At 43.1% G+C, this 288,358-nt stretch overlaps 1 protein-coding gene across 1 annotated transcript; it reads right to left on the reverse strand.

The window, feature by feature from the left end:
* Positions 1-29,735: 29,735 nt before the first annotated feature.
* On the reverse strand, positions 29,736-34,190 carry LOC126249586 (inhibitor of growth protein 5-like). Its single transcript, XM_049951250.1, has 3 exons — positions 34,084-34,190; positions 33,073-33,151; positions 29,736-32,985 (listed from the first exon to the last, which is right to left on the reverse strand). Exons 2-3 carry the CDS (start codon positions 33,093-33,095, stop codon positions 32,052-32,054), a joined length of 957 nt encoding a protein of 318 aa, XP_049807207.1. The 5' UTR covers positions 33,096-33,151; positions 34,084-34,190; the 3' UTR covers positions 29,736-32,051.
* Positions 34,191-288,358: the final 254,168 nt, after the last annotated feature.

The following is a 288,358-nucleotide window of genomic DNA, read 5'->3' on the forward strand; positions in this document are numbered from 1 at the left end:
TCTTACACAGGTTTCATTCTTCTACGGATTTCAATTGGGGACACGCTTTCTGTGGTTAGAAACTCGATTACAGCAGTTTGTTTCTCAAGCACCTACATAATTACGTTACATACTGCCATCTTACACGCTGCAACTCTGAGCCCACTAGCGACAAAGGGTTGCAACTTGTGTGAGGGAAGCGGGAAAGTCGACCACCTGATATGCATGACGTGTAATACCTCAACCGATGCTGACAAGATCTTCCGGTCTCGGAAATTCAGTTCGGAATGAGACTTCACAGGTTAGTAGTATATCTCAAGCGTGTCCACTCATAGAAGTCTTAAAGCGAACTACCCAGAAAATTTCGAAAAAAGGGCTCTAAAGTTTTATACGTAGCTCATGCATATCTCATATAAAGGTCGTAGGTAGCCAGGCAGTACAGAGCTGAGGTAGCTCAGTCAGTAGTGCGCTATGCTCTCATGTTGCCAATCTGTGTTAGTACAGAGCTAAAGTAGCTCAGTCAGTAGTGTGCTATGGTCTCATGTGGCCGATCTGCGTTAGATTCTACGTAACTGGCGGCGCGGTTTCATTTTGTTTTTTAATTGTTTTAAAAATTGTAACGATTCTTAAATAAAGTTAATGATTTAAAGTATTATCAATTAAATCACAAATAATATTATTTTGTTTATGAACTGACTGTCACAGCTACTTCAAATGTGAATTACACTCATCAATATATGAAAGTAGGCTTTCCCGGTGTATACTGCTAATGAAAACTTCTCGGGCTTCCATCCGGGTAGTTGCGTCGAAAATCCACAACGTTTCCATGAGTTTCATACTCGTCATCTTCTGGATGGAAGCCCGAGAAGATATTATCTACACTCATCAATGTTTTCTTTTTATGAAGTTGAACAATTTCAAATGCATTTTTAATGGAGGTAAATTAATTACCACTGTCACAAAATTTTGGACGGACTTTCAATTATTTGTCGATTTTGTATTTTATGAGCAAGCACTAGAATGATAATTGTCATAAAACATTGAAAACAGAAAATATTTTGGCATCTTGCACAATTTATGAAGGATGATTGTTTACAGGAACAACTTTTCTTTTTAAAAAAGATTTGTTGAGAAATATACTTCGTGAACGTTCCTGAAAACTTCCCCTTCCTCAGAAAGCCTGGAAGCATACTAGGCATATCGAATCATTCTCTTAAAAACTGACGATAACAGCTGATGATAAACTACTGATTGAATTTTTATACAGTCTTCACCACAATTTTTTCTCTATTATTATCAATAAGATAAACTGAATTTTATATATGCTTTATCAGATTTTCCACTTGTCTATAAAAATAGACGTCATATGGTTGAACAAGTGGAGCACATTTCGGAGGAATCACTTGAATTGTACATGCTAGTGATTTCTAGTCAACCTGAAAGATTTCGTCGTATAATTCACGTTTAGCTTGTCCACCCCAAGAGTAAATAATTATCAGAAACAGTTCTTGACCCACATAAGACTTCAAACACCGGTTGAGAAAGTCAGTATACAGTTCTGTCGTTAGCTTCCGAGATTTGGAAGACGTTATTACAACGTTTTTATAATTTTTCCATTATTTTTTTACTTTGTTCTGAACTCGGGGACCAAAGTTACCTGTTGCCTCTTGTAAACAAACAAATACTTGAGGTAGGAAGTTTCCAGACAGAGTGAGAGCATAATGAGCGGTATGTGTATGCGTTACTTTATTCACGTCGTGTCTTTTGACGGAAATAGTTTTACTTCTTTTGAAAGAAAGGTTCCTGTTATACACCGACTGATACTGACATCCTGGTAAGAAAAAAAAGCGAAATTGAAGTATTTTGTCAGAGAATCGGAAAAATAGAGAGCAAAATGAATTTTTAAATACCCTGCAACAAATACCTGTTTGGCCGGTGTTAATAACAACATCTTTGTTGAAATTCAGTATCAGTTTTAACGTCTGGGTTCGAAAAGTGTCTGCAGCAGCCAAGGTTTCTTCGACCGTCACTGTTTCTTTTGTTGACAATGAAACAAAACTTGTCACTTTTCGCTGTCGAATTCGGTGTTTATTTTTAAATCTATGAACCCAGCTGTCAAAAGCTTTAAATTCAAATTCTGTAAACTGTTGTGCTGCTGCTGAGGACCACTATTGTGAATTCCGTGTATTCACCTGCTGATAATTCTCTCGGGCTTCAACAAAACGATCATACGTTCAGGAAATGATTGCTTCGTGCTTATAAAATTGATTGCCTCCTTTTTTATTTATTACTCCAATTGGAATAAATATTCCTTCTTTCTTAACCGGCTGCATCCTTTTGTTTTTGTAATATTTGTAGTTTCCACGTGGGGTGAGTCTTTGCGATATTAACAGCGTTAATTTTCCATTTGAAAGAAAGACGATCTACTTCTCTTGCTTTTTTTTCTTCTGGTTCACATTCATCCGATGAGCTGTGGTCTTCGCACTTTTCGAGAGATTCACTTTTACAGTTTTCTTTTTCGTGAGAAAGTTCATAATCATTCACAAGTATTTTTTCAGTCAACATGTCCATAGTACGTCTGTAAATTTCTTTACCCACCAAGACTGCTTCACGAGAAATTGTCGATGAAAATTCCTGTGCAATCAAACTTCTTGCAGCAAGCAAACTTTCATAACAAAAAACCGCATCTTTTAACATCACCTTCGAACTTCACTTTATAATGAACCTCCAGCTTCTGATACTTTCACGATCTCTTCATTGACAGACATTTTTAATTCACAATATTGTAAAAATTCCGATAATGTGACACAGTACAGACGCTCCAATCTCTGCGAAAGTCAAGAACGAAGTGGCAGTGCAGTAGGTAAGGCCCATTGCTCGATTAGTTTCCTGCGGGCCTTGACACTTCCTGACCACCTGCCTGATGTACGAGGTGTGGCTAGAAGAAAACCGGACTAGTACTGGTGAAACAATAAAACGAATGCAATAAGGCTGAAAGTCGCGTGGCCTGTCACGTGACTCTCGCTCCGCCTACTGCTCGAGTTTCATCTGCCTCCTGCACTCAATCTGCCCGTGGCGTCTGTTTTAAGTAGTTGACGTTTTGTCTGTGCGTCGGAAAATGTTGAGTGTACAGAAATAACAGCGTGTTAGCATCAAATTTTGTTTCAAACTAGGAACATCTGCAAGTGAAACGTTTGTAATGTTACAACAAGTGTACGGCGATGATTGTTTATCGCGAACACAAGTGTTTGAGTGGTTTAAACGATTTAAAGATGGCCGCGAAGACACCAGTGATGACACTCGCACTGGCAGACCATTGTCAGCAAAAACTGATGCAAACATTGAAAAAATCGGTAAACTTGTTCGACAAGATCGCCGTTTAACAATCAGAGCAGTGTCTGAGTTAACAGGAGTTGACAAGGAAAGTGTCGAACAAGTTTACCGATTTTTTCAATGTTTGCATCAGTTTTTGCTGACAATAGTCTGCCAGTGCGAGTCACCACTGGTGTCTTCGCGGCCATCTTTAAATCGTTTAAACCACTCAAACACTTGTGTTCGCGATAAACAATCATCGCCGTACACTTGTTGTAACATTACAAACGTTTCACTTGCAGATTTTCCTAGTTTGAAACAAAATTTGATGTTAACACGCTGTTCTTTCTGTACACTCAACATTTTCCGACGCACAGACAAAACGTCAACTACTTAAAACAGATGCCACAGGCAGACTGAGTGCAGGAGGCAGATGAAACTCGAGCAGTAGGCGGAACGAGAGTCACGTAACAGGCCACGCGACTTTCAGCCTTATTGCATTCGTTTTATTGTTTCACCAGTACTAGTCCGGTTTTTTTCTAGCCACACCTCGTATATAAAATAGGGCAACAGCTATACTCTGCGTTTCCACGAAGACACCGGGTCATCGTATGTACAACGAATATTTATAACGTTTCCACAGCTTATAATATCGTCCAGTTTTGTAATAACATTGTAATGACAGTAATTAACGCTTTAATTTACCTTCATTAAAATGCATCTGAAGTTATTCAACTTTTTAAAAAGAAAGTGTCGATGAGTGTAATTCACGTTAGAAGCCTGTGACAACCACTTCATAGACAAAATAAAATTATTTATGATTTCATTGATAACACTTTAGGTCATTAACTTCATTTAACAGCTGTTATAATTTTTAAAACAATTAGGAAAACAAAACAAAATCGAGCCTACAGCTAGGATCGATCCCGAATCAGCGGCATGACAGATTAATACGTTACTGAGTGAGCATTTCCCTCAGCATATCCCGATTTACTTCCACTACTACACTTGTTTTATTTTTAGCATCTTTTCAAAAGCTATCCACTCCCTTCAACTGTCTTCAAAGTCAGTACCCGTCTCTGACAGAATTAACACTAACATTGGCAGTCCGCAGAGTTTTTATTTCTTCTCCCAGAATTTTAATCCCCTACCAAATTTCTCATTGGTTTGCTTCACAGCTTGTTCATGGTAGAGACTGAACAATATCGAGGATTGGTTATGATCCGGTTTCATTCCCTCTTCAACTTTCGATTTTTATAACTTGTTTCTGTACAAGTTGTAGTAAATTATCTTCCGCTCCCTGTATTTTATTATCCCTGCTACTTTCAAAATTTCAAAGAGTGTAGCCCAAATAAGCTCATTAATTCATTTATATTTGGCAACTGTTTATCTATAAATATTATCCTGATCATCAGTAAGCCTGATCCTCAAAATTGTGACCGTCAGTTCAAGAAAGATTTTTAGTGTACGATAACTATGGCTTTGCATTGCCGTGTTTTCAGTAAACCTCCAGCTCAGATGACTTACACAGGCAGACTAACTAGATATTTTTGAAGAATTTCAACCTGTAGACTGCAGTACTTAAAGCTCCACTACGTTTCAGAAACAAGTAGAGTAGAACGAAAACAAATGAGTCACGATGCTTTCCACGAACGCGTTGTGTTGTAAGAACACTGTTCAGAGTGTACGCTACTGTTGCACCGCGTACCGTGACAGCAGAGGAACACTCTAGGATGACGTACCGTGTATTTAACCCACGTACCTAGAACCTCAACTGATAACAAGTTTGTGGAAATGCGCAGGAGCTCTGCGCGCCAAATGTTCCTACAGCGTCCGTTGAAGTTTGGCAACGTTTCCCATTCACTACTACACGCACTTCGTCAGTGGCGACTACCACCGAAACTGGTCGAGTCATCACTGCGATGCATTTTCTTTGGCGAGCCAAAACTTTATAACCACTGTCCACCGCGAGACAGAATGCCGAATGGTGGCACCGAGGTGCCCTGACGCAGTTAGGAAAGTACAGGGTGGTTACAATTAAACTTTCGCTACTGAGAGGGCTCCTATGAAAAATGAGTGACCGTAGGACAACAAAACTTTATGGAAACATTTGTAAGGACAGGCGAAATAGACATAACGAATAAACCACTGAAAGAAAGAGATTTTAATTTCCACATGAGAGGGTAACATTTATTAATTACGTAACATGTTTACGTTTGATGTTGTAAATGAACATCTGCATCCACAACAAACTGGAATCGCACTAGAGATACCATTTCACAATCTATCGCAGAACTTTCCGAACAGTGGACCATGGAATGTTTAGCTGTCGCGACATGGCTCGTGCACTGCTTGAAGATTGCACATTGCGTCCAACATTCTCAGCTATGGCAACAACAAGTTCTCCAACAATTTTTGGCGCAATTGGCCGTCGGTCTGTACCAGGAGCAATTCCCAAATCGCCAGTTAATTTGAACTTCCGAATCATAGTCTTCAACCCCGATGTGGAAAGAGGACCTCTCCGTAGTCCTTCAGTTCGTCGATACTCGGGAAGAGCAGCAGCACTCTTGCTGTTATTCTGATAAAACAGCTTTACTTGTAAAGCCCTGCTCATCTTATCAAGACCCGTGTTCACTGTCTGCAACTGTAACGAACACTGATGCTCGTGTTTCAACCCTACGTCGCCATATCCGTACCGACCCGTAACGGCAAGTCATCACACCAACACTGCTAAAAACGCAAATCTTGCAGCGCACAGTCTGAACTTCATTCCTATAAAGTTGGGTTCACATACAATAATAGTTTTCCATCTACACTGGCTCAAGTAGTGAAAGTTTTATTATAACTACCCTGTATATAAGCGGGACAGAAATGAATGGGGAATCATTCTAACGACGATACGGGATACAAAATAAGAAATCCACTGATAAATGCGACCTGCAAACGAGAGTTTCGGAAACGGCGACACTGGTGGGCTTTTCGAGTGCTACTGTCATGAGCAAGTGGTTGAAGAACGGTAAACCACGAGTAGTCGACAAGGTTTTGGAAAACAACGCCCAATCACAGAACGTGGAGGCCGGAGGCCTGCCCACTGTGTGAAGCAAGGCAGCTCTCTGTGGATGATCTGACGGCAGAGTACAGGCACAAGTGTTTCAAAGCACATCGTTCAGCGCACATTTTCGAACATGGGGCGCAGCGGTAGACGGCCCCTACGTGTTCACATGTCGACCCAACTACTTCGTCAATTATGAATACTGGTGGCATGGGATCATCGAGACTGGACCGTGGATGTATCAGGTTTCTTGTTCTATCTACCAGGTTCGTGGTCGTAACCGGATACTCCCTCATCCAGCTGAATGGTATCTCGAAGCATGCACCATGCCACAGACGCAGAACGGTGGGTCCTGTATTATGCTAAGGGTGACTGCCAGGGGCTTGTGGTATTAATCGAAGGCACCATGACGAGTGTGTCTTCTCCGACAGCGCTGGCATCTTCCATCAGGATAAATCTCCGCACCACAAGGCCAGAATCGTGTTACAGTACTTTGAGGAGGATGTTTGTGAACTCACGTTGATTTCTTGGCGGCCAAGTTCGTCTCACCTGAGCATAATGTTATACATCTGTGATGTTACCGAACGCTAGATCCGGGGCTACAAACCACCGGTCCGTAATTTACGGGAACTGTATGACCAGTGTCTAGACATCGGATGCCACATATCTCCAGAAACTTATTAACGAGCTGTGGAATCCATGCCACTCAGAATCGCTGCTGTATTGCGCTGCAAAGATATGCCAACTCGCTATTAAGCAGGTGGTCTTAATGTTTTGGCTCGTCGGTTTATTTTGCCAGCGAGCTGTAAATGCTGACTGTTGCTCAATGGTTGTAGTCATATCTACATTCGCACTACGTCTATGCTCCTTATTCTACGAATGTCCAACATACTTCAGTTCTAAATCGGATACAGTATGGGGGTTGTTTGCATCTAGCAAATGTTAGCCGTCAAAGAAAATTTTATTCGTGCTTCTGCGTTGGTGCCGTGTCAATGACTGTTGTTGTTGTGGTCTTCAGTCCTGAGACTGGTTTGATGCAGCTCTCCACGCTACTCTATCCTGCGCAAGCTTCTTCATCTCCCAGTACGAACTGTAGCCTACATCACTCTGAATCTGCTTAGCGTATTCATCTCTTGGTCTCCCTCTACGATTTTTACCCTCCACGCTGCCTTCCAATACTAAATTGGTGATCCCTTGATGACTCAGAACATGTCCTACCAACCGATCCCTTCTTGTAGTCAAGTTGTGCCACAAACTCCTCTTCTCCCCAATCCTATTCAGTCCCTCCTCATTAGTTATGTGATCTACCCATCTAATCTTCAGCATTCTTTTGTAGCACCACATTTCGAAAGCTTCTATTCTCTTCTTGTCCAAACTATTTATCGTCCATGTTTCACTTCCATACATGGCTACACTCCATACAAATACTTTCAGAAACGACTTCTTGACACGTAGATCAATACTCGATGTTAACAAATTTCTCTTCTTCAGAAACGCTTTCCTTGCCATTGCCAGTCTACATTTTATATCCTCTTTACTTCGACCATCATCAGTTATTTTGCTCCCCAAATAGCAAAACTCCTTTACTACTTTAATTGTCTCATTTCCTAATCTAATTCCCTCAGCATCACCCGACTTAATTCTACTACATTCCATTATCCTCGTTTTGCTTTTGTTGATGTTCATCTTATATCCTCCTTTCAAGACACTGTCCATTCCGTTCATCTGCTCTTCCAAGTGCTTTGCTGTCTCTGACAGAATTACAATGTCATCGGCGAACCTTAAAGTTTTTATTTCTTCTCCATGAATTTTAATAGCTACTCCGAATTTTTCTTTTGTTTCCTTTACTGCTTGCTCAATATACAGATTGAACAACATCGGGGAGAGGCTACAACCCTGTCTCACTCCCTTCCCAACCACTGCTTCCCTTTCATGTCCCTCGACTCTTATAACTGCCATCTGATTTCTGTACAAATTGTAAATAGCCTTTCGCACCCTGTATTTTACCCCTGCCACCTTCAGAATTTGAAAGAGAGTATTCCAGTCAACATTGTCAAAAGCTCTTCTAAGCCTACAAATGCTAGAAACGTAGGTTTGCCTTTTCTTAATCTAGCTTCTAAAATAAGTCGTAGGGTCAGTATTGCCTCACGTGTTCCCGTATTTCTACGGAATCCAAACTGATCTTCCCCAAGGTCGGCTTCTACCAGTTTTTTCATTCGTCTGTAACGAATTCGCGTTAGTATTTTGCAGCCATTGATTTATTAAACTGATAGTTGTGACAAAGGTATCTATAATTAAATCTATGGGAGTCTGAATAACCGTTTCTGTCGTGCTTGAAGCATTCATTAAACCAGCAATAGCTTTTGGAATGGTATTATTCCATTTTCAAGTTGCGTAAATGACGTATGGCATCACAATCATTAATTCCAAACGCTCTCAAAGGCATTATCAACTGTGCTGGATAATTAGTTGTAATGCCTGCTTTTTGAAGATCGTTCACAATTGCAAAGAATTTATAGAACAAGAGATGTGTTTCATATCACTTCGAAATACAATTACGCTATTACGAATTCAGTCGTGGGAGTAAAGAAATACGCAAAGAACGGCAGAAGTAATACTCCAAACAGCAATAATTTTGATTTTTTCTGGGTGAGAACCACAATCTTGGTAAATGTGCAGAACAGAATCTTTTTCAGCAGTACTTTATCAAGCACTACTTTCAAGTTTCGAGCTTTGCTCATTCTCAAGGACATCTACAAACATAATAACACATTATAATTAAATGGCAGTTAAAATATAAGGTAATATTTAATTTCCAAAAAAAGTCACTTATTATAGATGTTAAAAAAATACTCCTTCTCTATTCCTTCCCTTTTCTTATCCAGTATATAAATACACAGCACCATGATAAAATAGAGTTACACATATACAAAAATTTAAAAAAAGGATTGTAGTTCAAAGGCAAACTAATGTCAATTTTATGTTGGCAACACTACAAAACACAAACCACAGCACATACGTAAAAGTATAAAAACAAACAAAAAACAGTGGTGTGCTAAAAATTGTTGTGTGAAAAACATAAGAAATGCGTAGTTCTGCAGAATAACTAAAAATTAGACCACAACTACCATAGTCTAAAGACGAAAAACATGAATGACGTGCTAGCAGACGACATTTCCAGATGTAAGCGAAAAATCAAGTGAAAATCACCGTATAAGCACAAACATATTGTTAATGAACTGTTTTTCGATCTTAAAGCAAAGAAAAATGTAAATAACTTAAATTCAGATCACTGATGATGCTTTACCTCGATAAGAAAATGAGACGCATTTTTGTAGTTGCAACGACAGAACAAAAATACCCTCAAGAACTACATATTTCTATCTGAAATAATAGTACTTGCATTGTTTAATAGCTAACATTAAGAGACAAAAATTCCAAATGGTAAACAATGAAAAGTATTTTAAAATGGTAAACCGTTTAGTTAGAAATATCCCATCAACTTAGTTTTAACGCTGTGCAGGGTGATTCATGTTCTATAATATGTGTTTTATTTACTTTATAGGCCAAGCGGTAGTAACTTTAACGAGGTTTAATTAACACTTGGTAACTTTTCGTTCGCAACAACCAGATAAATCAGCAGCAGTTGCCCATTTGTTTGAAGTACCACACACCACAGCGTCTGATAAGGGGGCAAGAGGGAATATTTGAGCCCTCCTGCCCCCTACTGCTTTCTGTAGGTCGTTCGTAATTGCAAAGAGCTTACAGTACAAGAGATGTGTTTCACACTAGCGGAGATCGACAAGTGATCTGAGCTCTTAATATTTGTATTTTAGTATTTTCATATATATTACAATATTTTCGAGCAATTTCAGCAATGGTTGTTTGCCATCCTGCTAAATAACGGACTTAACATTGCTGTGATTGGAAGTACTGTGATTTTTGTCAAGTTTATTAACTTGGTTGATTGGTTTTTTGCATTCCAAACGAATTCTCACCGTCGGTATAATTTTATTTGTTTCAGATTTTTAATTTTTACCAAAAACACAACATTAATGTTGTATTAATAAAAATATTTCTTGTGAATAACTCGTTGAAAACCCTAGAATTACTCATTAAAATGATGTAATTTCAGATCGTTGAATCACAATGGTTTTCATATTCATATTAATAATATAGATACATATACATAGCTTATACTATTGATACATGCCAAAGATTTTGCTGTCAAAGTATTCTACCTAAAAAATATTGAATCGATATCTATCAATCGTTTAAGATACAATAAGTTTTTTGTATTTCCTTATTTCCTGTAAAATTTAGTTCTTGGAGAAATATACATTCTCAAACTGTATCAGTTATATAAAAATAGCAATCTTAGAATGTTGCCCCCCCTCCCCCCCCCCCCCCCCCGAAACATTACTGTGGACACCCTTGTGACAGTATTGAATTTGCACATTCTTTTTGTCTTTCCTAGACGTATCTGATAATCATCAAATAGATCGAAGCCAGTTATAAAATAAAAGAAAAAAATTGTGACTAAAACTTCTTTTAAATTGCACAAATACTGCAAATGTCTTGAAGATTGTGAATGTACAACATGAAAGGCACAAACTGAATATTCTAGAACAGGAGTGGTCCCAACACGGTTCGAATATTGCATGCGGCACTTGCCTCAGTCTAATGCAGCTCTTGTCGACTTTGCAGTGCTTTAAGTGCAACTTCCAGCTTGCACGAGGTGTATGCGGCCGTTGCACAAAAATGCGATGGGGCCACGCAACGGGGCAATGTATGATTCTGATTGGTGAGAACAGGCCACCGTGAGTAGGCGCTGGAGTTTCCCCTATTCCAGTTGAGGAGATATGTTCAACACTAGTGTGCCTGTACGCGATTTTGTTCATTTATTAGTTTGCTTTACTGGCCAGATTGTTGGAAGATTCATGGCCGAGTGTTCTAATGAGGTAGACACGGTATATGTAGAGGATTATCGTCCATTTCCCTGTTTGTGAGTTCGTCAGTTCCGCTGACTACAAACTGACTTGCAAATAAGCACAACATAGAAACAACAAAGGCAATTATTTAAATAACATTACATGTTCAGCAACAGTACATGTTCAAATAATCTGCAATTATATAGTGTGTTCATTTTCACTGAAGACTTTGAAATATAGCAAAAACTACACATCGGAACTTAAAAAGTTCCAATTATAATAACCACCCACCCTACCCCGTGTGTGGGTGGCAGAGGGCAACTTTGAAATCTTCAATCCGAACCCCAGTTTTTTTACTGCGGATTACGATTCTACGCCACAAATGGCGCTGTAATCGGAGGAAAAGAAATGGGTACACAATCGTAATTTACGACATGCTGCTTGATGGCTCTTGACTATCCAATGGCACGTGGGTCGCCAACTCATGCTGCGAGGTAGGACAGGCCAGCATTTCATAACTTATAATTGGAGACCCCGTTGGCAACGTTGTATTCCTCCGACATATCGAACAGGCGACTACTCGACGCACCACCGTGGCCGTGTAGCGACTACGACGTATCGTAACAGGCAGTACACGTATCGTGCAGATGTAGAACAGATAGTGGCTCTAAAGATAACAGTACAGTGTTTATTGAGTGCACACCTAGCTATAATTTGGAGAACAGACGTGCAAGTGGACGATGAACGTTACAACCACAGAAGAAAAAATTATAATGATCCTGATTTACGCGGACTGTAGGAAATATGATGAGGTTGCTGTTGTCTTGTATGCCGAATGTTTTCCAGAGAAAGCTCGCTCTCGTTCGTTCTTTTACAAGGTTGTGAACGCCTTTGTGTCTGATGGCAGGGTACAGACAGGCAAAAGGAAACGAAGCAAAAGTGTTACAGGAGAAGCTAATGAATTAGCTGTACTAGCGGCAATGCACCATAAGCCACGGATAAGCGCCCGGCAATTACACGCGATTCCGGTAAGTCCATAGGGAGTACTGTCACAATACTGCATCGTCATAAGTAACATTCATACCACGGGTCACTCCATCGAGAACTTCATGGTGCCGATTTCCACAACCGGGTAGTGTTTTGTGAATGGATACGTCAACAAATGCAAACGACCCCCACGCTCTTTGCGGAGGTACTACACTCCTGGAAATTGAAATAAGAACACCGTGAATTCATTGTCCCAGGAAGGGGAAACTTTATTGACACATTCCTGGGGTCAGATACATCACATGATCACACTGACAGAACCACAGGCACATAGACACAGGCAACAGAGCATGCACAATGTCGGCACTAGTACAGTGTATATCCACCTTTCGCAGCAATGCAGGCTGCTATTCTCCCATGGAGACGATCGTAGAGATGCTGGATGTAGTCCTGTGGAACGGCTTGCCATGCCATTTCCACCTGGCGCCTCAGTTGGACCAGCGTTCGTGCTGGACGTGCAGACCGCGTGAGACGACGCTTCAACCAGTCCCAAACATGCTCAATGGGGGACAGATCCGGAGATCTTGCTGGCCAGGGTAGTTGACTTACACCTTCTAGAGCACGTTGGGTGGCACGGGATACATGCGGACGTGCATTGTCCTGTTGGAACAGCAAGTTCCCTTGCCGGTCTAGGAATGGTAGAACGATGGGTTCGATGACGGTTTGGATGTACCGTGCACTATTCAGTGTCCCCTCGACGATCACCAGTGGTGTACGGCCAGTTAAGGAGATCGCTCCCCACACCATGATGCCGGGTGTTGGCCCTGTGTGCCTCGGTCGTATGCAGTCCTGATTGTGGCGCTCACCTGCACCGCGCCAAACACGCATACGACCATCATTGGCACCAAGGCAGAAGCGACTTTCATCGCTGAAGACGACACGTCTCCATTCGTCCCTCCATTCACGCCTGTCGCGATACCACTGGAGGCGGGCTGCACGATGTTGGGGCGTGAGCGGAAGACGGCGTAACGGTGTGCGGGACCGTAGCCCAGCTTCATGGAGACGGTTGCGAATGGTCCTCGCCGATACCCCAGGAGCAACAGTGTCCCTAATTTGCTGGGAAGTGGCGGTGCGGTCCCCTACGGCACTGCGTAGGATCCTACGGTCTTGGCGTGCATCCGTGCGTCGCCGCGGTCCGGTCCCAGGTCGACGGGCACGTGCACCTTCCGCCGACCACTGGCGACAACATCGATGTACTGTGGAGACCTCACGCCACACGTGTTGAGCAATTCGGCGGTACGTCCACCCGGCCTCCCGCATGCCCACTATACGCCCTCGCTCAAAGTTCGTCAACTGCACATACGGTTCACGTCCACGCTGTCGCGGCATGCTACCAGTGTTAAAGACTGCGATGGAGCTCCGTATGCCACGGCAAACTGGCTGACACTGACGGCGGCGGTGCACAAATGCTGCGCAGCTAGCGCCATTCGACGGCCAACACCGCGGTTCCTGGTGTGTCCGCTGTGCCGTGCGTGTGATCATTGCTTGTACAGCCCTCTCGCAGTGTCCGGAGAAAGTATGGTGGGTCTGACACACCGGTGTCAATGTGTTCTTTTTTCCATTTCCAGGAGTGTATTTTCCGTTGCGTCTACATTCACAAAACATGATAGCTTATGCCGTCCGGAGTGGCCGAGCGGTTCTAGGCGCTACAGCCTGGAACCGCGTGACCGCTGCGGTCGCAGGTTCGAATCCTGCTTCGGGCATGGATGTGTGTGATGTCCTTAGGTTAGTTAGGTTTAAGTAGTTCTAAGTTCTAGGGGACTGATGACCTCAGATGTTAAGTCCCATAGTGCTCAGAGTCATTTGAACCATGATAGCTTTAACAGGCATAACATGCATTACTGGAGTGTAGACAGTCTCCACTGGTTACAGCAAGTTGGCTATCAACACCCTTGGTCGGTTAGCTTATGGTGTGGCATCATGGGGGAAAAACTCATTGGTCTGTATTTTATCGAAAGAGTTTGGAACAGGAACTACCGTTACTGTTTGCAGGATGTTTCCCTGGACGTTCGACAACGTATTTGGTTTGAGCATGAGGTTGCGCAGCGCATTACGCAATTGAAGCACGGGAGGTGTTAGACCGTGTTTATTTATATTGGTCGGTAGATCGGCAGAGGTGGCCCTATTAATTGGCCCGCTAGGTCGCCGGATTTGACGTTGCCGGATTTCTTTCTGTGGGGTTATTTAAACCAATAGGCGGTGAACACACGGTCGACCGCATCAGAAACGCCTGTGTTGACATTCCCGCAGATATGCTTTTGTCCTGTGTACGGTCATTTGACAGGCGGATCACTAAATATACTGAAGTTGGCGGTACTACGTTTGAACACGTACTCTAACCGGAAAAGTTGAGTGGTGTTTGCCTCGACGCACGGCCACAGTGGCACGTTTGGCAGTCCCCTGTTCGATATGTCGGAGGAATACAACGTTGCGAATGGGGTTTACAATTAGAAGTTATGAAATGCTGGCCTGTCCTACCCTCGCATCATGGAGGTTGGTCGCACGTGCCACTGGATATGCAAGGGCCGTTGAATAGCATGTCGTAAATTACGATTGCGTACCTGTTTCTATTCCTCCGATTACAGCGTCATTCGTGGCGAATCGAAGAAAATGCTTCAGATAAAACGTATGTAGATTTTGCCGCAGAATCGTAATCAGTAATAAAATAGGGAGGTTCTCTTTGATGATTTCAAAGTTTCCCTCTGCCACCCACGCACGGGGTTGGGTGGGGAATCGAGTTTGGTATCATTGTATGTTACCATCCGAGACAAACAAACTGGAATTATGACTTTCTTTGATCCGATGTGTAGTTTTTGAGATATTTCAATGTCTTCGTTAACATGAACGCCATATATTTTCATATAATTGCGTATTTTCAGTTTAGGGAGCCATGTAAGAGGCATAGATATTATTACTTTCATATATTTATTCATACTAAGGTTTGCATGGCGCTGAAAGTGAGGAGGCTTATCACTGAATGTAAATCCCAAGTTACACGTAAATAAAGTTGTGGGGAAGTTTGGCGGGAACGTGACGCTGTTCCGCGCCACCTCGATGTTCACAAATAGAGCAATTCACACAGAGATGGAGTCTCGGAGACGCGTCGTTTCTTGTCCGCGCCACATCCTTTTGTCATCACGAGTGGTGCGCCGGAGGGACGCGTAGCTGATATGTGTAAGTGGCGCGCTACTGTTTTGTAATGTTGAAGTCATCCGATGTGCCTCAGAAATATTGTTTAACGTAGATGAAAGAAGCCACATCCGTCTCTGTATACAGGTTCTCAGTAAAAGTTATACTTTTCGCGTAAAAAATTAGAAACCACTGTTTTGAGATTCGCGCTTGTTCTCCGCTACGCAGTCTTTCTCATTCGATTTTAAGGAAACCATTCGGCAAAACAATTGACTTTTCGACATCTTATAGCCTGACAGCCCAACTTGATAGTGAACTACACTACTGGCCATTAAAATTGCTACACTAAGAAGAAATAAGATGATAAACGGGTATTCATTTGACAAATATATTATACTGGAACTGACATGTGATTACATTTTCACGCAATTTGGGTGCATAGATCCTGAGAAATCAGTACCCAGAACAACCACCTCTGGCCGTAATAACGGCCTTGATGCGCCTGGGCATTGAGTCAAACAGAGCTTGGATGGCGTGTACACGTACAGCCGCCCATGCTGCTTGAACACGATACCACAGTTCATCAAGAGTAGTAACTGGCGTATTGCGACGAACCAGTTGCTCGGCCATCATTGACCAGACGTTTTCAATTAGTGAGAGATCTGGAGAATGTACTGGCCAGAGCAGCAGTCGAACATTTTCTGTATCCAGGAAGGCCCGTATAGGACCTGCAACATGCAGTCGTGCATTATCCTGCTGAAATGCAGGGTTTCCCAGGGATCGAATGAAGGGTAGAGCCACGGGTCGTAACACATCTGAAATGTAACGTCCACTGTTCAAAGTGCCGTCAATGCGAATAAGAGGTGACCGAGACGTGTAACCAAAAAAGTTCAAATGTGTGTGAAATCTTATGGGACTTAACTGCTAAGGTCATCAGTCCCTAATTTCCACACTACTTAACCTAAATTATCCTAACGACAAACACACACAGCCATGTCCGAGGGAGGACTCGAACCTCCGCCGGGACCAGCCGCACAGTACATGACTGCAGCGCCTTAAACGGCTCGGCTAATCCCGCGCGGCAGACATGTAACCAATGGCATCCCATACCATCACAGCGGATGATACGCCAGTATGGCGATAACGAATACACGCTTCCAATGTGCTTTCACCGCGATGTCGCCAAACACGGATGCGACCATCATGATGCTGTAAACAGAACCTGGATTGATCCGAAAAAATGACGTTTTACCATTCGTGCACCCAGGTTCGTCGTTGAGTACACAACATCGCCGGCGTTCCTGTCTGTGATGCAGCGTCAAGGGGAACCGCAGCCATTGTCTCCGAGCTGATAGTCCACGCTGTTGCAAACGTCGTCGAACTGTTCGTGCAGATGTTTGTTGTCTTGCAAACGTCCCCATCTGTTGACTCAGCGATCGAGACGTGGCTGCACGATCCGTTACAGCCGTGCGGATAAGATGCCTGTCATCTCGACTGCTAGTGATACGAGGCCGTTGGGATCCAGCACGGCGTTCCGTATTACCCTCCTGAACCCACCGACTCCATATTCTGCTAACAGTCATTGGGTCTCGACCAACGCGAGCATCAATGTCGCGATACGATAAACCGCAATCGCGATAGGCTACAATCTGACCTTTATCAAAGTCGGAAACGTGATGGTACGCATTTCTCCTCCTTACACGTGGCATCGCAACAACGTTTCACCAGGCAACGCCGGTCAACTGCTGTTTGTGTATGAGAAATCTGTTGGAAACTTTCCTGATGTCAGCACGTTGTTAGTGTCGCCACCGGGCGAAGCTTGTGTGAATGGTCTGAAAAGCTAATCATTTGCATATCACAGCATCTTCTTCCTCTTGGTTAAATTTCGCGTCTGTAGCACGTCATCTTCGTGGTGTAGCAATTTTGAAGGCCAGTAGTGTAGTTTTATTTTCGTTACCGTCCATAGTTGTTGTGATACTTCTGAAATAAGTAAGTCAACAGGTATATTTTGAAAAGTTTGTTGTAAATAATGAAGTCGAAACGTCCTGGCAGATCAAAGCTGTGTGACAGACCGAGACTCGAACGCGAGACCTTTGCCTGTCGCTGACAAGTGCTCTACCAAGCACTATTCAAAACCAGTCCTGACGGACGTGGTGTTGGGTCATGAGTCGTGCACGGCAAAGGTATCGAGTTCGTGTCTCGGTCCGTCATACTGTTTTGACTTGCCGGGAAGTTTCATATCAGCACACACACCGCAGTAGAGTGAAAATTTCATTTTGTAGAATGTAGCCGCTCGTCAGTTTACTTTTGTGTGTTTTAGGACATAGGTTACTGCGTTGGTAAGATAGATAACACATCAAAATTGTTTCTGACAGTGGAAGGAGAGCGACTCAGCTTCCCAGTCCCGAGTAAATAAGTGATACGTTTTATGTTTGGCCCGACGATCTATGACGCGCAACACTCGACGTTATGGCCGCGCGCTGTGCGGAGTTGGTGCTCGTATTGCTCTTTCGTATTCGGTTTATAAAGTGAGTTACATTCACATTTGAAGTTAGTATTGCATTAACAGTTATTTTCATTTTAAAACTACAGGTAGACAATTACAGATCCAACAGCAGAGTTAGCTATCTACAGCACACGTAATTTTTTCTTGCTTACTCTAGCAGTTTCATTCACGAAACATACGATAACTATTCTGATAAATTGTTTAAATATTATCGAATAAATGACGTCTGTTCCAGCGAGCAGTGAATGAGAAATGGAATTTTGCTACTTTTATAATTAAAGTATTCTGTGCTCTGAATGTTTTATGTTGACCTATTGTATGCTTACATATTTGAGCTTTGTTGACTCAGACAGTTTTATGAGGTAAAACGCCATTCTGCATATTTTTGTAGCAGCTATTACACGCCGGCCGCGGTGGTCTCGCGGTTCTAGGCGCGCAGTCCGGAACCGTGCGACTGCTACGGTCGCAGGTTCGAATCCTGCCTCGGGCATGGATGTGTGTGATGTCCTTAGGTTAGTTAGGTTTAATTAGTTCTAAGTTCTAGGGGACTGATGACCTCAGAAGTTAAGTCCCATAGTGCTCAGAGCCATTTGAACCATTTGATCGATGTACATGTATGTGTGAACCAGCCAGCTATTACACATTTACTTACGTTACCTTAGAAAAAATAGAACTATCATTTTTATTTTGCTGCCGAATAACGTTAAGTTTGTGCAGTTACAACGTTGTGCTGAGGAATCTCTCTAGGTCTTTTTGTGTTATTTATTGCAGAAACTGAAACCTTATTTTGAGAAAGTACAACAGCACAGGTCAACACACACAATACTTTCTACAATACAAATCTGCACAAGCAGCAGCATGAGATACTAAAAATTTAACGTTATTCCTGTTGCAATTACACTAAACGTGTACAGTCGACATTACATTTTCCTTCGTCAATTAATGACTTTTGTAAGACAGAAGTGCTAATCAACTATTCACTTGGTACTTGTTCATTCTGTATCTCAGCTGGGATATAATCACATGTCAAGTAAGGCTTTCTTCTTGGCACTTTTTACTGCCAGAATTTTATCACACAAGGTATGGAAAACTGTAATCTTATCGAGTGACAGATTACTTGTTCCAGCACCTCTCGGCTTCTTTGAAATGCTTTGACAAATCCATGGTAGCTGGATGCTATGACTCTTTTTCCTCTTGATGTAGTAGGGTAGTCAGATGAAATGTGTAGCAAGACATACTCAGTTATTTTGAATGAGCCTCTGTGCAACCCGCGATCTAGAGCGCTAAGATCCTTGAAATCTTCTGGTTTCGTATTGGACAATAAGAATCTGTTGTTCTTTTCATTGGAAATGACTGAAATACAATTTTCTGGGCTAAAGGATATTTTGTTCTTCTCTGTAAAGGCAAAACCCCTATCACATGGTAGCAAATTATGCCCTGTAACTCGGAATTTCTGATCTATAGCAGTGAAATATTTACGGATGATCAGATTTTGGAAAAGTGTCGTAATATTCTGAACATGAATCACAAAATCAGCAATGTTTAGGCTTATGTTCAAACGAAAATCATACGAAACATAGGAATTATGATCAAAATATTCCACTTTCGTTGCTTTACTCTGAATGCTGTCCTTCACATAGGAAATATAGGAATTCTGGTCAAAATATTTCAGTTTCGTTGCTTTACTCTGAAAAATGTCCTTCACTTTTGAGACATTCTATAAAAATGCTGGAAACATTCGAGATACACGTTCAGTCTCTTTTTAACATAGAAAGTGCCATATTTCTTTCCTTTTTTCAACCATTACGGATGTATTCAGTATCTTCTTCGTTGCTCAACGTTTACAAATTACAAAAGATCCAGTGCGTCGGTATCTCAGTCTGATGAGGATGACACGTTCTGATAAATTCGTAGCACGACCGCCCCGCGTCTAACAGCGCCACTTCAGTGTGAATTGGTCACGTCCCGTTTGCGCCATGTAGCTGACTCGCCGCTGCCAGGCATTCACGCCACACCATTTCTGTGTTGACATTACGTTTGACGTAGCTGATGGAAAATAGCAAGAAAATAGAACTGTCGGACCCCATATGTTGGATACCAACAGCCCCAAGCTTTCTTTTAGGAAAGATACGTTGAGAAATACCGTTACAAATTCTCAGAGCTATCTAAAAGGCAAGCGCTGAGTAACTAATGACGAAGACCCTGCAGATGACGAAGCCTTACCCTGCAGCGATTAGTGAGCTAATTCCCTCAGGCTTACGGCAAATGAGACGCCGATTGAGAAGTTAAAGTTCAGTGTTTAGCTTAGAACCTTTGAATTTTAAAGAACACTTGAGGATATTTGTCTCGTAGGTAATGTAGATTACTAGACGAATATGCTCTAGAACTCATTAAAAATTTTAAGTTAAACCCTGAACTTAAATATTCTCAACTGGCACCTCATTTCCTGTACACAATTTTGATTGGATTTCCAGTGTTCTAAAAACGCTTCGCAGAGAAGATAAATTTTCGCAAAAAATGTTCCTGGTTTGACTTCGATTTCAAGTACTACGGATGATATTTCTGACACTGCAGCTGTTGTAAAAGAAGTAAATACAGACGAAACAAAAGTTTAAATTGAAGAAAAGCAAATTGATCCTGATTTAGAGGTTCACGAAAAACTAAGTGTCGAGTCAGGCATTACAAAAAGAAACAACTTCGTTAGTGGTGATACTGCAGAATGGTGTGTCAATGAATCAACAATCGACATCCTCTTACAACGTGGCATTAATCAAAATTGTAACGGTCATTTTTCTAATTCAGTAAGATAAATAAGCGATAAAAACAGATATTTGAACAAAAATGTATTTTACCGTAAACTTTTAGATGGTGAATCAGCTTTGCGTGATTTTCTGGTATACTCCTGTAGCACCGGTGCTGTTTTTTGTGCACCATGTAAATTGTTCGGAGGTAAGGCCGCGATTGCTACTAATGGTAATGGAGATTGGAAAAATATTTCTAATATTTTATCTCATCATGAGAATTCATTGAACACAAGAATTCTGGGTTCTCACTCATAACAAGAAAAAAGTCACTTGGAACAATAGATACGCTAATAATACGGTGCACCTATGGGCGCAAAATTTTTAAATCCACCACTGACGACGACATTTTCCGAAACACATTGCATCTCCTGCGAACAAGCAGGCGCCGACGCGAAAATGCCGAGTATGATGCAGCGAAAAGGCCTCCAACGGGAAAAAAGTGTGAAGAGAAACACGTGTGTTTTGTGAAGAGTGTGCTATCGGACTTCGTGCAGTGCTTTGAAGTGTACCATGCAAAAACTAATCTGTAATAAATTTGTTCAAAGAACTGTGTATGCGTGGGCCTACCAATAAAATTCTCCCTCAGAATACCAAAACGAATACGACGACATTTCATTTTCATAAAGACATTGTTACTGTGAAAAGCTTCGAATTGTTATCTTATTACAGTCGCAAAAGTCGCTCGGTTTACCAAAACTCGCACCAAAGTCGGGCGGCGCTGCAAGTGGTGCGAGGTGTGGAAATAATTACCCAGGGGGAAACAGCTGGAGACGCGCACAGCTCTTTATGTGTCAGCAGCGCGGCAGCTGCGGCCAAGAGCCGGGCGCAACAGGCCGCAGAGTCAAGGGTTAAATGTCATACTCGATGCGGCAGTTTTTCACGCATCTCAGTGTTTATGACTTCATATATCCTTAAGTATGTGTTGTACAATGACATAATTTTGCAGGTACATTCAGCAGTATACTTGAACACTGTCCGCAAAATGTGTCGCGAATACAGTTGCCAGTAAAGAAGTAATAAATTATAACGTCATGCCTAATACGCCAATGAACAGCGAAAATGTTGTGAGCGATAAACTTGTCTTTTCCTTCCTTTTATCGTTATGTGGGGCGAGGGTGTCAGCAGAAGAGTTTCGTTAAGGTTTGAAATTACACTACTGGCCATTAAAATTGCTAAACCACGAAGATGACGTCCTTCACAGGCGAAATTTAACCGAGAGGAAGAAGATGCTGTGATATGCAAATGATTAGCTTTTCAGACCATTCACACAAGCTTCGCCCTGGTGGCGACACCTACAACGTGCTGACATGGCCGGCCGCAGTGGTCTCGCGGTTCTAGGCGCGCAGTCCGGAACCGTGCGACCGCTACGGTCGCAGGTTCGAATACTGCCTCGGGCATGGATGTGTGTCATGTCCTTAGGTTAGTTAGGTATAAGTAGTTCTAAGTTCTAGGGGACTGATAACCACAGCAGTTGAGTCCAATAGTGCTCAGAGCCATTTGAACCATTTGAATTTTTGTGCTGACATGAGGAAAGTTTCCAACCGATTTCTCATACACAAACAGCAGTTGACCGGCGTTGCCTGGTGAAACGATGTTGTGATGCCTCGTGTAAGGAGGAGAAATGCGTACCATCACGTTTCCAACTTTGATTAAGGTCAGATTGTAGCCTATCGCGATTGCGGTTTATCGTATCGCGACATTGCTGCTCGCGTTGGTCGAGATCCAATGACTGTTAGCAGAATATGGAGTCGGTGGGTTCAGGAGGGTAATACGGAGCGCCGTGCTGGATCCCAACGGCCTCGTATCACTAGCAGTCGTGATGACAGGCATCTTATCCGCACGGCTGTAACGGATCGTGCAGCCACGTCTCGATCGCTGAGTCAACAGATGGGGACGTTTGCAAGACAACAACCTTCTGCACGAACAGTTCGACGACGTTTGCAACAGCATGGGCTATCAGCTCGGAGGCATTGGCTGCGGTTACCCTTGACGCTGCATCACACACAGGAGCGTTGGCGATGGTGCACTCAACGACGAACCTGGGCGCACGAATGGCAAAACGTCATTTTTTCGGATGAATCCACGTTTCATTTACAGCATCATGATGGTCGCATCCGTGTTTGGCGACATCGCGGTGAACGCACATTGGAAGCGTGTATTCGTCATCGCCATACTGGCGTATCACCCGGCGTGATGGTATGGGGTGCCATTGGCTACACGTCTCGGTCACCTCTTGTTCGCATTGAAGGCACTTGAACAGTGGACGTTGCATTTCAGATGTGTTATGACCCGTGGCTCTACCCTTCATTCGATCCCTGCGAAACCCTACATTTCACCAGGATAATGCACGACCGCATGTTGCAGGTCCTGTACGGGCCTTCCTGGATACAGAAAACGTTCTACTGCTGCCCTGGCCAGCACATTCTCCAGATCTCTCACCAATTGAAAACGTCTGGTCAATGGTGGCCAATCAACTGGCTCGTCACAATACGCCAGTCACTACTCGTGATGAACTGTGGTATCGTGTTGAAGCTGCATGGGCAGCTGTACCCTTACACGCCATCCAAGCTCTATTTGACTCAATGCCCAGGCGTATCAAGGCCATTATTACGGCCAGAGGTGGTTGTTCTGGGTACTGATTTCTGAGGATCTATGCACCCAAATTGCATGAAAATGTAATCACATGTCAGTTCTAGTATAATATATTTGTCCAATGTATAACCGTTTATCAACTGCATTTCTTCTTGGTGTAGCAATTTTAATGGCCACTAGTGTACATGCAAAGTTTTTTAGAAGTCACCACGTGCTCTTGTTCTCAAACACTGAATGAATAAAATCCGGGTATTCGCGCGTCGTCACCTACACTTGTTTTCCACCTCCACCCTTACCCCTCTAATAGGTAGATGGTTCTTACCCGCACAACGATTCTTTCCAGACGGTAAATTATGTGTGTACCAAGTTGGATTGAAATCGGTCCAGTGGTTTCGGAGGAGATGTGAAACATACACACATTTTTATAATATATATGAACATCTTACTTTTATCTTCCTATTTTGATGAAATGTAGCCTACGCGGTGCCCATAGCTGCGCTGAAGTTACCAGTGGAAACTCCATAAATATCCGTCTAGTAGTTTTGCAGATTAGTGTCTTCAGACAGACAGACAAGGAAGCTTTAGTAAAAGTTTAAACCACGATATCTCTTTGTCCGTGATCCGATTTTGATGAATTAAAGCCTGACGGTACCCTAAGGTATGCTCAAGTTACCTGTGAAAACCTTATGGAGATTACGAGGTGCATTCAAGTTCTAAGGCCCCCGATTTTTTTTCCCCGGACTGGAAAGAGATAGAAACATGCACATTGTTTTAAAATGAGGCCGCGTTCATTGTCAATACGTCCCAGAGATGGCAGCACCGTACGGCAGATGGAATTTTACTGCCAGCGGCGAGAATGAGAACTGTTTTAAATACTTAAAATGGCGACGTTTTCCTTACTTGAACAGCGTGTAATAATTCGTTTTCTGAATTTGCCTGGTGTGAAACCAATTGAAATTCTTCGACGGTTGAAGTAGACATGTGGTGATGGAGTTATGGATGTGTCGAAAGTGTGTTCGTGGGTGCGACAGTTTAATGAAGACAGAACATCGTGTGACAACAAACCGAAACAACCTCGGGCTCGCACAAGCCGGTCTGACGACATGATCGAGAAAGTGGAGAGAATTGTTTTGGGGGATCGCCGAATGACTGTTGAACAGATCGCCTCCAGAGTTGGCATTTCTGTGGATTCTGTGCACACAATCCTGCACGACGACCTGAAAATGCGAAAAGTGTCATCCAGGTGGGTGCCACGAATGCTGACGGACGACCACACGGCTGCCCGTGTGGCATGTTGCCAAGCAATGTTGACGCGCAACGACAGCATGAATGGGACTTTGTTTTCGTCGGTTGTGACAATGGATGAGACGTGGATGCCATTTTTCGATCCAGAAACAAAGCGCCAGTCAGCTCGATGGAAGCACACAGATTCACCGCCACCATAAAAATTTCGGGTAACCGCCAAATGATGGAGTCCATGTTCTGGGACAGCGAGGGCGTAATCCTTACCCATTGCGTTCCAAAGGGCACTACAGTAACAGGTGCATCCTACGAAAATGTTTTGAAGAACAAATTCCTTCCTGCACTGCAACAAAAACGTCCGGGAAGGGCTGCGCGTGTGCTGTTTCACCGAGACAATGCACCCGCACATCGAGCTAACGTTACGCAACAGTTTCTTCGTGATAACAACTTTGAAGTGATTCCTCATGCTCCCTACTCACCTGACCTGGCTCCTAGTGACTTTTGGCTTTTTCCAACAATGAAAGACACTCTCGATGGCCGCACATTCACCAGCCATGCTGCTATTGCCTCAGCGATTTTCCAGTGGTCAAAACAGACACCTAAAGAAGCCTTCGCCGCTGCCATGGAATCATGGCGTCAGCGTTGTGAAAAATGTGTACATCTGCAGGACGATTACGTCGAGAAGTAACGCCAGTTTCATCGATTTCGGGTGAGTAGTTAATTAGAAAAAAAATCGGAGGCCTTAGAACTTGAATGCACCTCGTAACATGTTCAAAGGCGAACGACGATTTTATTGGTTTATTATTAATACAGGTAATTTCAATAACACATCCTATGGAAACAAAATAAAGACATGCCACACTGTAAAAGTCGATACACTGTATCTCGTCAGTTCACACGTAGAGTTTTATCATGCCTAGTGCTACTCATCGAGGCAGATGCCTTACATCGCAATCTGTGGCCGGCAGGTGGCGTTACAAGCAATAGGACGCGTCAGTTTCAATTTCCAGTTAACGTTTATAGATTAAGCATACAGTCATTTTATAAAAGTAATCAATAAGAATTGGAACCGTCATGCTTCAGTTCAAAATGTAGCTTTACATATCTCACAGCAGAGGTAAAGTTGTGTGAAGCTCTGCCTTGCATAACCTTACAATAGCCATACATTACAATGTTTATCAACAAAATTGCACATTTTAATTTATGTAGTTTAATATTTATGAACTGACTGTATGCCTAATTTGAGATGTAAATTCTAATTTTTAACATAGTATGTCCTGTTCATTATTTTTATTGATTATTTTTTATGAAATAACTGTATGCTCAATCTGTAGACGTTGTTTTAAATTTTAGCGTGACAATTTCAATTTTTAGGGATTATTTTTATGAAATGACTGTGTGCTTGATTTATAAACGTTAATTCTAATTTTACAGATTGTCATTTAAGACAGGCTACCTCACTGAACAGCACTCAGCAGTCATGGTACAAGAGTACGTATGTATTGACGACCTACAGTGTATCGAGTTTTTAAATGTGGTTTGTCTTCATGTTGTTTCTATACAATGTATTTTTGTAATTATTGTAGAAATATTACATCTCATTTTTTTCTGTTTAGGTGAAAGATTCTAATGGTGACTTTGATCGAAACGCGTTAAATTTTATTTTTAAAGAATAAAGATATAAATTAATGATGAAGATGGAGAATTAAATTAATTAGTAACATAGGCCTAGCTTCTTGCTGTATATAACGAAATGGCTTGGCATAGAGCACCACTTGACAGCGTTTACACCGCAATAGCGGATTCCGGCCACCTTGCCTTTCAGTTTTAGCACATTTCTCGAAACTTTTAGTAAAAGTTTCAACTTCATCATTAATAAGGGTTATATGACACTCGTCTTTTCTAGAACTTTCGAATGCCGTTAAAATGGTGCATCGTTCCGATATAATATCTTCGTTGACATAAGAGTTAAGAATATTAACATTACAACAAAAGTACGTACCACGCTGTATACTATCATTTACCGAAAAGCTCGTTTCGACGTCTTGAACCATCCGAGAAACAAAAGAGGTATTTTACGCGACTCACCCTGTATTGCAGGATTTCAGTACCAGTCTTGTTCCCCTCCCAGCTCGCAATTTTTGCCCAAAGATATACGCTATAATGCAGCTCAGAAATAAAGTAATAGTGTTATAGGAAGAGAATGAAATGATGGTCAAAGTAGGCCGTTTTTTTTGTTTTTTTTTTTTTTATCTGTGCGATCGGCCAATTTCAATCTTGGGTCATTTTCAAGCACGTATCTTAAGCTTCCAGCTTCATACGTGCTTGAAAATGACCCATGGTTGAAAGAGGTCGATCGCACAGATAATATAGCCTGCTTGGACCATGTCTTCATTTTAAAAACACTCTGAAGCTGTCGACCACAACAAAAATAAAATGATAAAAGTGTTGTAGGAAGCATCAGTAATCGCGTACGTGTGAGAGTACTCTGGGCACCTGCTCAAAGAATGGCGTGAGGAGAGCCAACAGGTGTCAACGGACAATTCCCACCTTAAAATGGAAAAAAAATTCATCTCCGAGTAAATATTTGCTGGCATTGTGCCACGAATCATAAACGCACGGATTTAATAATTCAGTGACGTTTCGAACAAAACTCAGTTGTGATGATCTAGAGCACCACTCGGAATAATGTCGGTCTCGACAGCTACGAATAGGTCGATTGTGTACTCGGCGTCAGTAGTTATATGCCTCAGGTCGTGGTTTATATTCCTAGTTACCATACCAGATTTTTTTCATGGGCAGCCAATTCTGAAACGAGGTCCTCTCAGCAGCAAGAGACCAATGAGAGACTGTCTTAATGAATAAGCTGAAATATCGAGACGCGAGTTTGACTGTACAGCAGGAAGTTTTTGCTTTGACTACATGCAGAACAAAAAAAAAAAAAAAAAATGGTTCAAATGGCTCTGAGCACTATGGGACTTAACTGCTGTGGTCATCAGTCCACTAGAACTTAGAACAACTTAAACCTAACTAACCTAAGGACATCACACACATCCATGCCCGAGGCAGGATTCGAACCTGCGACCGTAGCGGTCACGCGGTTCCAGACTGTAGCGCCTAGAACCGCACGGCCACTTCGGCCGGCACTACATGCAGAAAGTTTTATTTACCTCTGTGAATCAAGTACTGTAAGTGCAACCCCAAGGGAGCTGTACTTTTCGGTGACATGCCCACTCTTCCACACATACTGACCACATGTTTTAATGAACAGATTACCCACAATGATAAAATCTGCCGAGAGCGACATCAAATGCTGTCCCCGTGCCAGGAGAAGTCACAGCACCTTGTAGACGTAGACATATCAATTGGCGCGGACGCTACAAACGTATGGCCTCTTTCCTCTCTTCTCAGACTAATAGATAAAATATATAGGGGGTCTGAGGACGAATGGTCAGTATTGAAGGATATGACGGGAACGATTATTCGAAGCAAATCATGAGCTTAAAATGCATACCTTAAGAGCTATGAGCACTTCTCCGTCTTCGGTACTATGAAACAAATACCTTTCGCTGCAAAATATTTGTTTTCCATTTTTTGGGGAGAAGTAGTATGGACCAAATGACAAAAATCTAGTAAACACAAGTTCCAAAATGCATTCCTTTCTGTAATCAGCTGGCGTTAGCTTCTTTACATCGTAGGTTTCACAGTGCGTGCATGTGTTTCTGTGACTTCTCGGTTCAGGTTTATCACATACTGACTGCAGATACGAACATCACAACCTCTGTCGTGAAATTGCCCATGCGCGCTCTCTCTCTCTCTCTCTCTCTCTCTCACACACACACACACACACACACACACACATACATATACAGTTCACATTCGTTTCTCACATCTGATATCGCAACACATAACAAGTAAGAATTTAGAGAAAGTTACTGGTTCTTGTGTTTATTAGGTTTCACTGATCAGGTCGTCTACCCATCATTCCATGTATCGCAAAATCATACATTAAGATAGGAGATTTTCAATCCTCAAAATATATTGAGCCGTCGACGTTTCTTTCTGTTAGGCCTATTCAGATTGGTGCCGCATGGCGACGTCTTTGCTCAACAGTAACATAATTAATTGTAAATCAATAAGTGAAAGCTATCCGATCAACATTTGTACTATGACGTATTAACTTGAAACAACAGTAAATAGCTGAATTTTCAGGAATGCAGGGCAACAGTTACCTCAAACACAAAAATATGGTGGAGTGCAAGACAGGTGGTATATCGTCGTCTGCTGTGTTTTTTCTTTTTTTTCGTTTCTTCTGTGCTACAAAGCGTATGAAGAGGCCTTGCATTTTTCATTAGGTTGTTCTCTCTTGGTATACATCGATTTTAGCAGCTATATATCAAGTACATGTGTATGTGCTTTTACTTTCTTCTACCTGTATTTTTTCACACTGAACTTGAAATTACAGCGACTGGGGTGCATGGGCATATAGAAGACATTTCACGTGATTACTTGGAGGAAAAATTACACGGTCGTCAGCATACGGTTGTTTAAGTGTTTGCCGTTAAAATCACTGTTAGACACAATACGTGTTGAACACAAGAATGTTATTAACCTCTTCTTGTACCATATACTCAGTCCTCTAAAAATTTACACGTACCTTATATTTTTAAGTCATGAGAGATGATTTTTGCTTCTGAGTGGCCATCTGCATGATTGTGATTTTGCCCTAGCCCGAAATCTTCATTGTGGTGATAGGCTGTTCTGTAGTGTGGCCTGATATAGATCAGGATCGAATGTGACAATATGTCTGTGTGTTGGCGACGCCAACGAATGTGAATACGAAGTAATGGTTGTCATGACGACTGACCTGTAGTGTGACTCGACGTCTACATTCGTTTCGTACTTAACGCACTTTTGCTTCAAAATAGCAAAAACTACAAGGCAGATTCAGGAAAAATATACAATAGACAAATTATTTGCAATCGGCGGAATATGGAATGATTTCAACATACAAAAATGTTTAATACTATCTAATGAGCAAGTTTTTAAAAGCTGCTCTCCAAATCGCTTGCAAAGAAATACATTGACATGTAGTTGCTGGTATTTTATAATGACTACAGATTTATCAGAAACGTCTTTTATTGAAAAACTAGTGCAAAAGAAATTACAAAATAAATGCTCCAACATCTTTTACAAATGCGCATTTGGATATTAAGATTTTATTTCTAAACTACATACGAACTTAAAAGTAAATAATACCACTACAGTTGACCAACGCAATTACTTAAAATATCCATCAGCACAGCTGCGGCAGCAGCCTTCAATCATTTCCTTCATGTCACCTCCAAATAAAGCTATGAGTCTAAATCTACAGTTAAGAATTTCTTTGGGTAAAACTGGAGCAAAGACATTTATCTTTGGTATAGATGTACATCCATTATTTTTGATTTTAGTTTTGACACATTCTTAACAATTAACATGCAAAAGATCTTTTAATACACATTTATGCCACATCTAACAACCCACAATAATACATTTATATCATTTAAAACATCAATATCTTCTTTTGTTTCCTTAGTTTTAAGAAGAACCTTAATTTAATGTATATATTTTATATATGTAACAGTAAATGCAACGAAATCTGTATAGAAACTAAACCGTCTTCTATAGCTCAAGAAACTGTTGATCGCTATGAGGAATTTATTGACACACTGAGAACCATCAGCACCGAGGTGGAATAGGCCCTACTTAAATGGTACATCTCGAGTAATTCAGAAGAGCAATAGTACCAAATCGTGTAAACAAATGCTTAATACATTTAGTATAAACACTTTCAGTAGCAAATCGTCACAAAATGATAATTAGCTTCGATTACTTAATGACGATCATCATATCTAAAAATGTGACAATTTGCAACCGACACTGTTTATATTCAATATTTTGAAACTTTTACGTTTGCGGCATCTCTCATCCATTATCAAAACAAAATGCAGTATGTTTAGTATAATTGATGGAAACCGATGCCTAGAAACGAACAGTCGACACATCTGTTTTTAATACGTCGTCTAAAATTCCACAGCTGATATCTAAAACGATTATATTTGTGAAATTATCAGTGGAGAAATGAAATTAATACTTTTTTTGCAAACTACTCACATGCAGAAGCGAATGAAGCTCACGTAATTGAGATTGTTCGCCAGCAGAATAGAATGTGTTCAACAACCATTTTTGACATGTAAAATAACACTTATCAATGAAGAAACAGCGCAGCTCAATTACAGTAGTAAACTAGCACAACAGCACAGTACACGACATCAAACACTTAAAGCGTGACAATTAGATACCATTTAGTTCAGATTCTAAATATCGTCAGAAGAGATGGGTTGCATGCTTGCGGGAGTCGAAAGAAACAGTCTGCACAGAGAAACAGGACACCTACGAATATGTGCCAAAAATATAACACGAAGTAACTGAAAAATGGTAACAAAGTTACCAAATATGAACACGAGGTCATATTTCACAGAGAATTTCGGGTTATAAAATCTGAAAAAAAAAATCGTATGTTCTAGCATCTAGCTACGGCGGTGACAGATCTTCCGTAGGCGATCTGCCGTGACCATCGATGCGGAACAGTTTTATCTGTGACAAAAGCGGTAGTTGTAAAAAATAGGTTAAAATTTTGAATGTTCAAGGGGACAATGAGTTTTCCATTCCTGTGTTGGCGAAGAGCGCGACACGGCGAAAACCCTACATGATCGTGCAGTGCACGAGGACACTGAATACTCTCTATTAGCTTTGTAATTAGCTCGTGCGCAATATTTTGTGTTATAGTTGGCGTTGTTACCCTCGACTGTGGATGGTGCCCGTATATATTAAACGAATTCTCATATCTCATATCTCAATTCTCATATCTAATGAGTAAATAGGGACAAAACAAACAGGACAATGGAGTGAAGAATACTGGCAGCTGGCCAGCACATTTTTTTCGAAAACAGGCGGGGTGATATGCTACGCACACGTGTGGGCGGAGATGAAAGGGAAATATGAATGTGATAAAACATTAAAACAGCATGCGTGCTGTTCATGATCGGACATTAAATACGTGGATGGCAAAAGTCGGAATTTACCTTTAGTTGTCGTGCGGCTGATGATTTTGCAGCACTTTGTTCTGTGTAGCGCTCTGGGGCAACGACGGAAATATCTTCGAGTTCACAACACACAAATAACGTAAAAGAAGACTTAAGATGCAATGGAACAAACATAAAGAGTCACTTTCCTCAGATAAGGACAAATAGGGGTAAAACTCACAGGGCAATCGAAAGAAGAAAACAGACGCCCGGCCAGTGCATTTTTTGGGAAACGTGTGGCGTGATGTGGTACCCACAGCAACTGCGGGTGGATCGTGCGGGGTACACAGGAGCTGAGGAAGGAGTGGTTGGGAGCATTGTGGGTTTGCTTTACTTCTTCTTGCGATCTGCGTTGCACTTGGGGCAGAACCACTTGCCCTTGGGCTTGGTGACGAGACCGACGCACGCGAAGTGGAACCACTCGATGGGACAATCCGGATTGTCGCAGCCGATCATCTCGCCGTAGGACACCTGGTGGCACAGACAGTAGGTGGGCTCGTTGGGGTCGACGGGCATGTCGAGCACATCGGAGGGGTGCGCGATGGCGGCGAGGCTGGGCAGCATGCCGCCCACGCCCCCCACGCCGACGGGCACGTCGATGCACTCGACGAGCGAGGAGCCGCCCAAGCCGCTGCACGACGGGCCGGCGCCGCTGCCCGACGCGCTCGACCCGTGCCCAGAGCCGCCCAGCCCGAGGCTGCCCTTCTTGTGCTTCTTGCGGGATCCCTTGGAAGCGACACTCGCCTCCTCCTCGGACGAGCCGTTGCCCGCGCGCTTCTTGCGCTCCTTGTCCTTCAGCTTCTTGCGGCCCTTCTTGCCCGCGTACGCTTCCTCCTGCTGCTGTTGCTGCTGCTGCTGCAGTTGCTGCTGCTGGCTGCGCGAGGTGCTCAGCGCCTTGTCCTGGATCTCGGCCTCGAAGCGGGCCAGGTCGGCGTCCAGCCGGCGGATGTGCTTGTCCACCAGCTCGTACGTCTGGATGGCGAGCTGCACCTTGTCGTCTCCGTACTCCTTGGCCTTGTTGAACAGGTGCTGGATGGTGTTCATCTGCTCCTTGCGCTTGTGCGGCGGCAGCGTCTTGAGCTGGCGCAGGTACTCGCTGGCCATGCGGTCGATGTTGCGCATGAGGCCCTGGGCGCGCGCGTCCAGGTCGCGCATCAGCGTGAAGTTGCGCTGCAGCTCTATGGGCAGGTGCTCCAGGCTGTCCAGGTAGTGCTCCAGGTACAGCGCGCACGTCATCGTCGCCGTCTGCATCAGCCCCGCGTCCCTGCGAACCGAGACAAGACACGCTACAGTCATCCTCCTGCCTACTCCGCTCGCTGCTATTGCACGCGCCGTCGCAACGCGATAGTACCTCGAGATCTGTCTCCAATCCATTTTGTGCTCTGTGACGAAGCCTCTACGATCTGGTTCTCTCGCAGTACTGCGAAATCCTGCAAAATACAAACTGGTATTACTCCCTGAGCCATTACAATGCTTCTACGACACATAAACAAACAAATATAGGCGTTCTAAACCTGGTGCCGTGAGTACCGTCACATTCTAAAATATGTTACATGAAAACCCTCCTTTTGGTAAAGATGTTATCAACCTGAAGGTCGGTTTCAACACCACAGTGCTTCACTAAACATAATCCTGTTACTGGTGGTTGTAGTTATAGCATGACCTGCAGATCAACATGGATTCCGAGCCACTGTGCAACCCGAGATTTTTCACATCAACAAATATAGCCTGAAGGGGGTTCAAAAATGGTTCAAATGGCTCTGAGTACTATGCAACTTAACTTCTGAGGTCATCAGTCGCCTAGAACTTCGAACTAATTAAACATAACTAACCTAAGGACATCACACACATCCATGCCCGACGTAGGATTCGAACCTGCGACCGTAGCGGTCTCGCGGTTCCAAACTGTAGCGCCTAGAACCGCACGGCCACTCCGGCCGGCGCCTAAAGGGGGAAAATTATTAATTGACAGATAAAAATCTTGCGATTTTCTGGGGATCGAGCCCGAAACCTTTGAATCCGTAAGTAAACGTTACCACTGAGCTACAGAGCTCCTTTTACAGTCGGTTAATTTTCCATATGTCACCATCAACACGCCTTGGAGTACTCAAACAGCTAACTCTATCGCGCAGACAACACCACCAAGAACGACTCCAAAACGTCAGCTTAACAAAAGTAAAATGATTATCCTTCGCAGCCTAATATCGACAAATAACTGTATATAGACAACAGACTGGAAGAAAATAGCAAAATAATTGTCTATGCATTTCTTTGAACACCCTCGTCAGAAGGTAGCGATATTGTCCGTAAATTAGGAAGTGAATACGAGAGGGAACTCGCCGGGGAGCGAGTGGTGGTTTACCTGCGTGGACAGGAGATGCACCGCGTTGGCTGTACCGGAACGCACTGGCGTCGGCGGTCGGCGGGTGGGAAGGCTACGCCGTCAGCTGACCAGGCAGCGCCCGCGCTCGCCTCCTATTGATCGCACAGCTGCGCCTGCGGGGCCGGCCGACTGCTCCCGAAGCGGCGCGCCCTGTACCACGTGACCCCTGCACGGAGCCCAGCTCCCGTCATTCATTTGCACCGGGAACGGGGCCGCGCCTGCGCACTCGCTCTCTCCCGCGCGGGAACATCCGTCACTGATTGCTCCCTTAATTGATGCAGCTGGGAATTTTATTTCGCGCAGTTGCACTTGAACGCTCGAGTTAAAGAAAGGGCCACTGCCAGATTCAAACTTTTGAGAAAACCGAACTTACGTACTTTCTTGGTGTACTGCAAACAGTACAAAGGGCACACTTGAAAATACCGTTTAATTGCATTTGTTGTAATATAATTAACATTAGAAAATTACGCTTACGATGATGTTTACCTTTCAATGGTTGCTTTGGCAGAATAAATTATTAACTCGATGAAAGAATTTTTTAGCTAATACAGAGATTGTTGATAATATTGAGCGACTTCACTATTTCTGGTTTATTTTCACATGTATGAAACAAAATGAATTTCAAGACCTGAAATATGTAATCTTTCCATAGACATAATTCGGTCACAACATTACTGATGTTGAAGAGAGTTATAATACTGGAACTCAATACTTCGTGGCAGGTGCGTAACTATCCTGGGGCAGCCTGGGCAATTCCCCGGGGGCCCGTAGGGAGGAGCGTCCTGATGCCCAGCAGAAAGAAAAAAAAAGTCATGTGGAAAAAAATAGAAAAAATGACTTTCATTAATGTACGTTCAGAAATGTTCATGTCGGTAATTAACAGCTGTTTTCTGTAACTAGTTCTCTAAATGCGAGTGAAATGAATTTCGGTCCTTTCAGTATGTGGCAGTAGTTTACTGCCAGTTGACACGTACACAACTGCCGGCCGCTGTGGCCGATCGGTTCTAGGCGCTTCAGTCTAGAACCGCGCGACCGCTATGGTTGCAGGTTCGAATCCTGCCTCGGGCATGGATGTGTGTGATGTCCTTAGGTTAGTTAGGTTTAAGTAGTTCTAAGTTTTAGGGGACTGATGACCTCAGATGGTAAGTCCCACAGTGCTCAGAGCCATTTGAACTTAACACAACTTCCGCTACTGCGCTACCTACTGGTGAATAAACCCGCTGCTAAGAGAAGGCCCTACACTAAACAGAAACTGGGCATCATATTTCGCTAAACTTGGCTACGTAAACTGTCACATTTGCTCGTTACTGCCTTAAAAGGTCACTGTGGGATCTCATTCTGCATTAAGCAGTGAGGGTGTAAGACACTGGAAACATTTATCCTTTCAAAAAATGGTTCAAATGGCTCTGAGCACTATGGGACTCAACTGCTGTGGTCATAAGTCCCCTAGAACTTAGAACTACTTAAACCTAACTAACCTAAGGACAGCACACAACACCCAGCCATCACGAGGCAGAGAAAATCCCTGACCCCGCCGGGAATCGAACCCGGGAACCCGAGCGTGGGAAGCGAGAACGCTACCGCACGACCACGAGATGCGGGCTTATCTTTTCATTTCAGATGCATGAACGTTCAGCTTCATACATATTCCTGTATTACGTGTGAGTAATGCAAAAAATACGGAGCAGTTGATAAAATGGTACTAAAAAGTCTAAAACAAGGGTGCAGTTTTTGAAGCAGTGCTTTATAAGGAATAAAAATTAATGTCTCTTTGACATTAGCACTTTAAAGTCCTCTCTTTCGATTAAAAAGTAACAGTATTACAGGCTCAAAGAACGACAATTTCCTTTCTGTCAGTAGACTCTTTGGCAGTTCTGATTCAGGAGTGAAATCATAATTGCAGTAACCACAAGGTTCTGTAAAGTAGGTAACTCCTCTCACTCAGAACGAAATTATTTCTTTGCTGGCAAGAGAAGTCACAAAACGTTATTCAAGCATTTATAAGAGCATATTTCTTGTATCATACAGGTATATGTTACGATACAGGAAATTAGCGAAAATGATAGGTTAAGTGGAATCTTTCGTTATGCTAAAACAATCAAAGGTGATTCTGGAAAGTCTCAAGCCTTGAAAATATGCAAATCATTTACTACATATAGCCAGGTCGAAGATGAGTCTGCATTAGGATGAGTGCATTAATTGAATCTATAGAGTGAGATAATGACGCAGCCCAGGTTATGACGCAGTACCCGGCATCAGTGCCGTATGCAATGACGCACAAAACACAATCACTACGTTAGCGTCTCATTCCCATTTCGTCCATTCTGCAAGCCACAAATAAATTTAGTCTGTAAAGACGTTGTCAAGCCTACTTAAGAAACAGCTATCTTTTTCGATACATATATCGTTAAAAACTTCTTCTATGGATACCTCCAAGGAAACGATAAAACCATTAAATTCAACACGTTGGGGTCGGTGATTTTGTCATCTTTAAGCCTTTAAAAAACATAATTCGTAGTTCAGACGCAAAGAACGAAGTGTAACAGTATATCTCAGAAAAGCTGTTGAATCCTGCAGCTTTATCCTTGTAATATTTTAACCGAAGCACTAGAAAAAATCAGTGCAGCAACTAAGACTTTGAACTTAGTGAGTAGTTTTGTTGCAGTTGCTGACGTCTTAGAATCGGAGCTGTTATAAATGGCGTCAGTGTATCATTAACCAAACTACCTGACGAAGCCTTCAACACAGTGTAAAAATTCTCTCATAAACAAATAAAAGCAGTAAAAAATATTCAGAGGTGCTTTATGAGATGAAGAAGCTGGCAGAGCCAGTAACTAGTATTAGAATGACAGTATATTATTCAGAAGGGGACAGCACCTATTCGTCATCACCGATTTTGTCCAGATTTGTGGTGCATGGTTAGAAATTCGAGTGATAGAAGTGAGACCTCCCGATGATCAGACGTTAAGATAAAATAGCATTTTTGGTGCCGATCTGGCGAGGGATGAGTCATTAACAATAGCATAATTGGCAGGTAGTGGTTGGCGAAGTGGGAGGAGTTCAGACGGGTAATCTTAACGTCGTGGAGCTAGTCTCTAGGCAGAATCTTTCCTTTTATTTTCAATTTTTTCGTTACTCACACTGAAAATAAACAGAGATAATTCGCAATATATTGTATTTGATGTGATAAATCCCTATGTGCAGGACAGTAACTTTCTTCTGTTAATTGACTCGTGGGGAGGAGAAACAAATCCATAATTGTACGAGATTTCTCAAGATGAAGAAGGACTGCCATTGTGCTGTACTGAAGTGATTCCCCCTCAAATGTACTCCGTTTGTGCTACATTGCAATGTCTGTTTTTCACGTCAGCTAAAGAATTTGATCATAAGGCCTCAGAACTGCTGTTATCTCGTTGAGATAGAAAAAGAAATCACATCCCGAAAAGACTACATCATAATATATCCCACTGTGCATCACCGGCTAGCCGGCCGAAGTGGCCGTGCGGTTAAAGGCGCTGCAGTCTGGAACCGCAAGACCGCTACGGTCGCAGGTTCGAATCCTGCCTCGGGCATGGATGTTTGTGATGTCCTTAGGTTAGTTAGGTTTAACTAGTTCTAAGTTCTGGGGGACTAATGACCTCAGCAGTTGAGTCCCATAGTGCTCAGAGCCATTTGAACCATCACCGGCTATTCTCGGCAATATTTGGCGAAATATGCGTTACGTGTGGTTTACTGCCAAACTCAGCGAGGAGAGAAACTACGTTTAAGAATGTAAACTACGTTTGCTTTCGTGCAGCAACTTTAAAACAACCACGTAATCGTAAAAATGGGGCGTTTATATCGCGTACAAGATGCCTGTTTTTACGATGAGTATTAGCTACGCACGTGAAAATCATCAACTGTAAAATAATAAAAGCATATAATTTTATATTCAAGGTTTACCTAAATGTCTTGCAATCTCTTCCTCGAAATTTATTTGCAATTCCAAATTTTCCTCTGTTTTTTTTTTTTTTTTTTTTTTTTTCAAATGGTTCAAATGGCTCTGAGCACTATGGGACTTAACTTCTGATGTCATCAGTCCCCTAGAACTTAGAACTGCTTAAGCCTAACTAACCTAAGGACATCACACACATCCATGCCCGAGGCAGGATTCGAACCTGCGACCGTAGCGGTCGCGCGGTTTCAGACTGTAGCGCTTAGAACCGCTCGGCCACCCCGGCCGGCTTTTCCTTTTCACAGCTTTCATGAAAATATTAATAAATACCGTTTATTAAGCATTATTTCGATTTATTTGCAGTGTGAGCAAAGTAAAAATGAAAATTTAAAAAAGGCATTACCATAGACACTCGAATTAACGACCTTCAGATTAACCGTCTGTACTCTTCGCATTACGTCACCCGCTACTTAGAGAATATACAACATAAAGAACCTATGCCTCACCAAACTCATGCCAAAAATGCAATTTTTTATAAATATTTAGCCATTTTGAGCTCGCACTTTCATCAATTTTATTTCTGGCTAAGTCCTTCATTTACCATAATTTAGGCCAAAATCAGTGATGACGCAGTGACTGACAACAAAGATTAGATAAATATGTTTCAAGGCATAACGGCAGTTATAGATTCACACCGAACAATGAAATCTTTGTTCAGGTCTTCCACTGGTGACGAAGATCCTACAAATGTAGCACGTAAGTAACCTATGACACTTCCGGATAATGTTTTTCCTGTTTCCAGCAGAGCTGATATTTATAAGAATTATATTTAAAATACAAATAACGAAAGAGTGTGATGTACAAGACACAGGAAAGCTATTACTAGTAAAACATAACTGAGTGGTATCGAGTTACACGGACGAATGCGCAGCTGTCCTGATGTATCTAACAGTGCCTGCGACTATAGCAAAATTTGAGCGTTCGTTTACCTAAAATTAGTTTTAAAAAATCTATTGACGGGTCCAGAACGGTTGGCAATAATTAGAATATAAAATGAAAGAGCAAGTAATGTTACCTCTTTTTTAAATAACGGACAGTTTTGCAGAAGCAAATACGAGGAAAAAGTAAAGGTGGACCTTCTCTTCCGGTACTTGCCCCGGGGCCGCCATGATTGTAGTTACACCCCTGCTTCGTGGGATATAACTTTGGGACAATATTAATGAAGCCTTTCATTCACAAGGTGTGATGCGTCCTTCGAGTCATTATCATATAACATTTATATCTAATCTCCAGCGATACTGTATTCCTGCACAAACTTCGCTTCAAAGTGTTGTGATATTCCTCTTCGTTTAACGTGATGTCAATCATACTAGTTTCTCCAACACCAGTTGAAACAATGCAGCTCCATATCAAAACATCCCTTCCGGCGCGTTTTATCGCAGATTTCCAGTGCCTAACCTGCAGTTGGTTATTTTTCTTTCACCACACTGTATTTCTTCCCTCTGTTGACATGACGTGGAATTTGCTCTCATAAGCAAATATAACATCATTCGTCTCCTTTGACCCTTTGTTAATGTGTCCACTTGTGGCATGCCTAGCATTTGCCTAGCTTCAATTCGCTCACATACAGCTATTACCTTGTCACTGCCGGCACTGTGACCGAGCGGTTCTAGGCGCTTCAGTCCGGAACCACGCGGCTGCTATGGTCGCAGGTTCGAATCCTGCCTCGGGCATGGATGTGTGTGATGTCCTTAGGTTAGTTAGGTTTAAGTAGTTTAAGTAGTTCTAAGTCTAGGGGACTGATGACCTCAGATGTTTAGTCCCATAGTGCTTAGAGCCATTTGAACCTTGTCACTCTTCCGTTGTACCCTTCTTTTCTGATTATTGATTTACTACCTCGGTTACCAATTTGTTGAAGAAACTGGACTAAAAATTTAGGTGCACTAAATCGAGGAATAGTCGCAACGCTAATTTATGTTATTACTATTCGCCTCTCTCTTCAATTAAGTACCTCGGATGCCCGTTTTTGAGGGACCGATTTTTGCAATCCACCTTGCCCAACCGCACTTCGGGATCTATTCAGCAAACTAGTGATATATCTGTGACTGTGGACGCTTCGCACGGCGAGAGATGACATGTTGTCGTTGTTCGAACGTCACGTTAGTTCCCTCGCGTACCGTTATAACCTTGTAGATGTTGACTACCCGACGAGGCGGTACAATAACAACTGAGAGGACAGGGAGAACCGTCCCGTGTCATACTACGCACAACTTGTGTTCATACACAGGTAATCTAGTCGTTCACTTGACCGAACTTTAAAGATTCATTCAGTCACGATCCTACCAAATTAATTATTTTCAAAAATAGGTTTATTAAAATTTAATTTATTAACATTTAAAAGTAATTGAATAATTATTTCTTACTTAACAGATAGCTGTTCACTGATGAACACTTTCAGAACGTTTCATACCTGATCACACAACTAATATCGATTTTTATTCAAAGCAGTGCCTCACCGAATATTATTGACAACCTCTCACCTTGGACACCGTACCAGAACAATTACGAAATAATAGCATATTATGTAAATCTGCAGTCTTTTGTGAACCTTAGCATTGGAAGCAAAATATTCCAGATTGTTAGGCCACGTCGTGTTTCTCTTAATTTCCTTCTTACACAGTCTAAGTTTCGAACGCTCTGCTGGGACTTTTTTCGGGATATTCTGATGCTTCCGGTGAGCTGAACATAGTACTCAGCTAATGGGGTACAACGGACGGGTCCGCAGCTCGTGGTCGTGCGGTAGCGTCCTCGCTTCCCACGCCCGGGTTCCCAGGTTCGATTCCAGGCGGGGTCAGGGATTTTCTCTGCCCCGTGATGACTGGGTGTTGTGTGACGTCCTTAGGTTAGTTATATTTAAGTAGTTCTAAGTTCTAGGGGACTGAGGACCATAGATGTTAAGTCCCATAGTGCTCAGAGCCATTTGATTTGAACAACGGACGGTCCTGAAGAAGATCCCAGCCGAGGGACGTCGACTGTGTAAGACGTAACTGAAGAGAAACATGTCGCACGCAGCTTCTGTGTAAGGAATACGTTTCTTGGGGTTCTTTAGCTTTGCGGAGGCCCTCCCTAGCTGCCACTCCCTTCCGTAGATGCAGCTCATGAGTTTTTTTTTCTTATTTCTTCTGAATTTATGTTTTTGACATGTGTCTTTTACTGGAATGTGGAAAGCCAAATTAATATAGTCATTAAAACATTGTTTGTAGAATCTACACTCCTGGAAATTGAAATAAGAACACCGTGAATTCATTGTCCCAGGAAGGGGAAACTTTATTGACACATTCCTGGGGTCTGATACATCACATGATCACACTGACAGAACCACAGGCACATAGACACAGGCAACAGAGCATGCACAATGTCGGCACTAGTACAGTGTATATCCACCTTTCGCAGCAATGCAGGCTGCTATTCTCCCATGGAGACGATCGTAGAGATGCTGGATGTAGTCCTGTGGAACGGCTTGCCATGCCATTTCCACCTGGCGCCTCAGTTGGACCAGCGTTCGTGCTGGACATGCAGACCGCGTGAGACGACGCTTCATCCAGTCCCAAACATGCTCAATGGGGGACAGATCCGGAGATCTTGCTGGCCAGGGTAGTTGACTTACACCTTCTAGAGCACGTTGGGTGGCACGGGATACATGCGGACGTGCATTGTCCTGTTGGAACAGCAAGTTCCCTTGCCGGTCTAGGAATGGTAGAACGATGGGTTCGATGACGGTTTGGATGTACCGTGCACTATTCAGTGTCCCCTCGACGATCACCAGTGGTGTACGGCCAGTGTAGGAGATCGCTCCCCACACCATGATGCCGGGTGTTGGCCCTGTGTGCCTCGGTCGTATGCAGTCCTGATTGTGGCGCTCACCTGCACGGCGCCAAACACGCATACGACCATCATTGGCACCAAGGCAGAAGCGACTCTCATCGATGAAAGCGACATGTCTCCATTCGTCCCTCCATTCACGCCTGTCGCGACACCACTGGAGGCGGGCTGCACGATGTTGAGGCGTGAGCGGAAGACGGCCTAACGGTGTGCGGGACCGTAGCCCAGCTTCATGGAGACGGTTGTGAATGGTCCTTGCCGATACCCCAGGAGCAACAGTGTCCCTAATTTGCTGGGAAGTGGCGGTGCGGTCCCCTACGGCACTGCGTAGGATCCTACGGTCTTGGCGTGCATCCGTGCGTCGCTGCGGTCCGGTCCCAGGTCGACGGGCACGTGCACCTTCCGCCGACCACTGGCGACAACATCGATGTACTGTGGAGACCTCACGCCCCACGTGTTGAGCAATTCGGCGGTACGTCCACCCGGCCTCCCGCATGCCCACTATACGCCCTCGCTCAAAGTCCGTCAACTGCACATACGGTTCACGTCCACGCTGTCGCGGCATGCTACCAGTGTTAAAGACTGCGATGGAGCTCCGTATGCCACGGCAAACTGGCTGACACTGACGGCGGCGGTGCACAAATGCTGCGCAGCTAGCGCCATTCGACGGCCAACACCGCGGTTCCTGGTGTGTCCGCTGTGCCGTGCGTGTGATCATTGCTTGTACAGCCCTCTCGCAGTGTCCGGAGCAAGTATGGTGGGTCTGACACACCGGTGTCAATGTGTTCTTTTTTCCATTTCCAGGAGTGTATTTTGATCCTTGCTGTTCGTGTTGTACGAAAACTCTAAAATATTTTTAAATAAAACAAATTTTATTAAAACTCTACATCTTTATTCTTCATATCTACGTATCTGTTTCTCAGGATAGTCACCCTGGCTACGATCACCATCCTCGCAGCGAGAAACCAGGTTGTTGATACCGTCACTGTAGAACGTTTGACTTTGTTGATGGAGCCACAATCTCATCTCTGCTTGTACCGCTTCACCACTATCAAATGAGGTCCTCGAAGGTGTTCTTTAAGTTTCGGAAACAGATGAAAATCGAATGGAGCCAAGTCTGGACGCTATGAAGGACAATCAATGACAGTGACTCGAAGCAGTCGGATTGTTGCAGATGTCGCGACGCTCGTGTGTAGTCTGGCATTGTCATGCTGAAGGAAAGGGTGCTCCACGTGTGGACGAACTCTTCGAATTCGTGCTTCTAGTTTTCTGAGGGATTACAGCACGTTGTTTCCCACGCACAGTCATAGCTACTTTATGCACCGGAATGTCATACGCTACGATCCGGAGCCCTCTAGTGGCACTGTGTTGCAACTTGCGTCAGCGAAGAGGGAAAGTCGACCGAGTAATACACTGAGGTGACAAAAGTCATGGGATAGTGATATGCACATATATAGATGGCGGTAGTATCGCATACACAATGTATAAAAAAGCAGTGCATTGTCAGAACCGTCATTTTTACTCAGGCGATTCACGTGAAAATGTTTCCGACGTGATTACAGGCCTAGGACGGGGATTAACAGACTTCGAAAGAGGAATACTAGTTGGAGCTAGAATCATGGGACATTCCATTTCGGAAATCGTTAGGGAAGTCAATATGCCGAGATCCAAGGTGTCAAGAGTGTGACGCGTATATCAAATTTCAGGCATTACCTCTCACCACGGACGACGCAGTGTCCTGTGGCCTTGACTTAGCGATCGAGGGCAGCGGCATTTGGTTAGAGTTGTCAGTGCTCACAGACAAGCAACACTGTGTTAACTAACCGCAGAAATCAGTGTGGGTCGTACAAAGACCGGGTCTGCTAGGACAGTGGGGCGAAATTTGGCGTTAATGTGCTATGGCAGCAGACGACCGACGCGAGTGCCTTTGCTAATAACACAATTAGCCCGCGACCGTGCCTGTTGGACCCTAGATAACTGGAAAACAGTCGTAACAGTTGATGGTAGGGTTCGGGTGTGGCGCAGACCTCACGAAGCTATGGATCCAATTTGTCAACAAGGCACTGTGTAAGCTGGTAGTGGCTCCATAAGGACGTGGGTCGTGTTTACATGGAATTAACTGGGTCCTCTGGTCCAACTGAACCGATCATTGACTGGAAGTGGTAGTGTTTCCTGGAGGACATTTGTTCCCAGACAGCGATGGAATTTTTATGGATGACATTGCGCCGTACCACCGAGCCATAATTGTAGGCAATTAGTTTGAAGATCATTCTGGGCAGTTCGAGCGAATGATTTGGCCAGCCAGAGCCCCCGACATGAATCCCATGGAACATTGATGGGACATGATCGAGAGCTCAGTTCGCGCGCAGAATCCTGTACTGTCAACACTTTCGCAATTATGGACGGCTATAGAGCAGCATGGATCAGTATTTCTGCAGAGAACTTCCAAAGACTTGTTGAGTCCATGCCGTGTCGAGTTGCTGCACTACGCCGGGCAAAAGGATGTCCGACACGATATTATGAAGTATCCCACGATTTTTGTTACCTCACTGTAGGCATGACACGTAACACTTCAGCCGAAATTGAGACCAGAATAAAAAAATCGGAAGGTTTACCCTTTTTTTTTCCTGAGGGGGCTAGGCGGGTTGTGTGAGGCCTTGCATTACCCTTTTCAGCCTTTTGTTGTTCAGGTTCATTTCATTTCTTTATTAGTTCAAATTTCTTGCAAAAGTGTAGTTAACCATTTTTACAATATAGAGTTTTTGAGCTATATTGAGATACAATAAAGATGCTGTAAATATTACATCGTAATTATTCCATACATAATACTGGGAAACAGTAAAATGCAATAAATATAGAATAAGATACAATGAAGGTACAGTAAGGTAAAATAGGATATAATAAAATACGATACATTGTAATTTTTCAACACATATGTGCTAGAATGCATTGTAGGGGTAGAATTATCGGTTATAGTTAGTAGGTTTCGAAGACGATACATTCGAGTGTTGGTTGTTACACTATTCTTTGGAGTACAGGTGTAAATTAAGATGTAGATTCCTTAATGGGCTGCAGTTTCATTCCTAACGGATCATTTCAGTATGAAACCATATGTGGAAATTATCGTCTTATCTCGTATCCTATTACTCATTAATTTTAACTTAAAAGTTAGATGCCGGCTGCAGTGGCCGAGCGATTCTAGGCGCTTCAGTCCGGAACTGCGAGACTGCTACGGTCGCAGGTTCGAATCCTGCCTCGTGCATGGATGTGTGTGATGTCCTTAGGTGAGTTAGGTTTAGGTAGTTCTATGTTCTAGGGGACTTAGACCTCAGATGTTAAGTCCCATGGTGCTCAGAGCCATTTGAAGCCATAGATATGATTTTTGTATTCCTCCTGTTTGTGTAAAGTGTAACTGAGGCAGAAACGCTTGACAGTGCCAGCAGTGCCTGACGCTGATCAGCAGAATCGACTTGGAAAGACGTCGAGACAGCAATTGCTTCCGTGATCCGACAGTCTTGACATATTGCTGCATAGCCACTACAGCGGGTTAACAGTTTGCCCGATGTGAAGGGATACAAAACGTGATATCTATTTATTTGGATAATCAATTGTTTTTCCCCACAATATGAACGGAGCTAAAATTAACTGTTATCGGTAGTTTTAATATGTTGGGAGACGTTAATTATGTTGGTCACACTGTTTCTCAAAAATGAAATGGCGTTGCATCGGCTAGTTCCTAAAGTAGTGGAACAAAACCTAATTAGGCGTAACTTTCACACGTAATACACTGGTCGATTTCAGATTTGCAGATTTATCCATTAGTCAACTATTTTCAGATAACATTCACAGAAGGATATTTGCACAAACATGTGTCTCAGCGCTCTCATATGAAATGCCGTGAAATATGGTAGACAAACGTATTGTAAAGGTACGTGTTGCTGAATTTAAAATTAATGAAAAGAACATAAACTTGTTTTGCTTAAGAGATAGATCATCAATAGCCTAGATTAAATTGAAATTGATGTCAGACAGTGGATTAATTATGTTTGTCCGGTTACTTCGTCTAGTGGCCAACATCCTTCGGCGCGAGGGTATGTCACGGTAAGGTTTTTAAGCGAGCTGTGTTAAACAATGCAAAGTTAACAACATCGGTCGCCAACATAGTGGCGATCATTTGTAATAATGCACAGCAGCCTCGCAGTACCGAGGGTGTGGGGACAGGCTTTCGCCAAGGACGCAGGAGCAGAGAAGGCGCAAACACTGATCGAAAAAGAATAAAAAAGGAATACGGTTTAAAAAATAAGCAGGAGGGATAAGTGAGTTCTCCTGCTCGTCGTGTTTGTATCTTCTGCCTACAGGAAGCAGCCTTTCCTTCGAACTGCGACTGTAAACGCAAGCTGTTGTGGCAGGGTCATTTCATCGAAGTAGCATCATAGAGGAGCAACTAACTACCGAACAGGCCTTTAACATGGTTTATGTGGTAACAATGCGTTTGGTTCGCACAGCTCCCACCATCACAAGTCACTGAAGTTCAACACTGGAGTTCTTGCTGCTACTTCGCTACGCCAATTTAGGATCTCAAAGGTTGGCGAGTGATGGTTGAAGCAAATTCGGTATCTGACCGAAGGCTTCCGGTTAATGTTGATCTGAGCCGACTGCGGACCGGAGCGTGACTGAACTAGAATGCTTCAAAGTACACTACTGGTAATTAAAACTAGTGCACCAAGAAAAAATGCAGATGATAAACGGGTATTCATTGGGCAAATATATTATACTAGAAATGACATGTGATTATATTTTCACGCAATTTTGGTGCATAGGTCCTGGGAAATCAGTACCCTGAACAACCACCTCTGACCGTAATAACGGCCTTGATACGCCTGGGCGTTGAGTCAAACACAGCTTGGATGGCGTGTACAGGTACAGCTGCCCATTCAGCTTCAACACGATACCACAGTTCATCACGAGTAGTGACTGGCGTATTGTGGCGAGCCAGTTGATCGGCCACCATTGACCAGACGTTTTCAATTGGTGAGAGATCTGGAGAATGTGCTGGCCAGGGCAGCAGTAGAACGTTTTCTGTATCCAGAAAGGCCCGTACAGGACCTGCAACATGCGGTCGTGCATTATCCTGGTGAAATGTAGGGTTTCGCAGGGATCGAATGAAGGGTAGAGCCACGGGTCGTAACACATCTGAAATGTAACGTCCACTGTTCAAAGTGCCGTCAATGCGAACAAGAGGTGACCGAGAAGTGTAACCAATGGCACCCCATTCCATCACGCCGGGTGATACGCCAGTATGGCGATAACGAATACACGCTTCCAATGTGCGTTCACCGCGATGTCGCCAAACACGGATGCGACCATCATGATGCTGTAAACAGAACGTGGATTCATCCGAAAAAGTGACGTTTTGCCATTCGTGCACCCAGGTTCGTCGTTGAGTACACCATCGCAGGCGCTCCTGTGTGTGATGCAGCGGCCGGCCGCGGTGGCCGTGCGGTTCTGGCGCTGCAGTCCGGAACCGCGAGGCTGCTACGGTCGCAGGTTCGAATCCTGCCTCGGGCATGGATGTGTGTGATGTCCTTAGGTTAGTTAGGTTTAAGTAGTTCTAAGTTCTAGGGGACTTATGACCTAAGATGTTGAGTCCCATAGTGCTCAGAGCCATTTGAACCATTTTTTTTTTTTTTTTTGAGATGCAGCGTCAAGAGCAACCGCAGCCATGGTCTCCCAGCTGATAGTCCACGCTGCTGAAAACGTCGTCGAACTGTTCGTGCAGATGGTTGATGTCTTGCAAACGTCCCCATCTGTTGACTCAGGGATCGAGACGTGGCTGCACGATCCGTTACAGTCATGCGGATAAGATGCCTGTCATCTCGACTGCTAGTGATACGAGCCCGTTGGGATCCAGCAGGGCGTTCCGTGTTACCCTCCTGAACCCACCGATTCCATATTCTGCTAACAGTCATTGGATCTCGACCAACGCGAGCAGCAATGTCGCGATACAATAAACCGCAATCGCGATAGGCTACAATCCTACCTTTATCAAAGTCGGAAACGTGATGGTACGCATTTCTCCTCCTTACACGAGGGATCACAGCAACGTTTCACCAGGCAACGCCGGTCAACTGCTGTTTGTGTATGAGAAATCGGTTGGAAACTTTCCACACATCAGCACGTTGTAGGTGTCGCCACCGGCGCCAACCTTGTGTGAATGCTCTGAAAAGTGAATCATTTGCATATCACAGCATCTTCTTCCTGTCGGTTACATTTCGCGTCTGTAGCACGTCATCTTAATGGGGTAGCTATTTTAATGGCCAGTAGTGTATTTAATATACAATAAGTGAAGTGGATAACAGATCTCACATACATCACATCATTGCATTTGACTTTATCTGTCAGAAAATGCTTTATGCAAATATCTTATCTCGAAAAATTTGCTGCTGATTTTGGTGCAAATATAGCTGAGATATTGCTACAGCAGACCTAATTAACAAAGTAGCTGCTTTGAAGTTGCTGGTGAAAGAGCGTCCCATTTGGATATTTTTCAAAGTATAGGCTAAGGGATACTTATCCAAACATCGATATGGCTTTGAGGATATATAAGACAATGCCAGTGACAGCAGCATATTTTGAACGTAGTTTCAGCAAGTTAAAGATGATAAACTACTTAACGCCAAGTATGAGTGAAAGCAGACAGTAAAATTTAGCTATTTTATCGAGGGAATGCGGCACAGCTACTAAATTTGACATCACTGACTTTGAGTTTACTTAGCTCAAAGTAAGGAAGTACAAAACAAAAATATAATAAAAACACAGTTACTGGAAAGGGATTTTCTCTCAACTCTTCATTAGAGCCTTTCTCCTTTTATTTATAATGTGCAATTCATGCATTGTTAATAGCTTGAGAAACAAACAAAATCTGCCCTTTGTTATAAATCGTACTATATTCAATGTACGGTAAGTACAATAAATAATCATATGGAGTTTCGTTTCAAAAATGGTTCAAATACCTAATTAACCTAAAGACATCACACACATCCATGGCCGAGGCAGGATTCGAACCTTCGTCCGTAGCGGTCGCGTGGTTCCAGACTGAAGCATCTAGAACCGCTCGGCCACAACGGTCGGCTCAGGAAATACAATTTTTGTTCAAAGACAATAATTACATTTAAGTCAACTCGATTTATGATGGTTCCCTGGACATTACAAAAGGTGGGACATGCTTGTTAACAGGGTGTGTGATAACCACGGAGCGCAATGGGTGCTCTGTATGGTGCTCCCATGCTAGCCGCAAGGTTGTTAAGGAGTTCTTCTGGTCGGGAGTTCCATTCCTCCATCGGCACGATTCATAAACTGCTGGAGGATCGTTGGTACATGTGGATATGCTGCACTACATCTCCTCAACGCATGCCACACGTGCTCAGTGGAATTTAAGTCGGTGGAAACGGGCAGGCCAGTGCACTCGCCGAATACCCTCTCGTTCCAAGAGCCCCTTCACCTGCGCTGTTCGACGTGGTCGCGCATTGTCAGACATTAAAATGAATTCAGGACCGAACGCACCACTGAAAAGACGCACATAGGGAAGGAGTACGGTGTCGCAGTAATGCTGACAAGTGAGTGTATCGTGTTCGAAGATTTGAGAGTCAGTACGATTATGCAACGTTATGCGTCCTCATACCAAAACACCTGGACCACCAAAAGCGACAATGTGCGAATATATTCCTAGGTGAATTATGTGTTCCTACCTCTTGCCATGTGAGGGTACGTCCAGCATTGTCGAACATGATCGTTTTGGTTGCCGAAGGGTTATGGAGTGGGGAGGCGTAATGTTGCGTGGACGTACTGACCGCCAAATCACTCTCCTGTCGACATTATTGTGACACTGTATTCATACCACATGTGCCACATGACACATGCCAGTGACACATGCAAAAGTTACTTTCGTCCTGAAGTTTCGCACACCAGTGTATGTTGTGCTTCATTTTATAGCATTGTTCGTGTCTTTGGAAAAGTGGACCATACGAAATAGTTTTTTAAATATATTAGGGATGCTGATGGACAGTATGGTATGTCATTTTATAAAAAGATGGTTCCCCAGGAAACAGACTAGTACCCATACTCCTCCTTCCATTTATGAAATGATGAGTTCTTGATAAATCATGATGTGTCTCATCAACAGATCCCTTTTTTTGGTCAAGTTATATAACTAATTTCTTTTTCTCTATTCGATTCAGTGACTCCTTATATCCGACCTACTTATTTAAGTTTCAACATTCTCATGTGGCACCACAATTCTAAAATTTATTTTTCTTTTTGCCTGAACTGTTTATCGTCCACGCTCCCCTTCAGAAAGACTTCCTGGCGTTTAAACTGATATTAAGTATTAACGAATTTCTATTTCTTAGAAATTCCTTTTTTGCTACTGTAAGTCTGCGTTCTATATCTCTCTGTTTCTGCCATGGGCACTTATTTTGCTGCCCAAATTGTTAATTTAGTGTTAGCAGTTAGCCAACACTACGTACACTACTTGAGAGAGGATGCCGATATGCACGCTATAAGCTCACGCAGGATGGCGTGAGGTCTGAAACAGGATACGTAATGAATGCTATAAAGAAAAGTACGTAGCTTCTGGAATACTTAACTTTAATCCATCATTTGTATACATCGTTCTTGATGAGACATGCTTCATACGATAACTATCAATTGCTATGGCACCTTGCTAGGTCGTAGCCATTGACTTAGCTGAAGGCTATTCTAACTATCTGCTCTGCAAATGAGCAAGGCTTCGTCAGTGTGCATCGCTATCTAAGTCGTCCGTACAACTGGGGCGAGTGCTAGTCCGTCTCTCGAGACCTGCCGTGTGGTGGCGCTCGGTCTGAGATCACTAACAGTGGCGACACGCGGGTCCGACATGTACTAATGGACCGCGGCCGATTTAAAGCTACCACCTAGCAAGTGTGGTGTCTGGCGGTGACACCACAGTTAACGGACAGACAAATTCTACGGTTTTTCTCCAAAGTTACTTAACTCCAAAATGCACCATATGCCAAGAACTAGGAGTTTTTTCCATTGTGTCCTATTTAGAAAATAAAAGTAGTGCCTATGATAAAAATTAGTCTTTGGGAGTGAAAATGAAGCAGATTCTTTCCTGGAAGTTTCGATTTCTTGCAGGCACGTATCTTGGGAAATTCGCTGGTCAGGACGGTTAGAGTTAAGCGTGCCATCCCATCTACAGCGACATTATTAGAGACTTCCTCAGACGAAGACAGTTAGTAGATTATACACATATCTAGAAGAATGCATACGGAGAGATTTAAAGCGAAACGACCACATACAGCTAATAGCAGGTAAGGCATAATGACAGACTCAAGTTCCGAGATCACATGTTCCTAGAAGAGCCAGTCAATATTTTATTCCCTCCTATGCCTATATCTACACTGCATGAGTATTCTGCAGTTCACACCCAAGTGCCTGGCAGAGGGTTCTTCGAACCACCTTCAGAATTCCTCTACCGTTTCACTTTCACAGCGAGCTTTGATTTCTCTTGTTTTATTACGATGATCATTTCTCCTTATGTAGGCTGGCGAAAATAAAATATTTACATATTCAAAAGAGAAAGTCGGTGACCGATATTTCTTGAAAAGATCTCGCCGCAACGAAAAACCCCATTTGTTTCAATGATTGACATCCCAGCTCGCTTATCACATCCGTGACATTGTCTCCGCTATTACGCGATAATACTAAACGTACTGCCCTTCTTTGAACTTTTTCGATGTCGTCCGTCAATGCTATCTGGTAAGAATCCCACACAGCACAGCAACAGTCTAGCAGAGGACGAACAAGAGGAGTGTATGCAATCTCTTTAGTAGACCTGCGGCATCTTTTAAGTGTTCTGTCAGTATAACGCAATCTTTGATTTGCCTTTCCCACAACATTATCCATGTGATCGTTCCAACTTAAGTTGTTCGTAATTGTAATTCCTAGGTACTTATTCGAATCGACATCCTCTAAATTTGTGTATTTGTGTGGTTTAACGTGCAATCTAGATTTAAAAGATTTATTTTTGAACTCATGTTGATGACACCGTATTTTTTCTTACTGAGACTCTAGTAAAACTTTTCGCACCAATCAAATATCACGCGTAAGTCATTTTGCAATTCGTTTTGATGTTTCAATGACTTCACTAGTCGGTAAATGACAATGCCATCTACAAAAAATCTAAGAGGGCTGCTCAGATTATCTCCTGAATCTTTTATGTGGATTAGGAGCAGCAAAGGACCTATAACACATCCACAGAGATCGTCGAACATCATTACTGTTTTACTCGATGACTTTCCGTCGATTATTACGTATTGTGAACTTTCTGAAAGGAAACCTCTGACCCAGTCCCACAACTGAAGCCATACTCCATAAACAGGTAATCTGTTTAGAAGTCTCTTCTGAGGGACGGTGTCGAAAGCTTTCTGGAAATCTAGAGACATCGAATCAATTTGAGAACCCTTGTCGATAGCACTCATTACTTTGGATAAAGAGCTATATGTGTTTCACAAGAACGATATTTTCTGAATCTTTCCTGATTGTGTGTCAATAGACCGCTACCTTCGAGGTAATTCATAATGTTCGAACATAGCGTACATTCAAAAATCCTACTTCAAATCGACGTTAGTGATAAGGGTTTGTAATTCAGCGGATTACCTCTGTTTCCTTTCTTCAGTACTTGTGTGACCTGTGCAACGTTCCAGCGTTTCGGTACGGATATTACGTCAAGCGAGCAGTTGTATATGATTGCTAAGTACGGGATTATATCGCGAAAAGATCTTAATCGTAAAATTATAGATACTCGAGCTCACATGTAGGTTTACCAACAATCGTTCTTCCCGGACCATTCGTGACTGGATCAGGGCACGGGGAAAGTACAAGTGGTACACGAAGTATTCTCCGCCACACACAAAGGTAGTTGGCGGAGCATTGATGTAGATGTATGCGGTCGAAGAAATAGGCAGCGGTCCTAATGGATCCACCATGGCAGCCCCCTGATGTGGTTTAGAGGAAAGTCGGAGAGCGTAATTCAGGTGATTTGAAGGCTACTGCCCCTGGTAGCGAGAAGCTTACTACAGAGCGAAACAGGGGACGGGAAATGAGATTGGGGGGCCGAGCCGCCCCACCGCTGCTGAAGTCGTCAGGCGCTCGGTCGTAAAGTGCGGTTTCATTACGCCAGATAAGCTCCTCCGGTCTCAGGGACCGGATGCAATCACGTGCCAAACATAACAACTTTAAGCAGCTTCATTTCAGTCCCTCGTTTCATTCCTTTCGGCGTAAGTTTATCTGTGCTCGTTCCGCATTAACTGTTGTACGCGGTAAGGCGGCAAGGACATACTCGCTTCTCTTATCTAAAGATTCTGCCATTGACAAAAATTTACTACCAATATTAACTTACGCTTTCTTTGAGATGAGTGGTGGGCTGGTAGAAGATCTCTTCCACTTATACGTCGAACACAATGTATCTCATCTAATGTAACGCATCGTTTCAGAATGTCGTAAAAAACTCATAGTCATAAAAAAACTTGCATCCGGAAACACGTGACAAGAAGGAATCTCACAGAATGCTATTCGATAAGACATTAATAAATACACTGTGTGTTTCAAATAATGTGTTTTTCTCTGAAACTTACCGAATAATAGGCGAAAGGAATATTTATTTAGATAGATAAATGTAAGAAACCCCACTCTTTCTGCAGGAGATATGAAAATAGTCCATTTGACAATTTTGCAGAGAGTTACAGCTGAGTTATAATCTTTAAAAATAACGTTATTTTTTTATCACTTAGCAGACGTATTTAAATGAACTGGGTGCAAATCAAATTTCTGTCAATTTTAGTGTGCTAGAAACGTTCCAATTTTAGGAGTGATTGTTACATGCTGTACATAATTATCGGTGTTCAGATGGATGATCTGGTGACGGAATGTTCATTTAAGTGACATGTTTAAACGATTGCTCGTTTTCCTGAATGTACAGCTCAAAGACCCGCAGACGAGATGTAAAGTAGCTGGTATCACAGAGCGACTAGCTTTCTCAGTGCACTGTTTGAGGTGATGATCGGTTATTGTAGAATGATCCTTACATTGCCGTATACAAGGCTCATCAGCATACACGAAAAACAAGGTTTGGTCTGTCACAGATACTGACATGGAATAAACATAGCATACACATCCAACGACTACGTTGACATGTTGCTCATGCACGGCGAATGCCTGCACGATGCGAATGCAGCAACCATCGCCTTTGCAGCTAAATACCTTGGCCTAAAATCTCCATCAGGCATTAAGATCTTGCATATTGAACGACTCCGAGATTGCGTGGCCGTAATAAACGAAGAACAGCAAGAAGTGAGGATGTGGAAATGTTTGTCTTAGCTGCAACACACCACGATCCTCGTGTTGGCTTAAGAGAAGTTGCTACTGTCACTGTTATTTGCCTTACATCTGTGTGGCAAATAGTACACGCTTTTTCACACGTACCGCCTGTCTCTGACCCAGGAGATGCATTGAAACTATTTCAGTCCGAGAATTACTTTCTGCAAACAGGCCGTGAATAATTTCACTTTGGGTGCCTTAAAGAGTGTTAAGTTTTCTGATGAATCCACGTTTACAAATTATGATCCAGGTAACCGTCATAATATGCATTACTGGGCTACAGAAAATCCTAGGTGGGTAAGGAAGGAAGATTAGGATTTACCGTCCCGTTGACAACGAGATCATCAGAGACGGTGTGCAAGCTCGGATTGTTTTAAGGACGGGGAAGGAAATCGGCTGTGCTCTCCCAAAGGAACCACCTCGGCGTTTACAAGGAACGATTTAGGGAAATCACGGAAAACCGAAATCATTTTGGTCGGATGCGGATTTCAACCGCCGTCCTCCCGAATGCGATTCCATTGTGCTAACCACTGCGCCACCTCGCTCCATTCAGTGAGTACGTCATGTCGATCGTCAAAGAGGTGGTCCACGAACATGCGGTGTGGAACTCTCGGAGTTGAAATCATGAGTCAACACAACCTCGCAGGTTCTCTGGCAGTTGAGATGTATTGGGCTTTTACCGCCGATAATTTAGGTACTCTCCTTGAAAATGTCAGTCTAGAGGCCGTAAGGTACATGGATGCAGCGCGATGGCCACCCAGCCCAGTCTGCGCGCGATATTGTATAAGAATTGCACAACAGGTATCCTGGAAGAAGGTTAGGATGCCGCAGTCCTCAATAATGACCCCTGCGGTCGACCGATCGAATACTTTCATGATGATGTCTAAAGAACAGTGTTTGCGTCTACGAACCTACAATCCCAAATGGACCCACTTACATAGAGGAGGCCCGTGTGGCGGCGATAGACTCAGAGAAATTGGTTCCAATCCTGGTGGTGGAGCAAATTTTCACTGCCAGCAGGCAAGATCGTGGCATAAGGTTCCTCATCATTAGTCTTTGCACCAGTGTCCTGGATTAAATTCTAAACCTCTCCGCAGTGTCTCATGGAGTGAGAGCATGTGACACTGTTGATGGCGATCGGTCCGTCGAATGGTGACGTTAACCTCGGCGGTTTCATTTGTGTTATTCGAAGGTAGTAGCGCATGAGCCGGCACAGGGTTTCACCCTCTCCCTTCCCACATCATCATCATACAACGCAGACATAACACTACACTGTACACGCATCCATTACATATACGTACAACACACAAATACAAAAAGGAGACAACTCTCACATGTCCATGAAGAAAGGGGCCGAGTGCGTAGAGAAAGAACATCTTTCCCAACATAAGGTTGAATCCACCATGTGGGATATATCAGTAAAAATGCCATATGCCATTTACATTTGACCCAGATGATCTGAGCCGGCCTTAGTGGCCGTGCGGTTCTAGGCGCTACAGTCTGGAACCGAGCGACCGCTACGGTCGCAGGTTCGAATCCTGCCTCGGGCATGGATGTGTGTGATGTCCTTAGGGTAGTTAGGTTTCATTAGTTCTAAGTTCTAGGCGACTGATGACCTCAGAAGTTAAGTCGCATAGTGCTCAGAGCCATTTGAACCATTTGATGATCTGAAATGGGAAGCTTACCGCTCCGTGACGCCAGTTGCTTTACATCTCGTCTGCAGACTGTTTAGAAGGAGAAATGAATTGCGCATTCAGGAAAATGGGCACTCGTTTGAACACATCACACAAATGAAAATTCAGGCACCATAACATTCATCTAAACACTACTAGCTATGTACAGCATGTTATACCCACTCATAAAACAAAAATTTTGATTTAATTTGGGTTACACACGTTAGATTTAAAAGTGTCACCGACATGCTCTATTTAAATAAAAATATGTAGTTTGTTACTGTAAATACCTGGAAAATAACTGAAGAAATTACGTTCGTAGCTCCGCAGAAAGCGTAACAACGTTACTTATATATATATTCCTGTAACCTATTACTCTGGAAATGGTAGAGAAAAACACCTGTTCTGAAATACGGGTTATAACGAAAGACAGTGATCCTGTCACGCCTGTACAAGGGCACCTGCTAATTTTTCTCTACAGAATGGAGAAAATATACCCGATAATAAGGTCAGAGCAGACAGCGGACTGCCAAATAGAACAAAATTTTCTAAATAAACATGGGTCGCGAATGCATCGTTGTAGAGCTGCGGACACAAAACAGTCAATCAGCTACGAGAGCGTGTAAGTGCATCCTGTAAGTGAACGTATTTGTGTTTTTCGTGCAGTGCAAATTTGTCCGACTAAACAGTTACTGCGTTGTCCAAGGAGATGCGCCAGTTACTTTTTTGGACGACATATTCGACAGAACAGACACCACACACATATACGAGATGTAATATTTCTAAAGACTTGACAGCCAAACATGATTCCTTCAGTGTGGATGCACACCAGGTTTCCCTTCTTCTTGCTGCAATACAGATCGCACTGCGAGCCAGAGGTACATGGACACGGACACCGTAATGGCCTATAACAAGTTGAGAATTTGGATCGGCCGAGGAGCATATCCGGATCGCCGAGGCCGTTAAGGCAAAATTTCTACAGAAGTGCGGCGTCCTTTTTCTAGTCCCGGTCGGCCACAAATTTTCACCTCGCATGACTGATTCATTTCAATGCCGTAATGCTGCCGCCGTCGGAAAAATTTCCCTGAATGTTCATAGCCACGGCCGCTGAATCATAATAATGTGTGGGGTCTGTTCTGTCCACTGTTCAAAGTGCCGTCAATGCGAACAAGAGGTGACCGAGACGTGTAAACAGAGGCACCCCATACCATCACGCTAGGTGATTCGCCAGTATGGCGATGACGAATACACGCTTCCAATGTGCGTTCACCGCGATGTCGCCAAACACGGATGCGACCATCATGATGCTGTAAACAGAACTGGCTATTGAAATTGCTATACCAAGAAGAAATGCAGATGATAAACTGGTATTCATTGGACAAATATATTATACTAGAACTGACATGTGATTACATTTTCACGCAATTTGGGTGCATAGATTCTGAGAAATCAGTACCCAGAACAACCACCTCTGGCCGTAATAACGGCGTGGATATGCCCGAGCATTGAGTCAAACGGATGGTGTATACACGTACAGCTGCCCATTCAGCTTCAACACGATACCATAGTTCATCAAGAGTAGTGACGCGTATTGTGACGAGCCAGTTGCTCGGCCACCATTGACCAGATGTTTTCAATTGGTGAGAGATCTGGAGAATGTGCTGACCAGGGCAGCAGTCGAACGTTTTCTGTATCTAGAAAGGCCCGTACAGGACCTGCAACATGCGGTCGTGTAATATCCTGCTGAAATGTAGGGTTTCGCAGGGATCGAATGAAGGGTAGAGCCGCGGGTCGTAACACATCTGAAATGTAACGTCCACTGTTCAAAGTGCCGTCAATGCGAACAAGAGGTGACCGAGACGTGTAAACAGTGGCACCCCATACCGTCACGCTAGGTGATTCGCCAGTATGGCGATGACGAATACACGCTTCCAATGTGCGTTCACCGCGATGTCGCTAAACACGGATGCGACCATCATGATACTGTAAACAGAACGTGGATTCATCCCAAAAAAAGACGTTTTGCCATTCGTGCACCCAGGTTCGTCGTTGAGTACACCATCGCAGGAGCTCCTGTCTGTGATGCAGCGTCAAGGGTAACCGCAGTCATGGTCTCCGAGCTAATAGTCCATGATACTGCAAACGTCGTCGAACTGTTCGTGCAGATGGTTGCTGTCTTGCAAACGTCCCCTTCTGTTGACTCATGGATCGATACGTGACTGCACGATCCGTTACAGTCATGCGGATAAGATGCCTGTTATCTCGACTGCTAGTGATACGAGGCCCTTGGGATCCAGCATGGCGTTCCGTATTACCCTCCTGAACCCACCGATTCCATATTCTGCGAACAGTCATTGGATCTCGACCAATGCTAGCAGCAATGTCGCGATACGATAAACCGCAATCGCGATAGGATACAATCCGACCTTTATCAAAACCGGAAACGTGATGGTATGCATTTCTCCTCCTTACAGGATGCATCACATCAACGTTTCACCAGGCAACGCCGGTCAGCTGCTGTTTGTGTATGAGAAATCGGTTGGAAACTTTCCTCATGTCAGCACGTTGTAGGTGTCACCACCGGCGCCAGCCTTGTGTGAATGCTCTGAAAAGCTAATCATTTGCATATCACAGCATCTTCTTCCTGTCGGTTAAATTTCGCGTCTGTAGCAATTCATCTTCGTGGTGTAGCAACTTTAATGGCCAGTAGTGTAATATTTATTCCAATCTTCTGTTAGTCCATCTCCTCCTCCCTCCACTCTCTGTCCATCTTCTGTTGCCCTTCTCCCTGTCCGTCTGGTGCCCCCCCCCCCCCACACCCCCTCCTACCATCTCTCCTTGTCCATGTGCTCCTTTCTCTACATCTATCCATCACCTCCTTCCCCCTCTAAGTCCATCTCCTCTTCCACCCACTCCCGAAGTTCATCTCCTCACCCCCTCTAAGTCAAACATGAAATGTATTCGCAGTTGTGAATATGAACAACCATCAGCTGTATAACAGAATAAAGACAATGAAAATTTGTGCCTGACCGGGACACGAACCTGGATTTACTGCTTATCTCGAGTGGCCGCCTTACCATTAGGCTATCCGAGCGCATTTCACGGCCACATCCAAACTTCCATATGTCGTCAACCGCGTGCCTACAAACTGCACTCATACATACATTATGTATATTCCTGTACAGCGGAGACACATTAATTGAAAGTCGCTTGCCGGTGACGGCAGATAAATATGATATTGTAGTACTTGTGTTGTTTAGAAATGCAGTGCGGTGTTCATCAGCTCGGGGGTAGAACCCATCGTCGTTGCCAGATGCAGCGGGGTATGAACGGAGTCAGCGTAGACACGCCCACAAGAGCTTCCATACGCCACTATATCAGCGTGCTTACTTACGTTTGAGTGCACTGCCACTCAGCCCTGACAGACGACAGCATCGTCTCTTTACCGAGTCGTCAGTGTGATAATTGTATTAGACAGAACTCTGCATAAATGTGTTTCGTCAATGTACTGTGTGAGAAGAGACAAGTATCTTGTTCTCTATCAAGTGATACGTTGCTGTTCAGAAACAATAATAAATTCTCATGGCATACCTTTGGACATGGAGTGTTGCAATGTGAAGTATTTCATCCCATTCAAGCTGTAATAAAGTTGTCAAATATTTCACGTGTTACGCTATCATCTTGACCTCCTCCAGGAATAAAGCTAAGAATCCACCACTGTACCGAAGACTGGTATTTCGTCCAGTACAACATGCGTATGAAAACTATTAGAGTATGCCAGTTCTGCCTACACGATACAACCTACATCAGAATACGCAGTCACACTTTGAAACTTGTCCGATCCGGCGATTTATTCATCTCACCAACCATTGAGACTCTCGAATTGGCACAGATTCTTCCATGGCATACCCGTGTAAGTTGTTCACATCTAAGTATAAGACTCAGATTGTTGGATGCTATGTACTCATCCTCACTCATTCGCGGGTTATTTGCGTTGGCGTACCGATGTACACACTGACAAACCCCCCTGTGTCCATGCATACACTTCGGAATTTCTGAAAAATATCCACAAACAGGCGTACGTCTGTGTCTATGTGCAGTTTTGCATACATGTATGTTGAATTCCTGCCAAAAATTCATCGCATGTCCATACTCTGCATCGATTATGGTAATACCTGCAAATTTACTATTGAATGCTACTGTGTTGGGCTATGTGGTTTCGTTGAGTTTACATATACATGTACATGGATACTCTGCAAATCACACTTAACTGTCTGGCAGAGGGTTCATCTAACCACCTTCATAATAATTCTCTGTTATTCTACTCTTGAACAGCGCACGGAATAAACAAACACCGACATCTTTTGTGCGAGCTCCGATTTCTGTTATTTTATTATTATGATTGTTTCTCCCTATGTACGTCGGCGGTCAAAAAAAATCTTTTTTCGCGTTGGAGGAAGAAGTTGGTGATTGAAATTTCGTGAGAAGATCCCGCCGCAACGAGAAACGTCTTTGTTTTAATGATGTCCGCCCCAAATTCTGCATCACGTTCTTGACGCTCTCTCCCCTGTTTCTCGACAATACAATATGTGCTGCTCTTCTCTGAACTTCCTCGGTGTGTTTCGTTAATACTATCTGATAAGAACCCCGCACCTCGCAGCAGTACTCCAAAAGAGGATGGACAAGGGTGGATTCGTTTCTTAATTCAAATTCTGAAATATTTACTTTGTCTTCTTTGGTGAAGGAATTTCCGAAAGATGTGTTTAAGAACTTTGTTGCATCTTCTATGTGTTCTGCCAATAAATCGCTGTGTTTGGTTCGCCTTTCCCACAACATGTTATTTCCAATTTAACTTGTTCGTAATTGTAATTCCTTGGTATTTAGTTGAATTTACGCCCTTTAGATTTGATTGATTTATCGTGTAAACGAAGTCCAAGGGATCCCTTTTAGCACTCGTGTGGATGACCTCGCACTTTTAATTATTTATGGTCAATTGCCAATATTGGCACCATATAGATATCTTTTTCTAAATCGTTTTGCAATGGGTTTTCATCTTCTCGTGAACTTACTAGACGATAAACGACATCATCATCTGCAAACAACCTAAGACGGCTGCTTATGTCGTCTCCTAAATTTTTTATATAGATAAGGAACAGTAGAGGACCTATAAAACTACCTTGGGGAACGTCAGAAACCACATATGTTTTACTCGATGACTTTCCGTCAGTTACTAAGAACTGCGACCTCTCTAACAGGAAATCACGAATCCAGTCGCCTAATTGATACGATATTCCATAAGCACGCAGTTTGATTACAAGCCACTTGTGAGGTACGGTGTCAAAAACCTTATGAAAATCTAGAAATACGGAATCAATTTTAGATCCCTTGTTAATAGTACTCAACTCTTCGTGTGAGTAAGGAGATTGTTGTATTTCACAGGAACGATGTTTTCTAAATCCGTGTTGAGTGTTTGTTAATAGACCGTTCTCTTCGAGGTAATTCATAACGTTCGAACACAATATATGTTCCAAAAGCCTGTTGCATATCGACGTTAATGCTATGTGGCTGTAATTTAGTGGATTACTCCTACTGCCTTTCTTGAATATTGGTGTGACCTGTGCAACTTTCCAGTGTTTGGTTACGGATCTTCCTTCGAGAGAGCGGTTGTATATAATTGTTAAGTTTGGAGCTATTGCATTAGCGTACTATGAAAGGAATACAGCCTGGACCAGAAGACTTGCTGTTATTAAGTGATTTAAGTTGCTTCACCATTCAGAGGATATTGACTCCTAAGTCACTCATATTGGCAGCTATTCTTGATTCGAATTCTAATTCTGGAATACTTACTTCGTCTTTGGTGAAGGAATTTCGAAAGGCTGTGTTTAGTAACTCTGCTTTAGCAGCACTGCCATCGATAGTATTTCCATTGCTATCACTCAGAGAAGGCATTGATTGTGTTTTGCCGCTAGCATACTTAACAAACGACCAGAATCTCTTTGGATTTCCTTCCAGATTTCGAGACAAATTCTCGTTGTGAAAACTGTTATCAGCATCTCTCGTTGAAGTCCGTGCTAAATTTCGAGCTTCTACAAAAGATCGCCAATCTTGGGGATTTTTCTGTCGTTTAAATGTAGCAAGCTTTTTTCGTTGTTTCCGGAACATTGTTTGACCCCTTTTGTGTACCAAGTGGGATCAGCTCCGTCGTTTGTTGGTTTATTTGGTATAAATCTCTCAATTGCTGTCGATACTATTTATTGAATTCAAGTTACAACTTACGTTGTTAATTTCCAAGAAGTGGTGATTGTCTATCAGGAAGCTTTTAAGTGAATTTTTATTACTTTTATGAACAGGTATATTTTTAGTTTATTTTTCGAGGATATAGGAATTACGATATTCAGTCTCTCTCCGACAACCGTGTGTTCATTAATCCCTGTATCCGTTTTGATGCTCATTATTAGCTCCATCAAATGAAGGTACTCGTATGGGAAGATCTCTTTCTTCGCCACGAGATGAACTTTTCAGTATCAGGTTATGCACCTCGACTGATGTGCATGTCCTCCTGATACACTGTCCGCCTACTTATTTGGGTGGTAACTTGCTTGCCTCCCGTGCAAGCGGGCCCGGGTTCGATTCCCCGCTGGGTTGGAGATTTATGCCGCTCGTGGACTGGGTATTGTGTTGTCTTCATCATCCTTTCATCATCATCACCGGCGCGCAAGTCGCCCAATGTGGCGTCGAATGAAATAAGACTTTCATTTGGCATCCGAACTTCCCCGAACGGGGCCTCCCGGCCAACGATGCCATACGCTCATTTCCATTTCCTGACAAACTGTTTAAAAAGTTACTGAAATACTTCATGCATATATGGAAGTTAGTCCCGGAAGCGGAGCATAATTCTCTGCGTGATTTGCTTAGAGAATGAAATCTGTTTTGAACTCTCTCGGGCACTGTAGTGACACGGCCACTTCTCAAGCCGGAATCACTTAACCGCTCAATAAAGAAATCGGCACGACCAGCTCAAACTGTGGAAGAAGATTGGCATACATCGCAGCAGTTAATATTTAAAGCTGTAGGCAAAGTGGGCTTCGCCGCAGGCTACCCATTAGATGACAGTGGTCTCTACATGGAGTTTCCGTTTTTCTGTCTAATGGCAGCCTACAAATATGCCGATAAACGGGTTTCTAGTATAATTCAACATTCAACTGCAATTTTGTCACAGAATTGTTGGTATGACAAATGCGATCAACATGCTTTGGAAGTTGTTCGAGATCAGAGAGTTACGGTGTTGCAGGATTATCCCTGATTTATAAATCGGGACGATTGAAATTTGAGTCATATGAGCACACAACTTTGTACATCACAGCATATGGTAAGTGTCGTTTTGTCAAGGTACTACGAGAGTAAGTGGAGTCACCTTCACAACGCACCACAGCTGCTAGGAGGTACTCAAAATCTGCGTATAAAACGAAGGGGCGTTCTTAAACTTTAATAACTTGTTTCTCTCAGTAGGCATTTCCAGATGTGCCGGTTTCTGGCTAGACGAGTCAATCCGATGCTTTGCTAAATATTCACCGAAAGTAAACGTGTTGAAACATCTAGGACAATAATGTTGTGCACTATGATGTTTGCACAACTGGGAGGAAAGTAGGTGGGGCATGTTTTTGATTCGTACATGGTGTTGTATCTCCCCCTTAGAGAATAAAAACTGATCTACGTGTTTGGAGCGCTGACAGTCTACTTTTGAAAAATAGAGGGGTCTGACGACTTCACATTTTACAATTTTTTTGTTTTGCTCATTATGTTCTTCTTCTTCTAGGTTATTTTCATCTTCTTTCACGTTGTAAACATGAATGGATACATGAGAATTCTGACTTTCAAATTTAGATATGTCCTTAAGTTTAACGGGAAATGTGATCCCATTGAACTTACAGTGCTCACAAATATCACATGTCTGTTATGTTTTCGTACACTCTACATTTTCCCTGTAATTTCGTTTGCAAGCCAGAAGCAACCATGCAAAGCAAATTTTTCATTCTCATCTAGATTCTGGATATTAATATAGCCCTTTTTAGCAGTAATTCCTTTGGAAATGGTTATAGCTTGACCCTCCATTACCTGACATGTGCAGTAATACTGAACAGATCAGAATCACATTAAAAACTAATTACAAATAACAATTATAAGTGAAAAATACAGAACTGAAAAAGATAAATTAATACTGCAGAACATCCACATTTTTTCTAATTTTCATTTATAATTATGTACGCCTAGTTATTCTACCAAGGAAAGATGGAAGAAACAGTTAACAGGAAATGAATTATAAATTTAACAAGCAGGGCGCACAGGTTTTATAACTTGCATCACTGAGGAGACAGGACCTAAATTAAATAACTAAAACATTGATAGACTTTAGCAGTAGATGAGAAAACAAATTGCTGAAGTTGAAGGGAAAAGTGTAATTGAAAAGATTTTACGGTGAAAGGTGCAAAGAAGAGGCCCAAGATGTGTTACTAACAATAGATCTGAGCTAAACTGCTGTTTCCCCGTATCATTATAATGAGAGAATAAATACACTATGTGATCAAAAGTATCCGGACACCCACAAAAATATACGTTTCTCATATTAGGTGCATTGTTCTGCCATCTACTGCCAGGTACTCCGTATTAGCGACCTCAGTAGTCATTAGCCCTCGTGAGAGAGCAGAATGGGACGCTCCGCGGAACTCACGGATTTCGAACGTGGTCAGGTGATTGGGTGTCACTTGTGTCGTACGTCTGTTCGCGAAATTTCCAAACTCCTAAACATCCCTAGGTCCACTGTTTCCGATGTGATAGTGAAGTAGAAACGTGAAGGGACACGTACAGCACAAAGGCGTACAGGCCGACCTCGTCTGTTGACTGTCAGAGACCGCCGACAGGTGAAGATGGTCGTAATGTGTAATAGGCAGACATCTATCCAGACCATCACACAGGATTCCATACTGCACCAGCATCCACTGCAAGTACTATGACAGTTAGGCGGAAGGTGAGAAAACTTGGATTTCACGGTCGAGCGGCTGCTCATAAGCCACACATCACACCGGTAAATGCCTCGGGCATGGATGTGTGTGATGTCCTTAGGTTAGTTAGGTTTAACTAGTTCTAAGTTCTAGGGGACTGATGACCTAAGATGTTAAGTCCCATAGTGCTCAGAGCCATTTTGAACACCGGTAAACGACGCCTCACTTGGTGTAAGGAGCGTAAACAATGCACGATTGAACAGTGGAAAAACTTTGTGTGGAGTGAGTGGTGGGTATGGCTAATGCCCGGTGAACGTCATCAGCCGCGTGGGATTAGCCGAGCGGTCTGAGGCGCTGCAGTCATGGACTGTGCGGCTTGTCCCGGCGGAGGTTCGAGTCCTCCCTCGAGCATGGATGTGTGTGTTTGTCCTTAGGATAATTTAGGTTAAGTAGTGTGTAAGCTTAGGGGCTGATGACCTTAGCAGTTAAGTCCCATAAGATTTCACACACATTTGAACATTTGAACGTCATCTGCCAGCGTGTGTAGTGCTAACAGTAAAATTCGGAGGCGGTGGTGTCATGGTGTGGTCGTGTTCTTCATGGAGAGGGCATGCACCCCTTGTTTTGCGTGGCACTATCACAGCACAGGCCTACATTGATGTTTTAAGCATCCTCTTGCTTTCCACTGTTCAAGCGCGATTCGGGGATGGCGATTGCACCTTTCAACGCGATCGAGCACCTGTTCATAATGCACGGCCTGTGACGGAGTTGTTACACAACAACAACATCCCTGCAATGGACTAGCCTGGTGAAATTAAAAGCAATAGCAGCAAAATTACGAGTGCAGTGGGAATTCCGTTGTTAAACGCAGAGGAGAGAGTGGATAGGTGGAAAGAGTATATCCAAAGCCTCTATGATGACCTCATAGATAGAACAAGAAGCTGGATTCGAGATGAAAGAAGTAGGGGGTCTGGTATTAGAGTCAGAATTTAAAAGATCTTTGGAAGACTTGAGACCAAGTAAAGCAAAAGGAGTTGATAACATTCCACAGCAGTTTCTAAAACAATGAGGGGAAGTGGCAACCAAACGATTATTCAAGTTGGTGTATAGAATCTATGAGAGTGGCGACATAATTTCGAAGATAGCAAGGAAGTGCGAGAACTATCGCTCAGTCAGCTTAACAGCTCATGAATCCAAAGTGCTGATAAGAACACTAAACTGAAGAATGGAAAAGAAAACTGAGGATCTGTTGGATGACGGTCAGCATAGCTTTAGGAAAGATGAAGACACCAGAGAGGCTGTCCTGACGTTGCCCTTGATAATGGAAGTAAGACTGAAGAAAAATCAAGACACATACATAGGACTTGTCAAATGGTTCAAATAGCTCTGAGCACTATGGAACTTAACATCTGAGGTCATCAGTCCCCTAGAACTTAGAACTACACTCCTGGAAATGGAAAAAAGAACACATTGACACCGGTGTGTCAGACCCACCATACTTGCTCCGGACACTGCGAGAGGGCTGTACAAGCAATGATCACACGCACGGCACAGCGGACACACCAGGAACCGCGGTGTTGGCCGTCGAATGGCGCTAGCTGCGCAGCATTTGTGCACCGCCGCCGTCAGTGTCAGCCAGTTTGCCGTGGCATACGGAGCTCCATCGCAGTCTTTAACACTGGTAGCATGCCGCGACAGCGTGGACGTGAACCGTATGTGCAGTTGACGGACTTTGAGCGAGGGCGTATAGTGGGCATGCGGGAGGCCGGGTGGACGTACCGCCGAATTGCTCAACACGTGGGGCGTGAGGTCTCCACAGTACATCGATGTTGTCGCCAGTGGTCGGCGGAAGGTGCACGTGCCCGTCGACCTGGGACCGGACCGCAGCGACGCACGGATGCACGCCAAGACCGTAGGATCCTACGCAGTGCCGTAGGGGACCGCACCGCCACTTCCCAGCAAATTAGGGACACTGTTGCTCCTGGGGTATCGGCGAGGACCATTCGCAACCGTCTCCATGAAGCTGGGCTACGGTCCCGCACACCGTTAGGCCGTCTTCCGCTCACGCCCCAACATCGTGCAGCCCGCCTCCAGTGGTGTCGCGACAGGCGTGAATGGAGGGACGAATGGAGACGTGTCGTCTTCAGCGATGAGAGTCGCTTCTGCCTTGGTGCCAATGAGGGTCGTATGCGTGTTTGGCGCCGTGCAGGTGAGCGCCACAATCAGGACTGCATACGACCGAGGCACACAGGGCCAACACCCGGCATCATGGTGTGGGGAGCGATCTCCTACACTGGCCGTACACCACTGGTGATCGTCGAGGGGACACTGAATAGTGCACGGTACATCCAAACCGTCATCGAACCCATCGTTCTACCATTCCTAGACCGGCAAGGGAACTTGCTGTTCCAACAGGACAATGCACGTCCGCATGTATCCCGTGCCACCCAACGTGCTCTAGAAGGTGTAAGTCAACTACCCTGGCCAGCAAGATCTCCGGATCTGTCCCCCATTGAGCATGTTTGGGACTGGATGAAGCGTCGTCTCACGCGGTCTGCACGTCCAGCACGAACGCTGGTCCAACTGAGGCGCCAGGTGGAAATGGCATGGCAAGCCGTTCCACAGGACTACATCCAGCATCTCTACGATCGTCTCCATGGGAGAATAGCAGCCTGCATTGCTGCGAAAGGTGGATATACACTGTACTAGTGCCGACATTGTGCATGCTCTGTTGCCTGTGTCTATGTGCCTGTGGTTCTGTCAGTGTGATCATGTGATGTATCAGACCCCAGGAATGTGTCAATAAAGTTTCCCCTTCCTGGGACAATGAATTCACGGTGTTCTTATTTCAATTTCCAGGAGTGTATTTAAACCTAACTAACCCAAGGACATCACACATATCCATGCCCGAGGCAGGATTCGAACCTGCGTCCGTAGCGGTCGCGCGGTTCAAGATTGAAGCGCCTAGAACCGCTCGGTCACATAGGCCGGCTAGGCTACAATGTAAAATAGTGCAAGATGTTCGAAATTATGACAAAAATAGGAGTAAGCTACAGGGAAAGACAGGTAATACATAATATGTGCGAGAACCGAGAGGAAAGAATAAGATTTGAAGACCAAGAACGAAGTGCTCCGATAAAGGGTGAAAAACGGGAATGCAGTCTTTCACGCCTACTGTTCAATCTATACGTCGAAGAAGCAATGACTGAAAATATTTTGCCGGCCGAAGTGGCCGTGCGGTTAAAGGCGCTGCAGTCTGGAACCGCAGGACCGCTACGTTCGCAGGTTCGAATCCTGCCTCGGGCATGGATGTTTGTGATGTCCTTAGGTTAGTTAGGTTTAACTAGTTCTAAGTTCTAGGGGACTAATGACCTCAGCAGTTGAGTCCCATAGTGCTCAGAGCCATTTTTTTGAAAATATTTTGTTGACACCGACCTACATAGGGAGAAACGATCACCACGATAAAATAAGGGAAATCAGAGCTCGTACAGAAAGATATAGGTGTTCGTTCTTTCCGCGCGCTATACGAAATTGGAATAATAGAGAATTGTGAAGGTGGTTCGATGAACCCTCTGCCAGACACTTAAATGTGATTTGCAGAGTATCCATGTAGATGTAGAAATCAAAGAAAAGTTCAAGAGTGGGATTAAACAGGGTGAAGGGATAACAATGAAAAGACTCGCCTGAAGACATTGCTATCCTTAGGAATATGAAGAAGAATTACAGGTTCTACTTCCTGTCAGTGTTTTCCATATGTTCCTTCCTTCACTGATTCTGAGGAGAATCTCCTCATTTCTTACTTTAGCATTTCACGTAATTTTCAACTTTATCAAACGCTTAGATTCTCTTCTTTTCCGGTTGTCCCACTGTTATAAAATGCTGTACTCCAAAAACACAGAATACGCATTGCGAGTAAGTCCAAGGAAGACGAAAGTAAAGAAAAGTAGCAGAAATGGGAATAGCGAGAAACTTACCATTGAAATTGGTGATAGTGAAGTAGATGAAGTTAACTAACTCTCCTAACTGGGAAGCAAAATAACCCATGAGGGACGAAGCAAGGAGTGTGGTGGGGCAACATCGAAAAGACAGATGAAAAAAAAAAACTACTAAGCCCACCAGCCTGCAGGATGCGTGTTTGAACAGCCGTTTGCCTGGATGTTGGCGTATTCTGACACGACCATCAACCTCGTTATCCAACAACTCTTACAGATCTAAGTGAAGTGGCCGAGCAGGCGTGGCATCACGTAACCCAGGATAGTATTTGCCATGGAGGCCATACCACGAACTAATATGGATGTTTCAGCATAGATCGATACCTGGTATCTCAGACCCGCTTTTCCTACTGATCTGTAAATATAATCATTTCAGTCCTGAGTTCCTCAGTATCTGATCAAGTCAAAAGGAAGCTGTAGCGCTGGTGTATATATTCTTCAGTATACTGACACAGGCTGCATCACTGCCCTGTAATTACATATTTCGTTGAAATCGAGTCAAAGGCTGTTTTAAAAACCCTTGAATTTTCTTACACAGTAATTAATTCGTACTGAACGACCCGTTCTACATTTGCAAATGGTCCATTCTTCTACGTTCACTATTAAAACCAGAATGATCCTTTGCTTGGTTACAGTTCAAGGTCTTTTTTTCTTTTTTCCTTGCGACTGGTTATATGTCCACTGAATATCTTGTACATTGAAGAAATGAGAATGGTAGGTGTAGTGTTAGCAGTTAGCCAACACTACGCACACTACTTGGTTGAGGAGGCCGAATGCACGCGTTAATTCACGCAGGCTGGCGTGAGGTCTGAAACAGGATACGTAATGAATGCTATAAAGAAAAGTACGTAGCTTCTGGAATACTTATCTTTAATCCATCATTTGTATACATCGTTCTTGATGAGACATGCTTCATACGATAACTATCAATTGCTATGGCGCCTTGCTAGGTCGTAGCCATTGACTTAGCTGAAGGCTATTCTAACTATCTGCTCTGCAAATGAGCGAGGCTTCGTCAGTGTGCATCGCTAGCTAAGTCGTCCGTACAACTGGGGCGAGTGCTAGTCCGTCTCTCGAGACCTGCCGTGTGGTGGCGCTCGGTCTGCGATCACTAACAGTGGCGACACGCGGGTCCGACATGTACTAATGGACCGCGGCCGATTTAAAGCTACCACCTAGCAAGTGTGGTGTCTGGCGGTGACACCACAGTAGGTTTACAGTTTTCTCGTCTGGTGGAGACTAATTGTAGCATTGCTCTAGTTTTAGGCCATTGTCTTCTTTTTCAAAACACTTTGTAAATAATTTTGCAAGTTCTTTTTGTATAATTTTTGTTCAATTCTATTGAAACAGAGACATCTCCCGGTGTATATCCTTTCTTCATACTTCGAACAGATTTGTACATCTCATATGACATGACTTTCGAAATGTTGTTGGATACATTATGAGTTATCTGAGTTTGTGATGCACCTCTTGAAGTGTACAAACATGGGAAGAAATCTTGTAGTTCATTGAATTTTTTTTCTATTGTTAATACTGTCCCATCTCCAGTGACGTAGTATGATGTGGGCAGAGGCTGCACATGTGTTATATATTACGATTGCAGTGGACATGGAATTATGGTAAATAGAGAAAAGTGACACAGTTTAAAGTTTATGAACTGGGACGATATTTCGTACTGGAAAACCTATGTGAATACCGACATCTCTATAATTAATATGGATATGAGAAGAGACAATACGCCAGTTAGGGAGACCTTTTTCACAATTCATTTGGTTGAAAACAGAATTAAGATGTCTTAAACGGATCAGGAAATGTCTAAAGTGAACAGCGCAGCTGAATCAGCTTGGAGAGAGAGAGAGAGAGAAAGAGAGAGAGGGAGGGAGAGCTTACGTCCATGTTATAAGACGAGTAAAAATAAGAACACAGAACATCCTCCAGTAAAAATCTCGTTTGCTGAACACGATTGTGAAATAAGAGCAATTCGGATTCGTTCAGAGGGGTGTCGGCAATCTTACTTCCCGCGAAATATAGCGAATGGAATGGGAAATAGAAAAATTATTCTATGATATTTCCTTCATCCGCCATATGTTGACTTGCTGCGTACAGATGTAGGAGTCTCAGCAAACTGCACAACAGTACGCTGTACATGTAACCGTCATGTACTGCATTAAGTAGTATGTGCAAGAGCTCTCTTAACTACGCCCAGAAGGATCGTCGTATCTGTAACGGTTAACACTTCGTTACCGTACACCAGAAACGCTTATCAGTTCCAAAATTTGTCCATCGGTGCGACGTGCATCACAGTGACTAGGAACTTGGCATTCTACGAAATAATGCAGCAGGCAACTACGCTGCGTGACCAGCAGACGCGAGACAGCGCGGTTCCAGTTCAGTCGCCGCCACTCGACCGCTAGAACAGAAACCTCGATTCTGAGAATCTTCAGCACACCCCGAACTGGAAGCGCTATGTCTCTCGCCCCGACCGCATCTCCCACATCATTCGTCATAAGTGGCTGGAATTAGACAATCACGTAGGAAGCGGAGTGGTCCCTTTACTGTTAGGAATGACTTTACCAGTCGAGGCAGAGTGAGAATAACATACTGAAGCGGGAGGAAAACGCCATTCCCAAAAAGGGCAGAAATAAGGAGTGCTGCATCAACTGTGACACACTAAATTCATCGTCATCAGACATTTGCCATCGACTGCTGGATAATGTCCTTCAATAGATTTTTCCATGCACTGTGGTTTTCAACTATACCCATCCATATGCAGAGTGTCTCTCCTAAGAGACGTTAGACGCATTTTCTATGGAGGTTCCCTACTTATTTGCAGTTTAGTTTTTTCAATGTGTGGCTGCAGCTAGCCCAAACACGTACTGCTCGTGAAGTCTTTCATGCGACGCCCAGTGTCAGAGGAAAGCGGCGGTCCATTTCATAGAAGGGCCCAAATTAGTCTAGAGCGATACTCTGATTAGTAATATGTATTAACAGGGACAGTAAAATAGGAAAAAGTCGTCCCGTCTCGTGTGCCACCCAATCCTGCCATGCAGCAGCGCTCCTCAGTCGCTGCTGGCGTACTCATTATTCTTCGTGTTTTAGTGTTTTAATACATATCGATAAAAAGAATTTGCACTAAACTAATATGTGAGAGCTCTACTGATTAGGCTCATAAAATTTAGCTTTAACAATCATTTTGTTAGTGACGTAAAACAAACCGACGCTTCCCGTTGAGACATGAACATGAAACATGTAAGGAGCAGTATTTGTTTGGGGCGACTGCTTTTGCACACTTGAAAAACGAAATCGCAATGATCTTCCGAGACACAAGGGAGAACGCACCTGACAATTCTTAGGAGAGAGACCCTGTACATTTTAAGGTGGTGCTCCACAGTTCGTAAACATTTAAAAACCGTCATCATTCACTGCCAAGAGTTGGCTCATAAAAATTTCTTCATTATACAACCATTTCTGTCCACAGACCATCATCAGGTACCCTGTATACAAATGGAAAGAAAGCATGAAAAGCATTACTAATTTGTCAATATACCGCAAACTGGAGCACATATTTAGGAAAAACTCGCATAATAAGATGTCACATACTCATAAAATAATCACATCACCATGCAAAGCGATATAAAATCCATGGCGTCACATCCTACATATACGAGTACAAATTTACTTTCTTTTACTTCACTTACCTTTAACTAAAGTGTATTGTATTCCTCAAAGGTCGCATTAAAATCAAAACAATGTGCATACTAAACGTAGGTATACCTTATTTCACAAAGACGTAAATGTGTAAATATAAATTGTTACTAATTTGAATTGTATTACTGTAATAGATTATATTCTTGTAACCACATAATGTGCACACTACGTATAGAATGTTAAACTCTTATTACTGTCATATGCGCTCCAGCGTCTGGTACATTTTCACTACTGACTACGTAATTTATATTACTATTTTGACAAGAGGTACCACTGTATAAATGTAATTGTCTAAGTATTTCGTGACACCTCTTGACACAGTTTGTTGGATTACTTTATGTGTCGAACTTATATTTCCAGTGAAGAATCACGAATTTTATATAGTATGGACTTCATTAATTTTATATTGCCTTGTATGCTGTTGTAAATACTCTATGTGGGTATGTGACGTCTTACTGCATGAATTTTCATAAACACGTAGACCTGTAGCGGTGTATTGAGAATTCAGTTTGTAATGCTTTTCTTGCGTTTTTTCCATTAGTGTGCAGGATGTCTGATGATGGGTTGTGTACCAAAACTGGTTGTACAATGAAGAATTTCTTATCAGCAGCGCATGACTCCTATTTTTTTTTTAATACCGATCCATGTTGTTCCTCTACGTTTTCTAATACCAAATACCCATTTTCCATTTGGTCGTCGTCTAGGTCATGCCTCAGCTTTCAGGATTCAGTCAAGACCTTCCTATGTCCATCTATCATGAATCCACCTTGTTACCTCCATTCCATTTTCATTAGTTATAACTGCATTTTCTACTGCGATCTGTTATGCGACCCATGTGATTGTTTTCCTGCGTCTTCTGATAATTCCCAACATGTGTATCTGCACCATTTGACGTGAAAGCCTCGATTTGTCAATGTTTTTTGCATAAAATTTCGTATCTCACTGTCATAAATAAAAACGGGCAGTACACGCTAATTGCATTTTAGACACACCGGAGGCTTAGTTTTTTAAAGCCTCTTCAGTTTTATTACATTTACATCTACGTCTTCATACAAAGTACGCAAGCCACCATGCGGTGCATGGCATAAGGTACCTTGTAGTACTGCTAATCATTCGCGTTTTTGCTGAACTCGCAAATGGGAGAGGGAGAAACGACTGCCTATATTTCCGTACGATCCCCGATTTCTCTTATCTTGTCTTCGCGGTAGTTGCGCGAGATGTATGTTGGTGGTAGTACGATCGTTCTGCACTCTGTTGAAAATATCTCTTCTCTAAACTTTCTCAATAGTACTTCGCGAAAAGAACGTATTCAACCCTCCGGGGATACACATTTGAGTCACGGAGTATTTCCTCAATACTCGCGTGTTGGTCGAACCTGCCAATAACAAATCTGATTTCGTTCATGATGTACGAGGATTCGGAATCTGCGACTTTTTATTATATGAAAGTAAAAATTTAAAAAACAATGTCTGTTTTTCACTTTTCTTTTCCTCCTTGGCGCGTTTCAAAGGTTAAGACACTCATCTCCTCTGATTCACATAAAAATCAGAGAGGAAGCTTCCGTAACTCGTCGTGCAAGGAAATACAAGTGGCTGACGTGGATAAGCCCTTTGTTTTGTCTCGCTTTCAGCACTCCAGTCTAAGTACACTTTGTTTATTTCTCTCGCTGTCCGTCCAGCCAGTAATTTCAACTGCTCGAAATACTTATCAGCTGATTCTCTAACTTAACTGTTCATTTTTACTATTTCATTTCCGATATGTTGGTTATAGACTATTTTAGTCGTATTGCAATTTAATTTAGACCTACATTTAAACTACCTCTATAAAGTTGAGGTTCATCTGCACTAGAGAAAAACGGTACAACATCATCAGCGAGACGTAGATGGTCCATATGCACTGATGACCCAAATACACCACCTGCTTAATAGCTTTCTTGGTCCACATTTGGAATACAATATAGCAGTGTGTCTGCAGGTATTGATTCGAATAGGCCTTAGCAGATTTTTGAGGATGTGTGGCACCAGATGTCTGCACTGATTCCGCCATTCCCATCCCTGCAGACATTTGGATTAGAAATCTGGAAGAAGGTTGTATACGTGGAAGAGACCTGGACACACCTGAATGTTTCAGATAGATTACGTAATGGTAAGATATAAATTCATAAACCGGATTTTAAACTGCAGCCGTGAATTCCGTAAGTTGAAGGAACCAGAGATGGTTGACAGTTTCAAATGGAGTATTATCCAACTTTTGACTGGTTCAAAAATGGTTCAAATGGCTCTGAGCACTATGCGACTTAACGTCTGAGGTCATCAGTCGCCTAGAACTTAGAACTAATTAAACCTAACTAACCTAAGGACATCACACACATCCATGCCCGAGGCAGGATTCGAACCTGCGACCGTAGCGGTCGCTCGGCTCCAGACTGTAGCGCCCAGAACGGCACGGCCACTCCGGCCGGCAACTGTTGACTGAAACAGGCTATTGCATATAATATAAAATGAATGGATAGCTTTGAGCGGTGGGTTAAAGAGGCGAACAGACAAGCTATAGCAAAAAACGGTAGATAACACACGAAATATTGTATTTAACTGTCATAAGGAGAAAATAAAAAGCAGACAAAAGGGAATACAGATGTCTATGTAATGTGACAGACGAAGTGCAAAGTGGCAAAGCAGGAATGGTTAAAGCAGAAATGCAAAGCCTTAGAAGCATTCATAACTGTGGGGAGATACATGCCACCTACAGGAAAAATAAGGAAACTGACGAAGAAAAGGGAAGCAGCTCTATGTATATCAAGAGCTCGGATGGCAATTCAGTACCAAGCAAAGAAGGAAAGGCTGAAATTTGGAAGAGATATATAGAAAGATTATACAAAGGAAACAATATTTGAAGGTGGTATTATGTATCGGAAAGAGGAAGTAGATGAAGATGAGATGGGAGATTTAATACTGATAGAAGAATTTGACAGAGCACTTAAAGGCATAAATCGAATAATGGCACACGGAGTGGATAGAAGTCCCTCGGAATCACTAAGGTCCTCGTGGAGAACCAGCCGCTTGATGTACCAGATGAATGAGAAAGACAAAATAATCTCACAAGTCGAGATGACTACAATATTATAAATTCCAAAGAAGGCAGGGGCTGACAGGTGTTAATATTTAATAACTTATGATTGCAAAATACTAACACGAATTATTTACAGCAGAATGGTAGGAATGTGTTTCGAAGAAATGCAAGAACACGTGATGTACTACTAGTACGACGTATCTCAGAAGATAGATTTAAAAAAGGCAAATCAGCAGTCATAGCGTTTACAGGTTCAGAGGACCGGAGAACACTCTCTTAAATTCTGAATGTAGCGGGCGTGAAACAGCGGGAGGGAGCGGTGACGTAAACCTCCTACAGCAGTCAGACTGCAGTTACAAGAGGCCAAGGAGATAAAAGCGAGGCAGTAATACAGAAGGGAGTGAGGCAGGATTGCAGCAATGTTATTCAGTTTTTACGTAGAACAAGGAAACCAAGGGAATATTTGGAAAAGAAATTAAAGTTCAAGAAGAAGAAACAAAATCCTTGTACTATCGGTTTCCATTGTAATTCTGTCAGAAATGGCAAAGGATATAGAAGATCAATTGAACGGAATGGATAGTGTTTTGAAAAGAGGTTAAAAGACGAATAGCAACAAAAGTAAACGAGGATAATGGAATGTAGTTGAATCAAATCAAGCGGTGGCTGAAGTAAGGAGGATATAAAATGCAGACAGGCAATAACAAAAAAGCATTTATGAAAAAGAGAAATTTGTTAACATCAAATAATTTTTATGTCAGAAATTTTATCCCGAAATTATTTGCCAGGAGTGTAAAACAGAGCTGAAGAATGGATGATAAAGATTTTCAGACAAGAAGATAATATATGTTTTTGAAATGTGACTTTTCAGAAGAGTGCTTGATATTAGATGGGTAAAGAAAGAGAGAGAGAGAGAGAAACTCACCAAGGAAGCGATACTGTATCGAATTGGGGAGAAAAGAGCTTTATACTATAACTTGTCTAAACGAAGGGATCGGTTGACAGGACGCATTTTGTGACATGAAAGAAGAGTTAATTTTTTAATGAAACGTAGTGAGGAGGTGGGGGGTTACGAGTTGTAAAGGGACATCAAAGCTTGACTGCAGTATGCTTGTTAAAATTTATGCAGGTTACAGTAGTTATGGAGAGATGGGTAGAGAGAGACATACCAAGTTGCACAGGATAGAATAACATGGAGAGCTGCACCAAACCAATTTTCAGACAGAGGAACACAACAACAAGACGTAACTCTGATGAATCGCCGCCAAGCGATGAGTCAACAGCCAATCTAAGTAACTACGTGAGCGTGTTACATGTCATATCACCCACTTTACTCAAGAGGATAATGATTCATACAAGCACAAACACGAGCGCGTTTATGACTAGGCTCTGAAATACGCTCAGTCAGCATGTTACTTGAACTCGCAGTTATGGAAATGGGCCCCGGCCCAACGTGTAACTTCGACCGGTCAGACTATGTGTGAAATTTGTTTAGTGTTCGATGTTTCGTCTGATAACGACTTTTACGTATGTACTGCTGCACTCCTACAGCACTGCAAAGCGTTGGCGGAAACTTTTCTTGGTACGACAGACACTCAGTACTAGATGAGGCTCCAGGGGGAATGGTGTGGGGTGGTATCATGGAGGTCGTGATCATCCACCAAAGAATATTTTCGCAAAGTCATTTATATTTTTATTTATATCAATTTCCAGGGTTCCTATAAAATATTCAGAAAATAAATTAGCATGAAATAGTCCAAATGGCTCTGTGCTTCATGGTCGCAGTCTGACTGGGAATTTCATTCTGTAACTGCCCGGCATTTGGCAAGTTTGAACGTTTCCGTGACTCGTAGTCTAATACTATATCTCGACGTTCTGTGACAAATTTCTTGGAGAATGCTTTTGACGAGACAACTTTCTTCATGCCAATGGAAAGTTCATATTTGCACTGACACCTAACCGTCTGCCGATGGTTGATTTTATTAGTTCTGTTGAACAGACTGTTTCTAAACTTCGTCTAGATAATGCGTAGGAAGCGAGGAAGGAGGCTTGTCTACCCAAAAGTAATAGCACCAGAGAGGCCTGCTGTACGTTCACTTAGAGCTGATCCGGAAATTGTTATTTTAACTGCGGATAAGGGTAATGCTACAGTTTTAATGGACAAGCAGGATTACATTCAAAACATGCAGTGTTTACTCCTTATTCGGCTTATCGCAGGACCGGCGCTGACTCCACAAAAAGTGTAGAGAGGAAGACTAACAGTCTCCTGAAGAAAGTTTCATTGTTACGTTAGACTATCAAGAGGCTTGATACTTGTTGTGCTTTTTCATCTAGGTTATTTGGCGTTCCGAAGATCCAAAGGAAGGGGTTCGTTTTCGTCCGATTGTGAGTAACATTGGTGCCCCGACACATCGTTTAGGGAAAGATATTGCTGCCCTACTGAGCACACTAGCTGGTCGATGTCAGCATCACATTAATATTCCGGCGTATTTATTACGTCGACTCGAGGGAATGCCTTTGTATGAACCTGCTGTTGTAATAAGTTTGACGTGGACTCCCTTTTCACTCGTGGTCCTCTTCTGATTCGTTACGGTTAATTGAGATAGAACCTATTTCGACATGTGTTGACTTCCACTTACTTTTTATTCAGTGACCTATGAGCAGAGAGATGGAGTTGCGATGGGAAGCTCGTTGTCACCTATTACTGCCAATTTGTTTATGGAAGACTTCGAGGAACATGCCGTGGAGTCGGTGGCTTTGAAAGCTGCGTGTTTTTTTCGGAAATAAGGACGATACGTTTGGTTTTTGGCCTCGTGGCGGTGGGAATTTAAACGACTTTTTTGAACAGTTGAATACAGTCCACCCAGATATTAGTTTCATGATGGAGGTGGAAGAGGATGGCAGCCTTACCTTCCTTGATGTGTTGGTCAGGAGGAGCATTGATGGTACGTTGAGACATGTTGTGTCTAGGAAGCCTACTCAGGCTGATTTGTATCTAAAGGCTGATAGTTGTCACCATCCGGCTCAGCGTGAAGGGGTATTTCGTATCTTGGTTCACAGGGCCCATGTCATTTGGAGACCCTAACAGTCTGTCTGTTGCGTTAGGCCATCTTGAGGTCACCTTTCATCAGAATGGATATAGTGAAAGACAGATCACACGCGCGTTGCGCTATCGATCTACGGCGCATCTGGTGAGTGATAACACAGAGTTGGAAACAACGTCTACGGCCTTTTTGCCTGACACGGGGAACATTTCCAGAAATATTGGTCATATTTTCCGGAAATATGATACGCAACATGTTTTCCGACCTCCGTCTAAGATTAAGGTCCTTTAAGGTTTCATTAAGGACGAGATTGGTTTCATAAGGTGGGTATCTATCCCATTCCTTGTAGTCGTGATTGTCATATGTTGGTCATACGATCAGGATGGTGGAAGATACGTGCGCTGAGCACACACGCTTACAACAGCAGAGCAAATCTGCTATTGCAGGACACTGTTTTAGCACCGGTCATCCTATGGAATATGACAACACGAACATTCTAGCATGCATTTCCAGCTATTGGGATAGGAAGCAGTTTAAATTAACAAGCAACCTTGTAAACACAGATGGAGGTTTTTGCTTAAATTCTGATTGAAATCCTGCTCTCTTTTGTCAAAAGCAGAGGAACAGAGTTAATGTCACCCGTTGTTCAGTAACTTTCACTACGGATAATATCTGTCGTCTTCGGTTGTGATGGCTGCAGATGTTTACAGCGTGTGTGTGTGTGTGTGTGTGTGTGTGTGATGTTTTATCTTTCGTGATATGAAAACCGAGTTTTAAATTTCCTTGCGCAGCCACAATAAAATGAAAGTGCCTGTCACCATCTATCCTCATTTAGACTGTGCACAAACAGTATACGATTGAACTGATGTATTGATCAAAAAATACGTCACGCACTCACAAAAATTTGTAAATGGTGTGAATTACGAAAATGTTGTCAAATACGTTTTCATTCCTGATTTCAGAAAGTTGTTTATCGGCTTGCTCACCAGTTGCGTTGGTAAATTTCACTGAAGGCTGAATACCATTCGCTATAGACTGTTAGAACAGTTGTAAAACCTGCACTCCCTAAATATTTAAAAACCACCGATTTCTTGTGCAATGTAATTAATTAGTAACGTGTAGTTGTCGAACATGAATTTTACTTCAAATACTATTCAGAAAAACTTCAAAAACTCGAAACAAAAGCCGGTCGTTGTGGCCGAGCGGTTCTAGGCGCTTCAGTCCGGATCCGCGCTGCTGCTACGGTCGCAGGTTCGAATCCTCCCTCGGGCATGGATGTGTGTGATGTACTTAGGTTAGTTAGGTGTAAGTAGTTCTAAGTCTAGGGGACTGATGACCTTAGATGTTACGTCCCATAGTGCTTAGAGCCATTTGAACCATTTTGAACCGAAACAAAATCAAGTACCTGTTAAAGTTCCTGTTGCTAATCTTTACCAAGAATGGCTGATCTGGTAAAACGTTCATTGTTTGGTCTTAGTACCGTGCCTGGTTTAAGACACAACGGAGCCTCCATTTCAGTATTTTCCATATCTTTGGTGCTGCTCAAGTGTCACAATGTTCTTTCGAAGTCTAAAACGTCTGCAAATATACGTCAGCAACGCAATTATTGTCCGATGTTTACGACAAATATCATGATTTTATTTTCGGCATACATATATATCCATTAAGTTAGTGCCTAAAACGTGATTTCAACTCAAATGTAGGTGCTCCAGTGCTATTTCCATGTCTAAATAATACAAATAATAAGATAAACTAACAGTTGACATTAGCAATTAGGCCTACAATATCACGATAGTAAAACTAACCTGACCTGGCTTATAACTGCAAGCTAAAATACTATTCTAAGCAGGGCAGCACACAAAGAAACAGGTAGTCTGTGATACTCTAAGACTGTAATTAATCAGGCCTACTCTTGAAGTAAGTCACAGTACACCTATAAATTAAATAGTTGCACATCTAAATCGTTGTTGAGCACCATTCTAACAAGGGAACCTCCCCATCGCACCCCCCTCAGATTTAGTTATAAGTTTGCACAGTGGATAGGCCTTGAAAAACTGAACACAAATCAATCGAGAAAACAGGAAGAAGTTGTGTGAAACTATGAAAAAAATAAGCAAAATAAACAAACTGAGTAGTCAATGTGCAAGATAAGCAACTTCAAGGAGAATGTAAACTCAGGATCGCCGTAGTCCCGTGGTCAGCGTGAGCAGCTGCGGAACGACAGGTCCTTGGTTCAAGTCTTCCTTCTAGTGAAAAATTTATTTTTTTTTTTTTCGCAAAGTTATGATCTGTCCGTTCGTTCATTGACGTCTCTGTTCACTGTAATAAGTTTGGTGTCTGTGTTTTGCGACCGCACCGCAAAACCGTGCGATTAGTAGACGAAAAGACGTGCCTCTCCAATGGGAACAGATAACATTTGATCGCAAGGTCATAGGTCAACCGATTCCTCCACAGGAAAGCACGTCTGATATATTCTATACGAAACTGGTGACGGCATGTGCGTCACATAATTGTCTGAAAATTAAAAAATTAAAATTTTCACTCGAGGGAAGATTTGAACGAACGACGTTTCCTTCCGCAGCTACTCACGCTGACCACGGGACCACGGCGCTCTTGAGCTCACACTCTCCTTGAAGTTGCTTATCTTGCAAATGGACTACTCAGTTTGTATATTTTGCTTATTTTTTCATAGTTCCACATAACTTCTTCCTGTTTTCTCGATTGATCTGTGTTCAGTTTTTCAAGGCCTATCCACTGTGCCAACTTATAACTAAATCTGAGCGGGGTGCAATGGGGAGGTTCCCTTGTAAGAGGGATAAAGTTAATGCATCACATAACCCACTAGAAAATTGTAACCAATGATACTGATCGCTAATTATTGCTTTGTTATAAATGACTCAGGTGTAATTGAGGTTGTGTGCAATAACAATTCACGACGAATGTTGCCATATTTACCAATCTGAACTATGGTGCCAAGACTCTCTACACGTTTAGAAACTGCATTTCCTATAAACAACTATTAACCTTCTAACTGCAAGCGATTTTCCGTTTTTTCTGTTTAGGACTGAAGGCATTTTTAGTCAATAATTAGAATAATTGTAAGGATACAGTTAAAGGAGTACAAAAAGAAAACAAAAACTTAGAGTTGATTTTTAATTGGTATTTAACATAAATAGTGCGCCAAATGCGAAAATTGCGTTTAACGCTATAAAGTAGGATTAAATGTATTGGTAATTTTTGTGAGGGTTGCATATCTTGAAGTTAAGTTGTATACATAAGGTCGTGAATGTGGTTACAAAATTATTATCGTGAGAAGATATATATGGAAGTTTGTGAGTGAGACTGGAAAACGTGTAAACGCTACTACCGATGTTTCAGACATGAAAATAGTGACCTTCGCTGTCCCAGAGCAACAGAAAGAGATTCGGTGGAAAAATATCGACTTCTAACGTGCAAACACAGCAGAAACGAACACCATATCAGGAAAGCAGGAAGGGAGGAAGATTTTTTGACGATTTTATTGCTATGCAGCATTAAAACTGTATATTATTTCGTAATACACAATGAGAACGTTTCCTATGTTGAAACACATCACAACCAAAGAGCATGACAAGATGGTTCAAATGGTTCAAATGGCTCTGAGCACTATGGGACTCAACTGCTGAGGTCATTAGTCCCCTAGAACTTAGAACTAGTTAAACCTAACTAACCTAAGGACATCACAAACATCCATGCCCGAGGCAGGATTCGAACCTGCGACCGTAGCGGTCTTGCGGTTCCAAACTGCAGCGCCTTTAACCGCACGGCCACTTCGGCCGGCTATGACAAGATGAAACATCTGTAAAGAAGATTGTGTAGCAATACATAATCGATATTTCAAAGTAAACTCTTTAACAAAATTTTTTGCTGTGTATCGTCTTCAAGAACGCACAGACATGAAGACTACTTACAAAAAAGTGCAGGTATAATTACACATCTGTGTGAAAAATCGAGCACAATGAAACTGTATTGTTTCTCAAAATACACAAGATTTCGCACACTTTGCAATCTCTATGGACCCTCAAATTAGATAATTCCGTATCTAAATTGTCTGTATTACTTAAGACCTGTCACTCGTAACGTGTAACCCATAGCGTAACACATACTGACGTGCAACCCAACGCATAACCCATAATGTAAGAAACGTAATGCCTAATGCCCAACCATTTACATCTATATCTACATGATTACTCTGCAGTTCACACTCAAGTACCTGGCAGAGCGTTTTTCGAAACTCCTTCAGGCTACTTCTCTACTGTTCCACTCTCTAACAGCGCGTGGGAGAAACGAACGCTTAAATCTTTGAATGCGAGCTCTGGTTTCTCTTATATTATTATGATCATTTCTCCCTCTGTAGGTTAGCGCCAACAAAATATTCACACTCTCAGTAGAAAGCTTATGCTTGAAATTTCATGAGAAGGTCCTGCCGCAGCGAAAAGTTCCTTTACTTTCATGACTGCCACCCCAATTCATGTACCATATCCGTGTCGTCCTCTTCTCTACTTCGCGATAATACTAATCGTGCTGCCCTTCCTCGAACTTTTGCAATGTCCTCCGTCAATCCTATCTGGTGCGGATACCACAGCGCACGGCAGTACTCCAGAACAGGGCGGACACGCGTGGTGCAAGCCTTCAAGGAATTTACATTCTCTAAGTTTTCTGCTAATAAATCGCAATCATTGGTATGCTTTCCCATCAACATTATCCACGCGATCGTTTCATTTGAAGTTATATGTAATTGTACACTGAAGCGCCAAAGAAACTGATATAGGAATGCGTATTCAAATACAGAGGTATGTAAACAGGAAGAATATGGAGCTGCTGACGGCAACGCCTATATAAGACAAGTGTCTGGCGCAGTTGTTGGATCTGTTACTGCTGGTACGTAAAATGGCACATTATCAGGATTTAACTGAGTTCAAATGAGTTTAACGTCGGCGCACGAGAGGTGGGATACAGCATCTCCGAGGTAGAGATGAAGTAGTGATTTTCCCGTACAAACATTTCACGAGTGTACCGTATCAGGAATTCGGTAAAACATCATATCTCCGACATCGATGCGGCCGGGAAAAGATCCTGCAAGAACGAGACCAACGACGACTGAAGAGAATCGTTCAACGTGACATAAGTGCAATCCTCCTGCAAATTGCTGCATATTTCAATGCTGGGCCACAACAAGTGTCAGCGTGCGAACCATTCTACGAAACATCATCAATATGGGATTTCAGTGCCGAAGGCCCACTCGTGTACCCTTGGTGACTGCACGCCTCGTCTGGGACCGTCAACACCGAAATTGGACTGTTGATGACTGGAAACATGTTGCCTGGTCGAACGAGTCTCGTTTCAAATTGAATCGAGCGGATGGAAGTGTACGGGTATGAAGACAACCTCATGAATCCATGGACCCTGCGTGTCAGCAGGGGACTGTTCAAGCTGGTAGAAGCACTGTAATAGTGTAGGGTGTGTGCAGTTGGAGTGTTATGGGCCCCATGATACGTCTATGAACGACTCTGACAGGTGACACGTACGTAAACATCCTCTCTGGTCACCTGCATCCATTCATGTCCTTTGTGCATTCCGACGGACTTTGGCAGTTCCAGCAGGACAATGCGACACCCCATACGTCCAGAATTGTTTCTGATTGGACCCAGGAATACTTTTCCGAATTTACACACTTCCACTGGCAAGCAAACTCCTCAGTCATGAACATCATTGAGCATATCTGGGATGCCTTGCAACGTGCTGTTCAGAAGAGATCTTCACCCACTCGATCTCTCACGGATTTATGGGCAGTCTTGCAGGATTCATGGTGTCAATTCCCTCCACCGCTACTTCAGAAATTAATCGAGTCCAAGCCACGTCGTGTCGCGGCGCTTCTGCGTGATCGCGCAGTCCCTACACGATATTAGGCAGGTGTACCGGTTTCTTTGGCTCTTCAGTGGAATACCTAACTAGTTAGTTGAGTTTAAAGCCTTCAGACTTGCGTGATTTATCGTGTAATCGAAATTTAGCGGATTCCTTTTAGTATTCGCGTGATGATTTCACATTATTTAGACTCAGCTGCCCCTTTTGCTCCTTACAGATAACTTGCCTAAATTATTTTTCAGTTCATTTTGATCATCTGATGACTTTACAAGACGGTAAATGACAGCATCATCTGCAAACAACCTACGAGGGCTGCTCAGACTGTCTCCTAAATGGTTGATGTAGGTCAGGAGCAGCAGATGGCCTATAACACTTCCTTGGGGATGCCAGATATTACTTCTGTTTTATCTATGACTTTCCGTCAGTTATTACGAACTGTGACTCTGTGACAGGAAATCGCGAATCCAGTCACCCAACTGAGACAACACTCCATAGGCATGCAATATGGTTAGAAGTCGCTTGTGATCGACTGTATCAAAATCCTTCGGGAAATCTAGAAAGAGGGAATGAATTTGACTTTACCTGTCGACAGCAATATTTATTTTGTGAGAATAAAGACCTAGTTGTGTTTCACAAAATCATTCTTTCCTGATTCCATGTTGGTTATTGGTAAATAATTCGTTTTCTTCGAGGTAATTCGTAATGTTCGAGCACAGTATACAGACAAAAGTCATGGGTTAGCAAATTGCGCGTGCACAGATGGCGGTAGTATTACCTACAAAAGGTATACTCTCAAAATGGCAATGAATTGGCGGAGCTGTCATTTGTATTCAGGTGGTTGATGTGAAGAGACTTCGAAGTGAGTATGGCCTCACGACGGCAATTACGAGACTCTGAACGTGGATTGTTAGTTGGAGATGGACGATGGGACATTCTGTTTTGGAAATCGTTAGGGAATTCAATATTCCGAGATTCACAGTGTCAAGAGTGTACTGAGAATACCAAAATTTAAGGTGTTATCTTTCACCACGGGCAAGGGAGTGACCGACGGCCTACACTTAACGACTGAGAGAAGCTGTGTTTGCATAGAGTTGTCAGTGCTAACAGACAAGCAACACTGCTTGAAATAACCGCAGAAATCAATGTGGGACGTACAAAGAAATCGTCTGTTAGGACAATGGGGCGAAATTAGGCGATAATGGGCTTTGGCAGCAGCCGAACATAGCCTTTGCTAACAGCACGACATCGCCTGCAGCGGTCCTCTCGGGCTCGTGACCGTATTGGCTGCACCCTAGTGGACTGGAAAACCGTGGCCTGGGCAGATGAATCCCGATTTGAGGTGGTAAGAGCTGGGGGCAGGGTCGCGTGTGTTGCAGAACCCACGAAGCCATGGACCCAAGTTGTCAACGAGGCACCGTGCAAGCTGGTCGTGGCTGCGTTTACATGGAAGGGACAGGGTCGTCTGGTCCAACTCAAACGATCATGGATTGAAAATGGTTATGTTCGGCTACTTTTAGAGAAGTTGTTGCCATTCACGCACTTCATATTCCCAAAGGAATTTTTATGAATCACAATGGGCCACGTCACTGGTTTGAAGAACGTCCTGCACAGTTCGAGCGAATGATTTGGCCGTCCAGATCGCCCGACATGAATCCCATCGAACATATATGTTACATAATCGAGTGGTCAGTTTGTGCACGAAATACTGCATTGGCAACACTTTCGCAATTGCGGACAGCTGTAGAGGCAGGAAGGCTCAATGTTTTTGCAGTTCATTTTGATCATATGATGACTTTACTGTGTCGAGCGGATTTTTATCAGCTTCTTATATTTTGCGTTTATTTTTGGCGGATTTGGATACTATGGTATTCAGTCTAGCTATAGCAACGACTTGTTGAGTCCATTCCACATCGAGTTGTTGCACTATTGCCGGGAAAAGGAGGTACGACACGATATTGTCACGTCAGTGTATGTTCCAAAAACCTACCGCAAATCGATGTTAGTGATATGGGTCTGTAATTCAGAGGATTCTCTCTTATTTCCTTTCTTGGATATTGGTGTGTCTTATACACATTTCCGGTCTTTGGGTACGGATCTTTCTACGCGCGAGCGACTGTATATGATTGTTAAGTATGGAGCCATTGTATCAGCATACTCCGAAAGGAACCTGACTGGTATACAGTATGCACCGGAGGCCTTGCCTTTTTACGTGTTTTAAGCTGCTTTGCTGCCCCGAGGATATCTAATTCCAAGGCACCCAATTCTCAATTGTTCTCGATTCGAATTCTATAATATTTACTTCGTCTCCTTTTGTTGAGGAAATTCGGAAAACAGTGTTTAATAACTCTACTTTAGTGGCACTGTTATCAATGACATCACCGTTGTTACCCCGTAGTGAAGGTACTGATTGTATCTTGACGCTGGTATACTTTACATACGACCAGAATCTCATTGGGTTCTCTAGTATAATTCGAGAGTTTCGCTGTGGAGACTATTAAAAACAACTTGCATTGACGTTTTTGCTAAATTTCGATTATGTGTAAAATTTTGCTAATTCGGGGATTTTGCGTTCTTTTAAATCTGGCTTGTTTCTTTCTTTGATTCTGCAACAGTGTTATGATCTATTTAGTGTACCATGTGGGATCAGTAGCGTGTCTTATTAATTTATTTAGTATATACCTCTCAACTACCATCGATACTCTTTCTTTGAATCTAAGCCACATCTAGTCGACGCTTACATAGTCAGATTGAAAGGAATGGAGACTGTGTCAAGCGGATTTTTATCAGCTTTTTATATTTTGCTTTTATTTATGGCGGATTTGGTTACTATGGTATTCAGTCTAGCTATAGCAACCTTGCTTCATGATGCTCCCTATTTGGTCAGGATTATTTGCTGCTAAGAAGTCAAGTATGTTTTCACATCCATTTACAGTTCAAGTGGGATCCAAAAGTAACTATTCAAATTAATTTTCTGAGAAAGCATTCAGCACGATTTCGGACGATGTTTTATGCCTACCACAATTTTGAATATGTATTTTCGCCAAAATGCGTGTGTAGATCGAAGTCACTACTAACTATAATTGTATAAGTGGGGTACCCATTTGAAATGAGACTTAAGTTTTCTTTGAACTGTTCAGCAGCTGTATCATCTGAGTAGGGGGTGGGTAAAAGCAACCAGTTATTTATTAATTCCGGTTATCCAGTACAATCTCTACCTATACTAAGTCACGGGAGCTATCTACTTCCATTTCACTACAAGATAAACTACTTCTGACAGCAATAAACGTTCCACCACCAACTATATTTAATCAATCCTATTTGAACATAGTTAGATTCTGTGTAAAAATTTCAGCTGAACTTATTTCCGGCTTTAGTGAGCTTTGTGTACCTATAATAAACTAAGATTCAGTGCTTTCTATTAAGTGTAGGAGCTCTGGTTCTTTCCTAATACAGTTACGAGCTGCTTAGTGGAACCCGGAAACCCATCACCATATGGCACAAGTCGAGACATCTGAAACCAACACGGTCGCAGAATCGCCTGAGCCTTTCATTCAGGCCATGAAACTGATTTTATACCAAGGGTCCACAGTCGGTACTATCGACGATGCTACGGATGGTGAGCTGTGCCTTCATCTCGCAAGCAAGATTAGCAGTCTTTTAAAACTTCAGCTAACCGCCTAACACCAGAGAGAATCTCTTCCAATCCAAGGCGTCATACATCGTTGATACCAGCGTGAGCTCCCACCTGCAGTTGGTTGCATCCCGTGTTCTTCATGGCATCTGAAAGATTCCATTCTACATCTGTATTGACTCCTCGCAGTATGTACACAAAATAAACACTGGATTCCTTCCCTTTCTTCACAGCCATATCGCTAAGGGGCCCCATTACACGCCTAGCATTGGAGCTCCCAACTACCAGCAAACCCACCCTCTGTGAATGCCCAGACCTAGCGGGCCGAGAAGTTTCCTCTTGAACAGTGTTGGCGACTGCATCCGGCTTAGAGACATCGTCAGCCACAGATAACACCCGAAACCTGTCCGTCAGACGAACCAGGGAGGCCCTCCTATTGCTCCCCACCCTCCCCCAGAAAGTCTTTCACTGCCGGCCACACCATGGAACGACCCTCCACTTGACCATGGATGAGGGTCCAACCCCAGTACAGGCAGTACCCAGGGCAGCCACAGTATTGGACTGATCAGTGGATATGTGGAATGTACAGGACGTCCCCCGGATCGCCCCATTCAGCCCCCCACAGCTACACCTGCTGACAACAGCCTCAAGCTGCACGACCGAAGCCAACACAGCCTGCAGCTGTGAGTGGAGGGTAACCAACTTGCCTCACATCTGAACACAGCATTCACAGTTCCTGTCTATACTAAAGATGACCTGACAAATACACAGACGTGCACGAAATATTGGCACTGATAAAATTTAAATTAAGTCGCTTCTTATGAGAAGCTGTGTCAGCTCATAGTACTCTGATGCATTGCTGCTGCTACGAGAATTACCACTCGACCAACTAATAAATAACGCCTAATGCATAACAGCTGACGCCTAACACCTAATGTTTAATGCCTGATACCTAGCATCTACTGCCCAACGCCTACTGCTTAATGCTCAATGCCCATGACCCATCAATTAATGTCTAACGCTTAACAAATAATGCAAAATGCATATTACATATTTTGGACAGTACAATTTTATGTTGCTCGAATTTTCGTAGAGATCTGTTCAAATGGTTCAAATGGCTCTGAGCACTATGGGACTTAATTTCTGAGGTCATCAGTCCCCTAGAACTTAGAACTAGTTCAACCTAACTAACCTAAGGTCATCACACACACCCATGCCCGAGGCAGGATTCGAACCTGCGACCGTAGCGGTCGCGTGGTTCCAGACTGTAGCGCGTAGAACCGCTCGGCCACCCCGGCCGGCGTAGAGACCTGTCAGTGTGTGTGTGTGTGTGTGTGTGTGTGTGTGTGTGTGTGTGTGTGTGTGTGTGTTTAGTCGTCAATAGCAGATAAACAATTACATCAAAGATTTTACTTTTGAGATATTAATTTTCTTGTTGCACCACCTTCTTTGAATATGTTTCGTTGTATCTGGTTGTACAGTGTCTAAACATAGTAGAATTTCTCGTTGTATATTATGAAATAATATGTAGTTCAAGAGTTACACTGTGCCGCCCTTTGTGGCCGAGCGGTTCTAGGCACTTCAGTCTGGAACCGCGCGACCGCTACGGTCGCAGGTTCGAATCCTGCCTCGGGCATGGATGTGTGTGATGTCCTTAGGTTAGTTAGGTTTAACTAGTTCTAAGTTCTAGGGGACTGATGACCTCAGATGTTAAGTCCCATAATGCTCAGAGCCATTTGAACCATTTTTTTGAAGTTACACCATACTAAAATCGTGAAAACAACTCCTTGCTTCCTTCCTTGGTGTTTTCCTAGTTTGTTCATCTTTTGGCTATGTTGAGCGAGTGAGGCTTTTTTCACATCGCGTATTTTTGAGAAAATTTGGAAATTTTGTGGTAAGGACTATGGGACCAAACTGCTGAGGTCATCGGTCCCTAGGCTTACGCACTACTTAATCTAACTTAAACTAACTTACGCTGAGGACAACACACACACCCATGCCCGAGGGAGGACTCGAACCTCCTACGGGGGGTGAGCCGCGCGAACCGTGACAACGCGCCTGAGACCGCACGGCTACCCCGCGCGGCTATTATTCAGAGATACTGGTGTTATTAGACATAACCTCTATCAGGCCCTCATAGCCTAGTATTTAGGCCACCATTAAAATGAAAGGGTCAATAACAGAAATATAATCGATGGTGGCGTTATGTTCCTGTTAGAATTGTAATAAAAGTGTAGTAGGCAGTTGCTGTGAGTTAGTATGGGTACACGCTATACGCGACATTCGGAATAAATTAATAAACGATCCCTTTTTACTGACCCCGTGTTTGATCAAACTTGTGACTCAGACAGGAACACGAATCGTACTGTTATGGGCCGGCCGGAGTGGCCGAGCGGTTAAAGGCGCTACAGTCTGGAACCGCACGACCACTACGGTCGCAGGTTCGAATCCTGCCTCGGGCATGGATGTGTGTGTGATGTCCTTAGGTTAGTTAGGTTTAAGTAGTTCTAAGTTCTTGGGGACTTATGACCACAGCAGTTGAGTCCCATAGTGCTCAGAGCCATTTGAACCATCGTACTGTTATGGTGACTTCACTCCACCCATCATATGTTGGCGAAAACACAAAGGCATAAAGCATCGTCCAAAACTGTACTAAATGATTTCTTCGAGCAATTACTTCAGCAGCCGGCCGCGGTGGCCGTGCGGTTCTGGCGCTGCAGTCCGGAACCGCGAGGCTGCTACGGTCGCAGGTTCGAATCCTGCCTCCGGCGTGGGTGTGTGTGATGTCCTTAGGTTAGTTAGGTTTAAGTAGTTCTAAGTTCTAGGGGACTTATGACCTAAGATGTTGAGTCCCATAGTGCTCAGAGCCATTTTTTGAATTACTTCAGCAGCTCACAGGAAGTTTAAATGGTTGTTGTAACACACTAGATCTCATAGCGACAAACAATATTGAGCAAAAAGAGAGAGTCTTCGCGGATGCTGTAATTAGTGACTAAAACGTATTATTAAAATTGTAGGCGTCAATAGCATTTTAAAAATTGAGATGTCGGCCAGTTATACTTGGTGGAGTGGAGAGAGAGCGGTAATTAACTGTGAACTTAAATGAATCGAACCCTGGAGCCACGCCTGTTGCACAGTCGTCTGTTGTGTCTACATTCATCCTGGCCAATCGATGGAGCCCCTCCGTGCCTGTAGTCTCCGAGCAGCCCGTCGACATGTTTACGAGTACGGAGAGATAGGCAACAAGACCTCTGCACGCTTCAGCTCTGCTGTCTCACTCCGCAGTGGAAAACTAACTAACCTAAGGACATCACACACATCCATGCCCGAGGCAGGATTTGAACCTGCTTTTGTAGCGGTCCCGCGGTTCCAGATTCCAGACTGTAGCGCCTAGAACCGCACGGCCACTCCGGCCAGCCAACGCCGCCAAAGAAAATATCTGTACAACAATGCAAACGCAGATGGTAAGCGCTGTATGTCTTCTTGGGAAACATAATAACAAAATGGTTCAAATGGCTCTGAGCACTATGGGACTCAACTGCTGTGGTTATCAGTCCCCTAGAACTTAGAACTACTTAAACCTAAATAACCTAAGGACATCACACACATCCATGCCCGAGGCAGGATTCGAACCTGCGACCGTAGCAGTCGCACAGTTCCGGACTGCGCGCCTAGAACCGCGAGACCACCGCGGCCGGCAAACATAATAACAGCAATACCCATTTTACTCTTCGCTTTCATGCTTGCTTTCACCTCTACTCAGTTCTGTCTTGGGTTGGTTTTCCGGTATTATTAACTGTACTTTAACAGCTGTATAGATTGGTTTACTGATGAAGAGGTGCAAAAGTTGCTATGCGAAAGTACTGTAATGTGTGTTGGCTGGTATGTTCCTCATGTATGAGGTCAGTCAGTGTAATGGAGGAGCGCTGCAACGGCGCTTTTTGCTGAGCTGGAACGGCAATCTATTTACGGTACTTTTGCATCTGCAACTTCAGAAATAAATCAGCACTAAATCCATACTGCTGTTAACGCAAAACTAACATTGCTGTAACCGTCAGTAACTGGAAGAAGTGTCATTCCAAACAAGATAGTCCGGAACCACGCGGCTGCTACGGTCGCAGGTTCGAATCCTGCGTCGGGCATGGATGTGTGTGATGTCCTTAGGTCAGTTAGGTTTACGTAGTTCAAAATATAGGGGACTGATGACCTCAGATGTTAAGTCCCATAGTGCTTAGAACCATTTGAACCAAACAAGATACACAGCATGGATCATCAACATTTGCACTGTTGTACAAGTATTTTCAGTGCAATACAGATACGAAGATAAATGAGGGTAAGTAATCAAACGAAATGCAATTACTCTGTAACGAGCCACTGGATATCACGGTTCTCTTCTACCAAAATTCTGAGAAAATATCCGCGAACAACCTCCGAAATATTGTCGGTGGTAGTCGGTTTCACCCTGTACAAATGAAAGCTCTGGTACGGCCAGGTGTTGAGTTTCTTGAATGAGCAAGATGTTCCATGAAAGTCATGTTCAGATATCAAAAGTTATGACTAGAATACTGGAGTTGATGCAAGTAAAACTACTTGCAACGAACTGACATGTAAGATGATGAACCGATAAACTGGCAGGTCTGCACAGCAGTCGTCAATGTGTCACGAAAGGTAAACCACAGCAAACACGCCTCTACAATTCTAAGGGTGCCACAACACATTTCGGTTTACTTGTCAGATCTACCCAAATGGGAATGGAGCACACACGCTGCGGTAAACTTCAGTATTATGTCTCTATAATAAAAATGCACGTATCTACGTTTGTATATAAGTTCAGCATCTCCATCTAAACAACAAGATCAATTCGAACCAAAGTTGATACACATATCTCTTGCTGCCTGAAAAGAAGCACTGCAGGGGGAAGGCCACATAGCTCTCGAAGGGGTGGCGGTGGGGGTGAAAAAAGAAAGTGTAACGCACAACAGGCAAACACTTGGACTATATTTATTGGGTATATAAGAATGAGAACACTTAGCGACTTGTAGCAAACCTTACACTTAATTTCAAACCTTTATGAAAATTTTTCTCGCTGACAGCAGCCACAAAACGATGAATGATATAAAGTTTATCGCTTGCGACATTTTCGCTGTTCATGCAGTCACACTGCTGTATCGGGCATAATGTTTGAATATATTTCTTCTTTACTACTAATTCTATTCGCAACACATTTCAGAGATAGTATCCACATGTAACCCTGAATGAATCTGCATAATTATACGACTGTAGAACACATGGATGACGTCATAAAGAGTGAGATGTGTGAGAAAACTGTGTTCTCTTAAAACGGAGAGCAAATTACCATGACTGTATTCGTCCAGTGTTTGATAACAGTACGTGGCGACTTCCAACGAACTCCAAACATCATTTCACACCTTTTATAAACTATTTCGCGCGTAGACACTTAACGGCAAAGATTTAATACATTAACGCCTTTCCAAAGTAATCAGAAGTTTGAAGCTGGTTTATACGGAGGAATTCGGTTCTTTAATCCTTTATACTCCATACTGCTGGGCGAGTATCTCAGTGGAAACAAAGAGGCCACTGACCAGCAGTTAGGGCAAACATTAAAACAAACAGTGTGCTAAAATTTTCATTGTGTAATATTTTTTGAAACACTCCTCAGGGTGGACTGTTTGCATCGCCGTTTCACTCGAACTGTTAACATATGAACCACAGTCATCACCAAACTCACATCATTAGTCCGCAGCTCGTGGTCGTGCGGTAGCGTTCTCGCTTCCCGCGCCCGGGTTCGATTCCCGGCGGGGTTAGGGGTTTTCTCTGCCTCGTGATGAGTGGGTGTTGTGTGATGTCCTTAGGTTAGTTAGGTTTAAGTACTTCTAAGTTCTAGCGGACTGATGACCATAGATGTTAAGTCCCATAGTGCTCAGAGCCACGAGCCACCAAACTCATTCTCGTTTTCACTTAGAGATTCCTCTAAAAGCTCTAGCAACTCTTCCTCGGAAAGGATTGCGTGTGAAGAAATAACCACTTCGCGCTCACTAACTTGAAAATAATAATTACAATCTTTCTCTCGTCAAAACTGCTACACTTGGACACCGAGTGAACACAGATTTTCCTAGATGGTAGTACTCTGCAGCGCTCGTGCCTCGTACAGTCAGATTCGAGAATGTAGCGTGTCAGAGCTACGGAAAATCGTGTCTAATGAGGCTTGACATCGGAATGGAAAACAAAATTCGCAATGAAACTTCCTGGCAGATTAAAACTGTGTGCCCGACCGAGACTCGAACTCGGGACCTTTGCCTTTCGCGGGCAAGCGCTCTACTGGCAGAAGTAAAGCTGTGAGTACCGGGCGTGAGTCGTGCTTCGGTAGCTCAGATGGTAGAGCGCTTGCTCGCGAAAGGCAAAGGTCCCGAGTTCGAGTCTCGGTCGGGCACACAGTTTTAATCTGCCAGCAAGTTTCATATCAGCGCACACTCCGCTGCAGAGTGAAAATCTCATTCTGAAAATTCGCAATGTCGAGCGACACTCGCTGTTGGTGTGGAAGGGGTAGCAAAAAAAACTGTAAATTTGTGGTAAGGTCTTATGGGACCAAACTGCTGAGGTCACCGGTCCCTAAGCCTACGCACTACTTAATCTAACTTGAACTAACTTACGCTGAGGACAACACACACTCCCATGCCCGAGGGAAGACTCGAACCTCCGACGGGAGGAGCCGCCCGGACCGCGACAAGACGTCTCAGACCGCGCGGGAAGGTGTAGCATCGTAGTTTACCGCTTACTTACTAAATGGAGCTGAAACACCGTGGGATTAAGAACTACCTACATCCCATATGGGTGGGAATGAAGACAGGGTGATACTGGAATCAGCAATTTCAACCAAATTTGTTAGATGCATGACATATTTTTATAAAAATACTGTGGGAGTAAGATTCCCCGCAACCACTAGGGGTGTAGATGTGGATGAGAAGGCGTCACGAAGTATGTTCGAAAACGACCTGTTGAGGTTTAGTTCCAGTTTTTAGTTGAAATGGAATTCTATTAAAAGTATAAAGTACAATTTGTCTCTTTTCTGTTATTTGTTGTGCCAACCGATCGCTCGAATGAGCACTGCAGCGAGCCAATAATTTTGTCAATATATTTAGGGACCTAAGATCGACCCACATAGCTGAATACTGTAGATAAATGTAACGCACTCTCGGGAGTCGCATGGTGTGAAACAGCAGAGAATAAGACATATGTGCAATACATGTCACATACACATGTTCAAGACACTGGACCGATTTCAGCCAAATTTTGTACACTTATTACCGGCAGGTAGGAAGGTAGTACAGGACAAAGAGCAAAGGATGCTCTCGCCACTTAACGACGATACGTATGACGTCATCGAAAAGTCATCGGTTTTCCCCTCTTTCTGACACTCCACTCCCTTTCACGTTTGTCAGGCATCAGCAAAAAAAAAAACCTGTGAGTGCGTTAGTGTCAGTAGTATAAGTGACTGAGGTTAGTAGTGGACCCTTATTCTATGACAGAGCACGTTGGTGTTTACCTGTAAAATTGGTTTAATTTCTCTATTATTGTCAAAGAACCACACGAGTTTACATATATTGTGACATGATAATTTCAGGACAGTTGTCAATGTAACGCATTACGTTCTGTTTAGCAGAAATAACACTGAACGCAACAATATCAGATTTAAAAAGAAGGTTCTCTACAAGAAGTTTCTTATTTCTAGACAGTGAAGTTGGCCGATATTATGACAAATCATCCGATTCCGGTTCTAAGTTCGGTACTATTTAGGATGACAATCAAGTCTACAGAGGATGGTTCGTTTTTGTGACAAGATGAGTAAAAGATTACTCAAGGTTGCTCGAGTTCACAGTGGACGGAAGCTGGTGACCCAACAGTTTTACGACTCTATGAGCAGCATTTCTTTAGCTGCGACGTGCTATCGGCTGCATGGCTGCTCTCGGCCACTGAAAATCCTATAAAAAGCTGATCAAAATCTTTACTGATTTTATCAGCTGAAAGTGTCCTACGTTTCTCGTTAGGCGAAAAAACAAGCACTCGTTCCTAGTCTCGAAAATATTGCGATAAACACGTGCACAGATGGAGCAGCGTGTATGCTTCAACACCCTCTCAGTTCTCGGAAGAACTATTAACTATGTGGTTAATTTCTAGCTGAATGTCAGCCAAAGTGAACACAGTGTTCACACAAAATTCCTCTTTTGGCGTCGTACAGAGCGTGATGCGCCCTGTTCTTCACTAGACACTGGTTCAGAGGAGAGTCCTCGAAGTTTTCGGTATTGTGTCTTTCATAACAAACTGTCCCCCATCTGCGTCCTTTCGTGCTCCACGTCACGGCTTTTTCAGACCAATGAGAGCGTTCCTTTCATCTTGTGGTAACTACCCCTGCCAATCACAAAGGGCCTACCTTTAAACTGCATCGCAACATCGCCCCTTTTTCTCCTTCCGAGTTTATTTCAGCCAATGGGACATTTTGTGCCGTTCCTTACGCCTAAAAGTCACACGCGTGCATCACGAGCATACCACGGGCCTTTCACGTGATCAACTGCGTCGCTGGTCTGTTTGTATCCATCTGGAGATTCCCCTCACGCAGTTTTCTAAAGAATTTCTCTGTCGCAAGCAGCGCTGGGCCGCTACCTGCTCCCCTCGCTGTATCGCCCGGTGCGTTCGTTATGTCTCTTGCTGCGGGTCACCAACCCCTCTTAGAATCCTTCCGTTGTATGCGGGCTGTGTCGGCGCAACTCGCGTCTGCCCCCAAACTAAAACATTTCTTCCAGCAGCTTTTTTCACCTTTTGCTCATTGACATGTAGGATTTGGGTTCAGTGCATTAATACCGTCGAATCGAGTGCCATCACTTTGCATTACATACTGTATATTTTGATAGGCAAATCTGCTCACTATCGCCAAAGTATGTCATGTGACATATCCTTTTATTTGTTACGCCATATAAAATCTCATTTAATGTGTGAAATTAACATTCATTCCTGCTGCCACCTTACATATTCGCCTCCTTACGTGTTCAATTTTGTGTTGGGTCAGTCAACAGTTGAGAAATTGATTGAAGTCTATGCAAAATTGCTCTCAACTGCTGAATGTAGCGATTGTTATATATTTACATTGACCAACTCTCTATTTTAATATGGCATAGTCAAACAGTTGTTCTTTCAGACTCCCTTTTTTTTCACCGCAGCTGATTTACTATATACTACTGATTTGAGCACTAAATTAATCTTTTCCTAAATTTAACATGTTTTACTAGTTTTCTGATTTAATACAATTATTTAAATAATATGAAGCCTTTGCTTTCTATTCTATGGTCCTCTATATTTTAATTTTAAATTTAAACAAATTAGAGATTCTCTATAAATTTGTACCACTCATAATTTTTTAATTTAAGACTTTTTTTACATCAAGACTTATGTTAAATGAGGATGAAGATGTATTAAAGATGAGGAAGCCTTCATTTAAAATTATCCTCCCCTTTTTCAATACTTATGTCTTATTCTCATCCTTAATTTCTATGTCTGTTATTAGCTTGTATGGAAATTATAAGTCAAGAAAGTTTCATCTCTTACAATAATTTCTCAATTTATCATACACTTAACAGCACCCTGCCCATAACTTTACAAGCACAATCCCATTCACAAAAATATTTATATCCCCCAAAAATCTTAAACTTAAGCATTACAACTTTACAGAAGAATTAAAGTATTCATGGACTTTTACAAAAATATTAAAGTCCTAATCCTTCTAATTACCTTGTAAATATTAAATCAGCATCATCAAATTGTAAAAACCTTTTTTGTCCTTATCCTGTATGTAAACAAACACATTACATTCTAGAATCTTAGTCTCCAAAGAAAATACCACCATTTTTATTAACTTAGATGTGTTGTCAAAATATGAAATACAAGAAAATGTCATTTATCTGTCAAGATTATAAGCTCAAAGTACTGTTAACAGAAATCAGTTTCTTGCACAAAACTCTTCAAAAATTAAACATTTTTAACAAAAAAAAACTCTGTGTGTTCATAATTTTTTTTTTCAATTTAATCTGATATTAGCCTGTCACAGACAGTCTTTACTCATATATCTTCAACGTGGTTCATTGCAGTTGTCATCCTCATCTTCATGCACCTCGGCATGTCTCCTCTGAGCATGGAATGGCGTTTGGCAGAGAGAAAGACCGCAGAAGGTTTGAGTGTATTGTGAATGCTTGGTTGCCTTTGTTCCATTCCGCATGTACCCATGGCGAAATTATATTAGAGATCTATAACTGGCAGCAAAAAATTTATGTTCTTCGTCAATCAAATGGCTGGATCTGAACACTATGGGACTTAACTTCTGAGGTCATCAGTCCCCTAGAACTTGGAACTACTTAAACCTAACTAACCTGAGGACATCACACACATCCATGCCCGAGGCAGGATTCGAACCTGCGACCGTAGCGGTCGCGCGGTTCCAGACTGTAGCGCCTAGATCCGCTCGGCCACCCTGGCCGGCCATTCTTCGTCGATCCTCGAATCTTTATGCCAATCCATTGCTGGTTAATTCGTCTCCTGTTTTCTATACAAGCAGTCATCTGCCATCTCTCGGTGTGACATTTGAAAGTATAGCAACATCGGACATTTGTATTTCTAGAACAGTTAAAATTGGATTGTTTGTAGGTAGGAAGGCGCAATAATGGCCTTGTATGGGAAGGGATTTAGAAACGTATCTTGATTTCTTCTGGTCCAGGTCTTCGCAAGAAGAAAAGACAACAGATGGACGAAGCTAGTACTGGAGTGGAGTCCGAGAGAGCACCGGAGGCCTAGAGGAAGACCACCAGACAGATGGGACAAAGACATCAAGAAGATCGCTGGTAACACCTGGCAGAGAACTGCCCAAGACCGTCCCACTTGGAGAAGACTTCTGAAAGCCTACCTGAATCGACGACTCGAAGAGGCCACATCATCTAACGATTGAATTGGCTGATGATGATGATGATGATGAGGTCTTCTTTCTTCCTAAGCTTCTGTGTTGAATCTTCTTCTCTTGTTGCATATTGCTGTCTTCTCATTTGTGGCTTCGTTCTTCTCTGATCCGGGAATAGGGATTTAAGACATGCTTAACCTTGTTACTGTATAATCCATTCTTATGTTATTTTCTTTTAAATCGTTGTGTATTCTTTATTGTATCACGTTGCTCATCAGGATAGATTGGACAGCCTTCCACCCTTCTCTTGCTTTCCCCCATGAGTGTTCAGGAAATGTTCCGCAGATGCTGGATTCCGTATGGTATGACGATAGTTTCAGCCATTCTGTCTCTCGGGTTACAGAAATGTGCCTCTTCTTCTTCCAGTGAATTCAAACATTCGTTCGTCCTTGACGTAACATGTCCGCCTCCATTTCGGTTTGGTGGACATCCATCATATCTCCTTATGCTGCTCTAAACAGTTTGCAACAGAGGTGCTAAGTATCTATCGCTTTAGCAAAACTGTTGTTATGAAGATCGCCTGTGACTTTCACACGAATAAAGATCGCGTCATGGCACATGTTGACTGTATCCAGGATTCGTCGTAGATCACCATACTCTTCCCCATAGGTTATCCTCTTGGACTGTTGCTTCCACCAAGGCATATCCTTTCGTCATCTTGCAAGCTGACATACCAGGCACCCACACTTAGTGGCCCTTCCTGTAATACCTAACCACTCTACTCAGTTCTACTATCGATCTGACCGCAATGATGATGCATCGTTCTTGATGACATCATGTATAATACAACATTGTGCACACTTTTGTCCATCTTACATTCCCAAATTTCTCTAATTTACATGTTATTAGTACCTATCTTATCACTACCCTTTCTCCCTTAATATACATTACAAGCTTTACAAACACTAAACTACTAAGAGACTTTACAAATATTCCGTATTTAAACTATGCATAAGATTCTCCTTGTTATACTCTTCATAACTTTATCTTTATGTTAACAGATCAGCACCTTTTTATCCCCATTCTATATGTACACTTTCTTTTTCCCCTTTTTTCTATTAGTATATAGGTAATGGTTTCCTCGTCTTCATGACGATCAATAGTAGGAGGAAAATTGATGGTGATGAAGGTTAGTGTGTTAGTATGTCTCCCTTTTTTTCTAATAACAGGTACATCATATTATCATAAATACTTCGCACCTTGACTCCCACTCCAGCGTCTTTTTCTCTGCAATCTCTGCTCTTCGGCATAAGCTGTAAAATAACTTTAAAATTCAGTATATCTCTGTATCTTTTTTCCTTTTTAAAACTTTCTCCACTGTCCACAATTCCATTGTTCTAGAGTTTGTACTTTTATTAGTTGTAGTCACCCCTCTCCCCTCCTTCTAAACAGTAAACTTTTATATTACTTTCTCCCCCTATCTTACTCTTCCTTATTGAAATCATCTCTGTGTTAAACTCACATCCATCTGTCTACCTCATTCCAAGAAATAACATGTTTCTCGCTTTCCTTAATGATTCAGTTATCTCTCTTAATTCTTATCTCCTAACAAACTTTTGTATCTATTTCCCTCACATCTCCTTTTAATATCAACTTGTGGCAACTTCCACAAATCATAAATGCTTCTCATTTCCCCCCAAAATATCTCCTCAACAAAACGTTCACCATCCGCAATGGAACAAACCACAAATGAATATTTCCTTCTTATCTAATTCTTTACACACATAATTTCTTGGCTTCCTTTCATCCACAAAAAAATTAATTTCTTTGTACTTTACACTACATTTTAAGAGAGAATTTACTACTATTTAGTCAAAATATCCACATGCTAATCTCTATCTTTCTCCTTTCTTTCTGCTCCTTCCACATAATACATTTCCTCTGCAGACGAGTTACTTTAGTTCTTACTTTATTGTGCTTCCTTCACAACTATCCTTTTGATATACTGAGAAAGTTAATCAATTTATTTTAATGAGATAAATACAAATTAATTTTTTTTTGTTTCCTTTTCCTTAGCTTCCCTAGTCTTTGAGTTCTACAATTTGCTCTCAATGGAATCTGGATATTTGATACATCTACACCACTGGCCATTAAAATTGCTACACCAAGAAGAAATGCAGTTGATAAACGGGTATTCATTGGACAAATATATTATACTAGAACTGACATGTGATTACATTTTCACGCAATTTGGATGCATAGATCCTGAGAAATCAGTACCCAGAACAACCACCTCTGGCCGTAATAATAGCCTTGATATGCCTGGGCATTGAGTCAAACAGAGCTTGGATGTTGTGTACAGGTACAGCTGCCCATTCAGCTTCAACACGATACCACAGTTCATCAAGAGTAGTGACTGGCGTATTGTGACGAGCCAGTTGCTCGGCCACCATTGACCAGACGTTTTCAATTGGTGAGAGATCTGGAGAATGTGCTGACCATGGCAGCAGTCGAACATTTTCTGTATCCAGAAAGGCCCGTACAGGACCTGCAACATGCGGTCGTGCATTATTCTGCTGGAATGTAGGGTTTCGCAGGGATCGAATGAAGGGTAGAGCCACGGGTCGTAACACATTTGAAATGTAACGTCCACTGTTCAAAGTGCCATCAATGCGAACAAGAGGTGACCGAGACGTGTAACCAATGGCACCCCATACCATCACGCCGGGTGATACGCCAGTATGGCGATGACGAATAGACGCTTCCAATGTGCGTTCACCGCGGTGTCGACAAACACGGATACGACCATCATGATACTGGAAACAGAACCTGGATTCATCCGAAGAAATGACGTTTTGCCATTCGTGCACCCAGGTTAGTCGTTGAGTACACCATCTCAGGCGCTCCTGTCTGTGATGCAGCGTCAAGGGTAACCTCAGCCACGGTCTCCGAGCTGATAGTCCATGCTGCTGCAAACGTCGTCGAACTGTTCGTGCAGATGGTTGTTGTCTTGCAAACGTCCCCATCTGTTGACTCAGGGATCGAGACGTGGCTGCACGAACCGTTACAGCCATGCAGATAAGATGCCTGTCATCTCGACTGCTAGTGATACGAGGCCGTTGGGATCCAGCACGGTGTTCCGTATTACCCTCCTAAACCCACCGATTCCATATTCTGTTAACAGTCATTGGATCTCGACCAACGCGAGCAGCAATGTCGCGATACGATAAACCGCAACGCGATAGCCTACAATCCGACCTTTATCAAAGTCGGAAAAATGATGGTACGCATTTCTCCTCCTTACGCGAGGCACCACAACAACGTTTCACCAGGCAACGCCAGTCAACTGCTGTTTGTGTGTGAAAAATCGGTTGGAAACTTTCCTCATGTCAGCACGTTGTAGGTGACGCCACCGGCGCCAACCTTGTGTGACTGCTCTGAAAAGCTAATCATTTACATGTCACAGCATCTTTTTCCTGTCGGTTAAATTTTGCGTCTGTAGCACGTCAGCTTCGTGGTGTAGCAATTTTGATGGCCAGTTGTGTAATATTTCTTGTGGAGTTAATATTTACTGTTTTACCCTTTATACACTTTCAAGTGACTCACATGGTGAAAGCCCTATGATTTCCCTGTTTTTTGGTTAATCAATTCGACTACATTATCATGAACCACTTTACTTACTTCCATAGTGCCCTTATATACCGAAAAGAATTTATGGCTTTGATGTTTTTTCTTGCTAGAGAGATGGTGGGTTTTCAGTAGTACTTTTTGTCCTAGTGAAAACCCTCGTGATGTTGCCGTTTTGTCCGCCCGGTTCTTTCTATTTAACGCCGAAGCCTTCAAATTGCACAGTGCCAATTTTACTAGATACTGATGCTGTACTCTGGGTACTGGTGGGAATTTAATTATTTTTCGGATAAGTCCCTGTCCTATATACATCATCTGACTTGTGTATCAAGATTGGTGTTGCCAATGTTGCATTATCCTCTTGGCATACCATTTCTCTCTCGGTTTCGTATAAATGTACTTCATCCTCCACAATTTGGTCATCATCAGTTTTTGTACAGCTGCATACATTAACTGTTGACAACTCTTGTTCCTCATCATCTGACGATTCCCAGTCAATCATCTCCCAGCATGATGGTATTTGTATCTGATCATCCCCTAAACCTACTTCAGAATTTTGTTGATCAAAGCTAAATCCGTTTATTACACATTTAATCATAAAATCAGCTTCATTTCGCGATTGAATCTCTTATGACTGGTCTTCCTACCGTTCATCTCGTCAATTCTGTTTTTTACGAGGGTTTGGTGGCCTCATCTCGATTTCCTGTATCGTTTCATCTTGCGTGTGTTGTCCTGCTGAAGTCTGATTCTCCCAACCTTTATGCAATCTAGGGATTCTAGTTCCACCCGGATAATTTGGGTTTTGTGGTGGGAAATCGCTAAACCTTCCTGCTTCGTTTGCATGGTGATCATATCGCGAATTATAGTTACCACCATAATTTCTGGAATCAAAGCCATTATTGTAATGCCACGGCTCACCACAACCATAATTATTGTTTGACCTCTGTGAGTTGCCAAAACCACAGCTATTATCTCATGGGCGATTACTATTCTTCCCAAATCGATTACCTTTCCCAACATTACAATTGCCACTGTAAGCATTATTAAAGGCCAATCGGTTGCTAATATTCCCCCTACCATTGGTTTCTCTCATTCACTTGTTCCTTCGAGTCATCTTCACTGAAGATGAATTCAAGTTCTCTTAACATCCCTTTAAATTCCTGTATATTATCTCCAGCTCTCCAAACCAACGATTGCTGATAACGCCAGAGTAACCTCATTGTGCACATTCGTATCAGTTTCCCATCACTGTATGGATTGTCTAAACACTGATTCTTTTTCATCATTTCTTCAGAAAATCTAACTGGCTTCTTTTGGCCCAAATTTTCAAATGGCGCCTTCTGTAACAATTCATATTTTATATATACTGGGTTTCCGCGGACTAGTATCGCTCCATGAATGCCGACTTAAATTGTTCATACGACTGACAGTTTGCAGCGACTCTTTGCATCGTTTCCGCTATTGCGCCTTCCATATGACCACAAATGAAATCAAGTTTAACTCTAAGTTGCCAATGTTCTGGTAAACCGATTTGGAATTGATGTATAAACGAACGGGGGTGTAAACCGTTCCCGTTTTCTTTGTAATGCTGGAATTTTCTGACTGTCAAAAAATGATCATTGTCTAATTTTTCTATTGCACCATACGGCGTTTGTGTTTTTGTGACATTTTCCGTTCCCTTCAATTGCGTCATGTTTTCCTTTATTCGTATTACCACATTTGGATCCTGAGACGACATATTTGAGTCCCATCCTTCATCGCATCTACGCAGTGGTGTGCAGTTATCCAAACCGTACCGTTCCTCGTGTATCGGACTGGAAGATACGTTTAAATTTCCCGTTACTGGATCAGTGTTTTGTCTTTGTACTTGCTTCATATTGACCTGCGGTATATGGCCTGTTGTACTGTAACTCGTAAACTGAGAATTTGGCACGTGTGGCGCAGTATATTTTGACCTTCGGTATATGGCCTGTTGTACTGTAACTCGTAAACTGAGAATTTGGTACGTGTGGCGCAGTATATTTTGACCTTCAGTATATGGCCTGTTGTACTGTAACTCGTAAATTGAGAATTTGGTTCGTGTGGCGGAGTATATTGCTCTGTTATCGCGTCATTCGCGTACGTTCGGGGGGTCGGCTGCCGCTCTGTTGGTATGCGTGCAGTTACCGCTTCTCGCACCTTTGCCTGCTGTGAACGCACGTTACCTGCTTCGCTCTCCTGTCTCAACTGTACTTCTACCATTTGCTTCTGTTTCGGATCGGCAAATACTGACGCAACATATTGTGGACATACAAGTAGAATCTCATAATTTTTTTGTGTTTCCGCAACTGACACGGAAGTTACCTCTGGATTTTTTTTCCACCACTGTGTCAGATGATACTACCGATTCCGTCGCCTCACTACCGCTTTCTGTATGGTTCTCAACACACTGCTTCAGTTCTGTACGAAGCTGTTCATACTGCTGCTTATTTTTCGAGACGATGTTTACAAGTTGTGTATCGGATCTTTTTAACGTGGCTCGCGTGATACGTTTTCTGACATTGAGTTCTTCCACGATTTGTTGCGCCTTACCAGACGCCTTACGTGCTAAATTATGAACTCTTTGGTTGATATTAGACACTGCATTCTGCACCTGGTCAATGACAGTACGCATCTTTTTTTGATTGTCCCTAAGCGATGGAATTAGTTCGCGTACGTCTCTCACCTCTTTCCGGATTTCAATAAACTGATCATTAACTTCCGTTCGCATCTTTGGCTGATCTTTGCTGACTTTTTCGAACCCAGCATTGGTTTCAAATTTGAAACTATTCAAAGCAGCATTTATTTCGGTTTTTAAATTCGCCGTTTCGGTTTTTTTAAGTCTCCTAACCCTGCTCCCATGGTTTCACTCATTTACTTGACAACATTAGTGAGTTGCTTCAACATTGCGAGCACAGTATCAGACTCTTCGCCATCGACATATGTCACCATTTGGTGTAAATTTTGCCGTTCGCGTCTTTCATGTGACGTCTCATCGACTTCTGTGCATAGTGCTGACGCACTTACACACATTCTTTCCATAGGAAACTGTCCCATTCCATTCAGAATTACAATATTTGGTGCAGCATACAGAAGTTGCACGTCCTCTGATTCTGCTTCTGAACTACTAAATCCGTCATCTGTTCGGTTTTGTGCGGTCTCGACCTGAGATACCGATTTCGAAACTGCAACCAATCCCTCTGCACTGTCACTTCGTTCGGTTTCGTAACTCGCATTCGATACATTTTGTTGAACGTCATTTTCTATCCCATCAAGGTAATCAGTTTGCCCTATATGCGATGGTCTACGTCCGTTCGCCATCTCAGACCGTCTAACTGACCTCTGTCTTTCACGATTTGCGCGAGGTTGAGCTCTAGTCAACATATATATGACCTGACACGTCTTCAAAATATCTTAGAAAGTCTCTTATGCCATTAACACATCATTATTAACGCCGTTCACAGTTTGTGGGTACTCAAACCAACTCAACAACGTCGTGAATAACTTCACGCGTGCCAGAAAGGTCATGCACAAACTACGTTTACTCACAACACAAAAATTTTTCATTACTCATTAATACAACCTTTTCTACTCTGTGGATCACACATTTACAGTAATCTGACCACTATGCAGACACATACATTGAGTAACCTTGTCAGTTTTTGTTTTTCAAAAAAATTTTTTTAGTACCAAATTTTAATTACTCTTTCTAATTTGACTAACTGCCATCCTGGTAGACTAATTGCGATCTTGGCAGGGTCGCCATTACCTGACACTCCACTCCTTTTCAGGTTTGTCAGACATCAGCAAAAACACCCTGCGAGTGCGTTAGCATCAGCGGAATAAATGATTGAGGTTAAGAGTGGACCCTTATTCTATGACAGAGCACATCGGTGTTTACTTGTAAAATTGATTTAATTTCTCTATTATTGTCAAAGAACCACACGAGTTTACATAGATTGTGACATGACAATTTCAGTACAGTTGTCAATACAACACATTATGTCCTGTTTAGCAGAAATAACACTGAACACAACAATATCAGATTTAAATAGAAGGTTCTCTACAAGAAGTTTCTCACTTCTAGAAAGTGAAGTTGGCCGACATTACAACAAATCATCCTATTCTGGTTCTAAGTTCGGTACTGTTTAGGATGACAATCGAGTCTACACAGGATGGTTAGTTCTTGTGACAAGATGAGCAAAAGATTACTCAAAGTTCCTCAAGTTCACAGTGCACACAAGCTGGTGATCCAACAATTTAACGCCTCTGTGAGCGGCATTTACCTTTAGCTGCAATGTGAGATTGGCTGCATGGCTGCTCTCACCCACTGAAAATCCTATAAAAAACGAATCAAAAACTTTAGTGATTCTATCAGCTGAAACTGTCCTATGTTAGGCGAGAAAACGTGTACTCGTCCCTAGTCTGGAAAATATGGCGATAACCATGTGTGTAGATGGAGCAGCGTGCATGCTTCAATGCCCTCTCAGTTCTCACAAGAACAATTAAGTTAGTGGCTGTTTCGTTTCTCCACTATCGGAGTTCAACGATTCTTCAGCTAATTTCTAGCTGAATGTGAGCCAAAGTGAACACAGTGTTCACACAAAATTCCTCTTTTGGCGTCGTACAGAGCGTGATGGTCCCTGTTCTAAACTTAACGCTGGTTCAGAGGAGAGTCCTCGAAGTTTTCGGTATTGTGTCTTTCATAACAAACGGTCCCCCACCTGTGTCCTTTCGTGCCTCACGTCACAGCATTTTCAGACCAGTGAGACCATTCCTTTCATCTTGTGGTAACTACCCCTGCCAGTCACAAAGGGCCTATCTTTAAACTGCGTCGCAACATCGCCCGACTTTATTTCAGCCAATCGGACATTTTGTGCCCGCTCCTGACGCCTAGAAGTTCCATGCGTACACCACAAGGATTCCACAAGCCTTTCACATGATCAACTGCGTCGCTGGTCTGTTTGTATCCATTTGGAAATTCCCCCAACCCAGTTTTCTAAAGAATTATCCGTCGCAGGCAGTGCTGGGTCGCTACCTGCTCCCTTCGGTATTGCCAGGCACGTTAGTTGTGTCTCTTGCAGTGGGTCACGAAACCCTCTTAGAATCCTTCTGTTGTATGTGGGCCGTGATGGCGCAACTCGCATCTGCCCCCAAACTAAAATGTTTCTTCCAGCAGCTTTTTTCACCTTTTGCTCATTGACATGCAGGATTTTTCGTTCGGTGCGTTAATACACTCGAATCGACTGTCATCCCTTTGCGTTACATACTGACATATCCTTCTACTTGTTACACCATATAAAATCTCATGTAAGGTGCGAAATTAACTTTCATTCAAGCTGCCACCTTACAACCTCTCTCCCTTCCCCCTCTGAAATAGGCCAATGTGCTAAGCATAAAATTATGGTAAATTTTAACAACTCAAAGTTAGTATAAGGAGGGCTATGTGTGAAGCGTTCAGTGAATTCGAAAGTAAAATTCAATGTACCGACTTGACATAAAATCCGAGGAAGTTCTGGTCTTACGTTAAATCAGTAAGTGGATCGAAGCAGCATATCCAGACACTCTGGGATGATGATGGCATTGAAACAGAGGATGACACGCGTAAAGCTGAAATACTAAACACCTGTTTCCAAAGCTGTTTCACAGAGGAAGACCGCACTGCAGTTCCTTCTCTAAATCCTCGCACAAACGAAACAATGGCTGACACCGAAATAAGTGTCCAAGGAATAGAAAAGCAACTGAAATCACTCAACAGAGGAAAATCCACTGGACCTGACGGGATACCAATTCGATTCTACACAGAGTACGCGAAAGAACTTGCCCCCTTCTAACAACCGTGTACCTCAAGACTCTAGAGGAACGGAAGGTGCCAAATGATTGGAAAAGAGCACAGGTAGTCCCAGTTTTCAAGAAGGGTCGTCGAGCACATGCGCAAAACTATAGGCCTATATTCCTGACATCGGTCTGTTGTAGAATTTTAGAACATATTTTTTGCTTGCGTATCATGTCATTTCTGGAAACCCAGAATCTACTCTGTAGGAATCAACATGGATTCCGGAAACAGCGATCGTGTGAGACCCAACTCGCTTTATTTGTTCATGAGAGCCAGAAAATATTAGATACAGGCTCCCAGGTAGACGCCATTTTCCTCGACTTCCGGAAGTCGTTCGATACAGTTCCGCACTGTCGCCTGATAAACAAAGTAAGACCCTATGGAATATCAGACCAGCTGCGTGGCTGGACTGAAGAGTTTTTAGCAAACATAACACAGCATGTTGTTCTCAATGGAGAGACGTCTACAGACGTTAAAGTAACCTCTGGCGTGCCACAGGGGAGTGTTATGGAACCATTGCTTTTCACAATATATGTAAATGACCTAGTAGATATTGTCGGAAGTTCCATGCGGCGTTTCGCGGATGATGCTGTAGTATACAGAGAAGTTGCAGCATTAGAAAATTGCAGTGAAATGCAGGAAGATCTGCAGCGGAAAGGCACTTGGTGCAGGGAGTGGCAACTGACCCTTAACAAAAACAAATGTAATGTATTGCAAATACATAGAAAGAAGGATCCTTTATTGTATGATTATATGATAGCGGAACAAACGCTGGTAGCAGTTACTTCTGTAAAATATCTGGGAGTATGTGTACGGAACGATTTGAAGTGGAATGATCATATAAAATTAATTGTTGGTAAGGCGGGTGCCAGGATGAGATTCATTGGGAGAGTCCTTAGAAAATGTAGTCCATCAACAAAGGAGGTGGCTTACAAAACACTCGTTCGACCTATACATGAGTATTGCTCATCAGTGTGGGATCCGTACCAGGTCGGGTTGACAGAGAAGATCCAAAGAAGAGCGGCGCGTTTCGTCACAGGGTTATTTGGTAAGCGTGATAGCGTTACGGAGATGTTTAGCAAACTCAAATGGCAGACTCTGCAAGAGAGGCGCTCTGCATCACGGTGTAGCTTGCTGTCCAGGTTTCGAGAGGGTGCGTTTCTGGAGAAGGTATCGAATTATTGCTTCCCCCTACTTACACCTCCCGAGAAGATCACGAATGTAAAAGTAGAGAGATTCGAGCGCGCACGGAGGCTTTCCGGCAGTCGTTCCTCCCGCGAACCATACGCGACTGGAACAGGAAAAGGAGGCAATGACAGTGGCATGTAAAGTGCCCTCTGCCACACACCGTTGGGTGGCTTGCGGAGTATAAATGTAGATGTAGATGTAGATGGGAAATTCAAAAATGGCCCAGTTGTGCTAGAGTGTTTTCCCCCATTCCTATGACATCACTGTGGAATTAGGGCTGTTGTTCTAAAAAGGGAAACTCCTCATCGCACCCCTCTCAGATTTAGTGGTAAAAGGGTCCTGTGGACAGCCCATCAAAAACTGAACACAGATCAAGCATGAAAACAGGAAGAAGATGTACTGACTGTGGAAAAAAAGCAAAATAGACACAGTGAACGGTCCAAGAATAACAAGTGCAATATAATGCAGGAAGGAACAGAAATGACATTGTGGTGAAGAAGTTACAGTGATAAATTGCCATGTGGGCGAGCTCTGTTCAAACGTTGCTCGAGCCAACTTTTTGTTTCGCTGCTTGCTTTATTCAAAATTTGTGTCTGTGCCGTGGTGTGACGTCCGTTTGCAACATCGAGGTGTAAAGTAGGGCTGTATAGTAACAGTTGATTCTCCACAACTACTGTATTAGCAGCCGAAAGGAAGTGGCTTTCAAATGGAAACCACAAACGTTTGAAGACGAGGCGACAACTCAAACGAATCCTCCACTGGAAAACACGTCTTGTGTGACATACACAGCATTAGTGACAGTACCTGTGCCGCATGATAGGAATCTTTTATCGATGCACTTAATTTGTACTTCTGGTAAGTGAGTGAGTTATGCCTCCTTGCCCGATATATGTATTCATATGAAAGTGAGCACGATCGCTCCCAAGGAAATGATGAAAACATAATAGTTTGTCACATAAGTTGCAACAAATGAATGCAACAGTTTCACAATCACAAAGTTTCTCTGTGTTCTGTCAAAACATACCTATTTAACGTTTTTGAAGTTGAATTCCATTTTGGAAGTCTTGACTCTTGAATTCCTTTGTTGTAACATAATTCACACCCATTTATTTGTTGTTTTCATTTCTGTCAGAAGTCTATGTGGTATCTCGCCTGCTCTCACTATTCATCACATTTACTTGCGACGGCGATGTACTGTTACCACATACTCATATTCTATAACCAATGTATAGTATGACAACTGCCTAGACTACAGAAAGAGGACAAACATTCCAATGACTGGACGGGCAGTTCATAATATTGTGAAGGAAGAAAATACAAATGGCACAATTGAATTTTTAACATGGCTCGCCCACGTAGCATTCCAACAGCAGGACCACTTACCCACGACCCCATTGCTGCTTAAGTCTGCTATTTATTGCACTTGTTGTTCTTGGACCGTTCACTGTTTCTATTTTGATTTTTTCACAGTTCAGTAGACCTTTTTCCTGTTTTCATGTTTGATCTGTGTTCAGTTTTTAACAGGCTATCCACTGGGCCATCTTACAACGAAATCTGAGGGAGGCGCGACGGGGAATTTGCCTTGTAAGTATAAATCGGTGGGAAATTCAATAATACAAGATGGCGCAATGTTATGCTGATGGAAGTACGTCACTTGTGCTAAATTTAGAATTCAAGATGGACACATCACTTTGGAAGTAGGGAAGTTGTCTTAAGTACAGAATCCCCTGGGATACTAGCACAGCTTCTATGAGGTCAGAAGCCGGCCGTTGTGGCCGAGCGGTTCTAGGCGCTGCAGTCTGGAACCGCGCGACCGCTACGGTTGTAGGTTCGAATCCTGCCTCGGGCATGGATGTGTGTGATGTCCTTAGGTTAGTTAGGTTTAAGTAGGTGTAAGTTCTAGGGGACTGATGACCTCAGATGTTAAGTCCCATAGTGCTAAGAGCCATCTGAACCATTTTTATGAGTTCAGAATCCAAGATGGCAAGTAACCAGCCTGTTGACTTTCTTGACATTCTTCCCCAGCTATTACCCACCCTGACAGTATGGCTATTTATAGCGGTCAGATCACTTACAGAATCTCAGGATGTTCTCAGCCAAGTTCTTCAAATGGCTCTGAGCACTATGGGACTTAACTTCTGAGGTCATCAGTCCCCTAGAACTTAGAACTACTTAAACCTAACTAATGTAAGGACATCACACACATCCATGCCCGAGGCAGGATTCGAACCTGCGACCTTAGCGGTCGCGCGGTTCCACACTGTAGCGCCTAGAACCGCTCGGCCACTCCGGCCGGCTAGCCAAGTTCTCCCCCAACTTTCAACGACCACTTTTCTGACGTCATAGTTTCAACAAGTTGCTTTAAAACAGTAAAGTTATCACTAGAGACCAGATTATATGCATTTGCATGTTGCATATGCATTTGCATATTTGGCTCCTTTTCACCGGTGATTTCATACTTAAACTAAAAACTGGTGACGATGCATATTTTCGCTCTATGTTTACAATATTTTAAAAATTTAGACGGGCGGTCTCTAGCTCGATCTAGTTTTGATGTCTCACAGATTGACCGCGAGCTAAAACTGCGTGTAGTCGCTAACTGAGAGGTCACTGCCTAGCGAAATCATTACAGATGAGGACAGCAACAGACAGAGAGAGTCAATGCTCCTGCGCCTGCACTCCCGGTTAATCCCCTCTGCTGTCATACCGCAGCCCTCGGCAACAATTAAACAACGCAAGTTTTCAGTCGCACGTCCATTGTTCCAGTTTAGCTTTCTATTTACTTGTACACAGTGTAAGACGTCGTGGTCTCCTGACCTTCATTGCTTACATATTCCGCCCTCACAATCATGTTCCGCACATCAAGACGCTTCATTCGAACCCAAACTCGATAAGATAAATTCAATGTTGTATGAATTTATGTAAACGATATGGAATTGACAAGTGAGCGCACCGTGGTTGAAATACTCGAGGCTGGCGTGCACACATACATTCCAGACACGACGGTCACAAAAGCTTTTAATGCGGGAGAGAGGCCACACAAGGGGACGCCAGGCACTTCCGAGGACGACCCAGCCCATGTCGGCCAGTGACCGCCCGTGTAGGGGACAGCGTGGGCCCGAGTGAAAAGGGGGAACGACCCCGTGTTCGGCTTAAAAGCAAATTCCGCTACATTGTGTGGGAGCGGCCAGCCAACGCACTCTTTACACATAGCACGCAGTTTCAGAGATTTTCACAGGAAAACAGCAAACACCAAACGCCAATGTTACAGGTTTCCGGATTGGTCGCCTTAAACGGAACGCCATTCTCCCGTTTTAGAAGAGCAATGCTGATTGGCAGACGATATTTCTGACGCCTTGAGCCGAAGGAATAATGGAAGAGACCGAAAAATATACCCCTTCACGTCTGGCGTGGAGAGGCGCGGTTCCGTTGTCGCTCTTGGAGCGAGAACACGTAACGAGAGCGTGCGCGCTCGTACGTGTGCTCGAAAGAGCGAGGAACAAATCTCTCCTCAGTACTTCACTGGGAGAGCACCTCTGTCGAGAGCGAATCAAAGGGCGACTCTATATTGAGTCCTTGCAATTAAGCGTTGTTCACTGTGTTGGCCGACGCACTTATTGTGCGGTGTGAACGGACAGAGCTATAGTTAAACGCCTGCGAGCGAATTTTGAGTGGCATCGCGGTGGACTGGTTATTTGATCGGTGTACCACGCCAATAGTTAGACTAGGGGCGAATAGGAATCCTTGACTTCATCAAGGCATAGTGAGAGTTTGATTGGCGAAGGTCAATCCAGATAGAACGAGAGTTATCTTATTTGTCAGCAGAGAGCGGCGTAGACAGCAGTCATCGCAGCTTACGGTATTGTGTGCTACAGCTATTGCGAGCCCATATTTCCTCCACAACAGTAGACTTCACTGCATTTCACACGCGACAGCCTCGACCGTACCTAGCAACATTCTAAAGGATAATTATTGAGGTTGAGTAGGCGCGCCTCTCAGCCATTCTGCCAAGCCAACAACCATCTTAAACTTTGTGTAGAAATTTCATTAGCGAATCCTATCCTTGAAAGGTAACTTCACATTCCGAAAAGAACCAGGATATAACTTGTTCAATTCATAACTAAAAGTGCCATTGTGATTGCTCAGAATTTTGCAAAAATAAATAATAACTTTCGTTAGTTTCATGTTTTTCTTACACTAACTAGCACTACTCCAGTACCCAAGTATCCCACTAGTTACGTAAGAAATGTTGTGAATTTTTGTGTCATTTCCTTACAGGGGACGACTCCAGAAGATATTTATTGCTGAAAGTTTTTCAGTCATTTCTCTTTAGAACGTTAGGAGCGTCTGTCTGATTTCTGTAGTAGTGTGGGGGGTGGAAATTGCATCTTGCAGGAGCCACAGGGTGAAGGGTACATCTCAGATTAATCCGTTGCGCAGAATAACAGATCAACCCCACACGCTCGGAAAAATGGTTAAATGACAAACGCAACTAGTCCTCAACACAGACAGCACGGGTTATTACAGTTATCAAACTTAGAAACTCCACAGCATAGCCCAGTAAACGACGTAATTGACCGAGTAGAAAACAATAGATCGAGAATACATAGTTCAGCAGAAGGTAGTGTTACAGGACAGGACGCGATCATGGAGATGCTACAAAAAATGAACGCTAATATGACGAAACAGAATCAGGATATGAATACACAGATGACAAAACAGTATCAGGAATTGAAACAGGATAATCAGGCTATTAAGACACAGATCCAACAGGATAATCAGGCTATTAAAACACAGATCCAACAGGTTAAAATCCAGATGGAAGAAGGGATCGCCAGAATTGATAGATCACTCAGATAAACAAAGACGCGAAAGAATCTAGAGAAAGAATTCAGGTACTAACACAAGGTCAGCAGCAATTACGCACTGACGTGGACAAGGTCCAATTGGACATCGTAAACGTTGACAAAAAGGTGGAACGTTTTACGAAGAAAACCACTCGAACAGCAATACAAATTTCGGAAGAACAAGCAATTCAAAGCAAGGTCGCAAAGGTTGCACTGAAAAAGTATGATCAGCGAATTAATAAAGTAGAACTTAAAAACAAAGATCAGTTTGAAAAGCTTCGAACAGAGTTGATAAAAACTATCGAAGAAAAGATCGAGATCGATTACACCTGTAGCGAAACAACTGATGCGTCAAGCATTAATTCAGTACACAAACACGCGCCGTCTAAGAAAGTTCAAGTAGAACCAAGGCTAGACGTAACACTCGCGCAGAAATCTAAATAGAAAACCCCGATTAAAGTAATACATGACATGCCACAGGACCAGGCACAGTACCTAGAAAAGTTCTATTTTATTAATCCGCTGATCATACTTTTTCAGTGCAACCTTTGCGACCTTGCTTTGAATTGCTTGTTCTTCCGAAATTTGTATTGCTGTTCGAGTGGCTTTTTTCGTAGAACGTTCCACCTTTTTGTCAACGTTTACGATTTCCAATTGGACCTTGTCCTCGTCAGTGCGTAATTGCTGCTGACCTTGTGTTAGTACCTGAATTCTTTCTCTAGATTCTTTCGCGTCTTTGTTTATCTGAGTGATCTATCAATTCTGGCGATCCCTTCTTCCATCTGGATTTTAACCTGTTGGATCTGTGTCTTAATAGCCTGATTATCCTGTTGGATCTGTGTCTTAATAGCCTGATTATCCTGTTTCAATTCCTGATACTGTTTTGTCATCTGTGTATTCATATCCTGATAATGTTTCGTCATATTAGCGTTCATTTTTTGTAGCATCTCCATGATCGCGTCCTGTCCTGTAACACTACCTTCTGCTAAACTATGTATTCTCGATCTATTGTTTTCCACTCGGTCGGTTACGTCGTTTACTGGGCTATGCTGTGGCGTTTCTAAGTTTGATAACTGCAATAACCCATGCTGTCTGTGTTGAGGACTAGTTGCGTTTGTCATTGAACCATTACGTGGCGCAAACAACGCCGCATTCTGCCCTCTCTGTTGTGTATGTCTTGTGTTTGCAGGTACAGTTGCGTCTGTTACGGAACCTTTTCGTGGCGCTCGTAACTCCGCAAAATTCTGTGCCTGCTGTTGGGGCATATGTGTACGATAGGTTCGACGTATTCTAAATGTTCCCCCTCTTCCTCACTGTCTACTTCTCTTTGAACGTTAGCTAACTGCCGGTTCATTGAATGTATTGAGGCGTATTCTGTCCCTGAATATGCAGCAAACAAACGCGTTTCCTGTGCTCGTTTCGCTTCTAATCTTTGCCATTTCCTACGTGGGCTGTTTATTTCTGGCTCAGAATATGCCCTACCTGGAATTTCATATTCTGGAAATTCGATTCCTGCGCCTGCACTTCCGGTTAATTCCCTCCGCTGTCATACCGCAGCCGTCGGCAACAATTAAACAATGCAAACTTCCAGTCGCACGTCCATTGTTCCAGTTTGGCTTTCTATTTACTTGTACACAGCTGAACGTGTTTTCGACGTGTAGTGTGTAACGTGTTGTGCGCCATTCCGCCCGAAATAAGGTTCAAATGGTTCTGAGCACTATGGGACTTAACTGCTGAGGTCATCAGTCCCCTAGAACTTAGAACTACTTAAACCTAACTAACCTAAGGACATCACACACATCCATGCCCGAGGCAGGATTCGAACCTGCGACCGTAGCGGTCGCGCGGCTCCAGACTGTAGCGCCTAGAACCGCTCGGCCACTTCGGACGGCCCGAAATTAGAAACGTTGTTTCATGGATATCTGACCATCCTGGAACATTGACATGTGACGGAATTGTTTTATATTGCCGAGTTTGCGAGAAAAACGTTTCGTGCAAAAAAAAAAAAAAAGTTTCAAATAGACCAGCAAGTCAAAACAAGTCTTCATATCGCAGGAATGCAGAAGAAAAGATCACGACAACAACTTTTGACAACAGCAAGTTGCAGTAGCAGGGATTTGTCCAAAGGAAACCAAAAATGTCGGTTTAACACGGATCTATATGAAGCGTTCATTGCAGGCAATATTCTTCTTCACAAACTTAAAAACCCTATCCTCAAAGGCTTCCTGCGCAAATATTGCTTAAATCAAAGTATACCAGATAAATCAACATTGTGTAAAAACTACATACCGATAATTTACGTAAATGTTCAGGAAGAAATACGCAATGAACTGAAGGACAGCATTAACTAAATTTCAGTTAATGAAACTACAGACACTTGTGGCCGTTACACTGCAAATGTAAATACTGGTGCGAGTGCTTTAAAGGAAGAGCCTTCTTCTTCCTGTATAGCAGCCTGCAAAGAACTTGAAAAAGTAAATCATTCTACGATCGCCAGATTTGTGAATAAGGGCATTAGAAAAATATTTCGAGAATCTTCTGCGGATGAAAGGTTGTTTGTGTTTATTTCAGATGCTGCTACCTATATGATCAAAGCAGGAATAGCCCTCCGATTATTTTATCCCAGTTTTACTCATGTGACGTGCTTTGCTCATGGAGTACGTCGCCTTGCTGAAGAAAAACGTTCGACGTTTGTGAATGTAAATAAACTTAGTTCATCCACAAAGAAAGTGTTTCTAAATGCTCCTGCTCGCATCAAGACCTAAAAGGAAAAACTACCAAATGTGCCTTTCCCTCCAGAACCAGTGATAACTCGTTGGGGTACGAGGGTGGTGGAAGCTGTGTTGTTTTACAATGAACATTCCGAGGCCATTAGAGGGGTAGTTCAAAAATATTCAAATGTGTGTGATATCTTATGGGACTTAACTGCTGAGGTCATCAGTCCCTAAGCTTACACACTACTTAACCTAAATTATCCTAAGGACAAACACACACACCCATGCCTGAGGGAGGACTCGAACCTCCGCCAGGACCAGCCGCACAATCCATGACTGCAGCGCCTTAAACCGAGAGGGGTAGTAAGCAACTTCGATAGTGCAGAGGCTTTAGCAGTTTGCCAGTGCAAGGGAGCTTTTAATGATTCCGGTATTAAAAAAGACATTGCTGTGGTCAGCACTCATTTTCCCCATATATCTGCAAGTATTAAAAAGCTTGAAACTCAATTTTTGGCATTGAATGAATCAATTCAGTTAATGAGTAAATTTCTTCTAGTTAACGACTCATTGCTGAAGGTATTCCCAAGACGACTTAGAGAATAGTTTGACATCATTTTAAATATTAACCCAGTCTTTGAACCGTTGTGTCAACTTGACAGTTTTATTAATAGGACGGCTGAACTGTTACCAGAAACAGTAAGTGCCAACATAGCAGCCAAATTCAAATACTGCCCAGCTACCTCAGTTGATGTAGAACTGTCCTTTTCTGTTTATAAAGCAGATGGCTCTGAGCACTATGCGACTTAACTTCTGAGGTCATCAGTCGCCTAGAACTTAGAACTACTTAAACCTAACTAACCTAAGGACATCGCACACATCCATGCCTGAGGCAGGATTCGAACCTGCGACCGTAGCGGTCGCTCGGTTCTAGACCGTAGCGCCTAGAACTGCACGGCCACTCCGGCCGGCGCGCATCGTATCTGCTTGTTACCGACAACAGTAGCCAAGAAGGAAGAATTCTTGAAACACGGTATGCGTCTCCACTTTATAGATTTAAAAAAAAAAATAATCCCAGAAAGGCCACTTTCCTAACCTCTACCAGGAAGTATTCAGAAAATGATATCAGCGTTCTAAATGTAACGGTTCTTCTCGTGGCCTGCGCTCTTCCTCGTAGCTGATATGCACAGGTTCGACTTTGAGATTAATGCGCGCATTAACTGCCACGTTTTTTTGTTATTTGGTCTTGCATATTTCGACACTTTTCGTGTATTTTTAAGAATTTTTCATGCGCATTTGCATGCATGTTTTAAGTTTTTTATGATGCAAATAATCCGGTCTCTAGTTATCACTTTCATATTATGTAGTAGGAACAATGGAGTTATTATTTAACACCATACCGGCGGAGGGCCCTCCGCATTGCCCCTATTCCTGTCCGCGCCGGCCCTGTCCGCGAGCGCCTACGCAGCAAAGTTTACCACCGTTGCGCTGCATCCGTCTCTTGCACACGCGCCGAGTCGCCAGGCCCCGACTAGACGACCCGAGAATCTCAGTACTGACCCATGTGGACTGTCAAAATAGGCACAGAATGCTGGATTAAGGCTTAACCGATCCAAAACCCAAACAGTACTGGTTGGCTTTGAAAAACCAACAGATACAAATGTGATAATGGCTGTATCTGTTGATTTTATCAAATGAGTACTGTAAATTCACTTATGTAGTATTGACCTTGATTCTTATTGTTTTTAATCTGCATCTGTATTGTATGGTTGGTAAGTTGATGATGCTATCCTTACCGTTTATGCATACAGGCCTGTAGATGGTGTGTTGAATCACCGAAACTGGTAGGTATACAATAAATAACATCGAAAGGATGGCTGCAGGTCTTCCATTTTATCACATACGTGTTATATTGGATCTCCAGCTTGAAAGACAGTTAATGACGAATCTACTAAAGTAACAATAATGATTACTGTTGTCCCTGTACACACTCGTTTCCCTTGCACATCCTTCTTTCCAACCACATCTTCCTCATTTACCTGTGTTCTTAGCTGGTGCAGTGTCCTTAAATTTCTTGTTCCCCGAACTAGCTATATCCTGTCTCGCTGTCTTGTACACCTACAAATTCCTTTTTTTGTGCTCCTGTCATTATTGTTATTATTGTCATAATTATTGTCATTATTTTTAGTAGTAGAAGCAGCAGCAGCAGTAGTAGTACAAGTACTTTATTAGTTCATAATAAGTATAGTAAGTATCATTTACTCACACTGTCACTATAGACCAGGGCCTCTCAGAATGTCTGCACCAGTGCAGCGCACAGTGTAAAGTGCAGAAGGCGGTTTCGCTACGTTAATGGCGGTGCAAACCCTCACTCCTTGAATTAACGCAATAGCGTTCGCTTTCTCTCTCTCTCTCTCTCTCTCTCTCTCTATATATATATATATATATATATATATATATATATATATATATATATCCTTACTTTTGTTTCGGTTGCTCCTCCTGTCTCGCTGTCTCGACTTTTCCCAAAACTTTATCTCTGTTTTCTTCGCCATTGCCAAGTGTTTATGTGCAGTGGGAGGAAAGCTTAGTTTGGTGTGACAAGTTTAGTAGTGCAAAAGAGATTTAAATAACTAATAATAACAATAATAATAATAATAATAATAACTTTAGATTTGATTTCAACAGAAAATTATCTCTTCCATTTCTTCATTTTTTTATCAGCAATTATTCCACTAAGATCTGGAACATTTTGTAAATTACAATCAGAAATACTTGCGCGCTGTCTGTTTTAATACAGGACAAAACAAAAATCAACCTTTCACATACGCAAATGGAACCAAACAAAGAAATAATCTGCACTGCTTCTTTGTGTAGCTTAGGAAATTCTTCTTTCTACAAATTCTGCTGTAATTCGAGCAAAACTTTGCTGTTGTAAAAGAAGTCCTTTCGGTTTGCAAATCAGTTACTTCGAACTGTAAATCGGGAGGCACACTTTCATTTGCTATCGGAAAGAGCTTTACAAGCCCATCAAGTATTAAACTTCCTGGCAGATTAAAACTGTGTGCCAGACGGAGACTCGAACTCGGTACCTTTGCCTTTCGCGGGCAAGTGCTCAATCATCTGAGCTACCCAAGGACGACTAACGCCCCCTCCTCACAGCCGTACTTCTGCCAGTACCTCGTCTCCTATATTCCAAACTTCAGAGAAGCTCTTCTGCGAACCTTGCAGAACTAGCTCTCCTGGTAGAGCACTTGCCCGCGAAAAGCAAAGGTCCCGAGTTCGGGTCTCGGTCCGGCACACAGTTTTAATCTTCCAGAAAGTTTCATATCAGCGCACACTCCACTGTAGAGTGAGACTTTCATTCTACATCAAGTATTACTTGCAACTTAGTAATTTCCTGTAACAAAAAGAAAACCAAATGTTAATAAATGAAGATGAAGTATAAAGTTACTTTGAAGTATTAATATGCGATACGCTTTAATAAATAGGTACGGTGGACTATTGTTTTTAATGTAATGTTACACTTAAATATTTAACAAAATCGACTTTATATTGCTTTTAGCGATATATCGGTACATTACCTAGAATCGTTCGCTAAACTCATTTTCAAGGGATTTTGAGCAAGTCGACGCGTTTTTCAAAGCCCGTTCCTTCCAGCACAGATTCTGTCAGACCAAATCATAGTACAGTTCTGAATAAACCACCTCTAAAAATCTGGGTAAAATTTATGTAACGTTTACCTAGCACAGGAAAGTGTTGCGTACGTTTGTCTGAAAGGCTGTTTTTCAGGAGCTGAATTTTACTTTGAAAAGCTCTCTTATTTTGCCCCCCCCCTCCAATATCGTTGAAGAAATTGCTTTCTTTTTGGAGTTTCAAACTTAAATTATTTAGAAGAGCCATAATGTCTGCTTAAAATCGTAAATCAGCTATCCATCCGTAGCATTTTAGGGGATATCTGGATACTCCTCCTCAAATGAAATGAAAAATTCTTGGGACTGACGATGAATGAACCCGTGAGAACGAATACAGTTCAAGATACACACCACTACGTTCATCACGTCTTGAAGACCGATCAAGTTTGCACAGAGAGCCTCTTGGTGTGCAAAACAATGAACGGAAGGTAAAGTCGGCATGTTAAGTAGGCCAATGAACACTTTTACTTTACCGCGCATTGTTGGTGCCCCTTCTGTGGTTACGGAGAACAGCTTTTCCCGAGTGAGTCCTGTTACCTCTAGAATATTAGCTCCTGTAGCAGTGTCCTTCATCGAAATCATATCCAGGAGCTCTTCCGTTACATGCAGGTCGTCGTCGACGCCACGCAAAAAAATGGCTAACTGATCCGTGTCGCTAATATCTGTGGACTCACCGAGTGAGATAGAGTATGCTAGGAGGTTGTAAATATTAGCTGCCAGTTGTTCATGCAAATTCCCAGCAATGTCACTGATCCACCGAGATATAGTCATACTGAAAAGTGGAATTCTGCTGTATGCGGGAGATAGTGTGGGTTTCATTGTGCCTACTACGTTCAGCAAAATATTCTTTCTTAATAACCCTTCCATAAAGGGCTTCCCAGCTCTTGCTAAACATAGAGCAATTCTATAGCTAGCTCGAAGAGTCCTTTCGCAGCACCCTTAATCTTCTGCGCCCTAAATTAGAGTAAAAAGATTGCGTTAGGAATAATATAAGCGGAAACGAAAACGAATATACATTTGAGAGAAATATAAACACATTTCAATTCGGTTCGCTGGACCTATAACCAAAATGAAGATGCTAAAGTACTGGTACAAACCTCATTATTGGATACAGAATTCTCTTCTGCAAGAGTCTGCAACTTCCTTAATTCTTCCTCTCTGATCTCCCCTATTATTTCGCTACACTGCTCTGAATGCAATTTGCTATAGTGTCTTTCGATAGATGACATTCTTCCATATGTAATTACTATACTGCAAATTAGACATTTGCCTTTATCGTCACAGCTAACACGAAATAAGGAAGTTCTCACTCCGGTTTAAAAAGACTTTGGGAAATCTTTGCATTTCTCGGAGCAGCGTGTTCTATTATTCTAGTGTCTTTAAGTTAACTGTTTCAGTGTTGAATATGACGCTTATTAACGCACTCGGCAGTGCACCACGGCGTCTTCACCAGGAAAGCCTAATTGACTCGAATTTAGCCGAGTTAGACTTATACATCGTACAAACACTCCCTCAACTTCGCTTTTCCGTGTGTCAGATGCCGTGTTCTAGACACTCGAATCGTTTAATACTATTTGCCATATTACAATTGTGATGTAAAATAGGTTCTGTATGTGTGAAACCCTGGACCGATGTAAGAGAGGGCCTGATGGCCATAATTAAATCAGGTTAAATATGCAAATAAATGAAATAAATAAATACAGCGAAAGCCTTGTCCTTATACGCAGTCCTGTATCAAACACATTTGAGAATGAAACACACTTATACTTATTTACAAGCCGAATTGTAACCATCAAGAACGCGACAGATATACATGAAGGAGAAAGTATATTTTTTACGAGAATAGCACTCGATATCCTACAAGACAAAAAAAGAGCTCCCTTCAGCAGCAGAACCCGTCATCATCCAGTACACATAAGATGTAGTGGAGAGTTCACAGCACCAGCCACGTAACAGAGGATGGCGCCGTCCCTTGTCACAACGGGACTGAAGAAAGTGGAGCATTCCCATAAATACATTTTAATTAAGTGATTCACGCTCACTGGCGAGACTACATCGCCACCAAGTGCCCGACAGCGCACACACCGACGGCCAACGTGTGCCTGCAGCCAGCACCGGTTATGAATCGTTCTCTGCGCCAGATCTACTCCTCTAATATTGAACATGTACATTAAATGTAGTTACTCACCCGGCAAACGTCACATGACGGCAATCTTGTCATGAAACTTTTACATCTAATGTTTCATGCTGCACAATCTATTTTACGGAGCATACTTAACGTCAGACGTCTCCAGAGGATATGGAGACGGGCGACACACACAATGCGAGTTACTGAATTTTCACGTGAATTTTGTGTTGAAATCAGCAAATATTGTATCTAAATAAATGAAATTTGTTCTAAACAAGTGCGAAGTCCCTCTCCAAGTGCAGTCTTATGCTTTTTACAAACAATATTGTACCGACAACACTCAATTTGCGTTAAAATCATCGAATATACTACTGAAATAATCAATTTTTACGGTAATTGTAGAATTTCCCCTTCAAATCTATCCTCCTGCCACTGAATCAAATGTAGTTGCCAACTTAGCAAATGACACGTCACAGAAACCACGTAACAGAATTTCACGTCTAAGGCTTCCCGCCTCACAATGTGTTTTACTTTGCACACATGACAGTGGACATCTCCATAGCATCTCTATATGGAGGCAGCTGACATAAATACAGTAAACCACTTAAGGTACGTTGCAACTGGCCAATTTTATGCTGAAGTCAATGAAATTTGCATTTAAAGATGTGAATTTTTGCGTTATGCCGCTACGTTTTCATCTGTGCTATTCATAACTGCTATGATTCTAGCAGGATATCTCTAATTTCCGTCGATATCTGTTTTCGTGCACTTTAGAACTGAAACTTCCTGGCAGATTAAAACTGTGTGTCGGACCGAGACTCGAACTCGAGACCTCTGTCTTTCGCGGGCAAGTGCTCTACCAACTGAGCTACCCAAGCACGACTCACGGCCCGTCCTCACAGCTTCACTTCTGCCAGTACCTCGTCTCCTACCTTCCAAACTTTACAGAAGCTCTCCTGCGAACCTTGCAGAACTAGCACTCCTGAAAGAAAGGATATTGCGGAGACATGGCTTAGCCACAGCCTAGGGGATGTTTCCAGAATGAGATTCTGGGCACTCTAGAACTGACCGTACTAGCGTCCTCCTTTACAGTACATGTCATTTTCCATGAACCTTTCCCGCACTCTTCCATCTACTACTTTTCTACTTTACGAAGTCAAGGAATGATTCAAGTTAGCCACTATATAGCAGACGAATTCTCGGTAAATACAATTATTCCACGAGTTACAAAACCGTTGCAATAACAGCGAATTCCTTGACAGAAATGATGTGTGAAGGACAGCAGTGATTGAGGCTCACTTAATAGTATGCTGCTGATATTGTACTAACACAAAGATCTAACTGTCACAATTAGTGTCAGACACATAATATCATTTTCTGAGAACCATTCAAACAAATGCAAATCTTTCATGCACTTCTCCTACACTTTACGAAGTCAAGGAATGATACAAGTTAGTCACTATATAAGGCGGTCAGAAACAGTCTGAAACGCTTGTAAGATTGTTGCAGGGTTTGTTCTGCTGAGAAACAATTGTTAAAAAAAACTCGGTGTGTCGAGCCGTATCCGAATTAATTGGTGGCATTGAAGTTATCCAGTTCTGCTTCTACATCTACATCTACATTTATACTCCGCAAGCCACCAAACGGTGTGTGGCGGAGGGCACTTTACGTGCCACTGTCATTACCTCCCTTTCCTGTTACAGCCGCGTGTGGTTCGCAGGAAGAACGACTGCCGGAAAGCCTCCGTGCGCGCTCGAATCTCTCTAATTTTACATTCGTGATCTCCTCGGGAGGTGTAAGTAGGGGGAAGCAATATATTCGATACCTCATCCAGAAACGCACCCTCTCGAAACCTGGACAGCAAGCTACACCGCGACGCAGAGCGCCTCTCTTGCAGAGTCTGCCACTTGCGTTTGCTAAACATCTCCGTAACGCTATCACGCTTACCAAATAACCCTGTGACGAAACGCGCCGCTCTTCTTTGGATCTTCTCTGTCAACCCGACCTGGTACGGATCCCACACTGATGAGCAATACTCATGTATAGGTCGAACGAGTGTTTTGTAAGCCACCTCCTTTGTTGATGGACTACATTTTCTAAGGACTCTCCCAATGAATCTCAACCTGGCACCCGCCTTACCAACAACTAATTTCATATGATCATTCCACTTCAAACCGTTCCGTACGCATACTCCCAGATATTTCACAGAAGTAACTGCTACCAGTGCTTGTTCCGCTATCATATACTCATACAGTACAGAATCCTTCTTTCTATGTAGTCGCAATACATTACATATGTCTATGTTAAGGGTCAGTTGCCACCCCCTGCACCAAGTGCCTATCCGCCGCAGATCTTCCTGCATTTTGCTGCAATTTTCTAATGCTGCAGCTTCTCTGTATACTACAGCATCATTCGCGAAAAGCCGCATGGAACTTCCGACACTATCTACTAGGTCATTTATATATATATAGTGAAAAGCAATGGTCCCATAACACTCCCCTGTGGCACGCCAGAGGTTACTTTAACGTCTGTAGACGTCTCTCCATTGAGAACAACATGCTGTGTTCTGTTTGCTAAAAACTCTTCAATCCAGCCACACAGCTGGTCTGATATTCCGTAGGCTCTTACTTTGTTTATCAGGCGTCAGTGCGGAACTGTATCGAACGCCTTCCGGAAGTCGAGGAAAATGGCATCTACCTGGGAGCCTGTATCTAATATTTTCTGGCTCTCATGAACAAATAAAGCGAGTTGGGTCTCACACGATCGCTGTTTCCGGAATCCATGTTGATTCCTACAGAGTAGATTCTGGGTTTCCAGAAATGACATGATACGCGAGCAAAAAACATGTTCTAAAATTCTACAAGAGACCGATGTCAGGGATATAGGCCTATAGTTTTGCGCATGTGCTCGACGACCCTTCTTGAAAACTGGAACGTTGTGCAGGCAAATTCAAGCGGCCTGCCACAGACTGTGTTGCCAGTCGTGGTTTTCGTTTGGTTTCCTAAAACCGAACACGAGAGTGATACAAAAATTGGACTTGGGACGGCAGTAAGGATCGAACCCGTACCAAAAGCTGAGCAATCTCGTGCGCTACCATCTACGCCATGAGAACAACTGAAGCTAACTACACAGTGCACCCCGTTTGAATTTACGCGTACTACGGCCTGATTAGCTAACTTCAAAGCTAGTTAACTCAGAAACGGCTCAACGTATAGAATTTGTTTGTTAACAATTATTTTTCAGCACAACCTACCTTACACCGCTTTTCAGACTGTCTCTGAGTACCATGTATAGCAAACGATTTGTCGTTAAATACAATCATTTTGCAAGTTACAAAATCTATGCAATCAAAGTGAACTCCTTGGCAGAAATAGACGTGTGTAGGACTGGAGTGTTTTACGTCCAAACATAAACAACAATCTCTCTCTCTCTCTGTCTCTCTCTCTCTCTCTCTCTCTCTCTCTCTCTCTCTCTCTCTCTCTCGCACACGCACACGCACACGCACACACACAGACACATACACACACACACACACACAATAACTGTTAAGCGAATGGCTAGCGAAACTTATGCATAGAGCTGACAGAACCTCACCACTCGCTGTCACTGACTTAGAACTGCTGCAGCTATAAAACTGAACGACTCGATTAAATCCAAGATGTGACAGGAGAATGTTGTACTTCACATCATCTCACGTGCACTTTCATTTGGTGGACTCTAAAGTCAGGAGGGATGCAACGTGATTTTTCAATTTTGCTCCAGCAACAAAGAATATTACTTTGAAATTAGTTTTCCAGCGCTTTATATCCAACTTAGAGCAATCGCGGTCTACATTATCACTTTTCCAGGGTTTCATTTGATAGCTTAGTGGAAGTTGTATGAAATTTTTGCAGTCAACAAGTGTTGCAAGCAGTTCTAGAGATTGTTGAGTTGCCATTTGATTTGGAATATGAATGTCCTACATCTCAATACACATACACGACTGACATATACATCAAACATTTCCAAAGATTTCTGTAATACTCCGATGAATTGTAAGACTGCTTGTACAAAGAAATGCTCTATGATAATTCATACTGGCTGTGGGTCAGTTGGTAAAGTGTTAGTGGTTGTAGTAGTAATAGTAATAGATTCAGTAGATTGAAACAGAAGGTTCCGTGGCGAATTCAATAAGGTTGTAGCCTTAGATTCGTACTATAAATTGCAGTAGGTTCAGAATTAGCTGTAGTAGTAGATTCATAACCATGAATTTTCAGTCAGCTGTACCAGGGAGACAGACCATACACTCTACTGATAGTGAAAGCATTATTTTTTAACAAACACATATTTTCACTGTAGGTACGTCTTGGTGTGATGGAAATTTCGACTCAATCATCCTTCCTATTAACAGAATGCGATATATTGTCCAGACTAACACTGCATTTTTAAGTGATTCCTTGCATAAATTGTGCGTTACGTCATACATAAGACATCTGCCGTTTCCAGCGGTGTCCTGACTTATTAGCTAAACATGTAGAACTGTTTTAGACAAGGTCCGTGATACAATGGAGCAGGACACAAAATTGTTTCCAGAAACTGAATCTGCACTATGTTGAAAGGCTACCCCACTAGCATGGTATTGTGCTCCAATGAATGTGGTGTTGCTCTCTGCAACGTTAAATGTGTTGTTAGGAGTGTCATCAGACCGAGAGTTCAAAGCAGCGGTGATTTATGAAAATCTACGATTATCTGACATGATAATAGTGCTGTCAGATTATGACTCATATCAGTCACATCTGAATTCAGCACAAATAACTGCAATGTTCAACTCTCAAATGCTGACAGTATGTAAGAACTATCCAAGAACAATGAAAGTATACATCAACAATACGAACACCACACGTGCACTCTCTTTCAGAAATCTGACACATGTCTGCAAAATCATTCATTGTGTAATGCCATGTTGTATACAGATGTTATGGAATTGCCCAGGTAAGGCTTTAAAAAGCTCCCCCATCAGAACACTTCAGAAGAATTATCTGTTATGAATCTCTAGTGTGTTATTCAGACGTGAAATTCCAACACAGTAAACTACTCAGACAAGGCATACTATTTCTGGTCTATTTATAGCTCTCCTACCTCCTCCCCAGTACTTTTTTAAGTGTATGTGCTTCACGTTATTACACTTTTGGGGGGCGGTAAAAATTCATATGGAAACAGAATTTTTTTAAGTGCATTGTCTGAAAACTACCTTGAGCAGTTAAACAGAGAACCGACTCGTGGCGATAACATATTAGACCTTTTGATGACAAACAGACCCGAATTATTTGAAACAGTTAACGCAGAACAGGGAATCAGCAATCATAAAGCAGTTACTGCATCGATGATTACAGCCGTAAATAGAAATATTCAAAAGGGTAGGAAGATTTTTCTGTTTAGCAAAAGTGACAAAAAGCAGATTTCAGAGTACTTGACGGTTCAACACAGAAGTTTTATCTCAAGTAGAGATAGTGTTGAGGATCACTGGACAAAGTTCAAAACCATCGAACACTATGCATTAGATGAGTATGTGTCAAGAAAGATGGTAAGAGATGGAAAAGAGCCACCGTGGTACAACAACCGAGTTATAAAACTGCTGCGGAAGCGAAGGGAACTTCCCAGCAAACATAAACATAGCCAAAGCCTTGCAGACAAACAAAAATTACGCGAAGCGAAATGTAGTGTGAGGAGGGCTATACGAGAGGCGTTCAATGAATTCGAAAGTAAGGTTCTGTGTACTGACTTGGCAGAAAATCCTAAGAAATTTTGGTCTTATGTCAAAGCGGTAGGTGGATCAAAACAAAATGTCCAGACACTTTGTGACCAAAATGGTACTGAAACAGAGGATGACAGGTCTCTGGAAGAGCGTAGCGTTCCAAAGGATTGGAAAAGGGCACAGGTCATCCCTGTTTTCAAGAAGGGACGTCGAACAGATGTGCAAAACTATAGACCTATATCTCTAACGTAAACCAGTTGTAGAGTTTTGGAGCACGTATTGTGTTCGAGTATAATGACTTTTCTGGAGACTAGAAATCTACTCTGCAGGAATCAGCATGGGTTTCGAAAAAGACGATCGTGTGAAACCCAGCTCGCGCTATTCGTCCACGAGACTCAGAGGGCCATAGACACGGATTGCCAGATAGATGCCGTGTTTCTTGACTTTCGCAAGGCGTTTGATAGAGTTCCCCACAGTCGTTTAAGGAACAAAGTAAGAACATATGGTGTATCAGACCAATCGTGTGAATGGATTGAAGAGTTCCTAGATAACAGAACGCAGCATGTCATTCTCAATGGACAGAAGTCTTCCGAAGTAAGAGTGATCTCAGGTGTGCCGCAGGGGACTGTCGTAAGACCGCTGCTATTCACAATATACATAAATGACCTTGTGGATAATATCGGAAGTTCACTGAGGCTTTTTGCGGATGATGCTGTAGTGTATCGAGAGGTTGTGACAATGGAATATTGTACTGAAATGCATGAGGATCTGCAACGAATTGACGCATGGTGCAGGGAATGACAATTGAATCTCAATGCAGACAAGTGTAATGTGCTGCGAATACATAGAAAGAAAGATCTTTTATTATTTAGGTACAATATAGCAGATCAGCAACTGGAAGCAGTTAATTCCATAAATTATCTGGGAGTACGCATTAGGAGGGATTTAAAATGGAATGACCACATAAAGTTGATCGTCGGTAAAGCAGATGCCAGACTGACACTCATTGGAAGAATCCTAAGGAAATGCAGTCCGAAAACAAAGGAAGTAGGTTACAGTACGCTTGTTCGCCCACTACTTGAATACTGCTCACCGGTGTGCGATCCGTTCCAGATAGGGTTGATGGAAGAGATAGAGAAGATCCAATGGAGAGCAGCGCGCCTCGTTACAGGATCATTTAGTAATCGCGAAAGCGTTACGGAGATGATAGATAAACTCCAGTGGAAGACTCTGTAGGAGAGACGCTCAGTAGCTCGGTACGGGCTTTTGTTAAAGTTTCGAGAACATACCTTCACCGAGGAGTCAAGCAGTATATTACTTCCTCCTACGTATATCTCGCGAAGAAACCATGAGGATAAAATCAGAGAAATTAGAGCCCACACAGAGGCATACCTGCAATCTTTCTTTCCACGAACAATACGAGATGGGAATAGAAGGGAGAACCGATAGAGGTACTCAAAGTACCCTCCGCCACACACCATCAGGTGGCTTGCGGAGTATGCATGTAGATGTAGTTGTAGAAGTAACAAACTTCGAAATGCCACGATCGCTGTAGTAGTGCATTTATTCAGATATTTTGGTTGCTTAAAACTATGTTGCCATTTGCAGATCTGTAAAGCATAGAACGAGTAAGCACAAAACTAAGTGAGAAATATCTATATAACATTTTTAATATAATATGTATCCATGACGTACCTTCTGCATTACACTTGAAAGAATCTCGTCCATGTGCACAGTAATTTGTGTCACATAACAAATACACATTCCAGGAACATGCATAGCATAATATATCGACATATCAAAAGTAAAAAATCATTACATAAAATATCACATACACTGTGCCGAGTATGCATGCTTATGCTAGCTAAAAAGCTTCTTACAGATTGAGATTGGATATTAAACATGGCAGATATCACAGTCAGCCACTAGATGGAACCACACTAGTAAGAAACTGAATTACTGCATTTCGTATAAAGCTTAAGCACAAATATAAATCCATACACATGTTTACAATGTAATTATACAGGGAATGATCCAAATTAGTGTATTTCAAAAAGCAACTTCTTCAACTTTTTATTTTTTGAAATATTTTACTTTATAATTATTTGTTAACCATAAAAGAAAGTACTTTATATCCGTAATTATCATTCATTGTGTCTTAAGGGAGCCAAATGCATGGAATGTTCAAACTGAATACGTCGACAAACAAGTCGTTTAAAAAAGCTATTTTATGTATTATATTTGTAGAAAGGTAACATAAAAAGATTTTACAATTGTAATCTTAATCTCCTTATAAAAAGAACCTATACTATCCAATACTAACAGCACAGTATAAATTCTAAGTGCAATGAAACGCTACTGCACGATGTCTTGGTGAATTTAATCAAACTGTAGACACCGAAAAGGCTGCAAATTGGTCCACTTTGTTACATATGAAGAAAATGTAACCATCAGTTTACAGAATAGGATCCTACAACCATTACACGTACTGTATGGTACAGAGCTCGTAACTTTCAGTTCGAAGTTTACGTACTACACTGGTGCACGAATGAGAGGAGACGAGATAGTAATAATAAAACAGACTGAGATGGAACAAGAGCTGTATCATTGTAAGAGGTCTAGAGGCGTGCGAGTGTGCCGTGGCTTATCCTAGTTCACAACTACCACAGCCACGTCGTCATAAAGCGTCTGTCATTAACATACAAATTATCGAACCATAATACAAGTGTAGAATTAAATATTAAAATTACTTTCCGAACATCATCTGTGTATGCTTCAGCATATTGACATTAACATTGTGAGGTCTCACAACGATCGGATGAATATGTTAGGCAAAATATACGATCTTAAGAAAAAAAAAAGTAAGTGACAAGTCTGAGCCTGAACAGAGCAAGATTTTGGCCAAAATCGGCGTTTTTAGGAAAAATTGAAGGCGCTAATATTAGACTCAGAAAGAGGAATCTTCGCATGTAACCTCAGATACATGCAGAAACATTATATATGTGAATCCAGTAAGCTACCTCTATTAGTTTCAAGCTATTTACTAAAAACCAAATTTGGAACGAACAAGTACTTATTCATGATAGATTAAGTATCATTTTTATTTGTAATAGAAAGTTCTACTTAAACAACTAGATTGCATTGATGCAATAAATCCGTTGTACCAAGTTTCAAGACTGTATTGTAAATAATAATAATTGTAATGCGGATTTACTGACTGGAAATTATGGTCAGTATGTTCTCCATCGCTTTCTGGCTGACCACAAAAATACTTTTCAGGCGCTTGTAAACGGCGAAGGTATGTATAAAGCACGCACGGACAACTGAAGTTCAAAAATGGCTCTGAGCACTATGGGACTTAACTTCTGAGGTCATCAGTCCCCTGGAACTTAGAATTACTTAAACCTAACTAACCTATGGAAATCACACACATCCATACCCGGGGCAGGATTCGAACCTGCGACCGTAGCGGTCGCGCAGCTCCAGACTGAAGCGCCTAGAACCGATCGGCCACAATGGCCGACGGTACCAGCTTGACAATACGCTGTGTTTTATGGTGTTGTGTGAAAGTGATTTCCCTTTTTGATATCTGTATGTCCAGTGGACTATACCACGACATCGAGCGACAGTTTCAGTTGCTACCTGCAATTCATACTGCACAGAGATGACAAGAAGTCATGAGATAGCGATATGCACACATGGAGATGGAGATGGCAGTAGTATCGCGTACACAAGGTATAAAAGGGCAGTGTATTTGCACAGCTGATGTTTGTACTCAGGTGATTCAAGCGAAAACGTTTCCGACATGTTTATGGCCTCACGACGGAAATTAACAGACTTTGAACGCGCAGTGGTAATTGGAGCTAGACGCATGGGACAGTCCATTTCAGAAATCGTTAGGGAATTCAATAATGCGAGACCCACAGTGTGAAGAGTGTGCCGAGAATACCAAACTTCAGGCATTACCTCCTACCATGGACGACGCAGTGGCCGACGGCCTCCACTTCGCGATCAAGAGCAGCGGCGTTTGTGTAGAGTTTTCAGTGCTAACAGACAAGCAGAACCGCGTGAAATATCCGCATAAATCAATGTGCAACGTACAACGAACGGGTCCGATAGGACAATGCTTGGAAATTTTGGCGTTAATGGGCTATGGCAGTAGACGAACGACAGGAGTACCTTTGCTAACAGCACGACATTGAGTGCAGCGCCTCTCCTGGGCTCGTGACCGTAGTCGACTGGAAAACCGTGACCTGGTCAGATGAGTCCATATTTCAGTTCGCAAGGGTCTGATAAGCCCCACACAGTTGCCAAAGAGGTACTGTGTAAGCCGGTGGTGGTTTCATAATGGTGTTGGCTATGTTTACATGGATCTTTGATTGGAAGTGGTTATGTCCGGCTACTTGGGGACCATTTGCAGCCGTTCATGGACTCAATGTTCCCAAACAACGATAGAATTTTTGTGGATGACAATGAGATATGTCACTGGGTCACAGTTGTTCACGATTGGTTTGAAGAACATTCTGGACAGTTCGAGCGAATGATTTGGCCACCCAGATGGCCCGACATGAATCGCATGGCTCAATATTTCTGCAGAGGACTTCCAACGACTTGTTATGTCCATGCCACGTCGAGTTGTTGCACTACACTGGGCAAAAGGAGACCTACATGATAATAGGAGGTATCCCATTACTTTTATCACCTCAGTGTATACTGCATAGGGTCTACGACACACAAAATAAAAATATTTTGTATGCAGTGATGGCGAATATACCGTAGCTGTTAATACTCGGAATGGCAGTTCCCATACTTAACATATACTGTCCTTAATGTATCTCTATGACTGTTTTAGTCCATGAGTGAGCACCTGGAAGTAATGAACAGCTTAAGTGTCGACAATGTATAACGTTGCACTTATACTGTAGTGCGTATTACATTTTCGATACTAATATCTTGTGGGGCGCCAGGTAATCTATCCAAACGGTTTTATTATGTCGTTATGCGAAGACACTTCAATTGTCCGCCGGCCGAAGTGGCCGAGCGGTTCTAGGCGCTACAGTCTCGAACCGCGCGACCGCTACAGTCGCAGGTTCGAATCCTGCCTCGGACATGGATGTGTGTGGTGTCCTTAGGTTAGGTTTGAACCAAGCCGGTACCATAATAGACTCGTTAAGTTACCTTACGTAACAAGATATTAAATTTAGCACCATAAAATTCGATATCTAGGAACCATGGTGCTCAACGTCTAGGTGCAGCACACACCAGACAAGAATAGGTGGATGCAAAGAAATCACCGTTAACTGGAATATGATATGCAGTGCATGCTACGTGTATATTTTATCCTATTATATTCGAAGTTCAAATATACCATAATAAAAAAATATGGCTTTTTACAGACAAAGACGGAAAAAGCAAAATTCCTTGTGTTAATAAAACTGTTGTATACCACTAAATCTGGGTAAAGACTGTTTTATCACGTACGTAATAAGTCAGGAGCACTAGAAGTGTAATATGATAACATGATTTACTCATGATACTAAGAATTACTTTCTCTGTGCGTCCGTCGCATAATATGTAGGGTTTCCTCCCTCTTGTTGCATTCAAGTTTTGGACCTGTGTACTGCATACATTATATGAGAATATCATAATCCACTTGTAGTGCTCCTGACTTATTAATTGTGTAATAAAACAGTCACAACCCAGATTTAACACCTGAACTACTAAGTCTCATGGTATGCGGGGTGGTTGTAATTAAACTTTCGCTATTGGAGATAGGCTCCATGGAAAACGAGTGATCGTAGGACAATGAAACTTTGTGGCAGTTGTAAGGACGTGAGGAAAGAAACAACGAATATTTAATTGAAAGATACACATTTTAATTTCCGCAAGAGAAAGTAATATTTGTTACTTGTGTATCATGTTTACATTCCTGCTTACAAATGTTGCTCAATGTGACGATCACCTGCATCCACGACAACCTGGAGCCGCACTAGAGATAACACTTGAAATTTGTTCGCAGCACTTAGAATGAAGGACCATGGAATTTCCAGCTGTCGCGGCACATCTCGTGCGTTGCTTGAAAATCACATATTGCGTCCCGGATTCTCAGCTAGGGCAACCGTAACTTCTTCAACAACTTTTGGCGAAATTGGCCGTCGGCGTCTCACAGGAGTAATTTCCAAATCGGTAGCTAAGTCGAACTTCTGCATCATGTTCTTTAGCCCCAGTGCAGAAAGAGCATATCTCAGTATTCCCTTAATGTGTCGATACTTGCGAAGGGTAGCATCTCTACTGCTGTTACTTTGGCAAAACAGTTTTATTAGTAAAGCATTGTTCACCTTATCCTCACCTATGTTGACTGTCTGCAACTGTAATACTAATTGATGCTTGTGTTCCAGCCCTACGTCAGTATAGCAGTACCCGAGCCTAACGACAAGTCATGACACTAATACTACTAAGAACGCAAATCTTAAATCGCACTATCCGATTGTCATTCCTATAAAGTTGGTTTCCAATACAGTAAATAGTTTTCCGTCTACACTGGCTCAAGTAGCGAAGCTTTAATTACAATCACCATGTATGTGTTTGACGAAATAAAACATATTAGAACTTGTAAAAAATATTATTTACTACTATATATTTTGATAAAAATTGTATACATTATGAATACAATTTTTTTAGTTTGAGGACTGTGGAAAATAAATCACCGTCATTAAAAAACATTGCCATTCGTTTTTGTCTACATCAACCATATTCATCACTATGCAATACTTTCCAAATAACTACTGTAGCTAGTAGATAACCTACTGCAATTGATAGTATGAATCTACCGCTACGACGTTACTGAATTGACCATGGGACCTACTGTTTGAATCTATTGCATCTACAACAACTGCAGCTGCTACAACGACAAATACTCTCTCAACTGAGCTATATCGACCCACACGTCTGTATGGGCTGTTATAGCACATAGTCCTGTACAAGCGGACTTACAATTGATGAGAAATTATTTAGGAAGCTCTTCGTAACGTTTGATGTATGGTTCAAATGTCTCTGAGCACTATAGGACTCAACTGCAGTGGTCATCAGTCCCCTAGAACTTAGAACTACTTAAACCTAACTAACCTAAGGACATCACACACATCCATGCCCGAGGCAGGATTCGAACCTGCGACCGTACCGGTCACGCGGTTCCAGACTGTAGCGCCTAGAAACGCTCGGCCACCCCGGCCGGCGTTTGATGTGTATGTCAGATGTTTATGTGTACTGATATATAGGATATTCATAGTCAAAATCAAAAAGGCTACTCTGCCATGTTTAGAACTATTTGCAACACTTGTAAGTAAAAGACTTTCACGATACTTGTACTAAGCTACTAACTAAAACGTTAAAAAAGGTAGTTCGTGGAGTGCGGTACTTTAAGCTGCACAAAAACCACTGGAAAACCAGTTTCAAAGTAAAATTCCTTTTTTATGGAGCAAATTTTAAAAATCAAGTTGCATCCCCCTATAGGTTAAAGTCCATCAAACGAAGACGTGCACGAAGTGATGTGAGGTACAACATTTCCCAGTCACATCATGGATATAAATCGAGTCGTTCAGTTTTATAGCTGTAATAATTCTATCTCAGTAGCAGCAAGTGGTGAGGTTCTGTCAGCTCTCTATACACGTTTCTGTAGCCTTTTGTTTGCAGTTATTGTGAGAGAGAGACATTATGGCGCAGCACACTGTTTAAGTTTGGATATATAACACTGCTGTCGTGAACACGTCTAGTCTGTCGAGGAGTTCGCTTTGACTGCATCGGTTTTATAACTTGCGCAAGGCTATATTTAACGACAATTAGTTTGCTGTGCAGTGGGTAACTTGGTGAATGGGAAACTTAGTTCTGATAGAATGATTTTCAGAAAAATAAATGTACAGTAAAGGAGGACGCTAGTACTGTCACTGCAGTAGTGCATGGCAACAGATATCGAACGAAATCAGTGGCATCCTGCTAGTATCTCAACACTTGAATATAACCCAGACGCTTCTGTAGCGGCGTGACTCGAAATTCACTTCTTTAGTTGCAAATTTCAGCACACAATTAGCCAATTTCGACGTACATTAAATTCATTAAATGATTTTCTGTGTGTATGTCAGCTGCCCCCATTTAGAAATCCTATGGAAAATCCGAAGCTATGTGTGCAAAGTAAAACACATTATGAGGTGGGAAGCCTTAAATGTGAAATTCTGTTTCGTGGTTGTTTGCTGAGTGGGTAACTACGTTTGGTTCTTCGAAATATATGTAGAACGGCAGGGGGATAAATTTAACATGAAAATTCTCCGATTTACGTCAAAAATTGATTATCTTGGCAGTATATTCCACGATTTCAACGCAATATTCAGTGTTGCCGATACCTGGAGAGGGATTTTACACATCTTTAGCTAAAATTCCCTTTATTTGCATACAATGTTCGTTGATTTCAGCATAAAATTGACTTGAAAATTCAATGACTTGCTCTGTGTGTGTCTCCTGTCTCCATTTAGCAATCCAATGGAGACAGGAGTGAGTAAATACATGTACTGTACATTTTCAATGGTAGAGGAGTAGATCTGACACAGAAATTTCGCTTACGAGCATGATTCATAAAGTCCGGTGGCTGCAGGGGCGCGGTGGCTGTCGGGATACGTGCTGATGGCTGGTAACTGGTTGCACAGTGACGCCAGAGGGCTTGAATCACTTGACTGAAATGTATTTGTGGAGACGTGCTGCTTTCTCCAGTGCTGGAAGTGCAAACGACTGCATCGTCCTCCATTGCATGCTTGTGCTATGGGCTCTTTACTAAACCTTTGGTCTACTACATGACCTCCTGATGATGGTAGTTCAGTTTTCCATCTTGAAATGTGGTGTACAAGTAGGATATCGAGCACTACTTTTGTAAAAAAAATACCGAAATTTCCTGTCGTATAGATCTGCCTGTTTTAATGGTTTCGATTCGACTTCTAAAAAAGTATGATCGTGTTTTATTCTCAGAGGTGTCTGACACATGACAGCATACAAGAAAGAGATGTTCCTAGCAGAACTGCGGTATTGTTATGAATGATGCAGCTTACTGTTACTTTTAATAGCTGCCACCCATCTTGCACAATCATTTTTCGTAGTGAGTTTTGCAAACATAGTAGCTAAATTGCATTGGCCAAGTCCAGCCACAAGGAAGAGTGTGGATCAGCCTCATCCCTCCCCCCTCTCCTCCCCCCTCCCTCCTCAACTTTTAAAAAATCCCTGCGGAATATCTGTGTGGGCTATAATTCATTTTGCGTGTCCCAAGATTTTTCGGTGTGGGTTACAGCATATGTGTGATGCTTACATTTCAAATTTTCTATGCCATTCTAACTCAGGTCACATTTTTCTCTGGCTTTACCACCAATACGGGGAGAAGAGGTGGTCACATGAAGTCCCTTATCGCAGTCTTTGCACCTATGTCGTGGGTTAATTTCGAAATCTATCCAGATTGTCTCATGTGATGGTGATACGTCTGTCAGGTGGAGACGCTATGCTCGGCGGCTCCCTTGCTGCTCTTCGAGAGGAGTAGGCTGTGTGCTGGCACCAGATTTCACTCTCTCCCTTCTCTCATTATCTCCAACACGAACATGACACAACACTCCACACACACATTATAGTCACCCACGCTTCACAGATATACTTAAATACAATTCATACTTCGTGAAAGAAAGGTACCTGCGGGCGCGAAGGATAGGGAAAAACCTTTCAAATTAGGCAGCTGAATCTGCCTTTTGGGGTCCCCTGCCATTCATGCCATACATCTTTATTTTTATCTATAAGGCAATTGACCTATTTCTGATAGGTGGAGGGTGGGGGAAATGTGAAGACTCATCAGTGATGTCATCAGTAATGTGGCACTGTCAGTTCTGAGTAGAAAAGTGCTGAAGTCTGAATGAGCACTTCTTTATCTCCAAGGTCATTCGAGGAATCATGGGATCCTGCCACAAGTCAATGTCAAGGAGGGAAGGGGATTGCCCCCAATCTCACACACTGCACTTAAGAAAATTTTGCATGAATCACCCCGCACCCCGTACACCTGTGCTCTCACTCTGCAGCCAATGGTGTTCAAGCTCATCTTCCCATTCCTTGAACATCTTTTTATAATAATGTGATTTCATGCAAATCATCATTTTCTGTTCAGCATGAAGCACTGCCAGCAGCAGTGATCATCTGAGGTGAAGAAGAAGAATACTGATATGTCAATTCATCTCTATTATTATTATTAAGTGTGTATGCTTTATTATACTTAGATTTCTAGCTCCAGCTGTTACAGATGCACAGCAGCAGCTGCAGCCCGCAGGATGCTCAGCATTGTTAGACTGTGCTGTACCAAGAGCAGAGCAGCTGCAACGAGCACCACGCCCTGGAAGTACGTAACAGCCAGTGCCGAGGAAAACGTCGCTGCACTCAAGATATACTCATGGCAGAGCAGCGTATGACAGAACACTACATTCCTAAGAGAGTGGGCATATCTCAGGAACACCTTGGACACATGATAAGAGTTGTACTTGAGATGCACTAAGTCTTACTTCGATGGGTCGCAAGAACGTTGACAGCAGAAAACAAATGCTAGAGACACGTCAAGTCCACCGAACACTTGATTCTTTTGGAGGCACATCCTCTGACATTTCTCGAACGTTTTGCGACAGTGGATTGACCACTTTCAAGTCGAATTCAAGTTTCACTCGAAACAGTGGAAACACCCCTCCTCATACAACACCAAGAGGTTCAAGTCAGTCACATCAGCTGGCAAGGTGATGGTCTCTGTGTTTTAGGATTCAAGAGGTGTTATCTGGCTGAACACCTCAAGAAAGGTGAAACAGTGAACGGAGCATATTATGGTGCTCAACTAAAGCATATGAGGGAAGCCATCAAAGTGAAACGCCTCGCGATGTTGACAAAACGAGTGCTCTTTCATCAGGACGGTGCACCTGCACACACATCCATCTTTGCGATGTCTGCCAATGAATCCTGCCGGCCGGTGTGGCCGTGCGGTTCTAGACGCTTCAGTCTGGAACCGCGTGACCGCTACGGTCGCAGGTTCGAATCCTGCATCGGGCATGGATGTGTGTGATGTCCTTAGGTTAGTTAGGTTTAACTAGTTCTAAGTTCTAGGGGACTGATGACCACAGATGTTAAGTCCCACAGTGCTCAGAGCCATTTGAACCAATGAATCCTGTGGCTTCGAGCTACTTTGGCGCTCACATTTTCACCCAATTTGGCTCCCTTTGACTTTAATCTCCCCCTTAAGCTCAACAAATACATAGCTGGAACCCGTTTTCGATCAGATGATTCTGTCATGGTTGTGGTGGAGGATTTTTTTGCCATGCAGGAAAAAACGTTCTACAAGAAGTGTGTAATGAGCCTGCAGCGCCGGAGGCAAAAGCGTGTGGGCCGTAAGGCAGACTACACTGAAAAATAGCTATAAATATTTGGACTACTGACAATCTTTATAGGGTGGGCCGAGAACTTTTCAGTAAACCATTGCACATCACATCTACCGATTTCCGTTGCACTCGGATAATTCCTCCGTGCTGCGTCGAGGAGCAAGTAGCGGGGGTGAGGGGTGGTTCATGCGTGGAAAGCTTACATATAAATGATATGCTAACTAGTATGACAATTGTTTCTGAACTATTTCTGTTTGCTGATGACACTAGCTTAGCAGTAAATGATTTTGAGTGCAACATAGGCAAAGTATCAAATACACTCCTGGAAATGGAAAAAAGAACACATTGACACCGCCACTCCTGGAAATGGAAAAAAGAACACATTGACACCGGTGTGTCAGACCCACCATACTTGCTCCGGACACTGCGAGAGGGCTGTACAAGCAATGATCACACGCACGGCACAGCGGACACACCAGGAACCGCGGTGTTGGCCGTCGAATGGCGCTAGCTGCGCAGCATTTGTGCACCGCCGCCGTCAGTGTCAGCCAGTCTGCCGTGGCATACGGAGCTCCATCGCAGCCTTTAACACTGGTAGCATGCCGCGACAGCGTGGACGTGAACCGTATGTGCAGTTGACGGACTTTGAGCGAGGGCGTATAGTGGGCATGCGGGAGGCCGGGTGGACGTACCGCCGAATTGCTCAACACGTGGGGCGTGAGGTCTCCACAGTACATCGATGTTGTCGCCAGTGGTCGGCGGAAGGTGCACGTGCCCGTCGACCTGGGACCGGACCGCAGCGACGCACGGATGCACGCCAAGACCGTAGGATCCTACGCAGTGCCGTAGGGGAACGCACCGCCACTTCCCAGCAAATTAGGGACCCTGTTGCTCCTGGGGTATCGGCGAGGACCATTCGCAACCGTCTCCATGAAGCTGGGCTACGGTCCCGCACACCGTTAGGCCGTCTTCCGCTCACGCCCCAACATCGTGCAGCCCGCCTCCAGTGGTGTCGCGACAGGCGCGAATGAAGGGACGAATGGAGACGTGTCGTCTTCAGCGATGAGAGTCGCTTCTGCCTTGGTGCCAATGATGGTCGTATGCGTGTTTGGCGCCGTGCAGGTGAGCGCCACAATCAGGACTGCATACGACTGAGGCACACAGGGCCAACACCCGGCATCATGGTGTGGGGAGCGATCTCCTACACTGGCCGTACACCACTGGTGATCGTCGAGGGGACACTGAATAGTGCACGGTACATCCAAACCGTCATCGAACCCATCGTTCTACCATTCCTAGACCGGCAAGGGAACTTGCTGTTCCAACAGGACAATGCACGTCCGCATGTATCCCGTGCCACCCAACGTGCTCTAGAAGGTGTAAGTCAACTACCCTGGCCAGCAAGATCTCCGGATCTGTCCCCCATTGAGCATGTTTGGGACTGGATGAAGCGTCGTCTCACGCGGTCTGCACGTCCAGCACGAACGCTGGTCCAACTGAGGCGCCAGGTGGAAATGGCATGGCAAGCCGTTCCACAGGACTACATCCAGCATCTCTACGATCGTCTCCATGGGAGAATAGCAGCCTGCATTGCTGCGAAAGGTGGATATACACTGTACTAGTGCCGACATTGTGCATGCTCTGTTGCCTGTGTCTATGTGCCTGTGGTTCTGTCAGTGTGATCATGTGATGTATCTGACCCCAGGAATGTGTCAATAAAGTTTCCCCTTCCTGGGACAATGAATTCACGGTGTTCTTATTTCAATTTCCAGGAGTGTACTACAGTTGACGATATAAGTTCATGGCTTGTAGAAAATAAATTGATCTTGAATAGTAATAAGACTCGGTTTTTACAGTTTCTTACACACAATTCAACTAAAACAGACATTTTGATTACATAGGATGGGGATATTGATAGTGAGTATGCACAGTACAGACTTCCAATTATTCGGATAAACAGTAGACTGTCATGGAAAGCCCATGTTCAGAATCTTGTTAAAAAATGAGTGTTTTTATACATACTATTGGAACAGTATGTGCAATATATGAGGGTTCAACACGAAAATTAATCTACTTTGCTTATTTTCATTCGCTGCTAACATAGAGCATTAGATTCTGGGATAACATTCCCCATTCACAAAAGGAATTTTTTGCTTCAGAAACGGGCAATTTGAGCAATACATGGTGTAAGTTCGAGAACCTTTTGTCTATCCTTGTTCAGGAGTCTGGGAATTCTGCCACTGGCATTTCATTATTTATTTTCTTTAATGTAGCATGGATTGACCACTTTCAAGTTGAATTCAGGTTTCACCCGAAACAGCGGAAACACCCCTCATCATCCCACCCCAAGAGGTTCAAGTCAGTCGCATCAGCTGGCAAGGTGATGATCTCTGTGTTTTAGGACTCACGGGGTGTTATCTGGCTGAACACCTCAAAAAAAGTGAAACAGTGAACGGAGCATATTATGGTGCTCAACTAATGCATCTTGTGGTGTCATCGCTAGACACCACACTTGCTAGGTGGTAACTTAAATCGGCCGCGGTCCTGTAGTACATGTCGGACCCGCGTGTCGCCACTGTGGGATCGCAAACCTAGCGCCACCACAAGGCAGGTCTCGAGAGACTGAGGAGACCTCAGCCCCAGTTGTACGGACAACATAGCTAGCGATTGGACGTGCTAAGCCTTGCTCTCATTTGCCGAGAGATAGACAGTAGAATAGCCCTCTGCTAAGTTAACTGGCGACCACCTAGCAAGGCGCCATTTGTATCAGTGCCTATAGCTTACTAATATTCAAGAGAGATGTATTCCAAGGACTAATTAAAAGTTAAGTAACAAGCATCTACGTACTTTTCTTCTTATTCATTTATAAGTTCTCATGTTCCAGACTTCACGCCCGTCTGCGTTAGCCTTGCGTGCCCTATCGGCTACAGCATTGTGTCTAGGCTGTATGGTCTCGACACAACACATCTGAGGGAAGCCATCAAAGTGAAACGCCTGCCGATGTTGACAAAATGAGGGCTCTTTCATAAGGACGACGCACCTGCACACACATCCATCTTTGCGATGTCTGCCAATGGATCCTGTGGCTTCGAGCTACTTTGGCACTCACCTTATTCACCCAATTTGGCTCCCTTTGATATTCATCTCTTCCTTAAGCTCAACAAATATACAGCTGGAACCCGTTTTCGATCAGATGATGCTGTCATGTTTGTGGTGGAGATTTTTTTTGCCAACGTTCTACAAGAAGTGTGTAATGGGCCTGCAGCGATGGTGGCAAAAATGTGTGGCCCGAAAGACGGACCACACTGAAAAATGGCTATAAATATAAGGACTACTGACAACCTTTATAGGGTGGGCCGAAAACTTTTCAGTAACCCATTGCACTTCACGTCTACCGGTTTCCGCCCCACTCGGATAATTCCTTCGTGCTGCGTCGCCTTTTTGGCTTAGAGTTTACATATAAATGATATGCCAACTAATATGACAATTGTTTCTGAATTATTTCTGTTTGCTGATGACACTAGCTTAGCAGTAAATGATTTTGAGTGCAACATAGGCAAAGTATCAAATACTACAGTTCAGGACATAAGTTCATGGCTTGTAGAAAATAAAGTGTTCTTGAATCGTAATAATACTCAGTTTTTACAATTTCTAACACACAATTCAACTAAAACAGACATTTTGATTACATAGGATGGGGATATTGATAGTGAGACTGTACAGTTCAGACTTACAGGTATTCAGATAAATAGTAGACTGTCATGGAAAGCCGATGTTCAGGATCTTGTTAAAAAATGAGTGCTTTTATACTTACTATTCGAACAGTATGTGCAATATATGAGGGTTCAACACGAAAATTAATCTACTTTGCTTATTTTCATTCGCTGCTCACTTACAGAATTAGATTCTGGGCTAACACTCCGGATTCACAAAAGGTGTTTTTGCTTCAGAAACGGGCAGTATGAGCAATATATGGTTTAAGTTCGAGAATCTTTTGTCGATCCTTGTTCAGGAGTCTGGGAATTTTGACACTGGCCTTTCAATATTTATTTTCTTTAATGTCGTTTATTGTTAACAATATGAGCTTAGTACCAAGAATTAGTAGCTTTCAAGTCCAAACTGAAGAACTTCGTCGCGGATCACTCCTTCTGTTTTGTTGGGGAGTTCCTGGAAAATTTAAGGTAATTCCTGTGTTGTTTTGTTGATTATGGTAGTATATACGTGCAGCTTATCATCTGCATAGGATTCGTCTACATTTTCTTTTATTTATGTTGCATTCACGTACTAAATCGTTCCATGATCCTATGGGAAACGAAATTTGTGACGTAAGACTTTTTGACAATATACAGGATGAGCCACTAACTACTGCCACCTAGAATAACTCCGAAAGTATGAGAGTAGCTGAAAAGTTTGTGGGACAAATGTGGCGTGGGACAACGGGGGCCATAATACGACGTTCGTTTTTGGTTGCTAGGTAGGGTCGCGTCAGAGATATTGTCAGCTTTGTTTGTTTTAAATGGGATGTTATAGTTTGGTACTTATTTTCTGATAGTGGCTAACGAGACGAATCCAATGATGTGTAACAGTAAGATTTTTGAAGGTGTGAGAAGGTCACAAAGCTGGAATGAACGTCGGTCCATTTACAGAGGGTGTTCGAAGTGATGACTATTCGTATCAATGGAGTGCTGCAGTCTTCTTATCAAGGATTGAGTGGTATTCCTTATCACAATTTATTAAATATTCCAGCGTCTCGCATGTATTTTGGAATACTGGTTGGGGATCGTCCTTTGTAGTGCTTAGAAAAAAACACCGCAACATCAATAAATTATAATAATTCTGCCGATAGGACAACGCACCCGTTTTTAACACACACTACGACTTCGCGCACACATTAATGCTGTATGAAATACCTAGCAAATTTGGAAATTTGTGGTAAGTTCCTATGGGACCAAACTGCTCGAACCTCCGACGGGGGGAGCCACATGAACCGCGGCATGGCGCCCTTGACCGCGCGGCTGAGTGACCTAGATCTGGCATGAAGGAAGAATTTATTTAATTAAATATCGTGTTTTGGTAGGTTAATTATACTTACATCCCTTCTTACTCGTTTTATTCTGCCTAGGAGACACTCGCTAATCCTTGCTATTGCTGATGTTTCATGATGATCCTCCCTCTATGTTGAACAGAACGAGATAGATGTCACAAACGCATTTGCTGTAGTAATAAAACCGGGTGAGGGGAGGGGAGCTTGATTCTTATTGGTCCATACAGAGAGAGAGAGAGAGAAGGGTGGAGCGGATTGCCGTGAGCGGTAGGGAACTGGCAGAGGTTTCACGTCCTAACAGCTTGTCTCCTCAGGCATCTGTTTGCAGCGAGTCCTCGATATGTCCACGGAAAACTTTGCGTCAAATGCATTGCTCGTGTTCTGCCCCTGCTGCTCACATTTGAAGGAAATTGCTGGATGTTTCATCCAGGCTAACCTTATAAAGGTGATCGACACACAATTCGCCTATTAAAGTGGATGGACTACTATTCTCCGCCGTTTTGCAAGATATTAAGTGCAAAACATCTAATAACTAACAGAAACCAAATTTAGAAAGCATGCAATGCTTTGTAATGAATGTTGCTGTCTTTCACCGTGCTGGATTAATTTTTTAATGTTTTTCGCCATTTTGCAGAATACGCTATGATGTCATCGGATTATACCGGCTGGTAGTAATTAAACTTTCCCTATTCAACACGTTTTAACACGGAAACTAACTAGCATACGAGCACCAGGGTTGGTAGCATTAATGTCCAGAGTATGGGGTGCATGATTTCCAGCGCCACCGTCCAGTTCCAACTATGGTCACCAGGTGCCGTGATCAGTCATCGTGATTCATGGTTCCACACACCTGACCAGTCGCAGTGCACTTGTTCAAGTGTCAACATGAACTTGGACAAAAGGAGCAGTGCATTATTGGTGAAGCTATATTATCAAAACAACAGTAATGCTGAAACTGCACTTCGAGAATATCGCCGGCTAAAAGCATTACGGAATGGTTCTGTTTCTCCACCTGCTGTGCAGGGCATGATGAAGAAGTTCGAATCAGCTGGAGAACTGGGCATCGCTACGGGAAGAGACCGACTACCTGTTGCGTCACAGGTGGTTGACGAAATCGCTGTTTCTATGGCAGACAACGATGCGCGCAGTTCCCGATCGTCAGGCAGTGAGCATGCTATGTCACACCAGTTGAACATCCCGTGATATCCGTACAAGATCCATATCGTACAGCAGCTTGCACCACAGGACGCACAACGACGTGTTGACTTCGCTCTCCACTTTCTCGCAAGGATTGAAGTTGACGATGGCTGGCCTGGGACGAAGCTCATTTTTCTCTGACGGTTGAGGTGAGCAAGCAGAGCTGCCGAGTGTGGGGATCTTCACCTCCAGTCACTGTACATGAAGTTCCTCTGTGTGGTGAACGTGTCACCATATGGTGTGGCTTCATGGCTACGTTCATCATTGGCCCATTCTTTTTTGAACGGTTTGGCGCTCATGAACCAAAGACGTGCAGTGCGACTGGCCAGCGTTACCGCGATCTGCTTCGCCAGCATCTCGTTCCCGCCCTCTAGGAGAGAGACACATTGAACTCAACAGTTTTCACGCAAGATGGGGCCCCACCGCAAATCGCTCGTGAAGTTCACCTGCTTCTTCGAAACTCATCTGGAAACGATAGAATTATCAGGCAAACGTTTCCAAATTGGTTGTGCTGATCTGAAGCGCAGCATGTCAAGAGAGGTAGCCAGCATACCTACGGACATGCTTCGTTCTGCTATGCAGAACGCAATCCTGCGCTTTCAGACTCTTCTGGACATTGATGGGAGCCATATTGAGCCCCTTTTGTAGAAGTAATACTACCGGTATGTAATGGTATGATGTATCGTAGCAGCACATTTAAAGTGTTTCAGTTGAATTGATTCTGCATTATTTCTCTTCCCCATGTCATTGACATTGATGCTACCGTGTTATAACGTGTTAAATAGGGAAAGCTTAATTACGAGGGCAGTTCAATAAGTAATGCAACACATTTTTTTTCTGAAACAGGGGTTGTTTTATTCAGCATTGAAATACACCAGGTTATTCCCCAATCTTTTAGCTACACAACACTATTTTTCAACGTAATCTCCATTCAATGCTACGGCCTTACGCCACCTTGAAATAAGGGCCTGTATGCCTGCAAGGTACCATTACACTGGTCGATGTCGGAGCCAACGTCGTACTGCATCAATAACTTCTTCATCATCCGCGTAGTGCCTCCCACGGATTGCGTCCTTCATTGGGCCAAACATATGGAAATCCGACGGTGCGAGATCGGGGCTGTAGGGTGCATGAGGAAGAACAGTCCACTGAAGTTTTGTGAGCTCCTCTCGGGTGCGAAGACTTGTGTGAGGTCTTGCGTTGTCATGAAGAAGGAGAAGTTCGTTCTGATTTTTGTGCCTATGAACACGCTGAAGTCGTTTCTTCAATTTCTGAAGAGTAGCACAATACACTTCAGAGTTGATCGTTTGACCATGGGGAAGGACATCGAACAGAATAACCCCTTCAGCGTCCCAGAAGACTGTAACCATGACTTTACCGGCTGAGGGTATGGCTTTAAACTTTTTCTTGGTAGGGGAGTGGGTGTGGCGCCACTCCATTGATTGCCGTTTTGTTTCAGGTTCGAAGTGATGAACCCATGTTTCATCGCCTGTAACAATCTTTGACAAGAAATTGTCACACTCAGCCACATGACGAGCAAGCAATTCCGCACAGATGGTTCTCCTTTGCTCTTTATGGTGTTCGGTTAGACAACGAGGGACCCAGCGGGAACAAACCTTTGAATATCCCAACTGGTGAACAATTGTGACAGCACTACCAACAGATATGTCAAGTTGAGCAATGAGTTGTTTGATGGTGATCCGTCGATCATCTCGAACGAGTGTGTTCGCACGCTCCGCCATTGCAGGAGTCACAGCTGTGCACGGCCGGCCCGCACGCGGGAGATCAGACAGTCTTGCTTGACCTTGCGGCGATGATGACACACGCTTTGCCAAACGACTCACCGTGCTTTTGTCCACTGCCAGATCACCGTAGACATTCTGCAAGCGCCTATGAATATCTGAGATGCCCTGGTTTTCCGCTAAAAGAAACTCGATCACTGCCCATTGTTTGCAACGCACATCCGTTACAGACGCCATTTTAACAGCTCCGTACAGCGCTGCCACCTGTCAGAAGTCAATGAAACTATACGAGATGAAGCGGGAATGTTTGAAAATATTCCACAAGAAATTTCCGGTTTTTTCAACCAAAATTGGCCGAGAAAAAAAATGTGTTGCATTACTTATTGAACTGCCCTCGTATAACCGCCCGGTAACAACTGATCTACCCCATAGTCACACACTGCCTTGTCAAAGTGTCATGCATTATGAATTTTGTTAATATTTACAGAGATTTTGCTGCAGATGTTGTGGTGTTATTAAACTATAGAAACTCAACCATTCCACAGTCACACACAAATTGTCAAAGTGGCTTACAGCACGAATTTTGTTAAAAATTACCGACATTTGCAGAATTCGCTGTGAAATGATTATATTGTTGCATTTATGCCAATAGGACAACGGTCTCATTTTAACACGTACACTATGACGTCACACACACTAGTAATGTGTAGATTCGGTATGTAGCAAGAGTGTATTTGTTTAAATATCATGTTGTGGTATTTCTTTAACTTCTTTTTGAAGGCTAAGAAGGCGTATTTGTTGTTAAATAATGCTCTGCAGATATTATTTAATGCATAACATCAGCGCAGTATACCGCTAGCAGAGCCTGTTCTATTGTTGGTGCGAATAGAGCGGTCTACTGCCTGTCGAATCTATGGAACAGTTTTGAAGCGAATGCCACGAAGTGGTTCCTTCATCATCGAAATCAAATCAAAGTCACAAGGACTTATGTCCGGGCAGTATGGTGGATGGCACAGTACTTCCCAGTCCCATCGACCGAACAGAGAAGCCACAGCTTGCGCTGTATGCGCCCGCGTATTGTCGTGCAAAATGATGGATGGGTTTAGCAGAAAGTTTCGCCGCTTCTATCGCAAAGCTGGTCGCAGATGATTCTCCAAAAACGAACAGCAATACTGTGCACTGGCGGTCTGCCGTGGAGAAACGTAATGCCTTAGGATAACACCATCACAGTCGTACACGAGAATCACCATAACTTTAGACCGCTCCATTCACACCATCAACTGAACAGGCTCTACTAACGGTATACTACGCCTTCCACATCGCTGGCAACGGGTTCTACATAACGCTGGTGACTACTTTGAAGGACAGTAACAGGTGCAAACATGTATCTCTTTTGTATCGGTTGTGAATAAATAGTTCCCACTATTTAAGTTCCAAACCTCGTAATTAAGGTGAAACTGGCCAATGATCGCTTCAGGGGAGATGCACACCACGTTCGAACTCTTACAGAAAACAGCACGACGCCTGAAGTAATGAGGATAATGGGCAGGGGCACTACGTAAGTAGTATGGGGATAACGTGAGAATTTGGGTCTACTGGGAGGAGTGCTACGGTAGTCCATGCAGTTGCGACGACCACTGTGTCCGTATGAGTTAGTGGCCAGACCATCTGCCAAGTGAGCAGGTGGCCCAGGTTGATTTCCTGATTCCGCATCAATTTTTAACTTTCCCCACTGATGCAAAATCAATACTCATTAGCAGCTAAATGTCATTAATTTATTCATGTCTTTATTCATGACGGCTGCAGGATCACAATGATGTCTGTTCTTTCTGACATGTCTGAAAGGACAGACTCCACACATATAATCTAAGGACAGGTTGTCTTAATTTATACAAGTCTCAGATGGAAAAGTACAGGCAGTCATACTTTATGGTGATTTCCCTAAATCTCTTCAGGCAAATACCGGGATGGTTCCTTTGAAAGATCACGGCCGATTTCCTTCCTCATCCTTCCTTACTCAGATGTGACCGATGACCTCGCTGTTGGTCCCCTCGCCCAAATCAACCAACCAACCATCTTCTACGGACTCCCTAACTGAAGAGACCCTCTTGGAAGGTTAGTAAAAACGCGGGGGATCTTAAAAGCACTGATGAGACTGATGAACAAGGGCAAAACGATCATACACTCAGAGCTACCGCATCATAGCTGCAGGCTCGTCTCTTTAAATAACGAGAGTTTTGGAGCTCAAAGGCATATCCAGTCCTGCCGCCATTCTGTCCGTGTCACTAGAATCAGAGAGAACGAAGGGCTATGAATTTCACCGAAACCATTACAAGCTGATCGACGGTGGTCTACCTGCTACCGCCTTGCTGACATCAACACTGACACACAGCCATCCTGATGCATACCACATCCACGATCTGCCATTGCTACCTACTGGAACATCGCAGATGAGAAAAAGACTGGAGTGCAGCCAGCGCTCTTCGACTCGCAGTCAACTGCTGCTGATCTGTTAGTTGTCATCTTTATACCGACCAGGCACCGTGCGTTCGTGCATTCCCCTGGCCGTCCCATGAACATCTGCTGCAGTCTGGATCGATCCGTGGTGGCTGACCAGGGTATAGTCTTCACGACAACCGACAGCCCGGACCACATAATCCGCTGTGTCCTACCGAGAGCTTGATGGGCATCTAAGAGAGCGCTGAGGTGTGAGCCGCACTGTACCACAGAACGTAGGCGCTGGTGACAGTTTCCTGTTCCCACACTGCCACCAGCATAGCACGCTGCAATGGCTCACTGACTTGCGGCGTTGACGTCACGACTTTCTGACGAGGCATCAGCACTTCTTCGAGAAATGCGCTTATGCCTGGCCGCTGTCTGACGCCACGAAACAGTTTATAACTTTGTAAATTCAGTCTGAGAAATAAATTATTGCACATAGGTCACTGATGTTTATGGGTTTAAACCAGACCACTCGACTACATTCCATGCCTGGTGTCCTGCATACAGTGCGACGCAGCTGTAAAGAAGTGTTGTAAGCTGTTTATATCTGACGGTTCATGGCTATAACAGCCTAAGAATCGTGTTATTCATTGTGTTGTATATACATTAACATGTTTGTGGTAAGTTTGGTATAAATATGTTGCAGATGTTTGACATGTAAGGACTAGTCGTCTACGATTTTTTAGCAGTACAAAATATTTTGGAAATATTGACAGGGTCATCAGTAGCTGAGTGAACAGCATATTATTCTTGTTATCGTGAAATCGATTCTTACGAGGAGCAACTATTTTCTTTACTTGTATTTCATCCCTTATTTATTATGTGATGGAAATATTAGTTAACAAATATTGGGTCATACCTCATTAACAATTTTTTTTTTAGTTTTAATTACTAATTTCAGTGTGTGATAAATTTCGTTGAACAAAAATGCCGCTCAGCATTTAACTGTTGTACATGCAGACGGTGATACGCTTCTCATTCAGTGTTCACTTCTCACATATGCCTCAAAATGCAAAATCCACGTATATCACATACAAATGGAAAACAAAAATTTTCAAAAATACATAGAGTCCCAGTATTTCGCTCTCAGAGCTGAAAAAGTAGCGGCGTCATCTTTATTTGATGAAACGATATTCACCCAGCCACCAATAAAGTGTTTTTTGTGGTGACAGACTTATCTGTAGCATAGCCCGAGGTCTAGATTAGACCATAAGATAATAATTTGGTTATACGTTGTCGAAGTTAACGAATGTGTCAGAAAGTAACCGATTTTATGACAATGAGCTCCTAACCAGGAGCGTATTAATTAGTCTCACCTGTGCGATTTAGTAGTTGAGTTTTTGAATCTCTGCGAGTAAATCTAATTTACTAGGCACAGTTCTTGCAGTTTTGTCCCTGTCTACAGTACAGTTTCGTTATGCGTCTCCATAGTCGTTTGTTCATCCGCTTTGAAAGCTAGTGGTCGCTCGTTAGCAGTAGTCAATCAGGCAGCAGCCGCCGGCCGACAAACAGCAGCAACAGGGAAGCAACCGATTTAGTGACATTTTACGAGTACCTAACCAGGAGCGAATTATATAGTTTCATTGTGTGCTTTGGTAGTTATTGAATTTCTACGTGTAAATTTAATATTTCATAGGCACTGTTCTCGTGTTTTCGTTTGTGTCGGAAAGTAACGGATTCTGTGAAATTTTTCAAGTTCCTAACCAGGCGCGAATTATTTAGTCTCACCTGTGTAGTTTGGTAGTTTAGTTTTTGAATCTCTGATTGTAAATCTAATTTGCTAGACACAGGTATTACGTTTTCGTCAATGTCTACAGTAGAGTTCAACAGTGCGTGGCAGTAGTCCTTTGATTGTCTGTGTTGTGTAGTTTTCCACTGCCTTTAATAAGTATTGAGACTGTGATTACTGTGTGTGGATGCAAAGGTGAGTCACACTTCCCTCTCAGCTCCAAGATGTGTTGGCTTCGGTTACACAGTCTGAGGCTGCAGTGGACGGGCATCATTGTTGTAGACTGCCCATGGGGATCCAATAGACGTCCAGCAAGACCCACGACTCCGCTAATCAGTCCACACCGTTGTCCAGTTCAGTTACTACTCACAGTGAGGCTGACCTCTCACCTGCGGTCAAGTGGATCTTTTTTTATTTTTTTTATTTATTGGAAACCTATTAGCCTGCAAGATCCGGGCAGTCATAGAGGGTGGAGTTACTGGTACTTGGGAGCTCCAATGGGGCCTCCTAGGGACATGGTTGCCAAGGAGAGGAAGAAAGTCAATGTGCACTCCGTGTGCATACTGGGTGGACTTATTCCAGATGTGGAACAGATCATGCCAGATGGCATGAAGAGCAAAGGACACAGCCAACTGCAGGTGGTGGCTGACACCATCACCAATGATGTGTGTCACTTTGGATCAGAGGAGATTCTCTCTAGTTTCGAGCGACTTTCTGAAGTGGTAAAGGCTACCAGTCTTGCTAGCGACATGACATCAAAGCTCACCATTTGCAGCATAGTCGACAGGACCGATTGCGGACCTCTGGTACAGAGTCGAGTGGAGGGTCTGAATCAGAAGCGCAGACGGTTCTGTAACGGCGTAGGCTGCAGTTTCCTCGCCATAGGGTGCTGGAGTTTCGGGTTTCGCTAAACAGATCAGGAGTTCATTACCCGCAGGCGGCGACTACACAGGTAGCGGGGGCAATGTGGCGTGGAGTGGGCGGTTTTCTAGGTTGGAGGACCTCAGAGAAACATAGAAAGTGTTTCAGTCTCAAATGGTGCAGGTCGAACACAGGCAGAACATAGATCTAGGAATCATCGTCATAACAGTTGTAAATTGTCGGAACTGTTTCGGAAAAGTACCAGAGCTCCAAGCCCTAATAAAAATGGTTCAAATGGCTCTGGCACTATGGGACTTAACATCTGAGGCCATCAGTCCCCTAGAACTTAGAACTACTTAAACCTAACGATCCTAAGGACATCACACACATCCATGTCCGAGGCAGGATTCGAGCCTGCGACCGTAGCAGCAGCGCGGTTCCAAACTGAAGCGCGTAGAAACGCTCGCCCACTGTGGCCGGCGATTTTCGTAATATATCTCCTTAGGGTAGAATGATGTCTACGTTAGCGCCATTGTTTAATGCACTTTGCCACGCTTTATGTATGTTCCATTATAAAAATTAAAATCGTAAGCTAAATTGGGAAGACCTATATTAGATAATGGAAAAATTTCGCTCGAGTATTATGATTCATTCTTTGTACAAGGGGGATTCAAATGAAAACGAGACTAAAGGAAAAAATCAAGTAAATTGTTTATTATTTCAAAAGTAATCGCCATAACTGTTAATACATTTGATCTACTGAGAAATAAGGCGATTAGTGTCTTCATAGAAAAACGTTTGCTGTTGCCTATGGAATCATTATTCTGCCCAGACGTGCACCTCTTCGTGAGAAGCATATCGAAAGGGGGGGGGGGGGAGTATGTACGGGCTTCCCAGCGAAACTTCTGCTTCGTAGTCGAAACGGCACCATTATAATGGATAATGCCCTCCCACATGTTTCCAAGGTTTCTTCGACTATGCTGCAGAAATGCAGAAATTTAACTGGGAAGCAAAAATGGCTCTGAGCACTATGGGACTTAACTTCTGAGGTCATCAGTCACCTAGAACTTAGAACTACTTAAACCTAACTAACCTAAGGACATAACACACATCCATGCCCGAGGCAGAATTTTAACATGCGACCGTAGCGGTCGCGCGGTTCCAGACTGTAGCGCCTAGAACCGTTCGGCCCCTCTGGCCGGCCCCTCTGCGATCATTTGCACAGCTGTGTTCACTAGTTTAGTTTTGCTGGCCACACAGACTCCACTTCACTTGCATAGGTACACTTTACAAGTTTAACCCTAAGTGCTGTCTCCTTCATACAAGTCATTGCCCCCCTTTCTCCGCTGTGAAACGAGCCCTCAATACGACTGCGCAGGGCGTAGTAATTGCGTACTATCACATTATAACCCAGCAATGTTTCCCGTCAACGTAAAATGCAACATATTCACCATCACTGTCGACTAAAGCTGTCCGGAAGTTTTTGGGGCAATACATTTCCGGGCTTATAGTGTTTACACTGGTGGATGGTGTAAAAAAACTGCGCTTTTACAAGTTGGGGTAAACTCCAAGGATAAATGCCTGCGAAAATGCCCCCAATTCATAAATGCCAGGTTATTTATGCATTCTATTGATTAACTGATAATCGGCTCTTACAAAAAAATTTAAGCTGATTATTTTATTGGAATAATTGTTTTGCAACACTGCTCCTTTAGTGATCGGGTAACCGAGTTGTGATAGCTTACTGAGAGTTAAAGGAGTGTTGTGTTGTGTGTGTGGTGGTCTTCAGTACTGAGACTGGTTTGATGCAGCTCTCCATGCTACTCTATCCTGTGCAAGCTTCTTCATCTCCCAGTACCTACTGCAGCCTACATCCTTCTGAATCTGCTTAGTGTATTCATCTCTTGGTCTCCCTCTACGATTTTTACCCTCCACGCTGCCCTCCAGTACTAAATTGGTGGTCCCTTGATGCCTCAGAACATGTCCTACCAACCAATCACTTCTTCTGGTCAAGTTGTGCCACAAACTCCTCTTCTCCCCAATTCTACTCAATACCTCCTCATTTGTTATGTGATCTACCCATCTAATCTTCAGCATACTTCTGTAGCAAAACATTTCGAAAGCTTCTATTCTCTTCTTGTCTAAACTATTTATCGTCTATGTTTCACTTCCATACATGGCTACACTCCATACAAATACTTTCAGAAACGACTTCCTGACAAATCAATACTCGATGTTAACAAATTTCTCTTCTTCAGGAACGCTTTCCTTGCCATTGCCAGTCTACATTTTACATTTTATAACCTCTCTACTTCGACCATCATCAGTTATTTTGCTCCCCAAATAGCAAAACTCCTTTACTACTTTAAGTGTCTCATTTCCTAATCTAATTCTCTCAGCATCACCCGACTTAATTCGACTACATTCCATTGTCCTCATTTTGCTTTTGTTGATGTTCATCTTATACCCTCCTTTCAAGACACTGTCCATTCCGTTCAACTGCTCTTCCAAGTCCTTTGCTGTCTCTGACAGAATTACAATGTCATCGGCGAACCTCAAAGTTTTTGTTTCTTCTCCATGGATTTTAATACCTACTCAGAACTTTTCTTTTGTTTCCTTTTTCTGCTTGCTCAATATACAGATTGAATAGCATCGGGGAGAGGCTACAAACCTGTCTCACTCCCTTCCCAACCACTGCTTGCCTTTCATGTCCCTCGACTCTTATAACTGCCATCTGATTTCTGTACAAATTGTAAATAGCCTTTCGTTCCCTGTATTTTACCTCTGCCACCTTCAGAATTTGAAAGAGAGTATTCCACTCAACATTGTCAAAAGCTTTCTCTAAGTCTACAAATGCTAGAAACGTAGGTTTGCCTTTCCTTAATCTTTCTTCTAAGATAAGCCGTAATGTCAGTATTGCCTCACGTGTTCCAACATTTCTACGTAATCTAAACTGATCTTCCCCGAGGTCGGCTTCTACCAGTTTTTCCATTCGTCTGTAAAGAATTCGCGTTAGTATTTTGCAGCTGTGACTTATTGAACTGATAGTTCGGTAATTTTCACATCTGTCAACACCTGCTTTCTTTGGGATTGGAATTATTATATTCTTCTTGAAGTCTGAGGGAATTTCGCCTGTCTCATACATCTTCCTCACCAGATGGTAGAGTTTTGTCAGGACTGGCGCTCCCAAGGCTGTCAGTAGTTCTAATGGAATGTTGTCTACTCCCGGGGCCTTGTTCCGACTTAGGTCTTTCAGTGCTCTGTCAAACCCTTCGCGCAGTATGATTTCTCCCATTTCATTTTCATCTACCTCCTCTTCCATTTCCATAATATTGTCCTCAAGAACATCGCCCCTGTATAGACCCTCTATATACTCCTTCCACCTTTCTGCTTTCCCTTCTTTGCTTAGAACTGGATTGCCATCTAAGCTCTTGATATTCATGAAAGTGGTTCTCTTTTCTCCAAAGGTCTCATTAATTTTCCTGTAGGCATTATCTATCTTACCCCTCGTGAGATAAGCCTCTACATCCTTACATTTGTCCTCTAGCCATCCCTGCTTAGCCATTTTGCACTTCCTGTCGATCTCATGTTTGAGACGTTTGTATTCCTTTTTGCCTGCTTCACTTACTGCATTTTTGTATTTTCTCCTTTTATCAATTAAATTCAGTATCTCTTCTGTTACCCAAGGATTTCTGCTAGCTCTCGTCCGTTTACCTACTTGATCCTCTGCTGCCTTCACTGTTTCATTCCTCAAAGCTACCCATTCTTCTTCCACTGTATTTCTTTCCCCCATTCCTGTCAATTGTTCCCTTATGCTCTCCCTGAAACTCTGTACAACCTCTGGTTCTTTCAGTTTATCCAGGTCCCATCTCCTTAAATTCCCACCTTTTTGCAGTTTCTTTAGTTTTAATCTACAGTTCATAACCAATAGATTGTGGTCAGAGTCCACATCTGCTCCTGGAAATGTCTTACAATTTAAAATTTGGTTCCTAAATCTCTGTTCGAATGGCTCTGAGTACTATGGGACTCAATTGCTGAGGTCATAAGTCCCCTAGAACTTAGAACTACTTAAACCTAACTAACCTAAGGACATCACACACATCCATGCCCGAGGCAGGATTCGAACCTGCGACCGTAGCAGTCGCACGGCTCCGGACTGCGCGCCTAGAACCGCGAGACCACCGCGGCCGGCCCCTAAATCTCTGTCTTACCATTATATAATCTATCTGAAACCTTTTAGTATCTCCAGGGTTCTTCCATGTATACAACCTAGGAGAGTTATTAGGGGAAATAAATTGGTCTGTAAACTTGATTTATAAATCTTTCATGAGGTTAATTTTGGGGTAGTAAATAATAAAAAAAGAAAACACCACCCAAGTTTAAGTATTTTTTTTTTTAATAAAGAATAGTTTATATTAAGTAGCTAGCCTGTAGGTAGTACTTTTGCTTCTACTACACCACTGCAAAAAAAATAAAAAAATAAAATGTTCTCAATAAGTTTCTTGATCACCATAAGTTGAAGAAGAAACGTGAAGTTCCGAGTCTGTTACAAATTCTCCGGATTCTGATTCTTTGCTGACTGCTGGTTTCCTTTAAATTTTGCCTCTGCTTCGACTGTTCAATATGGGTCTTTCCTTGGAAACAACAAGCTTAGGTTGTGTTACTGCTCCGTACATCAACTTCCAGTTATAGGAGAGAAAGGCCAGTTTTGCAGCTCTCTCTGATGTGAGTCTGTTTCTTTTTTTACTGCGGATCCATCCAAGGAACGCTCTGAAGCAACAGATGTAGCTGATGCACCTAGAGTTTTCACGTCAACTTCTGCCGATTCACAAGCTCCTCTTACTCCTCGCTACCACAATAAAGGATTTACGTAATCATATTTATCTTCTTGAGGGTGATGAGCCATTCCTTCCCATATGAACTGTCTGGACCAAATTCCTTGTTTGTCTCTTTAGTCAGCCATATTCTTTCTAACCTGCAAAACATTTAATCCAGTGTTATTTTGCTCTGGCGCAAACAAAGCTTGTTGAATCAAGCATCCTGATAGGCTTCAAGTTACTACCTTGTACTACTGGATCAAGAAGATTAGCAGCAAGGCGGATAGAAGACACATCCAATTCCGTTCTGGGTTGGAATTAAGAGAAGACTGACATTTCTTCTGCAGATTGCAGGGGAGAGGGCGGTAATTTCTCGATAAGAACCTCTTCCAACTTATTGAACTTCGTGGCTATTTTGTGAACTTCAGACTAATTTAACTCCAAAGTTGTAATCAAATGAACGATTGGGTTCATGAGCTCTTTCATTGTCTCAGTTTTCACCCAGGAAACATCCGGAACTCTCCTCTTTATTTCAAGCAGGTATGAGAAATGACTGGCTTATCACTAAACAGCTGTTCAACACGGTGTGTGTGTGTGTGTGTGTGTGTGTGTGTGTGTGTGTGTGTGCGCTCGCCTGTGTGTGCGCCTGTGTGTGTGTGTGTGAGTGTGTGTGTGTGTGTGTGTGTGTGTGTGTGTGTGTGTGTGAGTGCGAGAGAGACAGAGAGAGACCGAGAGTGAAAAGTAGAACCGGTAAAAAGGAAAAGGAAATGATGAATGATAAGCAGCTGTCAGCAACACGCGCCTTTCTTTGGTGCAGCAAGTTTAGTAGTAAAGGCAATGAATGGTATACGTAGGTTTCACTGTAAACATTTACTAACTTTTAATATATGAAATATCGTACCATCCCGTATTTTAATTGGTAAATTTTATGTTCTAGCAGCAAAAGTTTTAAAAAGTACTTTTTCATAAATGCCCACATTTGGGTTATTTAAAACTGCTGTGAGCAAATTCCCGAGCAAATACCCATTTATAAACGCCCTACCCAAAGGGCATTTGCCCAGCCCACATCACTACGCGAGTCACAGTATGACCGCTAAGTGAACGAGAGCGAGCTAGTGGAAGTGGGTGCGGCTATCTTGCATTTGTATTCCACAAGCAAAGAAGTTAGCAAGGAAAATAGAAATCGGGTTTTGTGGATGCGTTCTTTTTTTAAGAAAGTGAATTGCTTCTGAAACTGTAACTCTGAGAGGTGGCATGAGCCCCCTCTCATATTTCTATCTTACGATTCTCCTCTTTAGTTGCATGCGGTGGAGGGTTGCTTTTCCTTAACACGCGTACTTCCCACGCAGCGTCTCTCGTCACCCGGGTGGGCCGGTGACAGGCGGGCTCGGTGGAACTGGAGAGAGTTAAGCCGACGTGTGTGAGGCAGTCGAGTGAATGCTTTTCAGACGCCGACATTGTCAAGAGACACGCCCGCTGGGGTGTGAAGTAGCGGCTGGGCTAGAGGTTCCGTTACTTCAGAGAAACTTTGCGAAAACACTTTCTGGCGGGCTACCAGCGAGGCGTGGGAATGACTTGTGTACCCACGCAGTTGTGGCGAAAAAAATTCCCGCACTTTCTGCAAAATCAGCACAGAAATTGGCGCCAAGAATCTCCATTGGTGGAATGGTAGTGCTCCGGCAATGGAGTGGAATTTCCGCCGGTTTTCGAGTTGCTGATTGGAACGTAACCACGGCCACTGTCGTGGGGGCGGGAATGTTCGGTGTTCGGCCTGTACGGGTGCTCTGGGTAGTCGGCAGTCGCCTTTCGGTCGAGGACGTCGGAGGAACCAGCCCTCGCCTGCGGTACGCCAGATCGTGTTCTGGGAGATAAGAAGACTGTTGGTAATGTACGTCCGCAGCACCGGCAGATAGGGATTTTCCTAGGTGATAATCAGAGCTCAGCAGAGCGCGCCTGTTCATCCTTTTCTAACTTTGTTCAGTTTCGAGTAGCAGCGATTACTATTGGGTTAGCTGTGTGTCTCTCTTGAGATTTGCGTGGAAAGGAATTGGCTCCACATACCACTTCGTCTTAAACCTCACGATCTAAGTTAGGGACAACTTCACCTTTACTGTGTTTGTATGAATCTCCAATTTTAGCCAATTTGATGTTTTATATTTCCTGTGTCTCTTTTACTATTCTGCGTTTAATCTTAATAAATCATATTGTTATTTTGGACAGAACTTTCTTTCTGTTAATCAATAGAGCAACCCTATCATTCCTCACTATGCTAATGAAACCTTTGTTTATTTAACTTATTTATCAAATTAAATTATTGCAGGTGCCAAACTCTCTTCTACTCCACTAGCAGGGTTGATTAGAGTCAGTTCGCGTATTTGTTTTATCCTTGTGCAACAGCAAAAGTCGGAGTTAGAATAGGGGGGGCTTAGAGCATGATTTACACATGTGGATTCTAGTAGAATTTAGTGATAAATACACTACTAGCCCCGGCACCTCGCATAATATGGCGACCCTTGGCCTCGGATCTTTCCTGTGAATCTCTGATAAACAAACAGGATTCTTAGTAGGAACATTCAATTTTTTTTCTCTCTATTTTTTTTAATGATTAATACCCAAGTTTTTTTTGGTAGTTCCGCGTTTAGTTTTAAGTAGCGGCGCATGACTACAGTTTTTGTTTTCAGTGTATATATTTTTTGTTCATTGTTTTTTCTGTGTTTCGCTGATGTGGTGTCTGTACCGCATCGCACTTTGTCGGATTTGTGTGCGGTTTCTGTACCACATCAAATTGTGTTTATGATCACAGCGTTGGAACAGCGTTGTTGAAATTTTATGTTTATGTGTAAAAAAATATATGGAGTAGATTAATTTTATTGTGCATTTTAGATGAATTTGTTTTTATGAATGATAACGAGAAGTAAGGCACGACTATTATCGGGCGAAGCTAAAACAAAAGAGGATAGCATAATGGATAAGGGGCAGTTTACTGACGGGAATAGGTTCGGAGATGAGATGGGCACATTTTTAGCAGGACAGGACGCCAGGGGCATTGATGAGGAAGGTGATTTGGACGCGATCTCAGAGCAGCGTTGCGGCCGTGATTATGATAGTGAAGTAGAGGATGAAACAGAGACAGGCACACAGGTCGAGACGGTAGCAGAAGTTTATAGTCAAACGAACGAGTGCAGACAGAGGCCAGCTCGGTCACGTCAGAGCTCTAGCGCCCAGGTGTCCAGAGTTACATCGCCCATGTTTGAAGAGGATCAAGAAGATGACGTAAACCCAATACTGAGCTTCCTACGATCAATGAAAGAAGAAGCTGACGAACAGCGTAAGAAGGAGAAGGAAGAAGCTGACGAACAGCGTAAGAAGGAGAAGGAAGAAGCTGACGAACAGCGTAAGAGGGACACTGAGGCAATAATCTCGCATATAGGGGCAATTCGTGGGGAATTATTAACAATAAAGAAAGAATGTGGAGAAGCAAAACAAATGTCAATGGTAGCACAAAAAGTAGCAGGCCTAGCCAAAACTGCAGCAACAGGGGCAATGAAAATCGCAAGAGTAACTTCTAAACTCGCAGGGCGCTTGCGACGTGCGACACAAGTCCACTCGAAATCCCTAGCGGCCTTAAAGACTCAAGGTAATATTGCGGTTACGAACATCACGAAACGAATGAAAGAAGTAGAGAGTCGGATAGCAAAACTAGAGCGAAATGGGCACACGAGCACTGCGCGTTCGGATACCAATGATGGAGCACACAGGATTGTGTCTCCGAGGAAAAGCCCGCCGTGCTCTAGCCCAGTGACAGCGTGCGGAACAAACAATGCACACGCAGAAACAGCGAGTAATAGCTCCAATAATTGCAGCCCACTTAGAAGAGTGAATGCAGAATGCCACTTCCACTGTGATACAGACGTAGCACATCACAGTTATCAGCAAGATAGATCAGGACACTCCGCAGACGTGCAAGTATCGGAAACGTCTGACAACACCAGTGCGAGGATCGGACAGAATTTTGATCACAATCACTTCCTGTCGATACTCAAATTCCAGAAGTTCAAAGATAATGGAGGGTCGATGCATCCGAAGAGCTGGGTGGTGCAATTTACTAATTCATTACCGTCGTCATGGCCAACCCAGGCCAAATTAGAATTCATGTGTGGACACATCGAAGGCCAAGCCGCGGAAAAGATGCGGGGCGTGGCAGCGACGTGTCGGACTTATCAGGAATTTGTTGGTGCATTCCTGCGGACCTACTGGTCAAAGGAAACGCAAGACAGGATTAAAGAGGAAATAATATTTTGTCCTGAACTGGAAGTGTCCGGGCATAAGAGCGCAACCAAATTTTTTGATGACTTACTCAAGAAGAATCAGTTTTTAGATAGTCCATACAGCAACGGAGAAATTATTAAATTTTGCTTTTCGAAATTGCCAGTTAGGTATCAACAGACACTTGTCGGGAAGTGTGGATCTGACATAGATGCATTCAAGAGTCTACTGCGCGAACTCGAAGTAGTCTTCGATAAACAAGACGCAAAGGACAGGAAGAAGGCGCAAAATAACAAATACCACGGGCCAGCAAGGGAAGACGACAACAGATCGCATAATCGCACTGGTCAGTTAGGAAACCAGGGTTACCGAGATCAAGGTTACGCTATTCAAGGTTATGGAAACCAGAGACACGGAAACCAGAACGTCAGGGAACAGGGACAATCCAGACAAGCAATCTGGGACAGGAGGAATGACGAACGGCAAAGCGACCGTAATTGGAGGGAGCGAAATCAAGGACAACAGGAGAACCAGGAGATTGAAATTAGACCTCCAAATCCTAATGCACGTCAGAGGAGGGGGAGTCTAAGAAGGGATTGACGCTAGTCCATAGGACTCCACCACTTCTCTCACATAAAGGAGTTCGTAGAATAGTAGTAGTGTAAGAAATGTACATAGTAGAATAGGCAAAGATATGAACCTTTTTTTCGGGGAACAATAATCGTTACATTAATAGATTAAGATTGCTAAAGTATTAACACGCTGCGTTGTCTTGCATAAGAATTTACTGCTGCTATCCTCTTTTTGTTTATGTTTGCGATCTCCAATGTCGATGGAGTAGGAGACACTACCTTTTCATGAGCAATGTTTTTGTCCTTTCCTATCTGGTGTCCATGTTAAGGGATAAGGATGAGTGACGAGACGTCGCACAAACGGGCGCATACAAGAACGTGCTCTTAGAAGCGTTCTGAGAGGTCGTGATACGCTCCATAGCGGCCACAACCAGTTCGTGAGACGTTCATACCAATGCTTGCAGGCACGCGTCAGTGCACTGCACGATTGTGGTATATTGCGCGATTTCGAGGGTGAATATGGGCAGTATAGTTTTTGCAGAGCTGCGCCGGTATCGTTGTCTTGCAAGTCGGGGTGAACCTGTGAGCATTTGACTCTAATGGTGCCCTAGACGAGAGAAATGAGGGCATAAAAGCCTACCATGCTAATGTGCTGGTTGGGGATTTAGCGTGCTGCTCGTTTTTGTCACAGATGAATCACCAAGGAATTGTACTTGGATATTCGTGACATACTGTGTAGCTGGCGTGTGTTGGGTGTCTGAATCCTCAACAGGAACCAGTCCTGGCTTGGTCATATTACATTGCTTCTGGAAAGGTGTACTTCGATCGCGAAAACCGCTTCACATAGAGAAGGAAGTTGCAACTATAAATTTATTGTCGTGTATAGCCATGGCTAACCCAGTCTCTGGAGTTTCAGTGAGGCGTAATGAAAACTCGGAGGTCATGTCGTACGGCGCGCACATCACTGTCGTCAATAGCGGCGAGCAGCAAGACATCTCAGCGTAACAGGAACTATGTAAGGGTATTGTATAAGGTAAAAAAAAAAAAATAAATAAATAAATAAATAAATAAATAAATAAATAAAATAAAATAAATAAATAAATAAATAAAAGGGAAAGTACGATACTAGGATAAGTTAAACTGTAGGATTTAACAATAACTAGATTAATATTGTGGGGGTTTTCTACCACAAGTGTGGCGCGCGCCTGTTGAGTTGCTATTTTTCAGGTCACCAAACCACAGACCCGAGATGGAGGGACGACGGGCGAGCGAAAGTAGCGTAGTTGCATGTTCTTTATAGCACAGTAAAACTTAGACCTGCATAACAACATAATTTAATTAAAAGACGTAGAATGTAGATCGTTGGGATATGGTAGTTAATTCTTGAAGCATGTCTACTGTCGATCTATATAATTAATAGTAATATTAGTGTGGGCCCGCACATTTAGTTGTTCATCCATTACAAAGCATCAGTTATCACACACCATGTACATACTGAGATCGGTCTCTACACATATATCAAAATAAATTATTTCCATGTCTAGATTAGATGTTATAATGATTGCCATAGATTAATAACTATAAAAGTAAAATAAGAGTGTCTGAAATGACAGACCATCAATGTTTCATTATGTAAATTTATTATAACATAGAAGGTCATGAAAAAAAAGTTAGGCATAAGACTTTTGTAAGAATTGTACAGATGACGAGGAACGTGGCAATGCAGAGGCCAGCCAGCGCAAAAACAAGAGGTCTTCGGCTACCTGCTAGAGGGCGAGCGTCCCGTCCTACACGCTGACAGTCACCCGGCTGCTTACCTGAGGGATTACACGGGACCCTCGCCCCGCCACAAGCGAAAGTGGGGCTGGCCGTTGACCCTGACACGCGACAGCCTGCTAGCTCTCCGGACGCGGCAGCCGCTTGGAGGGATTCCCTGCGGCAGACCACGTTGTCGTGAGTACACGAAGAACATCACATATCGTGTCAGAACCTGCGCCTCATGTGCCTCAGGACAGAAAGGGACGCTCTATACTCACCTGTTTGGGTTTTTACAACTCACTAGCATTGGCCGATCTGCATACACAAAGCAGTATCGTGCCACACTAACAAATGTATGGTCTCATGTCTTACTTCTCCTCTCTATTAGAGAGCAGTTTTTAACAATAGTCGCTCCTAGTTCGATCCTGTATGGATGACCTCACACACTTGTGGAGTCACTCCACGTGCCATCATCCCTCGTCGAACTGCAATATTGGGAAACGTAAAGTTCTGTCCAGCGAGAGAAGAGACCTAGACTAGTGATGTATCCCAACAAGGAGATCTCAGAGACAATTAATCGACGTGAGGAGAACCTATCACTGTGTCTTCCTACCGTACTGCCGTGATCATATGCGTGGGTCTGACTACAATCTCAACAGCGTACTGCAGACACTCCAGAACTCCCTATTGCTGTTGCCACAACGTAGCTACTACAACCGACGTTTAGCCTTATGTGATGTCAGTACAGTGGAATCAGTGAAGTGCCACGGATATTTCTAACAATGTGATTTAGTGCCTCATTCTCAGCACAGTCGTGAACTTTGTGCAATGTGCACGCACAATTTGATGCCCCATGAACCTTGTTTTTTTTGTTTTTCTTAAATTTCTTTCTCTTATGTTGTTTCTGTAATGTATGTTATACCTTGTATGCGTTTGTGTTTTACACTGTAATTCTTATTACAGATTACTGTATTGTTCTCCACATCATGTTTTTTTTTTGTATTTTGTGTTTATTGTTGTGTGTATGCTAACAGTGTGCCTGAAGTCCCCATAAACTGAAGCAGATACCACCACTGTCATTGTGAATGGACCATCAGTTCAGGGAACATTTTGTAAAGGTTATTCTTGCTGCAGGGAGACAGAATGAATCGGAGGTTGTAACTAGATTCTGAAAACTCACAAAGAGATTGTTAACTTAAATATTATCATGTGTGAGTGAGGTCAGGTTAGTTTAATGATTAAAATTGTTGTAACATCTTGGGCATTTAATTGCGGAGCACTCCAACTCTGATTGTAAAGAATAAACTGCTCCATATTTGGCTCAGATGCCCGGGCCATATTTAGAGAGTGAATGTCTGCGTGAATCGGTGTTTGGAAGGGGCTCCCTGGGTATGGATGTGTGATGTGAGTGTTAGTGTTCCATATTAAGAAGGTGAAGTTGGCTACATCATAAATAATCCTCCCTCTATGAGTTGCATTTTTCAGTTGCAATGATCTTTTTTATAGAGTGCGGTATGTGGAGTCACTTTGTAAGATTGTTCTTGGGCGATTGACTCACTACCTTGCTCCTAAGTGAGCCAACCGCTCACCAATTACAATCTAAAATGGCGTAGGGGCAATGAGAGGTGGCATGAGCCCCCTCTCATATTTCTATCTTACGATTCTCCTCTTTAGTTGCATGCGGTGGAGGGTTGCTTTTCCTTAACACGCGTACTTCCCACGCAGCGTCTCTCGTCACCCGGGTGGGCCGGTGACAGGCGGGCTCGGTGGAACTGGAGAGAGTTAAGCCGACGTGTGTGAGGCAGTCGAGTGAATGCTTTTCAGACGCCGACATTGTCAAGAGACACGCCCGCTGGGGTGTGAAGTAGCGGCTGGGCTAGAGGTTCCGTTACTTCAGAGAAACTTTGCGAAAACACTTTCTGGCGGGCTACCAGCGAGGCGTGGGAATGACTTGTGTACCCACGCAGTTGTGGCGAAAAAAATTCCCGCACTTTCTGCAAAATCAGCACAGAAATTGGCGCCAAGAATCTCCATTGGTGGAATGGTAGTGCTCCGGCAATGGAGTGGAATTTCCGCCGGTTTTCGAGTTGCTGATTGGAACGTAACCACGGCCACTGTCGTGGGGGCGGGAATGTTCGGTGTTCGGCCTGTACGGGTGCTCTGGGTAGTCGGCAGTCGCCTTTCGGTCGAGGACGTCGGAGGAACCAGCCCTCGCCTGCGGTACGCCAGATCGTGTTCTGGGAGATAAGAAGACTGTTGGTAATGTACGTCCGCAGCACCGGCAGATAGGGATTTTCCTAGGTGATAATCAGAGCTCAGCAGAGCGCGCCTGTTCATCCTTTTCTAACTTTGTTCAGTTTCGAGTAGCAGCGATTACTATTGGGTTAGCTGTGTGTCTCTCTTGAGATTTGCGTGGAAAGGAATTGGCTCCACATACCACTTCGTCTTAAACCTCACGATCTAAGTTAGGGACAACTTCACCTTTACTGTGTTTGTATGAATCTCCAATTTTAGCCAATTTGATGTTTTATATTTCCTGTGTCTCTTTTACTATTCTGCGTTTAATCTTAATAAATCATATTGTTATTTTGGACAGAACTTTCTTTCTGTTAATCAATAGAGCAACCCTATCATTCCTCACTATGCTAATGAAACCTTTGTTTATTTAACTTATTTATCAAATTAAATTATTGCAGGTGCCAAACTCTCTTCTACTCCACTAGCAGGGTTGATTAGAGTCAGTTCGCGTATTTGTTTTATCCTTGTGCAACAGCAAAAGTCGGAGTTAGAATAGGGGGGGCTTAGAGCATGATTTACACATGTGGATTCTAGTAGAATTTAGTGATAAATACACTACTAGCCCCGGCACCTCGCAACTCTTAAACTGATGCTGGATGTATACCTTTTCCGCCGGCCGTGGTGGCCGAACGGTTCTAGGCACTTCAGTCTGGAACAGCGCTACCACTACGGTCGCAGGTTCGAAACCTGCCTCGGGCATGGATGTGTGTGATTTCCTTAGTTTGATTACGTTTAAGTAGTTTTAAGTTCTGGGGGACTGATTACCTCAGATGTTAAATCCCATAGTGCTCAGAGCCATTTGAACGATAACTTTTCCACAAGAATGAAACACTATTTACAACTTATTGTAAAAGCAGTTCATCCGAGAATTATTAAGATCAGTGCCAATATGAAAGACTGTACCAGTTACAACCAGACTGACAAGCACCGTTCAGGTTTTGGCTACTGGTCGTTTAATGTACCTCTTTCAAACCGTACTTCTCTTCGGTATGTCTCTAGGCGTCTGACGTTTGTAATGCCTTGGCGGAAGGAGTCAAGGAATTCCTACAGGTAGTTCGAAATAAGAATAAAATGTTTATGTTAATATTCGATTGTGGTTTACCACTACACTGCAAGAACTATGAATATCATAAATGCGATATAACTATGACCAGACTTATGGGACATGAAACGTAATGTATTCAAAGACTGTAAAAAGAAAGGTCAGTTGCTGCCCATGAATACGAAGGCTCAAGGGATGAAGCTTCAAAAAAGTTTAGAAGCCTTTAGGAATCTTTGTAGAAAACAATTATGGATCTTCTACTAAGACAATAGCGGCTAGAATGTCTTTTCTCACATTGCGTTCTTGTACACATTACATTTTTTATTTCAGAGCTGTGGTCTTAGAGATTCTTATCACACTTTGCCTACTTCTATGTTTCTTTAGATGGCAAACAAATCGAGTACATTTTCGAACGTGCCCTATCTTTCGAAATGAAGCGAAATAATAATGTTTCGCCTCATATATTGCATGATTGAACACTTCAGAGCTATCGGGGTGAGGAAGATAAAGTAAGACTTCGAGGGAGAAGGAAATTATTATAGCCTGACCATACATAATGCACTGAGGTGACCAAAGTCATGGGATACCTCCTAATATCGTTACGGATCTCCTTTTACCCGATGTAGTGCATAAACTCGATGTGGCATGGACTCAACAAGTCGCTGGAAGTCTTTACAAAAATATTTATCCGTGCTTCCTTTCTAGCCGTCTATAATTGCGTAAGTGTTTCGGGTGCAAGATTTTGTGTACGAACTGACCTCTCGATTATGTCCCATATATGCTCGATAAGATTCATGTCGGGTGATGTGGACCGCCAAAGCACTCACTCGAATTGTCCAGAATGTTCTTCAAACCAATCGCGAACAAATGTGGCCCGGTGACAGAGCGCACTGTCATCAATAAAAATTCCATGACTGTTTGGGAAAAAATGGTCTCCAAGAAGCCAAACAGAACAATTTCCAGTCAGTGATCGACTCGCTTAGACCAGAGGATCCAGTTCATTCCATGTATACAGATTATGGAGCCACCACCAGCTTGCACAGTGCCTTGTTGACAACTTGAGGTCATGGCTTCGTGGCGTCTGCGCCTCACTCGGACCCTACCATCAGCTCTTACCAACTGAAATAGGGACTCATGTGATCAGGCCACGGTTTTTCAGTTAGCTAGAGTCCAACAGATAAGGTCACGAGCTAACGAGAGGCGATGCAGGTGATGTCGTGCTGTTAACAAAGGCGCTTGAGTCGGTCGTCTGCTGCCATAGCCCATTAACGCCAGATTTCGCCTCACTGTCCTAATGAATACTTTCGTCTTACGCCCCATATAGATTTCGACGGTTAATTCACACAGTGTTGCTTGTCTGTTAGCACTGACAGCTCTACGCAAACGCCGCTGCTGTGGCTCGTTAAGTGAAGGCCGTCGACCACTACATTGTCCGTGTTGAGAGGTAATGCTTGAAATTTGGTATCCTCGGCACACTCTTGACAATGTGGATCTCAGAATATTGAATTCCCTAACGATTTCTGAAATGGAATGTTCCGTGCGTCTAGCTAACATTCCGCGTTCTAAGTCTGTTAATTCCCGTCGTGCGGCCCTGATCACAGCAGAACCTTTTCACATGAATCAAATGATAGCTCCGCCAAAGCACTGCCATTTTATACCTCGCGTACGCGATATCACCGTCATCTGTACATATGCGTATAGCTGTCCCACTACTTTTGTCGCCTCAGTGTATTATCCAGCCTTAGTGGACAACATCGGCAATACCTCAGCGTCACATCAGCGGCTACATGCAACAGCCTGTTCCATCTACAGTATAGCCCGGCCATATGCAGTGCTGCTGTGCATTGCAGCCACTTTGCAGCACTGTTGACGCCAATACTATTGCGGTCACACACAGTCGTAAACAATGGCACGTGTATACGCACCTCTAGGCAGACAGATGTTTATGGTGAAAAGAAAGGGCACTCGACTACAGAATCGAAACAGAAGTTACTGCCAAACCGTGTACGTGCGATTTCGCCTGGGTCGCGGACCTTGTCACAACACAGGACGAGCCCTGAAGGCAGAGCAGAGGGAGTTGCGTGCTGCATGCTTCTGGGCTGTTGTGCTGCTGGGGCAGTGTGCAGCGCTTCGTTTGGATCCGGGCGTTCACCCCGCGACCCGCGATCGATGAGGCCAACCACGCCGCCGGCTGCTACAAACCTCGCCATCTCTAGGGGCCACTGCCCAGATCAAGTGTACGACACCCTCATACTGTTTGTCTTGTGGATTTCTGGGCTGCTAGGTGCGAAGGAAAACACGTATCTACAGTTACACTATATGCGAATTACAGTGAAGTGGATGACATTACTTACTAGTAGACGAACTACTCGAGGAAAATCAGTTTGGCTTCCGGAAAAATATAGGAAAACACGAGGCAATACTGACCCCAAAACGTATCTTAGAAGACAGGATGAGGAAAGGAAACCTACGTTTATATTATTCGTAAATTTAGAGAAAGCTTTTGACATTGTTAACTGGACAACACTCGTTGAAATTCTCTCGGTAGCAGAGATAAAATTGAGAGAACGAAACTTTATTCATAAAATGAACAGAAACCGGACTGCAGTTGTAAGAGTCGATTAAAGGGAGGGAGGACGGAGTTAGTTAGTTACGTGTTCGACACATTATTTGAACGATTCTTTTACCGAAATGATGTGGTACAAGTCAGTTTACAGGATATGTATGCGTGATTAGTGTTAACATTAATGAACAGATTATCATTTTCAATGCAGTTTTTTTTTTTTTTTTTTGTGCTGTCTGCCAATGGGACAGAAGGGGTTGTCCGGGAGAAGTGATTTTAAATTAGATTTAAAACTTGCTTCGCTACCTGTCAGATATTTTATTTCATGGGTAAAACGATGAAAAAATTTTGTTGCTGCATGTGGAATTCCTTTTTGAGCCACTGACAGTGTTAACAATGAGTAATGAAGGTCATTTTTTTGTCTAGTGTTATAGGTATGTACATCACTGTTCTTCTCAAATTGTGACGGATTATTTATGTTGATTTCACTACCTAATATATGTATTATGACTGCGCAGATAAAATATCTAGCTCCTTGAAGAGGTACCTACGTGACCTCTGTGAGCGAACACAACATATTGTTCTTACTGCTCGCTTTTGTACAATCATTACTTTGTAATTGATTCGTTAACACCAGAAAATTGTTCCGTACGACATTAATGAGTGGAAATATACAAAACGTGTCAGGACGTTGATAGTTTTGTTTCCAAGATTAACAATTATACGAAGAGCAAAAGTAGCTGAACTTAATTGTTGAAGAAACTCAGTGATATGCTTCTTCCATTCAAGTTTCCACAAATATGTACACCCAAAAATTTGAAGCATTCTACCGTATGTACTGACCCCTCCTCATGTGCTCCTCAGTTGTTGGTATTATATTATTTGTTGTACAGAAATAAATGTAATGTGTTCTGTCGAAATTTATAATAGTCCATTTTCAGAGAAGTACTTAATAATTCTGTCGAAAATATCATTTGCGAACTCTTCCGTTTCCTCTTTGAAGGACTTTATTATAACACTATTATCGTCTGCAGAAAGTACCGAATTTTCTTTTGATAGTGAAGTGGTAAGTCATTCTCTTAAAATAAGGAATAGGAGGGGACCTAAAGTTGAGCCCTTTGGGACTCCTGGTCTGATTTCTTCTTCCCCAGTCACTAAAATTTTCTACCTTTCCGACATTATCTGACATATTCAGCATAACGTTTTGCATTCTGATTATTAAGAATGATTAAAACCAATTCTGTGTAAAGCCATCATTTCCTTAAAACTTGAGTTTTTCGAAGAGATTATCATGATCTACACAATCGAACACTTTGGAAAGCTCACAAAAAACACAAGCTGGCGATATACTATTGTTTAAGGCTTGTACTATTTCATCAAGGAGTTTATAGATAGCATTCTCAGGATTGTAGCCAGTCCTCGTTGTTATTCGACCTGTACACTGAGCAAGCTGTGAAGGAAACCAAGAAGAAACTGCGAAATGAAATTACAGCTAAGGGGGAAGAAATAAAAACTTTGGAGGTTGTTTATCAAATTATAATTGTGTCAGAGATGACAAAGGACTTGAGCGAAACGGATGGCGTCTTGAAAAGTTATAAGATGAACATCAAGAAACGGAAAACAAGGGTACTGAAATATAGTACTACTTAATCAGGCGATGCTGAGGGACTTAGATGAGGAAATAAGACACTGAAATAAGTAGAAGAGTTTTGATATCTGGGCAGTAAAATAACTGATGATGGCCGAATTAGAGCGGATATAAAAAGGAGACAGGCAATAGCAGGAAAGCATTTGTGAAAAAGATATATTTGTTAATGTTGGATATAAATTTAAATGTTAAGAAGTCTTCTCTGAGTGTATTTAGGGAGCAATCACGTAATGAAATGAAACATGGACACTAACAGTTCAGCACGTAGAGACTGAAAGTTTTGAACTGTGATTTTACAGAAAAATGTAGAAAATTTGATAGGTAGGTCAAGTAACTAATGAGGAGGCACTGAAAGGAATTGTGAAAAAAAGAAACTTATGACGAAACCTGGCTAAGAAACGGATCAGTCGATAGGACACGTCTTGAGGCATCAAACAATCGTCAGTTTGGCAATGGAGGTAAGTGTGGAGGGGGAAAATAGCAGAAGCACCCCAAGACCCGAATACAGTAAGCAAGTTTAAATGGATTTAAAATTTAGTAGTATGCAGAGATCTGGATACTTGCACATGTTAGACTAGCATGGAGAGCTGCATGAAACCAGCCTTCAGACTAAAGACCAAAACAACAACTACCGTTCCATTTACAGAAGAAGCATGGGAAGAATGCTTGTACGCTTCTGTGCGAACTGCTCTAAGCATAATTTTACCTGCATGATCTCTAAGGGACAATGTGTGGGGCACTGACAAATATTTGTATTTTCTGCCCTGAACAAAGGTTCTTGAAGTTGTCAAAGCAGTATCTCGCGAGATGTACGGCATCGTTCATTGACATGTCAGTCAGTTGTAATGTTTCAGTATTTCTGTTACATCTCCTCGACAAACGAATTGCTCTTCTTAACTCATGTTCGACGTACACTGCTAGTCCCAGACGATATGGAGTTCATCGTCTTGAAGGGAATGACCCGTACAAGTGTTTGGTATGAAATACATTTTGTAGAAAAACTGCTGTTTCCCAGCGACCTATTAACGAGTTGTATCCTACTTCATTCTCATTTATTCTTGCCCAAAACATGATACAAAATAACAATAAAATTATTAAGTAAAATTGTAATTTACAATATTAAAAGAAATTTACTTAACTTAACCGAGTCAGCACACTGAAAACATATGAAATAACACAATAATAAGTCATGGGGTAAAGAAAATGGTGTCGTGACGGTTTTCTGGCGTTTAGATTTTAAAATTAGTCCAGAAAATAGCAGCCCGAATAGCCTTGTTACTTGCTATAGCCAACTAGTATAAGGTGCACGATTCATCCAGCTGTATGCAGATAAGCAAGTGGGGTGGCTCTTGTAGTTCGTCACACTGATAGCGTACATCAGTAGACTAATGTAGCTCCATTTTAGCACATTTTCTTTATGCCAGGTTACACCCGTCCTAAGGTGATTCTGGATTGACCAAGTATTTTAAGGGAGTTCGAAGCCCCTAGAAATCTTCTCCTTCGAGTTAATCCTTGGGCCTATTGAAGTCGAGTTTCGCAGCAGTACTACTCTTGGTTAATTAAGTGATAATTAAGTTGTTTTGGATGACTGTAAAAAGCTTTCTTCTTGATTCCACTCTCATCGGCTGAGGAATATGTCCAAACATAGGATGTCTCGGATCTGTATCTTGCTCTTTTTCTCCTTGCATCTGGGAAACCTAATAGATCTGATTTACAAGGATTTGGCGAAGACGTTCTGTAATAAGATTTATTGTCTCGTTCTGGGCTACGTCTACTTGTTCAACAATATATCTCTATACATTGTCTCTCTGAAATAGTTGAATATCATCACTACTAAATTTAGTTGTGGCTTATTAATCCTGTAGTCAAAGGATACCACATTTTCATGTTTCATGCAGAGCATAGCATGGCATTTCTCTACATTACGACGTAATGGCCAGGCGTTTCACCAAACAGATGTTTTTTCGATCTTAACTGGAGATTGCTGAACTTTGAGTCGCTTAATGAAATGAAATGAAATGTCGTGTGGCTAGGGCCTCCCGTCGGGTAGACCGTTCGCCTGGTGCAGGTCTTTCGAATTGACGCCACTTCGGCGACCTGCGCTTCGATGGGGATGAAATGATGATGATGAGGACAACACAACACCCAGTCCCTGAGCGGAGAAAATCTCCGACCCAACCGGGAATCGAACCCGGGCCCTTAGGATTGACATTCTGTCACGCTGACCACTCAGCTACCGGGGGCGGACGAGTCGCTTAATATCTCTTCATAGCTAACGATGTCATCAACGAAAGGCATTAGACTGCAACTAATTCTAGCCGCTAAGTCGTTGATATATAACATGAGCCAGAGGTAGAGAAGATCCAACGAAAAGCTGTGTGTTTCGTGACGGGATCGTTTACTCGGAGAGAGACTGCTACAGATTAGCTCAGCTAAAGGGCGCTCCCACGGTCAACGTTATTGAGATAATAATACTGAGTCAATAATTTGTGAGGAAGTGCAATTACAAGAACGGCACAATATTATTACCCAATATTAATGCCCTTCGACACATCAGTTAGAACTCTGATTTCATGGCGAACTGCCTGGGACACATCAGTTAGAACTGAACATGTCGGCGCTCGAAGATGTGAAACTCGCATATACTGGGATTAAGTTGAAAACACAAGCAGAAAATATGCAGAATGGGAGAAACAAGACCGAGAAGCTGCCTATAAATATTTCAACGTACCAGAGGCTCTTTCATGACAGCATACGAGGGTCGTTCAATAAGTAATGCAACTTTTTTTTTTCAATTTCGCTTAAAAAATGCGGTATTTGTTGAGGGACATGGTGGAAGATTTCCACTTGAGCCCCTATAGTTTCATGAGGTTCCAATAGGTGACAGTGATAAATGTGGTATTCAAAATGGCGTCTGTAACTGAGGTGCGTTCCAAGCAGAGAGCTGTCATCGAGTTTCGTCTGGCGGAAATCCATATCATCGTAGATATTCATAGGCGCTTGCAAAATATCTGCGGAGACCTAGTAGTGAACAAAAGCAAGGTGAGCCGTTGGGCGAGCCGTCTGTCATCACTTTTCAACAAAGTCGCGTAAACCTGCCCAATATCCAGTGTACCGGCCGGCCGCACTCAGCTGTGACTCCTGCAATGTTGGAACGTGAGGACATTCTCACTAGAAGTGATCGACGGATCATAATCAACACCTCGCTGCTCAACTGGACGTCTCTGTTGGTAGTACTGACACACTGGTCCACCAGTTGGATACTCAAAGGTGTGTGCCTGCTGGATTCCTCGCCGCCTAACAAAACGCCATGAAGAGTAATGAAGTACCATCTGTGCGGATTGCTTACGCGTTACGAGACTAATTGTAACTTTTTTGCTCGAATATCATCACAGGCGATGAAACATGAGTTCATCACTTCTAACAGGGAACGAAACTGCAATCCACGGGGTGCTACCATACCACTTCTCCTGGGAAAATCAAACTCAAAGCCACATCCTCAACCGGTAAAGCCGGCCGCTGTGACCGAACGGCTCTAGGCGCTTCAGTCCGGAACAGCGCGACCGCTGCGGTCGCAGGTTCGAATCCTGCCTCGGGCATGGATGTGTGTGATGTCCTTAGGTTAGTTAGGTTTAAGTAGTTTAAAGTTCTAGGGGACTGATAACCTCAGATGTCAAGTCCCATGGTGCTCAGAGCCATTTGAACCGGTAAAGTCTTGGCGACGGTGTTCTGGGATTCTGAAGGGGTTATTCTGTTTGATGCCCTCCGTCATGGTGCGCCGGTTAATTCTAAAGTGGACTGGGCTAGCCTCAGGAAATTTAAGAAACGGCTTCAGCGTGTTCGTCCCCACAAAACTGCAAACGAACTTCTCGTTCTCCACGACACCGCTAGCCCTCACATACGTCTGCGCACCCAACAGCAGCCCCCAAAACTTCATTGGACTGTTCTTCGTCATCCGCCCTACAGCCCGGATCTCTCACCTACAGGGAGTGGTACCATGCAAGCAGACAGGCTCTCCCATTAAGTTGGCATAAGGCCGTCGCTTTGATCGGAGATTATGTGTAAAAACAGGGTTTTGTAGCGAAAAGAGAGGGGAATAATATGGTGTAATGGAATCCGGAATAAAACCAACTTGCTTTCAGAAAAAAATATCTTGCTTTACTTACTGAACGCCCCTCGTAGATTCGTAAACAACAACAACCCATTACAAATTAAACAAATGAACTGTTCAGCTTACCGTGTACACGTGATGTTTTTGTATGTATGTCTCTACTGCAACTACTGTTGGAAAGGAAACTAAACAATTATGTTGCTCGGAACCTTACATGATCTTATATGTGTAGTGCGACAACTGTTACAAGAAAATAAACATCTACTCTCACTGGACAAGTGACCCGACTTTATTCGTCAGTTCTGAGAACTGCTACGAGTAAACTAAATATTTATGCTTACTGATATGACAACATGAACTTCTTCTTCTGCTGTTATGGACAACTAAGTATGCGGCGTTTCCTTAACAATCAGGAAATTTAGTTCTTCATTGTACCACATGGTTCTTTCACATTCGTCTTTCAGCCCACTTCTCAAATTTTGTCATTAAATTTTTCCAGTTCTTCGTGGAAATTGGTTTGGAATTTCTATCAGAATTTCTCTTTCTCACACCAGGAACCGACGTGTATTGCGCACAGCCACCTTTACACAGTACAATATATTGCGTAGTAGATTGAACAAGCGTCAATATTTTCTCAAGTCTTCTTCAATATACTGCACAAACCGTCAATGTCGATCTCAGACGGTTAGTATTAATGTGCAAGTCTCATTAGTGTGCAATAAATATTGAGCGTGTGAGAGACCCTGAAAGTACAGAGGGAGAAGCTACAAGATATGCGTTGTGCACCACTGAATGGTTTACTATTGATATTCCAAGACAGTATGTTCCAGGAAGTGCAAAATGATTACGTCGAGAAAATCAGAGAAATTAAAGCTCATACGGAGCGTTGACAACGTTCCAATGAACGATTCTTGAATGAAACAGGAAATTGGTACAAGAATACCCAGAGCGCCTGTAGATGAGTCTCTATTCACGATAACGTGCTGTGTGCTACCTGTCACGAAGGTTTCGATCTTGTCGTAAACCTGATTAGAGATAAGTTTATTTTGAAAGTTTTCATATGTTACGTAATCAAGGGCTTTAGGATAGTCTAGAAACACCGAAACAGCCTAGTTTTCGGTTCCAGTGGCATTGTGGATATCACATCTGAAAAGGACGAGTTGAGTTTCGAATGATCAGTGTTACTGAAAAACGTACTTGTTTCTAGTACAGAAGATTTTGTTCTAGGTAGTTAATAACACAGAGATGAGGTTGAAAGATAAAAATCCAACGTAACTGATACGAATATATTCATCATCCCACCACCCAAACAGAAAACAGTGTGTTAGGAAGAACATCATATGAATGTATGCTCTACCATCAATGATTTGGCTAGGGATTTTACATTATGAGGAATAAGAAAGAAGTAGGTTATAATGAACTAACTGATCTTTACCTGCAGTGTGCGATTTGTGCTTTTACCGGTGGGGGGGATGTCTTAGGGGGTTAGTATAATTACGTATGTTACTAGGTTGGACCGTGGCGTTACCCATGGTTAAACAGTTATTTATAAATAGACGCTAATGCCGAAACTCACTATTCACGCGTATGCACTATCAGAAAAGCCATCCCTTGTTATATCTTTAAAAGTACATTATAGGTGAAGCTTATTTACAAAATCATCTACATACAGGTATACGAGGGGAATTCAAAAAGTAAAGGCACATTTGTGAAAAGCTGTACTTATTCTGATGATAGAAAACTGAAACATGCGTTATTTTTCTGCGTAACCTCCCTGGACTTCAATGCAGTTTTCCCGAAGTTTTACGAGTTTTTTTTATTTCATCAGAAAATATGTTCATCGGTTGCATCTGTAACCAATTTTGCACCGCAGCAATGACGTCTTCATCACTTTCAAATCTTCTTCCCTGTAGTGCTTCCGTTAAGGGTCCAAACATGTGAAAATCGCTTGGAGCCAGGTCTGGACTGTGTGGTGGATGTTCCGGCATCTCGAATCTCAACTCCTTTATTGCGTCGGCTGTCCGTTTGGCAGAATGTGGGCGAGCGTTATCTTGCTGCATGATGACACTTCTTCACAGTTTTCCACGACCTTTGGATCTGATTGCAAGTTTTAGTTTCGTACGCAACACATCACATCCACCATACAATACGGACCTGGCTTAGAAAGCCTCGTTTACGCTGGGGCGACGTCTTGCAACATTGTGGCATGCTACGGAAATGTGGCGTGCGTCGTCTTGTCATTTAGTTCTACATGTTTTGAAATGCTTACCTACTACATAACACTTTTTCAAAATTAATAAGCGAACATATTAATAGTAAGACTATATTAAAAACTTTCAGTGTTCGGCTCCACAAATTTCAATTATATGTAAAGTTTTACTGCAGTGCGTGGGAAATAAACATCCCAGGTTGGGATGCATAAACTAAAACCAGAGGAGGGGATGCTCTGATGCAGAGGGGGGGAAATCCCCCCCATCCCCCCCTGTAAATCGCACACTGATTACCTGTTGATTTTTATTGTTAACACTTCTCTACAACTGCTACCAATAATTGCTTTGTAATTTGCTGAGACTGAGGCTTAACACTGTTTTTATTTTGGGAACAGCTCAACAACTGAAACTAGGTTTTGAGCTGATTATAGTACAGAGCAAAGGACGTAATTTTGTTTTACGATTAATACCCTCAAATTTTGTATGGTTCAAATGGCTCTGAGCACTATGGGACTTAACATCTGAGGTCATCAGTCCCCTAGAACTTAGACCTACTTAAACCTAACTAACCTAAGGACATCACACACATCCATGCCCGAGGCAGGATTCGAACCTACAACCGCAGCGGTCGCGCGGTTCCAGACTGAAGCGCCTAGAACCTCTCGGCCACACCGGCCGGCACTTTTGTATGAATAAGATATTAAAGTAAATATTGTTTTTTATGGAATGATGTACATTTTAATGACATTCGGTAGCCGTTGAAAACACAAGTACAATGGTATAACGTTTGTTGATGTTGCCTCTGTAATTTTCCGCAAAAATATCTAAAAAATGTGATAAAACTAAAAGGACAGGCAGTCAGCATTCGCAATTTCGGTATAAACACCGCCAAGAAGGGCTCTTATGCTCTGTTATATACAGCAAGATGACCGAGGCTACTAAGAGAAAATGTAGTTTCTGCTGACACTACAGCAGAGATACAGGACCAGCTACGAATTTCGTAAATGGAACTGCGTATTAACTTTTAGCATGGCAGCAACTATTTCAATTACCATGCCCCTTTTTCTTTTTGTCTTGGTTAGGAGACGTTTCTTAACGAATCTAGAGAGTTTCGTAAAATACCAGTTGATGCACAACTGTGAAACAGATACTATTCGAAATAGCAATGAAACGGAAAACACGTATCAGTGAACTAAGCACTACACTTTTAATTATTTGCTAGCTGAATCTCACCTTACTTTTGTGGACTGCAGTGTGAAGACTCGTTTGTCGCAGCTCTCCACCCTGATGTGTCTAGAGCAAGCCTTATCATCTCTAGATAACTACTGAGACCTAAATTCATTTGAACTTTCTTATTTTATTCAAGGCTTGGTGCTCTGTGTTGCATATTTCCCTCTGTTACGAAACTGACGATTCCTTGATGTGTTATCCACCCTTAGAGTCAAGTTGTGCCACAAATTTCATCTTTCCTCAGGTCGTTTCAGTTCCACGTCATTAATTACACTACTGGCCATTAAAATTGCTACACCAAGAAGAAATGCAAATGATAAACGGGTATTCATTCAACAAATATATTATACTAGAACTGACATGTGATTACATTTTCACGCAATTTGGGTGCATAGATCCTGAGAAATCAGTACCCAGAACAACCACCTCTGGCCGTAATAACGGCCTTGATGCGCCTGGGCATTAAGTCAAACAGAGCTTGGATGGCGTGTACAGGTACAGCTGCCCATGCAGCTTCAACACGATACCACAGTTCATCAAGAGTAGTGATTGGCGTATTGTGACGAGCCAGTTGCTCGGCCACCATTGACCAGACGTTTTCAGTTGGTGAGAGATCTGGAGAATGTGCTGGCCAGGGCAGCAGTCGAACATTTTCTGTATCCAGAAAGGCCTTTACAGGACCTCCAACATGCGGTCGTGCATTATCCTGTTCAAATGTAGGGTTTCGCAGGGATCGAATGAAGGGTAGAGCCACGGGTCGTAACACATCACATACTATCACTCCGGGTGATACGCCAGTATGGCGATGACGAACACACGCTTCCAATGTGCGTTCACGGCGATGTCGCCAAACACGGATGCGACCATCATGATGTAAACCTGGATTCATCCGAAAAAGTGACGTTTTGCCGTTCGTGCACCCAGGTTCGTCGTTGAATACACCATCGCAGGCGGTCCTGCCTGTGATGCAGCGTCAAGGGTAACCGCAGCCATGGTCTCCGAGCTGATAGTCTATGCTGCTAGAAACGTCGTCGAATTGTTCGTGCAGATGGTTGTTGTCTTGCAAACGTCCCCATCTGTTGACTCAGGGATCGAGACGTGGCTGCACGAACCGTTACAGCCATGCAGATAAGATGCCTGTCATCTCGACTGCTAGTGATACGAGGCCGTTGGGATCCAGCACGGCGTTCCGTATTACCCTCCTGAACCCACCGATTCCATATTCTGCTAACAGTCATTGGATCTCGACCAACGCGAGCAGCGATGTCGCGATACTATAAATCGCAATCGCGAAAGGCTACAATCCGACCTTTATCAAAGTCGGAAACGTGGTGGTACGCATTTCTCCTCCTTACTCGAGGCATCACAACAACGTTTCACCAGGCAACGCCGGTCAGCTGCTGTTTGTGTATGAGAAATCAGTCGGAAACTTTCCTCATGTCAGCACGTTGTAGGTGTCGCCACCGGCGCCAACGTTGTGTCAATGCTCTGAAAAGCTAATCATTTGCATATCGCAGCATCTTCTTCCTGTCGGTTAAATTTCGCGTCTGTAGGACATCATCTTCGTGGTGTAGCAATTTTAATGGCCAGTAGTGTACTAGATCTACTCATGTAATCTCAGCATTCTTCTGTAGCACCATATTTCTAAAGCTTTCATTCTCTTCTTGCCTGAACTGTTAATCGTCCACTTCGGTAAAACGCAACACACGGGACAGATAGCTCCACAAAGAAACTTAACTCTTTACCTGCTAGCGACGTAAATATCGGTGCACAGTCGTCGTGCCACCAGCGCTAACGACGTATATTTACGTCAGGAGCTGAGGGTGCCGGGAATGCTAACGTGGCATGTGTACGTTTCGAGATTTCTTAGCAAATGAACGCTATAGATCACACGCTACACGTGGACAATAAGTACACAGGTTCATCCATCTCTCTTCCACTACTTGCATGAAAGAAGAACAAATCCAGTAGGTGCAGTTCTCATTAATAGGAAAGGCACGCCAAAACTTGGAGCCAAAGCAGGAAGAGGTGAGATGGAATTTAGGCCAACAGACTCGATGATGGCTTTGAAGTGGCATGAGAAGAGAGAGTTATTATGTTGACGATATGTAGCACAGCTGCGGTGAAATCGGCTGTGAAAATGGACCGCCAAACTAACATCGAAAAATTTAAACCAATTTGTACGTTGGATTACAAAGAGCCTGTGTGCGCAGTGGGTAAATGCTACATGCTACTTAGCGCAACAGAATATGTTCGCAAAATATTGAAATGGTACAAAACTCTTTTTTCACTCTTTAGACATGTGCATGCTATATGTCCACGTTATTTACAAATACAACGTTCACGCCGGAAATAATACTTCAGTTACCGAATTTCATTTCAGCCTCATTCATGAGATTTTAGAGACATCAGGTTCGATTCTTTATCGAACAGACGTGCTCAGCGACTATGTTTATTTAAACTTGAGAAGATATACAGCAGTCTGTCGCTAGTAATCTGTTTGTTGCAAATCTAGATTTCAACCACTGTGTGGCTATCGTCAGTGCTAAAATCATATGACAATACATTACAATAAGAAACATACACGTAGCAAAACATTTTATAGTTGTATAAGCTTTGTACAGGAGTACTTTATTTTCTACTCTTGAACAAAGTTTACGCAACTATAACATGTTACATGTTTTCATTACCATATTTAGGAGGTATACTTGAGCGAAAATCAGATGGGCGACTTGGCTGCTCTCTTTGGTGGGAGTCAGCATATACTGACCTGCATTTCGGTGCGCAAAGCTTCCACTATGCAGCCCAAAAGAAAGCAGTTTTGTACACAGCCATAAATAGAGCTAAAGTTGTTTTTGAGAAGGACTACCTAGGAACACAACTAGATCAGATATCTAAGAAACGTGCTGCAGAAGAATGGCTATCTTACTTTCTTACTTAGTCAGCAGTCTCTAAGGAGCAAAGACACATTCTAACATCAGAATATGATCAGCCTGTAACATTCCTTTATGTGAATGTGTAGTGTCTGCCTTTCCTTTATTTGAATGTGTAGCGTCTGTGTGTGTCCAAAAGAACAGATACCATCTTCATATATATAGTCAAGGCTCACCGGCCATTTGACCATCTTCTGTGCGGATGCACAAACAGTGCCCGGGCTCTGACGGGAATCGGTAAACCCGCGAGTAATGAGTGTAATGGGCGGGGGCACTACGAATATAGTGCGGGACAATAAGTTGGGAATGTGGGTCTCATGGGAGGCGTGCCAGAGATAAGTCCCTGCAGTCGCACTATCCTCTGTGTCCTAGGTGGATAGCCGGCACGGTAAATCAGCGTGTTCGGTCAGAGGGTTTGCTGCCCTCTGTAATAAAAAAAAACTGAGTTAACGGATCAACGACGAACTGAAACGGGTGTCTTGCGACGTCCGCCCTGAGCAAATACAACGAACAAACACGAACAAAATGAGATTTAAAAAAAAATTTAAAAAAGGTGGCTCAGGTAGACAGAGCGTCTGCCATGTAAGCAGGAGATCCCGGGTTCGAGTCCCGGTTGGGGCACACATTTTCAACTGTCCACCTTGAAGTATATCAACGCCTGTATGCAGCTAAGGGTATTCATTTCATTGTATTGATTTAATTGTAATTTCATTTCTTGTAATAGCTGGACTTTATTGTTGTTTGTTCTTTCGTAAAGTTTGTTTGTAACGCTTGGAGGAAGCTACAAGCTAAGTAAAACGTCTCTTTACTGTATTTACGTGTTCTGCTCCTGTCCAGCGTTCCTACAATGGCAGCTGCTGCACCACTCTGTAACCCGCCTCTCCTTACCGTTACGTACGAAGTAATACTCAACACAGATGAACAAAAGACACTGTATAAACGAGCAGGTTTCCGCGACCCGTGTCAATCTCATTTAGATCCTCTTCATAGACCGAATAAGTGATAAGGAACAGGACTTGCATACAGGCGGACCATGGTACATATCACCCTCCAACAACCCAGACTTAGGTTTTCCGTAGTTGTCGTAACTCGTTAAAGGCAAGTGTTACGATGAAAAAAACACGCTCGATTTCCTTCCCTAATCCGAGCTTGTTCTCTGTAGCTGATGAGCTCTTCGACGGCAGGATGCTAAATCCGAAGCTTCCTTCTTCGTCCTGAGTGAATATCTACGACCGGCTCCACAAAAGCAGAGCATTTGTCCAAGTGTAACAGACGGAAAACACGACTTCCACTAACTCGTCACCTATTCTCTGTGAGCTACCAGCTAGTATTCCACATATTATCTCCTTCTGTTCTGCTATCGACTAGGAGTATTTTAGGACCAATAAAGTCTTAGAAAATTGACGTCGATTATCTTATGATATCGACAGAAGCGTAGTATATTGAAGTACCAGCCTCCCAGCTATATCACTTTTGTCCTTGAGGAAACCGTTGTAACACTGTCCAAACGTAGGATATTTTAGTATTTTATATGATGACACGGCAGCACGTCCGGGAGGATTTTAATGAAACTAAATGGTGTCAGAGGAAGATTTAGGGGATATATCGGCGCATATGTTCTGACGTGATTGATATTTCACGCTAGATTGCAACTCGAACTTCTCCCCATGAAATGAAATCAAGAGGAGCCCATTTTGCCGTCATATTATCTATAGGCTTGGAAAAGCTTTAGTCGAATTTGCATTGCAACACGGAAAAAATGAGCTGGATACTGTCGTTTTGGAACCATATACACAGTAGCTCATACAGTGGTATCTGTTCTAGTGCAGGGCCGTACCGATGACGTGGCGAGGTAGATTCCCACGTACGCAGGTCGCAGGCACAGGGCGGGAGCAAAACCTGGCAAAAAAAAAGAAAGATTGGAAGACGGTTTAAGAAACGGACGAGAGAATTACGTGAGTTATCCTACACCTCACTTTCCAAACTACTGCCTAAACCTTTAATCGGCCCGCTCTGGGCACAGCGTCATTTCTACAATGTCATTTCGTCAAAGCAGCAAAAATGGCTCTGAGCGCTATCGGACTTAACTTCTGAGGCCATAAGTCCCCTAGAACTTAGAACTACTTAAACCTAACTAACCTAAGGACATCACACACATCCATGCCCGAGGCAGGATTCGAACCTGCGAACGTAGCGGTCTCGCGTTTCCAGACTGTAGCGCCTAGAACCGCTCGGCCACTCCAGCTGCCGTCAAAGCAGCATCGTTAAGAAAGGCCTACTTCGGAATAGAAGTAGAAGCCAACGCGAATTATCCGGTAGCCATAGGTGCAGGTTACGCATATTAACATCTTAGTGATTTGTATACTTAAATATTGCCGGCCGGAGTGGCCGAGCGGTTCTAGGCGCTACAGTGTGGAACCGCGCTACCGCTATGGTCGCAGATTCGAATCCTGCCGCGGGCATGGATGTGTGTGATGTCCTTAGGTTAGTTAGGTTTAAGTAGTTCTAAGTTCTAGGGGACTGATGACCTCAGAATTTAAGTCCCATAGTGCTCAGACCCATTTGAACCATTTTTGTACTTAAATATTGCTTCATTGGTAAAGGGTACACGTCCAAAAACATAATACCATATCCCAGGCGTTGCGGAGCAAACCAACAGACTTCTGTATGACATTGGATAGCACGTTATTCGAGTGACTGATTCATATGACATGTGAAGTGGGTGGAATTTATGAACCTCCAAGATGCCAACGACATTCGTGTGGCTAATGCCAAATTCATAGATCATACGTCTCGTGCAACCATGCTTATTGATAAGCACCGTAGACAGAATAGCTTGGTATGTGCTCCGTCATTTGCGTCCCTCTTCCTCGTCCTCTGACGTTCAAACTGCCTCATCTCTCTGGTATCCAGATAATGTGTGCCATTGCCTGACACAATGCACACTAGCGATCACGACAAATATCCTCATATGGTGGCACTGTTCTGGCGACATGCTTCTGGTACTCATCACATCCACGTAGCTCATCTACATTCCCTTCGCTGCTGGACATGACTGTGCAAGAAGTTTGAAACAGATGAGTCGTCATATGGTGGGCACCTCGATACATGACACACTGCCAGAAAGCTCTACAGAACAGAGACATAAGCAGCTATAGGATTGAAATGACGGTGAAGCCTGGTATAAAAACCATGTCTTGCGTTGTTTCACTACTATAGCGGATTTCGGCGGCCCGGCCACTCAGTTTAAGCGCTTTTCTCTGATACTTTTTACGAAAACATGCAACAGCAACATTAACAAGGGTTATAATACTGTACACGTCATTTCAACAATTTACTAATGCTGTTGAAAATTTATAAAGTTTTCTCTTTAACTTCTTCCATCTCTTGTAGGTGTTCATCTGCACAACAGCCGAACAGGTGAGTGCCAAAAATTTTTCCATTAACACATATGCCTTTCTCGTGAATTGAAAACTTTCTCTGAAATGGATGAGAACGGTTCTGCTGATTTTGAACCTTCTTGCATCATCCCAAGTATAATCAGAGAAACTTTCAACAGCTGCCCATTGGGGACCTTCAGTGACATGCCTGTAAGCCACCAGGAAAGGGAAGAGAACAGTAGTGTCAAAGCTCTTTGAAATCAGCAAAGGAGATTCACTTTAGGAACGAGTTGCTGTCTTCCTCCAACATCAGCTTTCGACATCATCTCAGTTTTGTTCTTTTTTATGCCTTTTTAGTTTTTTTAAATTCATTATCTGACTCAATAGCGTTATTAGGCCTAGGAACTGTAGCATTCGCGAGCAGAGTTCAGACGCTTGGAGCACTGTTTGCACGCCACCTGTCGATACCACGCCGTAGGCTGGAGGAGAGGAAGGCTGCTAGCAGCATCAGCCCATGGGAACCGATTTTATCATCTTATGCAACAGATAGACACCAAACTGGAGATCTCGAATCACTATAATGCCTTTCCATTAACACTGACTTAGTGACCAGTACTTTTCGTTGGACAGAGTCTTGCGGAAACCTATATCACTGGGGGCTTTAATGTTTCTCTATGAAAAGTCTGTAATTCTGAAGCATTAAGAAAGTATATTCACATGCACATCTATTCTCCGCAAGCCGTCTTACGGAGTGTAGTGGGGGCTACCTCTAGCTTCTTCGCTGTTCCATTCGCCAATGGTGCGTGGGAAGAACGTCTGTTGATAAACATCCGTGTGAATTCCCATTTGTATGATTTTCTCTTTTTGGTCATTTCATTAGACATGTGTTGGAAGAAGTAATATGTTGCTAGGCTCTTTTTCAAACGTACGTTCTCGTAATTTCAGTAGTAAATCTCTCCGTGAAACGCAACGCCTCTCTTGTAACTGCTGCTACTGGAGTTCGCTGAGCATCCCCGTAACGCAATGGTGCCGAGTAAACGATCCCGTAACGAAATGCACGGCTCTTCTTTGGATATTCTCTGTCTCTTCCACTTATCCAACCTGATAAGCGTCCGAAACTGATGACAAATGTTCAAGAATGGATAGAACAGGGTTTTGTACGCTACGTCTTTCGTGGATGAATACATTCCTCAGGGTTCTTCCAACGAACTGAGCCAGCCGTTTTCTTTCCCTACAATTTGTTCTATGTGCTCATTTAACTTAGGTCCCTCCGGATGGTTACTCCTTGGTATTTTACTATAGTTACTGTTTACAACGATTTTTAACCATTAGTTTAATCGAGTACCAATGGAACTCTTCGTCCATTTACGCGTACTATGTTAATTTATTTACGTTCATGATCAACTGCCAGCCCCTGCACCAATATTTATTCTGCGCAGATCTTCCTGCAGTTCGCTATAGTCATCTGGCATTGTAACCTTCCTACAGACAACAGCATCGTCTGCAAATAGCTTCTCGGAGCTCCCAACGTTATCAGCTGGATCGCTCATATATAATGTAAACATTAGTGTTCCTATAACACTCCCTTGGTGTCCCCAAAAATTACCTTTACATTTGTCGATTTGGTCCCGCTGCCGGCTTCGTCCCGTTAAGGATAACGTACTGAATTCAGTTTCCTAGAAAGTCATGATTACTGTCACAAATATGGCCCGAGCTCGCATTTTGTTCACTAAGCGGCAATGCGGAACTGTTACGAATGCCTTCGGAAAGTCAAGAAACACCCCTACCTGGCCGCTAATAGTTATCCCACCACTGTCCCCCGTGTGTAGGGACACTTCCACTTCACCGTCCAGAAGGCTGTTGACGGCCAGCAAACTCAAACATGTTTCAGTTTAGTCACGACAAAGAGCCAGTAACACGCTCATGTGGTACAGTAGCAGCCATTACTGGACGTGTGCTAAAATGTACTGGCCGCCAGGAAATCGCTAGACGCTGTTGGTAGAGGAACTACTGTTGTGGTTCAAAAAATGGTTCAAATGGCTCTGAGCACTATGGGACTTAACTTCTGAGGTCATCAGTCCCCTAGACTTAGAACTACGTAAACCTAACTAACCTAAGGACATCACACACATCCATGCCCGAGGCAGGATTCGAACCTGCGACCGTAGCAGCAGCGCGGTTCCGGACTGTAGCGCCTAGAACCGCTCGCCCACTCCGGCCGGCTACTGTTTTGAGTATTGAAATTACGTTGCGAAGTGTCTTCAGTATCTGGAGACGCGCAGTCAAAACCAACTGCTAACGCAAAGCTGAGTTCGGAAAATATAGATATATTTTTAGAAACTTACATAAACTATCAACTATTATGGAACATACGTCATCGCGATTATACCAACAAGGCGAACAGGGATAGTTCTGTGATGAAGTTAAAGAGTGACTTAGTGTGACTGGGGTTTACAGTTCCCAACATGTGTTTCTTGAGAGCCCGTATAAAGGCCAAGTACAGAGATCAACTCTTGAAAGTTCATCAAGGCAGGCAGAGCAGGCACTGAAGACAACTATGTACTGAAGCTACGATGGTTCACAGCCGGCAGTTCCTTGAAAGATATAGTCATCACCAGGATGTCAACATCGAATTTGGCAAGTTTGGTCTTTCATCCTTGTGTGTGACACACCAAAACCGTGAGATCAGGTAAATCGGTACATAGGCATTCAATTACGTAGGCCCTTCAGTGATTCAACACATTTTTTCTCAGCCAATTTCGGATGAAAAAATGCGGAATTTGTTGTGGGAAACCGCGCAGTATAACCCGCTTCAGCCCCTATAGTTTCATGAAGTTCCGATAGGTGGCGGCGCTACATGTAGCCTTCAAAATGGCGTCTGTAACGGAGGTGCATTCGAAGCAAAGAGCTATCACTGAGTTTCGTCTGGCGAATAAGCAGAGCATCGCAAATATTCATAGGCGCTTGCAGAATGTCTATGGAAACCTGGCAGTGAACAAAAGCACGGTGAGTCGTTGGCCAAGGCGACTGTCATCATAGCAATAAGGTCCGCAAACCTGTACTATTTCCTGCGTGCCGGCGGGCCGCACACTCTGTGACTCCTGCAATGTTGGAACGTGCGGACACACTCATTCGAGCTGATCGACGGATCACAATCAAACACCTCGCTGCTCAACTGGACGTCTCTGTTGGCCGTGCTGACACACTGTCCTCCAGTTGGCGTACTCAAAGGTGTGTGGCCGCTGGGTTCCTCGCCTTCCAACTTCCATCGGTTTGTCTCCATGAAGGACGCAGGAATCAGTACGTGGATGATACGGAGGTAATTGAAGCAGCAAGACGTTGGCACCGACGTCGACCAGTAGAGTACCATGCGGGTATACGGGCCCTCCCAGTAAGGTGGTGTAATGAACCCTGAGTAAAAACAACCTGCTTTCAGAAAAAAATGTGTTGCAATACTTACTGAACGACCTTAGTAATTGTCACCTTCCTAGATCTAAGGTCACATAATTTCTATTGATTACTAAAATACACTACTGGCCATTAAAATTGCTACACCATGAAGATGACGTGCTACAGACACGAAATTTAACCAACAGGAAGAAGATGCTGTGATATGCAAATGATTAGCTTTTCAGAGCAGTCACACAAGGTTGGCGCCGGTAGCGACAACTACAACGTGCTGACATGAGGAAAGTTTCAAACCGATTTCTCATACAAAAACAACAGTTGACCGGCGTTGCCCGGTGAAACGTTGTTGTGATGCCTCGAGTAAGGAGGAGATATGCGTACCACCACGTTTCCGACTTTGATAAAGGTCGGATTGTAGCCTTTCGCGATTGCGGTTTATAGTATCGCGACATTGCTGCTCGCGTTGGTCGAGATCCAATGACTGTTAGCAGAATATGGAATCGATGGGTTCAGGAGGGTAATACGGACTAGCAGTCGAGATGACAGGCATCTTAGCCGCGTGGCTGTAACGGATTGTGCAGCCACGTCTCTATCCCTGAGTCAACAGATGGGGACGTTTGCAAGACAACAACCATCTGCACGAACAGTTCGACGATGTTTGGAGCAGCATGGACTATCAGCTCGGAGACCATGGCTGCGGTTACCCTTGAGGCTGCATCACAGACAGGAGCGCCTACGATGGTGTACTCAACGACGAACCTGGGTGCACGAATGGCAAAACGTCACTTTTTCGGATGAATCCAGGTTCTGTTACAGCATCATGATAGTCGCATCCGTGTTTGGCGACATCGTTGTGAACGCACATTGGAAGCGTCTATTCGTCATCGCCATACTGGAGTATCACCCGGCGTGATGCTATGGGGTGCCATTGGTTACACGTCTCGGTCACCTCTTGTTCGCATTGACGGCACTTTGAACAGTGGACGTTACATTTCAGATGTGTTACGACCCGTGGCTCTACCCTTCATTCGATCCCTGCGAAACCCTACATTTCAGCAGGACAATGCACGACCGCATGTTGCAAGTCCTGTATGTATCTTTCTGGATACAGAAAATGTTCGACTGCTGCCCTGGTCAGCACATTCTCCAGATCTCTCGCCAATTGAAAACGTGTGGTCAATGGTGGCCGAGCAACTGGCTCGTCACAATACGCCAGTCACTACTCTTGATGAACTGTGGTATCGTGTTGAAGCTGCATGGGCAGCTGTACCTGTACACGTCATCCAAGCTCTGTTTGACTCGATGCCCGGGCGTATCAATGCCGTTATAACGACCATAGGTGGTTGTTCTGGGTACTGATTTCCCAGGATCTATACAACCAAATTGCGTGAAAATGAAATTACATGTCAGTTCTAGTATAATATATTTGTCCAATGAATACCCGTTTATCAACTGCATTTCTTCTTGGTGTAGCAATTTTAATGGCCAGTAGTGTAGAAACAAATGCAACAAATATATTTGTAAACATAAGAAGAAAAGGGTAATAACAACTACTTGAAAAGAAAACACTCTCCAGAGTACTTGATTTAATAAGATACTTGGCCATATCAATCGACAACGACTACGGTCCCATTGTGTTTTAAAACATTTTGCAATGTTATCAGTTATTAACATTTAAACAAACCTTGTGGTTCACTGATAACAATAACACTAGTAAGATATTCAGAACAATTCATTTTGCAGAGTTCGCCAATAACCGAGTAGGCCTAAGTACATATGCTGTGCCAGTTATTATATGCCAATATCCTTCATCTACCAAGGCTCGTTCTTCGCCCCTGAAGTACTTAGCCAATTTCTTCCTACTTGCGAAGTAGTTTTCGAATATATATTTGTCGGGCGAGCCCTCTTAATGACGGTAGTTCTGTCCCAGTGGAACGCCACTGGCTGGAGTGGAAAACTCCGGTATTAGTGTCTTCATGGTCAACCCACCTTCTTACAAAGAACGTTACAGGTGACATTGTTCACTAACAGTTGTGGAGAGTACATGTACATTGTACAATCAAATCTACAGTTTCTAAATCAACTTCGATTTCTTTTCCAAAGATTCTAAACCTTGCTGCCATTATACCTAAAGCGTTTTCCATCGCACTGCGTGCACGCGATAAACGATAGTTGAATACACGTTCACCTAATCTCAAATTCCGTTTGAAAAGGAATTTCATTAAGTTCAGTGGCAAAGGGAACGCGTTATCGCCCACAATAAAGTGATCGTTAGGAAAATTTAGTACACTAATGTCTAAAGTTGACTTAAGCGAGGACAACCGGAATACACTTGCATCATTGCCTCTTCCATTGGTTCCCACATTTTTGTATAGAAACTTACAATCAGCATTTACCATTGTTAAAACTATAATGCTGTAACTTCCCTTGTACTTGTAAAATTCTGAGCAGTTCCCAGACAAACGCTTTATGGCTACACTTTAACACAGACATTGATAGTTGCGAGTGCGGTTAATTAATTATTGGTAGCCTTTTAATTTCAGGTTACACCAGCTACAGTGCTAAAGATGATGGGGCGGATAATGAAACTTACGCATCTGATCGTCAAACTATTAACTTTGTACATATTGTCGAGGGCTCATCACAACCTTCGTTTGTGCCTACTCTTCCAACACCCAGTCAAAAAAGAAAAAAAGAAAACGCTATGTAAGCAAGTTGGCAGAAGATGAGAATGACATTGAGGAGTTACAGAAAATATCCGAGAGTCGCCCGTCAGCTTCAAATAATCCTCAGCCCAACTAGGTTGATTTATTTGGGAAATATGTCGCAGCTCAGTTGAGGCACCTTCTCTTGAAAACGTGCCAATACCATGTCAATCAATGTTGATAAAAGAAAGACTCAGAATGTTGGAAATCCCACAACCATAAACTATTCCCATGTTATCCAGAAACCTGGTTCAAAGCTGGTGATTCTGACGACGAATATCTAGTTGAAGGAGATTTTCTTTTTGCACACGTTTTCAGTATAACACTGACTGACAAACAAGTTTTGCTCTATAGCCTATATTTAATAACAAATTGTACTAAATAAAATTTGTGTATTTTGTTTAATCACCTCTTGTATGGTTGCCATAGTGTTGGAAATGAGAACGAAAAAATATTCATGCAGATTTCTGCTTTCATTTACTTTCAACACACCAGTATTGCTACGAATGTGCTCCTCATTTCAAAAATGTTTATTACATGATACAAAGGACATGCCCACTCTTGATTTTTCTTCTAATATGTACTATAATTTAACTAGTAAGCAAGCAATGACTTGTGCGATCTTATTTTCATATATTATTGTAATGCTATAGCTATTGCTGTAAATATTTCTGACGTAAAACTTGAAATAGTGTTGGCTGGTATTCGAAACATGATGGCTAGAGTTTGGTAACTGTCACCAGCTGCTAAAAATCGTAAAATAGTCCCCAGTTTTGGAAGTTCAGGACCCGCGTTTATCATTCTCGTATCTGTTTTGGACAATTTATGTTCATTACAATGAAATGAACACCCTTACCTGCTTACAGGGGTTGACATACGCCAACGGGGACAGATGGAAATGTGTGCCCCGACCGGGACTCGAACCCGGGATCTCCTGCTTAAATGGCAGACGTTCTATCCATCTGCGCCACTGAGGACACAGAGGATAGCGCGACTGCAGGGATTTATCTCTGGCACGCCTCCCGCGAAACCCACATTCTCAACGTATCGTCCCGCACTACATTCGTAGTGCCCCCGCCCATTATACTCATTACTCGCGGCGCGTTGCCGATTCCCGTAAGAGTTCGGGCACTGTTGGTGCATTCGCACAGAAGGAGAAGATGGTCAAGTGGCCGGTGAGGCGTGCCAGAGATAAAACCGTGCAGTCGCGCGTAAGCAGGAGATCCCGGGTTCGAGTCCGGATCGGGGCACACATTTTCATCTATCCCCGTTGACGTATGTCAACGCCTGTAAACAGCTAAGGGTGTTCATTTCATTGTAATTTCATTCTAACGAGCTGCTTGGTCACCGATGGTATCTGTTCTTTCGGACAGAACCGAAAGAACAGATACCATCTTAGTAAATATAATTTATGTTCAATTAAATTACGTAGTTCGTTAATTTCCCAACACTCGTTCTCATAATTCTCTTATATTCTAGAGGATCCTCCTCGAAAAGTTTCCGAAGTATTGCAGACGAAGCTCCCAGCTGACCTCTATAACGTAACCAGTCTTTAACCCATCACGATCTATGTTTGGTTAATTTTTCTTGAAGCTCTTCACTTAAAGAATATACAGTTTCACTCACAGCGTCATCAAATGGTTCAAATGGCTCTGAACACTATGGGACTTAACTGCTGAGGTCATCAGTCCCCTAGAACTTAGAACTACTTAAACCTAACTAACCCAAGGACATCACACACACCCATGCCCTTGGCAGGATTCGAACCGGCGACCGTAGCGTTCACGCGGTTCCAGACTGTAGCGCCTAGAACCGCTCGGCCATTCCGGCCGGTACAGCGTCATCAAAAGCTTCCTCATAATCATGCCCAATCTCCTCGATGTTCTCAAAATCCTCCGACAACACTGCAATCACCACATCCACACACAAACCAGCTACTGGCTGCCAGTGGTGAAATTTCACTGGACGCCATTATTGTCTTCTCCTGTAGGCCTGCTGTCTCTCCAATTCACTGGCTGCCAGTACTGGCCGCCACCACTGTCCTTTCGTGCGGGGGCTCTGCATTCCATGCACGAACACAGTGAGCTGTGTTCCGCAGTATCTCTGTTCAGGAATCCATGTTTGTTTTTATAGAGAAGATTTTCATTCTCCATAAATGTCATAATGCTTGAGCATAGAATTTGTTTCATTATTCTGTAGCAGATTGCCGTTAATGATATAGGACTGTAATGAAGCGCATTAGTTTGACGAACCTTCTTGAAAACGGGGTTGACCTGTGCATCTTCCAATCGCTTGGTATCCTTCGCTGTTGCAGAGACTTACCGAATAATGCCGAGGAAATGTGATTGAGTACTAGCTGTTTATCGCCGCACGGGATTAGCCGAGCGGTCTGAGGCGCTGCAGTCATGATCTGTGCGGCTGGTCCCGGCGGAGGTTCGAGTCCTCCCTCGGGCATGGGTTTGTCCTTAGGATAATTTAGGTTAAGTAGTGTGTAAGCTTAGGGACTGATGACCTTAGCAGTTAAGTCCCATAAGATTTCACACACATTTGATTTTTTTAGCTGTTTATCGTGTGACATGCCTGTTACTGACATTGAGACTGTTGTGGAGGGTTAGTATAAGAAATGTGAATTTCAAAGTTCAGTCTTATGGCGCATATTTTCGCAGCTTACTCGGTGACGTCATTACATGTGACAAGCTAAAACTGTGTACATGCCACTCGCACAAGGATACCGCCTTCAGTGAACATTGAGCTACCGGTTGCATTACTCGAGCCCGCCCCTAGGATCTGATCAAAGCTTCAGGCTTCTCACCGTACATTCCGATTTCTGTCGAGGCGCTCCCATTATACATGACTTGCACCTCCTTCAGAATAAATATAGGGGGGGAGGGGGGGGGGGGAACGGCTTCACTCCTGCAAAACAAAATTAGCACTTGACGCGATGAATGGCGGCTCGTTCCAACGGTAGACCTGTGAAGTTAATAAATAACATCTTAAAGGCCAGCAGTAGCATCTGATATAATTTGAAATGGGCACATTAGATCTTCTCCTTCTTCTTCTTCTTCTTCTTCTTCTTCTGCTTCTTCCTTCAAGTGTTAACCATGCGCTTGCTACGTCCTCTTGTTCAGTGCCTCTGTTGTCTATGGTTAGTTTCCATTTGACCTCCCTACCTCTTTCTTCGTCTACCTATTCATCTTTTCTCTATTTGTCGAAAATTATTACCATTTTAGGCATTCTGCTTTAATTCTTGTGATAAGACAACGCGATTTACGTCTATAGTCGCTGATCTGTACAACTATGATTATAAGTCCTAGTTCTTCTCTGGTTGTCGTATTACTTACGATATTAGACAGTCTATCGCCTGCTGCTCTTCTTGAAAACCTCATTTCTCCAGCTTTAGTTCTTCGTTCATTTCCAGGTGTTATTGCACAAGTGTTAATTATTAAAGGAATAGGTAGTTCTGCCATTGCTTTTTAGAGATTTGTTAGTGTTTCTTTCCTCACACTTCTATCTAGTGTTCTGTATATGGTCCCAGTAACATAATAGAATCAATTTTTCGGTAAGTCTGTTCAAATGTATGTGAATTCCTAAGGGACCAAACTGCTGCGGTCATCAGTCCCTAGACTTACACTCTACTTAAACTAACTTATGCTAAGAACAACATACACACCCATGCCCGAGGGAGGACTCGAACCTCCGGCGGGAGGGTCCGCGCAGTCCGCGACATGGCGCCTCAAACCGCACGGCCTTTTCCGCGCGGCTCTGTAAGTTTTCCTCGATTTTGAAGGAGATAGTATTTCCCAAGAAGATGAATTCATTCACTATCTCTATTTTTTGGTCGTTTATAATTATTTTGATTGAGACCGGCTCTTGACCTTTAAAAGTTATGACTTTCGTTTTTCCCATATAGGTTGCTAAGTTATAGCTCTTGGCAGTTATATTTAATTTACCTCGCTGTCAGCTACAAGAAGTTCATCATCAAAGAGTGTTTTAATTAGATAATTTCGTTGTTTAATGTAATGGATGTAAAACTCTATTGCTTTTAGCTGTTACGTCAACATGTCAAGAACAGACACCATGTGATCAAAAGTATCCGAACACCTGGCTGAAAATGACTTATAAGTTCGTGGCGCCCTCCATAGGTAACGCTGGAATTCGATATGGTGTTGGCCCACCCTTAGCCTTGACGCCAGCTTCCACTCTCACACGCATACGTTCAATCAGGTGCTGGGAGGTTTCTTGGGGAATGGCAGCCCATTCCTCACGGATTGCTGCACCGAGGAAAGGTATCGATGTCAATCGGTGAGGCCTGGAACGAAATCGGCGTTCCAAAACATCCCAAACTTGTTCTGTAGGATACAGGTCATGACTATCTGCAGGCCAGTCCATTACAGGGATATTACTGTCGTGTAACCACTCCGCCACAGGCCGTGCATTATGTGTAAGTGCTCGATCGTGTTGAAAGATGCAGTCGCCATCATCGAGTCGCTCTTCAACAGTGGGAAACAAGAATGTGCTTAAAACATCAATGTAGGCCTGTGCTGTGATAGCGCCATACGAAACAACGAGAGGTGCAAGCTCCCTCCATAAAAAAACGACCACACCATAACACCACTGCCTCCGAATTTTACTGTTGGCACTACACACGCCGGCAGATGACGTTCACCGGGCATTCTCCCTACCCACACCACACCAGCGGATCGCCACGTTGTGTACCGTGATTCGCCACTCCACACAACGTTTTTCCACTGTTCAGTCGTCCAATGTTAACGCTCCTTTCACCAAGCGAGGCGTCGTTTGGCATTTAGCGGCGTGACGTGTGGCTTATGAGCAGCCACTCGACCATGAAATCCAAGATTTGTCACCTACCGCCTAACTGTCATAGTACTTGCAATGGATCCTGATGCAGTATGGAATCCTGTGTGATGGTCTGGATAGATGTCTGCCTATTACACATTACGACCCTCTTCAAGTGTCGGCGGTCTCTGTCAGTCAACAGACGAGGTCGGCCTGTACGCTTTTGTAGTGTACGTGACCATTCACGTTTCCACTTCACTATCACATCAGAAACAGTGGACCTAGGGATGTTTAGGAGTGTAGAAATCTTGCGTACAGACGTATGACACAAGTGACACCCAATCACCTGACCACGTTCGAAGTCCGTGAGTTCCGCTGAGCGCCCCATTGTGCTCTCTCACCATGTCTCATAACTACTGAGGTCGCTGATATAGAGTACCTGGCAGTAGGTGGCAGCGCAATGCACCTAATATGAGAAACGTATGTTTTTGAGGGTGTTCGGATAAATGGTTCAAATGGCTCTGAGCACTATGCGACTTAACTTCTGAGGTCATCAGTGGCCTAGAACTTAGAACTAATTAAACCTAACTAACCTAAGGACATCACACACATCCATGCCCGAGGCAGGATTCGAACCTGCGACCGCAGCAGCAGCGCGGTTCCGGACTAAAGCGCCTAGAACCGCTCGGCCACAGCGGCCGGCCAAGATGAAGGCCCTTGCCGTATTTCGACAGGTGATGTTCATGTCATTGCTACAAAATGATTCTTCCGTCTTCAACAAAAGCTTTGCCATCAGCATTCTAACGCCGCCGACGGAGCACAGACTATGGACCATGGCGGCTAACAGCCGTTCTCTATCGATTCCTCAACAGGGTCATTAAATTTTTATAAGTACACTCCATCACGCGTGAAACGGTTCTTACGTAATGCTGCCGTTTATTGAACGGAAATCCAATCGTGGTAACACGGAAACAAGCTGAGAAAGAGCATCGTTTGGGCTCTGCCTGTTATTTGCTGAAGTGATATGCAATTCTAAGTAATCTGATATGCGTTTCGAACTATTATTCTCACGAAAAATCGTCCATGCAGCGTTGCGGCAACGAGGCATCACATGTGAAAATACTAAGTGGTCACTATCCAGCAAAAAATCGAAATCTTTTTATATTGTCCATATTTGTTGGTACATTTGTGTCACAACAATGCCCTAACAAAAGCTGTAGTCATTCTGAGCTCGAATGTTCAATTTTATACGCTCGGCAAAATGAATGGTTGCTTTCGATCCTGGTTCACTTTTTCCATTTCAGCCAGCGAATTACGTCTCAAACTATGTTCCAGCACCACTGGCGTGAAACCTTGCCTGCACATCTAACGGTGATATTTCGAAACTACGTCGGAGCTACAACTGCTTCCCATGATGTTTACGTCCGTTTAGATTAAGTAATGCAATAGTCCGTACGTGACTACAAAAATTTCACACAGCCCATGCCAAATACTTAAATTTCTCACTAGCAGATTTCAAATATAAAAAAGAAAGTTACTAATTCGGCGTATCACCAAGTGTAATAAACTCTAGATCTCACTAAAAACGTGAAAAACTGGCATTCGAGTTGTATTATGAAATCGAAATAATGTTACTTACAATTATTCATAAATACATTTTATTTTCTCTCCTGTTACTGAAAACTATATCATGTTTGCGGAATAATGGGAAATGAATACATTTCGGTAAGCCCATGACTTACAACGATACAAGGACTCTAGTAAACATGCAGAGAAATAAAACAACGTTTCGTGTTTGATATCGCTGTCGTCAAAGAACTTGGAAGATAAACTGAATGGAATTGGAAATGTCTTCGAAAATAGCTACAATGGGAACACCCATAAAAGTAAAACGAGCCTAATGCATTGTAGTGGAATTTTCTCAGGATCTAAGGGAGGAATTAAATTAGGAAGTGGGAGACTGAAAGAAGCAGACAAAGTTAGCGATTTGGGCAGCAAAATAACAGACGACGACAGAAGTAAAGCAGATTTAAGCCTGGAAAAACTAATCTCTTCATCTCTGCTGAGCATAATACAGTGCTTGTACAAACTTACTTGAAAAGAACAAAGTATAACATAGGTTACATACATACTCAATTTTTTCACATATTTTTTTTAATGGACGAGTCATACTTCTCAGATGATTTGACAGCTTACAGAAGATCAGTTTGTTTAGTTGCGTAATTATAAAACTCCGCATAGCTCATTTGAAAGTTGTAAGTAGACTGTAAGATACTGTCAATTGTTGATGCGTCCAAAAGAGTCCGTTCTTCAGTCCTCTGACGTTCTATTAATAACAAAAATTCTCTTAACATTAGAATTATGGCGCTACAACTGAAAACATATATCGGCATATCTTTAGCTATTCTCTGTAGCAGGTATCCACAAATTCACAAAAATCAGCAAGCTTTGAGGTACTGATCGCGTAGATGGGAAATTGATTAAAAAGTTTCACCTCAATTAAATCGATATCAAGATATAAAATGTCTGCAGCAGTTAAAACACGAAACATTACGTCTTTTAAGTGTTATATGACCCACTCTTTGTGTGAAAATTATAATGAAAACCAAAGAGTTAATTTTTCTTTGCGTAATCAAAGTAAATATTTGCCAAACTTTCGAATTTCGCAGAATCACTACTCTCTGCTGTTTATAACAAATGACTGCGCAAATTCATTTGTCTTGTAAACGTATTTGTAGGCCTACCTTTTTCCTGCTCGGAGAGACAGCACGAAAGTGAAACGTATTTTCTGTTTTCTGGCAATAATTGCCTGTTTGGAATATTTAATCATGTGCAATTATTTAAAAATCAATCACCCTCCTCATTTCCATTGTCCTGATCACAAGTTTCATTGTATTTTTATGATATATAGCGGCCTACGGCGTGAAGTTGGAAGCGGATTGTTCGGTAACAAAACAGACCGATTTCTATTCGTGTTCTATCGTTATCTCTTCGTTAATCGAAGTCAAAACTCGTCTGAGATTATTTTTCTCTGTCTTACGCAACTTTCTGCGTAAGATTTGTTCTCAGTTCATCGCTCACACATCATCGGACAGTGATGTCACCCATCATACTCTCTGACCTAATGCGCTCCCACATCGTTTTTACTGGCGGTGGTATATCTGAATATTAACCTTCCTGATACAAGGTGGAATATCAGGACACATGTCACAAAGCCGTGTCGTATGCGACACTTAGCTACAAAACTGTTTTTTCCCTTAAAAACCAGGTTCATCTGATTTACATACATAAACACACGTTAAAGAAAGTACGTATATTTAAAAAACGTACAAAACTTTGTTTAATGAGGAACAAACTCTTTATTTTATTCACAGAATTATAGTTTTGTTAATTCGAAACAAACTTTCTATTTTTAAGAAGAAATACTTTTATTTGTACTCATTTACTCATATGCGTGATGGACATGTCACTCTCTTGCGTTCCCCACAAATACTTTTCTTGCACTTGGTGTGTAGGTGACTCCCTCTTCGATTCTTTTTCTATCCACAACAGGATCATTTTCCTGACCTTGTCGATACTAAAGGAGTCAGTTACGGTGTATCTTCAGGCATTTCTATTCCTAGGATGTTGCTTCTCTCAATGTTTTACTATTGTGTGGTTTGTCATCCTGTGGTGTAACCAGTGCAAAAGAAAATTTCTTCAGAAACTCTCGCCGACAGGTCTTGTTTTTATGTTCGTGGGGCATAGTTAGCTTGTGCATGACACAGGCATTTATTGCTGTTGCATCTAAAATGTCATAGAAACATCGCATAGGCCAGAGATCTGTCATTCTGTTGACGGATTTTCGTGACGTAACTTATTAAAAACATCCACGCCCCCTTTAGGCGAATTATAGAATTCAACTATGGCAGGTCTTTGGCTGATTTGGTCAATTTCGCCAGTAGAATACGTGGATGATATGAGGACTATAGAATGAAATTTTCACTCTACAGCGAAGTGTGCGTTGATATGAAACTTCCTGGCAGATTAAAACTGTGTGCCGGACCGAGACTCGAACTCGGGACCTTTGCCTTTTACGGGCACACAGTTTTAATCTGCCAGGAAGTTTCATATAAGCGCACACTCCGCTGTAGAGTGAAAACTTCATTCTAGAAACATCCCCCAGGCTGTGGCTAAGCCATGTCTCCGCAATATCCTTTCTTCCAGGAGTGCTAATTCTCCAAGATTCGCAGGAGAGCTTCTGTGAAGTTTGGAAGGTAGGAGACGAGGTACTGGCGGAATTAAAGCTGTGGGGACTGGGTGTGAGTCGTGCTTGGGTAGCTCAGTTGTTAGAGCAGTTGCCCGCGAAAGGCAAAGGACGCGAGTTCGAGTCTCGGTCCGGCACACAGTTTTAATATGCCAGGAAGTTTCATGAGGACTATAGTTTTATTTTTCTTTGGGCAGAAAGAAACAATCCGCTACAGATCATTGTAGAGAAATTTTGAAGAATTCTTACTACGACCTTTGAGATTGAGCAATGCTGAAGGGAGTTTCTTTTTGTTCTTCCGGGGCGTACGACTAAAGTGAGTTTTCTTTAATTCTTCAACTGATTCATAAGAAGAGAACCAGTTGTCGGTCGTCACGTTTCTGTTGGTCATATTCAGTGGCTCAGTAATATTTAGAACATAATGTGTTAGCAGCGTAAGGTACTTTTAGGTCTGTTCTCTCTGTCGAAATAAGAAATGCTACAAAAAAAAAATCTCGCATAACACATTGCAATGATCTTGAGACCACACTTACCTGGTTTTCGGGGTGTATACATATGAAAAGGACATTTGCCGCTAAGGGTCTCATTAACAGTGAAGTATTCTGAAGGATTGTAGTGTTCCGAACAATTTTTATGCAACAAATTACAAAATTCCCGAGGTGCAGCAAATTTAGCGGTTTCTTTTCTAAGATCGTTGATTGTTTTGTATCAAAACGTGCTGCACTCAGTAGAAATTCAAATCTGTTTTTTTGTCATCGTGCATCGAAACAAAGGCGGACCATAAATGTGAGAACACAGGTCCATAACTGTTAATCCAGAATTTTTTTAAGACCCCAGACATGAACAACAGGTCTAAAACACCTTTGGTCTCAGCTGAATCAGTTCAACCGATGTATTATTGTGTTGACTTTTACTTCTCCGCTTTACGGTCAATTTCTTCTTTGGTGTACTTCACCAATAGGTCAATCATTCTATCAGTGATAAATAACGAAAATATTTCACTGTCTTTGACAAGGTCTTTTGCTGTACCTTAAGGTCAAGAAAATGGGTAATTATGTATTTTTCATGGAATATGTGAAAACGTACAACAGGCCTGTCTGACCAAATCTCGACGAAGTTCTACATTGAAGCGCCAAAGAAACTGGTATAGGCAAGCGTATTCAAATACAGAGACACGTAAACAGGCAAAATACGGCGGTGTGGTCGGCAACGCCTATATAAGGCAACAAGTGTCTGGCGCAATTCTTAGTTCGGTTTCTGCTGTCACAATGGCGGGTTATCAAGATTTAAGTGAGTTTAACGTGGTATTATAGTCGTCACACGAGCCATGGGACACAGCATTTCGAGGTAGCGATGAAGTGGGGATTTTCCCATGAAAAATACACACATCAAAAAAAGTTTTGCATCACCTCGGTTCTGAGAGTTCCGGAACCTGTACAGAAAATTGTAATAGAGATCAACATAAACATCATTTCCGCCCTTTTTATTGCTCATGAAAACCACACATTGCATGTTGTACCACCATACCACGAGACCTTAAGAGGTGGTGGTCCAGACTGCTGTACATACTGGTACCTCTAATGCCAAGTAGCACGTCCTCTTGCATTGATGCATGCCTGTATTAGTCGTGGAATACTATCCACAAGTTCATCAAGGCACTGTTGGTCCAGATTGTCCCACTCCTCAACGGCGATTCGGCGTAGATCGATTCGGCGTAGATCCCTCAGAGTGTTTGGTGGGTCAGGTTGTCCATGAACAGCCGTTTTCAATCTATCCCAGGCACGTTCGATAGAGTTCATGCCTGGAGAATATGTTGGCTACTGTAGTCGAGCGATGTTATTATCCTGAAGGAGGTCATGCACAAGATGTGCACGATGGGGGTGCGAATTGTCGTCCATGAAGACAAATGCCTCGCCAATATGTTGCCCATATGGTTGCACTGTCGATCGGAGGATGGCATTCACGTATTGTACAGCCGTTACGGCGCCTTCCATGACCACCAACGGTGTACGTCGGTCCCACATAATGCCACCCCAAAACAGCAGGGAACCTCCACCTTGCCGCATTCGCTGGACAATGTGTCTAAGGAGTTCAGCCTGACTGGGTTGCCTCCAAACACGTCTCCGACGATTGTCTGGTTGAGGGCATATGCGAGCTCATCGGTGAAGAGAACGTGATGCCAAACCTGAGCGGTCCATTCTGCATGTTGTTGGGCCCATCTGTATCGCGCTGCATGGTGTCGTGGTTGCAAAGATGGACCTCGCCATGGACGTCGGGAGTGAAGTTGCGCATCATGCATCCTACTGCGCACAGTTTGAGTCTTAACATGACGTCCTGTGGCTGCAAGAAAAGCGTTATTGAACATGGTGGCGTTGTTGTCAGCATTCCTCCGAGCCATAATCCGTAGGTAGCGGTCATCCACTGCAGTAGTTTCCCTTGAGTGGCCTGAGCGAGGCATGTCATCGACTGTTCCTGTCTCTCTGTATCTCCTACATGTTCGAACAACATCGCTTTGGTTCACTCCGAGGCGCCTGGACACTTCCCTTGTTGAGAGCCTTTCCTGGCACAAAGTAACAATGCGGACACGATCGAACAGCAGTATTGACCGTCTAAGCATGGTTGAACTACAGACAACACGAGCCTTGCACCTCCTTCCTGGTGGAATGAGTGGAACTGATCGGCTGTCGGACCCCCTCCGTCTAAGAGGTGCTGCTCATGCATGGTTGTTTACTTCTTTGGGCGGGTTTAGTGACATCTCTGAGCAGTCAAAGGGACTGTGTCGGTTATACATTATCCACTGTCTTCGTCTATCTTCAAAAGTTCTTGGAACCGTGGTGATGCAAAACTTTTTTTGATGTGTGTAATAATATATATCAGATGTAAGTGTCGTTACCGACACCAGGGCAGAGTGCGCCTTAATCGTACCTAAATTTTGAGAGAAGTTGGGTCAACGAATTAAGTTCCACGCCGCTATCTTGGGAACAATTGTCTGATACGGTAATTCAAGGTCGCAGCCCCCCCTCGCCCCCCCCTCCTCCCCCGCCTTCACAACACTAGCACTGTTCCCTGTGCAGACGAAACCAAACAAGACGTGTCGGATCCGACACCGCCTTTTGGTAGTAAGATTGATAGTAACTCTCATTTCTCAGAGTTATCGGTTAACTCACACTCCACGGTGCTTCCATGAAAAAAGATATGTTCCTATCTTCATTGGAAAGTGCTCTTTTGTCGCTACAATTAGCTTATGCGAAGTCTTATATGATTAGCAAATATCTTCTATCGTTGCTTATTGGGAAACTTTTCACTGAAATATTTCAGTATCCGAGAAAGACACGTTTCAAGCGTTATGTAAAATGTGTCCAGGACAGCCTACACTTTCCAAGATCTTTTCAAGTTCCATTTTTAAGCGACTGACTATGTTGTTTTCATTTCTACGGTTCAACCTTCCAAACTTGTCGTTGCAAAATGGTACACAAATTTTTAAATTTATTTAAAATCTTTGAACGCTGAAATGCATAAGCTGGATACAGTCTCCGATGCTTCATTTTGTACAGAATCTAGCTTAATCAGTTCAGTTTTTATACCATTACTACATTAAAATACTGAACAACTACAGAAAATAATTTCAGCGCATTGTTATTGACGCCATCAGTTGCTGGCCGAGAAAGGAAAGTTTTCAAGTCCAAAGTGCAAATGAATACAGAGTGAGGAGCAAGAATATGTATGATTTTTTTTCTGTGGCTTCATCCTCTGATGACTCTATATCAGATTTTTCTGCTTTTTTTTTATCAATTACAGAATCGGTATGTATAAAGGAACACAATTTCATTGCGCAATCAAATGACTTTGATAACCAGTGGTGTTTTACAGTTTTATATGCTGTTGTCAGTTCAGCTGTAGCAATGAGCATCCTTTCTTGTATCACGTTTTGCAGAAACGGTTGTGAGCTTTGAACTGTTTGCCTCTCTTTGAGTACTTCTATTTTACTTTTCAGTCTCAGTACGATGATTTAAATCAGATATTCCACCATACTCAACTGAAAAACGCCAAGAACAAAGTTTGCAGAATGCTTCTTCATCTGCGGTGCCTCATGTTATGAACGGTCATATTTATTTGTATCTGTCACTGAAAGAGCACTTACGTTGCGCTTTTTTCAGTTCAAAAAAATTAGAACTTGCACACTGTAATAACGTACACAGACACTGCAACGATAAACAAATATATAGAACTCGAATTACTCAACAATATGAACAAGTGAATAACGATTGTTATACAAAGTTGGCAATTTCGGTCGAATAAACTAGACATAGTGTGAGAAAAAGTAGCTGGTGGTTGCCCGTGTCTTAGATATTGTAACAATAGAATATAAATCTTCGATTCTCTTACTTGAAAACCGGAAAATCTAGCGTCCCGACTGAGCCTTTTTGGGACACGGGGGCAAATAGTGAAAAATGGGGGCATTCCCGACTGATCGGGACATGTAGGAACCCTAAATGTTATTAATCATTGTTTATTTATTTTCACCACACGTTTAGAGGGTTCATACCTCCATGATGGGAACCCTTACTGTGTCAATCATTGTTTATTTATTTCAAAAACGACTTTAGAAGGTTTAAACTTGCATGATAGAGTTTGAAATCTCCGAAACGTGTTTTGGAAACAACCACACAGTGACTGGTAACAATACACTTGTAGTTTCAATCGGCGTTAAGAACAGTCACGGTAAAGACCAAACAAAACGGTGGTATTTAAGAAAAGAGTGGTATGTTAAAAGCAAATATGAATTTAAGTTTGAAGGTGATGAGGGTGAGTGTTCTTTCATGCAACTTTTAATGCTGCCGACTAAACGCACTGTGTTCAGCGCTCCTCTACGTCACTTTCGCACAGCTGTTCACAGCTGACAATGATGCGTCTTCACACGACTGATCATGTTCCAGACCTGACCATAAATAGCTCAAGCAGAATGTCCGGTACGTTCATACGATTTATAAGTTTTTTTTTAAGTTCTGGTATGTACACAAACAACACTGTCCTATGACACAACGTAGTCTTTGTTCTCTGGTGATTCTTCCTTGGAGACAAATGCATTTTGCGATTTTGGTCGCAGGTTTCAATGAAATTTTCTTCCATATCATTTCATCTGCTGCGGGAGACATTGTTTCAGTGTTTTTAGAGAAGTGTTAATTACTTCAAGAAACAAATTATTCGAATAATTTTCTTGTACAGATAACATAAATAGCTGAATTCTGTATTCGTATCCTGGAACTCACGTAACGGATGAATTATGCCATTTGTTTTACGAGGGTAAGTCAATTATTATCAGCAAAGTAGTTATAAAATTTTATTGTAATCAAATAGGAAACTTACAAGAACATCATTTTTCGACATAGTCTCCTTGCGTTTCAACGCACTTGGTCCATCGTTGTACAAGCTTCCTGATGCCCCAATAAAAGTAGGTTCTCGGTTGAGCTGCGGGCCAGGAATGCACCGCTTCTTTCACCGCTTCGTCCTAGGCAAATCGACGGCCGCTTAATGCCTGTTTGAGTGGACCAAACAAGTGACAGTCAGAAGGGACAACATCGGGACTATATGGAGGATGATCCAGTGCTTCAAATTTGAGTTTCTGGAGCGTTTCAGCAGTGTGGGCTGCAGTATGCGGACAGGCATTGTCCTACAACACAACACCTTTTGACAGCAATCCTCGGCGTTTGCTTCGAACTGCAGGCTTTAGCCTGGCAGTAAGCGTCTCACTGTAACGTGCATTGTTTATTTTTGTGCGCCTTTCCCCATAATGTTCCAGTACTGGACCTTGTGCGTCCCAACAAACCGTAAACATCAGTTTTCCTGCGGACGGTTGGGTCTTGAACTTTTTCTTGCACGGCGAATTTGGATGTTTCCATTCCATACTCTGCCGTTTACTTTCCGCCTCGTAATGATGGATCCATGTTTCGTCTCCAGTAATGATCCTGTCTAAGAAGTTGTCCCCTTCGTTACCATAGCGATCCCATGTTTTTTGCAGATGTCCAGGCGCATTTGTTAATGCAACTGTATGAGTTGTTTTGGGACCCATCTTGCATAAACTTTATGAAACCCAAGTCTGTTGTGGATGATTTCGTAGGCAGAACCGTGACTAATTTACAGACGATGTGCCACTTCGTCAATAGCTAATCGTCTGTCTAAGAGAATCATTTCACGTGAACGCTCAATGGTTTCTTCATTTGTGGCGGTAGACGGTAGTCCGGCTCTTTCATCGTGCGTAACACCTGAGGGACCATTTCGGAATTTTTCAATCCATTCGTAGACACTCCGTTGTAGCAAAACACTGTTCCCGTACTGTACTGAAAGCCTTTGATGACTTTCGGCCCCTCATACGCCTTCCGACCACAAAAAACGGATCACTGAACGATTCTCTTCTTTGGTGCAAATAGACAACGGAGCAGCCATGATTAACAGCACGACAGCGATAACGAAACTAACCTAGCAGCTTGAAAATTGCAAAGGTATAACAACAAATAAACAAAGCATGCGTCATCAATGTAAAACTAAAGTACTACCAAAATAAACAAAACTATAGCTAAATTGCGGATAATAATTGACTTACCCTCTTATTTAATACCAACGCCCGCAGCTTGCCTAATTTTAGTACTTCCTTTTTCTTGATGTATATTTTCTTCTGAATGTTTATGGATCCTCTGTGGGTGAACGAAATTTCTCCAACCACATCCCGCAGTGCTTGAAAGATACTATTCCTGTTGGGTAGGAGCAGAGTTCAAATCTCCTTCCAACTTTTCCTCTTTTTCCGCAGTGTTCTATTAAAGGACACAACTGATTTCCTTCTCATTCCCTGTCAGTCCAAGCTCGTGCACCGTCTCTAATGACATAGCCGTCGACAACACGATTAATTAAAATCTTCCTATCTTCCCTCTCCAAATTCCAACAACTATAATTAATCAAGCAATAGTGGAATACGGTTTTAGTGTCGTCACATTCGATTCACGGTGAACACATCAGATGTTAGTGATCTAGAATAAGTAGTGAAACTAACGCACAAGTCGCAGAATTGACGTCAAATTGAAAATATTCCTCTCGGTTGAAAGCTCTACGTTTGTTTATTATTTGCGTGAGTAACAAAATGTGCTCATTATTTAGCACATTACTCATCAGTTTTTTCACATTCTAACTGACGACACTGTTAGTAAATGTTTATCATCATTCCACATAGATGAAATGTTGATGTTTATTCTTTATGTGGGTGTATTTTAGTAATTAGCTGTCTTTTACGTGAAAATTTGAGTGTTTTGCTATCCAAACATGTTTTAATGACCATATCAGACATCTTCAGTGGGTTCTGCAACGAACAAATATGGGTACTGTAAAAGTGGGTGACTTTGTGACACTTTTTGTAACATAACTTACTCAAGTACATACTGCGACGTTTACTTTCCGCATACATGGAATAATCTTCCACATTTAATGTTGACAAAAATAACAAAAGTAAAGTTATTGTGTGAAATGAGGTATTCGTAATATGGAACATTAATTGTCAAAAAGTGACCCCCAGCTCAGGACATCATTGCAACAGGAAGTCTAAAACAGGGAAAATAGAGTCAAATTCGTCGTGTCACAAAGAAGGGCAGATCCAATGCTTCTTTACGACACACAGTTGTAACTTTGTTACATATTTGGAAAGTTTTATGAGTTTTATTTTATTCACACACAGAAAAACATTTGTTACAGAGTTTACCAATTTATTGAGATTTATTTTTCCAATTTCCTGAAAATCCAAATAATTAAAGGGACTATGTTCATTGAAACAAAATAAGAGTGAAAAAAGCAAACTGCATTAAGCAAGGCAATTAAACAATTTTTTATGACAAAAATAGGTCACAGCATTTACACGTAACTAAATATCATCTACTCAAGGCAATTAGTTAAAACTGTTGGAAACGGACTTAGAAGTTCAGTGGTAAGAGAAAAACCACAGCCATGATACATTCCATACAATATTCTTTTTTACTAAACAATTCACGAATGCCTCTAATTTCATTAATGAGACTTGTTTTCTACAGCCTCAGTTGTGACACTTATTTCTGCAGGTATGTCATAAGGTTACGCCTATAATTTACGAAAATGAGTTTTTTCGCTATTCAATGGCTGAATAAAATTTCTGCAAAATTGAACTCCTATACAGAGTGACCTGTAGATGTACATTATTTATATCAACGAACTTTCAGGTAGTCAGCTCTTCAGAGTTATTGGCAGTGGCAGAAAGTTTCCAGGAAATCTACAAAACGTTACTCCATCTGCCTACAAAATGGCTTTGTGACCAGCTCAAGTATAATGCAGATACTTTTAGCTTCCATCACTAATGGCAGTACTATGCAAGAACACTCTGCAGCAGAATAACACCACCGGAAAAAAAAATTAGTACACTCTTTTAGAGGTTTCCAATTCACTCAATATTTATTGTTACAACAGTGCACATGGCGTACATGAAATGATTACATTTACAGATCAATAGCACAAGTGATTCTGAGGTGATGAAACACCATATTAGTATGTGGTGTAGCCTCCACAGGAGGCAATGCAGACGCTGACTCTGGCATTCAGCCGATCTTACAGATGGCGAATACTGTCCTAGGATACGTTATCCCACGCCTGCTCGACCTGTTCACGTAGTTCTGTTAGAGTTGCTGACTGTCGATTCACACGAGTCACTTCTCATGCCATCATATCCCACACATGCTCGACTGGAGACAACTCCGATGATCGTGCTAGCCAGGGAAGCTGCTGCACGTCTTGCACAGCACATTGAGTTTCACAGGTAGCGTGTGGGCGAGCATTATCATCTTGGAACAACACATCGCCAAGAAAGGCTAAAGAACAGATCTAGCAACATTCTGCACAAACCGAGCCCTGGTTATCGACCTCTCCAGAAATGCCAAAGGTGAACGAAAGTTGTACCGTATCGCACCCCAGACCATAAGGCCTGGGGTGGGGCCAGTATGTCTTGGACGAATGCATTGTATGAGACAGCGCTCACCGGGTCTACGTCGCACGAACGAACGGCCATCACTTACACGCAGGCTGAATCTGCTTTCATCACTCAAGACCACAGCGCGCGATTCCATCTTCCAAGTGATTCTCTGACGGCACCAATCGACCTGTGCACCTCGATGCTGTGGCGTGAGTAGAAGATGGGCTGAGGGTGTGTGCCCGTAGTACCACTTCTAACAGCCGGTTAGCAACGGCTCGTTTGACGCATTTGTGCTCACAAACTCTCTTATCTGTGCACTGGCAGCTATACGATCTGCCGTTGCTGCGATCCTGGCGGGTGTCTGTGCTGTGTGGACATCCAGAACCTCGTCTACTGGTGTGAGAAGATTCACATGACCACTGATACCAGCATCGTTGCGCAACTGACGCAGCACGCCCAACTTGTATGTATTTCTCCAAAAGGACAATCCTACCACTCGTCAGGCCTGATTTTAACCCCTTTCAGTCTCGCTCAGTTGGCTATAGGAAGCAGGAGTGCGTTTCCGTGGCATGATTGCCTGCTTGCTTCACACGTTTGCACCACACTGAGCTTTCTCTCTGTGAGCATTCCATATGAAAGGGTAGACACAGATGGCGCTCTGGTAGGTATGCCACTACGTTATCTGTTGGCAGACGAGTTTGAAACCATTATCAGTACATCTACTATCCCCCGGTGGCACATGCCAGCATCGGATCAAAATCGACGTCGTCGTTCCAGATCTACATTTTTTTTCCCCGGCAGTGTATATGTCGAATGTTGACACGAATTACAGCATTTAAGAATGAAAAAAACTGGAGCACGCTGTTGTCACAAAGTAATATCTCAGTCACAAAGCTGCTCTCTTTTACAGCATTGTAAGTTATGAACAGATATTTGTGTATATACAGCTTAAGCTTATTAACTTCATAAGCTGGTTAGCATGTTACGAGGGTGGTTTGATAAGTTTCCACGAAGGAGTGGAACATTTTTGTTGCACTTTCGTGGTTGGTAAGCTTGATTGTTCCAAGGACTGTATAAAGAATTTCAACGATCTATAGCGTACAGTTCATTGTTGACAGCCATCTCAATTGGTCAGTGTCTCGACTGCAATTAAAAATGAAGAAAACCGAGTTTCGTGCTGTTATTAAACATTTTCATCTGAAGGGCTGCACTGCCGCACGAATTAATGAAAAGACCAAGGTTGGCACACAGAAAAGTGCTCTTTCACAAGGATAATGCTCCATCCCACACATCACCGATAACAATGGTGACAATACATGAAGTGGGCTTTGAATAGGTTCCTCATCCTCCCTGTTCATCAGACTTAGCCCCACGTGACCTCTTCCAGTTCCCTAAGTTGAAACTTTGGCTCTCTGAGAAGAAATTTTCATCAAATGAGGAAGTGATAGTTACAGTCAATGAGTACTTTGTACAGTTTGACAGAACCTGTTTTCCGGTGGGATGAAAAAGCTGGGTGGTCGGTAGAACAGGAATATAGCACTCAAAGGACTACGTCGAGAAGTAAGGTTGAGTTGCTTACGAAATACTTTTTTGGTTACCAGCCTTATCAAACCACTTTTACAGTACTGTAAGTTGTGGACAGACATTTATACATATAGAGCTTAAGCTTATTAACTTTACAAGCTGTTTAGCACGTAATTTATACGACTTTTATTTAAGCAGATTTATTAAGTAGTAGCCCCTAGACGGACATTCAAACGGGGTGGGACTTAAATCACCGTCAGGGTATTTTGGTTTAATTTTCCGAGTTTTTGGTTAAGGTCAATGCAGAGCGCACGTCGAATTTCTTCCGCATCTTTGGCCTTAACTAGAATGACCGGTCGAAGATCTTAACAACCGTCATCCAGTCCAGTGTCTTAAACATTGCGCCGCCTTTCTCGGTTTATATATAAAGTACTGATATGTTAATGTACAAAATTTCCATTTGTAAGTAGGCTGTTTAGGTTCTTATACTGGTAACGCCACCGCCACGTAGCGCTCTGTATGAAAATCACTGGCTGTGCTGTGTGCAGTCTGTGGCTGGTTTGCATTGTTGTTTGCTAGTGTTGGGCAGCTGGATGTGAACAGCGCGTAGCGTTGCGCAGTTGGAGGTGAGCCGCCAGCAGTGGTGGATGTGGGGAGTGAAATGGCGGAGTTTTGAGAGCGGATGATCTGGACAGAGACAGTAAATTTGTAAAACTGGATGTCATGAACTGATATATATATATATATATATTATGACTTTTGAACACTATTAAGGTAGATACATTGTTTGTTCTCTATCAAAATCTTTCATTTGCTAACTATGCCTATCAGTAGTTAGTGCCTTCAGTAGTTAGAATCTTTTATTTAGCTGGCAGTATTGGCGCTCGTTGTATTGCAGTAGTTCGAGTAACGAAGATTTTTGTGAGGTAAGAATTCATGAAAGGTATAGGTTATTGTTAGTCAGGGCCATTCTTTTGTAGGGATTACTGAAAGTCAGATTGCGTTGCGCTCAAAACATTGTGCGTCACTTTAGTGAATGTCTGAGTACGTTCAGTTTTGCTCAGCTGTTTGAAAATCAAATAACATAAGATGTTTATCAGCACAGTCAATCATAAATTTTTCTAAGGGGACGTTACACATTATTAAATATAAATGTAAACATATGAAACCTAGTGCACTTAAATGTTGATAGACCGACAATTATTACACAATATATCTAAAATCCAAGGCTAAAACCAAAATAAAAATAATATAAATTTTATAACAGCCACAGTGACTGTTCCTGAAAAGACGGAAACAGTGACATCAGTGGAAAACATAATAATAAAATCCGTCCACAGGCTTTTTAATGGCATTTTTAGTTCGCCAATGTAAATTTTGAAGTCACAGCTTCATCGTCAATAAACATTCTGCATGTTCACATATAGTGCTTGTAAAGAAAGGGCAAACACCCAGATATTAGGGAGGTTCAAATGGCTCTGAGCACTATGGGACTTAACTTCTGAGGTCATCAGTCCCCTAGAACTTAGAACTACTTAAACCTCACTAACCTAAGGACATCACACACATCCATGCCCAAGGCGCCTACAACCGCTCGGCTAATCCGGCCGGCCAAAAATGGCACCACAGTACAGTCGCTTGAACGGTAACACATGAGGACGTAGGATGGCTGTGACACACTCTTGTGTTATCAGACTTCCCTCAATCACTACCAGTCTTGACCTGGTCATAGCCGACGGCTCCCCACACCAAGACGCCAGGAGTACCATCGCTGTGCCTCTTCAAAACATTGGAAAAATGGGACCTTTCCCCAGGTCGCCGATGATGATCATCAGGAATAGTGCATAAAAGCGATTCATAGGTGAACACAGTGCAACCCCAGTCATCAGTATTCCATGCTTCCCTCTCTCGGCACCACTCCAGACACAGCCGTTTGATTTGTGGCGTTAACAGTAGCCTACGCATGGGACGGTAATTCCCTGGTCCGTCTGCTTCTTTTCTCCGGCCAATCGTGCAGGATAGCACAGAATGTTGCAGGCAGACCATTACATATTCTCAGATGGCTGGCGCACACGTGAAGGTGTTACGTTGCAATTGGTGCTCAATGCGGCAATCCTCCATTATGGTGGTCAGACGTGGTCGACAGAAGCGTTAACGATGCTTGCCCACATGTTGCCATGCAGTTCAACATCAGGCAGCTGTCATATCCGAATGCTCCACAAATTGGATCTTGCAAATGGAGACCGCAAGGAAGACTCTTTCAAACTCTGGCAGATACCTAACGCTGCCTGACCCTAGTACGCGTCAGTCGTGTCCTTGACAGTGATCACTCAACGTTTGACGCTATTCACGCCCATTATAAACTCTACCAGTCCTGGCAACACATTTAACACGGATAACGCTAATACGAGGGTTGGAACTTAAACAGTGGCAACTATTTATTCACAACCGATACAAAAGAGTTACATGTTTGCACCTGTTACTGTCCTCCAGAGTAGTCACCAGCGTTGTGTAAAACCCGTTGCCAGCGATGTGGAAGGCGTAGTATACCGTTAGCAGAGCCTGTTCTGTTTATGTTGCGAATGGAGCGGTCTACTGCCTGTCGAATCTCTGGAACAGTTCTGAAACGCATGCCACGAAGTGGTTTCTTCATCTTCGGAATCAAATCCAAGTCACAAGGACTTAAGTCCGGGGCGTATGGTGGATGGTACAGTACTTCCCAGTCCCATCGACCGAACAGAGCAGCCACAGCTTGCGCTGTATGCGCCAGCGCATTGTCGTGCAAAATGATGGGTGGGTTGCGCAGAAAGTGTCACCGTTTCTTTCGCAAAGCTGGTCGCAGGTGATGCTCCAAAAACGAACAGTAATACTGTGCATTGACGGTCTGCCGTGGAGGAACGTAATGCGTCAAGATAACACCATCACGGTCGTACAAGAGAATCACCATAACTTTCACGATACTGGGGCTCTGACGCACTTTCGACTTTAGCGGCGACCCACAATGACGCCATTCGATGGACTGGCGTTTCACGATGTGGCCCATGTCTCGTTCACTGTTACGATACGGCGTAAGAAAGCCTCTCCTTCGCGCTCATAGCGCTACAAGGGCGTCTGAGCATCGTCGTAACGCAGCCATTTATGCATTTCCGTCAAGTCATGCGGAACCCATCGTGATGCAATTTTTCGCATGCCCAGGCGTTCCTTCAGGTTGCGAAGCACAGTCGTATGCGCTAATCCGGTTTCGTGGGCGAGCTCACGAATCGTACGGCGTCGATCACTGTCCACTAACGCGGCAACAGCGAGCACTTCTTCTTCGGAGACGCTAGGACGACCTGCTCGATGCATGTCTGCCAGTTTGTCGACCTTCGTTGAAGGCTTTTACCCAACGTCCCACTGTTCCGTACGGCAATGCCGATTCCTCGCATGCCTCTTGAAGACCTTGATGACACTGTCGTGCTGTACGACCTCTGGCGCGTTCAATCTTGATCCAACTCCGTAGTTCCTGTTTCGAAAACAGAGTGACACCGTTACGTTAGACGGCTCGTTGACGGTGTTTCCCTCGATTGCACGCACGCCGGTGACGTGGGACGGGCGAGTCCATTTGCTCGGAGATAAGGTAGGTACGTCAACAACGTGTGCTGTCAGCGACAATAGTAGATTCCATTGCATAGTGTCCCCACAGCAGTGTTGTCAGTATTTAAGTTCCAACCTACATATATTCTGGTGGTCTCTCTACCTGTCACAGATAATTGCAATTCTAATCATTTACGCACCCGCCGACAGTGAGTGCGAGTACGAAGTTACATTGACATCCAACCAAGTCTTCTGAGTGTTTAACGTTTTCGCCAGGCAGCGTAAAAATGTGAACAACATGTGGATGTTACTTCATTGCAATGTTCTGTGCAACAGAAATCATAAACATTCACAGATACGCCTTTCTAACGTGTTGACATCGCAATGAAAGTCTTTACATAACAACAAAAGCCTTGTGGTGAACCTGGAGTGGGATAGTAAAAATTCCTTTGAAAACACAGTATTGTGGGTAATTTAACGCCTAACGACCACTGTTAAACAGAAAGGAGAGGCTGTTGTGTTATCTGTAAGCAGCTGTTGAAGTCAACAACGAAAAGTCGTTTGCACTCTGAAAGTGCCCATAAAGACGCTGTCCAGATGTGTCCGACCCAGCAGAGCTTAAAACGTTTTTCGGAAGGATGTCGTTATGATAAGGATGAATGGACGGATTACGTCAGCGGCGCACAAAGCAAGAAGTGAGCTGAATGACCGCGCCGGCAGAAGGTGGGGACGTGTGAGGTCCGGCGAAACCCGATAAAAAGCCTAGCGCTGGCGGAGGAAGGCGACGCCCATTTCTACCGCCAGCGATATTACTGCACTAGTGTGAGATTACTAGCAACCATCGAGGCATGTCTGGACGGTAGTGGATGAATAGGTCACGCTATCCAACTAAGTTTCCACGATGGCTGGCGATAACATGTCACTCGCAAATTTGCGTAACGAGGTCGTCCTGTGGCGTTACATCTACCTGAATCATGTCCAGACAACGATGCACGCCATTCAGCTATACGTATTTAATAATATGGCATAACTGTGTTTGTGCTAATTTCACAGTCGGGTTAAACCTCTTGAATCACAACATTTGCATCATTGGCTGTGTATCATTTTAAGTTCAACAATCACAGGTCGGACCTTGAAGATATATTCAAGTAGTCAAAAGTTGAGCATCAGCATTTATCAACACGACAAAGAATGATAAACAGGTGTTAGCTGTGTATCATTTGTAAAGCTGCTTAAATAGTGGAATTTAAATAAAATGCAGCCACTGGCCGAAAATCAAATAAATTTTATGAGCCACGATAAAAAGGAACAGACCAATGTTCAGATGGAACTCGAGTATCGTCCACGATTCACTTCCATATAAGGCTACACTCCAGATAAATACTTTCTCCAAAGACATCCTAACCAGTAACAATATATACAATGTTAACTTATTTCCCTTTTTCAGAAAAGCTTTTCTTGTAGTTGCCACTCTGCATATTATATCCACTTTATTTCTTCTGTCCTCAGTTATTTTGCTACCCAAATAGTACAACTAGTCCGCAACTTTCAGCGTCTCATTTCCTGAGCTAATCCTCAGGAACACCTGATATAATTAAACTACACTCCATCACCTTTGTTTTACTTCGTCTTATAATGTCTATTCAAGAGAATACTATTCCTCCTATTGATCTGTTAAGTCCTTTGTCGTCACGGACAAAATTATAACGTCGGGAAAAACTTCCAAGTTTTAATTTTTTCATTCTTTTCACAAATGTCTCCCTGTTTTTCATCACTGCTTTGCTCTACGTACAGATTGTACAGTATGGTGGATAGACAGCAGCCCTGCCTAATTCTCTTCTCCGTTACTATTTCCCTCCCATGTCCTTCGACTCTTAAAACTACAGCCTGTTTTCTGGACAAGTTTTACTGGTGGTGATATCTTCGGCTATCGGCGCTGTAGGTCACATTAAGTGGCGGCTGTAGATAAAAGAGAATACAATCCTGTAACACTTATTCATTCTAGTTTCCATTTGGCGCTCGTGTGTGCCCATGTGGTGGTCTAGTTGTCTCACTGAAATGTTATGTATATGGTTGATAGACCAGTTTATTGTGGACTGTTATGCAGGACTCAACCTTGGATCCATAGACCACTATGCCGAAACTGTGGTTGCGGACATAACAGGGGAAATTTTGTGAAAATTAACCTGAGAAAATAATATTTTACAGCAATTTTCGAATTAAAAGCCTACTGCATTACCACATTTAAGTTTTATTACTAAGTTGTATAAAATTTTATTATACGACTGTGTGATTTGTTATGAAACTGAATAGTAAGGGGTTGTATAAAATTTTATTATACGACTGTGTGATTTGTTATGACACTGAACAGTAAGGGGTAGCAATTTAGAAATTTTTATTAAAATTCTTTAACAGTGCCACATGGAAAATCAAGTCATGCCAGACACAGGAAGCAGGTATGTCGCAAGTGGGTCAGACTATGACAGAAAACCAAAGGAAGCGAGACGAGCATATCCATTAGCTCGTAAGACATAGTGCAAGAAACTCTCTCTTACACAAGAGCGCATAGCAAGTAACTGACACTGCAACTAACAGCCTGTTAACTGCATGTAGCACAATAAGGAGGACACATATACTCATTAGGAACAGAGCGTTGTGTCATAGCCTCACGCTAGCTCCCTTTAAATACTCCAGTCTTCCTGCTCTCGTTATGAGTTGATCATTGGGATGGATGGCAATCACAGCAATAGCATTCGATTCCATCATTACGATACCGTAGTAAATCTGTGTCCTAGTGCTCCAGCACAGTCTATGAATTACGGATGATGTATTCGAGATGATGGTCTTGACCTGATGAACTCCATACTGTTCGCCGCCTAGCATCTAATGATTGAAAACTGACTGTCTTTTGACAACACCACATTGTCGCGTGCTGCCAGCACTGAACTTAAACGCGGTAGCCAGCTACATGGTCTCTTTGGATTCACATTCCTGTTCAACACCCGGCCGCCTGTGGGTGCTGAAACCCACCGGGTGGCAGGAAGGAGATCAACTGAGCACACAATTACCAACACCATGTACACAGCAGATATCATCAAGGGCCACTGTAGGATTCAGAGTAGGACTGGAGACACTACAGCAGCCAGCGTGAGGTCATTTTGTGCTGAGCAATGACCGCTCTCCCTCGCCAGCAACCCGTCGCAGCACCAGGGACGCTAACATCTCCTGGATGTGCACGCGCTGAGCTGACAGGACTGACGCCAGCTAGAAACCCACAGGCAGCTGAATAAGCAACGGCCGAGGCTGTTGCTGAAAAACGAAGACTTGTAAACATTGTGAATAAATGATTGCGCTCTACTAAAGTTTTTACTGGCGTCGAAAACGCTTCACAGGTTCGCAAAAGCTATCTTGACATCACGCATAGATGTCTCTGCTCGACACCTCTGTATACGGAATTAAAAAAAAGTGAAGCAACGGGAAAAACCATCATTTCACTTTTAAAAATGATGTACTGGACCTTTAAAAAAGTGATAGTAGTATAACTACTATGGTCAATAAACACCTTTTGTAAAATAAACTCGTTTTTGTCTGTTTATTTCTCTTTTGAATTTTCCTCTAAAATGCTCGCTGTGGTATATTGTGCTTGCTATGACGCCAGAAGACCTTAAGCTGTAGACATTATGGATCTTAAGTCATCGTGTACATTTCTCGTAATATCCCGTTAAACAATAAAGTTATCTGAAAATGATTTTTCCATATCAGGTTCAAGAAGAACCCGCATGTTGCGAGAAGCAGCACAAAAATTTGTGGATCCTGATTTGGATGTAATGATGTATGATAGAAATAAGCTATCGGCAAAACTGAAGTTACGTCAAACTGCCACATTTCTGTGAATCTTTCTTAGAAAAATCCTAGACGTGTGAAGTGTCACACACAAGATCCGACGTCACTGGGAATTTCATGTGATGGAGCGCTTCATTTGAGAGGTGAATATTAATTTGATTCGTCTAAGCTGTCCACTGAGAAATTCATCCAAAAAAGACCATACACAAAAACTGGAGATTTAATGATTATACAGGATGGAAACGTAGACCTGTACAGTAGGGTATGGAGTTTATTCGAGGCATGCTACCACGGGATGGTAGGTCCACAACTGTTCAGTACTGACGAAATTGGATTATTTTTATTTCTTTCATCTCAGTTCACTGATATAAAATTCGACTGTTGTGGTTACCGGTTTCGATCTGACATGCTCATTCTCAAACCACACACCTTGCTATTAAGAGTAATTATTCATACAATATGGTACCAAAAGGCACGAACAGCTTCTGTAGAGCAAAGCATAGTGGGCAACAAGTAACCTCTTTAATATCCCCGTAAACCCAGCCCTGCTGTCATGTACTGCATATCTGAAGTTAATTTTTGTTATCTCTTGCAAAACATGTGTCGTATCTTTTCAGTCTTCTCGCCGAGTAGTGTTACAGAAGGACTTCGGTGATTGTCTGTCACCCACAACAAACTTGGGTTGCCTTCCGTTTCTGTTCATCTGTTATGGACGAATTTGACTGGTTTCTCATGACTGCGCTGTTATTAGCAATTAGTTCGAAAAGTAATCATGCGATCCAGTGCAAAGGTTATCTCTCGGAATACATTCAGGAAAATAAAACTGTGTCATCATACAACGTAAAAGTGCTTTCCCGTGACGGCAGATGTTTTACAGCTCCGTTTGCAAAAAAGTTGAGATAAATTCTGACAGGAAGCAGCACTTTCCAGAGGAATACTATCAGTGAGGAGCAGGAAGTGCCAATGAAAGTGCCTGCATTCTGCTTCTGAGGCTGAGTGGCTGAAACGCCTACATATTAAAATAATTTGGTGGAGCTGCTTGCAGCTCGGGAAATCACGGAGTCTGTCCACAACTTTCCCAGGTGTAAGAGACAAGTGTTGTTCTCTCGTGGGCAGAGGTAGCGTATGAAAGTGCGTAACGTTTCTCAGGTCAATAGTTAGAGGTCCTTCGTGATCAACAAAGTTATTTTTCCAAAATGGAGAGTCTACAAGAATGCACAAGTGTATTCCTTGCGTCGATGTGGAATTCTAACACTTTAGTTTACTGTGCTCTAGATTCGCGTTGCAGTTCAGTAAGCGTGCACGTGTAGGGCCGGAAGAGGCTCTATATCAGAGCATAGCTCTATTAGGTAGCTTGAGGCAGTGTTTAATAAAAGCGGTGGACTTGGCGAGGTTTGCTTGGAACCAATAAATTAAATTTCTTTCCGCGGGAAGGAGTGTCGTGTTTCTGTGCGTCTTTTGCCGTACTGACTTTGAACTATCATCCCGTTTTGTGTTGGTGTAGATTATCACTGTAAGTTGACAGGAGCCAGCTGAAGACTTGTACTGAGTATTAGCGGCGTATGTTTTCGAGTCCAGTCATCAAATCTCGGAATCTTTCTGACTGCAGTTAGATAGCTAAAAATAGTTCAAATGGTTCTGGGCACTATGGCACTTAACAGCTGTGGTCATCAGTCCCCTAGAACTTAGAACTACTTAAACCTAACTAACCTAAGGACATCACACACATACATGCCCGAGGCAGGATTCGAACCTGCGACCGTAGCAGTCGCGCGGTTCCGGACTGCGCGCAGTTAGATAGCTACAGTTAATTAATTATTAGTTTTGAAACTCTGGCAAATTTAAACTTGTGTCACTGGACATAGCAAACTGCTGTCCTTTATTAAGGCTGTTTTGTACGTATAGTAATGTGTGATGTTCCTCTTATTATGGACACCATTTTATTCTCCAAATTTTACATTTTATTGGGAATTAATCGGGCAGTGATTCGCTGCCCTAAGCAGCACTGCAGAATGCATAGCACTAAGAGAGAAGCTGGTTCCCACACAAGCATCGTAACGGATGGACCATATGGCGCAATAATGAGTCACTGGCGTGAGAACACGTCGCAAGCCTTGAGAACTCGGCGATCGATACGTAGAGGAATCACATGCATTCGCGGGAGAAACTCGAAATTTTCTTTATTAAAAACTACTTGCCAAAGGCCACTATAAGCGTAGCAAATGCTGGGAGGATCCTCCGTGACATCAGAGCTTTAATACAACAGTACCAATATATAGCAAACCAGTCAATAAACAAGTGATTATTGTTCGTTTACCTACGATGTACAAAGAGCTACGAAATTTCACGAAGTACGCAAGAGATTTCGGTTACGCCTCCATGAAAAACACGAGCACATCATAACACCACCGCCTCCGAATTTTACTGTTGGCTCTACACACGCTGGCAGATGACGTTCACCGGGCATTCGCCACACCCACACCCTGCCATCGGATCGCCACATTGTGTACCGTGATTCGTCACTACACACGTTTTTCCACTGTTCAGTCATCCAATGTTTACGCTCCTTACACCAAACGAGGCGTCGTTTAGCATTTAGTGGCGTCCTGTGGTGGGGCGTGGACGTTCAACATCTTGTTGCCCACTCTTATTTTCGCCGTACTTCAGCCACTATCCATTGATTCTAGAGACGACCATCTTCGCCTTTCCAAGATAGTAATATTAGTTTCGCCGTGAATGGCGAAAGAATTTTGAGATTTTCCGACAAGTGGTTCATGATACACTTGTTACTGGTCAGAGAGCATTACATGTTCCGCCTTACTTCAAACTGACTCTGTATTGACACATCTGTCTGTGTGGCATGGCAGAATGTGAGATAGTTTGGTGAAGAAAATTTTTTTCAAGCGTGTGATGGGGGGTGTTTCTTGTCCTTGATCACAACAGCCCACCCCCCGCCCACTTCCCCCACCCCCCAACCCTACCCCACCCTTGGCCCGTTGGGTACGCGTGTCTTTGGATGCATATTTCAAAATATGATTATTTGACATGCCTTGCCCATGTACCGTTTCATGTTGCGGAAACTGTCCGTGGAAAGTTCAAGTTATTTTTCAGCTAGGAAAATGTTTTGAATAAAGTATCTTTGGCTGTTAGGCTTCGTCATTGTAAAAGACAGGAGCAACTAAACTGCCGACGTTTCGACCGATTTGCTGTGGTTCTCTTCCGGGCAGTTAGCAACCAGAATTATTTTATTTGAAATTACACTGGCCTTGGAAACCTACGAATATATACGAGAAAAATATTTAACTGCACAGTGAAAAGTAATGCCACCGAATTTTTTGTGTGAAAATTCTTAAAGCTTTGCAAATAAAGCAAACATTATTAACATTCTAGATCTTTATTCATGTCTAGGTATTTATTTCTCAACGTAGTCACCCTGTCAACTTGTACACTTCTTCCAACGAGTGTAGAATTTGACTCTGTTTACGCTACACGGAGTGGCCGCGCGGTTTGAGGCGCCATGTCACGGATTGCGCGGCCCTTCCGCAGGAGGTTCGAGTCCTCCCTCGGGCCTGGGTGTGTGTGTTGATCTTAGCATAAGTTAGTTTAAATTAGTTTAAGTAGAGTGTAAGTCTAGGCACCGATGACCCCTTTGTTTGGTCCCTTAGGAATTCATAAACACACACTGTTTACGGAGTCACTGCCTCACATCTGCTTGTATGCTTCACCACTACCAAAGTGAAATCCTTGAAGATGTTCTATAAGACCCGTAAACAGATGAAAATAGGATGGGGCCAAGTCGATACTGTATGGAGGACGATACGTGACAGCCGGCCGTGGTGGCCAAGCGGTTAAAGGCGCTACAGTCTGGAGCCGCGCTACCGCTACAGTCGCATGTTCGAATCCTGCCTCGGGCATGGATGTGTGTGATGTCCTTAGGTTAGTTAGGTTTAAGTAGTTCTAAGTTCTAGGGGACTGATGACCTTAGAAGTTAAGTCCCATAGTGCTCAGAGCCATTTGAACCATTTGATACGTGACAGTGAACGGAAGGCGTCGGATTGTTCCAAATGTCGCAGCGCTTGTGTGTGGTGTAACATTGTCATGCTGAAGGAGAGCGTGCTCCATATGGCGACGAACTCTTAGACTTCGAAACGGCCTGCTGTTTCTCATGCACCAACATACTTGCGTCACGCACTGTAATGTTACACACTACAATGCAGAGCCCTCTAGTGGCAGAGAGCTGAAAATATGTAGACGTGAAGAGTGAAGATGCTGGACGTTATAACCGTTTGTTTCATTTAAAAAACTTTAAGAGTTTTCACATAAAAGATTCTGAGGCATTACGTTTCTGCAGAGCAGCAGTATTTGACATTTCTCTGCTGTCACAACCAATCCTGATGTATAGTCGGCTATTTACTCTAACGTACATGTGGAAACAGTTGAAGAAATTGTGAATAAATTTTATGTTCGAAGTGTATCCTAAATTTAAACTGCCCATGATGCACCAAAAATACAAAATTTATTGCTTATTATTTCCTCTACACCGCTTCAGTTTCCTCTTTTTCTAACAAACATCTTCGGGCAAGATGATGCTGAATCATTATCGCGACTTCCGTGGAGCGCGCTAACAGATTATGCTCGTGAGAGGCGAATCGTCGCAGGAGCATACCACCGAAATCTCCCGATGAGGTTACGGAAGGCAAAAATTGATAGGCCAAAGAAGCAACATATGTGATTGCGTCCTGTGCAGAATAGGTCGGTGCGCTGTCGTAGAGTAAGCTCCTGCGGCAGTTTGTCCCTTACTAGCATCATCTGTTAGCAACACAGAATGACAGTCCCAAAAAATACTCAGCTTCGCCTTATCCGATGACGCCTGGACGCTCGCCTTTTTCGACAGTGGTGAATTCGCGTTTCTTCCGACTGGTTTGCTCCTCTGTCTCAGGATCATACGGTGATGAAACGGCTAAAGGATATATGGAGTGACCAAACACAGCTGCAACATTGCTGCTGCTGCCTCGATTTGCAGGGCCTTTTAAATGGGTGTGAGCAGTCGCTAAACCCAGCGGACGGTGACATTGGACACATACAGTTTTGTTTAGGGTGCGCTAATGATATGGAATACGATGTTACTTATCATCGACTCAATTTTCTCTTTTTCTAACGAACATTTTCGGACATGCTGAATTTTTATAGGGACTGCCACGGTGATCCGCTAACAGATTATACTGTTCCAAGACTGATTTTTCACTTTTTCCACTATCACCTCTATTGTGGTACGTCAGTCCTCGAACAACAGCGGCCGCGCGGGGTTATCCGAGCGGTCTGGGGCGCTGCAGTCATCGACTGTGCGGCTGTTCGCGGCGGAGGTTCGAGTTCTCCCTCTGGCATGGGTGTGTGTGTGTTTGTCCTTAGGATAGTTTAGGTTAAGTGGTGTGTAAGCTTAAGGACTGATGACCTTAGCTGTTAAGTCCCATAAGATTTCACACACATTTGAACATTTTTTGAACAACCGGGCCATTCCCCGTTCTTAGGAGAGAGATAATCTGCATCTTCATTCTTCGCAATTTAAACTTGTATGACCACACTGGAAGTTTCTGCACCACCTAACTACTGTGTTATATAATGATGCATTGTTGCCGAACACCTCCTCCAACTCATCAGGGATTGTTGCTGCAATGTTCCACTTCAAGTGCAGAAATCTAATTATCGCTCGGTATTCAACCCTACCAATTGGCTGTGCCGTTTTGTTTTGGCTCGTAACGTTGTCTGCTACACTACTGAGGCGCGAGGATTCCAATGTAAATTAAAGCTGCCAACAGGTACCTATGAACAAACAAAAATGCAATTACGTACCTTTATTTTTTCGGGTTATGACTACCCCCGAACATGAAGTCGATGTATATGAAATGCCGTTAGAAACTGGTTGGTAGGCTCCCAACTGCCAGTCTAATTGTACAACAGAAAGCGCTTCAAAATTTTATACACTATAGTAAACCATGAATTGAGACCTTGAGCAGTTACTGCTATCTTAAGTTGTTACTATAATGTCTAAGATGTTTGTGTCAAAAATACCCAAACGTATATTTTTCAACAGTTAGTTTGCTATCGCAAAGTTCTCTGTTCACGATACTCCACCATCTGCATAATTTGGAGCATTAAGGCTTGGAGCATCGTGATAAGGGCTTAAAGCCGCATGGAAGTCCTGCTCCTATTATTATGAGACATGTGAAGCGTGAGATTGTGGTGTAGCTGTGACTCATAAGAGGCGTGTGAAGGCGGCAAATTGCCAGTTGGCTATAGCGCAAAACGTCGGATGCCGTAACGTTTTCCTCGGCATTATGTGCTGCTGTCTGCCAATTCAGCGACCAGCTGGACTGGTACGTAAGAACCATTAGTCCAGCTGCTGTGCGTCTTCACAAGTCAGACGCCTTGTCATTCCTGCCTTTAAGAAGAAAGTGAGTAATAACAACCGATGCCCGCACTACACACCTGTGCCTTCAGTATCTCGCCCCGACATCAACAAAGGGAAAAAATGTAAAGTGTGACTTTTGTCAGTAGGTAGCTGTCTTCACACCATGTATTCATTGTTCACTTGGTTCAGTTGTATTTCGTTATTATATCTCTGCGTATTAAAGCGAACAGTTACTAGCTTTTGGCTATGTTCATTACAGATTTCCAATTTGTTATTGTTCTTTTCGTGTTTGCAAGAGTTATGGTTAAGTACTGAGTTCTTAGAAGTGCACAAGAGCTAAGCCTCCAATACTGACAGTGATCCCCTTTTAGTACAGATATTCGTTTGTGAGTATAGACAAGCGTGCTGTTATTTGAATTCGTTTTCAGGAACTGGGAATCAGTTGGTCACGGGAGCGTAATTTAGAGTAGAATATGAGTGGCATAGGAATGTGTAGTGTTTAAATTCATTTGGGTCAGAGTTCGTGTGCATTCTTACAAGAAGCAAGGCACGTTTGCTACAGAGTTGGGGAAGTAATTGTGTTTTGTTAACCATGGATCCACGTCAGATTATTGGCGATGGCCAGGCAGATATTACACAGAATTTTCAGGTAAATGCAGCTGCGGACCGGGCATAAATGTCAAACGTAGAACCTGCAGAGTATGACGACATGTGTCAGTCAGGTGACGAAAGTGAACGGCAGACCGCAGCAGAACGAAGTGTAGGCGCTGCTGGTACGAGACTGCAGACCAGAATCACGAACGAAAGTCACAGAATGATGGAATCTCGTTCATCTGGTCCAGAAGGTGTTAGCGGTGGATCTCAGGTTGACTCTCTCATGCAATTCATGCAAGAGGCAGAAAGGAAGAGGCAAGAGGCTGAAAGGAAGAGACAAGAGGCAGAGAATAAGAGACGGGAGGAAGAGGAAGAAAGACACAAATTAGTCATAAGAACGGTCACAGACTGTATAGATGGAGTCAAGAAACATATAAGAATCCAAGAAGAGCTAGAGAATGTCAAGAAAACGACACTATAAACGCGCGAGGTCGCAGACCAGGTGAAGCGCGGTGCCAAAACAGCGCGATTGGCAGCGCAAGTAGCACGAAAGGACGCATAAGTGGCCAAAGAACAAGTTAAACTGGCAAGAACTGAGGTGTGGAAGACAAAATAGTCACATGCAACCTGTCCGCAGCTCGTGGTCGTGAGGTAGCGTTCTCGCTTCCCACGCCCAGGTTCCCGGGTTCGATTCCCGGCGGGGTCAGGGATTTTCTCTGCCTCGTGATGACTGGGTGTTGTGTGATGTCCTTAGGTTAGTTATGTTTAAGTAGTTCTAAGTTCTAGGGGACTGATGACCGTAGATGTTAAGTCCCATAGTGCTCAGAGCCAGTCACCTGCAACCCTCCAAAGGCAAGGCAAGAAAATAGTTCAAGAAACGCAGGAAAAAATGAGTGAGGCTGGTAAGCGAAGTGAACAGATAGAAATCAAACAGGCCGAAATCTCTGAAGTTAAAGATCAGCAGACCCGAGTCGCCGTGCAACAAAACGAGTTGGCTAAGGAAGTTCGGCTGGCACATGAGCGGGTTGCGCAACTGCAAACACAATCTCGTCCGATAGAGCGCCATCGAGAGCATCACAGAAGTGAGGGAAATGTTTTGCGACCCTCCGAACCGCTATATGAGGACACAGCCCCTGCGCATGGGCGAATGCAGCAGGAATATGCTCTTGCCGCAGCGGAACGCGTAATAGAACATGCTCCGTCGGTAACACGCAGCATGTCAGAGACAGAGCCGAAAACAACTGTACGCGTCTACGGAGGTCAGAAACGTTATTACGTGAGTCTGACAACACGAGGGGATACCATAACAGTTCACGAGCATTGTTGGCGCACGGATACATGGAATCACGCGCTGCAGACGAGAAGGAAAATTCGTACGGCGGATACGTCGAACCTTTCGACCACAAATTTTTCTTGACCACCCAGCATTTTCAAGTATACAAGCAGGCAAACAACTCATTACATCGAAAGACCTGATGGCACAGTGCGAGGTGCCGGGGCTAGTCGTGTATTTATCACTAAATTCTACTAGAATCCACATGTGTAAATCATGCTCTAAGCCCCCCCTATTCTAACTCCGACTTTTGCTGTTGCACAAGGATAAAACAAATACGCGAACTGACTCTAATCAGCCCTGCTAGTGGAGTAGAAGAGAGTTTGGCACCTGCAATAATTTAATTTGATAAATAAGTTAAATAAACAAAGGTTTCATTAGCATAGTGAGGAATGATAGGGTTGCTCTATTGATTAACAGAAAGAAAGTTCTGTCCAAAATAACAATATGATTTATTAAGATTAAACGCAGAATAGTAAAAGAAACACAGGAAATTTATAAATCATCAAATTGGCTAAAATTGGAGATTCATACAAACACTATAAAGGTGAAGTTGTCCCTAATTTAGATCCTGAGGATTAAGACGAAGTGGTATGTGGAGCCAATTCCTTTCCACTCAAATCTCAAGAGAGACACACAGCTAACCCAATAGTAATTGCTGCTACTCGAAACTGAACAAAGTTAGAAAAGGATGAACAGGCGCGCTCTGCTGAGCTCTGATTATCACCTAGGAAAATCCCTATCTGCCGGTGCTGCGGACGTACATTACCAACAGTCTTCTTATCTCCCAGAACACGATCTGGCGTACCGCAGGCGAGGGCTGGTTGCTCCGACGTCCTCGACCGAAAAGCGACTGCCGACTACCCAGAGCACCCGCACAGGCCGAACACCGAACATTCCCGCCCCCACGACAGTGGCCGTGGTTACGTTCCAATCAGCAACTCGAAAACCGGCGGAAATTCCACTCCATTGCCGGAGCACTACCATTCCACCAATGGAGATTCTTGGCGCCAATTTCTGTGCTGATTTTGCAGAAAGTGCGGGAATTTTCCCGCCACAACTGCGTGGGTACACAAGTCATTCCCACGCCTCGCTGGTAGCCCGCCAGAAAGTGTTTTCGCCAAGTTTCTCTGAAGTAACGGAACCTCTAGCCCAGCCACTACTTCACACCCCAGCGGGCGTGTCTCTTGACAATGTCGGCGTCTGAAAAGCATTCACTCGACTGCCTCACACACGTCGGCTTAACTCTCTCCAGTTCCACAGAGCCCGCCTGTCACCGGCCCACCCGGGTGACGAGAGACGCTGCGTGGGAAGTACGCGTGTTAAGGAAAAGCAACCCTCCACCGCATGCAACTAGAGAGGAGAATCGTAAGATAGAAATATGAGAGGGGGCTCATGCCACCTCTCATTGCCCCTACGCCATTTTAGATTGTAATTGGTGAGCGGTTGGCTCACTTAGGAGCAAGGTAGTGAGTCAATCGCCCAAGAACAATCTTACAAAGTGACTCCACATACCGCACTCTATAAAAAGATCATTGCAACTGAAAAATGCAACTCATAGAGGGAGGATTATTTATGATGTAGCCAACTTCACCTTCTTAATATGGAACACTAACACTCACATCACACATCCATACCCAGGGAGCCCCTTCCCAAACACCGATTCACGCAGACATTCACTCTCTAAATATGGCCCGGGCATCTGAGCCAAATATGGAGCAGTTTATTCTTTACAATCAGAGTTGGAGTGCTCCGCAATTAAATGCCCAAGATGTTACAACAATTTTAATCATTAAACTAACCTGAACTCACTCACACATGATAATATTTAAGTTAACAATCTCTTTGTGAGTTTTCAGAATCTAGTTACAACCTCCGATTCATTCTGTCTCCCTGCAGCAAGAATAACCTTTACAAAATGTTCCCTGAACTGATGGTCCATTCACAATGACAGTGGTGGTATCTGCTTCAGTTTATGGGGACTTCAGGCACACTGTTAGCATACACACAACAATAAACACAAAATACAAAAAAAACATGATGTGGAGAACAATACAGTAATCTGTAATAAGAACTACAGTGTAAAACACAAACGCATACAAGGTATAACATACATTACAGAAACAACATAAGAGAAAGAAATTTAAGAAAAACAAAAAAAACAAGGTTCATGGGGCATCAAATTGTGCGTGCACATTGCACAAAGTTCACGACTGTGCTGAGAATGAGGCACTAAATCACATTGTTAGAAATATCCGTGGCACTTCACTGATTCCACTGTACTGACATCACATAAGGCTAAACGTCGGTTGTAGTTGCTACGTTGTGGCAACAGCAATAGGGAGTTCTGGAGTGTCTGCAGTACGCTGTCGAGATTGTAGTCAGACCCACGCATATGATCACGGCCGTATGGTAGGAAGACACAGTGATAGGCTCTCCTCACGTCGATTAATTGTCTCTGAGGTCTACTCGTTGGGATACATCACTAGTCTAGGTCTCTTCTCTCGCTGGACAGAACTTTATGTTTCCCAATATTGCAGTTCGACGAGGGATGATGGCACGTGGAGTGACTCCACAAGTGTGTGAGGTCATCCATACAGGATCGAACTAGGAGCGACTATTGTTAAAAACTGCTCTCTAATAGAGAGGAGAAGTAAGACATGAGAGCCGGCCGGTGTGGCCGTGCGGTTAAAGGCGCTTCAGTCTGGAACCGCGTGACCGCTACGGTCGCAGGTTCGAATCCTGCCTCGGGCATGGATGTGTGTGATGTCCTTAGGTTAGTTAGGTTTAATTAGTTCTAAGTTCTAGGCGACTGATGACCTCAGAAGTTAAGTCGCATAGTACTCAGAGCCATTTGAACCATAAGACATGAGACCATACATTTGTTAGTGTGGCACGATACTGCTTTGTGTATGCAGATCGGCCAATGCTAGTGAGTTGTAAAAACCCAAACAGGTGAGTATAGAGCGTCCCTTTCTGTCCTGAGGCACATGAGGCGCAGGTTCTGACACGATATGTGATCTTCTTCGTGTACTCACGACAACGTGGTCTGCCGCAGGGAATCCCTCCAAGCGGCTGCCGCGTCCGGAGAGCTAGCAGGCTGTCGCGTGTCAGGGTCAACGGCCAGCCCCACTTTCGCTTGTGGCGGGGCAAGGGTCCCGTGTAATCCCTCAGGTAGGCAGCCGGGTGACTGTCAGCGTGTAGGACGGGACGCTCGCCCTCTAGCAGGTAGCCGAAGACCTCTTGTTTTTGCGCTGGCTGGCCTCTGCATTGCCACGTTCCTCGTCATCTGTACAATTCTTACAAAAGTCTTATGCCTAACTTTTTCCCATGACCTTCTATGTTATAATAAATTTACCTAATGAAACATTGATGGTCTGTCATTTCAGACACTCTTATTTTACTTTTATAGTTATTAATCTATGGCAATCATTATAACATCTAATCTAGACATGGAAATAATTTATTTTGATATACGTGTAGAGACCGATCTCAGTAAGTACATGGTGTGTGATAACTGATGCTTTGTAGTGGATGAACAACTAAATGTGCGGGCCCGCACTAATATTACTATTAATTATATAGATCGACAGTAGACATGCTTCAAGAATTAACTACCATATCCCAACGATCTACATTCTACGTCTTTTAATTAAATTATGTTGTTATGCAGGTCTAAGTTTTACTGTGCTATAAAGAACATGCAACTACGCTACTTTCGCTCGCCCGTCGTCCCTCCATCTCGGGTCTGTGGTTTGGTGACCTGAAAAATAGCAACTCAACAGGCGCGCGTCACACTTGTGGTAGAAAACCCCCACAATATTAATCTAGTTATTGTTAAATCCTACAGTTTAACTTATCCTAGTATCGTACTTTCCCTTTTATTTATTTATTTATTTATTTATTTTATTTATTTATTTATTTATTTATTTATTTATTTTTTTTATTTACCTTATACAATACCCTTACATAGTTCCTGTTACGCTGAGATGTCTTGCTGCTCGCCGCTATTGACGACAGTGATGTGCGCGCCGTACGACATGACCTCCGAGTTTTCATTACGCCTCACTGAAACTCCAGAGACTGGGTTAGCCATGGCTATACACGACAATAAATTTATAGTTGCAACTTCCTTCTCTATGTGAAGCGGTTTTCGCGATCGAAGTACACCTTTCCAGAAGCAATGTAATATGTCCAAGCCAGGACTGGTTCCTGTTGAGGATTCAGACACCCAACACACGCCAGCTACACAGTATGTCACGAATATCCAAGTACAATTCCTTGGTGATTCATCTGTGACAAAAACGAGCAGCACGCTAAATCCCCAACCAGCACATTAGCATGGTAGGCTTTTATGCCCTCATTTCTCTCGTCTAGGGCACCATTAGAGTCAAATGCTCACAGGTTCACCCCGACTTGCAAGACAACGATACCGGCGCAGCTCTGCAAAAACTATACTGCCCATATTCACCCTCGAAATCGCGCAATATACCACAATCGTGCAGTGCACTGACGCGTGCCTGCAAGCATTGGTATGAACGTCTCACGAACTGGTTGTGGCCGCTATGGAGCGTATCACGACCTCTCAGAACGCTTCTAAGAGCACGTTCTTGTATGCGCCCGTTTGTGCGACGTCTCGTCACTCATCCTTATCCCTTAACATGGACACCAGATAGGAAAGGACAAAAACATTGCTCATGAAAAGGTAGTGTCTCCTACTCCATCGACATTGGAGATCGCAAACATAAACAAAAACAGGATAGCAGCAGTAAATTCTTATGCAAGACAACGCAGCGTGTTAATACTTTAGCAATCTTAATCTATTAATGTAACGATTATTGTTCCCCGAACAAAGGTTCATATCTTTGCCTATTCTACTATGTACATTTCTTACACTACTACTATTCTACGAACTCCTTTATGTGAGAGAAGTGGTGGAGTCCTATGGACTAGCGTCAATCCCTTCTTAGACTCCCCCTCCTCTGACGTGCATTAGGATTTGGAGGTCTAATTTCAATCTCCTGGTTCTCCTGTTGTCCTTGATTTCGCTCCCTCCAATTACGGTCGCTTTGCCGTTCGTCATTCCTCCTGTCCCAGATTGCTTGTCTGGATTGACCCTGTTCCCTGACGTTCTGGTTTCCGTGTCTCTGGTTTCCATAACCTTGAATAGCGTAACCTTGATCTCGGTAACCCTGGTTTCCTAACTGACCAGTGCGATTATGCGATCTGTTGTCGTCTTCCCTTGCTGGCCCGTGGTATTTGTTATTTTGCGCCTTCTTCCTGTCCTTTGCGTCTTGTTTATCGAAGACTACTTCGAGTTCACGCAGTAGACTCTTGAATGCATCTATGTCAGATCCACACTTCCCGACAAGTGTCTGTTGATACCTAACTGGCAATTTCGAAAAGCAAAATTTAATAATTTCTCCGTTGCTGTATGGACTATCTAAAAACTGATTCTTCTTGAGTAAGTCATCAAAAAATTTGGTTGCGCTCTTATGCCCGGACACTTCCAGTTCAGGACAAAATATTATTTCCTCTTTAATCCTGTCTTGCGTTTCCTTTGACCAGTAGGTCCGCAGGAATGCACCAACAAATTCCTGATAAGTCCGACACGTCGCTGCCACGCCCCGCATCTTTTCCGCGGCTTGGCCTTCGATGTGTCCACACATGAATTCTAATTTGGCCTGGGTTGGCCATGACGACGGTAATGAATTAGTAAATTGCATCACCCAGCTCTTCGGATGCATCGACCCTCCATTATCTTTGAACTTCTGGAATTTGAGTATCGACAGGAAGTGATTGTGATCAAAATTCTGTCCGATCCTCGCACTGGTGTTGTCAGACGTTTCCGATACTTGCACGTCTGCGGAGTGTCCTGATCTATCTTGCTGATAACTGTGATGTGCTACGTCTGTATCACAGTGGAAGTGGCATTCAGCATTCACTCTTCTAAGTGGGCTGCAATTATTGGGGCTATTACTCGCTGTTTCTGCGTGTGCATTGTTTGTTCCGCACGCTGTCACTGGGCTAGAGCACGGCGGGCTTTTCCTCGGAGACACAATCCTGTGTGCTCCATCATTGGTATCCGAACGCGCAGTGCTCGTGTGCCCATTTCGCTCTAGTTTTGCTATCCGACTCTCTACTTCTTTCATTCGTTTCGTGATGTTCGTAACCGCAATATTACCTTGAGTCTTTAAGGCCGCTAGGGATTTCGAGTGGACTTGTGTCGCACGTCGCAAGCGCCCTGCGAGTTTAAGAGTTACTCTTGCGATTTTCATTGCCCCTGTTGCTGCAGTTTTGGCTAGGCCTGCTACTTTTTGTGCTACCATTGACATTTGTTTTGCTTCTCCACATTCTTTCTTTATTGTTAATAATTCCCCACGAATTGCCCCTATATGCGAGATTATTGCCTCAGTGTCCCTCTTACGCTGTTCGTCAGCTTCTTCCTTCTCCTTCCTACGTTGTTTCTCCTCTTCTTCCTTCTCCCTCTTACGCTGTTTCTCCTCTTCTTCCTTCTCCTTCTTACGCTGTTCGTCAGCTTCTTCCTTCTCCTTCTTACGTTGTTTCTCCTCTTCTTCCTTCTCCCTCTTACGCTGTTCGTCAGCTTCTTCCTTCTCCTTCTTACGTTGTTTCTCCTCTTCTTCCTTCTCCCTCTTACGCTGTTCGTCAGCTTCTTCTTTCATTGATCGTAGGAAGCTCAGTATTGGGTTTACGTCATCTTCTTGATCCTCTTCAAACATGGGCGATGTAACTCTGGACACCTGGGCGCTAGAGCTCTGACGTGACCGAGCTGGCCTCTGTCTGCACTCGTTCGTTTGACTATAAACTTCTGCTACCGTCTCGACCTGTGTGCCTGTCTCTGTTTCATCCTCTACTTCACTATCATAATCACGGCCGCAACGCTGCTCTGAGATCGCGTCCAAATCACCTTCCTCATCAATGCCCCTGGCGTCCTGTCCTGCTAAAAATGTGCCCATCTCATCTCCGAACCTATTCCCGTCAGTAAACTGCCCCTTATCCATTATGCTATCCTCTTTTGTTTTAGCTTCGCCCGATAATAGTCGTGCCTTACTTCTCGTTATCATTCATAAAAACAAATTCATCTAAAATGCACAATAAAATTAATCTACTCCATATATTTTTACACATAAACATAAAATTTCAACAACGCTGTTCCAACGCTGTAATCACAAACACAATTTGATGTGGTACAGAAACCGCACACAAATCCGACAAAGTGCGATGCGGTACAGACACCACATCAGCGAAACACAAAAAAAACAATGAACAAAAAATATATACACTGAGAACAAAACTGTAGTCATGCGCCGCTACTTAAAACTAAACGCGGAACTACCAAAAAAAAACTTGGGTATTAATCATTAAAAAAAATAGAGAGAAAAAAATTGAATGTTCCTACTAAGAATCCTGTTTGTTTATCAGAGATTCACAGGAAAGATCCGAGGCCAAGGGTCGCCATATTATGCGAGGTGCCGGGGCTAGTCGTGTATTTATCACTAAATTCTACTAGAATCCACATGTGTAAATCATGCTCTAAGCCCCCCCTATTCTAACTCCGACTTTTGCTGTTGCACAAGGATAAAACAAATACGCGAACTGACTCTAATCAGCCCTGCTAGTGGAGTAGAAGAGAGTTTGGCACCTGCAATAATTTAATTTGATAAATAAGTTAAATAAACAAAGGTTTCATTAGCATAGTGAGGAATGATAGGGTTGCTCTATTGATTAACAGAAAGAAAGTTCTGTCCAAAATAACAATATGATTTATTAAGATTAAACGCAGAATAGTAAAAGAAACACAGGAAATTTATAAATCATCAAATTGGCTAAAATTGGAGATTCATACAAACACTATAAAGGTGAAGTTGTCCCTAATTTAGATCCTGAGGATTAAGACGAAGTGGTATGTGGAGCCAATTCCTTTCCACTCAAATCTCAAGAGAGACACACAGCTAACCCAATAGTAATTGCTGCTACTCGAGACTGAACAAAGTTAGAAAAGGATGAACAGGCGCGCTCTGCTGAGCTCTGATTATCACCTAGGAAAATCCCTATCTGCCGGTGCTGCGGACGTACATTACCAACAGTCTTCTTATCTCCCAGAACACGATCTGGCGTACCGCAGGCGAGGGCTGGTTGCTCCGACGTCCTCGACCGAAAAGCGACTGCCGACTACCCAGAGCACCCGCACAGGCCGAACACCGAACATTCCCGCCCCCACGACAGTGGCCGTGGTTACGTTCCAATCAGCAACTCGAAAACCGGCGGAAATTCCACTCCATTGCCGGAGCACTACCATTCCACCAATGGAGATTCTTGGCGCCAATTTCTGTGCTGATTTTGCAGAAAGTGCGGGAATTTTCCCGCCACAACTGCGTGGGTACACAAGTCATTCCCACGCCTCGCTGGTAGCCCGCCAGAAAGTGTTTTCGCCAAGTTTCTCTGAAGTAACGGAACCTCTAGCCCAGCCGCTACTTCACACCCCAGCGGGCGTGTCTCTTGACAATGTCGGCGTCTGAAAAGCATTCACTCGACTGCCTCACACACGTCGGCTTAACTCTCTCCAGTTCCACAGAGCCCGCCTGTCACCGGCCCACCCGGGTGACGAGAGACGCTGCGTGGGAAGTACGCGTGTTAAGGAAAAGCAACCCTCCACCGCATGCAACTAGAGAGGAGAATCGTAAGATAGAAATATGAGAGGGGGCTCATGCCACCTCTCAACAGTACGATCACGTTCTAGCAGAATCTTGACCACTGAAATGCCAGCTCCAGTTTATAACGGGTTTCTTAGAAGGGTCAATTGCAGGACATATGCGCGGAGTTGCGGAGAGTTGTCGCTCCTACCAAGAATTTAAGGAGCCATTCCTTAGTACATATTGGTCGCAAGACACAAAGGAGACGACAAAACAGGAGATTATGTTACGAAAGGACTTAAAAGCGTCAAGATTCCGCAGGTCTGTCAAATTCTTCGAATCACTTATCAAGAAGAACCGATTCTTGGATTAACCGTACAGTCCCAAGGAAATTATAAGTCACTGTTACATTAAATTACCTTTACGTTACCAGCAGCTGTTCATCGGTAGATGCAGCGATTCACTCGAAGCTTTCAAGAGCGCGTAGTGCGAACTCAAGTACGTGAATGAAATTCACAACTCGCGGGAAAGAAGTAGAAATAATGACCGTAACTGGCCAGATTTACCAAAGAGGAATGACGATGGACGAAATGGGGGAAAACATCGATCGATTCGAAACCAAAATTCAAACTTCAATGGGAATAACCAGCCATCATGGGAAAATAGAAGAAGACGAGGAAATTACAATCATAACAACAACAGCTACCGACGAAACGGAAACTGGAGAGAGCAAGAGAACTCGAACCAGGATCAACAGGATTCTAGGGAACAGCATCAAAGCAATAGCGGGACATACAACGGTCAAGGTCAATGGAATGACCAACGCAGCGAAACGAATTGATGCCAACCAACCCATCGCAGGGGTCATGCAGAGAAAATTCAAACACGAATTGACACACAGCCACTGCGGTCTCAGCTCAAAACAATGCCGCAGAAACTATCGGAACGAGCGATATTAACCTGTTAGAATATGAAGATCCTAGAGAACTGCAACAAGGAGAGAAGGTGCAGTATGTAAATAGTCTCCATAGATGAACTGTTTAACGTAATTTAATGTTGATATTGTGTTGCTTAGCGTAATTTTCCATTTGCTCTATTTCCGTATTACTTTGTTTGTCTGTCATTTTCATTAGTTTTCAGCATGAGTCCTTGCTGAACGTGGTCAAATGAGTTGCGTATTTGTGACATCTTCAAGCCAACATTTACTGGCAGGTGGCAGATTGAATTAAAATTCTGTTGCAAGTGATGTTATCACCAATTGGCACTTTTGTGGTGTACCAGACCAGGCAAAATGCAATACTGAGTACTCCAAACAACAGAGTACTACCATTATTTCTTTGGACCTGACAACTGTTGTCCACTTTCCGCAATTGAGCATCGTACTCTTCCATAGCATTCTTGTAGAAGAGCCTTCTAATTGCGTCTTGTCATGGTCCGCGCGGCTCCCCCCGCCGGAGGTTCGAGTCCACCCTCGGGCATCGGTTTGTGTATGTCGTCCATAGCGTAAGTTAGTTTAAGTTAAATTAAGCAGTGTGTAAGCTTAGTGACCGATGACCTCAGCAGTTTGGTCCCATAAGACCTTACCACAAAAATTTACCTCAGCGAGGGCGCATGAGAGGCGCAACACGACATGGTATGGCTCAAATGGCTCTAAGCAGTACGGGACTTAACATCTGAGATTATCAGTCCCCTAGACTTAGAACAACTTAAATTTAACTAACCTAAGGACATCACACATATCCATGCCCGAGGCAGCATTCGAACCTGCGACCGTAACAGCAGCGCGGTTCCGGCCTGAAAGGCCTAGAACCGCTCGGCCACAGCGGCCGGACGTGGCATGGACTCGACAAATGTCTGAAGTAGTGCTGGAGGGAATTGACATCGTGAATCCTACAAGGCTGCCCATAATTCCGTAAGAGTATGAGGGGCTGGAGATCTCTTCTGAACAGCACGTTGCAAGGCATCCCAGTTTGGTTACATAATGTTCATGTCTGGGGAGTTTGGTGGCCAGCGAAAGAGTTTAAACTCAGCCACTCTGTAGCAATTCTGGACATGTGGGGTGTCGCATTGTCGTCCTGGAATTGCCCAAGTCCGTCGGAATGCACAATGGACATGAATGGATGCAGGTTATCAGACAGGATGCTTACGTATGTGTCACCTATCAGAGTAGTATCTAGACGTATCAGGGATTCCATATCACTCCAAATACAGACGCCCCACACCATTACAGAGCCTCCACCACCTTGAACAGTCTCCTGCTGACATGTAAGGTCCATGGATTCATGAGGTTGTCTCCATACCCGTACACTTCCATCCGCTCGATACAATTTGAAACGAGACTCGCCTGACCATGCAACAAGTTTGTAATATCAATAGTCCAATGTCTGTTTTGACGGGCCCAGGCGATGATTAAAGCTTTGTGTCGTGCTGTCATCAAGGGTACACGAGTAGGCCTTCGGCGTCGAAAGCCCATATCGATGATGTTTCGTTGAATGGTTCGCACGCTGACACTTGTTGATGGCCCAACACTGAAATCTGAAGCCATTCGCGAAAGGGTTGCACTTCTGTCACGTTGAACGATTCTTTTCAGTCGTTGTTCGTCCCATTCTTGCAGGATCTTTTTGCGGTGGCAGTGACGTCGGAGAGTTGATGTTTTGTTGGATTCCTGATATTCACGGTACACTTCTGAAATAGTCGTACTGGAAAATCCCCACTTCATTGCTATCTAGGAATGCTGTGTCCCATCACTCGTGCGCCGACTATAATACCTCGTAAAACCTCACTTAAATCTAGATAACCTGCCATTGTAGCAGCAGTAGCCGATCTAACAACTACGCCAGACATTTGTTGTCTTAAGTTGCCGTTGCCGACCTCTGGGCCGTATTCTGCCTTTTTACACATCTTCGTATTTGAACACGCATGCCTATAACAGTTTCTTTCGCGCTTCAGTGTACATCAATGACTTTCCCACTAGTCTTAGTCATGGGGAAAACATTCTCTTTTCTGGTGGCAGCAAAATTATAAGCACCGAGAAAACCAGAGAACACCTTACAGAGAAAGCAGATGAAATGGTCAGGAACTGTACAACTGGTAAATAAGAAATAAAGTGACACTGAATGCAAAAAAAAAAAAAACAAATGTCACGAACTTCATTTTGAAGAGGGAAAATGACACTAATATATTAAATGTAGATAGCACCTCTGCAAACAGTGTAACAAAAGCTAATTTCAAGGAATGCATATTGATTCACACGGAAGTGGTGTGAACACACGAAGATCTGTGTACTGAATTGGCAGAAAATCCTAACAAATTTCGGTCTTATGTCAAAGCGGTAGGTGGATCAAAACAATATGTCCAGACACTCTGTGACCAAAATGGTACTGAAACAAAGGATGACAGACTAAAGGCCGAATACTGAATGTCTTTTTCCAAAGCTGTTTCACACAGGAAGACTGCACTGTTGTTCCTTCTCTAGATTGTCGCACAGATGACAAAATGGTAGATATCCAAATAGACGACAGAGGGATAGAGAAACAATTAAAATCGCTCAAAAGAGGAAAGGCCGCAGCACCTGATGGGATACCAGTTCGATTTTACACAGACTACGCTAAGGAACTTGCCCCCCTTCTTGCAGCGGTGTACCGTAGGTCTCTAGAAGATCGTAGGGTTCCAAAGGATTGGAAATGGGCACAGGTCATCCCCGTTTTCAAGAAGGGACGTCGAACAGATGTGCAAAACTATAGACCTATATCTCTAACGTCGATCAGTTGTAGAATTTTGGAACACGTATTATGTTCGAGTATAATGACTTTTCTGGAGACTAGAAATCTACTCTGTAGGAATCGGCATGGGTTTCGAAAAAGACGATCGTGTGAAACCCAGCTCGCGCTGTTCGTCCATGAGACTCAGAGGGCCATAGACGCGGGTTCCCAGGTAGATGCCGTGTTTCTTGACTTCCGCAAGGCGTTTGATACAGTTCCCCACAGTCGTTTAATAAACAAAGTAAGAGCATATGGACTATCAGACCAATTGTGTGATTGGATTGAGGAGTTCCTAGATAACAGAATGCAGCATGTCATTCTCAATGGAGAGAAGTCTTCCGAAGTAAGAGTGATTTCAGGTGTGCCGCAGGGGAGTGTCGTAGGACCATTGCTATTCACAATATATATAAATGACCTTGTGGATAACATCGGAAGTTCACTGATGCTTTTTGCGGATGATGCTGTAGTATATCGAGAGGTTGTAACAATGGAAAATTGTACTGAAATGCAGGAGGATCTGCAGCGAATTGACGCATGGTGCAGGGAATGGCAATTGAATCTCAATGTAGACAAGTGTAATGTGCTGCGAATACATAGAAAGAAAGATCCCTCATCATTTAGCTACAATATAGCAGGTCAGCAACTGGAAGCAGTTAATTCCATAAATTATCTGGGAGTAGGCATTAGGGTGATTTAAAATGGAATGATCATATAAAGTAAAGCAGATGCCAGACTGAGATTCATTGGAAGAATCCTAAGGAAATGCAATCCGAAAATAAAGGAAGTAGGTTACAGTACAATTGTTCGCCCACTGTTTGAATACTGCTCACCAGTGTGTGATCCGTATCGGATAGGGATGATAAAGGAGATGGAGAAGATCCAACGGAGAGCAGCGCGCTTCGTTACAGGATCATTTAGTAATCGCGAAAGCGTTACGGAGATGATAGATAAACTCCAGTGGAAGACTCTGCAGGAGAGACGCTCAGTAGCTCGGTACGGGCTTTTGTTCGAGAACATACCTTCACCGAGGAGTCAAGCAGTATATTGCTCCCTCCTATGTATGTCTCGCGAAGAGACCATGAGGATAAAATCAGAGAGATTAGAGCCCACACAGAGGCATACCAACAATCTTTCTTTCCACGAGCAATACGAGACTGGAATAGATGGGAGAACCGATAGAGGTACTCAAGGTACCCTCCGCCAAGCACCGTCTGGTGGCTTGCGGAGTATGGATGTGGATGTAGATGTAGATACTTACATCAAAATGTCATAAACATGTTACACCTTCTCATCAGTGTGTAACAGCCAGCATCTTTTAGTTGCATACTGTTCTTATGTTGACTCAAATCTTAGCCGTGGCGTTCTTTTCTGAGGATCAAATGCAAAAAATATGAACACAGTTTTCAAACTACTGAAAAAGGCTATAAGAATAATAATGAAAAATAATGGTCGAGCTCATTATCAAGATCTATTAAATACACTGGGGATTTTAAGTACACTGTGTGAATACGTTTACCAACGAGTTGTATACACCAAAAACAACTCTGGTAACTACTGCACAATCAGTTCCGTCTATGACCATCTAACAAGATCTAGACTGAACTTATATGTACCAAGAAAGATTTAACGTAAAACTCAAAACAGCATTTTCTACCAATTAATTGAACTGTTAAATAAATTACCAAAAGAGGTTAAAGAAATAGTTAAAATAAACTTATTTGAAAAGGCGGTTAAAAAGTACCTGTTAACTCAAACATTATGGGATTATTTAGATAATACAGAGCAGTGATTTGGTAAAAAATGTAACACAATTCATAGTAACGATGATAAAACTTCTGACATCTCACATAATACTTTCACACTGTACTTTTCGTTTTCTGGATGAACTCACTCTCAGAACTATGCAGTGTATAATACTAACACCTTATCTTCTTTCTGAGGTCAACATCTCACTCGTTGTAGAGGGATGCTGACTCAGATTTTCAGGCTAGCAAATGGAAGGTCACGGAGCACAAAGTGGTTCTACCATGAGCTGTTGCACTTGCAGTGTTATGAAATAGTGTGTGTGTTGTGTGTGCAGTGACTGGGAGTGAGAAATGAATGAACAGTGCAGTATGGCCATTTATCATTATTAAATAAATTATTTGAAAAAACATTATTGTACGCTAAGGGTAAACCAAATGAAGAAACACTGTTTTAAACAGAGTGGTCTTATATTCAGGAGGGTGGAGACTCCAGCTTTCATCCAGTCATCCTGATTTACGTTTTCCGTTTTTCCCTAAATTATTTCGGGCAAATGCCGGGATGTTTCCTACTATAAGGAAACGGCTGACTACCTGTCCCGTCCCTGTCGTTGTAAATCTCCAGCTCTGCAAACATTTGTATGTGTGAATTACTGTACTTCATTTCTGTTGGTCTTAAACTGTAACAGCAAGACATGTCTAATATCCTTGTAAAAGAGATGTGCAGATAAATAAAACTAGTACTACTACTGTTACTAATACTACTATGTTTCGCCGGCCGAAGTGGCTGTGCGGTTAAAGGCGCTGCAGTCTGGAACCGCAAGACCGCTACGGTCGCAGGTTCGAATCCTGCCTCGGGCATGGTTGTTTGTGATGTCCTTAGGTTAGTTAGGTTTAACTAGTTCTAAGTTCTAGGGGACTAATAACCTCAGCAGTTGAGTCCCATAGTGCTCAGAGCCATTTTTTTACTACTATGTTCCATCTCCAGGGTTGAATATTTTTGACACTCTGGGAGTCGGACACGATTAATGTCTTTCAGGAGGGATTTGAACATACAAACTTGAATGCTTCAATAATTTCGACTTACTCCAGCGTAAAAACTGAAGCCCATTTAGGTAGCTTGAAGGCTTTACTGATTTGGGTCTGAGGCCATAGACAAATACATCCAGTATACACGTGTTGTTGAATTTTTTGGATCCATCTGTGTACAGGGTAGTCAGAAACACTGAAAAGCTTGTAAGGGTGTTCCAGATTAGGTTGAGTTGAGAAATAACTGATAAGAAAGAAAATCGATGCGTTGTTTCGTTTCTGACTTAATTAACATTGAAGTTGCGAGCGCAAATTCAAGTGGTCCGTCAGAAATAGTGTCTCCAAACGAGTTCTTCGTTACTTTTCATAAAACCCAACAAGAGAGCGCTAAAAAATTTAGACGTGGGGTAGTAGTAAGGATTGAACCCGAGCCGAAGGGTGAGCAGTCTCGTGTGCTATCATCTACGTTACGAGAACAACTGATACTAATTGTTTCTGGCGGGCACTTGAATTTGTGCACGCAACGGCTTGGTTGGCTAATTTCAATTCTAATTAACTCAGAATTGGCATAAATTATCAATTTTTTCTTCACAATTATTTTCCAGCACAACCTACTCTCAACGCCCTTACAAGTTATATACATATAATATCAGGCCACTGACTTTCAACGAGACGATTAAATCTGCAATTTATGTTTATATCTTCCGAGCTTGTGAGTTAAAATAATAGAGTGTACAGACGTAGTCTAGTCCAGTTCGAAGAATTCCTTAGTACGAGGTGAGTAGAATGCTTTGACTCGCTACCAACCACACAGATAAGGGGGCGAATCACATCTCATCCTTCTAGGAACTTATTAACAGTAGACTGTATTTGAGGCGCTCAACTTCTCCGTGAGTCAAATATCATTTCAAGGAATAGAGCGGAGGTTTTATCTAGAAATATACTACCCACATGTTAGCTGACCCTCAAAGCGAGCAGAGTTCTATTTATAAAAAAGGTACAATCACAGACTTCCTAGCCGAAATCTCCACCCCACTGGTAGAAAAACATTCATTGACATATTTTATGGTAGCGGTTTCTCATTAATTACACAAATAGTAGTGGAATCAGCACGTGGAGGAGCTAATAATTCCGTTTTGATTTGAAGATACGAGACTGCAGCTGAATAAACACATACGGTACATTGCCTGCATACTATAATACTTATGTGGGGAAAATGATTGTTCGCTCTAAATCATAAGTATACATAGTATACAAGAAGAGGCTTAAAACTGCACCCTGAACAAAGTCTTGGGAAACAAAAGAGTTCCAAGCACGTTTCCTTTGAGTGTGAAATAGACTGCTTATTGAGCGACCAGTGCACTGATACCATATATCAATCATCCTCGAAGGAATTCCGAATTTCGTCATCTTATCCAAGAGGACAGATACTGAATATGATCATAAGCCTCCTTAACTTCAAAAAAATGGCTCTGAGCACTATGGGACTTTACATCTACGGTCATCAGTCCCCTAGAACTTAGAGCTACTTAAACCTAACTAACCTAAGGACATCACACAACACCCAGCCATCACGAGGCAGAGAAAATCCCTGACCCCGCCGGGAATCGAACCCGGGAACCCGGGCGTGGGAAGCGAGAACGCTACCGCACGACCACGAGATGCGGGCCCTCCTTAACTTCAAGGAAAACATCTGAATCCGTAATGACTCCGAGGCATCAAATTACCATTTTCAAGCTACCATTCCATTCTCCTTTCTACCATTTGCTTCATTGTTTTTGCTACAGAAGACGACAACCCGAACGGTCGATAGTTAGAGACTGTATTTGGATCTTTCACACTTTTCAGTACTGGAGTTATAACTTGAGTCTTCCATGTTTCCATTGGGTCCTGTTTCACCCACTACTGATTAAAAATAATCAACATCAGATATTTTGCTTCCATAGGCAGATTCCAAAGCACATAAATCAGTAAAATGACAGCTGCCACTTAATGATTTAATAGCAATATTTAGTTCTTTTTTTTATACAGAGACGAAGCAGGATAAGATGATAGTCATCTTCAACAGGAGGTGGATGAATGCGGAATGGAACCGAGGGGGAAGTGAGAGTATCGATAAATTCCTCTATCCAGGCAGTTGTAATTGGAAGAGGGATGGCAGTCGGCTTTCTCTGAACGCCTTCGTTTTATATGAAATTCTTACCGTACTGCTTGCTTTATTGAGTGATGAACAAAATTAAATCCAATTTTCCTTTTTTCTTTATATTTGAGGAATGTGTTAACCCATGCATTTATGTTTCTCACTTTCAAGAAGTTAAAATAGAATTGTGGCATTAAGTTTTCTAAGCATGTCTGTGAATTGCAATTTCTCTATAGTATTCAGAATTACATGTAAGAGGGAATGGATCTTCATAACAACAAAGTCCTTTTTTTCTTTGGAATGCTGACATCCGATGCGACTTCCGTAGTGTTTTTTAAAGCTTAGTGTGCGTCTTTTTCCTTTAAGTCATATCCCATAATTCCGAGTTTCCTTCGAACTGTTTGTTAATATTTGTCCCAGTCAGTTTTCCAGTTTCCACTTACTATTAACGTAGTACATTTGTTTTGTACCAACGCTTATCTTCATGTGAAACCCTGCTGGGAGATGATCTGATCCCACTGAATCTGTTTTAGCATGTCGTTTATAAAGTTCAGTTAAAACAGGTGATGAAAAGTGTTGCGGGACTTCTCCTAAAGCCGCCTGAACACGGGACGAGGCAAATAACGTTGACGTGCACGCAGACGGGATATACCACGTCACGAGGAACAGCACAGCTGGTATACGGGATGGGCCGGTTAACGTGATTTTGCTCTCTCAGCGCTATCCAGCGGCAGTTGAATTTATTCAGTGCGCGAGTTTTATGCCTGGCGCGCGAAGCACACGGTTCACGAAGTTAATATGGATCAAACTGAATTAGCTGTGTTGGCTTTATTGGCCATTGTGGAAGATGAGAGGAGAAAACACAGCAGAAGTTCATGGACATGCCATTGGATTCGACCAGCTTTACGGAGCCTGTCCTTTGCTTAATTAGTTGACAGTTATAATCAGATATGCCAAAATCTTTTATAAACCTGTACAGTTTTGACTGAAGTACATGGTCTAGAATGATGCTAGGCTTTAGATACCCTAGTAGCAGTGTTCACCATTTGTGCCACAACAAAAGTGTTCACTATTTTCAGGAAGTATTCACTAATTTCACCATCAACACTAATGCTAATATTCATGACTTGTGTACATAAATTGTTATTCTTTGGTACTGAGCCTCTTCCCATGCCTTAACATATTGAAGAAAGTGTCCACATTACAGTGTGCGAGCAGTAAATGCACGCACTGATTAACTTCCCTTGGTTATCTAGCTTGGTTAGTTCAAAGGATACTAATTCGACTGTTTATCTGCGCTATATCCGATCAGATCTTCTACAGCTTTAAAATGTGTGTTGCCGGCCGGAGTGGCCGAGCGGTTCTAGGCGCCACAGTCTGGAACCGCGCGACCGCTACGGTCGCAGGTTCGAATCCTGCCTCGGGCATGGATGTGTGTGATGTCCTCAGGTTAGTTAGGTTTAAGTAGTTCTAAGTTCTAGGGGACTTATGACCTCAGCAGTTGAGTCCCATAGTGCTCAGAGCCATTTGAAAATGTGTGTTATGTCTCTTCCCCCCTCCCCCCCCCTCCCCCCACCGACCATGTAAGGCAGCTAGATCTACAGTAGCAATTTGCACATTTGTATGCTGACAGCACTGAATGCTGTATTCGTGTCCATACCAGTGGTCTCTAATGCCTACCACTTACAAGCTGTGCAAGGACTGTAGATCAGTGTGAAGCAGGTGTACTTATTTGTCATAGATTTCATATTCTGGAGAAGAATAGTAGCTATAACGAGAATTTTAGCGTAATGTAAACAAAAATTGCTTTGTATGAGCATGTGACAATAAATTCATACTGATATCAGTAACCAGCAGCAGCAGCATAATACATTTGAATGGGTTAGATATGTTGCCAGACAACATCCCAATCATATTTTTAAAAAATATTAAAATGGAAACTCCAACTTGAAGACTAGTTGACAGTAGTAACCTGTACACTCCTGCTACTGGTGAGTATTAGAATCAACCTACAAACAACAGTACCACGTAACAGGTAAAAAGAGACCTATGGAAACTTAACAGAGAAATACATCTACATCTACATCAACATCCATACGCCGCAAGCCACCTGACGGTGTGTGGCGGAGGGTACCTTGAGTACCTATATCAGTTCTCCCTTCTATTCCAGTCTTGTATTGTTCGTGGAAAGAAAGAGTGTCGGTATGCCTCTGTGTGGCTCTAATCACTCTGATTTTATCCTCATGGTCGCTTCGCGATATATACGTAGCAGGGAGTAATATACTGCTTGACTTCTCGGTGAAGGTGTATTCTCTAAACTTCAACAAAAGCCCGTACCGAACTACTGAGCGTCTCTCTTCCAGAGTCTTTCACTGGAGTTTATCTATCATTGCCGTAACGCTTTCGCGATTACTAAATGATTATGTAACGAAGCACGCTGCTCTCCGTTGGATCTTCTCTATCTCTTCTATCAACCCCATCTGGTACGGATCCCACACCGGTGAGCAGTATTCAAGCAGTGGGCGAACAAGCGTACTGTAAACTACTTCCTTTGTTTTCGGACTGCATTTCCTTAGGATTCTTCCAATGAATCTCAGTCTGGCATCTTCTTCACCACCGATTAATTTTATATAGTCATTCCATTTTAAATCACTCCTAATGCGTACTCCCAGATAATTTATGGAATTAACTGCTTCCAGTTGCTGACCTGTTATATTGTAGCTAAATGATGAAGGATCTTTCTTTCTATGTATTCGCAGCACATTACACTTGTCTACATTGAGATTCAATTACCATTCCCTGCACCATGCGTCAATTCGTTGCAGATCCTCCTGCATTTCAGTACAATTTTCACATTGTTACAACCTCTCGATATACTACAGCATCAACCGCAAAAAGCCTCAGTGATCTTTCGATGTTATCCACAAGGTCATTTATATACTGTATATTGTGAATAGCAACTGTCCTACGACACTCCCCTGCGGTATACCTGAAATCATTTGTACTTCGGAAGACTTCTCTCCATTGAGAATGACATGCTGCGTTCTGTTATCTAGGAGCTCTTCAATCCATTCACACAATTGGTCTGATAGTTCAATGCTCTTACTTTGTTCATTAAACGACTGTGGGGAACTGTATCAAACGCCTTGCGGAAGTCAAGAAACACGGCATCTACCTGGGAACCCGTGTCTATGACCCTCTGTGTCTCGTGGACGAATAGCGCGAGCTGGGTTTCACACGATCGTCTTTTTCGAAACCCATGCCGATGCCTACAGAGTAGATTTCTAGCCTCCAGAAAAGTCATTATATTCGAACATAATACGTGTTCCAAAATTCTGCAACTGATCGACGTTAGAGATATAGGTCTATAGTTCTGCACATCTCTTCGACGTCCCTTCTTTGAAACGGGGATGACCTGTGCCCTTTTCCAATCTTTTGGAACACTACGCAAGTTCCTTCGCGTACTCTGTGTAAAATCGAACTGGTATCCCATCAGGTCCAGCGGCCTTTCCTCTTTTGAGCGATTTTAATTGTTTTTCTATCCCTCTGACATCTATTTCTATATCTACCATTTTGTCATCTGTGCGACAATCTAGAGAGGGAACTACAGTGCAATCTTCCTCTGTGAAACAGCTTTGGAAAAAGACATTTAGTGTTTCGGCCTTTGGTCTGTCATCCTCTGTTTCAGTACCATTTTGGTCACAGAGTGTCTGGGCATTTTGTTATGATCCACCTACCGCTTTGAAATAAGACCAAAATTTCTTAGGATTTTCTGCCAAGTCAGAACATAGAACTTTACTTTCGAATTCGTTGAACGCCTCTAGCATAGCCCTTCACACACTACATTTCGCTTCGTGTAATTTTTGTTTGTCCTCAAGGCATTGGCTATGTTTATGTTAGCTGTGAAGTTCCCCTTGCTTTCGTAGCAGTTTTCTAACTCGGATGTTGTACCACGGTGGCTCTTTTCCATCTATTACGATCTTGCTTGGCACATACTCATCTAATGCATATTGTACGATGGTTTTGAACTTTGTCCACTGATCCTCAACACTACCTTTACTTGAGATAAAACTTTTGTGTTGAGCCGTCAAGTAATCTGAAATCCGCTTTTTGTCACTTTTGCTAAACAGAAAAATCTTCCTACCTTTTTTAATATTTCTATTTACGGCTGAAATCACCGATGCTGTAACTGCTTTATGATCGCTGATTCCCTCGTCTGCGTTAACTGTTTCCAATAGTTCGGGTCTGTTTGCCACCAGAATGTCTAATATGTTATCGCCACGAGTCGGTTCTCTGTTTAACTGCTCAAGGTAGTTTTCAGATAATGCACTTAAAAAAAATTTCACTGGATTCTTTGTCCCTGCAACCCGTTATAAACGTTTGAGTCTCCCAGTCTATATCTGGTAAATTAAAATCTCCACCCAAAACTATAACATGGTTGGGAAATCTACTCGACATATTTTCCAAATTTTCCTTCAGGTGTTCTGCCACAACAGCGGCTGAGCCAGGGGGCCTATAGAGACATCCAATTAGCATGTTTGAGCTTGCTTTAACCGTAGCCTTCACCCAAATTATTTCACATTTAAGATCTCCATCAATTTCCATCAATACTATTGCACTTTTTATCGCTATAAACACGTCTCTCCCTTCACTGTCCAGCCTGTCTCTGCGGTATACATTCCAATCTGAGTTTAGAATTTCATTACTGTTTACATCTGGTTTCAGCCAACTTTCCGTCCCTAGTACTATTTGGGCATTGTGACCGTTTATTAATGAGAGCAGTTCTGGGACCTTTCTGTAGACGCTCCTGCAGTTTACTATTACCACATTAATATTGTTATTCCCTGTTGTGTTTTGCCTACTGCTACCTTGTCGCGTCTCAGGAGGCGTCTTGTCGGGCTTAGGGATGGAATTCTCTAACCTAAAAAACCCACATGTGCACTCCGCACGTACTCCGCTACCCTCGTAGCCGCTTCCTGCGTGTAGTGCACGCCTGACCTATTCAGGGGGACTCTACAGTTCTCCACCCGATAGCGGAGGTCGAGAAATTTGCACCCCAGATCTCCGCAAGCGTTACCAAGGGAAAGTGGCTTTTGGCCATGCAAAGAATTTCCGCGGTGGTGCTGATTGGTGTTCGGCACACACCATGCAAGAAGAGCACACATTCGTAATCGCAGCATCGATTCCGAACTAACTACAGTGCTGACGAGCAAGTTGTTTCGTTCTCACTATACCTCAATGTCCTTGGTGGAGAAGCTTTAAGACAGAGGACTGTAACGAACGTGGGACCACGACCCTGGACTGATCTTTATCAGAACGCAACAGCAAAACACCACGTCGAACAAAAAGTCTCTCATTGTGAGCAAAAAATCGGCGAACCAACGGGTCCCCGATCTGTGACGGTGACAAGGGTCATTGCGTCGCAACAAAACGCCGAACGATAGCAAGGACAGGGTCGGCAGTCGTGGCTGTAGCTACAAGAAGAAAATCAAGCGGAAACGATTCGACCACGTCATCGGTTTCCGAATCAATGAACATGCAAGCAAGTTCGGAGGAATCGAATGCCCTATCCTCAGCAACAGGCAAACGGGACAATGTATCGGCGTTTCCGTGCTTAGCAGTGGACCGATACAAGATATCATAGCGGTACTGCGAGAGGAAAATAGACCAGCGAATGAATCTCTGCGCTGTACGTGGAGGTACAGGCTTGTTCGGATGAAAAAGCGATGTCAAAGGTTTGTGGTCTGTGATTAAGGTAAAGTGACGACCATACAAGAAGTCATGAAACTGTGTAACACCAAATACGAGAGCCAATGCTTCTTTCTCGATCTGTGAATAATTTCTTTGCGCTGACGAGAGCAATTTGGACGCAAAGGCAATAGAGCGATCGTGCGAGCCATCTTTGTGCGCAAGCACAGCACCGATCCCGAAATCCAATGCATCCACCATCAACAAAAGGGGCTTCTGGGGATTGAATGGCGTAAGGCACATATTGGAAATCAACGCCGATTTCACCCAGCGAAAGGCGCGTTCGCATTCCGTCGTCCAGACGAACGGAACACCTTTACGGCGTAAGCGATGAAGCGGAGCTGAAATGGAAGAGGCATGTGGCACATATCTGTGATAATGGTTAATTTTTCCCAGCACACTCTGTAGCTGCTTCAAATTCTCGGCGATGGCAAGTCTTGTATGGCACGGAGGTGTGTGGGACTGGGATGTATGCCTTGGGCATTGAGTACATGGCCCAGGTATGGCAAGTCACAAGCAAAAAACACACATTTGTCCTTCCGTAAGCAAAGACCATTTTGTCGCAAGACCTGAAATAAGGTTCTGAGATTGGCTAAATGTTCTTCTTCCGTCTTTCTGGAGATCACAATATCGTCCAGATAGTTTGCTGCAGTAGAGACCGACGCACAAACAGTTTGTAGATATTGGAAAACAATGCAGGGCGGATGCACACCCAAATGGCAGTCGTTTGAATCGATACAAACCAAGATGCGTGTTAACCACCAAAACGCGCTTCGATTCCTCGTCCACCGGTATTTGCAAGTATGCATCTGCTAGGTCCAACTTAGAAAAATATTTGTCAAAAAGATCTTCCGGGCGGGGTAAAGGAAAAGTTGCAATAACTAGTTGGGGATTCACTGTTGCCTTGAAGTCCACACAGTCTCAATTTTCCCGAAGGTTTTGGCAAAATTACTAAGGGTGAGGCCCAGAGAGAAGCCTGCACACATTCAATTACACCTTGTGATTCCAAACCGTGTAATGTTTTTGCAGCCTCACCATGCAATGCTTGGGGAACATTGCACGCTCTGAAAAATTTCAGTTGCGCGTTTAGTTTCAGTTCCAAAAATGCTTTATAGTTCTTAGCGCAACCGAGGCCCCGTGCAAAAAGTCTGCAAATTCTTCACATAGACCAGAAACACTGTATGAAGGCACAGTCTGGTTCACTGATAGGACCTGATTTACTATAGACAAGTTAAACAACTGAAATAAATCGAAACCAAACAAGTTCACTGCAGAAGAAGAACGAAGGACGTAAAATGACACAAGTTTTGTTTGTCCTTAGTATGTTGCAAGAAGGCTGCACTGTCCTAACACAGGGAGCCCGTGACCTGAATATGTAGTTAGCTTAACATTCGCGGCACACAACGGAGGTGTGCTCAGCAGTTTGTAAGTGTCTTGACTGATCAGTGAAACTGCAGCTCCGGTATTGAGCTGGAATGCTATCACTTTGCCGTTAATGTCCAAGTCTACAAAAAATTTATTGTCCTGCTGACGACAATAGCGACTGTCTCATGCAACGTGAACTGACACTGGTACAAAATCACGTGCGACTTGACGGGAGTTCCGGCGATGTCGACGCACACTATTTGTGGGACGAACACAGTCACTGTTAGCGAGAGTGGCACTGGGCAGAGTGGAATGAACTACATGAATTTCCATGGGCGAAGTTTCACGAGCCTGAGTATTCTTGGTTAGATTCCGGCGTGAAGCAAAGGGCCTGGAATAGTTGTGAGTGTCCAATCTGAGCTTTTTCTGGCAAACACTCTGAACATGTGCTTTTTTATTACAGAAAAAGCAAATAGCATGGCGTGACGGGCAATTCTCACGCGAATGTGTAGTAGCACACCGCGGGCATGATTTTAGCACTGCATTTGCTTGCCTGCGCGGCACACGTGGCTGAGAGCCAGGTGGCAGCCGCGCGGCCGGGCGCGAGGGCTGTTTACTGCTCCGTGCAGCTCGCCCGGCGGGCCGGTTAATGTGACACACGGCTGGTGAAGTTTCAAACGATTCCTGAGCAAAGTCAAGTGTGTCCTGCCGATCCAATATGTCCATCACTTGTTGAAGGGAGGGATTGACTAGTTGGAAAATCTGTTCCCTTATACGAACATCAGAAACGTTGTGTGCAATTGCATCAAGTACCATAGTATCTGAATATGGGAGTCCACATTGACACTCAAAAGCACAATCCCTAGTAAGGCCTTGCAAGGTTGCAACCCACTCCCGATTAGTCTGACCTGCCGTACGTTTTGTACGAAAGAAGGTACACTGTTCTGCAACTACATTGACTGATTGTTTGAAATACGCATCTAATGCAGACAAAATTTCTTCGTAGGACAGAGTTGCTACGTCGCGTCGGGGAAATAATTTTACTATCACACGGTAGGTTTGCACACCGACGGACGACAAAAGAAAAGGCTGCCGCTCGTTACCCTGAACTCTGTAGGCGGCGAGATGGAATCCAAATTGGCGTGACCACTCCGTCCAGCTTTCCAGTGCAGCATCAAACGGTCGGAAGGTCGGTGCAACTGCGTGTTGTGGCTGCGTTAGCGGTGGAACGGCGGCTGCCGCATCGTTTTGCATTGCACGTTGACCCTGGACGAACTGTCCAAGGGCATCCAGTAATGCCTGCGTCTGCTGATTCTGTAAGCGATAAAATTCGGACAGTACATCTGGAGATTGTGGTGAAGCCATGACACAATGAAATCAGGGCAGTATAGATAAGAACACCGTTTTTACTCTCGTCGCCAATATTGTGTTGGCAGAAGAGCCAACACCGTGTTACAACTGGAGGCCGAAATGCACGCGTTTTAGCTCACGCAGGCTGGCGTGAGGAGGGAAGCACTATACTGACGTGAGGTCTGGAAAATGACAAGGAATTGGAATTCAGAAAGCGGACATAATTAGTTTGATACTTAACTTTAATCCATTAATGAGGAACGTCGCTCTTGACGGTACATGATTCACAATATTATCTGTTCAGAAGACATATAGTAACTGAATATGGCGCCTTCCTAGGTCGTAGCAAATGACGTAGCATGAAGGCTATGCTAAACTGTCGTCTCTGCAAATGAGAGCGTGTGTAGACAGTGAACCATCGCTAGCAAAGTCGGCTGTACAACTGGGGCGAGTGCTAGGGAGTCTCTCTAGGCTAGACCTGCCGTGTGGCGGCGCTCGGTCTGCAATCACTGATAGTGGCGACACACGGGTCCGACGTATACTAACGGACCGCGGCCGATTTAAAGGCTACCACGTAGCAAGTGTGGTGTCTGGCTGTGACACCACACTCTGATTACAATTTATTGACTATGAACTCTAGATTAAAATTGACGAAATTGCAAAATGGTACGAAATTAAGGAGATGGCACATGGATAAGTTGAAAGAACCAAAGATATTTATGCAATAGTTGTCTTGAAAAGGGGAAAGGAATACAATAAAAAGAAAATGAGTAGCTATAAGAGATGAAATAGTGAAGGCAGCAGAGTATCAAATAGGTAAAAAGAAAAGGCCTACAAATCCTTGGATAACACAGGAGATATTGAATGTAATTGATAAAAGGAGAAAATATAAAAAAGCAATAAATGTGATTGACAGGAAGTGCAAAATGGCTAAGCAGGAATGGCTAGAGGACAAATGTAAAGATTTAGAAGCACGTATCACGAGGGGAAATATATATACAGCCTACAAGAAAATTTAAGAGACCTTTGGAGAAAAGAGAAGCAACCGTACGAATATCAAGAGCTCAGATGGGAAACCAGATTTAAGCAAAGAAGGGAAAGCAAAAAGGTGGAAGGAGTATATAAAGGGTCTATGTAAAACGAGATCCACCTAAGAGCAATGTTATAGAAAGGGAAGAGGACATACAGGCACATGAGACGGGATTCACAATACTGCGAGAAGAATTTGGCAGGTCATAGCAAGACCAAAGTCGAAACAAGGCTCCGGGAGTAGACGACATTCCGTCAGAACTACTATTAACCTTGGGAGAGCCAGCCATGACAAAACCTTTACATCTGGTGAGCAAGATGTATGAGACAGCTGAAATACCCTCAGAGTTCAAGAAGAGTATAATAATTTCAGTCCCAAAGAAATCAGGTGTTGACAGATGTGAATATGAGTTATCCGTTCAGTAAGTCGTAGTTACAAGTTGCTATCATCACGAATTCTTAACAGAAGAACGGAAAAACTGTTAGAAACCGATCTCGCCGAAGATCAGTTTGGATTCCGGGGAAATGTAGGAACACGCGAGGCAATATTCTCCCTATCATTTGTTTTAGAAGATAGGTTAAGGAAAAGTAAACCTACGTTTATAGCATCTGTAGACTTAGACAAAGCTTTTGACAATGTTGACTGGAATGCTCTCTTCGAAATTCTGAAGGTAGCATGGTAAAATACAGAGAGCGAAAGGCTATTTACAACTTGTACAGAAACCAGAAGACAGTTATAAGAGCACAGGGGCACGAAAGAGAAGCAGTGGTTGAGAAGGGAGCGAGACAGGGTTGTAGCCTTTGGCCGGTTTTATTCAATCTGTACTTTGGGCAAGTACTAAAGGACACCAAAGAAAAATTTGGAGTATGAGATAAAGTCCAGGGAGAAGAAATTCAATCTTTGAGGTTTGCCCATGACATTGTAATTCTCTCAGAGACAGCAAAGGATTTGGAAGAGCAGTTGAGCAGAATGGACAGCGAATTGAAAGGAGGATATTAGATGAACCTCAACAAAAGCAAAACAAGGATAATGGAATGTAGTCAAATTGAATCAGATGATGCAGAGGGAATTAGATTAGAAAACGAGACGCGTAAAGTAGTAGATGAGTTTTGCTATTTAGTCAGCAAAATAATTGATGATGGCCGAAGTAAAAAGGATATCAAATGTAGACTGGCAATGGCCAGAAACGCGTTTCTGAAGAAGAGGAGTTTGTTAACATCGAATATAGATTCAAGTGTTGTATGGAAACGAAAGGTGAACGATAATCAATTGAGACAAAAACAGAATGGAAGCTTTTGAAACGTGGTGCTACAGACGATTGTTGAAGATTAGATGGGTAGATCACGTAACTAATGAGAAGGTACTGCATACAACTGAGCAGAAAAGTAATTTGTAGCACAACCTAACGAGAAGAAGGGATCGGTTGCCATGACAGATTCTCAGACATTAAGGGATCATCAGTTAATTACTGGAGGGAAGTGGAGAGGGGAAGGGGTGTTAAAAACTGTAGAGGGAGGCCAAGAAGTAAATCGAGTAAGCAGATTGAAAAGGATGTCGATTACAGTAATTATTCGGAGGTGAAAAGTGTTGCACAAGATATAGTAGCATGGAAAGCTGCATCAAACCAGATTTTCTATGTGGCGGTGCGTTAAATATTATAACGCTTCACCGTCTTTTACAAGAGCCTGAAAACTATTTTTGGGGTCAGCCAGAAAGCGATGAAGAACATATTACGATGGTACTAGGCACTACACATTGCAGTTTGAATAGTTTGGCTCGAGCCCCCAATTGACATGGCACGAAAATATATATATTTGTTACACTCGTCTTAATTGAGTGACCCAGAGATGTGGCTGATCTCAATGTTTGGCTACGTTTTTCGTCATAGGGTGCCAACCCACACCTGTCGTAAACTGAAATTTTAAACTGAAATAAAATATAAAAAAAGCAATGTAGGCAGGTATTGCGGTGAAATTTAAAAATATTGAGTCACCCACGTTGATTTATAATTTGAACAAGTAGTTTATTCTATTTTTCCACGTAAGTCTTCAGTATATCGACTAAACACATAAAATGCAGTCAGAGGGGCTTTTACGTAAGGGCGGCCGTTAATAACTGGCGCGGTCGTTAATAACTGACGCTACAACAGTTCACTATAAAATTCGTATGACGCGATCACGGCACTAGACAGTCTGTTCACAGTTAACAAAATAAACTGTTGTCTGCTGTCTTAAACCATTGTATTGCGCTCAACTTTATCGTTTCCGAACGTCGCTACATACATACTCGTCCCCGATCGTGGCTACAAACCCAGTACTACCCCCAGACGGGTGACACGTCGGGCGCTTAGCCTCGCTCAAACCCAACTGTCCTGCCATCAAAGATGACCGCCCTATGCACCCTCGAAACGACTGCGTACCTCAAAACAATGTTTGACAAAAAGAATTACGAATATTCTAAAAGTAACACAAAAACACATATGATACATTGAAAAATATGGAAAGCCTCCGGCGTTGTAGCCGAGCGGTTCTAGGCGCTTCAGTCTGGAACAGCGCGACCGCTACGGTCGCAGGTTCGAATCCTGCCTCGGACATGGAAGTGTGTGATGTCCTTAGGTTAATTAGGTTTCAGTAGTTCTAAGTTCTAGGGGACTGATGACCTCAGATGTTAAGTTGGTTCAAATGGCTCTGAACACCATGCGACTTAACTTCTGAGGTCATCAGTCATCTAGAACTTAGAACTAATTAAACCTAACTAACCTAAGGACATCATACACATCCATGCCCGAGGCAGGATTCGAAACTGCGACCGTAGCGGTCGCTCGGCTCCAGACTGTAGCGCCTAGAACCGCACGGCCACTCCGGCCGGCAGATGTTAAGTCCCATAGTGCTCAGAGCCATTTGAACCATTTGAAAGCCTCCAGGGAATAACAATTTAAGGTCCAACTTTCTGTATCTGCCACTGGTTTTCACAAATAATGTTCTTGTGGCGTGATATTGCTTTTCCCGGATTTTTGATACTTAACATAAATAAACAAATAAAAATACTACTTAATTATTCGTCTACCTCTTTAAACTTTAGAATGCTGCCTCTAGTTTCGTCTCTTTAAACTTACTTATTACCAAAATCACGGTTTTTCTCAGTCGAATCCCACATTCCGACCTCACATTCAAGAATGGTACACACTATGCTAAATCGACTATGATTGCTCGATGCAGCTCCACTAGCCGCATCCGTAAACACTTTGTTTATATTAATCTGCCAAAGTATTGTCGAGATATTAGCTTTTGAACTTTCATAAATTTGCAATTTTAAGGCAACAATAACTTTTAAATTATTGTCTATTTTTGTGGCGCGTCTAGAAAATTTAGCTTTACATATTTTTTTCTGTCCATGAGTGCCAACTCGCGCCTCTTTGTCACTCATAGTTTTGTTTTTATCAATTTTTGTCTGGAATATAAATTCTTCCAAGAGCGAAAACACGGCCATACGCGCCCCTGCCAAGCGCTCGGGTTTTTCCAAGGTTGCGTAAACTCTAGCCGCTCGCCACCTCCACGTAGTCCGCCCCAATAACTCAATGGTCAGCGTGACGGACTGCCGTCCTAAGGGGCAAGGGTTCGATTCCCGGCTGGGTCGGGGATTTTCTCCGCTCAGGGACTGGGTATTGTGTTGTCTTTATCATCATTTCATCCCCATCGGGCGTGCAGGTCGCCCAGTGTGGCGTCGACTGTAATAAGGTTCAAATGGCTCTGAGCACTATGGGACTTAACTGCTGAGGTCATCAGTCCCCTAGAACTTAGAACTACTTAAACCTAACTAACCTAAGGACATCACACACATCCATGCCCGAGGCAGGATTCGAACCTGCGACCGTAGCGGTCGCGCGTGTCCAGACTGTAGCGCCTAGAACCGCTCGGCCACCACGGCCGGCCGAATGTAATAAGAACTGCACCAAGGCGGGCGGACCTGCCCCGTCAGGGGCCTCCCTGCCAATGACGCCAAACGCTCATTCCATTACCGCCACGTGCTCTGCGGCGGCAAACAGCCGCTCTAAACTCCCGCCACAGTTTGTACGCTCACAATACTGGCCATAGTTTCCAGTCTGCAAATCTACGTTCTTCTTGTGCTCACTGAAAGAAATGTTTCTACTCTCTATTTACTCAGTGGGATCATGAACGATGATTATAAATAATAAGTTTTGCGTTCTATCTGATTCATGTATTCAGTACAAGTGCACGCGCGCAAAAATTGTAATATTCCTCATTATAATAATAATAACGATTTTACTATCATAACAGCACTAAGATCAGTTCAGAGGCAACCTTTGCTGTAAGTTCCAATTAAATAGTCTTTCGCCCCGAGTGCTAACCATCAAAGTTAATTGCTCGCTACAGAAGTGGAAAATAATCTCACCACTCACCATTGGGGTTTGTTAACATTACGGGCGGCACACAAACAGTTACTTCAGTGTAATCTAAGCGATCTAGGACGGTGTACAGTCCTCGCGAGTTCACCTCCTATTTGTTTCGAAAACATGGGTTTAGCAGCAGACTGGCTGTGACGTCGTCATCCGTGACAGCGCTTTTGGCGGGCGTTTGACTGACGCGGACCGATTGATAGCTGGGTGCGACGTGTATCTGTCACTGCCTCTCAGGCTGTATTTGTATATGGGCGCAGCGGACGGCCGAACGGAACATCTGTCGTCATGTGCTGTATGCCGAGGTAGCAGCATCTAAATGGCCGCTTTCTCGGACACATATTATTTTATAACACTGTTGTGTAACAATTTACGTGAATGGTGTTATGTTGGCTTTAATTACAGAAAAAGTTTTAGCTCGACTGCATTTAAACTTTGCCGTGTTTAATTTTTAGAATGGAACCGTCAGTAGAACATGACCTCTGAACTACTTCTGTAAGAGTCCTTTATTGATTGTTATTTACATCAAAGTCTTGAATCTTGTTATACCTTTATTATTTAATAGATGTAATCAAGCGTTATAATCAGAACTTTCTATCATTAATATAAATGATGTTTATCTTTTACAAATAAGAATGATTTTGTCCAGATGTAGTTGTTACTAAATTACTTGAAAAATATTAGAGGTAGCTTAATGGGGCCACATAGTTTATGTTTTTATGCCAGACCGAAGTTTCATACGAATCATCTTCTAATATTTAGCGCCTTCAGGTTTTCTTAAAAACGCCCATTTTGACCAAAATATTGCTCCGATCAAGTTGAGACTTGTAACAGTTAACTGTGGCATACATATGCAAATTCTGAACAATTTTTGGCTTTCTAGCTTTATTATTTAGCGTCACTAGTTTTGACTGAAAACAATGTATTTAGTGAAACATATTCATCTGATCATTCTGAGACTTAACACTTTTAACATGAATAAACTGAAGCATATACTGACAAAGTTTGGAAAAGCTACTTCACTTTTTAATTGCATTGTTAGATCATGGCGCGGTACTCTGTATGCTGCGCACAGGCGCGTTATGCTGACGTGGCGCTATCAACAGTGAACTGGAGTAAGTTCCGGCACACTCGCTCGCCTCTGTATCTCTCAAATAATAAAGCACTTGTTTCGCCACATCTGGACTGAAGACCACAACAACAACAACGTGATCAAGATCATCTGTGTCATTGGCAAGACGGAGATTCCGCTGTAATTGTTAGGATCAGTTTTCTATTTTTGTGTGCTGGACGTATTATTGCCTATGTCCCTTCTGATGATAAGATGTCTGTTGTCGAAAATTCATTAGTGATTTTCGTTAGACATAGAATAATGTTTTCACTAGAGTGTTTCCACAATTCACCAACTATATTTCTTTCTCGTGATGCTTTGTTATTTTAAGCTGTTTTATGATTTCTTTAACTTCCTTCGTTGTTGATGGCTTTGAGTCTGGTTGTATTTGGATTACATTATCAAAATGAAATTCTTCTTTTGTTGGATAGCAGTTGTGTACTTCATTGAAGTATTCTGAAAGTACTTAGTAGTTTTCAGTGCTATTATATGTAGTCTTTTGTGTTTTTGGTCTATAAACTATAAACTTGGTGGTGAGTTATTCGTTAAACTATTGTTGAATGTTTTATAAAAGTCCCTTGTCTTGTTGCGCTTAACATATTAATGAATTGACATTGTTTGGTCATAAAGAAATGAAGGAAAATTGGGTTTAACGTCCCGTCATCATCGAAGTCATTAGAGACGGAGCACAAATTCGGATTGTGTCAAGAATAGGGAAGGAAATCGGCTGTGCCCTTTCAAAGGAATAATCCCTGCTTTTCCTTGGGGCGATTTAGGTAAATCTGAATGGCAGGCCGCGGGTATGAACCGTCGTCCTCACGAATGCGTATTTGATCTTTTATGTATTGTACTCTGATTTTTATGAAATCCTTCGAGGCACGTTTCCTCGCTTCTATATGATCTGTATCACCATTTTGATTTGCGCTCCAGATATTCTTATCTCGTTGCCTCTATGCATTTAAGTCATCACAGTCGTCATTCCACCAGGCATGTTTCTATTCCTTTGAAAGGGCACGGCCGACTTCCTTCCCCGTCCTTCCCTAATCCGATGAGACCGATGACCTCGCTGTCTGGCGTCCTCCCCTACAACAACCCTTTGTAAGAGTAATAATTTCTTCTGCAGTCTGAATAATGTCTTTTCGAAGTACATCATTTCCTCTAGATAACTTCTTAATGTCAAGCTTTTTGCGTTGGTTCTCGTCCCTTCTTCTAATTGTAAATATTGGTCTAAACTTCAGTTTAATAATAGGTAGATAGTGGTCTGAATTTCCTACTATGGATCTCTGTTGACGTTCTTTTCCAGTTTCTGAATTAAAGTCTACTAGCAGTAATACTGCGTTTTTCGATGGGATGTGATCCAGGGTGTTTGACACATTTTCTGTTTGTTCTTTCTGTCTTGTGTTTTTCTCATTTTTTGGTGCTTGTGTATTCAAAATAATGTACATTTTGTTTCATGATTGAAATGTTAGTGTGGAAGTCTTTAGGTAATTGATTTAAACTCTATCATTAAGTTTAATATTTTTTGTTTACAATGAAACCTGTTCCAAATTGTGGTACATTCTTCATAACTCTTTTTCCTAGTTTACTCTGAAACATCCTGAATCCTTCTATATCGAAAGAATGTTCATCAGTAAATCTTGTTTCTTGCAGTGCTGTTATCATTGTATAGTTAATTACAGTTTTCAGTTGTCCTGTTTTTAAGAGTTAAGAGTGAATTTACTTTAAAAGAGGCTACGCAATTTACGTTCGTGTGTTTGATTTTATTGGTTTCTTGTTTAAGGCAGATCGCAGACTGCACCAACTCGTTCTCTGAACAGTGTCTTACGCCCCAATAATCCGAATGCGTACTTTTCATTCCCTTGGAAACTGGAATTCAATGCTCCGTGGGGAAAAATTTATGAGAAAGTGTGTCTCTAGTGTTGACTGTTTGTTGACTTAGGGGGACAGATAGCACTCGTGGTTTTCAGCGCCGATGCATATCTTTCTAGCCGCACCTCTCATGAACAGACCGTAAATGATTTGGCACTTGCGGCAAGTCAGAATCATTGTGAATTTTTTTCTTAAGTTGTTTCTTCCAGTAGTTCCGCCATTCCAAGATCCATCCGCCATTCCAAGATCCATTCTTACCGCTTTCACTACCGTTGAAGTGTTCACTGTAATCCCAGCACGGAGCCCTCACAGGCTGCTATCACCAGGGCTAGGTGAGAACTGGTTTTCTTACGAGGTTGGTACTCCTCCCCCTCATCCTCCCTCATCAGTTTCACGATAAGGTCCCGCCCTTGGGACTGGCATAGCGGAGTTAAATCTGTTCTTTATTACCAAACCAGCGTTCAATAGCTGTCAGACAGATTTTGATGTACTTTCTCTTTAAAAAATATGTAAAATTTGTAATTTATTGCCAGCAATTTTACACAGAATTTATTGTGTACAATATTTTTCATTATTATAGTTCATTTAAGAAATATTTTTCAACAATGCTTAATTTTTATTAAACCTACTTACAAAATTATAAAATTTGCCAAATCCGCGTAGAAAAGATGCGAGAAAGGTCATTTTATTGGGTGGAGGTGTGAGGGTCGCTCTTGAATCGTCAACTCAATAGGCCCCGAATAAACATATCTTATCTGCGCTCTGATAGATACTGAAGCCTACAGTTAATTACGTAATACTATTAAATTAGTAGCTCGTAAATCGCAAATGTAAGACTGAAAATATTCATAATAAAAAATTGAGTGCGAAAAAAAGAATACACCCATATTGTGAAATGGTGCCGTAGATGAATTAACAGAGGATACTGGGAGGTTGAATCCATTTCACCACAAAGTCGAGTTCATATCATACATAGAGAAAAATCACAGCATCAGTTTCTTAGATATTACAATATGCAAAGAAGATAACAAACACAATTTCCCTGTCTACCTTAAGTAGACCTGTTCAGATGCTATCATTAATCAGAAGTCAATGAGGGCCCCGCAATATAAATTGGTGTGTTTTCGGTCTGTGATACGCAGATTGCGTGGCCTACATCTAAAAGAAGACGAGTGTAATCAGGAACGTGTTATGTTAAGCAGTTAGCCTTGACTAACCGTTATAAAGAAAAGGACGTCATTAACTTGCTAAAAAATTAATTAAGAAGTGAACGAGCAATGTAGAAGATAAACGCGAAAAACAGATTGAAATTCCTTGCATTACCTTACAGGAAAAAAATGTCTCAACAGATTATTCGCTCTTTCCCTAAGAATATAACGCGTGTAGTTTCCGTACTGGCATAAAATACAGCACAAAGAAACCATAGTTCGTAATAGATAGTTAAAGTAAGACGTGTGTAAGACAAAATGTAGCGTCTGTCCGAAATTTTACAAGGACCAAATGGTCAGGTTTTTTGATGTCCGCTTCAGAGAACACTGTAACGTAGGTACTAATAAATCGGCTTTCGACTTCCTTTTTTTTCTAAAAGCGAGCTTAAAGCAGGAAGCATAAATTAACATCTTGGTATTTGTCATTATTTTCCTAAAGGACACCATTTGGATACACTTAAGGAGCTTGAAATTTTTACTAATTTAAAAAGTATACCCACAACAGCTCTCAAATGAACAAAGCTATTTATAACAATGCCTTTTTCGAATTATTTCCTGATTTGTTATGATGTCTGCTTTTTCTCTTTGTTGGAGAATCTTTTTCTGCCCTGTACAGCAGTGCGTGGTCTATCCTGCTCCCAGTTCACGTCTAGCTTATCCATACCAGTAGCCAAAAAATATATAATTTTTCACTGGTTTTCATTCTGAGAAAGTTTTTTCTCGTAATCAGTTTTTAATAGCAAACATTTTTAATCTTACACTTCCGATTTAAGAGTTATCAGTTTTATGCCATCACATACTTTACCACAGCCTTCAGTTTCCGCAATCACATGGCTTCTTCAGGCCGGTTCAGTTGACGAGTTACCATTAAAGTATGTACAATTAAGCACGAAAGAAACTGGTATAGGCATGCGTATTCAAATACAGGCAGAATACGGCGCTGCGGTCGGCAACGCATATATACGAGAATAAGTGTCTGGCGCATTTGTTAGATCGGTTACTGCTGTTACAATGGCAGGTTAGCCGGCCGAAGTGGCCGTGCGGTTCTAGGCGCTACAGTCTGGAGCCGAGCGACCGCTACGGTCGCAGGTTCGAATCCTGCCTCGGGCATGGATGTGTGTGATGTCCTTGTCCATGCTATGTCGTGTTGCGGTACTTCTGCGTGCTCGTGGGGGTCCTACACGATATTAGGCAGGTGTACCAGTTTCTTTGGCTGTTCAGTGTATAGTTGTGTGCTGAAGTTAATATGATTTGTCTTTTAGCTTCCTAGTATTTTACTATTCCCTTTTTTCTCTCTTTTTAAACGTATCATTTAATGGCGACTTGCTAATAATTCGAGACCGGTAATGATACCGTCTGTGCGACCTGAGGGTGAAATGTACGTAGGGACTTCAGAAAGGAAGTTACACATATCGTCCCACGCTAAGACCACGGCACAACAAAAGTGATCCATTGTCAGAAGGGAGTACGTGTTTCCTGTTTCCTGATGATATTGTTCTACTGCGGTACGGATATCAGGTGCATAACAGTGCGGTAACTTGAAACATTCTTCCAAACGGAAGTAGGCGGGGCAGCACAATTCTGTTGGGGAAAAAGTCTAATTTGCATATAGATTCATCCTGAAAAACTGGAAATATATGGAACAAATGCAATGTCACGTCCGGGATTACTGAAATGGTGTCAATAATTTGTACAAGACCTACAGCCGTGGGGTGATTTTGATCGAGGAGTCCAGATTTTGAGGGCTACAGATTTTGCACCATGCGATTTCCATATTTTTTGTAATCTGAAAGCACATCTGCAGCGAAAGAGGTTTTCCATCGATGAGGACGTTCCCATAGAGGTTCTCGACTGGCTCCGTGACCAAGGAGTGGATTTCTGTAGTCGAGGAAATTAACAATTGGTAGAAAGTTCTGACAATTGTTTACAGAAACTTGGTGAATATGTCGAAAAATAGTGTCATATATCTGTATCACTTTGACACGCAGTGCAGCATTCAGTAAAGATTACTTGACCTGCCGTATCAATGTGTAACTTACTTTTTGAAGCCCCCTGGTATAATTAAAAGTTTTAGATGACTTTAACTGTTTTTCCATAAGGCGATACGCTAAATCTATATAAAAAGCGAGGCAAACCGTTTCTCACACAACATTGCTCGTATATATCAGAGAGTTTTGTTCTTGTTGTTCATTAGAGATTTACAAAGCCAACAGGAAGGAGAGATTGTAGCTACCCGAAAAGAGGTAAGTAGGTTTGTGGAAAAGGAGAAAGAGGTCTCGTGAATCAAAATAAATGTACGGAAAATCTTTAAACGAGAAAGAGCAGTGTGATCCTTATGATCTGTATTGAAGTGATGCACGTCACCGCGCATCCGTTAATAATAACCGAGAGCAGTGAAAACAACGTTAGGGAAGGACAGGAACACGGGAGCTTGGCATGGATACTGATGAGTTCCGGGCAAGCTTTAACCGGGACAGCTGCACGCGATGCAAAACACGCACAACACAGATTAATTGAAGGGAGTTGTGTTCACCGACCAACACCAGCAGAGCCGCAAGCGCTTGGTGTATTCTATCCATTATACACTATGAAGTTCATCACGGTGGGAAATTTTCTGCTCCAGTACTGTGCAACAGTGAAGCAGATAACATCACTGCCGATCAACAAGAGAGCTCTAACTGAGCGCCGCATTTTGTCTATTGCATAGTTTGAATATTTGCAAAATTGGAAATTTGTGGTAAGGTCTCATGGGACTAAACTGCTGAGGTCATAGGTCCCTAAGTCTACACACTACTTCATCTAACTTAAACTAACTTACACTATGGACAACACACACACCCATGCCCGAGGGAGGACTCGAACCTTCTTCGGGGGGAGCCGCACGGACCGTGACAAGACGCCCTTAGACCGTGCGGCTACCCCGCGCGGCAATATTTGCAAAGGTGTGGATACATTCCTCTGTTATTGTCCATAGACACAGCACACATTAAACATCTGTAAACCGTATTCACAGCTCTGGATAGGTGTAGGGCATAAATTAGATCTAATGGAAGCAGTCTGTGTTTTGAGAAATTTGTGAAAGACTTTTACATTGTAATCTTATCTTTGCGCTCGATAGCATAATGGAAGCCTGTTATTCCACATGGGAAATGACAGATAAGATATTCTGTTATGGTCTGGCAAATGGAAGAAACTGCAAAGCCTATCCCTATATACTGAAAAATATTCAGAATGCAAGATACCACTAGCACAGTTATTCGACCGTCTTTTCCAGCGACTGGCAGATTCTGGCCCCATAGCTCAAACAATGGCGGATCGTGGCATACATTGCACCATTCGTACTCTTGTTGTGGAGGGGTGAATGTTGTAACGAGTGGAAGAAGATCGTGGAACTGCTGTAAGTAGAATTGCAGCATTTATCGAGATTTAGATTTCCACACCCTCTGTCTTCTGTATTGCTTTATTAACGTACACTGTTCCCCGCGTCTCTCCTCGACTTTAATGCTCTTGTCTCAACAACTTGGCGGAAACATCCTTTCCCTTCAGAGCAAAAATCTTTCCATCTCACTCCATTGTTCAAATACTTTCTCGAAATCCTTTTCAGTAGCAGGAACCAGACTCTGGAACAGTCTCCCGTGTTATATTAGAGAAGTGGAGATCACGTCGAGCTTCAGAACACAGTTAATGACATATCTACTAAAGCAACAATAATGGTTATCATTGTCCCACTACGCACTTGTTACCGTTGTACATCCTTGTTTCCAACCAGATCTTCCTCATTTCCCAGTATTCTTAGGTGGTGCAGTCCCCTTCAATTTCCTTTCCCCAGAAAACTTCTATTTCATACACATATAAAACCGTCTTATATCTGCCACTATCACCCTTGTTATTATTGCAATTATTATTATTATCAGTATCAATGGCAGCAGCAGCATTAGTACAAGTACTGTGAGTATTTACTTTATTATTTCACAGCTAGTATTATTTATTCGTATTGTCGCTATAGATACTAAAATCACTTTAATACTATTTGTCGCATCAAAATTATTATTTATTAGATAACTGACTATGATGTTAAAAAGAAACTGTATTTGTGAAACCCTGGTCCGATGTAAGAGAATGCCTGATGGCCCTAATCAGATCAGGTTAAATAAGATACCAATCCACATGCAGTTGAAGAAGAAACAAGGCATCGGTTTCGACTTTCAATTAATGTTTGAGCAGAAATTATTGGCGGTAGACTAACACGACCTTACACATCACCAAACTAGTTGACTGGTGCATGGTTTGGGCTGTTGGAAAGTCAAGATGGAGTGGCGCTTCTCTGCCTGGACGTGGGTGCAGACATGGCTATGAGCTGGAGTTGAACAGCAATCCGTCAGTAAGAAGTTCCCTTGTTGAGACAGCCCTTTATTCATAACAATTCCAGAGACGGAATCTTAGTTGGAGAGGAGTTTGGTGCCCTCTGTGACGTAGTCACCTGTGGTCGCTGGAGCTTGAGGGCGTCATCGGTAGTCCGTCACGAAGGCAGCACATGCTTATGGCGGCGCATGCTGGTTTCATCACAGCCATAGAAAGCTGATGCAAGGTAGTGCATTGTCGGCGACGGAAGACAGTATAGCACTGGCTGCTTGGTCATTTCGTGGCGGCAGCATACGGCACACTGGATCAGGCGTTGCTAACCCGCGGCTTCTGGCATGTCTAAAGACGATGGTGTGTGCCAGCTCTGGGCGTTGGACCACAACAATGGAGGCCCCAACGGGGCGGCGAATAGCGACTCAGCAGTTTGGCACCTAGATGGCCAAAGTTCGAACCCATGTCTCACCATGGAAGTGGTCGTCACCAGAAGATAGTCACCTAACGGCTAATTCGACAGTACGATGGCACCAAGTTGACTGCGTGCAGACTTCCCTGTTCCATTTAGAACTGTAAGTAGTATTCTTCCTGAAGTTGTCAGCTGATGTTCACTGCATTGCTCGGCATACTGAACTCACCTGGTTGCTGCTGATAACAGTCTGCAAATGAGTGTCTTATTTGGGTGGTACGAGTGGTGTCATCCGTAATACGTGCCAGGGATCCCAAAGTTGACGTTAACAGAGAAATTATTAAGAGCTTTTGAGGCCAGCCAAGGAGGGTCCTGAAGCCAACGCCCCCGGAAGTTTCTTTGCGCCGCCGCCAACGACAGCTATTTACACTATGTGATCAAAAGTATCCGGACACCCCCAAAAACATCAAAAACATACTTTTTCATATTAGGTGCATTGTGCTAACACTTACTGCTAGATACTCCATATCAGCGGCTTCAGTAGTCATTAGACATCGTGAGAGAGCAGAATGGGGCGCCCCGTGGAACTCACGTACTTCGAACGTGGTCAGGAGATTGGGTGTCACTTGTGTCATATGTCTCTACGCGAGATTTCCACACCCCTAAACATCCCTAAGTCCATTGTTTCCGATGTGATAGTGAAGTGGAAACGTGAAGGGACACGTGCAGCACGAAAGCGTACAGGTCGACCTCGTCTGTTGACTGACAGAGACTGCCGGCAGATGAAGATGGTCGTAAAGTGTAATAGGCAGACATCTATCCAGACCACACACAAGTCACTTATATGGAGTACCTAGCAGTAGGTGGCAGCACAATGTACCTAATATGAAAAATGTAATTTTTGGGGGGTGTCCGGATACTTATGATCACATAGTGTACCTGCACGGGCTACCCTAGTCCAAAGCCCACCTAACACAAATCTCAGTCCACATCTTCAGCCCATTTTCCCCCTCTTAAAGCGTCACAATTGCCAAGACTCGCCGGTACTGGAATAGCACCCCAGTACTGGCGAGTCTCTGCAATAGTGACGATTTAAGAGGGGGAAAAATGGTTCAAATGGCTCTGAGCACTATGGGACTTGACTCCTGAGGTCATCAGTCCCCTAGAACTTAGAACTACTTAAACCTAACTAACCTAAGGAATCACACACATCCATGTCCGAGGCAGGATTCGAACCTGCGACCGTAGCGGTCGCCGGTTCCAGACTGTAGCGCCTAGAACCGCTCGGCCACTCCGGCCGGCTAAGAGTGGTAAAATGGACTAAAGACATGAACTGAGATTTGTGTTACGGAGGGCATTAGACTAGGGTAGTCCAGGCGCCTTGGTTGGCCATACTGCTACGGTTGTGTAATAATTAGCACATCTACCTAGTAAGTGAGAGACCTGGATTCAAGTCCCGGCTGTGGCACAAAGTTTAGTTAATTTCTTCAGCTGAGACTCATATGTCTCAAGGAAACTGTAATTCCATCAGTCTCAGAGTATGTTTAATTTATTAAAACACTTACCAACAGCATGAGTTCGCGTAATCATTTTTCACGTTGGATAACTAAACATAGACAGAGAATATTTAGCATTTGACGCCTACAGGTCAAACACATTTTAGTAGATTATCCATTTTGGTAGGAAAAACATTTGGGTAAAAACTCAAAATTGCAACACTTCCGGTCATACTTTCTAAGCTTGGGTGTAATCACACGCCCCAAAGGCATTTGTGAGTGTGGTGGCTTTTTTGGTATGCATGATGTTACTCAAAACACGTACTAATGGAGGAAAATCACTTTAAAATCACCCAGACCAGCTTACAGCAAGAGTGTAATTATTTATTAAAATAATAATAATAATGTATGACGGTAAAATGTTAAACAGAGGATGGCAACAGGAGCTTTCAGGTTCGCAGATGGAGCTATCGAACGATCGTTACAAATTAGCAATGCTGGACATTACTTTCCACATAGTGTCGATAAGATAGTAGCAGTATCTCCGTTGATTGTAAATTCGACTAACTCTCTCTCCATACGTTCACTCTCCTCCAAAATATTTCATTGCATATGTTTCGAAAGCAGTAAATTTTCCACAACTGTGACTGCTGGAGAGAACATTCAAAAAATGGTCAAATATAGGATAATTTTTTGTAAAAAAATTAGACGAACGACAAGCAGTGGTTTTAGGTTCTCATCTAAGTCATGTAGATAAAAATGTATGCTATCCATGTTATGCTAGAGCCCCTTTTATTTTCTGTCAACAAACTTCTCGTGATCTCTTGTATAGTAACATCAATATGCGATCTATATGTATAGCTTTACAATGAATCAAAATATTTTAAAGATTCCAAATACATATGACTTGCAACTCACGTGTATTTGCGTAGAATATCACAGTATCCAGAATAAAATATCATTACCATTTCTTCATGCCCACAGATCTAGTGGGAGTATTCCCACACTCTCGTCCAGGGGACATAGAATATGAACTCGTGATGGGGCGGTTAGACGCACATTTTGAAGCACAGGTGCATGGCGCAACCGCCCGTTTTAAATTATTTCCGTTGAGGAAGCAAGCTGGTCAAACGAACTGATGGTTCAAATGGCTCTGAGCACTATGAGACTTAACATCTGAGGTCATCAGTCCCCTAGAACTTAGAACTACTTAAACCTAACTAACCTAAGGACATCACACACATCCATGCCCGAGGCAGGATTCGAACCTGCGACCGTAGCGCCGGCCGGAGTGGTCGTGCGGTTCTAGGCGCTACAGTCAGGTGCCGAGCGACCGCTACGGTCGCAGGTTCGAATCCTGCCTCGGGCATGGATGTGTGTGATGTCCTCAGGTTAGTTAGGTTTAATTAGTTCTAAGTTCTAAGCGACTGATGACCTCAGAAGTTAAGTCGCATAGTGCTCAGAGCCATTTGAGCCATTTTTTTTTTTTTTTTTTTTTGCGACCGTAGCGGTCGCGCGGTTCCAGACTGAAGCGCCTATAACCGCTCGGCCACATCGGCCGGCAAACGAACTGACAGTGGTTAGTTAAACGGTAGGGTATTACTAGACCTTGTATATTCAAGTGTTTTTTGGGACTTCCTCCGTGATGCCATTACTCAAAATATGTTAGATACACACATTCGTGCTGCAGTTTCAAAGCTGCCCGACCACAGTCTTGAAACCTTACTGTCAATAATAGATTCTCTAGACATTCTAGACACTGCAGAAATAGACTTCCAGCCTCTGGCTATTTCAGTGGCTCAAAGTGCAAAACAGAGTCAGTCAAATAGTCAATTAGGTGACACACGCCAATCAACACCCCTTTAAAATAACAGTCGGCTCTGGTATGTTGTCCCCCCGTCACATTCCCAGCCAATGGCAGAAAGATTTTCCTGTAGTGTTCCCGTGAGTGTGATGGTAAACAGCGTCAAACCTTGGAGTCCAAGTGTTTTGTATGTTGCAAGCTGGGCCACAAAAAAATGGTCAAATGGCTCTGAGCACTATGGGACTTAACATATGAGATCATCAGTCCCCTAGAACTTAGAACTACTTAAACCTAATTAACCTGCTCAGAAGATTAATGTTTTCTGATAGATGATCAGGATCACGGCATGTTTCATGGGTTTCCTGATGACTAGCGGCGAACAGCTCGAGCTTCTTCTACCAACTCCGCTCTCAGTGACTTCTTGCATATGTTTGCCACGGGTGGCCTCAGACTCTGAAGGAAATACGCAATCGTCTGGTGCACCGTTATTTTAGGCAGTGGCTTTCTTTTCCTGAATATCTTGATACTACCGTGGTTCACATGGATAACGACATTGCACGAGTTCTGGTTCGTCAGTCGCTCCAGTAGGACGCGCTGCAATTTCTCCACTAGAGTCTTTGGCGCTTTTTTCACACGGAACAATTACCTCGGCGCCACTATACGTGGCTGGATGTGGATGCACAAATCGAACAATTGACCACCCATTGCACAGCATGTGTGAATGATCAGTCTGCTCCGCCGCAACGTTTCTTTGATTGACCATGACCAAGTGTTCCATGGCAACGTCTTCACGTTGGTTTTGCGGTACCAATTTGGAATACTCGTTGGCTACTGATTGTTGATGGATAGAGAAAGTTTCTTCTTGTCCTCCGCATGCTACGACTGCAAGTATGACGTCCACCCTCAGCATGGCCTTCTGTATAGAAGGACTGCCTGAAATTACTGTACATTGGTCCACATTTCATGTCAGCCGAATTTCGTCAGTTTTGCCAAGCCAATGGTATTCAGCACCTCGTGAGTGCGCCATTTTATCCACAATCCAACGGGTAGGCTGAACGTTTGGTTTGTACATTTAGGACTCAGATGGTCAATCTGCACTTCTTTCACACAAGGGACCAAGCCCTCCAGAAGTTTCTCGAAGTATCGCTTCTTGCCACATGACAACAAGTCACTGACAGAACTTCTACATGTTTGCTGGCATCACATCCTTTGCACCCGCCTGAAAGGTCCTATGTTCCGCTGCATCACACCAAGTTTCAGCCCCAGGACAACGTATTTTACAGAGTGTTCAACAAGGATCTCGATGGAAGCTAGGTGTTCTGGCGAATTTGTTAGGCAGGTTATCTTATAGGTATAAGAATCATCAGGACTGCACCAGCAATATCAGATCAGGATCAAATAAATCACACTTATCTGCCTGATTTTGCCGTTGAGTGTTCGAAAATCCAGTGTCCTACAGGGATCCACAGCAGCTGTCATCCTTGCCTACTAAGAGTAGGCACAGTCACTATCTCTAGTCAAGGCACCCAAGGAGGGCGATGATGAGCAGCCATCTGTGGCCTCGCTGCTGGTCGCACAGCACAATCCGCTGTCCATTCTGGCGCCGCGTCTGGCCGCCTACCAGGATTTCTCAGAGGGTCAGAATACAGTCTAGGATGCCCTTTCGGCATAAGCTGAGTCCTTGGACGAAGGTGTGCGCCCTGCGGCCGATTTTTCTGCTAGTATTTCTGGCCAGTCTCCAGGTGAATGCCTGGGTGCAAACAGCGGTCTACCATCGGCCACCATCACAGATCCTTTCCCTTCGTCAATGTCAGCGTCCAGACCTTCACCCAGCTATCGGTACATGCCTCAACAGTACACAGCGATGGTGCAGAAGTTTGTGGGGCAGGAATGTGGTGTCATCTGTAATATGCATTGGGAATTCCAGAGAGGAATTTAAGAGCGTTTGAGGGCAGCCTAGAGCAGCCGACCATGATGGGCCCTGGACCCAACGCCTCCAAGAAGCTTCACAGCACCATCGGCAGTCGCCGCTATTTATGTACACTCAGTAGTTCCTGTTTGTGTTGTGGCAGTCTGTGTTCAGTGGTGTTAGTCGTGATCTGCGGACTCTGCTACAGACAGTGTGTGTCACAACTTGTTACTGTACAAGGACTGTTTGCACAGTGGGCTCATTGTATTTTGTCTGTGTTCCGTATCCTCAACACCTGTACAGCCCCCATGCAGGTTAGCTACGGTTGAGTTATAATCAACAAAGGTATTAACTAAGGATTGTGTCATACCCGTCTCTTGTTTTACGACAGAAGACAGGAGACTACATTATATAATATATGAATCGGCTGGCTAGTGTTTCTCCAACGGCAGCACTCCCACTCTGGAACTCATAGCAGGCTGGAGCAACTGGGAATTGCCTCTTCGCGACGATGACTTCATTGCACCTGTTTTACTGTCTCTTCATCTCCTTCAGAAGTCGTACTGGAGTTGTAAGATGTTACAACTTCGGCTTGCTGATGTCTTCCACAGCGTCAGTGTACTGAATGATTGTTCTTGCGTCTGTCGGCACTGTTGCTCCATAGCTCCTGGTCATCAGACTGATAGACACTTTTCCCCCTATAGTGTAATTCTGCTGATCGACGCAGGAGCAGTTCATCACTCCTGGTGAAGCCCTGGTATAACACCCCTCCCCCTTCGAAAAACCCAATCTCCAGATTGCGACCTTTTTACATTTCTGGACAAAAGGATCTTAACACATGTTTCATGGACTCGCATTAAAATACAATATTATCTGTTCTCTTTACACTAATTCAGCATAGACTACATGATTTGTTGGTCATTTACCATCTTAAATGCTACTTTGAATCATCAGGCAACAATCTAGAAAATAATATAATAAAATTCTCTCTCCTTTATGAACTCCTTGCCCAATCATTTAACACGAACATTTTTGTGATTCCTCCTTGTTTATCAGGTGGTTGCTTAACTCTCTGCTTCAGCATGTTATGAGTAACTTTGTCTTGGCAACAAAAGTTTCCCTTAAGTTTTCTCAGAAAACACATCCTTAAAACTATGCTCATACCAAAACTATATATGGTGCACAACGTGTTGATCAGTATTTCCACTTAATTCCTTTACTTCAGTGCTAATTAAAGACTGACTGCTTCTTCCAGTGCTATATGTCCTTGTACCGTCTCGCACCAAAAGCAACTTTCCTGTGCCCTGCGGCATTTTTGAACTGAATCTTAAAGCTAGTATTATGCGCAATACAGTTGGTTCTACTTTTATGACAGGAGAACCTTGCCACTGTATATCATTACACGACCTTTTCTCTTATGCACTGTACCTATTACATTGCAAGTATCATCAACTTTATGAACCCGCAGATCCTGAGGTATACATTCTTGAACGGATTCAGACTTCTCGACCCGACCATTAGCCATACAGGCATTTTTCCTGTTTCTTCTCTTCCTCCTTCCCCGCTCCTGAGGAGGCAGTGCCCCTACAGGTGGTGACGAATCGGCAATCTTCAGAAATAAATGCGTCTGCACCACTTCATTATCCGCAACATTAATTAGCATCATCAATAGCTTCCTGAGCACCCTTCGCAGTAACTACAACAAAAATGCCAAGTGCAGTTACATTCTGCGCGACACAAAAATCATTGGCTCATGTACTTCTCCGTACATGTGGCCCAGGCTCCACGGCCTATATACAACATCCATTATCACCCAATGGGGTCGATACAACTACACTTAAATCAGTATCGCCCATGTTGCTACTAATACAATCATTTACCTCAGTACAGCAGACATTCACTTCCTCTGATACCACCGATGATCTGCATTTTCAGGAGTTACTGGACCTGATAAACTCATATTCTTCTTCTTTACTTCCACCCACGCTCCATTCCATTACATGATTAACGATTGATTGATGCCTCAGGATGTGTCCTGTCAACCGATTCGTTCTTTTAGTCGAGTTCCCCACGACTTTCTTTTTTCCCAATTCGATTCCGTATCTCTTCATTAGTTATTCGGTTCACCCACCTAATCTTCAACATTCTTTTGTAGCGCCGCATTTCTTGTCTGAACTGTCTTTCGTCCTCTTTTCACTCCAGACAAAATACGTTCAGATTTCCAAAAATTTAAATTTATATTCAATGTTAACGATTTTCTCTTTTTCAGAAATGTTTTTGTTGCTATTGTTGCCCGCATCTCGTGGTCGTGCGGTAGCGTTCTCGCTTCCCACGCCCGGGTTCCCGGGTTCGATTCCCGGCGGGGTCAGGGATTTTCTCTGCCTCGTGATGGCTGGGTGTTGTGTGCTGTCCTTAGGTTAGTTAGGTTTAAGTAGTTCTAAGTTCTAGGGGACTTATGACCACAGCAGTTGAGTCCCATAGTGCTCAGAGCCATTTGAACCATTTTTTTGCTATTGCTAGTTTACATTTTATATCTTCTCTACTTCGACGATTATCAGTTATTTTATCGTCCAAATTGAAAACCTCGTCGATTACTGATGAAATCTTCTCAGGCTTCCATCCGGCTGGCTGCGTAGAAATTCTGCGACGTTTGGACGAGTGTCATTCTCATTATCTTTTTGTGAATAGAAGATAATGAGAGTGACACATCTCGAAACGTCGTGGAATTCCGACGCAGCCACCCAGATGAAAGACCGAGACAATTTCACCAGCAGTATACGCTGAGAAAGCCTAAATTCATATATCATCGAGTACTTTTAATGTCTAATTTCCTAATCTAATTCACTCGCCATCGCCTGATGTAATTCGGCGACACTGCGTTACAGTAGTTACCGGCCGCTGTGGCCGAGTGGTTCTAGGCGCATCAGTCCGGAACCGTGCTGCTGCTGCAGTCGTAGGTTCGAATCCTGCCTCGCGCATGGATGTGTGTGATGTCCTTAGGTTAGTTAGGTTTAAGTAGTTCTAAGTCTAGGGGACTGATGACCTCAGATGTTAAGTCCCATAGTGCTTAGAGCCATTTGAACTATTTGTTACCCTAGTTTTCCTTTTGTTGATATTCATCTCCTATCCTCTTTTCAAGACACTGTCCATTCCATTCATTAATTCTTCCAAACCCTTTGTTTTCCCTGCAGAATTACGCTGTCAGCTTCAAATCTCAACCGCATTTACCCTTGGTTTTCTGTACTGAGTGCTCAATATACGGACTAAATAACGTTGAGGATAGGCAATATGCAGACTAAATGGCATCGAGGAGATGTTACTACTCCACCTTACTGGCTTCCCAACTACTGCTTCCCTTTCATGTCTTTCGACTTTTATAACTGCAGTCTGGTTTTGTACAATTTGTAGATAAATTTTTGCTTTCAGCATTTTACTCCTGCTACTTTGAGAATTTGAAAGTAGTATTCCACTCAACATTCTAAAAGCTTTATCTAAACCCACAAATTTAATAACTATAGGTTTGTTTCCTTCAGTCTGTCTTGTAAGATAAGTCGTAGGGTCAGAATTGTCTCATGCGTTCCTAAATTTCTCCGGAACCCTAACCAATCTTTTACAATTTCGACTTTTGCCAGCTCTGCGGGCGTGCACAGACCATGCTAGCGCACGCACCACACACACATTCGCATACATACGTACATTCATGCATACAATGAAAGGGAGAGATGGTTCAAATGGCTCTAAGCACTATGGGACTTAACATCTGAGGTCATCAGTCCCCTAGACTTAGAACTACTTAAACCTAACTAACCTAAGGACATCACACACATCCATGCCCGAGGCAGGATTCGAACCTGCGACCGTAGCGGCCTCGCGGTTCGGGACTGAAGCGCCTAGAACCGCTCGGCTACAGCGGCCGGCGAAAGGGAGAGAGATTGAGAGAAATTTGCATCTACATTATTACGCGTTACTGACGTTTTACATTATTCTGTAAGATGAAAAGATGTTGGAAAAGTTTTTTCCAACAAGGCGAAAGATAGGCATTCGGAAAACACATTTGTCTCGTTATGAGATCCTAACTGGTGCGTCATATGTTGCTACGATAATGGTATGTGTGAATGTGGGTGATGTTGACAGAAAAAGGATCATGCGCAACAATCAGTTGCCGTACCACGTAATATTCCCACAAACTGGATGTCCCCATCTGGTCCGCATGGTCTTACCAGACATTACAGCTTCGTCCACAGTGCTACCTAGACACTGGAGCACTGATAAGGATGTGTACCTGTTTGCATCGACAGTTCAACATGAGATAGTTCTAATGCACCCATTTCATTGTGTAGTCTTCCAGAGCGCAGGAGGACGGTGGTTCAAATTCCCACACAGCAGTCAGACATAGGTTTTCCTTGGTTTCATTAAATAACTTAAGACAAATGTCTGGAATGTCCCTTTGAAAATGTCACCGCCGATCTCCACCCATCTTTCCGGAATCAGAGTTTGTGCTTGTAAACAAATTGCGTGCTAATGGAAAATCGTCTCAGTTATGCGACTGGATTGATAATTTCCTGTCAGAGAGGGCACAGTTCGTAATAACTAACGGAAAGTCATCGAGAAAAATAGGAGTGGTTTCTGACGTTCCGCAAGGTAGTGTTGTAGGCTCTTGCTGTTCCTTATCTATACAAACGATTTAGGAGACAATCTGAGCAGCCGTGTTAGGTTGTTTTCAGATGATGAGGCCGGTTATCGCCTAGTAAAGTCATCAGAAGATCACAGCAAATTGCAAAACGATTTAGAAAAGATATCTGTATGGAGCAAAAATTCGTAATTGACCCTAAATAATCAAAAGTGAGAGGTCATCCACATGAGTGCCAAAAAGGAATACGTTAAATTTCGATTACAGGATAAATCAATCAGATCTGAAGGCCGTAAATTGAGCTGAATATCTAGGACTTACAATTAGGAACAACTTAAATTGGAAGGAATATACAGAAAATGTTGTGGGAAAGGCGAATCAAACACAGTGATTTATTGGCAGAATTCTTAAAAGATGCAACAAATCTGCTAAAGAGGCTGCCTACTTTAAATGCACATCTGTGGGAAGAGCGGTTTTATACGAACAAAATATTTGAAATATAATAAGTAAATAAGTAAAGTACCGATTAAAAATTAAGTACTACGAACGGTTGTATCGACTGTAGGATACAAACGCAGGAACAAATGTCGAATTACATCCCTCAATTATTTTTGTGAAGAGTACTGCAGCTTTTTGTTTAAAAACCGAGCCAAGACGAACGCTTTTCTGTGATTACGGCATATTTACACAGCATGCCACCATTATCATTTATATTCTGCTTAATGTAAGTCTCACTGCAAATTTATTGTTTAGGTGTGATAATTGCATATAGTGATATTACTTAATATTCGTTTCATTTTATGTTAAAAGTCATTCTCAACTATACTGCGTCTTGAAAGGGCGATAGGTTCTTTAAATGGACATAAATAGTCCAGTACTAACCGTTTCTTTGGTGGGTATTTGTTTTCGAATTCCGATAAAACAGGTTTTCATTTGAAGAGATATCGACGGACGAGTAAAAGAATCAAAACGGACCTTACACATAAAGCCATTGTCAAGAGCGCCATGTAAGACAAATGAACTGACAAAAATTATTTATTTAAGAAATTACTTAATTATTTTAATAACTGTGGCTCATATCCATTTTCGATCCCGTCAGAATTAATAAAAAGAAAATTTGAACTGGCGACTTCGTGTCTGGACCAACTATTGCAAGCTAGCCTATGGTGGCGGCAGTTCTCCCTCTGCCAAATAACTAAAAAGTCGTAACCACCAAACCCAAGAGGTGCCACGTTTATCAATAGTGCAAGGAAATGTGACATAGGTATAACAGTAGCCCCTGTGTGGGTCACCTAATGAGTTGACTAACTTGACATAAAATTAATTAATGCCTTCAAACGCACAACAAAATAAATGATGTCGTAGGCAATGAGAATGGGTGCCGTTGAAAAATTAATAACAAGGCCCTACGGTACCAAAAGAGATTTATTAACTAATATCAAGTTCATGAGAGAACAAACATATAAACAGAAACTTCAACTCAATGACATTTCATTAAGACAAACTCAGGTCGGTTGGCAATAGACTTGGGGAACCTAACTGGAATTTAAGTGTGTATCAGACTGGCTACTGTGAGTGGAAGAATGCCAGTCTAGGCAGGCACACTCTGCTGTATCGTTCCAATGATTCGTCTCTCGTGTCAAAATATAATTAAGTATGCAATGGACACTGAGTGTGACTACTGCGAGTACAAGCCTACTATAATAAAAACATGGCCGTGAAAACGATTGATACGCTTCTGAATTTGCCAAAGCTGCACAACGTTACCGATATACCCGGTGAAAGACGAGATGCTGTCATCTGCGTGCGGCCGCTGCCAAAGCTGCTAGAATCATTGGCAGCTCGTATTGCGGGAGATGACCCTACGTCTTCCGGTGATTGTCTCACGTCTGCGAAAATATAAAGTTACGCCCGAGAGTCCGGACGTGTTTACAACTAACTGCTCTCTCCGTAGAAACGGAAGAGCTCTAGCGACTGTACTCCGCGATGGTCAAGAAGCAAGTCCAAGCCTTTACCGTTGCTCAATACCTTCCAAAAAACAGCTATTTCCTCCGATGTTCTTGAATAAACTTATCATGGCCCAGCAATAGTTACTGTGCCAATCATGTTTTCTAGCAAGGAGACTCGATATTCCTCAACCAATCACTGCAGTGCAGCACACATTCTTTTCTCCGAAAAAACAGCACATAATGCCTGAAGGTCCTGCAGCCAAACCCCCGGCGCATTTCAAAAGATGAGGGAAGCTTCTTAGTGAAAAGAAGCTCCGTCTCGTCCATAAAACGATTTAGTGGGCGCCGTTTTGGCGAGGCGCGGCGGCATCTAAGAAACGCGACATCCAGAGAAATTCGTCATGTCATCTCACAAGGTACACTGTTCTTGTAATAAACACATTATCCTGGCGCCAGCTCGACGCTGCTTTACCAGGATTCGCACACAGGATAAGGAGCCCAGACTCCCACACTGCGTCCACTTGCAAATAAAGCGATTAGGCTGACGCCAGGATGCCCGGCGCCGCCAGTTTCTAAAGAAGTGTTATTTCGCATTCATCCACAGCGTTCCCACCCTCTTGCTTCGGCCGCTAGCGGAACAAAGCCCTCCGCCAGAATGGCCTGCCCTGCAAGGCCCACGGCCAGTTTCCATGACTACAAAGGAAGGCGGGCAATGAGAACGTTCCGCGAACTCTCTTGCTGCCCCTAATGCAATGGTCACCTCTAGCATCCAAAAATATCTTTCTATAGCAGATTTTAATTCTACTACTACTACTCAAGTTATGCAAGTACTCTTAGACCAATCAGTGGTTTACCCTTATCGTAATAGCCAATCAGATTAATATCATTCAGGGGGAATTTAGATACACCAGAGGCGAATGAAACTGTATGATAATCATTGAAACAAAATGAAAGGGGAAGTGCCTGATGGGTATTACCATGGCAGTGACCTGCCCAGAAGGCACCGATGTCTTTCATTACCCTGCACTCACAATAGATCATTTTTCGCCATTTGTGCCTCTCTTAAGGCAAGGGATAGTGTGACACAGCACAAGGAAAATGTCTCAATTAAAACATCATGACGGCCACTAGTCGTGGTGAAGCAAGAAATTGCAGAGATCATAGAGGGCAATATTGCCAACCACACAACCAATTTTACTCTCATACCTCAAGTGACGCTCATTCATTCACAGGGATACTCACGTGCACACACACACATCCTCTCCTCCAGCAGCAAGAAAGTTGAGCACAGCTGGGTGTTGCCATTGTCAGTTCCATGGAACACATCGTCCGGCAAACATCTAGACTTAATTCGTTAACAATGCGTAGTTTAATTGTGTCCAGCTCTTACACACACATTCACTAGAAGAAGGAAAAGGGAAATCCTTACAAAGGATATTCCTCCCTATGTGAAAAGTGACCACATACATTCAGTACCCCTGAGGAAAGAAAAGAGGCAGCAATAGTGACAATACCTGATGTCCTTTCGCAGTGATTCATTCGTGAAACTTGAGTATTATGCAACCTGCATTCACCTTTCATTAATATATGGAGGACACACTTGTGTAGCTGGATTTACAAAATGTGTGTCACAATTTTTACATGAAAAATATGTTGTATTACAAGGCTAACAGTAAGTGAAAGACTGGTGAGGATACATACAAAATTAAAATATCCAGGGTACACAAAAGAAAAAAAAAACAAATGAAATCTGATAGTAATACATGAGTCAGTGGGTGCGGGTGTCGGTGACCATGACACAAGATGCTAGATGCACTTCACGCCACTGCAGGGCACAGGCAATCACATAGACCACGCCCACATGAGACCAGCTGCACACATGGCAGCCACCGTATGTCACAATGTGTTACACCTGATGTCTCCTTCTGACTGGCTTGCCGACGGAAGGGGCAGGTGGCATGTCTCGTAGAGGTGTGAGATGCCGGTGGCCGGAACAGACCGCGAGCGGTCACGGGGACCACGCCCACATGTGGACAAACTGTCTGGCAGCATGTACGAGGTGCTCCAGGACGTCTTGCAACCAATGAAAATGCCCCCTGTGGGTGTTGTTCACTGGTAACCATGTTGATAGCGGCACGGTCCGGTCGTCCTTCCTTCCAGGTCACGCAGGACGCCGGGCCGGACGACCGGCTGGCATCGGCTCGTCCCACAGAGTGTTGAGGTGTGCGCTGGCAGACAACGGTTCACGCTCAGGGATCCCCCGAGGTCACTACTCTCACGTCACCTGTCAGCGAAAGCGAGAGTCCACTGTGGTGGCCATTGTTCACTTCTCGCAGCAGCGGTAGCCCTAGTCATCTGCCTGTTGCAGCCAGCGTTGTCTACTGTGCTGGCTGCCTGGCGGGTTGCACCACCCGCTTCTCTTCAATGGCCTTACCCTCATCCCGTGGCGACCAGTTTCTCATCCAAACACCTCGTACCTTCATGAACAGTGCCTGTACATACCTCACTGAAACCCAGTTGGTACACTATCCACACTTTTTTTACAAAATCTAGTACATAATTACAGTAGCGCGTCGGATTCCGACTCACAAAAAAGCTAAAAACATTTTACATTGTAGATGATACTAAAACCATAAAAACTGTCGTTTGCGTGTGGGCGCTGCTGAAGCTGCTAGGATCGATGGCAGCTCGTACTGCAGGAGATGATCCCATGTCCGCCAGTGATGGTCCCATGTCTGCAAAAATATACATTTTCACCCAGGTGTCCAAACGTATTTACAACTAACTGCTCTCTCCGTAGCAATGTAAGAGCTCTAGCGACTGTACTCCATGGCAGTTGGGAAGCAAGTCCAAGCCTCAACCATTGCTCAAAACCTTCTAAAAATTAACTGCTCCCCCTGAGTTTCTTGAATAAACTTATCATGGCCCAGCAATGGTTACTGTGCCAATCATGTTTTCTAGTAAGAAGACCCGATCTTCGTCAACCAATCACTGCAGTGCAGTACACATTCTGTTGTCCGAAAAAACAGCACATAGTGCCTGGAGGTCCTGCAACCAAACCCCCGGCGGATTTCACAAGATGAGGGAAGCTTCATAGTGAAAACAAGCTGTCTCATCCATAAAACGATTTAGTGGGTGCCGTTTTGGCGAGGCGCGGTGGCATCTAAGAAACTCGACATCCAGAGAAATTTGTCGTCCCATCTCACAAGGTACACTGTTCGCATTCAGCCACTACGTTCCCACTCTCTTGCTTCGGCTGCTAACAGAGCAAGGCCGACAGTCAGAATGGCGACCCATAAACTACTGCCCTACAGGGCCCATGACCAGTTTTGGTGACTACAAAGGAAGGCTGGCAATGAGAAGTTTCCGCAAACTCGCTTGCTGCCCGGGAAAAGTTCTAAAGCTGGCCCTAACTGAATGGTCACCTCCAGCGTCCAAAAGTGTCTGTAGTCAGGTTTAATTCTACTACTTGTTCAAATGGCTCTAAGCACTATGGGACTTAACATCTGAGGTCATCAGTCCCCTAGACTTAGAACCACTTAAACCTAACTAACCTAAGGACATCACATACATCCGTGCCTGAGGCAGGATCCGAACCTGCGACCGTAGCAGCAGCGCAGTTCCGGATTGAAGCACCTAGAACCGCTCGGTCACAGCGGCCGGGAATTCTACTACTGCTACCCCAGTCATGCAAGTACTCTGAGATCAATCAATGGTTTACCCTAACCCTAATGGTTCATCAGATGAAAGTCAATCAGGGAAAGTTTATATGCACCAAAGGCGAATGGAATTGTATGATAATCACCGAAACAAAATGAAAGGGGATGTGCCTGACGGGTATTACCACGGCAGTGGCCTGCACGGAAGGCATCGCCATCTTTCAGTATCATTAAAACTGCACACGCCCCACACCATTACAGAGCGTCCACCAGCTTGAACAGTCCCCTGTTGATATGCAGGGTCCAGGGGTCCATGAGGTTGTCTCCATACCCGTACAAGTCCATCCGCTCGATACAACTTGAAACGATACTCGTCCGATCAGGCAAGAAGTTTCCAGTCATGAACAGTCCAATGCCGGTGTTGACGGGCACAGGCGAGGTGTAAAGCTTTGTGTCATGCAGCCACCAAGGGTACACGAGTCGGCCTTCGGCTCCTGAAGTCCATACAGACGATTTTTCGTTGAATGGTTCGCACGCTGACACTTGGCCCAGCATTCAAATCTGCAGCAATTTGCGGGAGGGTCGCACTTCTGTCACGTTGAACGATTCTCTTCATTGTTGGGTGGTCCCGTTCTTGCAGGATCTTTTTCCGGTCACAGCGGCGTCGGAGATTTGATGTTTACAGGGTTCCTGATATTCACGGTACACTCGTAAAATGGTCATACGGGAAAATCTCCTGTTGATGAATACCTCGTAGATACTGTGTCCCATCACTCGTGCGCCGATTATAACATCACGCTCAAACCCACATGATAACCTGCCATTGTAACAGCAGTAACCGATCTAACAACTGCGCCAGATACTTGTTGTCTTATATTTGCATTGCTGGCCGCAGCGCCATATTCCGCTAGTTTACATATTTCTGTATTTGAATACGCATACCTATACCAGTTTCTTTGACGCTTCGGTATGTATATACTGCGTGCATGAATATTGAACGACGACTCGTCGTACAAGGACTGGAAAACCAAAGTCATCCTAAAAGCAATAAACTTTGTCCATTGCGACAATCAACCAAAACGAACTGTATTTGTATAAACAGATGTAATAGTATTAAGATTAATTTACCTGTTGTAGATGTAAGTGCATATTTTCTTCTGAATACTCGCTGTGATGATTTCCGCACACGCACAAACGGAACTGCTAATAAACTGTCAACAGTGTGTTGCGAGACAGACTTTGAAGTAAAGACTCTTAGCCGCACTTGAGAGTACATGACTGTGTATGCGCGCGGCAGTCGCTGCGACCATTGAACTGTATCTCGTGCACCTGCCACATTCAGATTTGTGTACCTTGCATTGTATCCGAACATGATTTGTAAATGTAGAATAAGATGTGCTTTAGGGTGAAGGTGCGTCCTTTCGCCTCACAATTCAGGGGGCAATTTAAAGGCACATCTGCGGAAAGAGCGGATGTTACGAACAAAATATTTGAAACGTCATAAATAAATGAATAAAGTAGCAATTAAAAATTAAGTACTATGAACGGTTGTATCGGCTGTAGGATACAACCGCAGAAACAAACGTAAAATTATGTCATTCAATTATTTTTGTGAAGGGGACGGCAACTTTTTATTTAAGAAGCGAGCCAAGACGACGCTTTTCTGTGATTACGGCAGATTTATACGGCACACCGCCATTATCATTTATAATTTGCTTAGTGTAAGTATCACTGTAAATTTATTGTGTATGTGTTAGAATTGAGTACAGTGATATTACTTAATATTTGTTTCATTTTATGTTAAAAGCCATCCTCAGCTATACTGCGTCTTGAAATGGCGAAAAGTTCCGTGATCTTTAAATGCACATAAATAGTCCTGCACGAACCATTTCTTCGGTAAGCAAATGTTTTCAAAGTCCGATGAAAGAAGTCTTCGTCTAATGAGATATCCACGGTCGAGTAAAAGAATCAGAACGGAGCTTGCACACAAAGCCATTGTCAATCGCGCCATATAAGAGAAAGGAATTAACAAAAATTATTTATTTAAGAAGTTACTTAATTATTTTAATATGTGTGGTTCACTCCCCAGCATTTATCCATGCACGATCCCGTCAGAATTAATAAAAAGAAAATTTAAACTACTCTACGCTTGTCCATCCTGATTTGGAGTACTGCTGCACAGTGTGGGATCTTTACCAGATATGAGTAATGGAGTGCATCGAGAAACTTCAAAGGAGAGCAGCACGTTTTGTATTGTGAAGAAATGGGGGAGAGAGTGTCGTGGATATGATATAGGATTTGGGGTGGACAAAATTGAAACAAAGGTATTTCTCGTTGCGCCGGGATCTTCTCACGAAACTTCAATCACCATCCTTCTCCACCGAATGCGAAAATGTTTTGTCGGTGCCGGACAGCATAGGGAGAAACGCTATTCATAATAAAATAAGCGAAATCAGAGTTCGCACGGAAAATATAGGTAATGATCCAAGCAGACGAAATACATTTCTGCCTAGCAAGCAAGAAGACCCGGGATCGAGTCCCGGTCTTAGAGCAAATTTTAATTCGTTTCGTCTGCTTCGATCATTATCGTAGATAATAAAAAGAGACTTAAATGTCTCAGGGAAACATTTAATTATAAGAAAATATAGGTGTTCGTTTTTACGCGCGCTGTTCGAAACTTGAATAATAACAAATTATTGTGAAGCCATTTGCAGAATATCCATGTAGATGTAGATTTAGATTCCTGTGATGATCTTTTCGTCGACAGGACATTGAGCACTGATCTTCCTTCGTGCTTCGGGAATATCCTCAGATCGCATTGTGTCCGTGGGACGTCGTGACTAGCGGGCGGCGTCCAAAATAATCTTATTTTGCCATTTCAGTCTGTCCTACAGTGATGGCCGCAATGAATTAAGCGCATAATGTGGCATACTGCTTTGCTGAGCTGTATAGTGGCCAACCATCGGCAGTGATGATTTGGGGCGCCAGGAATCCAGCACGCAACCTTGAGTCTACGTACTGAGTGCAATCTGGGCGATAGTCACTTCAGCAGGGAGATTTTAGAGCAATGGTAGTCAGCGTGGACCCTACCGCCCACTAGCGAGCGTTCTAGCTTTCTCGTGAGCAATAGGAGGTAGAGGTTACAAAACACTTTCACTACATTTTCATTAAATTTTGATATGAAATGTTTGGTAAGTAATTATTACTGTACACTTTAATTTGTTGTAACTCTGCTTTATAAATTTTATAAAGTTACTTCCCTACTTTATAAATCACCAGTAGTGTGGAACCGGTGGCTGGTTAGAAAATTTTGCTACTAACACATACAGAGGTGGGCGGTGGGTAAGAAAGGTTGACTGCTGCAGTTTTAGAGCCTCTTCTTCAAACAATTGCACATGCCATACTTCGAAAGGACAGTTCCCGACCACATCTCGTAAGGAATGATCAGGACTTCTTCGAAAGTACGACGGGTAACACTGCCTCCATGGACAGATTCCTTATCTCTCACTTCGTGTGCATTATATATGTTTGAGCTATGGTTGGTTGGCAACTCCTTTGTAACGATCCTTTCTGAGCCACAACAGATGTCCTGTGCACGTCATACAAACCAAGAAACATATACAAGTCCTCTTTGATTGTCTTCTATGCCACGGCGTTTAGCAACTCTAATTGCAGTACATGTAGACACTGTACCAGAATGAATTCTCATAGTCAGACATCATATGCAGTTGCGTAATTCTAATCATTTACGTGTCATTACCGGAACTTAATCTGTGTCTTGAAGCGCTTTTCTGTCACATGTATATTTCTAGGTGCTGTCGTTTCTTCGAACGTAAGTGTATTACAATCTACATTTACATCTATTTTCTGCAAGATATCTTACGATATGTGTCTCAGGGCATTTTTGGTAACATTCCTCTGATTTTCTTGTCATGTTCATTTTGCGACAGTATGTTGCCCGTCTCTTCTTCGAAAGTAGGCGCTCAGAAGTTTAACAATAAACCTCTTCGTGACACGTGACGGTTCTCCTCTATAGTCTACCAATCTATCACCATAGACGGAGCACAAACTCTGATTCGGAAAGACACGTGGGGATCGGCGGAGACATCTTCAAAGGAACATTTCAGGAATTTGTTCTAAGCTGTTTAATGAAATCGGTGAGAGCGTAAGTCTGACTGCTGCACGGGGATTTGAACCATCGTTCTCCTGCGCACTGGAAGACAACATAACGAAATGTGTTCATCAGAACGGCTACATGTTTAACTGTCGATGCAAACAAGTGTCTAGTCATCACTGTGGACGAAGCTGTATTGTATGGTAAGACCATGCAGACCAAATGGGGGCATGCAGTTTGTGGGAACATTACGTGGTGCGGCAACTGGTTGTTGCGCATGACCCTTTTCTGTTAACGCCTCACACATTCACTCATACCACTATCGTAGCAGCATATGGCGCACTCGTTGAGCACCGCCGTAACGCTTCAATAAAATTCTCCTGGTTGTGCGTCGACGTAATATGTCGTAAAACCATCAACGTTTCGCCCATTTTTTCAGACGCCCTTATCAGTGTGAAGAATGGTGAAGGCTGCCAACAGCAGCAACCATAAGGTTAGTAGTATTATCACTCATAATGCGGTTACACACCCTGAAAGAATTTATCGAAACGGATTCTGGCCGCGAAAATCCACATCCTTGTATCTCTGTAACACTCTCGTGTTCACTAAACGAATCAGTGACGAAAAACACAGTTCGTTGTGTGATCTCTTTAAACTCTACCTGGTAAGGTACCCAGAGTACCGACAATATTCAGTAATCGGTTCAAATGGCTCTGAGCACTATGGGACTTAACATCTTTGGTCATCAGTCCCCTAGAACTTAGAACTACTT

Source organism: Schistocerca nitens, chromosome 3 (assembly GCF_023898315.1).
Source record: "Schistocerca nitens isolate TAMUIC-IGC-003100 chromosome 3, iqSchNite1.1, whole genome shotgun sequence".
NCBI lineage: Eukaryota > Metazoa > Arthropoda > Insecta > Orthoptera > Acrididae > Schistocerca > Schistocerca nitens.

Coding starts and splice junctions, on each gene's coding strand:
- LOC126249586 (XM_049951250.1), bottom strand. CDS start 33,095: ATGGATTGGAGACAGATCTCGAG. Junction 32,986..33,072: donor GATTGGAGACAGATCTCGAG/GTACTATCGCGT, acceptor CTCGGTTCGCAG/GGACGCGGGGCTGATGCAGA.